This window comes from Lithobates pipiens, unplaced genomic scaffold (assembly GCF_037356315.1).
Source record: "Lithobates pipiens isolate NorthernLeopardFrog02 unplaced genomic scaffold, aLitPip1_a1.2 Scaffold_180, whole genome shotgun sequence".
NCBI classification, from domain to species: Eukaryota; Metazoa; Chordata; class Amphibia; order Anura; family Ranidae; genus Lithobates; species Lithobates pipiens.
Genome location: NW_027507759.1, coordinates 8,665 through 297,022, shown reverse-complemented (window position 1 = coordinate 297,022; position 288,358 = coordinate 8,665). Strand labels below are relative to the sequence as shown.

Genomic DNA, 288,358 nt, shown 5'->3' with positions numbered 1-288,358 from the left:
TTTTTTTTTCTGCTCAGATTTATGGATGAATTCACCAAAGCATGTAGTGCAAGGGCCTGCCTTAATACTTTCAAATGCTACAGTTTTTAAAGTTTTTTTTTTTTCTTCTATTATTATCATGATAGGTAATAGCAGAATGTCAAAATGTCAAAATGTGTTCCTTTTTTTTGTATTATAACACTTCTTACCTGTCCGGTGGGCTGCCAATAGTGTAAATAAGTAGGGGCTGGCCAAAGTATCACACATTATTTCTGCATTCAGCTCTCAATGAAGTGGAGAGGGTTACCTGTCCAAAACACCCCCCTAATTTTTTGCAATGGGCCATCAGATGGGGGGGGGGGGGTGGAGGGTGAGGAATCTGATAAGGGGACCTTATACTTTAGACTTTAAATACTCATTTACAAAAATGTTATACTAATCTTGGCCAAAAATGTTTGTGTCTAATCTGCTTGCAATGTTGATGTGCAAAATGACTATTTTTTTTTTTCTTGTTTGACTCCATAGTTTCCTTCAACGCCACAGGAATGGCAGACTGTGGCCTCCCACTTTGCCAGCCGTTGGGGCTTTCCCAATTGTGGAGGTGCAATTGATGGGAAACACGTACGCATCGTCCCACCCCCCAACTTGGGGTCCTACTATTATAATTACAAGGGGTATAATAGTATCGTGATGTTGGCGGTGGTGTCAGCGACGTATGACTTCCTGTATGTGGATGTGGGGAAAAATGGCTGGATGTCAGATGGTGGAGTGTTCACGCAGAAGGAGTTCTACTGGTGTCTCCAGAGTCACAGTCTGGGCTTGCCACCTCCAGAGGATAATGTCGAAGGACTCCCCTTCGTTTTCGTCGCGGATGAGGCGTTTGCTCTGGCAAATCATCTGATGCGGCCTTTCCCGATGAGGACCCTCACCCCAGATCAGAGGATCTTTAATTTGCGGCTGGCCAGAGCCAGAAGAGAAGTGGAGAACACTTTTGGGATAATGGCCAGCCAGTTCTGCTTATTTTTGACTCCAATCCACATGGCGGAATATAAACAAAATCCTATTGTGCTTTCATGCTGCGTTCTGCACAATTTTTTTTTAAAAAAACTCAAGAAACTATGTGGCCCCAGTTGGGCCTGATGCATGCTTGCCGGAAAATGTCAACCTCACGGCCCTTGAAGCTACTCGTCCTGGCTTGCCCCCCCAAAGTGCCCGTGGGGTCAGATCAAGATATGTGGACTACTTTGTGAGTAGGGGGGCCATTGATATGCCAGACAATGTCTGAGAGGCATTTTTTTAATGCATTTTTCTTTGAAACTCCAATAATATTTGTTTTCATTTACTGCTTGGCTTTGTGTTAGGTGTCTCCTAGGTTTTATTTGGGGTTTTTTTGGGCCTTTTTCATGCAAACCCAATTTCAGAGCGAGATGAGGTGACAGTCTCTTCTTCAGATAATCTTATTATGTTGTGGGACTGCTACACACACACCTTGTTTTTGTTGATAATGTATGTAGTGCATTACTCACAAAAATATTGCTAATTTTCAGCACTATGGCAGAAATATGTGGGGTCATGAAAATGGCGTGATTGGGGAAATTTAAACATCACTGTGGTTGTTATTTACTAAAGGCAAATCCACTATGCACTACAAGTGCACTGCAAAAGTGCAACTGCAACTGCACTTGGAGTGCAAAGTGGATTTAACACCTATTGCCACAGAAAACAACAACTTTTCTACAAATACTGCTTTTGCGCATTAAAAAAGGAAGCCACATATTGTTGATAATTTAAGTTTTTACTCAAAGCAAATTCGCATGTGCGTTTAGAAAAGGGTTTTACAGCAAACCAACATATTTGGTGTATATAAAACATTATTTTTGGTAACATTCTTCTAACTTGGTGTTTTTGTGTAAACAGGCATGTATCAAAGCATAACATACAGAACACAGGAACTTACAAAGTTCAACTTTGAAAAGTGAAGGCAATAAGTGTATGAGTATGAGTATGTACAAACTGTGCTGATATTGCCTTCATCAGATGGGTTGTCACCCCTGTAAAAGCCAAATTTGGAAGATGCACACAAATTGTGAATCAAAAAGTGGCCAGTTTCCTCCTGTTCCCATGACTAATATCAGCATGTGCTATCTTCCATCATGGGGTATCAACGTATGTGTTTTGGGGGTTCAACCCCTTCATCTCAGCCACTTTAGTAGTAACGAAGGCGTTGCACTCACAAAACACGTACATTGATCCCCCATGATGGGAGATAGTACATGTTGACACATTGTGTGCATCTTCCAAATTTGGCTTTTCTAAAAATATAAAAGTGTTTTGGAAAAATGAAAATGGATGCTAGCTAGTTTTGGGTGTTTCAGATTCTCCCTAAAACTTCAATGATGTTCTTCATTTTTTGCTGAACATCATTGATGTTTTTCTTGATATTATCTAAATCGCGATTGTACCTCATTATCCCTCCAATGAGGATCTGGGCACTTTCACTGGTAAAATGCGATTCCTCTTCCACAACATCCACATCACCTAAAAAAAAACACTGTGTATTATAAATATGCAGGCATACATTGATTAGCTTACCTGAAGCTGTGGTCTCTGCAACTCACCTGTTGTGGTGCCAATTTCGACAATCTCTCCTTCCTCCTCCTCCTCCTCCTCTGCTTCTGGTTTTGGTATTTGCCCTTCTTTGGGAGGTGTGGGGTCCCTGGTGTCCTCAAACGTCCTGAGTCTTCTCTCTATGAGAATGCAAAAAAAGGAATACTTAGCACACTGATATTTGAGGGCAGAAATAGGAATATGAAACATTGCTTGGAAGTGTCGTACAATTGTGTTTTTTGGCCGAGTTCAAAGCTGAAAACATTATTTTTGACACTTTCTAAAGCTGGAATACTTACCTGTTGTGTGAACAAATGTAGTCAAGTGCAACTTGCCAAAACAGCGTCTTTGGAGTGGGCTAACGAATTATGTTTATTATGAATGATTGAACCCATGAACATGAAAATGGCCATTTTAAACTGTACAACATTAAATCAAAGCACATGGAGCAGTATAAAAGTAATAATAATATGAACACATGACAACTACTTACTTTTTTGAATAACTCGCTTGATCCTTCTGTACTGCTCGTGCTCCCTCAGTTTCAGGTCTGACCAGCGTTTTCTTAGTTGATCCTTGGATCGTCGTACCCCAAAATTCTTCTGAAGACTCTTCACAAGTTTAGTCATGATCTTGGCCTTTCTGACATTTGGGTTTGGGCAAGGTCCATACTTCCCATCATAGTCGTTCCTCTTCAATATGTCCACCATCTCCAACATCTCTCCAAAAGACATATTTGAGGCCTTAAATCTTCTTCTCCCCCGGGATAGTGACATTTCTGGCTCCGGGCTTTCCTCGTCCTCCTCCTTGTTAGTGGAATTATTATCATGCCCCTGCTGTGTCTCTGCTATGTGCTCTCCCCACTGCGCTGAAAGAGAAGGGGCAGGGAATAGACTAGAAAGAACATCAGGGGCGGTGTCACGATCACTCGGACGTTTCGGCCATACACAGGAGACTTACCCGTAGAAACCTGTCGCGGAGAGCCCGTCGTTTCCCTTTGACGCGCGCTAAAGCTAACGAACGCACTCGCGTCAACACGAACGAGCGCGCACACGCACGTGGGTCACGAACGGGAGCACGTCTACTCGCGGGGGCGCGCTGACCCGTCGTACGTCCGTTTGGCGCCCTAAGGTCTTCTTAAGTCACTGGCTCCCTTCCATCCGTGCTGTCCAGTCTACAGCGTGTCCGTGACCTTGCTTCCTGTACCAGTACCTGTTACCTTGATTCTTGATACCCGGCTTGTTCTTTGACCTTGATCCGTTGCTGCCTGCCTACGACCTCTGCTTGTCTGACCACGTCTCCGCCTCATCCTCTTGTACCTTGCTGATCGATTCCTGCTGACCCAGCCTGTACCCGACTCCGCTGTTCCTGTTTACCTGTTGGGGTTCCTGTATTTCCTGACGCCCACCTGCCTGCCAGTCTCCGCACTTGTGCCTGTCTGCTACAGTCAAGTACCATCAGCTCTACCAACTTGCTGTCGGTGCCCAGCTGCTTATCCGGACCAGTCCTACCTGCCAGGCACTTGTGCCCCCTGAACTTTTGAATACCTGTCTCCATCTCCAGGGGTTCATTAGCCAGGAGATACGAGGGGCCGCTCCCTGCATTCCAGGCTCAACTACTAGGTACGTGACAGTACTGGACAGCCATGTCCGAGCCTGCGCAGGGAGCCTCCCCCATGGACGAGCTCTGCCACCACCTGGCCGGTCTTACCCAGGCAGTTAAGAGTCTACAGGAAGGCTACGGTAGACTGGAGGAACAAGTCCAGGCGCTATCCGCTTCTGCACCAGTTGTCCTGGGGCCCATGCCCCGCCGTCAGTCGTGATGTTGCCACCCGAACCCAGGGTCCCAACTCCGGAACGATTCGCGGGGGACCGGAACAAGTTCAGGGCTTTCCGCAACTCCTGCGAACTCTATTTCGCCCTACAACCCAGGACCTTCTCCCTTGAGGCGACGAAAGTGGGATTTGTCATCTCTCTGCTAACAGATGAACCCCAGGCCTGGGCACACCGTCTGTTGGAACGGAAGGACCCAACCTTAGACTCCATGGACACCTTCTTCCAGGCAATGTCCAGACTCTATGAGGATCCCCAACTCGCCGCAACCGCAGAAGCAGCCCTACATGCCCTGCAACAAGGTCGCAGACCTGTGGAAGACTACGTCTCAGAGTTCCGACGATGGAGTGCAGACAGTCTGGAACAACGCGGCCCTGCGGTATCAGTTCCGCATGGGCCTCTCCGAGGCTCTGAAGGATGAGTTGGCACGTGTGGGTGTCCCTGAGACGCTGGAAGCCCTGATAGACACCTCTGTCCAGATTGACAGGCGTTTGAGGGAGCGCCGCCAAGAACGATCTTCCACAACTTCTCGTCCGATCTGGATGTTACCACGGGTGCCTAGTCACCCAAATCCTCCTGTTCCAGTCGCATCCACATTGGACACCCCAGAGCCCATGCAGCTGGGGCTACTCCGCCCATCTCTGACTCCAGAAGAACGTCAACGTCGCCGGGTCAACAACCTCTGTCTGTACTGCGGAGAACCAGGGCACTTTGTTCGCTCTTGCCCAGCTAAGATGCGTAAGTGCCTCCTTGTTCCACCTGTTCCCTCACCTGTGTTGTCTGATAACATCTCTCATCTGGCTGTTCCTGTTCTCTTACAGCTTCCAGGAAGGACTGTCTCAACCCACGCAGTTATTGACTCCGGGGCATGCAGTGGCTTTGTAGACTCGTCCTTCGCCCGAAAAAACAGGATTCCCCTTAGACCGAGAGAGAAGGGGCTCTCGGTAAACCTGGCTGACGGGTCTACCTTAGGATCAGGACCAGTAACCCAGGAGACCAGTCCTCTACCCGCTGTCATCGCCGGGACTCACCAAGAACTCCTTTGCCTAGACGTCATCCAGTCTCCTCTGTTCCCCATCATTCTAGGCATGCCTTGGTTGAAGGCACACAACCCACGCATTGATTGGGCCACCGGAATAATTGAATTTCCCTCGGACTACTGCCACCAGCATTGCTACCCGACCCCCAACGGGGACTCCTCGGTCCTTCTCTGTCTGGATTCGGATGATGAAACCCGACAAGCTGTACCTAAGGAATACCATGCTTTTCTGGATGTCTTCAGTAAGAAGGGGGCAGAGACTCTCCCTCCCCATAGGCCATATGATTGCCCTATTAAACTGCTCCCGGGGGCAGAAATCCCCTTCGGAAGAATCTTCCCCCTATCCGAATCTGAACTGAGTACCCTGAAGTCCTACTTGGACGATAACCTTGAAAAAGGATTTATCCGACCCTCTACCTCCCCAGCCGGCGCTGGGATTTTCTTCGTGGAAAAGAAGGACCACTCCCTGCGCCCATGTGTGGACTATCGGGCTCTAAACAAGATCACCATTAAAAATCGCTACCCCCTGCCATTAGTACCTGAACTTTTCCAGAGACTGGGTTCCGCTAAGTTGTTCACAAAGCTGGATCTTCGGGGTGCCTACAACCTCGTCCGTATCAGAAAGGGTGATGAATGGAAAACAGCCTTTCGTACCCGCTTCGGACACTACGAATACTTAGTGATGCCATTCGGGTTGTGTAATGCCCCAGCCACGTTCCAGCATTTTGTCAATGACATTTTTAGAGATTATCTTGATTTGTTTGTGATTATTTACTTGGATGACATCCTAATTTTTTCCTCCACTCTAGCCACCCACAGAGAGCATGTTAAGAAGGTTCTGACCCGCCTCCGCCTTCACGGCTTGTACGCCAAGCCCGAAAAATGTGTTTTCGAAAAGGAGAGTATTCAGTTCCTCGGCCTGGTTATCTCGGTTAGAGGGGTAGAGATGGATCCCCAGAAGATCTCTGCAATCCAGGACTGGCCTGCCCCCTCCGATAGGAAGGGAGTTCAGCGATTTGTGGGCTTCGCTAACTTCTATCGTATGTTTATAAAGGGATTCTCCTCTATTATCGCCCCCATTACCGGGCTGACCAAGCAGGGCCAAAGGTTCCGTTGGACCCCCGAAGCACAAGAGGCCTTCAAAACCCTGAAGGATTTGTTTGTCTCAGCCTCGGTCCTGAAACACCCCGATCCCGCTCTACCGTATACCCTCGAAGTTGACGCTTCAGAAGTAGCAGTCGGAGCTATACTTTCCCAGAGGCAGGGACCCAAGTCCTTACTCCACCCGGTTGCTTTCTTTTCTCGCAAATTATCAGAGGCCGAAAGAAATTACGATGTCGGTGATCGCGAGCTATTAGCAATCAAGTCTGCACTCGAGGAGTGGCGCTACCTGCTGGAGGGGGCTATCCATCCAATCCTGGTCTATACGGACCACAAAAACCTGGAATATTTAAAGACAGCTAAGAGATTGAAGCCTCGTCAGGCCAGGTGGGCACTCTTTTTCTCAAGATTTGTATTCCACATTACTTACCATCCCGGATCCAAGAACACGAAGCCAGACGCTTTATCCCGCATGTTTAGTCAGCCGGAAAACTCGCCACCTATCGACACCATTCTTTCTGCTGGAAACTTTCTTCTACTCCAAGGAGATGTGGTGTCTCAAGTCAAGCAGGCCTCCATAGGCGCTTCATCTCCACCCGGTGCCTCGTTGTCCTCCAATGATGACCTTCTGTGGCATGGGAACAGGATCTTTGTCCCCCAGGCAGTTCGGACCCTGGTTCTGGCCTCCTGTCATGACCACCCTCTGGCTGGCCACTTTGGGGTATTCAAGACCCTGGAATTACTCAGGCGTACCTTCTGGTGGCCACGGATGAAGGACGACTGCAAGAAGTACGTACAGGCTTGTGCCACCTGCATTCGGAGTAAGGGCGACAAGTCAAGAGCCTGGGGCCTACTAAGACCGCTACCTGTTCCTGATAGACCATGGAGGATGATCTCCATGGATTTTATCGTCGAACTTCCCCCTTCGGAGAACCATACAACGATCTTTGTCGTAGTCGATAGACTCACTAAGATGGCTCACTTCTTGCCCATGAAGGGCACCCCCTCAGCCGCAGAGACAGCTAACGCCTTTGTGAAGGAAATAGTGAGACTTCATGGCATCCCCGCCAACATCACATCTGATAGGGGGGTGCAGTTCACCTCAAGATTTTGGAGGGCGCTCTGTGGAACTCTGAAGATCGATCTTTGCATGTCCTCAGCCTACCACCCGCAGACCAACGGTCAGACCGAGAGGACGAATCAGACATTGGAACAGTACCTTCGCTGTTTTTCGTCCTTCTCTCAAGACGACTGGGTCTCCCTGTTACCAATGGCTGAGTTCGCCTACAATAACACAATCCATTCGGCCACCAAGCAGTCCCCCTTTTATGTGAACTTCGGGTTCCATCCGTTGTTTTTGTCTGGCAGTCTTCCCGAGTGTTCGGTACCAGCGGTTCAGAAGAGACTTAACTTCTTTGAAGAAAATAACAAGCTCTTGCAAGAAACCCTGGCCAAGTCACAGGAGCGTAACAAGGAAGTCTTCGACAGAAGGAGAAGAGGGGAGCTGGATCTTAAGGTTGGGGATCGGGTCTGGTTGTCCACCTTAAATCTTAGACTGTCCTGTCCCTCCAAGAAGTTGGGCCCGAAATTCCTGGGTCCCTTCCCGATCAAGAGGAAATTAAATGACGTGGCATTTGAACTAGGACTTCCTGAATCCTTCCGAATTCATCCAGTGTTCCACGTATCGCTTCTCAAACCTGCAGTCGCGGACCCCTTCACTGACAGGACCTCCTGTCCCCCAGAACCTGTGTTGGTCAATGGGGAGATTGAGTTTGAAATCGAGGCCATTCTGGACTGTAGGAAGAGAAAGAACCAGGTCCAATTCTTAGTCAAATGGAAGGGGTACGGACCCGAAGAGAACTCCTGGGAGCCAGAGGCTAACATTCATGCCAAGAGACTCATCCGTGCTTTCAAGAATTCCCACCCGAACAAGTTGGCTCAGTTGGGCATCCGGAGGCTGCCCCTTGGGGGGGGCAATGTCACAATCACTCGGACGTTTCGGCCATACACAGGAGACTTACCCGTAGAAACCTGTCATGGAGAGCCCGTCGTTTCCCTTTGACGCGCGCTAAAGCTAACGAACGCACTCGCGTCAACACGAACGAGCGCGCACACGCACGTGGGTCACGAACGGGAGCACGTCTACTCGCGGGGGCGCGCTGACCCGTCGTACGTCCGTTTGGCGCCCTAAGGTCTTCTTAAGGCACTGGCTCCCTTCCATCCGTGCTGTCCAGTCTACAGCGTGTCCGTGACCTTGCTTCCTGTACCAGTACCTGTTACCTTGATTCTTGATACCCGGCTTGTTCTTTGACCTTGATCCGTTGCTGCCTGCCTACGACCTCTGCTTGTCTGACCACGTCTCCGCCTCATCCTCTTGTACCTTGCTGATTGATTCCTGCTGACCCGGCCTGTACCCGACTCCGCTGTTCCTGTTTACCTGTTGTGGTTCCTGTATTTCCTGAAGCCCACCTGCCTGCCAGTCTCCGCACTTGTGCCTGCCTGCTACAGTCAAGTACCATCAGCTCTACCAACTTGCTGTCGGTGCCCAGCTGCTTATCCGGACCAGTCCTACCTGCCAGGCACTTGTGCCCCCTGAACTTTTGAATACCTGTCTCCATCTCCAGGGGTTCATTAGCCAGGGGATACGAGGGGCCGCTCCCTGAATTCCAGGCTCAACTACTAGGTACGTGACAGGCGGGCGGACTTTCACGCATGCACACTGTATATAAAACACAACACGCGTGTGTCGTACGTACGATCTGTGAGCAGAGGGAGAAGCTGATGCACCGAATGTTCAAACGAAGGTACAATTTTAACTTGGTACATCACTAGCCTATACTGCTTCTAGATTGAGGCCTGTATTGAGACAAGATTAGGAGAGTTTAGCCTGACATTAGGGTTTGTCTTGTGTTGTGTCTTGCAGATAATAATATGTATGGGTTTAATGACCACAGCTTTCTCTCCCTGTTCATCAACAAGTACAGGGAGCTGCCCTGTCTGTGGCAAGCTAAGCATCCACACTACAGCAACAAATGAAAGAGGCAGGCAGCGATGGAGAAACTGGTTGAGTTTGTGAAGCCGGTGGTCCCCAGGACAGACATCACCTATTTAAAAACGAAAATCGGTGGCCTGAGGAGTACATATCTGAGGGCGCACAAGAAGGTGCTGGAGTCCATGAAAACTGGAGCAGCAACAGATGACCTTTATGTCCCCAGGCTGTGATACTAGGAGAGGAAGCATTTTCTGTCCGACCAGGCTGAGGTCAGGGAATCCCTCTCTACCCTTCCTTCCGCACATCCTTCTATGCTTCATTCTACCCCTGCTGAGGCTTCCGACGCTCAACCTGGGCCTTCCATTCATGAAGGTGTTGAGGAACCCAGCTTGAGTTAGGTATAGTATTGTTGTACATATTTTTGGAGTAAAAATGAATAATGTTAACTTGATTTATGCTCACTTATTGCTGATTTTAGAAAGTGTTTCACATATCAAACAGTAGTGGCCAAAATAATTGGGCCAAGAATGATAGTCTTTTCTATTTGTTAACATTTAATTTTCAACAGTCAAGAGCTGAAAATTGTGTGTGTTTGATGAACCAAAAACTAAAACTATGTCCCTTTTTCATACACAGGAAGACCTCAGCCAGGAGGTGGCTGTGGAACCTGGCAGCCAGGAGGAGGCAGAGGTAAGTGGCAGCCAAGAGGTGGGCAGGCCTAGGAGCCTGACTCAATCCCAAGTCCCCCCTCCGCCTTCCACCCAAAAGGGCCAGAAAAGGGGGGGAATGTGGAGGAGTCAGCTAATTGGGGAGGCTTCTGCGCTCAAAGCCACCCCACATATCGAGAGTAGAGATGGCCTTACGGTTCATCCGGCGGTCAGTTTGCGGCAAATTTTGGTCGTTCCAGTGGACTTCTGGCACTGCTGACATATACGCTTATATTGTGAAGAACTTTGACCCATGACACATCCATCATGGGGTGCAGGACAGCCAATTGAGACATTTCAGCACATGGACAATTGGACATACCCCCTACCTTATAAATAGACCTGATCTGGCGGCCATTTTACATTCTGTCTTTTGTCAGTGTAGGGAAAGGACGCTGTGTGGAGCAGGGACAGTCAGTTTAATCACTAGCTATTACTATTACGTCCACAAAAGTCCTTTTAAGGACTGGTATAGGTGCACAGTATATAGGGTTGTAATACACTTAGAATATACTTTCTTTCAAATATACAAAGTATATTCTGGTGCACTGCTGCTGACTGCTGTGCTGCTGAGTGCACTGCTGACTGATTCTGCAGATGTCTTTTGTCAGTGTAGGGAAAGGACGCTGTGTGGAGCAGGGACAGTCAGTTTAATCACTAGCTACTACTATTAGGTCCACAAAGGTCCTTTTTAGTGATAGACAAACTTCCCACGGGACGTTTCACGAACGCGAAACGCGAACGCAGCCGATAGTTCGCGAACCGTAACATTCGCGGCGGGCCCCATTGACTTCAATGGGAGGCAAACTTTGCAAACCTACAGGTCAAATTTGCAGCCACAAAATAATTACTAGCTGTGCACACATAGTCCCACCACATGGCCAATGACATAACACATGTATGAGGTGAATCTGGGATTGACAACTACAAGCATTCTTTTTTTATATGTGAAATTGTGACAATTCAGGACTGGGCAGCGCATGAAGGCAATGGAGGAGAGGGAAGGTCAGGGTAGGCAAAGAAGAGGGTGCAGTAGATGATCACCAGCAGCGTAACATACAGCAATGACACCTGCACCGTGATAGAGTGATCTGACACCAGCACCGTGATAGAGAGAACTGACATCAGCAGCATGACATACAGCAATGACACCTGCACCGTGATAGAGTGATCTGACACCAGCACCGTGATAGAGAGCACTGACATCAGCAGCGTGACATACAGCACTGACACCAGCACCGTGATATACAGCACTGACACCAGCACCGTGATATACAGCACTGACACCTGCAGCGTAAGCAGCCACAGGAGTAAGTCAGCATAGCACAGGGATGGTGGGAGCCCCTCATAATGAGCATAGCACAGGGATGGTGGAAGCCCCTCATAATATGCACAGCAGAGGTACAGCCCCAGGAGGAAGTCAGCATAGCACAGGGATGGTGGGAGCCCCTCATAATGAGCATAGCACAGGGATGGTGGGAGCCCCTCATAATAAGCAGCACCAGTAGAAATATGACACTGCTCAACCTCTTCAAACAGGATGGTACGGGCATATAGTACGGTGTGCTTTTTTAGTACAAGGAAGTGAGCCAAATGAAGAAAGAAGGTCTGTGTGCTCGATTAAAACAATTAGTTTCTAGACATATACATGGTCTACTGGTCACATGTGTTGAATTCCTCTGAGATCCATGCCTCATTCATTTTTAGAAATGTGAGGTAGTTAACACTGTCGTGAGCTAGGCGAGTACGCTTATCGGTCACGATCCCCCCCTGCTGCGCTGAACGTCCTTTCGGACAGGACACTGGACGAGGGGCAAGCCAACAATTCGATTGCAAATTGGGCAAACTCTGGCCAGAGGTCAGGCCTGCCCACCCAGTAGTCCAGGGGTTCATCACTCCTCAGAGCGTCAACATTGGCCTTTAACCCAATGTAGTCGGACACCTGTCGGTCTAGGCGTTTCCTGATGCTGGATCCGGATGACACCTGTCGATGGGTCGGCTGAAAGAATGACCTCATATCCGAAGTCACCAACACATCTTCAAACCGGCCTCTTCTTGCAGGCGCTGTTGGATTGGTACCCACAACTCCTTCTCTGGGAGTGGGAATTGCTCCTCTGCCAGCGCACGCAAAAGAAGAATGCAGCATTTCTCGAAGCAAGGCCTGGAAGTGCTCCATTCTGACAGCCCTCTGTGACGGCGGTAACATTTGCACCATTTTGTGTTTGTACCGGGGGTCTAAGTATGTTGCCACCCAGTACTGGTCCTTGACCCTTATGCTTTTTATACGGGGGTCCCTGTTAAAACACTGGAGCATGAAGGCCCCCATTTGCACTAAACTGGAAGCGGTGTGATGGCCTGGCTCCTGCTCATCATCCAGGATAATGTCATCCTCTTCATTCTCCTCTCCCCATCCACGCACAACAGGGATCCCAGAAAGGTTTAAAGCATGCTCTTCTTGCTCCTCCTCATCTGCCCCAGCACCATCCTCCTCTGACTCCTCTTCAGACTCCTGTTGTTGACTTGTCTCAGAGTAGCCCCATCTGGGAATTCATCCAGCATTGCGACTTCCTCATCTTCCCGCTCCTGCTCCTCCACAGCTTGATCAATGACATGACGCAATGCACACTCCGTAAAGAAGGCATAAGGTACCATGTCACTGATGGCGCCATGGCTGCGACTGACCAGTTTGGTGATCTCAAATGGCCGCAGAAGTCTGCATGCGTCGCGCATGAGCAGCCACTGGCGCGGTGAAAAAAAACCCAGCTCCCCAGAACCTGTTCTGCCGCAGAGTTCATACAGGTAGACATTAACTGCACGTTTCTGCTGGAGCAGCCTATCGAGCATATAGAAGGTTGAGTTCCATCGCGTCGGGCAATCGCAAATAAGACGTCTGACCGGCAGATTGTGTCGCCGCTGAATGTCAGCAAGGCGAGCCATGGCTGTGTAAGATCTTCCGAAATGGGCCGAGATTTTCCTTGCCTGCCGCAAGATGTCCTGGACCCCAGGGTATTTGACATCGAATCGCTGCACGACCAAGTTTAAGACGTGTGCCATGCATGGCACGTCCGTAATTTTGCCCTGTTTCAATGCGCTAAGCAGATTGGCACCGTTGTCACACACCACTTTACCAACTGTCAAATTGAGCGGTGTTAGCCACTGATCTGCCTGTGAACTCAAAGCTAAAAGGAGTGCCGGGCCAGTGTGGCTCTTGGCTTCCAGGCACAGCAGACGCAGCACGGCATGGCAACGTCTCACCTGGCATGTCGAATAGGTTCTGGGGAGCTTGGGAGGCACAGCGGAAGAGACGCTAGCAGCGGAAAAGGAGGAGTCAGCCAAGGAGGAGAGGGAGGAGGATGGAGTAGGAGGAGGAGAAGAAGAGCCAGGCCTGCATGCAATCCGTGGCGGTAAAACCAAATCTACACGGGTGCCACGGGTTACATGCTTGACGGCCGTCAGAAGGTCCACCCAGTGGGCAGTAAAAGTGATATACCTTCCCTGCCCGTGTTTGCTAGACCACGTGTCTGTGGTCAGATGTATCTTGGCACCGACACTGTGTGCCAGAGATATATTCACTTGCCGCTGAACATGGCCATATAGCTCTGGGATGCCCTTCTCTGAGAAATACTTCCTTCCTGGGACCTTCCATTGTGGTGTTCCAATGGCCACAAATTTGCGAAAGGCCTCAGAGTCCACCAGTTTATATGGCAGTAGTTGGCAGGCTATCAGTTCTGACAAGCCAGCCGTCAATCGTTGGGCAAGAGGGTTATCCGGCGTCATCATTTTTTTACGCTCGAACATTAGGCCCACGGAAGCCTGCCTTTTTGCAGAAAAATTTGAGTTTGGCGTGATGGAAGGTGGAGTGGAGGATAATTGTGAGGAGAGAGGAGAAGGAGAAGTAGAAGACGAGGCTGGATGGTGAGAGCCTGGAGTGTGGCTTTGTGTGTTCCGTTGCTCCCATTGGGCTCGGTGATGGCAGCTCATGTGCCTTCTTAAGCCATCGTCCCTAGGTGAGTGTTGGGCTTACCGCGACTAATGCATTGACGGCAAAGATTGCAGATGTCAACACTATTGTCAGCAGCGGACACGTTAAAAAAAGCCCACACTGCAGAGCCATGTGCCGGTGTCCTGGGAGCGCCAGATGTGACCGTACATGGTCGATGACTCGCTCCTGATACATTCGCAGTCTGCTTTTTCCCTCCTGGGCAATGTAAGTTATTCCTGCTTCTCCTCCCTATCTGATGGTCCATATCTCCCTCTAAACTCCCCTCCTCTTCCTCTCTTGTGGGCACCCACGTGAAATCACTAGACACGTCATCATCGACGTCACCTTCCCTACCGCTATAAGTAGAGATCTCGGAGTAGGCAGCAACACCAGGGACCAACCTCCTCCTTGGGCTGATCTGGGTACTGTCGTCAGACTGCTGAGTGGCGGTTGTTGCTCCCTCCTCTTTTTGATCCAATGCCAAGAGTGGATGCGCATCAGAAATGTCTTGATATGGATCAGAAAATAATTCCTGTGACTCAAGCGGAAGGTATGTGGTGGTGTTGTTGTTGGTGGTAGTGTCTTTGGGGGTGCACATAGCAGAGAGTGAAGAAAAGGGTGCAGATCGAGAGGATGAGGAGGGTGCAGAAGAGTAGGGCTGAGTGAGCCACTCAACCAATTCTGGTGCTTCCTTTGACATAATCGCACGCACCTTCTGCAATTTCCCACTTTGGCTCAAGCCTGTTGCTCCTGCCCTACTCCTACCACCCCTGTGGAAGGGTCTGCCTCTTCCTCTGCCTGTCTTTTTTTAAATTACCCTGTGACAAAACTCTCTAGAGACGTGCAGTATGTATGTGGAAGAAGGTATATAACCCCCCGCTTCAATCTATTGTTTTTTTTTTTTTTTGGATTGCGTTTGTCACTCTTTGTAGTATCGCTGCAGAACCGCTCAGCAGTCACAATGCTGCCCAGTGGAAACGCACTATACTATGCTTTCTATATGTGCAAGTATTTTATACATGTATTACACAACTATATACTGCACACCAAATAGTACACACTTACCAGTCCTTAGAAGGACCTTTTGTGGAACTAGTAGGTTGTGATTAGCAGACTGTACCTCACTCAACCCTATATACTGTACTACGCTATACCTTACCAGTTCTTAGAAGGACCTTTGTGGAACTAGTAGGTTGTGATTAGCAGACTGTACCTCAGTCCCTATACTGATAAAGGACTGCTGCAGAATAGGGGAGCAGTCAGCAGTAGTGCACCTCAACCCTATATATTGTGGACCTATACCAGTCCTTAAGGATTAGCAGACTGTACCTCACTCAACCCTATATACTCTAGTATGCTATACCTTACCAGTCCTTAGAAGGACCTTTGTGGAACTAGTAGGTTGTGATTAGCAGACTGTACCTCACTCAACCATATATACTGTAGTACACTATACCTTACTATTAGCAGACTGTACCTCAGTCCCTATACTGATACAGCAGAAGGGCAGCAGTAGTGCACCTCAACCCTATATATTGTGGACCTATACCAGTCCTTAAGGATTAGCAGACTGTACCTCACTCAACCCTATTTACTCTAGTACGCTATACCTTACCAGTCCTTAGAAGGACCTTTGTGGAACTAGTAGGTTGTGATTAGCAGACTGTACCTCAGTCCCTATACTCATAAAGGACTACTGCAGCAGAAGGGCAGCAGTCAAGTATAATATTCTTTCTATATTTGGAAGAAAGAATATTATACGTGTACAAGCCTATTACCATACCAGTCCTGAAAAGGACCTTTGTGGACCTAATAGTAACAGCTACTGATTAAACTGACTGTCCCTCACTGCCGCACACAGCTTCCTGTCTGTCCCTATTTAAACTGACAAAACACAGGCTGCTGCAACAATAACTTGAATAGCACTCAAAACTATATCCTGTACTACTACACTATACCAGTCCTGAAAAGGACTTTTGTTGACCTAATAGTAACAGCTAATGATTAAACTGACTGTCCCTTTAAGGACTGGCATAGGTGTACTATTTGGTGTGCGGTATATAGGGGTTTAATACACGTATAAAATACTTGCAAATATAGAAAGCTTAGTATAGTGCATTTCCACTGTGCAGCATTGTGACTGCTGAGCGGTTCTGAAGCGATACTACAAAGAGTGACAAATGCAATTAAAAAAAAAAAGTATTATAACTGGTGTTATAGACCAGTGGCCCACCAAAACGACTGATTGAAGCCGGGTGTTATATACCTTCTTCCTGTCAGGGCTGGCTTAGCCCTTCCTCCTCTCGGCTAATTGCCAGCTCTCTTCTCTTTCCACAGTTACCAGCTGTTCCAGATGATGCTTGTCTGACCTGCCTATTTAAATCCTTCCAGCTCACTTTTTCCTTTGCCTTCCCGTTGGTCACATCATAAGGAACCATCTCTTGCTGTTTGTTTGAAGACTGGCTTGTTGACATACCTCCTGGCTTCTTATCCTGCTTGCAGTTGCTCTCCTTGGATCCCTGACTTCTGGCCTGGCTGATTACCCGATCTGGTTAATGAACTTTGGACTGGCTGACTACCCGATCTGGTTTATGAAGTTTGGACTGGCTGACTACCTGATCTGGCTACTGGACTCTGGCTATGCTTGACTACGTCAAGTCTTGTCCTACCCGTCCAGGGAACATCCGAACACTGGGGTCCTGTCATGGACAGACCTTAGGTGGAGTTGTTTCGTCCCCAGTTATCCAGAAGGATAAGCCCCTGGTTTTGGTCACCCTTTTTTGGGCTGAGTCGTCCATCGAGATACAGGCTCTAATCGACTCTGGGGCTGCAGGCCTGTTCATTGATGCTGCATTTGTTTCGCAGCACTCGATTCCGCTGCAGCTACGTGACACTCCACTTGCCATTGAGGCTCTTGATGGGAGACCTTTACAGCCTGCCCATGTGACTCATGAGACGGTTCCGTCCATGGCTGTAGGGGCTCTTCACCATGATATAATCCAATTCCAAGTTATTTCCTCACCCAGATTTCCACTGGTTATTGGTTATCCTTGGTTACAGAGGCACAACCCCTCTTTTGATTGGCTCCATGCTGAGGTTCTCTCCTGGTCACCACAATGCAGTGAGACATGCTTCCTGAAGGTATCCAAGGTCCTGTGCACGGCTTCACTTCCCTCCCTGCTGGAGGAGTACCGTGATTTTGTCGATGTCTTTGATAAAGGTCAAGCCGGTAGTTTGCCTCCACACCGGCCTTATGATTGCGCAATTGACTTTCAACCTGGAGCCATACCCCCTCGTGGCCGGGTTTACCCTTTGTCGGTCTTGGAGGATAAGGCCATGGAGGAGTATGTTGCTGACGCACTTTCTCAAGGTTTCATCCGCAAGTCCTCGTCTCCTGCTGGTGCTGGTTTCTTCTTTGTGAAAAAGAAGAGCGGTGAACTGAGACCTTGTATAGATTATAGGGGTCTCAATCGTGTCACGATTAAGAAAGCCTACCCGATTCCATTGATTACAGAGTTATTTGACCGCCTCAAGGGAGCAACGGTTTTCACAAAGCTTGACTTGAGAGGGTCATACAATCTCATGCGCATTAAGGAGGGCGACAAGTGGAAAACTGCGTTTTTAATACCAGAACAGGCCATTATGAATACCTGGTAATGCCTTTTGGCCTTTGTAACGCCCCGGCAGTTTTCCAGGAATTTATTAATGATGTCCTCCGATATTTGTTGCAATTGTGTGTGGTGGTTTATCTAAATGATTTCCTCATATTTTCCAAGTCCCTGGAGAGCCACCACACAGATGTCTGTCGTGTACTGGCCCCTGGAAGGCATCCTGCCTCATTGGAGATGTGCCTCCTCCTCCTCTCTACTATTGGGCACCCATGTGGAATCAGTGACCTCATCATCCCTTCCCTCCTCATCACTGGAGCAAACCTGGCAGTATGCTGCAGCTAGTGGAACATTACTGCCAGATTGCTGTCCTTCTTGGGCACCCTCTCTCTTTGGGCTCATGCTACTGCCTTCCTCTAGCTGGGTATCATCATCGGAGCCTTCAAAATGCTGGGCATCCTCCTAGAGCATGTACCCAACACTGTGCTCAAACAGTTCGAGGGACTCCTCAGGAGGACATGGTGGGTCTAGGGAAGGAGTGACTGATGCCATTGAAATGAGAGAAGAGGCCGTATTGGCAGCTGCTTTGCCAGTACCCTGAGCCTGGGTGAGAGAGGATGAGGAGGATGAGGAGGGCTTGGTCATCCACTCTACCAAGTCTTTGGCATGTTGCTGCTCAACACATCCAGCTTCCGAAAATAAGGACAAGCATGTCCCATGGCCACGTGCTGATGACGATGCACCGCATCCACAACCAGCAATGTTGCCTCTAGACACAGAGTCTGCTTGCCTTCTTTTATTGGCTCGTGACTGTCTGCCACTCCTTGTTTGCCTTTCAGACATATACTAATGGCCTGCAGGGAGATGACAATATCAGCAATTGGGATAGCTTTAGGTGCACACTGAGCAGATGAAACAGTACACCGACTGTAATTACTGCAGCAGCCTGCCTGTGGTATAGGATCTGAAGAACACCAGCAATTGGGGTAGCTTCAGGTGTATACTGTGCAGGAGGCACAATTCGCTGACTGTAACTGCTGCAGCTGCCTGTGGTATAGGACCAGAACAACACAAGAAATTGGGGTAGCTTCAGGTGTATACTGTGCAGGTGGCACAATACACCGACTGTAACTGCTGCAGCTGCCTGTGGTATAGGACTAGAACACCAGCAGCAATTGGGGGTAGCTTCAGGTGTACAATGTGTAGGTGGCACAATACGCCGACTGTAATTGCACTAGGTTCAAAAGAAATTAAGAAACTGTCTCTACCTATCGGTCTCTATGAGCCGCCCGCAACAAACTACGCAAGGCCGCCACACAGGTGGTCTTATATAGTGTGGGGCATGTACTAAACCCCTCAGCCATAATTGGCCACAGGCATCCTGCCTGTGGCCAATTATGGCTCTCCTCACTGCTGGCTCTGTAATTGGCCAAGCATGCGGGTCATAGTGCATGCTTGGCCAATCATCAGCCAGCAATGCACTGCGATGCCGCAGTGCATTGTGGGCCATGAGTGCCACTCCAATATGGCGTGAACGGCCCATAAAGTTCTGGCTTCGCCGAATGGGCGAACACCCGGTGTTCGATTCAAACATGCATTAGACTCGAACACCCAGTGCATCCCTAGTCCTTAGATGGTGACTTGTCTTGACCATCAGAAGGCTCCCTCCATCTTGTAGTCCTTACAGGACTATAGATATTGGCTCTCTTTTTCTCAATTCTCACTACTTACCAAATCCCTATACCTTAAAAGCAATTGGTTGTCTGACTGGACAGCGTTCCCCATAGAAACAGTGCAAAGCAGCAGACTGAAATGAAAAACGGCATAACACTTATGCCACATACACACGATCGGACTATCCGGCAGACTAAGTCCGGTGGACCAGAGTCCGCTGGACAATTCGACCATGTGTGGGCTCCAGTGAACTTTTTCTTCCCAAAGACTCAGCTTTCCGGCGGACAATCCGCTCGTCTGTGTGTTAGTCCGCCCGACTTTCCAAATGAACAGACTAGCCCGCACACGGACTAAAGTCTGTTCATTTTGAACATGACTTCAGGTAGACGGGACTAGAGAAGGAAGTCAATGTTGCCACCTCTATTGGCAAGATTGACACCTTGCGAGCCCCGTGGCCTGGTATGGGTTTTAAGGGTAACCCCCTATGCCGAATAACGGCGTGGGCTCCCCCTGAAGCCCATACCAGACCCTTATCCGAGCACACAGCCTGGCCAGTCAGGAAAGGCAGTGGGGATGAGCAAGTGCCCGCCCTTCTGAACCATACCAGGACGTGTGTCCTCAACATGGGGGGTGGGTGCTTTGGGGAAGGGGGGCCCTGCAGCCCTCCCACACCAAAGCACCTTGTCCCAGTGTTGATGAGGACAAGGGTCTTTTCCTGACAACCCTGGCCGTTGGTTGTCGTGGCCTGCGGTGGGGGGGTTATTGGAATCCGGGAGCCCCCTTTAATAAGGGGGCCCCCAGATCCTGCCGCCCACCCTATGTGAAAGAGTATGGGGTACATCATACCCCTACCCATTCACCTGGGGGGAAAAAGTGTCAATAAAAAAAACACACAACACAGGTTTTTAAAGTAGTTTATTTGGCAGCCCTGGGGGTCTTCTCGCTGGGCTCCTGCGCTATCTTCTGCTCTTTTGCTAATGGAGGAGCCCAGACTTCTTCTTCTCCTCCTTCTTCTTCTTCTCCTTCTCTGGGACTGCGACATCATAAGGGGTGGGGTCACCATGTGACATCACCCGGTGACCCTGCCCCTTATGCCTATATAAGTCGCTGCGCAACCTGTCCCTGGTATTACAGTGGGAGAGAGCATCGTGTCAACATCAGAAGAAGAAGACGGTGGCACCGATGAACGAGCAGTTCTCAAGTGGTCAGTCCACCCACCCGCGGCTGAGAAAAGTAGTTGTGTACACCGCAAGCTTTTCTCCCGTGTTAAAGTCAGTTCAGGAACACAGAGCAGGGGACATTCCCTCCCATTTCAACACACAACTTAGGCAAATTAAGTGGTCGACGCGAGACCCTTGGGAACTCAAGGCCTTAGGCGACCGCCTAAATTGCCTAATTAGAGAGTCGCCTCTGTCTCTTGGAGCTGGATGGCAAAACTGTCCATGAGAGAGCGAATCTCATCACTGGAAGTGGCAGTGGTGATTCAATGCTTAGGAGTAGGGGAGAGAGACACTAGAGCCCCCTAAGCCAAAATGGTATGTTGGCAATTAATGATACAGGAAGCTTCACTGACAGCCTAAGAATTTTACCCTTCCACTGCTGTCTAGGCACAGTACAAATCTTGCTCCTCTTTCTAAAAGAAGTGAATGACAGAAGTTCAAGAACATTCAATACTCATAAGCTTAAAGGGAATGTAAAGTGATTTTTTTTTTTTTTAAATAACAAACATGTTATATTTACCTCCACTGTGCAGCTCGTTTTGCACAGAGTGGCCCCGAACCTGCTCTTCTGGGGTCCCTCGGCCGCTGTCTCGGCTTCCTCCTGCAGGTGCTTCTCACGTTCATGCGAGCTCCCTCGCATGGTGAGAAGTATCTGCGGGCGCGCTCCCGTGATACAGCCGGCGGTCCGCGTCCACGCCAGTGGATGTGATTGACAGCAGCACGAGCCAATGGCTGCGCTGCTTTCCATCCATCCACTCCAGCCAATCAGCAGCCAGGCTGAATGGTGGAAAGGATGTCGGGGGACGAGTGCGGGACTTTCGAGGGGTGAGGTAAGTAAAACGGGGGGCTGGGGGCGCAGGTACTGTCAGATGTTTTTTCACCTTAATGCATAGAATGCATTAAGGTGAAAAAACATTTACCTTTACAACCCCTTTAACATCCCATGACCTTAACCACTTCAGCCCCCGACCATTTCACTGGCCAAAGACCAGAGAACTTTTTGCGATTCGGAACTGCGTCGCTTTAACCAACAATTGCGCGGTCGTGCAACACAGCTCCCAAATAAAATTTGCCCCTTATACCTATATAAGTCACCATGCAACATGTCCTCGGCATTACAGCAGGAGAGAGCATTGTGTCAACATCGGAAGAAGAGAAGACGGAAGAAGAAGAAGACGGCGGTGATGACGAACGAGAAGACCGGGCCAACACTAGTAAAAGAGCTGGAAGAAGATAGCGGAGGAGCCCAGCAGAAGAACCAGAGAGTGGGAGAAGAGGCCAGAAACTAATTTCACAGTGTTGCTGGGACTGGTAGTCCTGTAGTGGTGGTTTTACACTATCAGACTGAGTTTAGCAGGCCTCAAGCCTACACTTCACGGAGAGCTGATGCTGGTGGATCAGAGACGACTACACCGGAGGTAGTCATAAGTGTGCCACATCACCATAACCACTTCTGTACTCATTCTGCACTCTTCTTGTTTATCAAACCCTTTTTTGATTACAATTATTTCAACACAATAGCTAGCACAAGACAGAAGAATAAAGAATACATCTTCATTGCAAGGCCTTGCATTCATTACGTAAAGATTAAGATTAAGTAGAAAGAACTGTCTTAAGCCCCATACACACTATCAGATTGTCTGCAGACTTTTGTCTTCAGATTTACCAAAACCATATAATATGAGGTCAAACCTCAAGAGTTTCAATGTGTATGCACTCAGGCAGGCCCTTCCACTACATGGTTTTGGTAAATCTGAAGACAAAAGTCTGCAGACAATCTGATAGTGTGTATGGGGCTTTATAAAGTAAGGGGAGCTCCCTGGCCAGTGTGTTGTACTGTGTTGCTGGTTTTACAATTTTGTGTTTAATAAGGTGTGCTGTAAGTGGTAAAGGGTGCCCAGAGTAAGGTATTGTCCCTCTGAGCATTGGTCCCCCTTGGAGACGCGTGTGCATCCAAGAATTCTTTATATGTAAAAACTGTTGTGAATATCTACTGTGCTGTGGCACTACGTTTTTGTGACAGTACAGTTAATGTAATTATTAAGGATGATCCGAACACCCCCCGGTTCAATTCGCACCAGAACCTGCGAACAAACCTGAACTTCATGTGAACTTTAGAACCCTACTAAAGTCTCTGGGACTCGAACGTTCAATATCTAAAGTGCTAATTTTAAAGGCTAATATGCAAGTTACTGTCCTAAAAAGTGTCTGGGGACCCGGGTCCTGCCCCAGGGGACATGGATCAATGCAAAAAAAAAGTTTTAAAAACGGCCATTTTTTTCAGGAGCAGTGATTTTAATAATGATTAAACAATAAAAGTGTAATATTCCTTTAAATTTCGTACCAGGGGGGTGTGTATAGTATGCCTATGAAGGGGCGCATGTTTCCCGTGCTTAGAACTGTCCCTGCACAAAGTGTCATTTCTGCAGAAAAGAAATTAATTTAAAATCACTCGCGGCTATAATGAATTGTCCGCTCCCGTAATACAGAGAACACTCATTGAAAGTCATTGATAAAAAAAGCGTAGAGTTCCCCCAAATTCAATTACCAGGCCCTTCAGGTTTGGTATGGATATTAAGGAGAACCCCGCGTCAATAAAAAAAAAAAAAATACGTGGGGGTCCCCCTAAAAATCCATACCAGACCCTTTATACGAGCACGCAACCTGGCAGGCAGCAGGAAAATAGAGGGGAACGAGAGAGTGCCCCCCTTCATGAACCGTACCAGGCCACATGCCCTCAACATTGGGAGAATGCTTTGGGGGTCTATGACCCCTCAAAGCACTATGTCCCCATGTTGATGGGGACAAGGGCCTCATCCCCACAATCCTGGCCGGTGGTTGTGGGGGTCTGCCAGCGGGGGGCTTATCAGAATCTGGAAGCCCCCTTTAACAAGGGGACCCCCAGATCCCAGCCCCCCCAATTGAAATGGTAAGGGGGTACAAAAGTACCCCTACCATTTCACAAAGAAAATGTAAAAAATAGTTAAATAAGACAAACACACTTAAGACAAAATTCCTTTATTAAAAATAAATAATTAGGGGCGTGGCTTGCCTTGGAAGGAGATGGCTGCCTAGAACCTGAGCTCCGTCTTGCCTGCAGCCTGTCACACCGGATGACCGGGGGTTAACATGCCAATTTACCGATAAATTATGGGAACGTCTTCCCGTGGCCAGTCAGCGTCTCGTTCGCGCTCTCCGAGGGACCTAGGCACTCGTACAACTCAAACTATCCCGGAGCTCTTCAGAAGCCAGGGACCTAACATGGCGGCCAATTCTCCTGCCCGAAACCACATCGGGATTACCCTCACTCCCATGGAGCAAACGCTCATACCAGGGGACATACCACAAACCCCACACCAACACCCGAGCTTACAAGACTTACGAGCGGTGGCAGCTGACATAAAAGATACACTTACGGCCTCCATTTCGGATCTCCGCCACGAGCTACAAGCCATCACAGGCTGGTTGCAAGTGGTGGAACTTCAGTCGACTCAACAACAGGCGCTCCGCCGAAACGACCATAGGCTGGATACTCACACTATGCAGCTTCGTGACCTTCACCGCCATGTCGAGGATATCAACAATAGAGGCCGCAGGCACAACCTCAGAGTACGAGGCCTTCCAGAATCGGTTGATCAGGACCAGCTACTACAAACCGTCACATCCCTCTTTAACCAACTACTAGATAGACCCCCTCAATCGCCTATAGCTATGGAACTAATCCACAGAGCGCTCCGTCCGAAAGGCAAGGAGGTAGACCCTCCTAGGGACGTGATATGCTATGTCAACAATTTCGCTATTAAAGAAGAAGTCCCTAAGAAGGCCCGAGAAAAAACACGCTTACAGTATGAAGAGAACTCCATTCACATCTATCAGGATCTATCAGTGATCACGCTCTGACATAGGAGAGATCTTCGCCCACTGCTGGAGGTACTGAAGAGCAGAGAGTTTCGCTATCGCTGGAGATTTCCGTTTGCCCTCCAAGCATCTCACCAGGGCCATACAGCCACACTACGAGTCCCGGAGGATCTGGAGCTATTCTGCCGCACACTAGACATACCGTATGTTGACCTTCCAGGCTGGTATGCAGACTTCAGGATCCCGTCGCACAACGTTGGCTATCTAGAGGAAGACCGCATGGAATTTCAGATTTCCAACTATCGCAGACGACGATCACCATCCACTAGTAGACCAGAATCGGACCCTCGAATCAGACACCCACCTCAAAGCCCGACTGCAGCCCCGTTATCACGCAGAGCACGAAGAGCCCGTTAAGATGGGGAATCTAATCCTTCCTCACAGGTTCACATGCCTTAAGTTGAATCCGCAACCTCTATGCATAGCCTCTAACTCTGACTGGTACTCTACTTTCATGCTCGACCTTCTGCCCTACACTATCTGCGCTTTATTGAACGGACCCGCTCGCCTACGCCCCAGCTACCTGGACACCAGCCTCGCCGGTTGACATCTGCAGCCCACGGTCAATAGATACGGCCACTCTCGGACCTTCGATCTCAATATAGGATTTGAGGATCCAGACCCATTGCCCGATTTGAAGTTAACGAGCTCCCTGTGGACATTAAGCCTATACTGGACATCACGAAAGGGCTCTGGGCAGATACTGAACACTCTTCCAGACATAATCATAGCCCTAACACAGCACGGGGAGCTCCAACCATCTCCTCTTGGACACTCCGATAGGTTCCAGCCTCGAGAAGGTATGACACATGGATATGTCATTTGCAAGTTTACTAAGACTTAGATGTAATGTAGGGATTAGTCGGGGGATTAATGTTCCCATATTCCTATACTTCTTCCCTATTCTAATGCTTGTCTTCCCGATCACCCCCTACTTGCCACTTGCACCCTTTGTCTCTCATGCTAAAGTTATGTGATATACTGCAGCAATCCGCTGATATGTTTAAACGCCATGGTACTGAATCCTTATGCAGGGTTAGCACATGCCCGAACGCTCATCCAAATGGTAGGTACCTACTATAGGGAATTGTTCATGGATATGCCACGGTCCCCACTGAGGTTTCAGCATGGGGGTGGTTGTGTACATGAGGTCTACCTTAGGACGACCAGTTTATGGGTCTAACACTTTATACTGTATATGTCCCCCAGATCGACTCTGCCCGCTTCACGCTCAACGGGATGACAGGACCTGTAGTTTCCCATCCCCTGGTTTTGGGGGGGTGGGGGCTGCCGGGGATATCCTGCCTCCCCGTTGAAACATAGAAGCATCACCAGAACTACTCGCACTCATTTACGTTAATTGCCATTTGGCGATACACACCATCCAGTTGGAATGGCACCAGATACCAAATCCATAGAGGTTATATTGATTCTTCTCTATGCATGTGAACGCGTGCCTGTGCTCGATCTGCTACATGATGCCCTTGGGACCGGGGAATGCTCTCCCTCACACAGGGGGGTGCACTCACCGATAAACCCCACAGAAATAACATCTGTATTTACTATAACGGTTTATAGATTCTATGTTTAACTGTTCATTAGTTATGTGACTTGTTATTGATGTTATTTTCTCTATCCTAGTAAGGTCCTTATGTCATTAGTTTAGCAACGGAGGCCTCTCAGACTGAAGACATAGTACTAACTTACAGTCGCTCTCTATCTCCTGCGATACAGGAACATTTATTATTCCTCTATCCCGCCCATGTTCTCATACTAGTTATCGATGACACCCCCCACCCATAACTTGTACGTGGCTGGGAGGAGGTAGCTGCGGATCATGTTGTCCTTCGTGACCCAGAGGACTCGGGACCGAATGCCTCAGCTAACCTACGCTGCATGGCCTCCCTGATCCTGCAAAGCCTGCGGAAGGATCCTTGTATTCTTTGGATCAAGGAGAGGGACCATTACTGGCTGGCCACTCTCCTTGATCCACGGTACAAGGGTCAGGTTGCTGACCTTATCTTGCTGTCGCAGAGGGAGCAGAGAATAAGACATCTCCGGGAGGCCTTGCAGAAAGGTCTGTGCAACGCGTTCCCAGGGACTGTGAGATTACAAACTCCTGGTCCTGGACAACATTTTGCTGAGAATCGGTCAGAAGGAGCGGTGGAGAAGGTGCCCATCTGACCGATGCGTTCAGACAATTTTTTAGTCCGCAGCCCCAAGGTATAATCGGTTCCAGCAACCATCGCCAGCGTCTGATTTACATGGTGCAGGAATACCTAGGGGCAAGGTCAGACTTGGACACCTTTCCCACCGAAAGTCCTCTGGCTTACTGGGTCTTGAGGATGGATCACTGGCCAGAGCTTGCACAGTATGCAATTGAGCTACTGGCCTGTCCTGCATCCAGCGTTCTTTCGGAACACACCTTCAGTGCTGCTGGTGGCTTTGTTACGGATCACAGAGTGCGCCTGTCCACTGACTTGGTTGATCGACTGCTCTTCATAAAGATGAATCAGTCTTGGATCACCACCAGCTACCAAGCACCTGAAGCTGATGTAACGAATAATTTTTTGGAAAATGTCACATCCCTTCAAGACTGCCTATGCTGATGCTGAGTGACTGTCCTGTTATGTTGACTGACTACCCTCTTCCTCTTCAATGACCCTGCTGATATCTTGTAAGAACATTTTTAGTTCTGGGTGATGCCCCCAGGGGAATTTTTCAGCCCCTGTTTAACAGGGGCGTGCAATTACAATTTGTGATGCAATGCTTTGTAGCAGGGCTCATTTCTGCACTTCAAATAGAGTATATGAGAGAGGTTACAGTGTCGTGGCACCAGCGCCTAAGGCCCAAATTTTCAGCCCCTGTTTAACAGAGGCATGTAATACAATTTTTGATACAATTCTTTGCAGCAGGACTCATTCCTGCACTCCAACTAGAATATATGGTAGAGGTTGCAGTGTTGTGGCACCAGCAAGCAGTGCCTAAAGCCCAATTTTTCAGACCCTGTTTAACAGGGGCATGTAACTACAATTCTTTATATGATATTTCACAGTAGAGCCCGTTCCTGCACCCACCCAGAGTAACTGTGAGGACTTACAGTGTTGTGGCACCAGCACCACACCCACCAAAGGCCCAATTTTTCTACCACTGTTCAACAATGGCATGTAATTACATATAATCGTTCACAGCAGGGCGCTCCAGCGCCCACCAAGAGTCACTTTGAGGGCTTACAATGTTGTGGCAACACCACCTTAGGCCCCCATTTCTGCAGAGCATATAGGGCAGGCCCCTACTTTCAAACATCCAACTTACAAACGTCTCCTACTTGCAAACGGAAAGAGGCAACAGGAAGTGAGATGAAAAAAGACAGACGGCAGAACAAATTATACAGGGGTGATAACCCTTCCCTATGTTTTCCAAAAAGCTTAAAATAGATTTTCTGACTGGAGCTACACTTTAAAAATGTACCAGTTCAAAATTACAAACAGATTCTACTTAACACAACACACCTACATAGTGCCTGTCTTGTTTGCACTGCCTGTACACTGCTGTTCTGAGTATATGGGGCCCCACGCCTTTCCTTTTTTTAATATGGGTACGGGGTTCCCCTTAATATCCGTACAAGACCCAAAGGGGCTGGTAATGGCCAGGGGGGCTACCCATGCCATTTTTCTCAATGATTTTCATCAGTATTGCCGGAAACAGATATTACATTTAAACCGCAAGCAGTTTTAAATGACTTTTTTTCCGTTAAATGTCATTTTGTGTTCTAAACTCGGGAAACACGTGGCACTTCACAGGCATACTATAGACACCCCCCAGGCACAACATTTAAAGGAATATTTCACTTTAATCGTCATTAAAATCAGTGCTCCCGAAAATACTGCAGTTTTTAAAAACATTTTAGGCATGTCCCCTGGGGCAGGAGCCAGGTCCCCAAACCCTTTTTAGGACAGTATCTTGCATATTAGCCATTAAAATTAGCACTTTTTATTTTGAACATTCGAGTCCCATAGACTTCAATGGGGTTCTAAAGTTTGCATAAATTTCCGGTCCTTTCGAAAGTTCTGGTGCTAACCGAACCGGGGGTGTTTGGTTCATCCCTAGCTACCAATCCCACTCCCACAACACCTCCTTAAATTCCTATCCACAATGAGGTGAAAACTCCTATGGCAAAACAAAAGAGCCAGATGCTCACCTAAAAATCTTAGCCCTTGTACACACGGTCGGAGATTCCGACGGAATGTTTCCTATCGGACCGTTTTGTCGGATATTCCGACTGTGTGTGGTCTGCATCGGACTGTTTCTGTAGAAAAATCAGACGGACCAACTTTTCTAACTTGCCGGTAAAATTTTCCGACAAAATGCTCCGATTGGACATACTCCGATCATGTGTAGCCTACTCCGACGGACAAGGTGCCACGCATGCTCAGATCAAATTCGAACACGGAAACGTTCGCTCAGGTAAAACTACCGCTCGTAATCAATATAGCACATTCGTAATGCTGCAATGTTAAAAATTCTTTCATAAAGCGCATTCTCTTGTTTACAATGCTGCAAGAATGAACTTCTTTTGATGCTCATAGTCACACACACTTCTCCCGAACGTATTTCTTGAGTCTTTTTTACTAATTTAAGCAATACAATATTTTAAATCGTCACATCTACACATTTAGTTTTTTTTGTTTGTTTGTTTTTTTGGGGGAATTTTGTGGTTGTTTTTTTTCATCAACATCTCCTTTTTTGACAGTTTGCTCATCTTTGCATTTTTTGGGGTGAGTTTTGTGTGTCAACTTATCACAACACCATTATTATCTTTTTTTAATTTTGTTTTTCTTTTTTAATCTACAGGAGGTTGTTTAGTGTTGGTGCCCCTTGTTATTAATTTCACTTTGTATTTTTGAAATGTACCTGCCTGCTCACAAATAAACTGTCCTTTTTGAAGTCAAACACATACGCAAGTATTTCTTCAAACAAAAAAAACTTTATTTAGGTGTCAGTAACAAATAAAGAGGGAGGCAGTGCTGTAGAAACTGGGGAGATTAGGGAAGCCTTTGGCCCCCAGGGCACACATCAACAATTTAAACGCAAAAATTGGTGGAGTACATGTCTGAGGTAGAGAAGTCTGGTCCTGAAGTCCAATAAACCCGGAACAGCAGCAGATGACATCTATGTTCCCAGGCTGTGGTACTACAAGAGGCTGCATCTTCTGTCAGACCAGACTGAACCCAGGTTCTCACACTCTGGTCTTCCTTCCACACTTCCTTCCAGGCTGTGGCTGTGGTGCTGGAGGTGTGGCATAAGGAGGAGGAGGGGCATGGGCCAAACCACACAAGTGTGTTTCTGCTGTCATTTCACCCAACAGACCCTTGTTGAGGGTGTGGAGAATTAGCTCCTCACACAAGATCTTTTGCCCCTGCTCCATTTGCTCGAGTTTACACGCAGCCAAGGTGGCAAAGGCCTCTTGATAGGTGGAGGTGGCTTTGAGGGCCGCAGAAGCCTCCCCGATCAGCCTCAAAACTGACTCCTCCACATTTCCCCCCTTTCTCGCCCTTTTACGTGGGGAGGGACCTGGCCTTCTGTCAGGCTCCTCCACCCGCCCACCGCCTGGCTGACGTTTACCCCCGCCACTTTCCACAGCCACCTCTTGGCTGCTGCATTCCACACCCTCCTCCTGGCTGATGTCTTCCTGTGTATGAAAAAGGGACATCGTTTTAGTTTTTGGTTCATCAAACACACACAATTTTCACATCAAGACTGTTGCAAATTGTTAACCAATAGAAAAGACATATCATTCTGAGCCCAGCATTTTTCTTTCTTGTCCCAAAGGTTTTGGCCACTACAGTCTATTGATATGTGAAACACTTTCTAAAATCAGCAAGTAGTGAGCAAAAATCAAGTTAACATCATTCATTTTTACTCCCAAAATATGTACAACAATACTATACCTGGCTCAAGCTGGGCTCCCCCAGTTCTTCCTGAGTGGAAAGCCCAGGTTGGGCTTCGGAAGACTCATCGGGTGTGGAATGTAGCATAGAAGGACGCGTGGAAGGAAGGGTAGAGAGGGATTCTCTGACCTCAGCCTGGTCTGACAGAAAATGCGTCCTGTTATAATACAACAGCCTGGGGACATAAACCTCATCTGCTGCAGCTCCAGATTGCATGGACTTCAGCACCTTCTTCCTCTCCTTCAGATATGTACTCCTCAGGCCACCGATTTTCACTTTTAAATAGTGGATGTCTGCCCTGGGGACCACCGGCTTCACAAACTCAACCAGTTTCTCCAGCGCTGCCTGCCTCTTTTGTTTGTTTTTGTATTGAGGGTGCGTTGATTGCCACAGGCAGGGCAGCTCCCTGTATTGATCGATGAACAGAGGGAGGAAACTGTGATCATTGAAACCGTCCATAATCTCTGGAAGACACGACACAAGATAAATCCTAATGTCAGGCTAAACTCCACTAATGCAGGCCTGAATCTAGAAGCATTATAGGCTAGTGATGTACCAAGTTCAAAATTTTACCTTTGTTTGCACGATCGTCCCTTCAGCTTCTCCCTCTGTTCACAGATCGTACGTACGACACACGCGTGTTGCGTTTTATGTACAGTGCGCATGCGTGAAACTCCGCCCGCCCCTGCCGTTCTTTCTAGACTATTCCCCGCCTCTTTGCTTTTGGTGCAGTAGGGAGAACACATGGCGGAGAGAACACAGGTGCACAATCAGAGTTCTACTAACGAGGAGGAGGGCAAGGAAAGGCCGGAGCCTGAAACATCCCGATCCTGGAAGAGAAGATTTAAGGCCTCAAATATGTCTTTTGGAGAGATGTTGGAGATGGTGGACATATTGAAGTGGACCGACTATGATTGGAAGTATGGACCTTACCCAAATATCAGAAAGGCCAAGATCATGACTAAAGTTGGGAAGAGTCTTCAGAAGAATTTTGGGGTATGACGATCCAAGGATCAACTGAGAAAACGCTGGTCAGACCTGAAACTGAGGGAGCACGATCAGTACAGAAGGATCAAGCGTGTTCTTAAAAAAAGTAAGTAGTTGTCGTGTGTTCATATGATTATTCTTGCTTGCATACTGCTCCATGTGCTTTGATTTCATGTTGTTCAGTTTAAAATGGCCACTTTCAAGTTCATGGTTTCAATCGTTCATAAGAAACATTGTTCTGCCGGTAAGTATTCCAGCTTAACAAATTGTCCACAATTATGTTCTCACCTTTGAACTCGGCCAAAAAACACAATTGTACGACACTTCCAAGCAATGTTTCATATTCCTATTTCTGCCCTCTGTGTGCTAAGTATTCCTTTTTTACATTCTCATAGGGGAGAGAAGACTCGGGAAGTCTGAGGACACCAGAGACCCCCACACCTCCCAAAAAAGGTGAAATTCCAACACCAAAAGCTCGTCGAAAAGGCGAAATTCCAACACCAGAAGCAGAGGAGCATGAGGAGGAAGGAGAGATCATTGAAGTTGGACAAATTGTCACCACAGCAGGTGAGTGTCAGAGACCACAGCTTCCGGGAAGGTTATCAATGTATGTCGGCATATTTATAATACATGGTGTGTGTTTTTGCTTTGTTTTGTAGGTGATGTGGAAGAAGAATCACATTTTACCAGTGAAAGTGCCCAGATCCTAATTGGGGAGATAATGGGGTGCAATTGGGATTTAGAAAATATACAGCAAAACATCAATGATGTTCAAAATATGAAGTAACATCAACATAACAACTTCATGAAATGAAGAACATCATTGATGTTTTGGGAAAGTCTGAAACACCCCAAACTAGCTAGGGTTTTCTTTTTGTGTTTTGAAACAACAACTTTTGTATTTTACAAAAGCCAAATTTGGAAGATGCACACAGTGTGTCAAATGCGCTATCTCCCATCATGGGGGATCAATGTACGTGTTTTGTGGAAAGTGGCTGAGATGAAGGGGTTGCAGCCCCAAAACACAGATAGCACACGTTGACACACTGTGTGCATCTTCCAAATTTGGCTTTTCCAGGGGTGACACCCCATGTGATGAAGGCAATATCAGCCCAGTTTTACATACTCATGTCTGATATTGTCTTCACTTTTCAAAGTTGAACTTTGTAAGTTCCTGTGTTGTGTATGTTACGCTTTGATACATGCCTGTTTACACAAAAACACCAAGTTACCCAAAAATGACCTTAAATAATGTTTTTGATACACCCAATATGTTGGTTTGTTGTAAAACCCTTTTCTAAACGCACATGTGAATGTGCTTTGATTAAAAAGTTACATTATCAACTATGTGTGGCTTCCTTTTTCAATGTGCAAAAGCAGTCTTTGGAGTAAAATTGTTGTTTTCTGTGGCAATGGGTGTTATTTACTAAAGGCAACTCCACTTTGTACTCCAAGTGCAGCTTCACGTGCACTTTTGCAGTGCACTTGTAGTGCATAGTGGATGTGCCTTTAGTAAATAACACCCACATATTTCTGCCATGGTGCTGAAAATGAGCAAGATTTTGGTCAGTAATGCACTACATACATTAGTTAACAAAAACAAGGTGTGTGTGTAGCAGACCCACAACATAATAAGATTATCTGAAGAAGAGACTGTCACCTCATCTCGTTCTGAACTTGGGTTTGCACTGTTATAGAAAAAGGCACAACAACAAAAATCAAAAATTTACCTAGGAGACACCTAAAACCAAGCCAAGCAATAAATGAAAACAAAGATTATTGGAGTTTCAAAGAAAAATGTATTACAAAAATGCCTCTCAGACATTGTCTGGCATATCAATGGCCCCCCTACCCACAAAGTACTCCATGTATTGGGTTCAGACCTCACAGGCACTTTGGGGGTGCAAGCCAGGACGAGCAGATTCAAGGGATGTGAGGTTCTCATTTTCAAGCAAGTCTGCATCTTGGACAACTGAGACCACATAGTTTGCTGAATGTCTTTTTAAGAAATTGTGCAGAACAGAGCAGGCAAGCACTATGTGATTTATTTATATTCTGCCATGTGGATAGGCGTTAAAAAAAGGCAGAACCAGCTGGCCAGTATTCCAAAAGTGTTCTCCACCACTCTTCTGGCTCTGGACAGGGGTGAGGGTCCTCATCGGGAAAGGCCGCATCAGATGGTTTGCCAGGGCAAATGCCTCATCCGCGACGAAGATGAACGGGAGTCCTTCCTGATTCTCCTCTGGGGGTGGCAAGCCCAGACTGCCACTCTGGAGACGCCAGTAGAATTCCGTCCGTGTGAAGACTCCACCATCTGACATCCGTCCATTTTTCCCCACGTCCACATACAAGAAGTCATAGGTCGCTGACACCACCGCCAACATCACGATACTATTAAACCCCTTGTAGTTAAAATAGTACAAACCCGAGTTGGGGGGTGGGACGATGCGAACGTGTTTCCCATCAATTGCACCTCTAAAATTGGGAAAGTCCCAACGACTGGCAAAGTGGGAGGCCACAGTCTGCCATTCCTGTGGCGTTGAAGGAAACTGTGGAGTGAAACAAGACAAAAAATTTGTAATTTTGCACATCAACATTGCAAGCAGATTAGACACCAACATTTTTGGCCAAGATCAGTATAACATTTTGGGAAATGAGTATTTAAAGCCTAAAGTATAAGGTCCCCTTATCAGAGTCATCACCCCCCATCCCTCCCCCATCCCCCATCTGATGGGCCCTTGCAAAAAATTAGGGGAGGGATGTTTTGGACAGGTAACCCTCTCTACTTGATTGAGAGCTGAATGCCTAAATAATGTGTGATACTTTGGGAAGCCCCTCCTTACTTACACTATTGGCAGCCCACCGGACAGGTAAGAAGTGTCATAATACCAAAATTGGAAAAAAATGGAAGTACATTTTGAGATTCTGCTATTACTTATCAAGATAATAATAGGGGGAAAAAAATGATAGCATCTGAAAGTATTGAGGCAGGCCCTTGCACTACATGCTTTGGTGAATTTGTCCATAAATGTGACCATCAAAAAGGTAGGTAGAGTGTGTATTGGGTTTGGTAAAGTCAGCTGATAGAGGATTGCTAGCATCTGACCTAGCAGTTGGGGGGAGGGGGGTTCCTAAGGAGTTTGGCATAACCAAAAAAAAAGAAAGTCACTGCATGAATTGAAGCACACACATAACATTTGTAGACATTTTAGGGGGTGTTTAGGGGAAAGCAATACTATGGAGCTGACAAAAGACATTGGTAAGTGACTAGACTATAGTTTTATGGGCCAAGAAGAGCATGGTGGGGAAGTTAGTGAGGCAAATATGCATGAGGACAAAGGGGCAGAGTATATGAATTAGAGCATATTGCAATCATGGTAATTAGGCAATGAGGAAAGAAATGCAAGACATTAGCATTCATTAAATACATAGAATGTGATGTTAAAGGATAAAATTTACCTTCATATAGTCCTTCTGCAGGACCTGAATGATGGCAGAACAGGTCTCTGGAATAATGATCCCTAGAGCCTGGGGGGAGATGCCTGTAGAGAACTTGAGGTCCTAAAGACTTCTCCCTGTCACCAAGTAGCGCAACGTGGTGATGAGCCTCTGCTCCGGAGTGATGGCTTGCCGCATGCAGGTATCCTGCCTGGTGATATAAGGGGACAGCAAAGTCAGCAGAAGGTGAAAAACGGGGTCCGTCATCCGGAGATAATTCCTGAAATCATCAGGATTATTCTCCCGGATCTCACGGAGCAAAGGCATGTGCGAGAATTGGTCACGCTGGCGCAACCAATTCTTGGTTCACAAACACCTCCCCTCCCTGTTCATGGACCGGGCTTGTGTCAAAGTAACAACCCCAACACGAAGCCCCTGCACAGCACAAACTCTACGACAAGTACATACACGAAACATGGTTTTAAAACGGTCGGCTGGTCAGAACGGACAACAGAAAGCACAGATAAACAGCAATGCCTGAAAGGACGAACTGAATAGCAGAAGCAAGCATATATATATATATATATATAGGCCACAATGAGAAACAAATACTTACTGACTACACACACTGATTATCAGATACGCACCGACAAGCAGAATCTGAAGAGCAGTACCGAACTGAAGCACAAATCTGAAAAGCGCAAATCGTCTCTCAACAAACTTCTACTAACACGTGATAGACACGAGATCAGCAGAAGGAGCCCAAAGGGTGCCGGACGTGGTGCTTAACTTCCTTTTTCTAGTGCCGCCGTACGCGGCTTACGCCACCACGTTCTTGGCAACCGGAGATTCCGACAACTTAGTCCGGCCGTGTGTATGCAACATCACTTCCGGTCTACTTCTGGAATTAATCCGTCGGAATAACTCAGACAGATTTGGTTGTCGGACTCTCTGACCGTCTGTACAAGGTAGTCAACAAGTTAGATGTGTAATTTATGCTCCTCGAACACATGACGGCGCTCCCTGCATGTTGGGCCTCTCTGAGTGGTCAGGCTGTGAAAAAGTCCCACACATGTGGTATTGTAATACTCAGGAGGAGTAGCAGAATTTATTTTGGGGGTGTCATTTGTGGTATACACATGCCATGTGAGAGAAATAACCTATTACACTGACAATTTTGTGGAAAAAAAATTAAAAAATCTTCATTTTAAAAAGAATTGTGGGAAAAAATGACAACATCAAAAACCTCACCATGCATCTTACTAAATACCTTGGAATGTCTACTTTCAAAAAAAGGGTAATTTGGGGGATATTTGTACTTTCCTGGATTGTTCGGGTCACAAGAAATGAAATTGGCCACCAGTACATCAGATGTGATCAATTTTGTATGATTTGCACCACAGCTTGTAGATTCTCTAACTTTCACAAAGACCAAATAATATCCACTAATTTGGGTTATTTTTACCAAAGATATGTAGCAATATAAATTGTGGCCAAAATGTATGAAGAAAAATAATAATTTGCATTTTTATCACAGAAACAAAGAAAATGTGTTTTTTTTCAAAATTTACGGTCTTTTTTCATTTATACCACAAAAAATAAAAAAATCTAGAGGTGATCAAATACCACCAAAAGAAAGCTCTATTTGTGGAAAAAAGGACAAACAATTAATTTGGGTACAGTGTTGCATGACTGAGTAGTTGTCATTCAAATTGTGAGAGCGCCGGAAGCTGAAAATTGGTCTGGGCAGTAGGGGGGTGTAAGTGCCCAGTAGGCAAGTGGTTATTGCCTCAGGACAAAAAATTGGAATCTACAGTATAGAATATGTAAAACAAGAAATATTGTTTATCTTATGATAAAACATGTGGAATATAAAATGTCGGTAGGACGTCTAGAAGAATCAGAAATAGGATAAACCTTCCAATGTAGCAAAACATTTTGTTTAAGAACATATTGCAGATTTTAATTTGGTTTCAGTTTGTATTTTTTCATTAATTTTTTTTTTTTTTTTCAAATGGAAACCAGAATACCATCACAACTTTGAATTAAGACCTTTTTTTTACCTTTTTTTATATTATTATGAACAAATTATCTGGTCACAATTTCAGAGTGATTGAACTGAGAGTGATTGAGATACATTCAACATGGGAATGAAAAATTAGCATTTTATTGTATGAAATTGGAAGCATAAAAAAATCACACATTTGTACCACAGATATTTTTTTATTGTTCTTTTTTTTTTTTAGAAAGGAAGCAATTTCTGAGCAATTGCACAGTCATATTGCATCTGGAAGTTAAAAATAATTGTCTAGTCTTGAGACTGAAGATAAAAAAAAACACATTTGCAACATAGATACAGTGCCTTGTGAAAGTATTCGGCCTCCTTGAACTTTTCAACCTTTTGCCACATTTCAGGCTTCAAACATAAAGATATAAAATTTTAATTTTTTGTGAAGAATCACCAACAAGTGGGACACAATTGTGAAGTGGAATGAAATCTATTGGATAATTTAAACTTTTTTAGCAAATAAAAAACTGAAAAGTGGTGCGTGCTAAATGATTCGGCCCCTTTACTTTCAGTGCAGCAAACTCACTCCAGAAGTTCAGCGATGATCTCTGAATGATCCAATGTTGTCCTAAATGACTGATGGTGATAAATAGAATCCACCTGTGTGTAATCAAGTCTCTGTATAAATGCACCTGCTCTGTGATAGTCTCAGGGTTCTGTTGAAAGCGCAGAGAGCATCATGAAGACCAAGGAACACTCCAGGCAGGTCCGTAATACTGTTGTGGAGAAGTTTAAAGCTGGATTTGGATACAAAAAGATTTCCCAAGCTTTAAACATCCCAAGGAGCACTGTGCAAGCCATCATTTTGAAATGGAAGGAGTATAAGTCCACTGCAAATCTACCAAGACCTGGGCGTCCCTCTAAACTTTCAGCTCAGACAAGGAGAAGACTGATCAGAGATGCAGCCAAGAGGCCCATGATCACTCTGGATGAACTGCAGAGAACTACAGCTGAGGTGGGAGAGTCTGTCCATAGGACAACAATCAGTCGTACACTGCACAAATCTGCCCTTTATGGAAGAGTGGCAAGAAGAAAGCCATTTCTCAAAGATATCCATAAAAAGTCTCGTCTAAAGTTTGCCACAAGCCACCTGGGAGACACACCAAACATGTGGAAGAAGGTGCTCTGGTCAGATGAAACCAAAATCCAACTTTTTGCCCACAATGCAAAACGATATGTTTGGCGTAAAAAAGCAACACAGCTCATCACCCTCAACACACCATCCCCACTGTCACACATGGTGGTGGCAGCATCATGGTTTGGGCCTGCTTTTCTTCAGCAGGGACAGGGAAGATGGTTAAAATTGAGGGGAAGATGGATGCAGCCAAATACAGGACCATTCTGGATGAAAACCTGTTGGAGTCTGCAAAAGACCTGAAACTGGGACGGAGATTTATCTTCCAACAAGACAATGATCCCAAACATACAGCAAAATCTACAAAGGAATGGTTCACAAATAAACGTATCCAGGTGTTAGAATGGCCAAGTCAAAGTCCAGACCTGAATCCAATCGAGAATCTGTGGAAAGAGCTGAAAACTGCTGTTCACAAACGCTCTCCATCCAACCTCACTGAGCTCCAGCTGTTTTGCAAGGAAGAATGGGCAAGAATTTCAGTCTCTCGATGTGCAAAACTGATAGAGACACCCCAAGCGACTTGCAGCTGTAATCGCAGCAAAAGGCGGCTCTACAAAGTATTAACGCAAGGGGGCCGAATCATTTTGCACGCCCCACTTTTCATTTTTTTATTAGTTAAAAAAGTTTCAAAAATCAAATAGATTTCGTTCCACTTCACAATTGTGTCCCACTTGTTGGTGATTCTTCACAAAAAATAAAAATTTTATATCTTTATGTTTGAAGCCTGAAATGTGGCAAAAGGTTGAAAAGTTCAAGGCGGCCGAATACTTTTGCAAGGCACTGTACTAAACCTTTTAGGATAGGCTGCAATTTCCGAGGCAGAGAGCAATAAGATTGTATCTAAAAACAGTTCCTTTTTTTCTGAGAATGCAAAAATTCACACATTTGAACCACAACTATTAAGCCTTTTAAGACAGGCTGCAGTTTTAAAGTGAGTGGACAGATAGCAACTTGAAAAAAAATTAATTGTTGAGTTTGTTTATTTTATATTAAGTTGAAAAGAGAAAAAAATGTAGAGATTTGCAGTATGACTTTGGAACATTGATTGAATAGGCTGCAATATCTGAAGGAGAAAGCAGATTGCACCCGGAAATAGAACATTTTTTCAGAGACTGAAGATGGAAGAAATGTACACATTTGCACCACAGAATCCAAACATTCTTGGACAGGTTGCAGTTTCTGAGGAGTTGAAGCAGGCATATCACATCTAGAAAGGAAATTATATATATATATATTCCCAGAGAGAGCCAGGAAAAGTCCTGTTCGGGGTTTATACGTCTCCCAGGCTCCTCTCGTACACATTCAGAAATCTCTGATCCATGATCCAGTTGGGGTCTTGGTCCTCTTCCCCAGGCTAATTTAAGCTCACCTGAGCAGACAGCCTTTCTCTCTGCCTGGGACATACAAAGTCGGTCTGTGAAGAGAGTAAGGTCGGTAAAAGCTGTTAAGCAGTTTTTGTAGAGACTGACAAGCAGTAGGCTTGTTCATCCCGATAGTGAGCGCTGCATATGGTATAGTTAGAGCCGAGACACGGCTAGGATTTGGGTTTTGCTATTGTTTGTCCTTTATTTGCTTTCTGGAGCACTGTACAGCATCTGTATTTGGACTTGTATATAACACAAATAAACGCAGCACTGTTTGTCATTTCATCACTGGATTTGGTATCTGTGCCTGAGAAACTGCTCATCCCAGGGAGCTTTGTACCTGCTACCTGTCCCCCAGGTTACATAATATAAATTTTATATATATATATATATATATATATATATATATATATATATATGTACATATACATCCCTCAAAAATTCCACTTGCACGCTCACATTTTGCGAGTGTATTTTGAGGTCTGGTGAGAAGGGCTGCCTGGGACCCGGGGGGGGGGGGGGATGGGTGAGCACTGCCAATCACAGAGGGGAAGAGAGGAGAACAGCCAGTGGATGATCAGCGCAAGGAACATCATAACTTTTGTTTCAATAGCTGTGTGTTCCCCCACCGTGTGCCATCACATAAATCCCTCTTCTTTTTCCAGGACTTTGATAGACAGATTGCGCATCCAATCCTAGGACGAGTGACATGTATCAAAGTTCTCCGGACAAGGGGAAGGGTTTATGTGATGGTGCACAGAGGGGGAACACGCAGCTATTGAAATTAAAGCTGTGATGTTTCCTGCTCTGATCATCCAGTGGCGGCTCTCCTCTCTTCCCCTCCACAGGTAGGCTGCACACGGCACACAGGCTGCACATGGAACACAGGCTGCAAATGGGACACAGGCTGCACATGGGACACAGGCTGCATGATTGGCACATGCTGCATGGGACACAGGCTGCATGGTTGGCACATGCTGCATGGGACACAGGCATCACATGGGACACAGGCTGCATATGGCACACAGGCTGCATGGTGGGCACAGGCTGCATGGTGGGCACAGGCTGCATGGTGAGCACAGGCTGCATGGTGGTAATAGGCTGCACATGGGACACCGGCTGCACATGGCACACCGGCTGCATGGTGTGCACAGACTGCACATGGGACACAGGCATCACATGGGGCACAAGCTGCACATGGTAGGCACAGGCTGCACAGGGGACACAGGCTGCACATGGGACATAGGCTGCATGGTGTGCACAGGCTGCATATGGCACACAGGCTGCATGCTGGGCACAGGCTGCATGGTGGACACAGGCTGCACATGGGACACAGGCATCACATGGGACACAGGCTGCATATGGGACACAGGCTGCACATGGGACACCGGCTGCATGGTGTGCACAGGCTGCATATGGCACACAGGCTGCATGCTGGGCACAGGCTGCATGGTAGGCACAGGCTGCACATGGGACACAGGCTGCACATGGGACACAGGCTGCACGGTAGGCACAGGCTGCACATGGGACACAGGCTGCACATGAGAAACAGGCTGCATGTGGGACACAGGCTGCATGTGGGAAACAGGCTGCACGTGGGAAACAGGCTGCACATAGGACACAGGCTGCACATAGGACACAGGCTGCATGGTGGGCACAGGCTGCATGGTGGACACAGTCTGCACATGGTACACAGGCTGCACAGGCTGCATGGTGGTATACAGGCTGCATGGTGGGCACAGACAAGCTGCATCGATGTGCATGGATAAAGTTGTTAATATTTTTCTAACCTAATTGCATAAAACATTAAAGTGCAATTTCATGAGAAAATTTATGAGGGTGGGTTTAGGGGCAGGGCAGAGTAGGGGTTTGCGGGGCAACTGGTGGCAAGTAACCCTTGAGCTCTGGCTAGTAGCTCAGGACTTGAAATTTTGAGCCCTGTATGTATATATGTGTGTATATATATATATATATATATATATATGAAAATTGTTGCCCATACTTACCGTAATTTTCCTTTCCTGGATCCTCCCCATGTCAGCCTACTATGGGTCAGCTCCGCCCCCTCTTACCCCTCCAGGACCACCTTTTTCCTAGCTCATAAAGGGCGGCTGTCTGCCCACACCAGTGTTCAAAAAATACCCACCTCGTGACGGATAAACTGGGTGGGAATCCTCCAGCTGACATGGGGAGGATCCAGGAAAGGAAAGTTACGGTAAGTATGGGCAACAATTTTCCTTATTCCTGGACCTCCCCATGTCAGCCTACTATGGGATGTAGCAGCTTTTTAAAAAGGGAGGGAAGACAAAAAATAAGCCAAAACCCTCAATGCTACTCAATAGCCAAATGTCTCCTCAGGCGGGAAAGCCAATTAAGCCTGTAATGCCTAGTAAAAGGCGTTGGGCACACTCCTGTTTGCTGCTCTGCAAACTACCTCAGGGGTGACCTTTGTGTATGCTTCCCAGGATGCTGCCATACCCTTCATCGAATGTGCTTTGATTTCTGAAGGAGGAGGAAGGCACAGAGTTTTGTATGCAATATACATGGTCTTTGACAAATCTGGAAGAAAAAACTCTGGATGTTGCCTGCATACCCTTTTAGGCTCCATTGGGAAAAAACTACAGCTGATCTGCTTTTAGTCCATTTCAGGTAGGCTGGAACAGCAGAGCCCAGGTCTAACCTACTCCACTCATCATCAGCTGTATCTGCCGGAAAGGCTGGGAGAATGACCTCCCAGTTCCTATGAAATCATATGGCAACCTTAGGTAGTAAGCTTGGAATCAGCCTAAGGACTATCATGTCTGGGTGCACCAAACAATATGGTTCTTTAGATGAGAAGGCGCACAACTCGGAGACCCTTCTGGCCAAGGCAACAGCTAGTAAAAAACAAAAAACTGTTAAAAGAAATAATGAACAAGAGAAAGGTTGATTAAATGGAGGAACCAGCGATGTTCCCAAGATTAGTGTTGAGTCCTCTTTTTGAAAAAACGATTTCAATGGAGGTCTGATTTCTATGACTGCCCCTAAAAATCAGATCACCAACGGATGTAGAGAATATCTAGTACATGACATAGCCAACAAAGTGGGGATTTGACCCTTCAGGGAATTATAAGCTAACCCTTAGAGACCACTCTGCAGAAACTCCAAAATGTTAGACACTGAAGGAGATCCAAGGTCCCAACCCCTTTCTGTAGTATTCCAGATCTGGTGATAGGTTCCATTTGTGGACCTCTTATGAGCCTGTAATAATGTCTCCACTAAACCACCTGAGAGACCCAAGCCAGTTAAAGCCTCCCTCTCACTTTCAAGTTATTAACTTCATCCTCCTGCAGTTCGGGTGTCAGGCCCCACTCCGCAGAAGGAGATTTTGACAAGGAGGCAGTGGGGTTGGCGAGCCCAACTTTATCCTCCAAGCCAGAGGAAACCACGGCTCCCTGAGCCAGTAAGGTAAGAATACTATTGCTGGGATCCTTCTCGCTGAATCTTCAGCAGGATTTTGAGAGCCAATGGAAGCAGCAGGAACACATAAACCAAGGGGAAGTTCCAAGACCTGGACAGAGCACCCTGACCCAACGCCTGTGGATGCCAAGTCCAGGAGAATAAGCAAAGCAGTTGACAATTCTCCAATGCCATAAGATCTATCGATTCAGGCCCCATTCGTTGTGATCCTCAAAACCTCGACTCAAGTGATCTGCTAAAACCATTCCCAGGCCCTGGGAGATAAGATGCTCTAAGAGCCGAGATTCTTCTCTGCGCATAGGAAGATTGACATGTCACCTGAAGGAGAGGGCAACTTCTTTTGCCCCCTTGAGACACACAAGCCACCGTAATTGTTGCCCAAGAATCTAGACAGCTCAACCTTGCAACATAGGTTGGACCGCTAAGAGAGTGCGTCTGATAGCATCCAATCCTGGGAAATTCACAAAAGTTCCATTGGCCTTAAACCTGCTGTCCATGGCAGTGTGCCTGGCAGCCTGCCAGACTGGAATTGGTCGTCACCACTATTGGTTCTGAGGCCTTCAACGGAACTCCGTGGGAAAGATTGCAAGCTACTGACCACCAAACCAGGGACCAGATTATCTGAATTGGCAGATAGAATTTCTGGTAGAAGGAGTGACGATCCCACTGAAGAAGAAAGTTGCATTGAAACCTCCTTCTGCGCCACCTGACCCATGGGACTACTGGAACTGTGGCTGATAGAACCCCCAGATACTGCATGAATTCCTTCACCATCATTGAAGACCTTGCTATCACTGCTTTTGTCTAAGACTGGATCTCCTGGACCTTCCTCTGAGGAAGAGAAACACCACCCTGTGTTCAATTGTACTCCTAAATACTCCAACATTTGGGTCGGATGCATCTGGCTCTTCCGATAATTGAACAATCAAGCGAAACGAGTTAGTGTTCGCAGGTGAAATTCACATGAAGTAGAAGGAGCTCATTTGACGGACCCAGAAGTAGCATGTCGACTAGATAATGGAATATTTGCACTCCCTTGACCCTGAAAGTCGTGACGATAGCAGACAGAAGCTTTGAGAACAATTCTCAGAGCCATGCAGAGACTAAATGGGAGACATTAAAAGTGAAAATGAGAGCCTTCCACGGAAAACCTGAGAAAGCGATGCTGAGATGCGTCTATGGAAACAAGAAGATGTGCATCCGCCAAATCGATGGAAACCATCCAGTCTCCTAAGTCCACAACGGAAATGATTGTTTCCCCTGACTCCATTTTGAATGGTGGAACCTTTATGAAAGAGTTCAGGACTTTGAGGCCAAAAAACTGGTCTGAAGCCCCCTGAAGCCTTTGGGCCCAAAAACAGTGGGGAACAAACTCTTTGACCCAATTCGTGCCTTGGAACCGGAAGGATGGCCCTTGCTGCCAATAGCTCCCCTATATATTCTCTCAAACATCTGTTGGAAGCCCAGTTTCTACGATCAAGGTCTGATGGGGCCTTGTTCTGAACTCAAGACAATAATTCAATTCAGGCATCCTGTAATTTGACTACCCAAACCCCCCCGAATTAGGCTAGTCTTGCTCCTACTTGAGAGGGTTAAGTGGAGACACCTTCAGAAGGACTTATTTAAAGCCTTAGAAGCTTTGTTGGCCCTGGGTTTGGAAAGTTTCTAGAAGGTTGAACCGGCTCCCTTCCATGAAAAACTGTAAGTACTGGCCTCACTGGACCCTACTTTGGATCTCTTGTTAAACCGAAAGCGCTGCTGTTTTCTTTTTCTCTTCTGCAGGATTTGGCTAGATCTGCCATCAGAAACCCGCTGAATTGCTGATTCTAAGTCTTCCTGAAAAGTATCTTCCCGTTGAATGGAATCGAACATAGACTGTGTTTGGAAGCCTTGTCGGTTGACCAATGCTTCAACCATAAGGCTCTGCGGCTGTGATGGAATGAGCCATTATCTTTGCTATGAATGAATGAATAAATAATTTGTATAGCTCACAACGCAAACTGAATCGCCTTATCAATCGCTGTCATCTTTTGAACTGGCTCCCTGACCTGGTCAACAGCCACTTCAGCCACAAACTCTACATCAGTCCTGAAAACTGCAAAAGAGAAGAACTGCCACTTCCCAGACTTTCATCTGAACATCCATCCACCAGCTCTGCTACCCACAGCCTAAGGCTGGACTCAGACTCGTGCACTCTCCCTGCATTCCGCAGATCCACACCACCAAACATGCCCCATAGGAGACCATGGTAAATGAACGGTAGCGCAAAACCACAAAAAACGCACAGGTGCGAATCCAACCCAAGTGCTGCTGCCACAGAAGTGAGCACTACCACCAGCCTGCTTTGGCCAAACTATACAACCTATTTAGGTCTGCGTTTATTCTGCGATCCATAGGATCCCTAAAGGAGACCGAATCCTCCAGCGGAAGCGGAATGTGGCAGGCGAATCTAGGTAATGAAGCATCCACCTTTGGCATAGTGTCCCAAGGGTTACAGCTTCGATACTCTATTATGCACATTGAGCTTCTCAGGCCCCGCCCAGTCACTTTAATTTCAGAAATGAATGGGAAGGAAGGTAAATATTTTTTTTTAAATACGGGTAGTATCTCTGCTGTTTCTTTGGGGCCTCCACCAAGGGGGGAACCAGTGCAAAAATCAAACATATGGATTCCGAGACCATCTCAGCCTCAGATGGATCTGAATCGCTATCGACGTCAATGTTAAAACGCACTGAAAACACATGATCTGAATCTGCAGATGCTGAAGATACAGCAGGATGAGCGGGATTCCTTTAAACACTGCTCAACCCTTCCTTGACTGCGTGCTTAATGTAGGATTTAACCTGGCGTGCATTCACAGCATTGTCCTGACCCGCATCCTTGAAGCAAGATGCACACCACTTTCCTCTGATGGCCTCAACTGAGCAAGCCCAACAGGATCCTTCTTGTGCCTGGGCCGGCGCTGAAGACCTATCTGAAGAAGAGGATCTTCTCTGTCTGCCCCCAGATTTCCTCTTTCTAGAGCTTTCTGATGTCTTGACCTCTCCTGGCTCAGGTCCGAACGACTAAAGTGAGGTAAGGGCGAGGGAGATCTGGAATGCTGTGACAACAGGCATCTTTCCATCTGCATGCGATTCTGCGACTTGTCATGTCTAGCCTTTTTACTCCTTTGAGGCTGGAAAAAAGCTAATTTTAATGGCTAATATGCAAGATACTGTCCTAAAAAGGGTTTGGGGACCTGGCTCCTGCCCCAGAGGACACGGGTCAATGCCTAAAATGTTTTTAAAAATGGCCATTTTGCGGGAGCGCTGATTTTAATGACAATTAAAGTGAAAAAAAGTGAAATATTCCTTTAACTATCATGCCTGAGGGGTGTCTATAGTATGCCTGTGAAGTGCCACGTGTTTCCCGTGTTTAGAACAGTCTCTGCACAAAATGACATTTAACGGAAAAAGTCATTTCAAACTGCTTGCTTTTTTTAATGTAATATCTGGTTCCGGCAATATGGATGAAAATCATTGAGAAAAATGGCATGGGTAGCCCCCCTGCCCATTACCAGCCCCTTTGGGTCTTGTACGGATATTAAGGGAAACCCCGTTCCCATATTAAAAAAAGGAAAGACGTGGGGCCCCCAGGCCCTATATTCTCAGAACAGCAGTATACAGGCGGTGCAAACAAGATAGGGACTGTGTAGGTTTGTTGTGTTAAGTAGAATCTGTTTGTAATTTTGAACTGGTACATTTTTAAAGTGTAGCTCCAGTCAAAAAATCTATTTTTAAGCTTTTTGGAAAACATAGGGAAGGGTTATCACCCCTGTATAATTTGTTTTGCCTTCTGTCTTTTTTCATCTCACTTTCTGTTGTCTCCTTCCGTTTGCAAGTAGGAGACGTTTGTAAATTGGATGTTTGAAAGTAGGGGCCTGTCCTATATGCTCTGCAGAAATGGTGGAACAAGGTGTTGGTTTTGCCACAACACTGTAAGCCCTCAAAGTGATTGTTGGTGGGCGCTGGAGTGCCCTGCTGTGAAATATTATATCAAGAATTGTAATTACATGCATGTTAAACAGGGGCTGAAAAATTGGGCCTTAGGCACTGGTACTGGTGCCACGACACTGCAACCTCTCCCATATACTGTAGTTGTAGTGCAGGAATGAGCCCTGCAGCAAAGCATTGCATCAAAAATTTTAATTAAATGCCCCTGTTAAACAGGGGCTGAAAAATTGGGCCTTAGGCACTGGTGCTGGTGCCACGACACTGCAACCTCTCCCATATACTCTAGTTGTAGTGCAGGAATGAGCTCTGCTGCAAAGCATTGCATCAAAAATTGTAATTAAACGCCCCTGTTAAACAGGGGCTTAAAAATTGGTCTGGTTTGCATCACCCAGAACCAAAAATGTTCTTCCAACATATCAGCGGAGGAAGAAGAGGAAAGACAATCAACATAACAGGACAGTCACTCAGCATCAGCATAGGCAGTCTTGAAGGGATGTGATATTTTTAAAAAAAAATATTCGGTTACATCAGCTTCAGGTGTTTGGTAGCTGTGGGTGATCCAAGACTGATTCATCTTTATGAAGGTCAGTCGATCAACCGAGTCGGTGGACAAGCACACCCTGTGATCGGTAACAAAGCCACCAGCAGCTATGAAACTGCGTTCCGAAAGAATGCTGGATGCAGGACAGTCCAGTAGCTCAACTGCATACTGTGAAAGCTCTGGCCAGTGATCCATCCTCAAGACCCAGTAAGCCAGAGTATTTTCGGTGGGAAAGGTGTCCAAGTCTGACCTTGCCCCTAGGTATTCCTGCACCATGTAAATCATACGCTGGCAATTGGTTGCTGGAACCGATCATACCTTGGGGCTGCGGACTAAAAAATTGTCTGAACGCATCGGTCAGATGGCCACCTTCTCCACAGCGCCTTCTGACCGATGCCTCAGCAACACGTTGTCCAGGACCAGGAGGTTGTAACCTCCCAGTCTCTGGAAACGCGTTGCACAGACCTTTCTGCAAGGTCTCCCGGAGATGTCTCATCCTCTGCTCCCTCTGCGATGGCAAGATAAGGTCGGCAACCTTACCCTTGTACCGTGGATCAAGGAGAGTGGCCAGCCAGTAATGGTCCCTCTCCTTGATCGGAAGAATACGAGGATCCTTCCGCAGGCTTTGCAGGATCAGGGAGGCCATGCAGCGTAGGTTAGCTGAGGCATTCGGTCCGGAGTCCTCTGAGTCACTAAGGACAACACGATCAGCAGCTACCTCCTCCCAGCCACGTACAAGTCCACGTGTTTCTTGGGACTGTAAATCATCCCTACAAGACTGCTGCTGCTGAGTGCCAGCCTCCACCTCCATGCTGACACAATCATACTCCTCCTCCTCCTCCTCCTCTTCCTGTGTGATGGGTGGGACAGCAGAGACACTGTCTGGATAAAGGGGGCCTTGAGAGGCAAGGAAGTCATCCTCTTCCTGCCTCTGTTCTGCCCCAAGTGCCCTGTCCATTATTCCATGCAGCGTATGCTCCAACAGGTGGACAAGAGGTACAGTGTCACTGATGCATGCACTGTCACTGCTCACCATCCTTGTGGCCTCCTCAAACGGTGACAGGACAGTGCATGCATCCCTGATCATGCCCCACTGGCGTGGTGAGAAAAAACGAGCTCCCCTGACCCTGGTGCTGTAGTCGCACAGGTACTCATTGATGGCCCTCTGCTGCGTGTGCAGCCGCTGCAGCATAGCCAACGTTGAATTCCACCTGGTGGGCATGTCACATATATGAGGCGGTTCTTGGGCAGGTTAAATTCCTTTTGGAGCTCAGCCAGCTGAGCACAGGCATTAAATATTCGGCAGAAATGCACACAGACTGCTTCAGGACATCCTGTAAGCCCGGGTACCTGCCCAAGAACCGCTGCGCCACCAGGTTAAGGATGTGAGCCACACAGGGCACATGGGTCAGTTGTCCCTGTTGGTGGGCAGAGAGGAGGTTGGTGCCATTGTCGCAAACCACCATTCCTGGCTTAAGCTGGCGTGGCGTCAACCACCTCTCGGCCTGTCCCTGCAGAGCTGACAAAATATCTGCCCCAGTGTGGCTCCTGTCCCCCAAACAAACCAGCGCAAGCACAGCATGGCATCGTTTTGCCTGCATACTTGCGTATCCCCTTGAACGCCTACGGAGCACCGCTGGTTCTGAGGACAGAGTACTGGAAGAGGCCATGGAGGAAGAAGAAGAGGAGGGGGTGGAGGAGAGAGGTGTGTCACAACCAATAGTAGCATTTTGGAGGTGTGGTGGCGGAACAACCTCCAACACTACTGCTCCTTGTCCTGCATCCTTCCCAGCTGCCAGAAGAGTGACCCAATGGGCAGTGGATGACAGGTAACGTCCCTGTCCATGCCTGCTGGACCATGAGTCAGCGGTAATATGCACCTTACCGCTGACCGCCCTGTCCAGCGAGGCAAGGACATTGCCTTCCACATGCTGGTAGAGAGCCAGAATCGCCTTCTGTGAGAAAAAGTGGCGTTTGGGGACCTGCCACTGGGGAACCGCACATTGCACAAACTCACGGAAGAGGGCCGAGTCTACCAACTGAAATGGCAGAAGTTGAAGTGCTAGCAATTTAGCCAAGCTAGCATTCAACCGCTGGGCATGTGGATGGCTGGGAGTGAACTTCTTTCGACGGTCCAGCAGCTGGGGCAGGGACATTTGCCTGCTATAATCGGACGTGGGTGTACTGCTAGCAGAGTGCCCGGAAGCACTTGGCTGTGACACACCTAATTCTACACCTTCATTCCTCTCAGAGCAGGTTTCAGAGAGGACTGAAGGTCTAGTGGGGTTGGAGATGCCAGCTGATGAGGAGCAAGGAGAGGTCCGCTTTGTTCTTTGGTGTGGGTCTTTGAGGTACGCTTGCCAACGAGCTGCATGGCAGGTCAACATATGTCTGGTCAAGCATGTGGTGCCCAAGCGGCTGATGTTTTGGCCACATGAGATACGCTTGAGACATATGTTGCAAATAGCAGCGGTGCGATCTGATGCACTCGTCTCAAAAAAGGCCCACACCAAAGAACTTTTAGAATAACGTGCAGAGGCGGCACCCTGCACAGGCTGAGCTCTGCGGTGTGATTCAGTCGGTGTGCTGCCCCTAAGCTGGCCCCCGGAGGGCATCCTGCCTTCTTGGACATGTGCCTCCTCCTCCTCCCTCCTACCAGGCACCCACATGGAGTCAGTGCCTTCATCATCCCCTCCCTCTTCATCGCTGGAGCAAACCTGGCAGTATGCTGCAGCTTGTGGAACATGACTTCTAGATTGCTGTCCTTCTTGAGCATCCTCTCTCTCTGCGCTAATGCTACTGCTATCCTCTAGCTGAGTATCATCATCAGAGCCTACAAAACACTGGGCATCCTCCTGGAGCATGTACCCAACACTTGTCTCAAAGAGTTCAGGGGTGGGTCTAGGGAAGGAGTCACTGATGATGACATTGAGACGAGGGAAGAGGATGCGTTGGCAGCTGCTTTGCTAGTACCCTGAGCCTGGGTGAGAGAGGATGAGGAGGATGAAGAGGGCTTGGTCATCCACTCTACCAAGTCTTTAGCATGATGCGGCTCAACACGTCCAGCTGCCGAAAATAAGGACAAGCGTGTCCCATGGCCACGTGCTGATGATGACGATGCACCGCGTCCACGACCAGCACTGTTGTCTCTAGACACAGAGCCTGCCTGCCCTTTTTATCAGCACGTGCCTGTCTGCCTCTCCTTGTTGGCCTTCCAGACATGGTAATGGCCTGCAGGGAGATGAGAAAATTAGCAATTGGGTAGTTTTTATTGTGCTGGAGGCACACAACACCCACTAACTCCTGAAGATGCCTTTATTATAGAACAGGAATTAAAGGGTAGATACCGGTGTATACTGTGCTGTGCTGGAGGCACACACAACACCAACTAACTTCTGCAGATGGCAGATGGCTCAATTAGAGAAGAGCTATATAGGTGGATTTAATGGTGTATAGTGCGGTCAGGGCACGCAGACAACACGCACAATCTCCTACAGCTGACTGAAATCTCTATTACAGAAGAGCAATATAGCTATCTATATAGGTGGATAATGGTGTATACTGCTGTCAGGGCACACAGACAACACCCACAATCTCCTACAGCTGACTGAAAGCTCTATTACAGATGAGCAATATAACTAGCTATATAGGTGGATATAATGGTGTATATTGCGGTCAGGGCACGCAGACAACACCCACAAACTCCTGCAGATTGCTAAAAGCTCAATTACAGAAGAGCAAGAATGCTAAATCAGCCGAAAAAGGAACGCTGTATACTGTGTTGAAGGTACACAGAACACCCACTAACTCCTACAGACGCCAACACACTACATAAAGCCGCCGTGCTGTCGGTCTTATATAGTGTGGGGCATGTACTACACAGCCTGAGCTATGATTGGCCACAGGCATCCTGCCTGTGGCCAATCATGGCTCTCCTCGCTGCCGGCGCTGTGATTGGCCAAGCATTGCGGGTCACAGTGCATGCTTGGTCAATCATGAGCTAGCAATGCACTGTGATGGCGCAGTGCACTGTGGGCTGTGAGCGCCACGCGAATTTGGCGCAAATGGCCCATAACATTTGGTATTCGCTGAATGTGGGAACAGCCGATGTTTGAGTCGAACGTATGTTCAACTCGAACATCAAGCTCATCCCTAATCAGCAGTGAGCATTCTGGTGTTTGCTAGGTAATCCAAGAGGAAGCCACCTCTGACCTCACCTGCTCAACTGAGCTTCCTGAAAGGAATACATGTGGAGGTGGTGAACTACAAGACCCAGCGAGCCAAATCACTGCCTGAACACACAAAACATGGAAGGAGAGAGTGTCAACACCTGCCTAACGAAGGTATATACAGTCATTTATACTGCCAGTGACCTTTGCCAGTAATACACAGTCATTTGTACTGCACCTTTTTATCCCAGCACCAAGGGAACCCACACTCCTCAGGAGATTTACTGCCTTTATGGGGGGGTCTTCTGATATGGGAGAGGCTGAACCCAAACAGAATGGATGGTGAAAAAATAAATAAATAAAAACAAAATAAAAATAAATAAATAAACTATAAAAGGTGTCCGGAACGAGGACGAAAAAAGAACACTGGTGTGGGCAGACAGCCGCCCAATATGGGCTAGGAAAAAGGTCGTCCTGGAGGGGTCAGAGGGGGCAGAGCTGACCCATAGTAGGTTGACATGGGGAGGTCCAGGAAATCACATTATGGGAAGATTAGAAAAGTAGAAAAAAAGAAAAGCAGAAATGAATGAAGTATACATAGCTCCCAACTGTCCCTGATTTGGAGGGACTGTCCCTCTGTCCCCCTCATTTGTCCCTCATTTTGGTCTAATCTGTATAATGGTATATAAAATGTATTATTTAAAAAGGTGTTTCCCAGAGCTAAACCTTTCATCCAAATTCTGAATTGCTGCATTTGTAAATTCCAAAAGCCAATATAAAGGAATAGTAGTGGTAAAAAAAAAAAAAAAACACTTGTGGATTTAACTAATCATTTTTTTTTGTATAATTCTCCTTTAAGGGGGTATGACAGGGGGTGTGTCCTATGGCTACATACTTTTGCTGATACAAAAAAAAAGTTGGGACTTTATATGAAGCACAGCTAAGAATGTAAAAATAGAAACCACATGATTAAGGATGCCAAAAAGCATATACATTAAATTAAAAAAAAATCAATAATAAATAAAATAATAAAATTCATAAATCTTTAATGATTTGTTATACATGATAATAACACAATTGATAACCAATCTATAAGTAAAAGAATATTGATACATGATAGTACAATTATACTAGTTTATACTAGTTCATGAACAGCATGATTAGGTTAATAACATAATTCAAAACCAGTCTATAAATAGTAAAAACCTGGTAGCACGGTAAAGCGATTATGCTGATTCATAAACACAACCATAGCAATAATAATCAATTGATAAACATTAGCAAATAATAAGTTGATATCACTTATTGCGGCATCTCAAGATTACATGATTAATAGATGTAGCATAAGGCTAGGGCTCTACGCGTTTCGTGGGGGGAGTCCCATTCATCAGGAGCAGTCGCATACATAATCATCTATAATAATAAAATAATATAAAGGGTTAACAGGGTGAACATTCACTGGACACCGAGGAAAACAAAAGCAAAAGTACAAGTGTATACATAACATATAACACTCTTACCAGAGAATACAGGCTAGTAATAAAATAATAGTATTAGAGGTTGTGGACGCCATGGGGAAGTCATACCTCCCACGGGAGCTGAGGCAACATAAACACGGCCACATCAAGGCCCGGGGATGCAGCATGTGGAGCGATAGTGACGTTGTGATTCACAGTTGGTAATAAGATAAGAGAATAAATGATGCTGTATGTGTACAAGTACCATAAGATGTACTGTAAGAAATAATAACAAGTAAAAAAATCTATAAAAATGAAATGTAAAAGTGTGATTGTGCAAAGTGCAAAAAAAGGGCCGTTCTTGGGCAGAACCTGCCCAAGCCAAGTGAGGGCTATAGTGTGACAGCTCAAACGAATGTGAGGAGAAATAAAAAATGAATGAAAAAATAAGAATGTATATTTACCTTAGATCTCGAAAGGAGATCATGGGAGCCGGTGTGTGTGTGTATCTCAAAATCAAAGTGAGGTGTGTGCTCCACCAGCATGCAGTCCCAATGGCCAAGGATAACCGCAGTATGCCGCCAACGCCACGCTGCGTTATGAAACAGAGGGAAGGAAGGCGGAGCCACCACCCGGGCACACAGTGTCACTCAACAGTTGGTGCTCAAAGTCCTCCCTCATGTCAAAACCTGATAGACAAACAAGCACAACAGTGCTTGGCGCCATGACAACGCCGCACGTGGACGCCCGACATCATGTGACGCCACGCACTCGGTGCACAGGCGTGGCGTCGATATATGGATGGCACCGCCCACCACCCCAACCAAAGGGGGAGGCAGAGGGAGGGGCCATACCAAACATCGCAGCTCCCGAGGATGCAGAACCCAGGAGTCCACAAAACAAAACACAAAACTAATAGCAAAATATCCAAAATGTCCAGCAAAAGTCTCCCTGCAATAGTGAAACCTCAATATAGTTAATACAATTAATAGACTGTATGCTACCTTAGCTAATGTGCTTCCATCCCTGAATCATGTCATCAAAAAAGGGGAGAAAGGGGGATTATGGACTTTGTATGAGGCAATGAATGGATACGTTCATCCGCCTCCATCCCTAATGTATATACAATATCTAAAAGAAAAGTTGGGACTTTATATGAAGCACAGCTAAGAATGTAAAAATATAAACCACATGAATAAGAATGCGGGAAGTTGGGAAGTTGCTCCTTCACTTTCTTTTGCTAACCAAAGCCCTCCCCTTCCTGTAAAAATATAACTTATTTTCCTCCCCGCTCAAAGCCTGCCCCCTACAACTACGGACCTATCCTGTGCCCTTAACTAGGTCCTAACAAGCCCCTTTTAACCCCTATCATGCAGGCCCTACGTCTAGTGCATTCTTTCTTTTCACTCCGGGCCTTTCTAAAGGGAAGGGAAAGGTCACACGTCACTCACCTGGACAAGGGTCTTGTGTCTGATTGGTGGATCTCTCACTTATGTTGTTCCTTGCTGAACATCTGATATTCCAGGAATCGGGCGGTGACACAGGAGGCACAGTGACACGGACTGTCCGCTCTGAGCTGGTGACATCATATACCTCCAATCCTCCACTCACAGTCAGGTAGATGGAGGGGTCAGTCCCATTCTCCACCCAGCAGAAGATCTCAGCGCTGTCATTCTGGAGACACCTCACATCCAGAACTGGATCTGATACCGGAACTGAGAGACACAGAGATGGGGAGATCTGTAACATTGTACTATAATGAAATATGATTTCCCCTGTAATACCCCGTCCACCCCAATCCATTACAGTCATAAAAAGTCACAGAATTCCTGAAATATCTTTGCTGCAGAAACTTTTATTGCAAGATACTAAAGGGGCCAATTGTGTAATTGGGATTCCTAGGCTTTGGTTGATCTCTAAAGGAGGAGACCATCAGCCAATAAAAATCTATTCCTTCCTGGGAGGCGTGGCCAGCCATGGAGCAAGATGGCTGCTTAACCACCCAGCTCTGCTCAGCCCCGGGACAAACAGCTGCTCCCAGGACTTACCAGCAGCAGCTCCCTCTTCCTGATGCACTGAAGGGGAGCCCTCATCCTCAGAGACTGGATGGTATGTCCAAGAAGAAATACCTCAGCCTCCACGAGCTGCACCACCTTACTGACTATTTCCCACAGCCAGCCATGCAATCATCCAAAGATGGCGCCGGTGTGGCGCCTTGTGATCCCTCATAGGACACAGGCGTCATGCAGGGACCTGCAGACAACTCAGAGCCCATGGAAAATCTCACATCAGAGCCTACCTCTCCCCAGCAATCACCTTCAGATAGAGGTGAGCAGGCTGCACTGTCCCCAGCACTTTCCCCTGCTAAGGAACCACTGTCCAGATATGTACAAACCCTGAGGAAATCCCTCAGACTGCCTAGCAGCCCTCCCTGCCAGTGACCAGCCAGCATCTGAGCATACACTAAAGCTCATTCTGCTTTCTTTGCAAAGAGACTTTCATAATGAACTGCGCTCCTCTATATCTACCTTACAAAAAAGAAATGATCGGGTAGAGGAATGCACGACCGACCTGGAAAAAGTGGTGACAGAACATAGCTCAGTTTATAACAAAATGGCGGATGCCTATGACCATCACACTGAAGAAATCCGATTCCTCCAAGTGATAGTGGCTGATTTAGAGGATCGCTCCAGAGGAATAATATCAAATTTAAGGGCATACCAGAAACTGTTAAACCTCCAGAACGAATTACTTACCTACATCAGCTATTCCTTCTGCTCTTCGCTCCCCCACATGTTAAACAGACAGCCAGGGGTGTAGGGAGAGATGCCGGGTCTTGGACCCCCTCCACAGCAGCAGAACGACAGGGCCCAGTCACAAGTGTGACTGCAGCAACCCTTATAGTTTCTACCACTGGCTCCCTGTCCCCACCATGGAACTTGATAGGAGAGTATAGAATACTTGTAGTTTGTTTGTCTTTACCTTGATCAGTATTGGTTTTGGCGATACTGTAAAAATATATCTTCATAATAAAATTCTCCTTTGCTGGTGTCCTCCTTATTATCCATTGGGGAGATTTTCCCTCATTTCCTATCATGGTGACCACACGGGAAGTGAATAGAAATCCTCCCAATATGAAGCAAGACAGCTAAAAAACTGCCATAAGTTCTAACTCTACTTATCTCTGTTATAATAGTTTATAAAAAGTCTTAGCTGGAATTGGGCTTCATCTACATCTTCATCTACAAATGTCCTGGTAGATTTATTGGGGGAAATAGAAGGTCTCACAATTATAAATTGTGAGCTTATGAAGCAGCTCATTCTGGTGTCCTCCTCACATTATGTACGTGTATGACCTCTTCTACTGAATGTTGGGTCTCTGTTTAGGTTTTTTATCTCTGTCCCTCTGCATAAAAACGGTATTTTGTATTATGACTTGTTCTGTGGTGTGGTCAGTGGTGAAGGGTTGGTTGCCAGTGTCCAGTGTTGCCTCCTAGGTAGGGGTGACACAAGTCCAAAACCATCCAAGCTATCCTGCCTGAAAGCTATCAAAGCTGACAACAAATCATAGGTGTTGGAGGCATTGCCCACACCGCAACTGCATGTATGCAATGGGCATGCTGTGGGGCAGGGGGATACCTCCACTGCCCATTATTGGCTGTCAGCCAATATCAGTGTCCCTGATTTGGAGGGAGTGTCCCTCTGTCCCCCTCATTTGTCCCTCATTTTGGTCTAATCTGTATAATTGTATATAAAATGTATTATTTAAAAAAGTGTTTCCCAGAGATAAACCTTTCATCCAAATTCTAAATTGCTGCATTTGTAAATTCTAAAAGCCAATATAAAGGAATAGTAGTGGTAAAAAAAAAAACACTTGTGGGTTTAACCAATAATTTTTTTTGTAGACTTCTACTTTAAGGGGGTGTGGCAGGGGGTGTATCCTATGGCCACATACTTTTGCTAATAGGTGTCCCTCATTCCCATCTCAAAAAGTTGGGAGGTATTAGTATATATCAGGGATAGGCAATTAGCGGACCTCCAGCTGTTGCAAAACTACAACTCCCATCATGCCTCTGCTTCTGGGTGTCATGCTTGTGACTGTCAGAGTCTTACTATGCCTCATGGGACTTGTAGTTCTACAACAGCTGGAGGTCCGCTAATTGAATATCCCTGGTATATATGTACTGTGTATATTTATAAATAGCAATCCATGTATTGGGCCATTTTCCCAGGAACTATGACTCAAATCCATGACTATGGTATTAAATATGTCTTGTTACTGCTATACTAAAAAAAAAAAAAAAAAAAAAAAAACACCTTTTCCCTTAATGACCACACTACACCAATTGGAGTAAATTGACCATAGCAGTCTTTTTATTAACAAATATAAATAACCAATAATAACATTAATTACATAACAAACCAGACCAGACTATTTAAAGAGCAAAGGATGCAAGGTCCTAATAGGCATAAAAACCAGGACAGTACCTGCTAGTCACTTCACCGGCCTCCAGCCACAAAAACCAACTCAGAGACACTAGCAGGTCCACATCCACCACCTGGGAGCCGTGCCTCAGACGGGTCCTTACACCATACCTTTTGGTGCCCAGATAACTTAAAAAGGACCTTGCACCCCGCCATCAACCCATCTTACTTAGAAAGACCTCCAGAGTCCATAATCTGTTCCAAAACACCTTATACAGGGCGGGAGGGTGGGAAGTTGCTCCTTCACTTTCTTTTGCTAACCAAAGCCCTCCCTTCCTGTAAAAATATAACTTATTCTCCTCCCCACTCAAAGCCTGCCCCCTACAACTACTGATCTATCCTGTGCCCTTAACTAGGTCCTAATAAGCCCCTTTTAACCCATGTCATGCAGAAATATCTTTGCTGCAGAAAATTTCATTGCAAGATACTAAAGGGGCCAATTGTGTAATTGGGATTCCTAGGCTTTGATTGATCTCTACAGGAGGGGAACATCAGCTAATAAAAATCTACTCCTTCCTGGGGGGCGTGGCCAGCCATGAAGCAAGATGGCTACTTAACCACCCAGCTCTGCTCAGCCCCGGGACAAACAGCTGCTCCCAGGACTTACCAGCAGCAGCGAATGGACGGTATGTCCAAGAGGAAATACCTCAGCCTCCACAAGCTGCGCCACCTCACTGAATATTTCCCACAGCCAGCCATGCAATCATCCAAAGATGGCACCGGTGTGGCGCCTTGTGATCCCTCATAGGACACAGGCATCATGCAGGGACCCGCAGACAACTCGGAGCCCATGGAAAATCTCACATCGCAGCCTACCTCTCCCCAGCAATCACCTTCAGATAGAGGTGAGGGGGCTGCACTGTCCCCAGCACTGGGATGTCCAGACACGCACGAACCCTGAGGAAAATCCCTCAGACTGCCTAGCAGCCCTCCCTGCCAGTGACCAGCAAGCATCTGAGCACACACTAAAGCTCATTCTGCTTTCCCTGTAAAGAGACTTTCGTAATGAACTGCGCTCCTCTATGGGGATGGCCGAACTGTTCGCCTGGCGGTCGTTTCACTGCGAATTTTGCGTGTTCGCGATTTGCCCAATCGCCAGACTATTGCCACTGTTCGCCCGGTGGATATATGTGTTTACAGTGTGAAAGAAATTTGACCCATGAAGACACATCCATCATGGGGTACAGGACAGCCAATTGAGACATTTCAGCACATGGACAATTGGACATTCCCCCTAACCTATAAATAGACCTAATCTGGCGGCCATTTTACATTCTGTCTTATGTCATTATAGGGAGAGGTTGCTGTGTGGAGCAGGGAGAGACTGTAGTGACACAAATCGCTAGCTATTAGGTCCACAAAAGTCCTTTTAAGGACTGGTATGGTATAGGTGTAGTACAGTATATAGGGTTCAGTGCACTGCTGTGCTGGTGATTGCAGCAACCTGTCTTTTGTCAGTGCAGGGAGGGACAGGACGCTGTGTGCAGCAGGGACAGTCAGTTTAATCACTAGCTATTACTATTAGGTCCACAAAGGTCCTTTTAAGGACTGGTATAGGTGTACAGTATATAGGGTTGTACACATATAATATACTTTGTCCAAATATAGAAAGAATATTATACTTGACTGCTGCCCTATTCTGCAGCAGTCCTTTATCAGTGTAGGGACTGAGGTACAGTCTGCAAATCATTAGCTACTAGGTCCACAAAGGTCCTTGTAAGGACTGGTATAGGTGTATAATATATGGGGTGCTGGTGCACTGCTGCAGATTACTGCCCTATTCTGCAGCAGTCCTTTATCAATGTAGGGACTGAGGTACAGTCTGCAAATCACTAGCTACTAGGTCCACAAAGGTCCTTGTAAGGACTGGTATAGGTGTACAATATATAGAGTGCTGGTGCACTGCTGCAGATTACTGCCCTATTCTGCAGCAGTCCTTTATCAGTGTAAGGACTGAGGTACAGTCTGCACATCACTAGCTACTAGGTCCACAAAGCTCCTTGTTAGGACTGGTATAGGTGTACTATTTGGTGTGCAGTATATAGATGTGTGTTACACATATAAAATACTTGCATATATAGAAAGCATAGAATAGTGCATTTCCACTGTGCAGCATTGTGACTGCTTAGCGGTTCTGCAGCGGTACTACAAAGAGTGACAAACGCAAAAAAAATATATATTATAACTGGTGTGATAGACCAGTGGCCCCCAAAAACGACAGATTGAAGCGGGGTGTTATATACCTTCTTTCACATACATACTGCACTTCTCTACAGACTTTTGTCACAGGGTAATTTAAAAAAAGACAGGCAGAGGAAGAGGCAGGCCCTTCCACAGGGGTGGTAGGGGTAGGGCAGGAGCAACAGACTTGAGCCAAAGTGGCAAATTGCAGAAGGTGCGTGCGATTACATAAAAGGATGCACCAGACTTGGTTGAGTGGCTCACTCAGCCTTACTCTTCTGCACCCTCCTCATCCTCTCGATCTGCACCCTCCTCTTCACTCTCTGCTATGTGCACCCCCAAAGACACTACCACCAACACCACCATATACCTTCCGCTTGAGTCACAGGAATTGTTTTCTGTTCCATATCAAGAGGACATTTCCGATGCACAGCCACTCTGGGCATTGGATCAGGAAGAGGAGGTAGCAACAACCGCCACTCAGCAGTCTGACGACAGTACCCAGATCAGCCCAAGGAGGAGGTTGGTACCCGCTGTTGCTGCCTACTCCGAGATCTCTAATTATAGCGGTGGGGAAGGTGACATCGATGACGTGTCTAGTGATGCCACGTGGGTGCCCACAAGAGGGGAAGAGGAGGGGAGTTCAGAGGGAGATATGGACCAGCAGATAGGGAGGAGAAGCAGGAAGAACTTACATTGTACAGGAGGGACAAAGCAGACTGTGAATGTATCAGGAGTGAGGCATCAACCATGTACGGTCACATCTGGCGCTCCCAGGATGCCGGCACATGGCTCCGCAGTGTGGGCTTTTTTTTAACGTGTCTGCTGCTGACAATAGTGTTGACATCTGCAATATTTGCAGTCAACGCATAAGTCGCGGTAAGCCCAAAACTCACCTAGGGATGACCGCCTTAAGAAGTTACATGAGCTGCCATCACCGAGTCCAGTGGGAGCAACGGAACACACAAAGCCACACTACAGGCTCTCACCGTCCAGCCTCGTCTTCTACTTCTCCTTCTTCTCTCTCCTCACAATTGTCCTCCAATTCACCTTCCATCACGCCATCCTCACGTTTTTCTTCAAAAAGGCAGGATTCCGTGGGCCAAATGTTCGAGCATAAAAAATGACGACGCCAGATAACCCTCTTGCCTAACGGTTGACGGCTGGCTTGTCAGAACTCATAGCCCACCAACTACTGCCATATAAACTGGTGGACTCGGAGGCCTTTCGAAAATTTGTGGCCATTGGAACACCACAATGAAAGGTCCCAGGAAGGAAGTATTTCTCACAGAAGGGCATCCCAGAGCTATATGGCCATGTTCAGCGGCAAGTGAATGTATCTCTGGCACACAGTGTCGGTGTCAAGATACATCTGACCACAGACACGTGGCCTAGCAAACACGGGCAGCAAAGGTATATCACTTTTACTGCCCACTGGATGAACCTTCTGACGGTCGTCAAGCCTGTAACCCCTGGCACCCGTGTAGATTCTTCTTCTCCTCCTTCTCCTACTCCATCCTGCCCCCTCTCCTCCTCGGCTGACTCCTACTTTTCCATCGCTAACGTCTCTTCTGCTGCACCGCCCAAGCTCCCCAGAACCTATTCGACATGCCAGGTGAGACGTTGCCATGCCGTGCTGCGTCTGTTGTGCCTGGAAGCCAAGAGCCACACTGGCCCGGCACTCCTTTCAGCTTTGCGTTCACAGGCAGATCAATGGCTAACACCGCTCAATTTGACAGTTGGTAAAGTCGTGTGTGACAATGGTGCCAATCTGCTTAGCGTATTGAAACAGTGCAAAATTGCGCACGTGCCATGCATGGCACATGTCTTAAACTTGGTCATGCAGCGATTCGTTGTCAAATACCCTGGGGTCCAGGACATCTTGCGGCAGGCAAGGAAAATCTCGGCCCATTTCAGAAGATCTTACACGGCCATGGCTCGCCTTGCTGACATTCAGCCGCGACACAATCTGCCGGTCAGACGTCTTATTTGCGATTGCCCGACGCAATGGAACTCAACCTTCTATATGCTTGATAGGCTGCTCCAACAGAAACGTGCAGTTAACGTCTACCTGTATGAACTCTGTGGCAGAACAGGTTCTGGGGAGCAGTTTTTTTTTCACTGCGCCAGTGGCTGCTCATGCGAGACGCATGCAGACTTCTGCAGCCAATTGATGAGATCACCAAACTGATCAGTCGCAGCCATGGCGCCATCAGTGACATGGTACCTTATGCCTTCTTTATGGAGCGTGCATTGTGTCGTGTCATTGATCAAGCCGTGGAGGAGCAGGATCCGGAAGATGAGGAAGTCGCAATGCTGGATGAATTCCCGGGGGGGCTACTCTATCTGAGACAAGTCAACAACAGGAGTCTGAAGAGGAGTCAGAGGAGGATGGTGCCGGGGCGGATGAGGAGGAGCAAGAAGAGCATGCTTTAAACCTTTCTGGGATCCCTGTTGTTGTGTGTTGATGGGGAGAGGAGAACGAGGAGGATGACATTATCCTGGATGATGAGCAGGAGCCAGACCACCACACCGCTTCCAGTTTAGTGCAAATGAGGGCCTTCATGCTCCAGTGTTTTAACAGGGACCCCCATATAAAAAGCATAAGGGTCAAGGACCAGTACTGGGTGGCAACGTACTTAGACCCCGGTACAAACACAAAATTGGGGAAATGTTACCACCGTCACAGAGGGCTGTCAGAATGGAGCACTTCCAGGCCTTGCTTCGAGAAATGCTGCATGCTGCTTTTGGTGCGCTGGCAGAGGAGCAATTCCCACTCCCAGAGAAAGAGTTGCGGGTACTAATCCAACAGCGCCTGCAAGAAGAGGGCGGTTTGAAGATGTGTTGGTGACTTCTGATATAAGGTCATTCTTTCAGCCGACCCATCGACAGGTCTCATCCGGATCCAGCATCAGGGAATGCCTAGACCGACAGGTGTCCGACTACATCGGGTTAACGGCCGATGTGGACGCTCTGAGGAGTGATGAACCCCTGGACTGATGGGTGGGTAGGCTTGACCTCTGGCCAGAGCTTGCCCAATTTGCAATGGAACTGTTGGTTTGCCCCTCGTCCAGTGTCCTGTCCGAAAGGACGTTCAGCGCAGCAGGGGGGATCGTGACCGATAAGTGCACTCGCCTGTTAACTACCTCACATTTCTAAAAATGAATGAGACATGGGTCTCGGAGGAATTCAGCACATGTGACCAGTAGACCATGTATATCTCTATAAACTATTTATTTAATCGAGCACACAGACTTTTTTTCTACATTTGGCTCACTTCCTTGTACAAAAAAAGCACTGTCAGGGAAATAGGCACAACCTTGCGAGGTACGTTCGTGTTAACGCGCATCAGCGCACACGGAGGCGCAATGTGTTTTCAAGACGAACGGCTGACGTTACGTCTGATCGAGTGCGAGTACGCGGTGTGATACGAACGCATAGCGTTACACGTCATAGGCGTACGAACGCTATGGCGTGCACACGACGTGACCTAGGCACCTTGCCTATTTAAACGTTCACCTGACAGTGCCGCATCGCTGGATTATCGTCAGCTTCTCCTGTGTACCTGTGTCCGTGATTCCTGCTGTCTGATCACCTGTGTACCGACCCGGCTTGTTTGAGATGCTCCTGTCGTTCTCCTGGCTCTTACCTCTGGCTTGTAGCCGACGTCCCTTGTCTGCTCCCTGCACCCGATCTCGGCTTGGCTTTGGCTCCTGCTCTCCGGTCTTCAGCTCAGGACCCGTTGCTCCGATCTCAGGACTGATCTTCCGTGTTTGACCCTCGGCCTGGCCCCGACCCTGCCATTGGACTTCCTTGCACAGTTGCCTCCAGAAGACTTGTTTACTCAGCTCTTATCATCTGCTGCTGCTACCAGGCAACCTGTGCTACTGTGGGCACCGCATCCCTGTGTCATCTTCAGGGTTGTGCTGCACTCGGCCGCAAGGAGAGCCCTCTCAGCATCTCGGCCTCCCCCTAGATATTGACAGTATAATCCAGCCACGTCAGAGGCCGACAGAGGTGACTCCCCAATGGAGGCCATTCTACAAGAAGTCATGGCCCTTATCCCAGCTATTCAGGAACTCCAAGAAAGGTACCTCTGGCTGAAGGAACATCTGCAGCACTCTCCTGAGTCGCCCATCCTCTCCGGCCAAGGTTCTGCTACCATAATTACAACCTCTCCAGAGCCACGAGTTCCAGCCCCAGAGTGCTTTCATGGGGACTGAAGAAAATTTAGATCCTTCAAGAACTCGTGTTATTTATACTTCTCCCTGCAACCTCAGACTTTCTCTTCTGAAGTGACCAAAGTAGGTTTTACCATTTCCCTATTAAGGGACGATCCTCAGACGTGGGCCCATGGCCTACTGGAGCAATGCAGTCCTTTCATTAATACTTTGGACCAGTTTTTCAAAGCTATGGCACGTCTATATGATGACCCTTTACGGACAACAACAGCTGAAGCAACTTTGTACTCCCTTCGCCAGGGTGAGCGGCCTGCAGAGGACTATACAGTGGAATTCCGCACATGGTCTACAGATTCCGGCTGGAATGAAGCAGCACTAAAATATAAATATGGGGTGGGGTTGTCTGAAGTCCTCAAGGACGAGCTAGCCAGATTAGAGGTCCCCCCAACACTTGAGGATCTTATCCAAATTACTATGCAGCTTGACAGGCGTCTACGGGAATGCCAGTCTGAACGCGCTCGGACTCCTTGTCCTATCCAGGCTCCACCTTCGGTCTGCCCGGCGGCAACTCCTGCTCTGAATGGCATATTCCGTCCCACCTTAACCTCTGAAGAGAGACTTCGTCGCCGACAGGCACACCTTTGTTTCTATTGTGGGGAATCAGGACATTTCATAAACAACTGCCCCACAAGACCAAGTAAACCAATCCTCTGCACTCCTTTTCACCTTCAAGTAACAAGGCCGGCCTCAGCCCATATCACCCTTCCTGTCACGTTGATGGTGGCAGGCAAAGGAGTTCATCTACAGGCAATACTTGACTCCGGGGCCTGTAGCTGTTTTCTGGATTTAACCTTAGCTAAGAGTCTTGCTCTTCCACTCAATCTCAAGAAACAAAGATTGACTGTCCGTCTGGTCGATGGCTCCTTACCTAGCTCTGGCCATGTCACCAGGGAAACAATACCCATCCTAACGACCACAGATTCGGGTCATCGGGAATTTCTTAAATTTGATGTCCTGAGTTCTCCTATGTTTCCCATCATCCTAGGAATTCCATGGCTGCAGGCACACAACCCTCGGATTGATTGGCTCAAGAAGGAGATATCCTTCACATCCGCCTACTGCCAGCAACATTGTCTAGATTCCGAATCAAAAGACTTGTCCAGTTGTTTGACCGTACAACCCGTACCCAGTCCAGTTCCTAATATACCAGCAGCTTACCAGGAATTCAAAGATGTGTTTGATAAGAAGAAGGCAGATATCTTACCTCCACATCGCCCCTATGATTGCCCCATCAAGTTATTACCAGGAGCTCCCATTCCCTTTGGCCGGATATTTCCCCTTTCTGAAACTGAACTTGAGGCCCTGAGACAATATATAGATGAGAACCTGGCAAAAGGATTCATTCGTCCCTCTTCATCCCCTGCTGGTGCAGGCTTCTTCTTCGTAGAAAAGAAGGACAAGACTTTAAGACCATGTGTGGACTACAGGGAATTAAATAATATCACCCTTAAGAACCGCTACCCACTTCCGCTCATCCCCGAACTCTTCCAAAGATTCCACACTTCACGTATCTTCACCAAACTTGATTTATGTGGAGCCTACAACCTTGTCCGTATCCGGGAGGGGGACGAGTGGAAGACGGCATTCAGAACGAGATTTGGGCATTTCGAATATTCATGCCTTTCGGATTATGTAATGCCCCGGCAACCTTTCAGCATTTCATTAACGACATCTTCCGGGAGCATTTAGACCACTTTGTTGTCGCTTATCTTGACGACATTCTTATTTTTTCGACCACTCTGGAACTTCACAGAGTACACGTTAAGAAAGTACTATGTATCCTTAGAACACATGGATTATTAGTTAAGGCCGAGAAGTGCGATTTTGAAAAGCAATCCATTCAATTCTTGGGACTCATCATCACCACAGGTGGAATTGCCATGGACCCCCAAAAGGTGAAGTCCATCCTAGACTGGCCCGCTCCTTCTGACAAGAAGGGTGTTCAGAGATTTATTGGGTTTGCAAACTTCTACCGAAGATTCATAAGGAGCTTCTCCACCATTGTAGCCCCCATCACTCAGACCACTCGTCAACATACCAAGTTCCATTGGTCCTCAACAGCGCAGTCCGCCTTTGACCAGCTCAAGACCCTCTTCACTACCGCACCAATTCTGCAGCATCCAGATCCCGCCTTACCCTACGTGCTGGAAGTTGACGCCTCAGAGGTGGCCACAGGGGCAATTCTATCCCAATGTCAAGGCCCCAAGGCATTACTGCATCCCGTAGCTTTTTTCTCACGAAAAATGAGTCCCCCAGAGAGAAACTACGATGTAGGGGATCAGGAACTTCTGGCGATTAAAACCGCCCTCGAAGAGTGGAGGTATCTCCTGGAGGGTGCCGCTCACCCCATTCTGGTTTTTACCGATCATAAAAACTTAGAATACCTCCGCACGGCCAAATGTCTAAGACCCTGACAGGCCTGATGGGCTTTATTCTTCTCGAGGTTTAATTTCCATATAACCTATCGCCCAGGATCAAAGAATAGCAAAGCAGATGCTTTGTCCCGAATGTTCCCAGATACCCCGTAAAGAATCCCACCCAGTACAGTTTTGTCCTGCCAAAATTTCCTACTAATCCAACCGGATCTAAGATCTTCAATTGAGCAGGCCTCTAGCCAGTGTACGGAAACTGAAGTTTCTTACCTGAGAAGCCAAGAAGGGCTTCTATGGCATCAGGATAAGATTTTTGTTCCCCAGCAAGCCAGGTTACTTGTATTAAAAACCTTTCACGACCATCGACTAGCTGGCCACTTTGGAGTCCGGAAGACAATTGACCTTGTGCAGCGGTCCTTATGGTGGCCTACCCTAAGATCAGACTGTAAAAAGTACGTTGACTCCTGTACAATCTGCCAGCGTAACAAAGGGTCTAACGCCAGATCTTGGGGCCTGTTAAGGCCGCTGCCAGTCCCGGAAAAACCTTGGAAAGAAATCTCCATGGATTTTATTGTAGAGCTACCTCTCTCGGAGGAGTATATGACCATCTTGGCGGTGGTAGACCGCTTATCCAAGATGGCACACTTTTTGCCGATGAAAGGGACCCCCTCTGCCTTGGATACAGCAAAGACCTTTATAAAAGAAATTGTCCGATTACACGGAATACCTGACAGCATTGTATCGGATAGAGGGGTACAATTTACCTCCAGGTTTTGGAAAGAGCTCTGTAAGTTACTGTTAATTTAGAATATGTTTATCCTCGGCCTATCATCCACAGAGTAACGGTCAAACTGAAAGAACCAACCAGACGCTTGAACAATATCTACGATGCTTCTGTTCTTTTCCCCCGGATGATTGGGTTTCCTTGCTACCTTGTGCGGAATTTGCATACAACAACTCAGTGCACACCTCTACCAACCAATCACCTTTCTGGGCAAATTACGGATTCCATCCTTCGTTTTTGCCTGATACCATTTCTGAATCCTCCGTCCCGGCAGTTCAAGATAGTGAACCTCATTCAAGCAAACTATCAAATGCTTCAGGATACCATGAAGAAGGCTCAGGAAGAGTACAAGAGACATTATGACAAAAGGAAGAGAGTTAACCCTACCTTTAAGATAGAGGACAAAGTGTGGCTCTCAGCAGCGAATCTTAAACTGCCATGTCCATCTCGGAAGTTGGGACCTAAATTCCTGGGTCCTTTTGAGATTAAACGTGAAATTAACCCCGTAGCATTTAAACTTGTTTTACCTGAATCTTTCAGAATCCATCCAGTGTTTAATGTGTCTCTTCTTAAACATGTCATCTTCAGTCCTTTTTCAGGGAGAGAAGAAGTGCCCCCGCCCCCGGGTTCAGGTTGGTGATGAAACTGAATTCGAAGTTGAGTCTATCCTTGACTGTCGTCGGAGAGGTAGGACAATCCAGTTTCTAATTAAGTGGAAGGGGTATTCTGCTGAAGAGAATTCTTGGGACCCTGCAAGTTATGTACATGCTCCTAGGCTTATACACAGGTTTCGCAGCCGTCATCCCAAAAAATGGGCTCGTTTAGGCATCTGGAGGCTGCGTACGAACGCTATGGTGCGCACACGACGTGACCTAGGCACCTTGCCTATTTAAATGTTCACCTGACAGTGCCGCATCGCTGTATTATCGTCAGCTTCTCCTGTGTACCTGTGTCCGTGATTCCTGCTGTCTGATCACCTGTGTACCGACCCGGCTTGTTTGACCTGCTCCTGTCGTTCTCCTGGCTCTTACCTCTGGCTTGTAGCCGACGTCCCTTGTCTGCTCCCTGCACCCAATCTCGGCTTGGCTTTGGCTCCTGCTCTCCGGTCTTCAGCTCAGGACCCGTTGCTCCGATCTCAGGACTGATCTTCCGTGTTTGACCTTCGGCCTGGCCATGACCCTGCCATTGGACTTCCTTGCACAGTTGCCTCCAGAAGACTTGTTTACTCAGCTCTTATCATCTGCTGCTGCTACCAGGCAACCTGTGCTACTGTGGGCACCGCATCCCTGTGTCATCTTCAGGGTTGTGCCGCACTTGGCCGCAAGGGAAGCCCTCTCAGCATCTCGGCCTCCCCCTAGATATTGACAAGCACACTGTACTATATGCCCGTACCCGCCTGTTTGAAGAGGTTGAGCGGTGTCATATTTTTGGGGCCCAGCAGCGAGTTGGTGGTATCAGTGCTGTTGTCAGTGCTCTCTATCTCTGTGCTGGTGTCAGTGCTCTATATCACGGTGCTGGTGTCAGTGCACTCTATCACGGTGCTGGTGTCAGTGCACTCTATCACGGTGCTGGTGTGGTCTCGGTGCTGTCTATCATGGTGCTGGTGTCAGTGCTCTCTATCACGGTGCTGGTGTCATTGCTCTCTATCTCGGTGCTGGTGTCAGTGCTCTCTATCACGGTGCTGGTGTGGTGGCAGTGCTCTCTATCTCATTGCTGGTGCTCTATATCACGGTGCTCATCTCCTGCACCCTCTTCATAGCCTACCCTGACCTTTCCTCACCCCCATTGCCTTCATGCACTCCTGAGTCCTGAATTGTCAAAACGTCACATATAAAAAAAAGAATGCTTGTAGTTGTTGATCCCAGATTCACTTCATATTCATGTGTTATGTCATTGACCATATGGTGGGACTGTGTGTTCACAGCTAGTAATTATTTTGTGGCTGGAAATATGACCTGTAGGTTTTTAAAGTTCGCCTGCCATTGAAGTCAATGGGGCCCGCCGCAAACTTTGCGGTTCGCGAACTTTCGGACGCGATCGCGGTTCGCATTTGCGAAACGTCCCGTCGGAAGTTCGTCCATCTCTACTCCTCTATATCTACCTTACAAAAAATAAATGATTGGGTAGAGGAATGCACGACCGACCTGGAAAAAGTGGTGACAGAACATAGCTCAGTTTATAACAAATTGTCGGATTCCTATGACCATCGCACTGAAGAAATCCGATTCCTCCCAGTGATAAGGGCTGATTTAGAGGATCGCTCCAAAAGGAATAATATCACAACTTAAGGGCATACCAGAACCTGTTAAACCTCCAGAAGGAATTACTTACCTACATCAGCTATTCCTATGCTGGGTCTTGGACCCCCCACAGCAGCAGAACGACAGGGCCCAGTCACAAGTGCGACTGCTGCAACCCTTATAGTTCCTGCCACTGGCTCCCTGTCCCCACCACGGAACTTGATAGGAGAGTATAGTATATTTGTAGTTTTTGTAGTTTGTCTTTACCTTGATCAATATTGGTTTTGGCAATACTGTAAAAATATAACTTCATAATAAAATTCTCCTTTGCTAGTGTCCTCCTTATTACCCATTGGAGAGATTTCCCCTCATTTCCTACAGGAAGTGAATAGAAATCCTCCCAATATGGAGTAAGACAGAAATAAAAAAAACTGCCAGAAGATTTATTGGGGGAAAAATAGAAGGTCTCACAATTATAAATTGTGAGATTATGAAGCAGCTCATTCTGGTGTCCTCCTCACATTATGTACTTGTATGACCTCTTCTACTGAATGTTGGGTCTCTATTTAGGTTTTTTATCTTTGTCCCTCTGCATCAAAACTGTATTTTATATTAGGACTTGTTCTGTGGTGTGGTCAGTGGTGAAGGGTTGGTTGCCAGTGTCCAGGGTTCCCTCCTAGGTAGGGGTGACACAAGTCCAAAACCATCCAAGCTATCCTGCCTGAAAGCTATCAAAGCTGACAACAAATCATAGGTGTTGGAGACATTGCCCACCCCGCACCTTCATGTATGCAATGGGCATGCTGTGGGGCAAGGGATACCTCCACTGCCCATTATTGGCTGTCAGCTTGGACAGCTTCTCTGTGCCATCTAAGAATTTTTCACTTGGGGAAACCAACCCTGTGGCCACATCCATGATACACCTCTGGGTGTGATCTATATGGGAAGGTGAAAGGCTCTGATGGAAGCTGATCATTCTGTCATGTTATGTCCTTCCTGGTTTGTAATCTTTATGTCTGGAGTATTTTATCTCTCAGTAAAAACTTTTGGTAGTAATTTCAGCCTGGAGACATTTCTCTCACTCACCTGTACAGAAGATGTTGATGGATCTACTTAGATTATTGATCTGATTGGTGACATCACAGCGGAGGGTTCCGGAGACCGGAGGAGGAAGAGTTACCCGGCGGTGTGAGGAGACGGATCTTCCATCCAAACTCCAGGAATAACGCAGATCTGATCCTTTCACCGAACATTCAGCCTCTGCGCTCCCATCCGGGAGACAGGAGGAGGTCACAGTGATGTCAGAGAGGGGGACTGGGGGAGGAGAAATCACATTATTGGAAGATTAGAAAAGCAGAAAAAAAGAAAAGCAGAAATGAATGAAGTATACATAGCTCCCAACTGTCCCTGATTTGGAGGGAGTGTCCCTCTGCCCCCCTCATTTGTCCCTCATTTTGGTCTAATCTGTATCATGGTATATAAAATGTATTATTTAAAAAAGTGTTTCCCAGAGATAAACCTTTCATCCAAATGAATTGCTGCATTTGTAAATTCCAAAAGCCAATATAAAGGAATAGTAGTGGTAAAAAAAAAAAACACTTGTGGGTTTAACTAATCATTTTTTTGTATAATTCTCCTTTAAGGGGGTGTGACAGGGGGTGTGTCCTATGCCTACATACTTTTGCTAAAAAGGACCTTGCACCCCGCCATCAACCCATCTTACTTAGAAAGACCCCCAGAGTCCGTAATCGGTTCCAAACCACCTTATACAGGGCGGGAGGGTGGGAAGTTGCTCCTTCACTTTCTTTTGCTAACCAAAGCCCTCCCCTTCCTGTAAAAATATTACTTATTCTCCTCCCCGTTCAAAGCCTGCCCCCTACAACTACTGACCTATCCTGTGCCCTTAACTAGGTCCTAACAAGCCCCTTTTAACCCCTATCATGCAGGCCCTACGTCTAGTGCATTCTTTCTTTTCACTCCACCTTTCTAAAGGGAAGGGAAGGAAATCACGTGGGGCGCAGGGGGCGTGGAGAGAGAGACTCAATCACATGACAGGGCCTTCAGCACAATACTGGAGATGTTGGAGAGAGATTACAGGCCTCTCTTTATCTTTTCTCTAACACATTGAGCATCTACCTGAGTGATTCAAGTTACTGACGCCCAGCGGAAAGACAAGAAAAGGACCCCCCCTCCCCCTGGCTTTATTCCATAGGAACGCCTAGGAAAAGACCGATCTGAAGGGATCCATTCCTTTAAATCTTACTACATGCTGTTTACCTTACAGCAGTAAGGTAATCATTTATTTTAGCCACAGGTGTCAGTGACACTAAACACCCATATCTTATCACTTAAAGGCACAGTATCACTGAATGTCAGGATAGCAGCACAAAGTGTTCTTGTGAAACACTTCCACATCTGTACTACTGTTGCACACTGGACCAAGAAACATACGTCCAATATTTGCACTAAGAGACTTGATACACTCAGTTTACTTAAAGATTTCTATTCATTTATTTATATATTTTTTTCTATTTTTTTCTGTATATATATATATATATATATATATATATATATATATATATAAATATATATAGATATAATTTTTTGCGGATCTCTCCTTGATGAAATAAGTTACTGTATGAATTATTAACTTATTATATATTTTGCACAATTTTGAAATCACATATCACTTATTCACTGATATATTTTTATGCAATTTTGCACATGTTGGATATACATTTTATATTTATTTTTTAAGATATGGCACATTAGGAATTTTAAGATGAACATCTATGTCCCTCTCTAATGTATTTATTTATTTATGATATTATTTTTGTATATGATATCTACACATTTGCACTTTATTTTGTTAAATCTATTGATGAATGCTCTCTAGTTATAATCACTAGCTGATAATTCCACATATAGGAGAATATATAATCTTGTACAAGGAGCGCAACACCACCCCTTACTTTTTGATTAAAGGACACGCATCACTCACCTGGACAAGGGTCTTGTGTCTGATTGGTGGATCTCTCACTTATGTTGTTCTTTGCTGAACATCTGATATTCCAGGAATGGGGTGGTGACACAGGAGGCACAGTGACACGGACTGTCCGCTCTGAGCTGGTGACATTATATACCTCCAATCCTCCACTCACAGTCAGGTAGATGGAGGGGTCAGTCCCGTTCTCCACCCAGCAGGAGATCTCAGCGCTGTCATTCTGGAGACACCTCACATCCAGAACTGGATCTGATACCGGAACTAAGAGACACAGAGATGGGGAGATCTGTAACATTGTACTATAATGAAATATGATTTCCCCTGTAATACCCCGTCCACCCCAATCCATTACAGTCATAAAAAGTCACAGAATTCCTGAAATATCTTTGCTGCAGAAACTTTTATTGCAAGACCCTAAAGGGGCCAATTATGTGATCGGGATTCCTAGGCTTTGATTGATCTCTACAGGAGGGGACCATCAGCCAATAAAAATCTACTCCTTCCTGGGGGGCGTGGCCAGCCATGGAGCAAGATGGCTACTTAACCACCCAGCTCTGCTCAGCTCCGGGACAAACAGCTGCTCCCAGGACTTACCAGCAGCAGCTCCCTCTCCCTGATGCACCAGAGGGGAGCCCTCATCCTCAGCAACTGAATGGTATGTCCAAGAGGAAATGCCTCAGCCTCCACAAGCTGCGCCACCTCACCGAATATTTCCCACAGCCAGCCATGCAATCATCCAAAGATGGCGCCGGTGTGATCCCTCATAGGACACAGGTATCATGCAGGGACCTGCAGACAATTCAGAACCCATGGAAAATCTCACATCAGAGCCTACCTCTCCCCAGCAATCACCTTCAGATATAGTTAAACTGGCTGCACTGCCCCCAGCACTTTCCCCTGCTAAGGAACCACTGCTTAAGAAGCAGCACTGGGATGTCCAGACACACACAAACCCTGAGGAAATCCCTCAGACTGCCTAGCAGCCCTCCCTGCCAGTGACCAGCCAGCATCTGAGCATACACTAAAGGTAATTCTGCTCGACCGACCTGGAAAAAGTGTTGACAGAACATACCTCAGTTTATAACAAAATGGCGGATGCCTATGACCATCACACTGAAGAAATCTGATTCCTCCAAGTGATAGTGGCTGATTTAGAGGATCGCTCCACGAGGAATAATATCACATTTAAGGGCATACCAGAAACTGTTAAACCAGAACTAATTATTTAACTACATCAGCTATTCCTCCTGCTCTTCACTCCCTCCGCATGTTAAACAGACAGCCAGGGGTGCAGGAAGAGATTCCGGGTCTTGGACCCCCTCCACAGCAGCAGAACACCAGGGCCCAGTCACAAGTGCGACTGCAGCGACCCTTATAGTTTCTACCACTGGCTCCCTGTCCCCACCACGGAACTTTATAGGAGAGTATAGTATACTTGTAGTTTGTTTGTCTTTACCTTGATCAATATTGGTTTTGGCAATACTGTAAAAATATATCTTCATAATAAAATTCTCCTTTGTTGGTGTCCTCCTTATTACCCATTGAGGAGATTTCCCCTCATTTCCTATCATGGTGACCACACAAGAAGTGAATAGAAATCCTCCCAATATGGAACAAAACAGCAATAAAAAACTGTCAGAAGTTCTAACTCTTCTTATCTCTGTTATAATAGTTTATAAAAAGTCTTATTTGGAATTGGGCTTCATCTACATCTTCATCTACTAATGTCCTGGTAGATTTATTGGGGGAAAATAAAAGGTCTCACAATTATAAACTTCATAATAAAATTCTCCTTTGCTAGTGTCCTCCTTATTACCCATTGGGGAGATTTCCCCTCATTTCCTACAGGAAGTGAATAGAAATCCTCCCAATATGGAGTAAGACAGCAATAAAAAAACTGCCAGAAGATTTATTGGGGGAAAAATAGAAGGTCTCACAATTATAAATTGTGAGATTATAAAACAGCTCATTCTGGTGTCCTCCTCACATTATGTATGTGTATGACCTCTTCTACTGAATGTTAGGTCTCTGTTTAGGTTTTTTATCTCTGTCCCTCTGCATCAAAATTGTATTTTATATTAGGACTTGTTCTGTGGTGTGGTCAGTGGTGAAGGGTTGGTTGCCAGTGTCCAGGGTTCCCTCCTAGGTAGGGGTGATGCAAGTCCAAAACCACTCAAGCTATCCTGCCTGAAAGCTATCAAAGCTGACAACAAATCATAGGTGTTGGAGGCATTGCCCACCCCGCAACTGCATATATGCAATGTATGCTGTACGCAAGTCCAAAACGGATCAGTTGGGAAAAGGGATCAAGGTAATTTTGGGGAGTGTGCCTGGCCTGGCAGTATGCCCGGTCAAGGTTATACGGGAGTGGTCGGTTTTACGGCCTCCTGGTAGTGGTCCTTTGTTGATTAATGAAACTGGTTTGCCGTTGTCACAATATCAGTTTGTGGTGATCTTCAAGAAGTGCTTGGAAATGGGGGTTATCAGTTGGTGACTATGCGTCCCATTCTTTCAGAATTGGGGCGGCAACAGAGGCCTCATGCTGGGGTTTGAGTGATAAAATACTACAGCGGATTGGGCGATGGGAGTCTCAACGTTTCAGGTTGTATATATGTCCGCCCCACCTCCTGTAGGGGGAGAAAGGGTAGGGGGAGTCCTGTCATGGACACTGGCTGCAAGGACCCTTTTCTGTCCAAATTCACCCTGTTTTTTAGGTATTGATATATTAATCTTTTTTTCTTTTTTTTTTTTACAGTACAAGATCTTTATTTTTATTTTTTTATAAACACAATTTTATTGTAAAGAAAGCACAAAAAAAACAGAAGAACAGACATTTCCAACAAACAGGTTAAAGATGAAACCAGCAAAATTACAGAGCAAACAGAGTGCACATTGCAGATAAACATTCTTACTATCACATATTCGTATAGGTTCGTGCCGTGATCCAGTTAAGTGCTTGTCAACTTAGTAATCAGAGAGCAAAAAGAAAAAAAAAGGATAGGGGGGTCGGAAAAAGGTCGGTCTGGTATGGTTCGCAACGTAGCACTGCCCCTGGGTCTAAGAAGAGGTCGGTTCGAGGGAGGGTATATGAACAAAAAATTTGGAATGTGGATTCGTCCCTCATGTAGTCATGGAGTGGGCGGAGAGACCTGTTTAGTTTCTAACTTAGCGGATCGCAACAGGGGATTCCCGGGTGGAATTCCACCTGAGATGAAGAAAGATAAGTGTTGTTGGACGCCTGTGATGATAAGGTAAAATGGTGTGCGCATGGATTTAATCTGGAGAGTTATATTATAAGGATAAGTCTGAGGAATAGGACCGGGGGGAAGGGAGAGGGAAAGAAGAAAAAAAAAGGGGGGGGCGGGTGACAAGGAGGGACCATGTCAAGAGGTCAAGAGGGTCCCCTTACCTGTGACCCCCCTCGGAGCAGATCGGTTGATATAACGCTTGAGATTCAATTCAGCTCCCGGTTTCTGTAGGCACAGGGTCAGTACCCTATGTGTATGCTAGACCTTATAAATCAAAGGTCTGAGATCTATGGATCTGGAGTCTTCACTGGTACGCATCTGTGTAGTCCGTGGTGGTCTGAAAGTGTTTCCAACAGGCCCATTTCATACTAAATTTCGAGGGGGTATCCCTGGATATATGAATCAGTTCTTCCATGTCGGCTGTTTTATTGATTCTGGTAAACCATTCCTTAATGGAGGGAATTCTGGGCGTCCCCCAGTGCACAGGGATACAAAGTTTTGCCGAATTAAGCATATGCATCGCTGGGGGCGTGGCCTGGAGCTTCATGGTGTAGGACGTGCTGAGTGAGAGCTCCGTCTGAGACTTCATCCTTTTACCTTATCCTTTGGGGATTTTTCTTTGCTATTTACTGAACAGACGCCCGGGAACCTTGTGCTCACTTTGTGCCTCATGTCGCCGACTAAAAGACCCTCCGAGGCGGCCGCCAAGCTGGCTAAGTTCCGCCACGAGGGCCAGGGCGCGACGGAGCAAGATGGCGCCGGCCCCGCTTCTACCGCGGAGGAGTCTCCTGCAAACGATACCGCCAAGATCCTTGAGGCCGTCTCCTCCTGCCAAACCGCCCTCACTACCAAGATAGAGGAGGTTAAGATGGATATCTCCCATATTCGGCATGACCTGCAGAGGCTGAGGGACAGGGTGTCCGAGGCCGAACGAAGAGTGGAACACGTGGAGACGGACATTCCTCCTCTACAACATTCGGTCGAACGTTTGCAGCACCAGCTTAGTGTCGTCCTTCACAAGCAGGACGACATGGAAAATAGATTTCGACGTTGCAATCTTCGTTTCGTGGGTCTCCCGGAACGATCGGAGGGCTCCGACCCTCCCACTTACCTGGAAAACCTCCTCGTTAAAACCTTCGGCAGGGAATCCTTCTCCTCCACGTTCGTGATCGAACGAGCGCATCGTCTGGCGGCTCGTCCGCCTCCAGCCGGCGCACCCCCACGGACTTTTATTGCCAAGCTACTTAACTACAGAGACCGGGACACGGTGCTCCGTCTCACCCGCGAACGTGGAAATATCCCGGTTGACAATGTTACGGTGGCAGTGTTCCCAGATTTCTCGGCGGAGGTCCAACGAAAACGAGCGCAATTTACGGAGGTCAAGCGCCAGCTGCGAGTTCGCCATCTGCCATATGCAATGTTGTTTCCAGCTCGACTCCGGGTGACCCGCGAGGGCAAGACCTATTTCTTTGAAGATCCTGCTGCGGCCTCGTCGTGGTTGGAACGGGATGTGGCGCAAGGCCCTGCTTGAAAGCTGACCACTGCAGCCCCTGAGTGGTGCCTACCTATCCACCTTGGCTACCGTGAGTGACCCCTGCCCTCCCCTGTTTCCTCTGCTATACCCCCCCTCTTTTTTCTCCTTTGACCTTATGGACTGCCTCCATTTTTGCTGCTATCACCCCCTGCATTGGAGAACGCTGTGCTGATTGCCCTCTGCGGTGGCCGCCGCTGAACTCCCTCTGTGCCCTGGACCTACAGTTCCTGCTTCCCCTCCTTTGCCAGCCTCCCGTGTATTGCTGCTTGGGCGACGGCCGTTTTGGTGCACCCTTCATCGCCTTCTTTATGGTGAACGCCGGTGTGATGATGGCGCAGATCGTGAGGGGGGACATGCTCTGGGACGTGCTACCTTTGCCCTTGTTTCGCTCCATTTTCTACTCTCCCCTCTCTCCCTTCCCTCCTTATTTTTACTGATGCACACGGAGGTAACCATGTACTGCTTGAACTCCTTGTCTCCCCTCTTTGGCCCATTCTTCCACATGCCTGGGTTCCCCCTCTCCCCTTCCCCCCCCCCCCTTTTTTTTCTTTCCCCCTTTTTTTTTCTTTTTTCCCCTGTCTGCCCCACATGCTATGTTTTTATTTGGTCTCTCAGACGACCTGCTGACTCTTGCTCTGGAAATTACACCCCCTGCAACCCGCTGCACTGTCTGCTCTGCAGTTTGTTATAATTGCGCCCATGTTTGTTTTGTTTCCCTGGCCAGCAGTCACTACCGCGGCTGCGGCGAGTGACAGTTTTTTTGTTTTGCCCCGCTGGTCCAGAGTAGGCATTGTTATGACTGTTTTACTGGTTGTATGTGTTTTATATTGTGTTATTTACAGCTGTAATTTTACTGCAAATGTGTTCTTGTATTTGTTGATGCCAGCCAGGGAGGATCCAGTGGTTGCCCAGGCGCCCTGCATGCCCGAACTTCCTGGGCCGGGGGCCTACAGTAGTTTAATCTGTGCCGACATGTTCCATGGCTGCGCTTAAATTTGCAACCTGGAATGTCAGGGGCCTTGGCGCTAAACCCAAGAGATTAGCCGTCCTTACTCACCTCAAACGCCTGAAAGTGGACATCTCGATCCTCGTCGAGACTCACCTTACAGGCCAATCCCAAAGGGCGCTTAGAAAGCCTTGGGTCGGCTGGATGTACAGCGCCCCTCACACTTCCCATTCCCGAGGTGTAGCCATTTTAATTGCTAAAACTGTGCAGTTCCAGTTACATGACCTATGCTCAGACCCTCACGGTAGATTTCTATTTTTACATGCCACTGTGAGCGGCCTGACGATGCTTATTATGGCGTTTTACATACCACCGCCCTTCCAGTTTCAGGCCCTGCACGAGGGTCTCACTTTTATGACCAAATTCCCTACAGTCCCGGTAATCTGGATAGGTGATTTCAACATGACCATCAACCCCGGCCTCGACCGACTTGGTGCACCTGACCGCACATCTTCCCCCCCTCATACCACTAGGTTTGGTAGATTTGCAGCTGAATTGGCCATGACAGACTCCTGGAGACATAAGTATCCAACTGCACAGGCCTTTTCTTGCTTCACTCCCTCCCGCCGCGCTATGTCTCGCATAGACATGGCCCTGCTCTCTCCCTCCCTGCTTCCCGAATTATTGGAGGTCGGCTTTGACGCCAGGGTACTGTCGGACCACTCCCCATACTGGTTGACGCTGAGGCTGCCTGTGACTGTCCCCCCCCGTGTGTGGAGACTGAACCCCTTCTGGCTTACGGTTATCCCAGGCCTGGAGGATTTACAGAGGGAACTGTTTTTTTTCCTCCGTTCAAACTCGGGATCTGCGTCCCCTGGGTCAATATGGGAGTCATTTAAGCTTCATGCTAGGCTGCTCCTGGTCACTCGTATTAACAGGTACAAGGCTAATTCTAGACAGGCATTGACACAGGCTGAGGAGCGCCTGCAGTCCCTTGAGCAACTGTTTGTGTTGGATCCTTCCCTGGAACATGCCACCCAGCTCCGCCTCCAGTCCCGACTGACCGATCACCTTCATTATGAGAAAGCGAAACAGGGCCTTTTCTTTAGTAGACAGCGTGTGTTTGAGCACGGCGAGCGGGCGGGCAAACTGCTAGCCTATATGGCCCGGCTGGACCACAGCCCCCCGGTGGTGGTTCAGCTCCGTGGCGCCGCCGACGACCTGATTTCTGACCCTGACCTGATTTTACGTGAGTTTAGAATGTTCTACTCCACCCTATACACCTCCACAACTCGTCACACGCACGCTGACCTCACCCAATTTCTTCACTCCATTGATTTCCCCTCTATCAGCCCAGAGCAGCGATCCCTCCTGGAAGCCCCCATCTCCCCTGACTGTATTGCCGAGGCGCTTGCCTCCCTCCCATCCTCCAAGGCGCCTGGCTCGGACGGGCTGCCCCTGGAATTTTATTCTCATTTTCAAGACACGCTAATCCCAGAACTGCACACATTATACACCCATATGTTTGATACAATGTCCCTTCCCGCCTCCATGGGAGAGGCCCTTGTTGTCCTTATACCCAAGCCCGGTAAGGACCCCTGCTACCCAGAGTCGTACCGCCCGATTTCTCTCCTGCAGCTGGACGTAAAAATCCTGGCTAAAATTCTGGCCCTGCGACTCAATAAAGTTGTCCTTAGCCTTATACATCCAGATCAAACGGGGTTCATGCCTAACAAAAACACTGCCTTTAATCTCCGCAGACTCTTTATGAATCTGCAGGCCACTCATGATAACATCGGCTCCCGGGTAGTCGTGAGTCTAGATGCCGCGAAGGCGTTTGACTCCGTTGAATGGAGCTATTTATGGGAATGCCTGACTAATTTTGGCTTTGGCCCTAACTTCATTAAGTGGATTCAGCTTTTATATAGCGCTCCCACTGCCCGGATCCAGGTTAATGGCAGGATCTCGGATCCCTTTCCTCTGTCTAGGGGTACTCGCCAGGGTTGCCCGTTATCCCCCCTCCTGTATGCCCTCGCGGTTGAGCCGTTGGCCATTGCCATTCGTGCTCACCCGCAAATTAAGGGCCTGCGTTCGGGCCTTTTGACGGAAACCCTCAGCTTATACGCTGACGATATGTTATTATACCTCGAAGACTCGGGTCCCTCTTTGCAAGCGGCCCTGCGACTGATAGAGCAGTTTGGGGAATACTCTGGACTACGTATTAACTGGTCCAAGTCCCAGATCCTCCCTCTAGACTTGGGTGCCCCGTCCGCTGATCAGGCGGCAATGCCCTTGGTTAGGGCGGGTCAGTTGAAATATTTGGGAGTGCAATGTTCACGATTGCTGACTGACTACACCCTTTTAAATGTGGAACCTTTATTCACCCTGCTCAAGCAAAAAACCCAGACTTGGTCCCGTCTCCCCCTCGGGGTGATGGGCCGTGTAAATTTGGTCAAAATGATCCTCCTCCCCAAGCTGCTCTATGTGTTTTGGCACGCTCCCCTACGCATCCCTCTCAGAACCTTCAAATCCTTGGAGGCCATCTTAAACACGTTTGTTTGGGGTTCGTCTCGACACAAGCTTTCATGGAGTGTTCTGAAATGTCCTACCCACCTGGGCGGCACCGCCATACCAGACCTGTACTATTATTATCTGGCCTCTCAACTGTCCCATTTCTACTATTTTAATCAGATTGACAGAGATCGTTATGCCTCACTGGTATGCTCCCCACACTACACTCTGGTCGTACACCCACTCCGTCTCCTTATGCGTGGCTCCGGGGGACCTTCCGTCCCGATGAGAGACATGCTGTCCCACCATTGTTTGATTTGGCAGCAGGCCGCGTCCATTACTGGGGCCCCTAGGTTTCACTCCCACACCCCCCTTTGGGACAATCCCCTACTTCCCGAGCTCTCTACGATCCCCGACCGCTCTGTGTGGCTGGCCGGGGGCGTTATCTTTCTGTCCCAGGTTATTACCAATGGCACTGTCAGACCCTTCCAGGCCCTCAAAGCTGACTTCAACCTCCCTAATAGAATGTTTTTTAGGTATCTTCAACTCCGCCATGCCCTTAGCTCTCAGTTTGGCTCCCATATCCCCAGGCTCGAAACACTTCCGATAGCAACAGCCGTGCTAGGTGATGACCCTAAGAAACTGATTTCTTTTTTTTACATCAATCTGCTCACGCCTGGGGCGACCGCCCGCGCCTACCGACTTAAGGCTAGATGGGAGGCCGACGTGGGGGTTATCGAGGACGCGGACTGGGAAACTGCACTTGACGCCCCTAAGCTGGTCTCCCCTAAACTCTCTGACAGACTTACACACCTTTACATGCTACATAGGTCATACCTGACCCCTGGGCGGCTGTCCAAGTTTAGACCTGGCTATGATCCAACATGTCCTAAATGTGGTGTTTCCCAGGCCACGTTCTACCATCTCCTTTGGTCCTGTCCTGAGTTGCAGGTTTACTGGAAGCAAATTGTTGACTTCCTCCACGACCAAATGGGCTCCCCTCTGACGCTATGCCCCCGCCAATGTTTGCTGGGGATTCTCCTCGTATCCGAGGAGGCAAGGATTCCGACTGTTTTCCTACAGGAGACCCTATACCTGGCCAGACTGCAGATAGCCCGCACCTGGTTGCGCTCAGCGCCCCCCACCGCCCGACAATGGAAGTCGGCTGTCAATGCCACTCTCCCCTATAAAAAACTGCTGTATATGCATAGAGGCTGCCCGGGCAAGTTTGCCAAGCTGTGGGATAAATGGATGGGGGATTCAGATACATGTACCGACTAGTGTAGTTTGTGGTCTGTACGCCTCCTTACACCTACTCGGGTTCGGCCCGGCGAGTCTAGCTGTCTCCGTGGTTGTAGGTGGGCTCTTCGCCCTCATAATAATGGCTTCCTGCTCCTCCCTGCGAATTACTCTGCGTAGGATGTACTAGGGCTCGGCATATGACTCCCAACCTCTGAGTTCCTCTTTCCCCCCCATTTCTGAACACACCGCATTGCCCCTTGCTTTTTATGTAATGTGCAACCTGTAAACAAAGAACCCCCCCCTCCTCGTTTTTTTTAGCCTGTGGTATTGTTAACAGCTGTTTTTTATCCGTATATTTGGTGCATGTTGCACCCCATATGTGTTACTGTTATCCTATGTATTTTGTATGCTCAATAAACGTTTCTTTTTCAAAAAAAAAAAAAGCATATGCATCGCTAGGGAGCCATGGTAGACTCGTCTCGGTAAGGGTGATAGATGGAGAAGACATTGGGACGGGGTGGGCTCTATGTTATAAGTGGTAACGTGGGTAGTAATTCTACATACTTCTCTCCAAAAGCTCTGTAGAGGGACACAGGACCACCAGATGTGTATTGGCATTCCTTTATCTTGCTGGCACCTCCAGCAGGTATCAGTGGTATCAGGAGCGAATTTGTGTAAGAGCGATGGAGTGCGGTACCATCCCGATTGGATCTTATAGCCGTTTTCCTGAGTACTAACATTGAGGGAGCCTCTGTGGATGGTATGGAAAACAGAGCTCCATTGTTCGTCAGTTATTGACAGGGAGAGATCTTCCTCCCAATGTTTGCATGCGATAGTGGAACCGGGACGCTCTTCGTCAAATAGCAGGTTGTGAGTGAGCGCTATTAGGTGCCTTTGAGGGGTTGACTGGGTACATAGCTTCTCAAAGGGAGACAGTGGTCTAGAGCATTGGGAGTCTCTATTTAAAGATTTCAGATAGTATGCAATTAACAGGTAAGTCCAAGGGGGATAGGCGGTCTGGCTAAGGTGTTCGCAAGGACTGGGCGGGACTGCGAGCCGAGCCAAGCCGAATATACAGTAGAGTCGGCTCAGTCTCAGCGCTCGCTCCATAAACAGCAGGGAGGCGGGGCTACGAGCGGAGCCGAGCAGACGGCTCGGTCTTTTTCGGCGGCGCTCGCTCGGTCTGTCTCGGCGATGGGATATTTAAACATGGGCAAGGCTGCAAACGGCGCTGGGCAAACTGGAAATGACACTGGCAAGCTGCAAATGACACTCTGCAAGGCTGCAAACAGCGCTGGGCAAGCTGCAAATGATGCAATGATGGACAAGGCTGCAGATGCACACTGATAAGGCTGCATTGACGGGCATTTAAATGTAAGTTTTTTTTTTTTTTTCCTTTAAACTTCCCTCCTAAAACTTTTTTCCTTAATATGCCCTCCTAAACTTGGGGTGCGTGTTATACGCCAGTGCGTGTTATACCCCGATAAATACGGTGTATATATATATATATATGTGTGTGTGTGTGTATATTTATTTGTGTAGCACTGACCCCCAAAGGAGCTGCTGTTTTTTTGTTTTTTTGTTGGGCTTACCATTACCTCACCTCCTCACTGTGTCCATCTTAGGGGTCCCATTGTAGATCAAAGAATATTAGCTCCGACACTTAGTCCTTTTTCTGAGTGTTTATTTAACAAAAACACACCCTTTTACAATAGAGGGGTAGAGGATAAGGGGAATTCAGGTACCTTTGCAGTTTTGCGGGCTAAAGGTATTTCCTTGATCCAGAGGACAAACGATTCCCACAAGCTGGATTTAGCAATCATCGGATAGGCCTCTCTCACTGACCTAGCAGCCGGTGAGATGCTCAAAGTCTCTGCCACAGACTTGATGAGTTTAGCAATCTTTTTATGCAATCCTCTGCTACAGGAAGGCACAATAAGCTTCTGGTTGCAGAATTAAAGAGTTTCCCCACAGTACCTGATTCTTTCATCTGACCCCACGATACTGTGTGGTAGGCAACCCAGGATGCATCCTCCAACTGAGTCTCCAGGCTTCTCCATGAGGCACCAGCCTTATTGCTTGGTCCTCCTCAGAAAAGTCCTCCCCTGGATCCTCCAGTTGCTTGGCTTCTCTCTGCAGGCAAGACAGCACAGGATCATCTCTGTATCAGTAGGCCCCAGAGCCTCTGGGTCTATTCTTCAGTTGTGAAGCCTCAGGCCAGCCAGCCCCAGAGGCATTGATCAAAGCAGCACACACCCCAGGCCAGGTGGGCCATGAGGTTGGGAAAAATGAACTCAGAAAAATGGCATCGGTACCTTAAGTACCCTCACCCAGAATGCACAGCAGGTAGACCACTCCCACCGGGCTGTTTCTGAGTAAAGGGGTACCCAATACATTCAGCTTGTTACATTTCTAACACTTACCGGTGGTCACATTGACAAATGTACTTTTATATTCCTGGTTTTTAATGCATTTTTGTATATCATTTGTATAAAAACAATTTATTAATGAAGTATTTTGTTTTCTACTGGTGCCTGTAAAGTCCATAAGTCCCCTATATCTTTACATCTTGTATACATTCATTACGGACGCTGGCACCCTTTATCAAGATTTACCCCAGGATATCCACTTTTACCACTAAGTGTTTTTGATATCCCTATCTGTTTATTTTTTGCAAACTGCAGCTTCAGACAAACTTAAATTTACTAAAATAATAGCACTGCTATTAAAAATACCAGCGCTACATTTGTATATAAATAAGTTAATAAAATTTATTTGTGATACAGTTCTTGTTGGGATTCATTAAAGGGGTCTTTGTTGGCCATTTAATCCAGAATGTGTCATGTGTTTAATTAGATTTAGTAGGTTAAGTTATTATTTTAATGGGGTGGTTTTGTTATGGTTATTTAGCTGAGCACCGAACATCTCAGCACTACACCAGTCAAGTAACAAGAAAATGAAAGAGTACAATGTGTTGTAATCAGAGCAATGCCCGGTTTTGTTCCCATCACACACCATTGGCGGTGTTATAATCTGGTCTGCTGGTGTGAATGAGCCGGTATTGTGTCAGTGTTAGGATGGATATATAAACTCCAGAGAGGTCTCGGTCTCTCACTCACCTGGACAGGAGATGTTGATGGATCTACTTAGATTATTGATCTGATTGGTGACATCACAGTGGAGGGTTCCGGAGACCAGAGGAAGAAGAGTTACCCGGCGGTGTGAGGAGACGGATCTTCCATCCAAACTCCAGGAATAATGCGGATCTGATCCTTTCACCGAACATTCGGCCTCTGCGCTCCCATCCAGGAGACAGGAGGAGGTCACCATGATGTCAGAGAGGGGGACTGGGGAAACAGAATTCCAGGATATGATTGGTCAGAGTAATGACATGGAAAGTGAGACTTATCACAATGTTCCTATAGGAATATGGAGGCTGCCAAGGTGACCCTCTCCTTCTTAAAGTACCAGTTACCTGGGTGTCATACTGGTGATAGTTCTCTAAATTTACCTATGTCCCTCACTTACATCCAAGTCTGTGGCAGAGACTTTTCACAAGTGTTCTACATCCAAGTCTGTGGCAGAGACTTTTGCTTTACTTAAACACTCTATTGGCTGCTAGGCCTGGTGAGAGGAGATCTATCAGGTGGCTGTGACAATCCAGTTGTGAAACAATAATTCTCTGGATTTCTATTGTGAGAGACTTCCTATTCTTTGCAGTTCCAAAAAGTACCTGAACTCCCTTCCTAACCCTCTACCCTTCATTGAGAAGCTGTGTTACTTGTTGTGACAGACCTAGCCAGGACAGAGGCTGTTGGATGGGACAGAATGCGAGCCTCTTGCCTTGCGATTATGGGCCCTGGCATTTGGGGGAACGGTGCTCTTTGTGAGCTGTATGCCTGGGGACCCCTGAGGTGGTGTTACTTGGATTTAGATCCATGTCCCCCCAAGACACACAGACTCTGGATATGTATTTGCCATATTAGCAATAGATGGAATCACACTGTTGGGACACAAACTGTTAGATGCTAATTTCATCAACTCCAGCCACCTGTCTGTTGTGTAAATGAGTCTAGTCTGGCTTGTAAGAATATTCCACACATTGTTGTTTGTGCTAATTAACCCTGTGTTTATGTTTATGGTAATGTGTATTGAATAGTCAATCGGTGAGCTAGGAGACAAAGTCTTACCCTGAAAAGTCCTATCTCTCAGACAACTAGTCTGGGTCAATGATTAGATAATTAGCTCATGCTAACTAGGTTAGGTTTTAGTCTTCTACTGTATTATAAATACTTGTCATTTTGGTTCTAATAAATCAGTCCATGTTGAGCAGCTAAGCAAGTGTCATCTTGTTTTCTGCTTGTGAGCGGTTGGAATATCTGATATCTATATTCAGACTTAGGAAGCGGTATACTGACAGAAGCACTCAATTGGAGTGTGGGATCGGTTCCGTCACACTTGACTTTTCAAATAAATATCTCGAAAAAGAGGATCCAGTGTAAGTTTCTACTATTCTTTGGGCCATCTACCTCAGGAAACCCCTAGACACACATGAGGTCGAGAAGGTAACGGTAAGCCCAATGAAACCAGCAACTCCTTCGGGGGTCAGTGCTACACACATTTTTCCAAATATTCATAAATTTGAATAATCGTAAGTTTGTAAATTCGTAAATTTGAAAATGAGAAAATCTGAAATAATAACCAATTAATAATAACTTAACTATTACTAACTAATAAATTATAGGTATTGAAATTTCCTTTCAAATGTGGCTGTTAGTGAACGTAACAAATACAAAATTATCCTAAATAATGAATGCCGTATATCTAAATGAATGTAATGTAATGAATTAATAATAATATATTTTTTTGTTATTATTATTATTGTTATTATTTATTATTAATTTGTTCTGTTCCATTTATCTAGATACCGCATTCGTTATTTCGGATAAACTGATAAATTTGTTACGTTCACAGCTACATTTGAAAGGAAATTCCAATACCTATAATTTAATAGTTAGTTATTATTAGTTAGTTAGTTATTCTTTCGAATTTTTGGATTTTATTTTCTATTTTCAGATTTTCAAACTCATGAATTTTCCAATTTCCTTATTGCGTTCATAAAAAATGACCCCTTAAAAAAACTAAAACAAATGAATTTTTCAGCAGTGCACATGTCTATATCATTTATATTTATGTGTCAAGGATGTTTTTTGTCTTTAAAATTATTTTAATGTTTGTGGCAATAAAAATGTGAATTGTAATCTGTGGTTTGGTGCCTTGAAAGTGCCATTAGTTTGCATTTTGTTAGGGATTCATTATATTTCAGTGTCATCCATGAAGGGATGGGGTACCTGTAAAACCGTGAGGACAATAGAGACTGCTTTGTCTCCTTCCCATTTATTATTCTAGTGTGGTGCTAAATGTAAACAATGGCATCAGGGAACCTGGGTGATGTCATGGACCATATAGAGATCATGACCTCATTGTGTCAGTGATGTCATAGACTATATAGGGGTCATGACCTAATTGTGTCAGTGATGTCATAGACCATGTAGGGGTCATGACCTCATTGTGTCAGTGATGTCATAGACCATGTAGGGGTCATGACCTCATTGTGTCAGTGGTGTCATAGACAATGTAGGGGTCATGACCTCATCGTGTCAGTGATGTCATGGACCATGTAGGGGTCATGACTTTATCTTGTCAGCAATGTCATAGACCATGTAGGGGACATGACCTAATTGTGTCAGCAATGTCATAGACCATGTGAGGGTCATGACCTAATTGTGTCAGCAATGTCATAGACCATGTAGGGGTCATGACCTAATTGTGTCAGTGATGTCATAAACCATGTAGGGGTGATGACCTCATTGTGTCAGTGATGTCATAGACCATGTAGGGGTCATGACCTCATTGTGTCAGTGATGTCATAGACCATGTGGGGGTGATGACCTCATTGTGTCAGTGATGTCATAGACCATGTGGTGGTCATGACCTCATTGTGTCAGTGATGTCATAGACCATGTAGGGGTGATGACCTCATTGTGTCAGTGATGTCACTCGGAGTCCTCGGTGGATTGTTACACACAGAATGAAGCCGCCAGGGATCTGTCATTTACTGACATTAGTGATATCACCGCTAAATGCCGGGCGGAGATTTGGGGGGAGAAGTGGAGAAATCTGCCCACTTTGTTCTCCTGTCCTTCACTGAACATCCCAAAGACTGGATTTGGGGGAGTCTCATGTTTGACCCGAACCTGAAGCTGATCCCTAATCATTCCAAAAGACTGGAATGGGAATGGAAATTCATACAAAAATGTAAAACTTTGGACTGTAGGGAGAGGAATTTTATGTGCCGCTATGATTGTAAATAATGTTATAATGTATTTTTATTATGGTCAGGACTAAAAATAAAACATGTAAGATCAATCTATAATTACTGTATATATTTCATATTCTCTATTCAGTCAGTAGGCGGAGCTCTGTGTTTATCTGCTTCTGGCCCCTCCCACCTGCTCTGTGCCCATCCCCCGATCTCTCCTCACCTGGACAGGTGACCCCGGCTCTGCTCTCCTCCGACCGACTGACCTCATTCTCCACAGTGCAGGTGATGTTCCAGGGCCCCGGGGACCCCACAGTGGCTGTAATGTTATTGGCGGATGCAGAATATCTCTCCTGGGATCCTCCAATCATGGATAGACTGATATTCGGCTTAGTCCCCTCCTCCACCCTGCAGGAGATCTCAGCGCTGCCATTCCGGGGACATGAGACATGGAGGAGCGGAACCGATACTGGAACTGAGAGAGACAATCATTTCCATTGATCAGGTTCAATATATACACAGCATGCCCCTCCCCCATCCTTACCTATAATCAGGTGTGCAGACATCTTCCTGGAGACTGGAGGAGATAGATTGTGTCTGTGTGCACCCCTCCCCCAACACTAAATCCCACCACTAACATCACACCCATTTTCTTCAGTCATGTGACCCCCATACACAGCGCTGTACAATCTCATCTGGATTTACCTTCTACATGGACGGTGTAATCATCTTCCTGTATGTGGTGTCCTGTAAAGTTGTATATCTCCACATTGTATCTCCCATCATTCTCCGGAGTCACATTGGATATGATCAGACTTCCATTCTCTAATATCCTTGTATTGGGGAAATATCTGAGATCAGACGGATCACAATTCCAGTGTACAGCTATTTCCTCCCAGTCTCTAGGAGATTTCTCATAGTACCAGATAATCCAGTCACATCCCCGTCTATCTGTAGGGTTGAGGGTGAGATGACGTCTGATGGGGATGAGAAGGTCAGATCCCGGCCGGGTGAATATTTCCTGGACTTTTCCTGTACAGACAGAATACAGATCCCAGTCAGGTCACAGTGTACTCCCCTCCCCCTCATATAACATATATCCCTCTATGAGGATCCCAGAAATATTCAGATTCCATCTATCAGAGTCCTCCGGGTCTTCCTGGGATTCCTCTGTTTTCTTCCCATCTCAGATCATTGAGGAATCTCCTCTGACACCCCTATACTCTCCATTATTCTACCAATAAATCATCAATGAATAGACAATCATTCCTCCCCCCATTTCCCCTACTGGAGTAAATTGGAGCGTCCTTTATTTGGCCTTCCTCTGGATCCTCTGTAGGTATAGGATTGTGTAGATGGGATTGGAGGATTTTTTTTGTCGCTCCCAACTGTCCCGGATTTTGAGGGACTGTCCCTGATTTGGAGCAATGTCCCTCTGTCCCTCTTTCCTCCTCATTTTGGTCTGATCTATAGAGTTGTATATAAAATGTACTTTCCTGGTGCATCATGACATCATACATATGGGTTGTGACTCCGCCCCCACAACCTGATAGGTCTGGTTAACTATAAATAAAAGACAGATCCGGCTCACAGCATTCTCCTTTTTATTCTCACCTGATCAGGACTGGAATCATGAGGTATCCCTTACCAAATGTCGCCCCAGCTAGGGTTGCCACCTGTCCGGGATTCACCCAGACAGTCCGGTTTTTACATCCTCTGCCTGGGTTTCTGACTGCCTGTCACCCAGACACCAGCCACCAGGGCATCCTCAAAAATACTTATAACACTCACATAAAATCTTAATCAGAATTTAGGATCCATAACATGTATTAGAATGTCACATATCTTTACATATATGTAACTGTCTGGATGGAAACAGCCCTAATTACAAGGGACTTGTTTCTCTCTGTGGAGGGATACAGAACCTCCTGACTGCATTTCCCGATGCTCTGCTTCTAGTCCCGGCTACTGGAGCCCTGCCCAGACTGTTCACTGTTCACAGACTGATCTAGTGGAGAGAGCTGTGAGTGTGTGGGTGGGCAGAGGGAGGAGCTGTGAGTGTGTGGGTGGACAGGGGGAGGAGCTGTGAGTGTGTGGGTGGGCAGAGGGAGGAGCTGTGAGTGTGTGGGCGGGCAGAGGAAGGATCTGTTTGTGTGGGCTGGCAGAGGAAGGAGCTGTGAGTGTGTGGGCGGGCAGAGGGAGGAGCTGTGAGTGTGTGGGAGGGCAGAGGGAGGAGCTGTGAGTGTGTGGGTGAGCAGAGGGAGGAGTTGTGAGTGTGTGGGGGGGCAGAGGGAGGAGCTGTGAGTGTGTGGGCAGGCAGAGGAAGGAGCTGTGAGTGTGTGGGCGGGCAAAGAGAGGAGCTGTGAGTGTGTGGGTAGGCAGAGGAAGGAGCTGTGTGTGTGTGGGCGGGCAGAGAAAGGAGCTGTGAGTGTGTGGGTGGGCAAAGAGAGGAGCTGTGAGTGTGTGGGTAGGCAGAGGAAGAGCTGTGTGTGTGTGGGCGGGCAGAGAAAGGAGCTGTGAGTGTGTGGGTGGGCAAAGAGAGGAGCTGTGAGTGTGTGGGTGGGCAGAGGAAGGAGCTGTGAGTGTGTGGGAGGGCAGAGGAAGGAGCTGTGACTGTGTGGGTGGGCAGAGAAAGGAGTTGTGTGTGTGTGGGTGGGCAAAGAGAGAAGCTGGGTGTTTGTGGGTGGGCAGAGGAAGGAGCTGTGTGTGGGTGGGCAGAGGGAGGAGCTGCAGGGAGTGTGAGGCGGGGACAGCAGGACAGAGAGGGGAGGAGAAAAGCTGCCCATTACCAGACTACATATGGAAGTATTCATTTCATAGTATGTTGTCTAATGTATGTATGCCTGTTTGTGTGTATCTGAGTGCATGTATGTATCTCAGTGTGTGTGTGTCTGTATATGTAGCACTGACCCCTGAAGGCTTACCGATTACCTCCTCCAGCTCGTAGCTCGTCGTTCTTGTCTAGGAGTTCCCGAGGTTGATGGCCCAGTAACTGCAGAGACCGACACTTGACTTCCTTTTTAGGGTTTTTATTTGCATAAAACAGTTGAACAATACCCAGTCTCTCAGTTAGGAATAAAGGGTATAAGGATCAGGTATAGCTCAGGTACTTTGGAACTTCTGACCTGTAGACCCCTTTCACACCCGGGCGTTTTGCAGGCACTATAGCGTTAGAAATAGCGCCTACAATCCGCCCAAAAAAAGCTGCACCATTGTCTGTAGTGTGATCCCCGAGGGCTTTCACACTGGAGCGGTGCGCTGGCAGGATGTCAGAGAAAAGTCCTGCCAGCAGCTTCTTTGGAGCGGTAAGGAGCAGTATGTTTACCGCTCCTCCACGCTGCTCCCCATTGAAATAAATGGGGCAGCGCTGTAATACCACCGGCAAAACTATTGTGGTGTATTGCCGGCGGTTTTAACCCTTTCTCGACCGCTAGCAGGGGGTAAAAGCGTCCCACTAGCGGGTGAAATGCGCCTCAAATCCAGTGGTAAAACACCGCTAAAAATAGCGGTGTTTTACCGCCCACGCTATGGGCGGTGTGGTGTGAAAGGGGTCTAATAAAAGTCTCTCTTTACATAATCCAGGGAATAGCCACTCGCAACTGGATTCTTTAACTGTTGGATAAATCCTTGTTTTTGGATACTAGCAGCCAACAAGTGATTGCAGCTTAGCAAAGTCTTTGCCACAGACTTGGTTATAGAACTTTAGATGCTTACAGGAACTTAGTTACAAATGGAAGGATAGAGGAAGGAACTTTCTTACTGTACCAGCATCTTGCAGCCGGTCCGGCGATACCGCAAGAAATGCGGATTCAATTAGTGTCCATAACAGCTCAGCTTCCAGGCTCTTACCGAGCAGCCAGCCTCGTGTGTGGCCCTCTTACTGAAGGATCCTCCCCTGGTTTCATGTAGAGTTGCTGGGCCTCTCCAAACCCGAGATGGCACCGGAACACCTTAGAATCCTCCTTCCAGTTACTGTGCCACAGACTAACCAGTTCCGAGGCTCAGAAACTGAAATAGATCCGCACCCCAGGCCATGAGGGCCTCTGGGGGCTGGTCAGGAGGACCAGGACCATGGAGTCAGCAACAACTTCTGGACCGGAACCCAGAACCATGTAGGACCATGGAGTCAGCAACAACTTCTGGACCGGAACCCAGAACCATGTGACTTCAGCACCCAGTACCCTCTCCCGGAATACACAGCGAAACAAACGCGCCCACTGATTGGCTCAGAGACAGAGATTGGTACCCAATGCGTCCAACGAGACTGCGTTCTAATGCCTCTCACAGGTGCAAACCCCACCTATGACCAGGCAGAACATTAGTACAGCCCAGCCAAACTGATGCCAAAACGCAATTTTACACAATTAACCCCAAGACTCAACTACAGTCTTGGGAAAAAAACTAAATTTACAGACATAGCGTATACTCATCAGGAGTACCGGCGCTACATATATAATTGAGCATATGTACAATATATATGTAGCACTAACCCCCAAAGGAGCAGCTGGTTTTTCGTTGGGCCTGTACTCTGATTTTGCACCCCCAGTAACTTGGCTCAATCCCCTTGACACGGCTGTGGTACAGTATGGTGTGAAGGTAATAACAGAGGATGACCCCCACATACACAATACAACAATAATGCACCTTTACCTGTACCTGGGTATCCACTGCTCCCCCTACCTGTGGGAGAAGGAACAACGCTTCACACCAATTGTAGTTAACCAAAATGTATTTTTACTGGAACTGGTAGAAAAGTAACAATTACATTAACTGTACTGTCACACAAACGTAGTGCCACAGCACAGTAGATATTCACAACAGTTTTTTTACCTGTAAAGAATTCTTGGATGCACACGCGTCTCCAAGGGGGACCAATGCTCAGAGGGACAATGCCTTACTCTGGGCACCTTTCCCACTTTAAGCACGCCGTATTAAACAAAAAATTGTAAAACCAGCAACACAGTACAACACACTGGCTAGGGAGCTCCCCCTTGCTTTATAAGACAGTTCTTTCTACTTGAAATGAATGCAAGGCCTTGCAATGAAGATGTAGTCTTTATTCTTCTGTCTTCTGCTAGCTATTGTGTTGAATTAATTGTAATCCAAAAGGGTTTGATAAACAATAACAGTGAAGAATGAGTATTGAAGTGGTTATGGTAATGTGGCACACTTATGACTACCCCCGGTGTAGTCATCTCTGATCCACCAGCTCTCCATGAAGTGTAGGCTTGAGGCCTGCTAAACTCAGTCTGAATGTGCAGCTGCCACTACGGGACTACCAATCCCAGCAACACTATGAAATTAGTCTAATTGTATAAAAGTGCATTTGAAATTGTGGGCGGCAGCCCTCTCACCAACTCCAGGCCTGAAAGGATAGCAATGCTTCACTCCGACTGTATGAATCTTGCTTCAAGCCAGCGTCGTCATGCTGCTTCTCTTCTGCAAGATGACCCGGACCCTCAGATGGCTCCGTCAGGCATCTCTGGATCCTTCTCGATTCGGTCACACCTCGGCTTCGGCACCCGGATATTAAGCAGAGTCACTGGTTGTTTCACTCATCAAAAGCCGGAGGCTGTGCTCTCCGGAAGGCCTCCTCACAGGTCCTTATCTTCAGGCCATGCATCCCGAAGAGAGAGAAAAATGGTCACGTTTGTCCTTTTATACCTGCCCAGCATGCAGTTCCACTCCTGAGTGTCCATGGGTAGGTCACTTGGCATTGTGGGTAGGTAGGTCACGTGGGAATGTAAACAAACGTTCACTTCCTGTAACATTTGTAATGTCCTTGTAATAGAAAATAACTGAAGTCAATTTCCCATATAAACCACTAGATGGCACCAAATACTAAATTATCACACTACTTATAGATTAACATTGCATTATATTAGTAGGCAAAAATACCAGCGCTACATACAGTGACTACAAGTAGTATTCAACCCCCTACAGATTTAGCAGGTTTGATAAGATGCAAATAAGTTAGAGCCTTCAAACTTTAAACAAGAGCAGGATTTATTAACAGATGCATAAATCTTAGGCCGCGTACACACGCGGGGACTGTTCGCTCAACTTTGTCCGCTGAACAGTGTTTCAGCGGACAGTCCGCTCGTGTGTGGGCTTTCAGCGGACAGTTTCAGCGAACAGTCTGCTGAACAAGGTTTTTCGGAATTTCCGAAAAACTGTCCGCTGAAACCTTGTTTCAGCGAACAGTCCCCTCGTGTGTAGGCTTGTTCATCAAACTAAGTTCCGCGCATGCTCAGAAAGAATTTATACGCCGAAGGTTGCATTGCAGTGTATAGGACGTCGTTTTCTAGTCCCGTCGTACGTGCCGTTCACGTCATCGCGCACGGTTTCAGCAAACTGTTCGTACGTCGTGTGTGGCCATGTCCGTCCATGCTAATTTTGAGCGGACTGTCCGCTGAAACTGTTTGACGAACAAAGTTGAGCGAACAGTCCCCGCGTGTGTACGCGGCCTAACAAACCAAAAAGTTATGTTGTTCAGTTAAATTTTAATAAATTTTAAACATAAAAGTGTGGGTCAATTATTATTCAACCCCTAGGTTTAATATTTTGTGGAATAACCCTTGTTTGCAATTACAGCTAATAATCGTCTTTTATAAGACCTGATCAGGCCGGCACAGGTCTCTGGAGTTATCTTGGCCCACTCCTCCATGCAGATCTTCTCCAAGTTATCTAGGTTCTTTGGGTGTCTCATGTGGACTTTAATCTTGAGCTCCTTCCACGAGTTTTCAATTGGGTTAAGGTCAGGAGACTGACTAGGCCACTGCAAAACCTTGATTTTTTCCCTCTTGAACCAGGCCTTGGTTTTCTTGGCTGTGTGCTTTGGGTCGTTGTCTTGTTGGAAGATGAAATGATGACCCATCTTAAGGTCCTTGATGGAGGAGCGGAGGTTCTTGGCCAAAATCTCCAGGTAGGCCGTGCTATCCATCTTCCCATGGATGCGGACCAGATGGCCAGGCCCCTTGGCTGAGAAGCAGCCCCACAGCATGATGCTGCCACCACCATGCTTGACTGTAGAGATGGTATTCTTTGGGTCGTATGCAGTGCCATCCAGTCTCCAAACGTCACGTGTGTGGTTGGCACCAAAGATCTCGATCTTGGTCTCATCAGACCAGAGAACCTTGAACCAGTCTGTCTCAGAGTCCTCCAAGTGATCATGAGCAAACTGTAGACGAGCCTTGACATGACGCTTTGAAAGTAAAGGTACCTTACGGGCTCGTCTGGAACGGAGACCATTGCGGTGGAGTACGTTACTTATGGTATTGACTGAAACCAATGTCCCCACTGCCATGAGATCTTCCCGGAGCTCCTTCCTTGTTGTCCTTGGGTTAGCCTTGACTCTTCGGACAAGCCTGGCCTCGGCACGGGAGGAAACTTTCAAAGGCTGTCCAGCCCGTGGAAGGCTAACAGTGAATGAATGAATGAATGAAATACTTATATAGCGCACAATGCGAACTGAATCGCCTCTAGGCGCTGTAGTTCCAACAGTAGTTCCATAAGCCTTCCACTTCCGGATGATACTCCCAACAGTGGAGACAGGTAGGCCCAACTCCTTGGAAAGGGTTTTGTACCCCTTGCCAGCCTTGTGACCCTCCACGATCTTGTCTCTGATGGCCTTGGAATGCTCCTTTGTCTTTCCCATGTTGACCATGTATGAGTGCTGTTCACAAGTTTGTGGAGGGTCTTAAATAGTCAGAAAAGGCTGGAAAAACAGATAATTAATCCAAACATGTGAAGCTCATTGTTCTTTGTGCCTGAACTACTTCTTAATACTTTAGGGGAACCAAACAGAATTCTGCTGAATTGAGAGGTTGAATAATAATTGACCCTCTGAATAAACTTTTCACTATTTAAAAAAAAATTAAACAAAGAAATAACATTCTTTTTTGCTGCAGTGCATTTCACACTTCCATGCTGATCTACAGTCCAAATGTCACAATGCCAAGTTAATTCAGAATGTGTAAACCTGCTAAATCTGCAGGGGGTTGAATACTACTTGTAGGCACTGTATATGTGGGTGCGTGTATGCATGTATCTGAGTGTGTATATCTGAGTGTATATATATGTGTATATGCATGTTTCTTAGTGTAGCGCTGACATTCCTGCCAGACAATGTTAACCTATGGACAATGTTATAGATTGGTATTTAGCACCATCTAGTGGCCTAAATACAGAAGGAACTTTGTCTATTCCCCGTTTTGAAGAACATAGAGAAATGTTACAGGAAGTTACTGCTTGTTTACATTGTATCAGGGCTTACCTACCCACAATGCCAAGTGACCTACCCATGAACACTCAGTACTGAACTGCATGCTGGGTAGGATATAAAAGGAACCATTTTCTGTCTCTTTCTGGACGTGTGGCCTGCATGCGAGGATATGTGAGGAGGTGTTCCAGAGAGTGCGGCCTGCTGTAATCGCGGAGCAAAACAATCAGCGATTCTACCCTACACCCTACACCTGTGTGCTGGAGAGACAGTGTGACCGGATCAGAGAAGGATACAGAAACACCTGATGTAACCACCTGTGAGTCCCATTCGTATTGTGGAGTGGAAGAAGCGTGACGGTGCTGGTGTGAAGCAGGACTGAGACAACTGGAGCAGAGCTTTCCTTTTCTTTCAGGCCTGGTTTGGTGAGAGGGCTGCCGCCCATAATTCTTAACACACTTTCACACACTTAGACTCAGAGCACAGGGTAGCTGGGACCTGTAGTCCCGCGGAGGAGATTTCACATTATTATACTGAGTTCAAGCAGGCCTCAAGCCTATACTCCACTGAGAACTGACACTGTGTGATTTGGAGACAACTACACCGGAGGTAGATATATTTGTGCTACAACACAGGAACAGTTTCAATACTCAGTCTACACTATTCTTTGTCTGTTAAACCCTTTGGATTACAATTTATTCAACCCAATAGCTAGCAGAAGACAGAAGAATAAAGACTACATCTTTATTGCAAGGCCTTGCAGTCAATCCTGATAAGAAAGGGCTACATTATAAAGCAGGGGGAGCTCCCTAGAAATTGTATTGTGTGGTGCTGTGTGTATTGCAGTGTGCTGGAAGTGGGAAGGTACCCAGAGCCAAGGCATTGTCACTCTGAGCATTGGTCCCCCTTGGAGACGCACTTACAGGTGTTAGCCAAATAAACCTTTTAAACTGAAGAAGTTGTGAATATTCATTGCATTGCTGCATCACATTTGTGTAGTGGGGCAGTTATTGTAACCACTATTTATAACTGTTCTAGTAAAATTCTTGTGTTTATGCTTAATATTCTTTGGTAAATCTATTCTAATATTTTCTTATAAAACAGTGAGTTTTATTATTATTATTGATTTATATAGCGCCAACAGTTTACACAGCGCTTTACAATGTATGGGGAGACAACACAATTACAGTACAATACAAAAGGTACAGGAGGGCCCGGCTCATAGAGCTTACATTCTAAAGGGAGGGGGTAGTAGTACAAAAGGTAATAGCTGCAGAGAATGATTTGATGGGGGCGGCTCGGGGACAGTTAGGTGGGTGGGGAATGGGCTTCCCTGAATAAATACGTTTTCTGGGAACTCTTAAAGGTGGACAGGGTAGGGGCTGAGCGGATAGACTGGGGCAGGGAGTTCCAGAGGATGGAATAGGCTCTGGAGAAGTCTTGAAGACGAGCATGAGAGGAGGTAACAAGGGAGCTAGAAAGCAGGCGGTCCTTGGAGGAGTGGAGGGACGATTTGGGTGATATCTGCAGATGAGGTTGGGGATGTAGATAGGGGCGAGGTTGTGGATTGCTTTGTATGTTATGGTTAGCATTTTGAATTTTACACGGTGGGGGAGGGGAAGCCAGTGAAGGGATTGGCAGAGAGGGGCAGCAGTCATGGAAAGATTAGTGAGGTGTATTAGTCTAGCAGCAGCATTCATAATAGACTGAAGGGGGGAGGAGCCTGTGTAAGGGTCGCCATTAAGGAGAGTTGCAGTAGTCAAGGCGGGAAATAATCAAGGAGTGAACGAGTTGCTTTGTGTTGTCATTAGTCAGGAAGGGTTGAATTCTGGAGATGTTGCGGAGGTGAAGGCGGAAGGATTTAGCCAGTGATTGGATATGGGGGCTGAAGGAGAGGTCAGAGTGAAGGATTGCACCCAGGACCCATGAGTGGAGGGACCAATGGTTGTGTTGTTGATATTAATGGTGAAGTCACGGGGGGGGGGGGATCGTGAAGGAGGAAATATAACAAGCTCAGTTTTAGAAAGATTGAGTTTAAGGAAGTGGTGTGACATCCAAACTGATATGTCATTCAGTAAGTTAGAGATTTGTGAGGAGATTGAGGGGGTGAGTTGAGGAGTGTAGAGATAGATCTGGGTGTCGTCGGCATAGAGGTGGTATTGGAAGTCATGGGAGGTTATCAACTGGCCCAGGGAAGAGGTATAGAGTGAGAATAGGAGGGGCCCACGGACAGAAACTTGGGGTACCCCAACAGAAAGAGGAAGGGGAGCAGAGGAGATGGAGTTGTAAGCGACACTGAAAGTGTGCTGAGATAGGTAGGAGGAAAACCAGGATAAAGCAGAATCACGGAGGCCAAGGGAGTGTAATTTACTGAGGAGGAGCAGGTGGTCAACTGTGTCAAAGGCAGCAGAGAGGTCTAAAAGTATGAGTATGGAGTACTGGCCGTTGGTTTTAGCAGTTAATAGGTCATTGGTGAGTTCTAGTAGGCCAGTTTCAGTAGTATGTTGTGGCCGGAAGCCAGACTGTAAGGGGTCAAGAAGGTTGTTGTCCAGGAGGTAGCAACTCATTTGGTCATGGACAAGGCATTCGATGAGCTTGGAGGCAAACGGGAGCAGGGAGATGGGTCTTAAGTTGTTCAAACAGGTGGGGTCTAGTGAGGGTTTTTTGAGTATGGGGGTAACCAGTGCATGTTTGAGCAGGGAAGGAAAGGTGCCGGAGGAGAGGGAGAGGGTGAAGATGTGGGTTAGGAAGTTAAGGATAGAGTGGGAAGGTGGCAGTAATTGTGAGGGGACAGGGTCCAGGGGACAGGTAGTGAGGTGGGCCATGGAGAGGAGTTTATTAACTTCATCTGTGGTAACTGGGCAAAAAGAGGAGAGTATTGAGCGTGGTGCTGGACCTGTTGGACCTGTTGTGTTGGGTAGGGGAGGAAGTTGAATGCTGGATATCTCCTTGCGAATTGTGTCAATTTTGGTATTGAAATGGTTGGCAATCTGTTGAGCGGTAAGCAAGTTGGTGGGTGGGGGCAGTGGGGGGTGAAGTAAAGAATTAAGGGAATAAAAGAGTTAAAGAGGTTTGGATGAGAGGGTTTTGATGTGAGTGTTGTAATAGGTTTGTTTAGCAGTGTGGAGGCAGGAGTTGTATTTGAGAAGGGCAGATTTGTAGAGGGTAAAGTCTTGCAGGGACTTAGATTTATGCCACGCTCGCTCAAGAGCACGGCTGTGTCTCTTGAGACTTCTGGTGTCGTCTGTTTGCCAGGGTTTGCCAGGGTTGTGACAGACAGGGCCTTGTTCTGCGTGTAGATAGAGGAGCAAGTATGTCTAGGGAGGATGACAGTGTATTGTTGTAGATGGAAGTGGTTAGGTCTGGGCAGCACAGGGGTGCGATTTGAAATAACTGTTAAATAAATAGCTGTTAAATAACAGCGACCCTCAGACAAACTGGAGAGAAAAGACAAATGCAGTGCATTTCGAAAGAGCAGGGGGAAAGAGAGGGAGGTGTGGGGAATACCTGAAAGGTGCATTGTGGGGAGAGGAGAAGTCCAACGCTACCTCCTTTTCATCCACTGGATCTGGTGGATTGAGTCCAAAGGAGGCCACTGTGTGACAGGGCAGCTGGAGAGGTAGAGTCAGATTCCTGGAGCCAGGTTTCAGTTATAGCAAATAGTTTAAGGGATTTGGAGAGGAAAAGGTCATTGATAGAGGCTAGTTTGTTGAAGACTGAGCGGGCATTCCAGAGGGCACATGAAAGAGGGGGGCCGACTTGTGGAATTAGGGGAATTGGGATGAGAAGGTGGGGGTTTACGACCGTTGGAGGAGGTAGATAGCATATTTTGGGGGTGGGAATTGGGTGTGGGGGGGCCGGGGTTTGGTGCAATGACCCCAGACATTAGGAGTAGTAGGAGGGTGAGGGTGGTAAGGCGGGAGTGGGATTTATAGGGGGGCAGATGCTGTGTTGGAATGGACGTGGTGATACTGCGTGGGCTTAGAATGAGCAGGAGGTGGTAAGTGGAGTGATATTGAGTGGGAAGAAGAGAGGGAGATATGTAAAGGTTGGGGTCTGGAGAGGGGGGATAAAGAAATGAGAGTTTGAGGAGAGAGGACGTTATAACAAAGATTAGTGTGAGCATGTTGGCAGGGGGGGAGAAGAGGATAGAAGGAAGGCTGAGGTTAGAGTATTAAGACGAACTTCCTGCCAAATAGCAGTGGATCAATGTCTGTACTTACTTTTTGTAGTAGTGCCCTAGTCAAAGTGCCCATGTACAAGTGCCAAAAATTTGTTGCCGGTGTGACACTTTGTGCAGGAGTGACCAGCCTAAACCCTCGTCAGCCGTCCCAAGAAATTAACTACATTTATATTGGGAAGGTGTGGGGGGGGATGATTCAAAATTAGTCAATTAGAAGCTGACAAAACCAGCCTTGTAAGGGGGGGGGGGGGGTTACAACTGGCCTGGACAGATTGCAGTGCAAGAGGGGGCAATTGAATAAGGTGAAATGTTTGATCTTGTTCAGGGCAGCAGAATACAAAATAAGTGACACTTTCAAAAATAAACAAATATAGACAGTAGTTTAGAAAACGTAGTAAGGTAGCATTAAAGTTCAGTTAGGCAATGAAGTCCAGTGTTTAAGAGTGGAGTCTTTGCAGTTACCAGAGGGTATGAAGAGGAGTCAGGTGGGAAAATCACAGACAGGTAGAGCCACTTTTGGTTGCAGGGAAGATCAGTGCCATTACCTGAAAGAATGGAGCAGAGAAGGCATGGTGAGCAGGTGAAGATGACAGGTGGTCTTGTTAGAAGAAGAAGAAGAAGTGCCCATGTACAAGTGCCAAACACTTGTTGCCAGCGTGGGTTTGTGTTATAGTGATTCCCGGAGCTAGCAGCAGCAGGAAATGGGTGCAGGGATGGCATGACATGTGCTGAACAGCACAGTCGCCGTCTTAAGGGTTATTGAGGTTGGTACTTTAAGGGAATAGTAGGCGGAGCTAGGGGGCGGATTGAAGGCGGAAGAGCAAGAAGCAGAGGGGGATGTGACGCATTCTGGCGGCATTGAAGGGCTTGATGGCCCAACTCCCATCGGCAGTAGCTAGTCAAGGCGCCGAGTGGCTCAGGGAGCAGATTGCGGCCATTGCGGCAGAGCACAGTCTGGCAGTCTGCGGGGGAGCGGTGGTGACACCTTGGGCGCGGTGATCCAGGCCGTCTGAGTGGTGTAGCCCAGATGCTGGCCCGGTAGGGCCTCATAGCACAGCAGGTGACAGCCCATCCTGAGACACCAACCTCCAAATTGGCGGGCGATGTAAGGAGCAGGTATGCAGTGAGAAGTGGGACCAGGAGGAGAGGCCAGGGGACAGCAGGGGGTACCAGGGATCATCACATGGCTCGGCGCCCCCCGCAAGGCAGCGATGTATGGGACGCATGGTGGGTGCAGGGGGGTTGCAGGCAGCAGGCAGTCCAAGCAGCAGGGGATTGACGCCCGGCGGGTGGGGGACCGGCCTGTCAGCATGACCTCCACTCCCAGGGATCCCAGAGGGGGAAAAGGCAGAGGCCAGGAGGCTGGAGGTGACAACGCAGGGTCACAGGAGATGAGGAGCCAAGCAGACAGGAGGCGCAGGAACCCATTTGCCAAGCCGAGGGAGCAGGGCTGGTGGGAAGGGGAACAGGGAATCTCAGGACAGCACCATAGACCCTTATCCGATGGAGCAGGTCCGTCTGGGACTCACACGTCGGGAGCGCAGTCGGCTGTTGAAAACGGTCCAAAGGGGAGTTGACAGAGTCGGATGGAGGCGAGGACCAAGGACGGACAATGGCGTTGGATCCAAGAGAGGCGGCTGGTGGGCCTGGTCCTGGGCAGCCCGGTGAGTGCAATCCTTCCCTTTCAATTTCTTCTTTACTGCATGATTTGCTGGGCCAGGGTAGTTGCAAGGAGACAGCGACTGCGGGGGGGACTGAGCCACGGTGGCTGGAGTTAACCCCCCGATGGCCAGGGAGCAGGATACCTGGGCGGGGCAGAGAGGCCTGGGGGTCTGTTACTGGGGCTTAAGGAGCTGGTACAAAGATTTGTACACTGTGGAGCGGGTGGGCCAGCTCAGACGTGGACGCATACGGCTGGGCCAGTTTCAGCCCTGGTCGGTGCAGGGGGTGGGGTGCAGGCACCCTCTACAATGCCTAGTGTGGGGTTGGTCAGCTGACACTCTGGTCGAGGGGAGGCAGGGAAAGTCGGTAGATAAGGGCACGGACTCAATGCGGTTGGCGGACGCGGCAAAAAGTGAGGTCTATGTCTGCTTCGAGGGTCCCTTGGGAGCGAATATGAAGCCTAAGGTAAAGGAGAAGATATAAAAGGATGAGTACATTGAAATTTTCACTTTATTGCCGCTGGAGAAGTTCAACCTCGAAAGATTGAAGCCTGAAGAGAGGAAGAAGGAGGACGAGGAGAAGCAAAGGTATAGGCTTATTCCTCAAACCTTTTCCAATTGGCTGCAGGTGTTTGCCATTTTAGCGAGCGTTGTGGGAGAGAATAACCCGGAGCACTGTTCAGCGCTGTTCGTCTATTTAGAAGCCATTAGGGAAGCGCATAGGACATACGAGGGTATGGCATGGCTCCGGTACGATGAGCAAATCCGTCAATGAATGGCAGTCCAATCATCTCTCTGCTAGGATCACAAAGACATTAGCCTGTGGATGAAGCTGATGACGGCGGTGCAGGCCCCTAACCAGTTTTTTCAGGCGGGGGTTGGAGATTCAGCAACCTCAGGACAACCGACTGAAAAAAGATGGGGTTTTTGCTGGAAGTTTAATGAGGGCACGTGTAAGTTTGGAGCAAACTGTCGATTCAAGCACGCGTGTTACGGCTGTGGGGGATCGCACACACTTTCCAAGTGTTTCAAGAGGGGAAAAGGACATCCCGGAGATTCTACGAATAAGAGGGACGACTCCGGTGGGGGTGGAAAGGAGGTTGCCTTTTATCAGTAGATACCCCAACCGGGCGGTAGCGCAGTTGTTGGAGTCTGGGTTTACTTTTGGTTTTAAGATTCCTTGTTCATTTACCTCAGTCCCATCCGTGGCCCAAAATTTTGCCCTGCTGTATTTGGCAGTGGTTATGGAAAAAAATTGGTAAAGAAGTCGTATTGGGACGCATGGCCGGCCCCTATTGGCAGGCGCCATTTCCAGACTTGGTGGTCTCTCCGCTGGGGGTGGTGCCTAAAAAAGAGCCCAATAAGTCCAGATTGATACATCATCTGTCGTTCCCAAAAGGGGGATCCGTTAACGATGCCATTGCTCTGGAGGAATGTACGGTGATGTACACTTCATTCGATGCAGCAGTCGTTTGGGTCCGGCATTATGGCGGGGAGATATTGATGGCTAAATCTGACATTGAATCGGCTTTCCAACTTTTGCTGGTCCACCCTGACAGCTTTCAGCTGCTGGGCTGTACCTGGGAAGGGGGGTTTTACGTAGATCGCTGCCTTCCGATGGGTTGCTCGATTTCATGTGCCTTTTTTGAGAAGTTCAGCTTCTTCATGGAGTGGGCTGTCCGGGATGTGTCGGGCATCAACTCGGTCATTCACTACCTGGATGACTTCTTATGTGTTGGCCCGGTGGGCACCAATGACTGCACGGTTCTGTTAGGAACATTGCAACATTTGGTGGAGCACTTTGGTGTCCCTTTGGCTCCGGGAAAGAAAGAGGGGCCATACCCTGCCAATACTCTGCCATACCCTGCCAATACTTTGCAATACCCAATACCCTGTCAATACTGTGCAATACCCTGCCAATAATCTGCAATACCCAATACCCTGCCAATACTCTGCAATACCCAATACCCTGCCAATACTCTGCAATCCCGGCCAATACTCTGCAATACCCAGCCAATACTCTGCAATACTCAATACCCTGCCAATACTCTACAATATCCACCAATACTCTGCAATACCCGCCAATATTCTACAATACCCTGCCAATACTCTGCCATACCCTGCCAATACTCTGCAATGAATGAATGAATGAAATACTTGTATAGCGCACAATGCGAACTGAATTGCCTCTAGAATACCCTGTCATACCCTGCCAATACTCTGAAATACCCTGCCAATACTCTGCAATACCCTGCCAATACTCTGCAATACCCTGCCAATACTCTGCAATACTCTGCAATACCGTGCCAATACTCTGCAATACTCTGCCATACCCTGCTGTTGTGAATTCATGAAGAAATACATTTAATATTCACTGGTGGAGATGAGAGATTTCAGTAGGCTTAAAAAAAGGTGGATGAACTATAATGTTGATATTATTGAACTATGACTTCTTGGAGAACTTTAAAGCAAAGTACAAGATCTCACAGGTTTTCCCAAATGTTAAAGGGATTAGCTATCTTTTAAAGTTCTACAAGCCTGTATTGAGACAACTTGAACAAAAGGGGGATTTTGTCGTAACATATACCTCAAAATATCATATTTTGTTATTTTTGTTTTAGTCTGGTAAAATCTAAAGCAGCAACACCAAAGGACCACCTTCCCCTCCCATCAGAATTAGGTAACCAATTTATTTAACCCATTGAAAAGCTGGGCTGCGACAAACAAAAGTCTCAAGCTGACTCAGACTGAAGCCACAATAACTTTTAATTCAAGGAAGACTTAAATAAATAAACCTATTGTATCAGAGAGTGAACAGATATCCTAAAGTCAACCTCAATATGGACTCAGATGTCAATGAGACAATGACTAAGATACGAAGTGGAGGTCTACCCCAACAGGGCAAATAAGACACCTCTATTACAAAAGTAAACAATGGGATTGTGTCCTGAATTTTCAAAGTTCATTTGAGATGCTGCAAGGAAACATTGAAAATTGTGTATATTTTTACATCATGAATATACGTATATTAGAAGCAGGGATATGATATCGTACTATAGTACAAATGTCTCAAAACATGGTGTGAGAGGAATATACAGGCAGACATAGTTCAAAAATACTTCAAGTGATTCAAACTGTATGTGATATTTGTGGGTCAACAAGGAGATATTGTGGTTTGGTATCTGGTGATCTGGGGAACTTTGTCATGGAGAGATTATATATGAAAGTGTAATCATAAGTAGAAGTGTTTTAGCAACGAATTAGCATTATAAAAAACATATAATCGTGATTATAACTGTATAAGAATTTAACCTATGTTTAGATAAACAAATATTGATTGGATACCCGATTTATACATGTATCCATATAGATAATAATTGTATAGCCGCGTACACACGGGCGGACTGTCTGGCCAACTAAGTCCGTCAGACAATCCGACAGACAGTCCGTCCTACTTTTGAATGAACGGACTTGACCACACACGATGAACAGACAGTCCGTTGAAAGCTTGCGTGATGACGTGTACGGCACGTATGACGGGACTAGAAATACGACGTCCAATACACTGCAATGCAACCTTCGGCCGTGTAAATCCTTTCTGAGCATGCGCCATACTTAGTCCGTCCAACTTGCCTACTCACGAGCGGACTGTCCGCTGAAACCAAAGTTGGACGGACAATATTACGGAAATTCCGAAAGACTTAGTCCGCCAGACTGTGCACTGAAAAAGTCCGCTGAAGCCCACACACGAGCGGACTGTCCGCTGAAATGTGTTTCAGCGGACTAAGTTGGACAGACAGTCCGCCCGTGTGTACGCGGCTTATGTGATATTGTTTGATATATATCTAACCTGTGTTCTTTATAAATGGACTAAAGATTAACAGATATACATTGATATGCATATATATCACCATTTTATGCAAGTGATTATTCAAAATTATGTTAAGTGTATTTTATATTATACTATCATTCCTGAACACTCGAGAGATATTCGTTAGAACATATATAAACAACGAACGCATATTATAGAGATAAAAATATTAACTTAAAGAAATAAAACACCAAACACATGTGAGACACCTGGTGGTTGAAGGTGCTATTACCTTAAAATCACGAGACTACTGGGAAAGGTGATCATTAAGTCTGCCTGCCAATAGGAAAGGGACACATACCCTCTGGGCAGAACTTAGTATAATTTTATGACCTTTTTGTTTAAGAGGATATTTAAGAAACTAAAAAGATCGTCAAAGAGGAGGGCTGGAAGAGCTGGGGGAAAGAGCTCAGGGGGAAGCTTAGGGACCCCCCCGAGAAGGGACACTGGAAGACTCCCAGACAGGCTGACACTCATGCACCATGCATGAATACATTTTTACATTCATGAAGATCCCTGCTCCTTGGAACTCGGAGGTCACACAAAGTAATTCCTCTGTAAAAGGATCCATGTTAAAGTCACGGCAGCCATCTTAAAATTCCTGGTAACCAACACTCCACACTAATAGCCATATTGGAAATGGGTAAATATACCATATTGATAAGTATATGTTTATCATCTATTCTATGTTCTCTTAAATATTGATTTTTTTTGAATATTCTATTATTGAAAATATTTCTCCCAAATCAATAACCACCTTTTAGATTTTTCTCTAAATTTAATTTTTCATTATAAATTTCTTTTTTTGCATAGATGCCAATTTTATTGACAAATTAATGTCTAATTTATTTCACATTGTTAACCACTTACTTACCTGCAGTATAGTAATGGTTAGACATGTGAAATACAGACATTCTGTTTAATTGTCAATTATCAAAAGGTTATTGATTCTACCGAGAAGTGATAATGGTGATAATTGTGTCCAAGGTACTACTACGCCCAGTTTGAGGGGGTTCCCAGTAATTGTCAAAATGATCAAGTAATGCAATCTGTATTTTAATATTTCATGTAAATATTTGTTTTCTGTCAACCAATAAATGTAACTATTTCGTATGATCACTCGTCTCCGTGAATACGTTTCACATATATAGACTGTGCCATATAGATTGATTCTGTATCATAAAAATATCTTCGTTAAAAATTACTTAGTAAATATTGTGTGGGAAAATGTCCTTAAAAAGCACTACACTGCCAATACTCTGCAATACCCAATACCCTGCCAATACTCTGCAATCCCCGCCAATACTCTGCAATACCCAATACCCCGCCAATACTCTGCAATCCCCGCCAATACTCTGCAATACCCTGCCAATACTCTGCAATATACTGCCAATACTCTGCAATGCCCAATACCCTGACAATATTCTGATATACCCTGTCAATACTCTGCATTACTCTGCCATACCCTGCCAATACTCTGCAATAATCTGTCATACCCTGCCAATACTCTGCAATACCCTGCCAATACCCTGCCAATACTCTGCAATACTCTACTCTGCCATACCCTGCCAATACTCTGCATTACCCAATACCCTGCCAATACTCTGAAATACCCTGCAAATACTCTGCAATACCCAATGCCCTGCCAATACTCTGAAATACCCAATACCCTGCCAATACTCTGCCATACCCTGCCAATACTCTGCCATACCCTGCCAATACTTTGCAATACCCAATACCCTGCCAATACTCTGCAATACCCTGCCAATACTCTGCAATACCCAATACCCTGCCAATACTATGCAATACCCAATACCCTGCCAATACTCTGCAATACCCAGCCAATACTCTGCAATACCCGCCAATACTCTGCAATACTCAATACCCTGCCAATACTCTACAATACCCACCAATACTCTGCAATACCCGCCAATATTCTGCAATACCCTGCCAATACTCTGAAATACCAATACCCTGCCAATACTCTGCAATACCCTGTCATACCCTGCCAATACTCTGCAATACCCTGCCAATACTCTGCAATACTCTGCCATACCCTACCATACTCTGCAATACCCTGCCAATACTCTGCAATACCCAATACCCTGACAATATTCTGATATACCCTGTCAATACTCTGCATTACTCTGCCATACCCTGCCAATACTCTGCAATAATCTGTCATACCCTGCCAATACTCTGCAATACCCTGCCAATACCCTGCCAATACTCTGCAATACTCTACTCTGCCATACCCTGCCAATACTCTGCATTACCCAATACCCTGCCAATACTCTGAAATACCCTGCAAATACTCTGCAATACCCAATGCCCTGCCAATACTCTGAAATACCCAATACCCTGCCAATACTCTGCCATACCCTGCCAATACTCTGCCATACCCTGCCAATACTTTGCAATACCCAATACCCTGCCAATACTCTGCAATACCCTGCCAATACTCTGCAATACCCAATACCCTGCCAATACTATGCAATACCCAATACCCTGCCAATACTCTGCAATACCCAGCCAATACTCTGCAATACCCGCCAATACTCTGCAATACTCAATACCCTGCCAATACTCTACAATACCCACCAATACTCTGCAATACCCGCCAATATTCTGCAATACCCTGCCAATACTCTGAAATACCAATACCCTGCCAATACTCTGCAATACCCTGTCATACCCTGCCAATACTCTGCAATACCCTGCCAATACTCTGCAATACTCTGCCATACCCTACCATACTCTGCAATACCCTGCCAATACTCTGCAATACCCAGCCAATACTCTGCAATACCCAGCCAATACTCTGCAATACTCTGCCATACCCTGCCAATACTCTGCAATAACCAATACCCTGCCAATACTCTGCAATCCACGCCAATACTCTGCAATCCCCGCCAATACTCTGCAATGCCCAATACCTTGACAATATTCTGCCATACCCTGTCAATACACTGCATTACTCTCCCATACCCTGCCAATACTCTGCAATACTCTGCCATACCCTGCCAATACTCTGCATTACCCAAAACCCTGCCAATACTCTGAAATACCCTGCCAATACTCTGCAATACCCAATAAACTGCCAATACTCTGCAAAACCTGCCAATACTCTGCAATACCCAATATCCTGCCAATACTCTGCAATACCCAGCCAATACTCTGCAATACCCTGCCAATACTCTGCAATACTCTGCAATTACTCTGCAATACCTGCCAATACGCTGCAATACCCTGCCAATACTCAGCAATACCCAGCCAATACTCAGCAATACCCAGCCAATCCTCGGCAATACCCTGGCAATACACTGCCAATACTCTGCAATACTCTACAATACTCTGCAATACTCTGCAATACTCTGTCATACCCTTCCAATACTCTGCAATACCCTGCCAATACTCTACAATACCCAATACCCTGCTGATACTTTGCAATACCCTGCCGATACTCTGCAATACCCAATACCCTGCCAATACTCTGCCATACCCTTCCAATACCCTGAAAATACTCTGCAATACCCGCCAATACTCTGCAATACCCAGCCAATACTCTGCAATACCCTGCCCATTCTCTGCAATACCCTGCCAATACTCTGCAATACCCTGCCAATACTCTGCAATACCCAATACCCTGACAATACTCTGCCATACCCTGCTAATACTCTGCAATACTCTTTCATACCCTGCCAATACTCAGCAATACCCAGCCAATACTCAGCAATACCCAGCCAATCCTCGGCAATACCCTGGCAATACACTGCCAATACTCTGCAATACTCTACAATACTCTGCAATACTCTGTCATACCCTTCCAATACTTTGCAATACCCTGCCAATACTCTACAATACCCAATACCCTGCTGATACTTTGCAATACCCTGCCGATACTCTGCAATACCCAATACCCTGCCAATACTCTGCCATACCCTTCCAATACCCTGCCAATACTCTGCAATACCCGCCAATACTCTGCAATACCCAGCCAATACTCTGCAATACCCTGCCCATTCTCTGCAATACCCTGCCAATACTCTGCAATACCCTGCCAATACTCTGCAATACCCAATACCCTGACAATACTCTGCCATACCCTGCTAATACTCTGCAATACTCTTTCATACCCTGCCAATACTCTGCAATACCCTGCCAATACTCTGTCATACCCTGCCAATACTCAGCAATACTCTGCCATGCCCTGTAAATAATCTGCAATACCCTTCCAATACTCTGCAATACTCTGCCAATACTCTGCAATACCCAATACCCTGCCAATACTCTGAAATACCCAGCCGATACTCTGCAATACCCACCAATACCCGCCAATACTCTGCAATACCCAATACCCTGAAAATACTCTGCAATACACAGCCAATACTCTGCAATACCCGCCAATACCCTGCCAATACTCTGCAAAACCCTGCCAATACTCTGCAATACCCAATACTCTGCCAATACTCTGCAATACCCAATACCCTGCCAATACTCTGCAATACACTGCCAATACTCTGCAATACCCAATACCCTGCCAATACTCTGCAATACACTGCCAATACTCTGCAATCCTGGCCAATACTCTGCAATACCCGCCAATACTCTGCAATACTCAATACCCTGCCAATACTCTACAATACCCACCAATACTCTGCAATACCCGCCAATATTCTGCAATACCCTGCCAATACTCTGAAATACCAATACCCTGCCAATACTCTGCAATATCCTGTCATACGCTGCCAATACTCTGCAATACCCTGCCAATACTCTGCAATACTCTGCCATACCCTACCATACTCCGCAATACCCTGCCAATACTCTGCAATACCCAGCCAATACTCTGCAATACCCAGCCAATACTCTGCAATACTCTGCCATACCCTGCCAATACTCTGCAACACCCTGCCAATATTTTGCAACACCCTGCCAATACTCTGCAATACTCTGCCATACCCTGCCAATACTCTGCAATAACCAATACCCTGCCAATACTCTGCAATCCACGCCAATACTCTGCAATCCCCGCCAATACTCTGCAATGCCCAATACCTTGACAATATTCTGCCATACCCTGTCAATACTCTGCATTACTCTCCCATACCCTGCCAATACTCTGCAATACTCTGCCATACCCTGCCAATACTCTGCATTACCCAATACCCTGTCAATACTCTGAAATACCCTGCCAATACTCTGCAATACCCAATACACTGCCAATACTCTGCAATACCTGCCAATACTCTGCAATACCCAATATCCTGCCAATACTCTGCAATACCCAGCCAATACTCTGCAATACCCTGCCAATACTCTGCAATACTCTGCAATTACTCTGCAATACCTGCCAATACGCTGCAATACCCTGCCAATACTCAGCAATACCCAGCCAATACTCAGCAATACCCATCCAATCCTCTGCAATACCCTGGCAATACACTGCCAATACTTTGCAATACTCTACAATACTCTGCAATACTCTGCAATACTCTGTCATACCCTTCCAATACTCTGCAATACCCTGCCAATACTCTACAATACCCAATACCCTGCCGATACTTTGCAATACCCTGCCGATACTCTGCAATACCCAATACCCTGCCAATACTCTGCCATACCCTACCAATACCCTGCCAATACTCTGCAATACCCGCCAATACTCTGCAATATCCAATACTCTGCCAATACACTGCAATACCCACCAATACCCTGCAATACCCAGCCAATACTCTGCAATACCCTGCCCATTCTCTGCAATACCCTGCCAATACTCTGTAATACCCTGCCAATACTCTGCAATACCCATTACCCTGCCAATACTCTGCCATACCCTGCTAATACTCTGCAATACTCTTTCATACCCTACCAATACTCTGCAATACCCTGCCAATAATCTGCAATACCCTGCCAATACTCTGCAATACTCTGCCAATACTCTGCAATACCCAATACCATGCCAATACTCTGAAATACCCAGCCGATACTCTGCAATACCCGCCAATACCCGCCAATACTCTGCAATACCCAATACTCTGAAAATACTCTGCAATACACAGCCAATACTCTGCAATACCCGCCAATACCCTGCCAATACTCTGCAAAACCCTGCCAATACTCTGCAATACCCAATACTCTGCCAATACTCTGCAATACCCAATAACCTGCCAATACTCTGCAATACACTGCCAATACTCTGCAATACCCAATACCCTGCCAATACTCTGCAATACTCTGCCAATACTCAGCCATATCCTGCCAATACCCTGCAATACCCTGCCAATACTGTGCAATAACCTGCCAATACTCTGCAAAACCCTGCCAATACTCTGTAATACCCAATACCCTGCCAATACTCTGCCATACCCTGCCAATACTCTGCAATACTCTGCCATACCGTGCCAATACTCTGCAATACTCTTCCTTTCCCTGCCAATACCCTTCCAATACTCTGCAATACTCTGCCATACCCTGCCAATACTCTGCAATACCCTGCCAATATTCAGCAATAGCCAGCCAATACTCAGCAATACCCAGACAATCCTCTGCAATACCCTGACAATTCGCTGCCAATACTCTGCAATACTCTGTCATACATTTCCAATACTCTGCAATACCCTGCCAGCACTCTGCAATACCCAACACCCTGCCAATACTCTGCAATACTCTGACAATACTCTGCAATAACCTGCCAATACTCTGCAATACCCAATACCCTGCCAATACTCTGCCATACCCTGCCAATACTCTGTAATACTCTGCCATTCCCTGCCAATACTCTGCAATACTCTTCTTTTCCCTGCCAATACCCTTCCAATACTCGGCAATACTCTGCCATACCCTGCCAATACTCTGCAATACTCTGTCATACCCTGCCAATACTCTGCAATACCCTGCCAATACTCTGCAATACCCCACCATTACCCTGCCAATACCCTGCCAATACTCTGCATTACCCTGCCAATACTCTGCCATACCCTACCAATACTCTGCCATACCCTGCCAATATCCTGCCAATACTCTGAAAATACCCTGCCAATACTCAGCAACATCCAGCCAATACTCAGCAATACCCAGCCAATTATCTGCAATACCCTGGCAATTCTCTGCCAATACTCTGCAATACTCTGTCATACCCTTCCAATACTCTGCAATACCCTGCCAATACTCTGCAATACCCAATACCTTGCCAATACTCTGCAATACTCTGCCAATACTCTGCAATACCCAATACCCTGCCAATACTCTGCAATACTTTGCCATACCCTGCCAATACTCTGCAATACTCTGCCATACCCTGTCAATACTCTGCAATACTCTTCTTTTCCCTGCCAATACCCTTCCAATACTCTGCAATACTCTGCCATACCCTGCCAATACTCTACAATACTCTGCCATACCCTGTCAATACTCTGCAATACTCTTCTTTTCCCTGCCAATACTCTGCCAATACTCTGCATTACCCTGCCAATACTCTGCCATACCCTGCCAATACTCTACCATACCCTGCCAATATCCTGCCAATACTCTGCAATGCCCTGCCAATACTCAGCAATACCCAGCCAATACTCAGCAATACCCAGCCAATTCTCTGCAATACCCTGGCAATTCAATGCCAATACTCTGCAATACTCTGTCATTCCCTTCCAATACTCTGCAATACCCTGCCAATACTCTGCAATAACCTTCCGATACTCTGCAATACCCAATACCCTGCCAATACTCTGCCATACCCTGCCAATACTCTGCAATACTTTGCCATACCCTGCCAATACTCTGCATTACTATTCTTTTCCCTGCCAATACCCTTCCAATACTCTGCAATACCCTGCCAATACTCTGCCATACCCTGCCACTACTCTGCCATACCCTGCCAATATCCTGCCAAAACTCTGCAATACCCTGCCAATACTCTGCAATACCCTGCCAATACTCAGCAATACCCAGCCAATCCTCTGCACTACACTGGCAATACTCTGCCAATACTCTGCAATACTCTATCATACCCTTCCAATAGTCTGCAATACCCTGCCGATACTCTGCAATACCCAATGCCCTGCCAATACTCTGCAATACCCAGCCAATACTCTGCAATACCCTGCCCATTCTCTGCAATACCCGCCAATACTCTGCAATACCCTACCAATACTCTGCAATACCCAATACCCTGTAAATAATCTGCAATACCCTGCCAATACTCTGCAAAATCCAATACCCTGCCAATACTCTGCAATACTCTGCCAATACTCTGCAATACCCAATACCCTGCCAATACTCTGAAATACCCAGCCAATACTCTGCAATACCCGCCAATACCCGACAATACTCTGCAATACCCTGCCAATACTCTGCCATACCCTGCCAATATCCTGCCAATACTCTTCAATACCCTGCCAATACTCTGCAATACCCGCCAATACTCTGCAATACCCAGCCAATAATCTGCAATACCCTGTCCATTCTCTGCAATACCCGCCAATACTCTGCAATACCCAATACCCTACCAATACTCTGCAATACCCAGGTAATACTCTGCAATACACTGCCAATACTCTGCAATACCCTGCCAATACTCTGAAATACCCAATACCTTGCCATACCCTGCCAATACTCTGCAATACTCTGCCATACCCTGCCAATACTCTGCAATACCCTGCCAATACTCTGCAATACCCTGCCAATACTCTGCAATACCCATTACCCTGCCACTACTATGCAATACCTTGTCAATACTCTGCAATACCCAATATCCTGCCAATACTCTGCAATACCCGCCAATACTCTGCAATACCCAATTCCCTGTCAATACTCTGCAATACCCAGCCAATACTCTGCAATACCCTGCAAATACTCTGCAATACCCGCCAATACTCTGCAATACCAAATACCCTGCCAATACTCTGCCATACCCTGTCAATACTCTGAAATACTCTTCCATACCCTGCCAATACTCTGCAATACTCTGTCATACCCTGCCAATACTCTGCAATACCCTGCCAATACTCTTCAATACCCAATACCCTGCCAATACTTTGCAATACCCTGCCGATACTCTGCAATACCCAATACCCTGCCAATACTCTGCAATACCCGGCCAATACTCTGATATATCCTGCCAAAACCCTGCCAATACTCTGAAATACTCTTCCATACCCTGCCAATACTCTTCAATACTCTGTCATACCCTGCCAATACTCTGCAATACCCAATACCCTGCCAATACTCTGCAATACCCGGCCAATACTCTGCCATATCCTGCCAATACCCTGCCAATACTCTGCGATACCCATTACCCCGCCAATACTCTGCAATACTCTGCCAATACTCTGCAATACCCAATACCCTGCCAATACTCTGCAATACCCAGCCAATACTCTGCAATACCCTGCCAATACTCTGCAATACCCTGCCAATACTCTGCAATATCCAATACCCTGCCAATACTCTGCAATACTCTGTCATATCCTGCAAATACTCTGCAATAGCCTGCCAATACTCTGCAATACCCAATACCCTGCCAATACTCTGTAATACCCTGCCAATACTCTGAAATACCCAATAGCCTGCCAATACTCTGCAATACTCTGCCAATACTCTGCAATACCCAATAGCCTGCCAATACTCTGCAATACCCTGCCAATACTCTGCCATACCCTGCCAATACCCTGCCAATACTCTGCAATACCAAATACTCTGCAATAACCACCAATACTCTGTAATACCCGCCAATACTCTGCAATACCCCAAACCCTGCCAATACTCTGCCATACCATGCAAATACTCTGCAATAATCTGCCATGCCTTGCCAATACTCTGCAATACTCTGTCATACCCTGTCAATACTCTGCAATACCCAATACCCTGCCAATACTCTGCAATACCCGCCAATACTCTGCAATACCCAATACCCTGCCAATACTCTGCAATACCCAGTCAATACTCTGCAATACCCTGCCAATACTCTGCAATACCCAATACCTTGCCATACCCTGCCAATACTCTGCAATACTCTGCAATATTCTGCCATACCCTGCCAATACTCTGCAATACCCTGCCAATACTCTGCAATACCCAATACCCTGCCAATAATCTACCATATCCTGCCAATACCCTGCCAATACTCTGCAATACCCAATACCCTGCCAATACTCTGCAATACTCTGCCAACACTCTGCAATACCCAATACCCTGCCAATACTCTGAAATACCCAGCCAATACTCTGCAATACCCGCCAATACCCGGCAATACTCTTCAATACCCAATACCCTGCCAATACTCTGCCATACCCTGCCAATATCCTGCCAATACTCTTCAATACCCAATACCCTGCCAATACTCTGCAATACCTGCCAATACTCTGCAATACCCAGACAATAATATGCAAAACCCCGCCAATACTCTGCAATACCCAATACCCTACCAATACTCTGCAATACCCAGCTAATACTCTGCAATACCCTGCCAATACTCTGCAATACCCGCCAATACTCTGCAATACTCTGCCAATTCTCTGCAATACCCAATACCTTGCCATACCCTGCCAATACTCTGCAATACTCTGCCATACCCTGCCAATACTCTGCAATACCCTGCCAATACTCTGCAATACCCAATACCCTGCCAATACTATGCAATACCCGCCAATACTCTGCAATTCCCAATACCCTGTCAATACTCTGCAATACCCAGCCAATACTCTGCAATACCCTGCCAATACTCTGCAATACCCGCCAATACTCTGCAATACCCGCCAATACTCTGCAATACCCAATACCCTGCCAATACTCTGCCATACCCTGTCAATACTCTGAAATACTCTTCCATACCCTGCCAATACTCTGCAATACCCTGCCAATACTCTTCAATACCCAATACCCTGCCAATACTCTGCAATACCCGGCCAATACTCTGATATATCCTGCCAAAACCCTGACAATACTCTGAAATACTCTTCCATACCCTGCCAATACTCTGCAATACTCTGTCATACCCTGTCAATTCTCTGCAATACCCAATACCCTGCCAATACTCTGCAAGACCCGGCCAATACTCTGCAATACCCTGCCAATACTCTGCAATACCCAATACCCTGCCAATACTCTGTAATACCCTGCCAATACTCTGAAATACCCTATAGCCTGCCAATACTCTGCAATACCCTGCCAATACTCTGCCATACCCTGCCAATACCCTGCCAATACCCTGCCAATACTCTGCAATACCCACCAATACTCTGCAATACCCAATACAATGCCAATACTCTGCCATACCCTGCAAATACTCTGCAATACTCTGCCATACCCTGCCAATACTCTGCAATACCCTGCCAATACTCTGCAATACCCAAAATCCTACCCATACTATGCAATACCTTACCAATACTCTGCAATACCTAATAACCTGCCAATACTCTGCAATACCCTGTCAATACTCTGCAATACCCAATAACCTGCCAATACTCTGCAATACTCTGCAATACCCTGCCAATACTCTGCAATACCCTGCCAATACTCTGCAATACCCAATACCCTGCCAATACTCTGCAATACTCTGCAATACCCTGCCAATACTCTGCAATACCCTGCCAATACTCTGCAATACCCAATACCCTGCCAATACTTTGCAATTCCCTGACGATACTCTGCAATACCCAATACCCTGCCAATACTTTGCAATACCCGGCCAATACTCTGCAATACCCAAAACCCTGCCCATACTATGCAATACCTTGCCAATACTCTGCAGTACCCAATACCCTGCCAATACTCTGCAATACCCGCCAATACCCTGCAATACCCGCCAATACTCTGCAATACCCAATACCCTGCCAATACTCTGCAATACCCAGTCAATACTCTGCAATACCCTGCCAATACTCTGCAATACCCAATACCTTGCCATACCCTGCCAATACTCTGCAATACTCTGCAATATTCTGCCATACCCTGCCAATACTCTGCAATACCCTGCCAATACTCTGCAATACCCAATACCCTGCCAATACTCTACCATATCCTGCCAATACCCTGCCAATACTCTGCAATACCCAATACCCTGCCAATACTCTGCAATACTCTGCCAACACTCTGCAATACCCAATACCCTGCCAATACTCTGAAATACCCAGCCAATACTCTGCAATACCCGCCAATACCCGGCAATACTCTTCAATACCCAATACCCTGCCAATACTCTGCCATACCCTGCCAATATCCTGCCAATACTCTTCAATACCCAATACCCTGCCAATACTCTGCAATACCTGCCAATACTCTGCAATACCCAGACAATAATATGCAAAACCCCGCCAATACTCTGCAATACCCAATACCCTACCAATACTCTGCAATACCCAGCTAATACTCTGCAATACCCTGCCAATACTCTGCAATACCCTGCCAATACTCTGCAATACCCGCCAATACTCTGCAATACCCGCCAATACTCTGCAATACTCTGCCAATTCTCTGCAATACCCAATACCTTGCCATACCCTGCCAATACTCTGCAATACTCTGCCATACCCTGCCAATACTCTGCAATACCCTGCCAATACTCTGCAATACCCAATATCCTGCCAATATTCTGCAATACCCGCCAATACTCTGCAATTCCCAAAACCCTGTCAATACTCTGCAATACCCAGCCAATACTCTGCAATACCCTGCCAATACTCTGCAATACCCGCCAATACTCTGCAATACCCGCCAATACTCTGCAATACCCAATACCCTGCCAATACTCTGCCATACCCTGTCAATACTCTGAAATACTCTTCCATACCCTGCCAATACTCTGCAATACTCTGCAATATTCTGCCATACCCTGCCAATACTCTGCAATACTCTGCAATATTCTGCCATACGCTGCCAATACTCTGAAATACCCTGCCAATACTCTGCAATACCCAATACCCTGCCAATACTCTACCATATCCTGCCAATACCCTGCCAATACTCTGCAATACCCTGCCAATACTCTGCAATACCCAATATCCTGCCAATATTCTGCAATACCCGCCAATACTCTGCAATTCCCAAAACCCTGTCAATACTCTGCAATACCCAGCCAATACTCTGCAATACCCTGCCAATACTCTGCAATACCCGCCAATACTCTGCAATACCCGCCAATACCCTTCAATACCCAATACCCTGCCAATACTCTGCCATACCCTGTCAATACTCTGAAATACTCTTCCATACCCTGCCAATACTCTGCAATACTCTGTCATACCCTGCCAATACTCTGCAATACTCTGCAATATTCTGCCATACCCTGCCAATACTCTGCAATACTCTGCAATATTCTGCCATACGCTGCCAATACACTGAAATACCCTGCCAATACTCTGCAATACCCAATACCCTGCCAATACTCTACCATATCCTGCCAATACCCTGCCAATACTCTGCAATACCCAATACCCTGCCAATACTCTGCAATACTCTGCCAACACTCTGCAATACCCAATACCCTGCCAATACTCTGAAATACCCAGCCAATACTCTGCAATACCCGCCAATACCCGGCAATACTCTTCAATACCCAATACCCTGCCAATACTCTGCCAAACCCTGCCAATATCCTGCCAATACTCTTCAATACCCAATACCCTGCCAATACTCTGCAAAACCTGCCAATACTCTGCAATACCCAGACAATAATATGCAAAACCCCGCCAATACTCTGCAATACCCAATACCCTACCAATACTCTGCAATACCCAGCTAATACTCTGCAATACCCTGCCAATACTCTGCAATACCCGCCAATACTCTGCAATACCCGCCAATACTCTGCAATACTCTGCCAATTCTCTGCAATACCCAATACCTTGCCATACCCTGCCAATACTCTGCAATACTCTGCCATACCCTGCCAATACTCTGCAATACCCAATACCCTGCCAATACTATGCAATACCTTGTCAATACTCTGCAATACCCAATATCCTGCCAATACTCTGCAATACCCGCAATACTCAGCAATTCCCAATACCCTGTCAATACTCTGCAATACCCAGCCAATACTCTGCAATACCCTGCCAATACTCTGCAATACCCGCAAATACTCTGCAATACCCGCCAATACTCTGCAATACCCAATACCCTGCCAATACTCTGCCATACCCTGTCAATACTCTGAAATACTCTTCCATACCCTGCCAATACTCTGCAATACTCTGTCATACCCTGCCAATACTCTGCAATACTCTGCAATATTCTGCCATACCCTGCCAATACTCTGCAATACTCTGCAATATTCTGCCATACGCTGCCAATACTCTGCAATACCCTGCCAATACTCTGCAATACCCAATACCCTGCCAATACTCTACCATATCCTGCCAATACCCTGCCAATACTCTGCAATACCCAATACCCTGCCAATACTCTGAAATACCCAGCTAATACTCTGCAATACCCGCCAATACCCGGCAATACTCTTCAATACCCAATACCCTGCCAATACTCTGCCATACCCTGCCAATATCCTGCCAATACTCTTCAATACCCAAAACCCTGCCAATACTCTGCAATACCTGCCAATACTCTGCAATACCCAGACAATAATATGCAAAACCCCTCCAATACTCTGCAATACCCAATACCCTACCAATACTCTGCAATACCCAGCTAATACTCTGCATTACCCTGCCAATACTCTGCAATACCCTGCCAATACTCTGCAATACCCGCCAATACTCTGCAATACCCGCCAATACTCTGCAATACTCTGCCAATTCTCTGCAATACCCAATACCTTGCCATACCCTGCCAATACTCTGCAATACTCTGCCATACCCTGCCAATACTCTGCAATATCCTGCCAATACTCTGCAATACCCAATACCCTGCCACTACTATGCAATACCTTGTCAATACTCTGCAATACCCAATATCCTGCCAATACTCTGCAATACCCGCCAATACTCTGCAATTCCCAATACCCTGTCAATACTCTGCAATACCCAGCCAATACTCTGCAATACCCTGCCAATACTCTGCAATACCCGCCAATACTCTGCAATACCCGCCAATACTCTGCAATACCCAATACCCTGCCAATACTCTGCCATACCCTGTCAATACTCTGAAATACTCTTCCATACCCTGCCAATACTCTGCAACACCCTGCCAATACTCTTCAATACCCAATACCCTGCCAATACTCTGCAATACCCGGCCAATACTCTGATATATCCTGCCAAAACCCTGCCAATACTCTGAAATACTCTTCCATACCCTGCCAATACTCTGCAATACTCTGTCATACCCTGTCAATTCTCTGCAATACCCAATACCCTGCCAATACTCTGTAATACCCTGCCAATACTCTGAAATACCCTATAGCCTGCCAATACTCTGCAATACTCTGTCATATCCTGCCAATACTCTGCAATAGGCTGCCAATACTCTGCAATACCCAATACCCTGCCAAAACTCTGTAATACCCTGCCAATACTCTGAAATACCCAATAGCCTGCCAATACTCTGCAATACTCTGCCAATACTCTGTAATACCCAATACCCTGCCAATACTCTGCTATACCCTGCCAATACTCTGCAATATCCAATACCCTGCCAATACTCTGCAATATTCTGTCATATCCTGCCAATACTCTGCAATAGGCTGCCAATACTCTGCAATACCCAATACCCTGCCAATACTCTGTAATACCCTGCCAATAATCTGAAATACCCAATAGCCTGCCAATACTCTCTGCAATACTCTGCCAATACTCTGCAATGCCCAATAGCCTGCCAATACTCTGCAATACCCTGCCAATACTCTGCCATACCCTGCCAATACCCTGTCAATACTCTGCAATACCCAATACTCTGCAATACCCGCCAATACTCTGTAATACCCACCAATACTCTGCAATACCTAATACCCTGCCAATACTCTGCCATACCCCGCCAATACTCTGCAATACCCAGCCAATACTCTGCAATACCCAGCCATTACTCTGCAATACCCTGCCAATACTCTACAATACCCAATACCCTGCCAATACTTAGCAATACCATGCCGATACTCTGCAATACCCAATACCCTGCCAATACTCTGCAATACCCGGCCAATACTCTGATATATCCTGCCAATACCCTGCCAATACTGTGCAATACCCATTACCCCGCCAATACTCTGCAATACCCTGCCAATACTCTGCAATACCCTGCCAATACTCTGCAATACCCAATACCCTGCCAATACTCTGCCATACCCTGCAAATACTCTGAAATACTCTTCCATACCCTGCCAATACTCTGCAATACTCTGTCATACCCTGCCAATTCTCTGCAATACCCAATACCCTGCCAATACTCTGCAATACCCGGCCAATACTCTGCCATATCCTGCCAATACCCTGCCAATACTCTGCAATACCCATTACTCCGCCAATACTCTGCAATACCCTGCCAATACTCTGCAATACCCTGCCAATACTCTGCAATACCCAATACCCTGCCAATACTCTGCCATACCCTGCAAATACTCTGCAATAATCTGCCATGCCTTGCCAATACTCTGCAATACTCTCTCATACCCTGCCAATACTCTGCAATACTCTGCCATACCCTGCCAATACTCAGCAATACCCTGCCAATAATCTGCAATACCCAATACCCTGCCAGTACTTTGCAATACCCTGCCGATACTCTGCAATACCCAATACCCTGCCAATACTCTGCAATTCCCGGCCAATACTCTGATATATCCTGCCAGAACCCTGCCAATACTCTGCAATACCCTGCCAATACTCTGCAATACCCAATACCCTGCCAGTACTTTGCAATACCCTGCCGATACTCTGCAATACCCAATACCCTGCCAATACTCTGCAATTCCCGGCCAATACTCTGATATATCCTGCCAAAACCCTGCCAATACTCTGCAATACCCCGCCAATACTCTGCAATACCCTGCCAATACTCTGCAATACCCAATACCCTGCCAATACTCTGCAATACCCTGCCAATACTCTGCAATATCCAATACCCTGCCAATACTCTGCCATACCCTGCAAATACTCTGCAATAATCTGCCATGCCTTGCCAATACTCTGCAATACTCTGTCATACCCTGCCAATACTCTGCAATACCCTGCCAATACTCAGCTATACCCAATACCCTGCCAATACTCTGTAATAACCTGCCAATACTCTGAAATACCCAATAGCCTGCCAATACTCTGCAATACTCTGCCAATACTCTGCAATACCCAATAGCCTGCCAATACTCTGCAATACCCTGCCAATACTCTGCCATACCCTGCCAATACCCTGCCAATACTCTGCAATACCCAATACTCTGCAATACCCGCCAATACTCTGTAATACCCGCCAATACTCTGCAATACCCTGCCAATACTCTGCCATACCCTGCAAATACTCTGCAATAATCTGCCATGCCTTGCCAATACTCTGCAATACTCTGTCATACCCTGCCAATACTCTGCAATACCCTGCCAATACTCTGCAATACCAAAAACCCTACCCATACTATGCAATACCTTACCATTACTCTGCAATACCCAATACCCTGCCAATACTCTGCAATACTCTGTAATACCCTGCCAATACTCTGCAATACTCTGACAATACTCTGCAATACACAATATCCTGCCAATACTTTGCAATTCCCTGCCGATACTCTGCAATACCCAATACCCTGCCAATACTTTGCAATACCCGACCAATATTCTGATATATCCTGCCAAAACCCTGCCAATACTCTGTAATACCCTGCCAATACTCTGCAATACCCAAAACCCTGCCCATACTATGCAATACCTTGCCAATACTCTGCAGTACCATATACCCTGCCAATACTCTACAATACCCAATACCCTGCCAATACATTGCAATACCCTGCCGATACTCTGCAATACCCAAAACCCTGCCAACACTCTGCAATACCCGGCCAATACTCTGATATACCCTGCCAAAACCCTGCCAATACTCTGAAATACTATTCCATACCCTGCCAATTCTCTGCAATACTCTGTTATACCCTGCCAATACTCTGCAATACCCAATACCCTGCCAATACTCTGCAATACCCGGCCAATACTCTGCAATATCCTGCCAATACCCTGCCAATACTCTGCAATACCCATTACCCCGCCAATACTCTGCAATACCCTGCCAATACTCTGCAATGCCCAATACCCTGCCAATACTCTGCTATACCCTATCAATACTCTGCAATATCCAATACCCTGCCAATACTCTGCAATACTCTGTCATATCCTGCCAATACTCTGCAATAGGCTGCCAATACTCCGCAATACCCAATACCCTGCCAATACTCTGTAATACCCTGCCAATACTCTGAAATACCCAATAGCCTGCCAATACTCTGCAATACTCTGCCAATACTCTGCAATGCCCAATAGCCTGCCAATACTCTGCAATACCCTGCCAATACTCTGCCATACCCTGCCAATACCCTGTCAATACTCTGCAATACCCAATACTCTGCAATACCCGCCAATACTCTGTAATACCCACCAATACTCTGCAATACCCAATACCCTGCCAATACTCTGCCATACCCCGCCAATACTCTGCAATACCCCGCCAATACTCTGCAATACCCAGCCAATACTCTGCAATACCCAGCCATTACTCTGCAATACCCTGCCAATACTCTACAATACCCAATACCCTGCCAATACTTTGCAATACCCTGCCGATACTCTGCAATACCCAATACCCTGCCAATACTCTGCAATACCCAGCCAATACTCTGATATATCCTGCCAAAACCCTGCCAATACTCTGAAATACTCTTCCATACACTGCCAATACTCTGCAATACTCTGTCATACCGTGCCAATACTCTGCAATACCCAATACCCTGCCAATACTCTGCAATACCCGGCCAATACTCTGCCATATCCTGCCAATACCCTGCCAATACTCTGCAATACCCATTACCCCGCGAATACTCTGCAATACCCTGCCAATACTCTGCAATACCCAATACCCTGCCAATACTCTGCCATACTCTGCAAATACTCTGCAATAATCTGCCATGCCTTGCCAATACTCTGCAATACTCTCTCATACCCTGCCAATACTCTGCAATACTCTGCCATACCCTGCCAATACTCAGCAATACCCTGCCAATACTCTGATATATCCTGCCAAAACCCTGCCAATACTCTGCAATACCATACCAATACTCTGCAATACCCAAAACCCTGCCCATACTATGCAATACCTTGCCAATACTCTGCAATACCCAATACCCTGCCAATACTCTGCAATACCCGCTAATACTCTGCAATACCCAATACCCTGCCAATACTCTGCAATACCGGATACCCTGCCAATACTTTGCAATACCCTGCCGATACTCTGCAATACCCTGCCAATACTCTGCAATACCCGGCCAATACTCTGATATGTCCTGCCAAAACCCTGCCAATACTCTGAAATACTCTTCCATACCCTGCCAATACTCTGCAATACCCAATACCCTGCCAATACTCTGCAATACCCGGCCAATACTCTGCCATATCCTGCCAATACCCTGCCAATACTCTGCAATACCCATTACTCCGCCAATACTCTGCAATACCCTGCCAATACTCTGCAATACCCTGCCAATACTCTGCAATATCCAATATCCTGCCAATACTCTGCCATACCCTGCAAATACTCTGCAATATTCTGCCATGCCTTGCCAATACTCTGCAATACTCTGTCATACCCTGCCAATACTCTGCAATACCCTGCCAATACTCAGCTATACCCAATACCCTGCCAATACTCTGTAATAACCTGCCAATATTCTGAAATACCCAATAGCCTGCCAATACTCTGCAATACTCTGCCAATACTCTGCAATACCCAATAGCCTGCCAATACTCTGCAATACCCTGCCAATACTCTGCCATACCCTGCCAATACCCTGCCAATACTCTGCAATACCCAATACTCTGCAATACCCGCCAATACTCTGTAATACCCGCCAATACTCTGCAATACCCAATACCCTGCCAATACTCTGCCATACCCTGCAAATACTCTGCAATAATCTGCCATGCCTTGCCAATACTCTGCAATACTCTGTCATACCCTGCCAATACTCTGCAATACCCTGCCAATACTCAGCTATACCCAATACCCTGCCAATACTCTGTAATAACCTGCCAATACTCTGAAATACCCAATAGCCTGCCAATACTCTGCAATACCCTGCCAATACTCTACCATACCCTGCCAATACCCTGTCAATACTCTGCAATACCCAATACTCTGCAATACCCGCCAATACTCTGTAATACCCACCAATACTCTGCAATACCCAATACCCTGCCAATACTCTGCCATACCCCGCCAATACTCTGCAATACCCAGCCAATACTCTGCAATACCCAGCTATTACTCTGCAATACCCTGCCAATACTCTACAATACCCAATACCCTGCCAATACTTTGCAATACCCTGCCGATACTCTGCAATACCCAATACCCTGCCAATACTCTGCAATACCCGGCCAATACTCTGATATATCCTGCCAAAACCCTGCCAATACTATGAAATACTCTTCCATACCCTGCCAATACTCTGCAATACTCTGTCATACCCTGCCAATACTCTGCAATACCCAATACCCTGCCAATACTCTGAAATACTCTGCAATACCCTGCCAATACTCTGCAATACCCAATACCCTGCCAATACTTTGCAATTCCCTGCCGATACTCTGCAATACCCAATACCCTGCCAATACTTTGCAATACCCGGCCAATACTCTGATATATCCTGCCAATACTCTGCAATACCCTGCCAATACTCTGCAATACCCAAAACCCTGCCCATACTATGCAATACCTTGCCAATACTCTGCAGTACCCAATACCCTGCCAATACTCTGCAATACCCGCCAATACTCTGCAATACCCGCCAATACTCTGCAATACTCTGCCAATTCTCTGCAATACCCAATACCTTGCCATACCCTGCCAATACTCTGCAATACTCTGCCATACCCTGCCAATACTCTGCAATATCCTGCCAATACTCTGCAATACCCAATACCCTGCCACTACTATGCAATACCTTGTCAATACTCTGCAATACCCAATATCCTGCCAATACTCTGCAATACCCGCCAATACTCTGCAATTCCCAATACCCTGTCAATACTCTGCAATACCCAGCCAATACTCTGCAATACCCTGCCAATACTCTGCAATACCCGCCAATACTCTGCAATACCCGCCAATACTCTGCAATACCCAATACCCTGCCAATACTCTGCCATACCCTGTCAATACTCTGAAATACTCTTCCATACCCTGCCAATACTCTGCAACACCCTGCCAATACTCTTCAATACCCAATACCCTGCCAATACTCTGCAATACCCGGCCAATACTCTGATATATCCTGCCAAAACCCTGCCAATACTCTGAAATACTCTTCCATACCCTGCCAATACTCTGCAATACTCTGTCATACCCTGTCAATTCTCTGCAATACCCAATACCCTGCCAATACTCTGTAATACCCTGCCAATACTCTGAAATACCCTATAGCCTGCCAATACTCTGCAATACTCTGTCATATCCTGCCAATACTCTGCAATAGGCTGCCAATACTCTGCAATACCCAATACCCTGCCAAAACTCTGTAATACCCTGCCAATACTCTGAAATACCCAATAGCCTGCCAATACTCTGCAATACTCTGCCAATACTCTGTAATACCCAATACCCTGCCAATACTCTGCTATACCCTGCCAATACTCTGCAATATCCAATACCCTGCCAATACTCTGCAATATTCTGTCATATCCTGCCAATACTCTGCAATAGGCTGCCAATACTCTGCAATACCCAATACCCTGCCAATACTCTGTAATACCCTGCCAATAATCTGAAATACCCAATAGCCTGCCAATACTCTCTGCAATACTCTGCCAATACTCTGCAATGCCCAATAGCCTGCCAATACTCTGCAATACCCTGCCAATACTCTGCCATACCCTGCCAATACCCTGTCAATACTCTGCAATACCCAATACTCTGCAATACCCGCCAATACTCTGTAATACCCACCAATACTCTGCAATACCTAATACCCTGCCAATACTCTGCCATACCCCGCCAATACTCTGCAATACCCAGCCAATACTCTGCAATACCCAGCCATTACTCTGCAATACCCTGCCAATACTCTACAATACCCAATACCCTGCCAATACTTAGCAATACCATGCCGATACTCTGCAATACCCAATACCCTGCCATTACTCTGCAATACCCGGCCAATACTCTGATATATCCTGCCAATACCCTGCCAATACTGTGCAATACCCATTACCCCGCCAATACTCTGCAATACCCTGCCAATACTCTGCAATACCCTGCCAATACTCTGCAATACCCAATACCCTGCCAATACTCTGCCATACCCTGCAAATACTCTGAAATACTCTTCCATACCCTGCCAATACTCTGCAATACTCTGTCATACCCTGCCAATTCTCTGCAATACCCAATACCCTGCCAATACTCTGCAATACCCGGCCAATACTCTGCCATATCCTGCCAATACCCTGCCAATACTCTGCAATACCCATTACTCCGCCAATACTCTGCAATACCCTGCCAATACTCTGCAATACCCTGCCAATACTCTGCAATACCCAATACCCTGCCAATACTCTGCCATACCCTGCAAATACTCTGCAATAATCTGCCATGCCTTGCCAATACTCTGCAATACTCTCTCATACCCTGCCAATACTCTGCAATACTCTGCCATACCCTGCCAATACTCAGCAATACCCTGCCAATAATCTGCAATACCCAATACCCTGCCAGTACTTTGCAATACCCTGCCGATACTCTGCAATACCCAATACCCTGCCAATACTCTGCAATTCCCGGCCAATACTCTGATATATCCTGCCAGAACCCTGCCAATACTCTGCAATACCCTGCCAATACTCTGCAATACCCAATACCCTGCCAGTACTTTGCAATACCCTGCCGATACTCTGCAATACCCAATACCCTGCCAATACTCTGCAATTCCCGGCCAATACTCTGATATATCCTGCCAAAACCCTGCCAATACTCTGCAATACCCCGCCAATACTCTGCAATACCCTGCCAATACTCTGCAATACCCAATACCCTGCCAATACTCTGCAATACCCTGCCAATACTCTGCAATATCCAATACCCTGCCAATACTCTGCCATACCCTGCAAATACTCTGCAATAATCTGCCATGCCTTGCCAATACTCTGCAATACTCTGTCATACCCTGCCAATACTCTGCAATACCCTGCCAATACTCAGCTATACCCAATACCCTGCCAATACTCTGTAATAACCTGCCAATACTCTGAAATACCCAATAGCCTGCCAATACTCTGCAATACTCTGCCAATACTCTGCAATACCCAATAGCCTGCCAATACTCTGCAATACCCTGCCAATACTCTGCCATACCCTGCCAATACCCTGCCAATACTCTGCAATACCCAATACTCTGCAATACCCGCCAATACTCTGTAATACCCGCCAATACTCTGCAATACCCTGCCAATACTCTGCCATACCCTGCAAATACTCTGCAATAATCTGCCATGCCTTGCCAATACTCTGCAATACTCTGTCATACCCTGCCAATACTCTGCAATACCCTGCCAATACTCTGCAATACCAAAAACCCTACCCATACTATGCAATACCTTACCATTACTCTGCAATACCCAATACCCTGCCAATACTCTGCAATACTCTGTAATACCCTGCCAATACTCTGCAATACTCTGACAATACTCTGCAATACACAATATCCTGCCAATACTTTGCAATTCCCTGCCGATACTCTGCAATACCCAATACCCTGCCAATACTTTGCAATACCCGACCAATATTCTGATATATCCTGCCAAAACCCTGCCAATACTCTGTAATACCCTGCCAATACTCTGCAATACCCAAAACCCTGCCCATACTATGCAATACCTTGCCAATACTCTGCAGTACCATATACCCTGCCAATACTCTACAATACCCAATACCCTGCCAATACATTGCAATACCCTGCCGATACTCTGCAATACCCAAAACCCTGCCAACACTCTGCAATACCCGGCCAATACTCTGATATACCCTGCCAAAACCCTGCCAATACTCTGAAATACTATTCCATACCCTGCCAATTCTCTGCAATACTCTGTTATACCCTGCCAATACTCTGCAATACCCAATACCCTGCCAATACTCTGCAATACCCGGCCAATACTCTGCAATATCCTGCCAATACCCTGCCAATACTCTGCAATACCCATTACCCCGCCAATACTCTGCAATACCCTGCCAATACTCTGCAATGCCCAATACCCTGCCAATACTCTGCTATACCCTATCAATACTCTGCAATATCCAATACCCTGCCAATACTCTGCAATACTCTGTCATATCCTGCCAATACTCTGCAATAGGCTGCCAATACTCCGCAATACCCAATACCCTGCCAATACTCTGTAATACCCTGCCAATACTCTGAAATACCCAATACCCTGCCAATACTCTGCAATACTCTGCCAATACTCTGCAATGCCCAATAGCCTGCCAATACTCTGCAATACCCTGCCAATACTCTGCCATACCCTGCCAATACCCTGTCAATACTCTGCAATACCCAATACTCTGCAATACCCGCCAATACTCTGTAATACCCACCAATACTCTGCAATACCCAATACCCTGCCAATACTCTGCCATACCCCGCCAATACTCTGCAATACCCCGCCAATACTCTGCAATACCCAGCCAATACTCTGCAATACCCAGCCATTACTCTGCAATACCCTGCCAATACTCTACAATACCCAATACCCTGCCAATACTTTGCAATACCCTGCCGATACTCTGCAATACCCAATACCCTGCCAATACTCTGCAATACCCAGCCAATACTCTGATATATCCTGCCAAAACCCTGCCAATACTCTGAAATACTCTTCCATACCCTGCCAATACTCTGCAATACTCTGTCATACCGTGCCAATACTCTGCAATACCCAATACCCTGCCAATACTCTGCAATACCCGGCCAATACTCTGCCATATCCTGCCAATACCCTGCCAATACTCTGCAATACCCATTACCCCGCGAATACTCTGCAATACCCTGCCAATACTCTGCAATACCCAATACCCTGCCAATACTCTGCCATACTCTGCAAATACTCTGCAATAATCTGCCATGCCTTGCCAATACTCTGCAATACTCTCTCATACCCTGCCAATACTCTGCAATACTCTGCCATACCCTGCCAATACTCAGCAATACCCTGCCAATACTCTGATATATCCTGCCAAAACCCTGCCAATACTCTGCAATACCATACCAATACTCTGCAATACCCAAAACCCTGCCCATACTATGCAATACCTTGCCAATACTCTGCAATACCCAATACCCTGCCAATACTCTGCAATACCCGCTAATACTCTGCAATACCCAATACCCTGCCAATACTCTGCAATACCGGATACCCTGCCAATACTTTGCAATACCCTGCCGATACTCTGCAATACCCTGCCAATACTCTGCAATACCCGGCCAATACTCTGATATGTCCTGCCAAAACCCTGCCAATACTCTGAAATACTCTTCCATACCCTGCCAATACTCTGCAATACCCAATACCCTGCCAATACTCTGCAATACCCGGCCAATACTCTGCCATATCCTGCCAATACCCTGCCAATACTCTGCAATACCCATTACTCCGCCAATACTCTGCAATACCCTGCCAATACTCTGCAATACCCTGCCAATACTCTGCAATATCCAATATCCTGCCAATACTCTGCCATACCCTGCAAATACTCTGCAATATTCTGCCATGCCTTGCCAATACTCTGCAATACTCTGTCATACCCTGCCAATACTCTGCAATACCCTGCCAATACTCAGCTATACCCAATACCCTGCCAATACTCTGTAATAACCTGCCAATATTCTGAAATACCCAATAGCCTGCCAATACTCTGCAATACTCTGCCAATACTCTGCAATACCCAATAGCCTGCCAATACTCTGCAATACCCTGCCAATACTCTGCCATACCCTGCCAATACCCTGCCAATACTCTGCAATACCCAATACTCTGCAATACCCGCCAATACTCTGTAATACCCGCCAATACTCTGCAATACCCAATACCCTGCCAATACTCTGCCATACCCTGCAAATACTCTGCAATAATCTGCCATGCCTTGCCAATACTCTGCAATACTCTGTCATACCCTGCCAATACTCTGCAATACCCTGCCAATACTCAGCTATACCCAATACCCTGCCAATACTCTGTAATAACCTGCCAATACTCTGAAATACCCAATAGCCTGCCAATACTCTGCAATACCCTGCCAATACTCTACCATACCCTGCCAATACCCTGTCAATACTCTGCAATACCCAATACTCTGCAATACCCGCCAATACTCTGTAATACCCACCAATACTCTGCAATACCCAATACCCTGCCAATACTCTGCCATACCCCGCCAATACTCTGCAATACCCAGCCAATACTCTGCAATACCCAGCTATTACTCTGCAATACCCTGCCAATACTCTACAATACCCAATACCCTGCCAATACTTTGCAATACCCTGCCGATACTCTGCAATACCCAATACCCTGCCAATACTCTGCAATACCCGGCCAATACTCTGATATATCCTGCCAAAACCCTGCCAATACTATGAAATACTCTTCCATACCCTGCCAATACTCTGCAATACTCTGTCATACCCTGCCAATACTCTGCAATACCCAATACCCTGCCAATACTCTGAAATACTCTGCAATACCCTGCCAATACTCTGCAATACCCAATACCCTGCCAATACTTTGCAATTCCCTGCCGATACTCTGCAATACCCAATACCCTGCCAATACTTTGCAATACCCGGCCAATACTCTGATATATCCTGCCAATACTCTGCAATACCCTGCCAATACTCTGCAATACCCAAAACCCTGCCCATACTATGCAATACCTTGCCAATACTCTGCAGTACCCAATACCCTGCCAATACTCTGCAATACCCGCCAATACCCTGCAATACCCGCCAATACTCTGCAATACCCAATACTCTGCCAATACTCTGCAATACCCAGCCAATACTCTGCAATACCCAGCCATTACTCTGGAATACCCTGCCAATACTCTACAATGCCCAATACCCTGCCAACACTCTGCAATACCCGGCCAATACTCTAATATACCCTGCCAAAACCCTGCCAATACTCTGAAATACTCTTCCATACCCTGCCAATTCTCTGCAATACTCTGTCATACCCTGCCAATACTCTGCAATACCCAAAACCCTGCCAATACTCTGCAATACCCGGCCAATACTCTGCCATATCCTGCTAATACCCTGCCAATACTCTGCAATACCCATTACCCCGCCAATACTCTGCAATACCCTGCCAATACTCTGCAATACCCAGCCATTACTCTGCAATACCCTGCCAATACTCTACAATACCCAATACCCTGCCAATACTTTGCAATACCCTGCCGATACTCTGCAATACCCAATACCCTACCAATACTCTGCAATACCCGGCCAATACTCTGATATATCCTGCCAAAACCCTGCCAATACTCTGAAATACTCTTCCATACCCTGCCAATACTCTGCAATACTCTGTCATACCCTGCCAATACTCTGCAATACCCAATACCCTGCCAATACTCTGCAATACCCGGCCAATACTCTGCCATATCCTGCCAATACCCTGCCAATACTCTGCAATACCCAATACCCCGCCAATACTCTGCAATACCCTGCCAATACTCTGCAATACCCAATACCCTGCCAATACTCTGCTATACCCTGCCAATACTCTGCAATATCCAATACCCTGCCAATACTCTGCAATACTCTGTCATATCCTGCCAATACTCTGCAATAGCCTGCCAATATTCTGCAATACCCAATACTCTGCCAATACTCTGTAATACCCTGCCAATACTCTGAAACACCCAATAGCCTGCCAATACTCTGCAATACTCTGCCAATACTCTGCAGTGCCCAATAGCCTGCCAATACTCTGCAATACCCTGCCAATACTCTTCCATACCCTGTCAATACCCTTTCAATACTCTGCAATACCCAATACTCTGTAATACCCACCAATACTCTGAAATACCCAATACCCTGCCAATACTCTGCCATACCCTGCAAATACTCTGCAATAATCTGCCATGCCTTGCCAATACTCTGCAATACTCTGTCATACCCTGCCAATACTCTGCAATACCCTGCCATTACTCAGCTATACCCCGCCAATACCCTGCCAATACTCTGCAATACTCTGTCATACCCTGCCAATACTCTGCAATACCCTGCCAATACTCTGCAGTACCCAAAACCCTGCCCATACTATGCAATACCCTGCCAATACTCTGCCATACCCTGCCAATACCCTGTCAATACTCTGCAATACCGAATACTCTGCAATACCCGCCAATACTCTGTAATACCCACCAATACTCTGTAATACTCAATACCCTGCCAATACTCTGCCATACCCTGCAAATACTCTGCAATAATCTGCCATGCCTTGCCAATACTCTGCAATACTCTGTCATACCCTGCCAATACTCTACAATACCCTGCCATTACTCAGCTATACCCCGCCAATACCCTGCCAATACTCTGCAATACTCTGCCATACCCTGCCAATACTCTGCAATACCCTGCCAATACTCTGCAATACCCAAAACCCTGCCCATACTATGCAATACCTTGCCAATACTCTGCAATACCCAATACCCTGCCAATACTCTGCAATACCCAGCCAATACTCTGCCAATACTCTGCAATACTCTGCCATACCCTGCCAATACTCTGCAATACCCTGCCAATACTCTGCAATACCCAAAACCCTGCCCATACTATGCAATACCCTGCCAATACTCTGCCATACCCTGCCAATACCCTGTCAATACTCTGCAATACCGAATACTCTGCAATACCCGCCAATACTCTGTAATACCCACCAATACTCTGTAATACTCAATACCCTGCCAATACTCTGCCATACCCTGCAAATACTCTGCAATAATCTGCCATGCCTTGCCAATACTCTGCAATACTCTGTCATACCCTGCCAATACTCTACAATACCCTGCCATTACTCAGCTATACCCCGCCAATACCCTGCCAATACTCTGCAATACTCTGCCATACCCTGCCAATACTCTGCAATACCCTGCCAATACTCTGCAATACCCAAAACCCTGCCCATACTATGCAATACCTTGCCAATACTCTGCAATACCCAATACCCTGCCAATACTCTGCAATACCCAGCCAATACTCTGCCAATACTCTGCAATACTCTGCCATACCCTGCCAATACTCTGCAATACCCTGCCAATACTCTGCAATACCCAAAACCCTGCCCATACTATGCAATACCCTGCCAATACTCTGCCATACCCTGCCAATACCCTGTCAATACTCTGCAATACCGAATACTCTGCAATACCCGCCAATACTCTGTAATACCCACCAATACTCTGCAATACTTAATACCCTGCCAATGCTCTGCCATACCCTGCAAATACTCTGCAATAATCTGCCATGCCTTGCCAATACTCTGCAATACTCTGTCATACCCTGCCAATACTCTGCAATACCCTGCCATTACTTAGCTATACCCCGCCAATACCCTGCCAATACTCTGCAATACTCTGCCATACCCTGCCAATACTCTGCAATACCCTGCCAATACTCTGCAATACCCAAAACCCTGCCCACACTATGCAATACCTTGCCAATACTCGACAATACCCAGTACCAAGCCAATACTCTGCAATCCCCGCCAATAATATGCAATACCCAATACCCTGCCAATACTCTGAAATACCCTGCCAATACTCTGCAATACCCTGCCAATACTCTGCAATACCCAATACCCTGCCAATACTCTGCCATACCCTGCAAATACTCTGCAATAATCTGCCATGCCTTGCCAATACTCTGCAATACTCTGTCATACCCTGCCAATACTCTGCAATACCCTGCCAATACTCTGCAATACTCTGCCATACCCTGCCAATACTCAGCAATACCCTGCCAATACTCTGCAATACCCAATACCCTGCCAATACTCTGCAATTCCCGGCCAATACTCTGATATATCCTGCCAAAACCCTGCCAATACTCTGCAATACCCTGCCAATACTCTGCAATACCCAAAACCCTGCCCATACTATGCAATACCTTGCCAATACTCTGCAATACCCAATACCCTGCCAATACTCTGCAATACCCAGCCAATACTCTGCAATCCCCTGCCAATACTCTGCAATACCCTGCCAATACTCTGCAATACCCAATACCCTGCCAATACTTTGCAATACCCTGCCGATACTCTGCAATACCCTGCCGATACTCTGCAATACCCTGCCAATACTCTGCAATACCCAGCCACTACTCTGATATATCCTGCCAAAACCCTGCCAATACTCTGAAATACTCTTCCATACCCTGCCAATACTCTGCAATACTCTGTCATACCCTGCCAATACTCTGCAATACCCAATACCCTGCCAATACTCTGCAATACCCTGCCAATACTCTGCCATACCCTGCCAAAACCCTGCCAATACTCTGCAATACCCATTACCCCGCCAATACTCTGCAATACCCTGCCAATACTTTGCAATTCCTAATACCCTGCCAATACTCTGCAATACCCTGCCAATACTCTGCAATATCCAATACCCTGCCAAAACTCTGCAATACTCTGTCATATCCTGCAAATATTCTGCAATAGCCTGCCAATACTCTGCAATACCCAATACCCTGCCAATACTCTGTAATAACCTGCCAATACTCTGAAATACCCAATAGCCTGCCAATACTCTGCAATACTCTGCCAATACTCTGCAATACCCAATACCCTGCCAATACTCTGTCATACCCTGCAAATACTCTGCAATAATCTGCCATGCCTTGCCAATACTCTGCAATACTCTGTCATACCCTGCCAATACTCAGCTATACCCCGCCAATACTCTGCAATATTCTGCCATACCCTGCCAATATTCAGCAATACCCTGCCAATCCTCTGCAATACCCAAAACCCTGCCCATACTATGCAATACCTTGCCAACACTCTGCAATACCAAATACCCTGCCAATACTCTGAAATACCCGCCAATACTCTGCAATACCCAATACCCTGCCAATACTCTGCAATTCCCAGCCAATACTCTGCAATACCCTGCCAAAACTCTGCAATACCCTGCCAATACTCTGCAATACCCAATACCTTGCCATACCCTGCCAATACTCTGCAATACTCTGCAATACTCTGCCATACCCTGCCAAAACTCTGCAATACCTTGCCAATACTCTGCAATACCCAATACCCTGCCAATACTCTGCAAAACTCTGCCATTCCCTGCCAATATTCTGCAATACTCTGCAATACTCTGTCATATCCTGCCAATACTCTGCAATAGCCTGCCAATACTCTGCAATACCCAATACCCTGCCAATACTCTGTAATACCCTGCCAATACTCTGCAATACCCAAAACCCTGCCAATACTCTGCAATACCCTGCCAATACTCTGCAATACTCTGCCAATACTCTGCAATACCTGCCAAAACTCTGCAATACCCATCCAATACTCTGCAATACCCAATACCCTGCCAATACTCTGCAATACCCTGCCAATACTCAGCTATACCCCGCCAATACCCTGCCAATACTCTGCAATACTCTGCCATACACTTCCAATACTCTGCAATACCCTGCCAATACTCTGCAATGCCCAAAACCCTACCCATACTATGCAATACCTTACCAATACTCTGCAATATCTAATACCCTGCCAATACTCTGCAATACCCTCCAATACTCTGCAATACCCGCCAATACTCTGCAATACCCAATACCCTGACAATACTCTGCAATACCCAGGCAATACTCTGCAATACCCTGCCAATACTCTGCAATACCCTGCCAATACTCTACAGTACCCAATACCCTGCCAATACTTTGCAATACCCGGCCAATACTCTGATATATCCTGCCAAAACCCTGCCAATACTCTGCAATACCCTGACAATACTCTGCAATACGCAAAACCCTGCCCATACTATGCAATAACTTGCCAATACTCTGTAATACCCAATACCCTGCCAATACTCTGCAATACCCACCAATACTCTGCAATGCCTGCCAATACTCTGCAATACCCAATACCCTGCCAATACTGTGCAATACCCAGCCAATAATCTGCAATACCCTGCCAATAATCTGCAATACCCAAAACTTTGCCATACTCTGCCATTATTCTGCAATACTTTGCACTACTCTGCCATACCCTGCCAATACTCTGCCATAGCCTGCCAATACACTGCAATACCCTGCCTATACTCTGAAATACCCAAAACCCTGCCCATAATATGCAATACCTTGCCAACACTCTGCAATACCCAATACCCTGCCAATACTCTGCAATACCCAATACCTTGCCATACCCTGCCAATACTCTGCAATATTCTTCTATACCCTGCTAATACTCTGCAATACCCTGCCAATACTCTGCAATACCCAATACCCTGCCAATACTATTCAATACCTTGTCAATACTCTGCAATACCAATACCCTGCCAATACTCTGCAATACCCAGCCAATACTCTGCAAAACCCTACCAATACTCTGCAATACCCAGCCAATACTCTGCCATATCCTGCCAATACCCTGCCAATACTCTGCAATACCCAATACCCTACCAATACTCTGCAATACCCGCCAACACTCTGCAATACCCAATACCCTGCCAATACTCTGCAAAACTCTGCCATTTCCTGCCAATACTCTGCAATACTCTGCAATACTCTGTCATATCCTGCCAATACTCTGCAATAGCCTGCCAATACTCTGCAATACCCAATACCCTGCCAATACTCTGTAATACCCTGCCAATACTCTGCAATACCCAATACCCTGCCAATACTCTGCCATACCCTGCCAATACTCTGCAATACTCTACCTTACCTTGCCAATACTCTGCAATACTCTTCAATACCCTGCAAATACTCTGAAATACCCCGCCAATACCCTGCCAATACTCTGCAATACTCTGCCATACCCGGCCAATACTCTGCAATACCCTGCCAATACTCTGCAATACCCAAAACCCTGCCCATACTATGCAATAACTTGCCAATACTCTGTAATACCCAATACCCTGCCAATACTCTGCAATACCCACCAATACTCTACAATACCTGCCAATACTCTGCAATACCCACCAATACTCTACAATACCTGCCAATACTCTGCAATACCCAATACCCTGCCAAAACAGTGCAATACCCAGCCAATACTCTGCAATACCCTGCCAATAATCTGCAATACCCAAAACCTTGCCATACTCTGCCATTACTCTGCAATACTGTGCAATACTCTGCCATACCCTGCCAATACTCTGCCATACCCTGCCAATACACTGCAATACCCTGCCTATACTCTGAAATACCCAAAACCCTGCCCATACTATGCAATACCTTGCCAACACTCTGCAATACCCAATACCCTGCCAATACTCTGCAATACCAGCCAATACTCTGCAATACCCTGCCAATACTCTGCAATACCCAATACCTTGCCATACCCTGCCAATACTATGCAATACCCTGCCAATACTCTGCAATACCCGCCAATACTCTGCAATACCCAATACCCTGTCAATACTCTGCAATACCCAGCCAATACTCTGCAATACCCTGCCAATACTCTGCAATACCCGCCAATACTCTGCAATACCCTGCCAATACTCTGCAATACCCAATACCCTGCCAATACTCTGCCATACTCTGCCAATACTCTGAAATACTCTTCCATACCCTGCCAATACTCTGCAATACTCTTCAATACTCTGTCATACCCTGCCAATACTCTGCAATACCCTGCCAATACTCTACAATACACAATACCCTGCCGATACTTTGCAATACCCTGCCGATACTCTGCAGTACCCAATACCCTGCCAATACCCTGCCAATACTCTCCAATGCCCAATACCCTGCCAATACTCTGCAAAACTCTGCAATACTCTGTCATATCCTGCAAATACTCTGCAATAGCCTGCCAATACTCTGCAATACCCAATACCCTGCGAATACTCTGTAATACCCTGCCAATACTCTGCAATACCCAATACCCTGCCAATACTCTGCAATACCCTGCCAATACTCTGCAATACTCTGCCAATATTCTGCAATACCCGTTAATACTCTGCAATACCCTTCCAATACTCTGCAATACCCAATACCCTGCCAATACTCTGCCATACCCTGCCAATACTCTGCAATACTCTACCATACCTTGCCAATGCTCTGCAATACTCTTCAATACCCTGCCAATACTCTGCAATACCCCGCCAATACCCTGCCAATACTCTGCAATACTCTGCCATACCCTTCCAATACCCTGCAATATCCTGCCAATACTCTGCAATACCCAAAACCCTACCCATACTATACAATACCTTGCCAATACTCTGCAATACCAAATACCCTGCCAATACTCTGCAATACCCAATACCTTGCCATACCCTACCAATACTCAACAATACTCTGCAATACTCTGCCATACCCTGCCAATACTCTGCAATACCCTGCCAATACTCTCCAATACCCAATACTATGCAATACTTTGTCAATACTCTGCAATACCCAATACCCTGCCAATATTTTGCAATACCCGCCAATACTCTGCAATACCCAATACCCTGTCAATACTCTGCAATACCCAGCCAATACTCTGCAATACCCTGCCAATACTCTGCAATACCCACCAATACTCTGCAATACCCGCCAATACACTGCAATACCCTGACAATACCCTGCAATACCCAATACCCTGCCAATCTCTGAAATACTCTTCCATACCCTGCCAATACTCTGCAATACCCTGCCAATACTCTACAATACCCAATACCCTGCCGATACTTTGCAATACCCTGCCGATACTCTGCAATACCCAATACCCTGCCAATACTCTGCCATACCCTGCCAATACCCTGCCAAAACTTTTCAATACCCAATACCCTGCCAATACTCTGCAATACCCGCCAATACTCTGCTATACCCAGCAAATACTCTGCAATACCCAGCCAATACTCTGCAATACCCTTCCCATTCTCTGCAATACCCGCCAATACTCTGCAATACCCTGCCTATACTCTACAATATCCAATACTCTGCCAATGCTCTGCCATACCCTGCCAATACTCTGCAATACTATACAATACCCTGCCAATACTCTGTCATACCCACCAATACTCAGCAATACCCAGCCAATACTCTGCAATACTCTGCCCATTCTCTGCAATACCCGCCAATACTCTGCAATACCCTGCCTATACTCTGCAATACCCAATACCCTGCCAATGCTCTGCAATACTCTGCCAATACTCTGCAATAACCAATACCCAGCCAATACTCTGCAATACCCGCCAATACCGCCAATACTCTGCGATACCCGATACCCTGAAAATACTCTGCAATACACAGCCAATACTCTGCAATACCCGCCAATACCCTGCCAATACTCTGCAATACCCAATACCCTGCCAATACTCTGCAATACGCTGCCAATACTCTGCAATACCCAATACCCTGCCAATACTCTGCAGTACCCTGCCAATACTCTGCAATACCCAATACCCTGCCAAGACTCTGCAATACCTACCACTACTCTGCAATACCAAATACCCTGCCAATACTCTGCAATACCCAGACAATACTCTGCAATAACCTGCCAATAGTCTGCAATACTCTGCCAATGCTCTGCAATACCCAATACCCTGTCAATACTCTGCAATACCCTGCCCGTACTCTGCAATAACCTGCCAACACTCTGCAATACCCAATACCCTGCCAATACTCTGTCATACCCTGCCAATACTCTGCAATACTCTGCCATACCCTGCCAATACTCTACAATACTCTTCTTTTCCCTGCCAATACCCGTCCAATACTCTGCAATACTCTGCCATACCCTGCCAATACTCTGCAATACTCTGCCATACCCTGTCAATACTCTGCAATACTCTTCTTTTCCCTGCCAATACTGTGCCAATACTCTGCAATACCCTGCCAATACTCTGCCATACCCTGCCAATACTCTGCCATACCCTGCCAATATCCTGCCAATACTCTGTAATACCCTGCCAATACTCTTCAATACCCTGCCAATACTCTGCAATACCCGCCAATACTCTGCAATACCCTGCCAATACTCTGCAATACCTAACACCCTGCCCATACTAAGCAATACCTTGCCAATACTCTGCAATACCAAATACCCTGCCAAAACTCTGAAATACCCGCCAATACTCTGCAATACCCGCCAATACTCTGCAATACCCTGCCAATACTCTGTTATACCCTACCAATACTCTGAAATACCCAATAGCCTGCCAATATCATGCAATACTCTGCCAATACTATGCAATACCCAATAGTCTGCCAATACACTGCAATACCCTGCCAATACTCTGCCATATCCTGCCAATACCCGCCAATACTCTGCAATACCCTGCCTATACTCTACAATACCCAATACCCTGCCAATGCTCTGCAATACTCTGCCAATACTCTGCAATAACCAATACCCTGCCAATACTCTGTTATACCCTACCAATACTCTGAAATACCCAATAGCCTGCCAATATCATGCAATACTCTGCCAATACTATGCAATACCCAATAGTCTGCCAATACACTGCAATACCCTGCCAATACTCTGCCATATCCTGCCAATACCCGCCAATACTCTGCAATACCCTGCCTATACTCTACAATACCCAATACCCTGCCAATGCTCTGCAATACTCTGCCAATACTCTGCAATAACCAATACCCTGCCAATACTCTGAAATACCCAGCCAATACTCTGCAATACCAGCCAATACCGCCAATATTCTGCGATTCCCGATACCCTGAAAATACTCTGCAATACACAGCCAATACTCTGCAATACCCGCCAATACCCTGCCAATACTCTGCAATACCCAATACCCTGCCAATACTCTGCAATACGCTGCCAATACTCTGCAATACCCAATACCCTGCCAATACTCTGCAGTACCCTGCCAATACTCTGCAATACCAAATACCCTGCCAATACTCTGCAATACCCAGCCAATACTCTGCAATAACCTGCCAATAGTCTGCAATACCCTGCCAATGCTCTGCAATACCCAATACCCTGTCAATACTCTGCAATACCCTGCCAGTACTCTGCAATAACCTGCCAACACTCTGCAATACCCAATACCCTGCCAATACTCTGTCATACCCTGCCAATACTCTGCAATACTCTGCCATACCCTGCCAATACTCTACAATACTCTTCTTTTCCCTGCCAATACCCGTCCAATACTCTGCAATACTCTGCCATACCCTGCCAATACTCTGCAATACTCTGCCATACCCTGTCAATACTCTGCAATACTCTTCTTTTCCCTGCCAATACTGTGCCAATACTCTGCAATACCCTGCCAATACTCTGCCATACCCTGCCAATACTCTGCCATACCCTGCCAATATCCTGCCAATACTCTGCAATACCCTGCCAATACTCTTCAATACCCGCCAATACTCTGCAATACCCTGCCAATACTCTGCAATACCTAACACCCTGCCCATACTAAGCAATACCTTGCCAATACTCTGCAATACCAAATACCCTGCCAAAACTCTGCAATACCCGCCAATACTCTGCAATACCCGCCAATACTCTGCAATACCCTGCCAATACTCTGTTATACCCTACCAATACTCTGAAATACCCAATAGCCTGCCAATACCATGCAATACTCTGCCAATACTATGCAATACCCAATAGTCTGCCAATACACTGCAATACCCTGCCAATACTCTGCCATATCCTGCCAATACCCTGCCAATACTCTGCAATACCCAATACTCTGCCAATACTCTGAAATACCCTGCCAATACTCTGCAATACCTGCCAATATTCAACAATACCCAATACCCTGTCAATACTCTGCAATACCCAGCCAATACTCTGCAATACCCTTCCAATACTCTGCAATGCTCGCCAAAACTCTGCAATACCCAATACCTTGCCATACCCTGCCAATACTCTGCAATACCCTTCCAATACTCTGCCATACCCTACCAATACTCTGCAATACCCTTCCAATACTCTGCAATACCCGCCAATACTCTGCAATACCCAGCCAATACTCTGCAATACCCGCCAATACTCTGCAATACCCAGCCAATACTCTGCAATACCCTGCCCATTCTCTGCAATACCCGCCAATACTCTGCAATACCCTGCCTGTACTCTGCAATACCCAATACCCTGCCAATACTCTGCCATACCCTGACAATACTCTGCAATACTCTACAATACCCTGCCAATACTCTGTCATACCCAGCAATACTCTGCAATACCCTGCCCATTCTCTGCAATACCCGCCAATACTCTGCAATACCCTGCCTATTCTCTGCAATTCCCAATACTCTGCAATACCCAATACCCTGCCAATACTCTGAAATACCCACCAATACTCTGCAATACCAAATACCCTGCCAATACTCTGCAATACCCAGCCAATACTCTGCAATAATCTGCCAATTGTCTGCAATACCCTGCCAATAGTCTGCAATACCCAATACCCTGTCAATACTCCTCAATACCCTGCCAATACTCTACAATACTCTGCCATACCCTGCCAATACTCTGCAATACTCTGCCATACTCTGTCAATACTCTGCAATACCCTGCCCATTCTCTGCAATACCCGCCAGTACTCTGCAATACCCTGCCTATACTCTGCAATACCCAATACCCTGCCAATACTCTGCCATACCCTGCCAATACTCTGCAATACTCTACAATACCCCGACAATACTCTGTCATACCCAGCAATACTCAGCAATACCCAGCCAATACTCTGCAATACCCTGCCCATTCTCTGCAATACCCGCCAATACTCTGCAATACCCTGCCTATTCTCTGCAATTCCCAATACCCTGCCAATACTCTGCAATACCCAATACCCTGCCAATACTCTGAAATACCCACCAATACTCTGCAATACCAAATACCCTGCCAATACTCTGCAATACCCAGCCAATACTCTGCAATAACCTGCCAATTGTCTGCAATACCCTGCCAATAGTCTGCAATACCCAATACCCTGTCAATACTCCTCAATACCCTGCCAATACTCTACAATACTCTGCCATACCCTGCCAATACTCTGCAATACTCTGCCATACCCTGTCAATACTCTGCAATACTCTTCTTTTCCCTGCCAATACCGTGCCAATACTCTGCAATACCCTGCCAATACTCTGCCATACCCTGCCAATACTTTGCCAATACTCTGCCATACCCTGCCAATATCCTGCCAATACTCTGCAATACCCTGCCAATACTCTGCAATACCCGCCAATACTCTGCAATACCCTGCCAATACTCTGCAATACCTAAAACCCTGGCCATACTAAGCAATACCTTGCCAATACTCTGCAATACCCAATACCCTGCCAAAACTCTGCAATACCCGCCAATACTCCGCAATACCCGCCAATAATCTGCAATACCCTGCCAATACTCTGTTATACCCTGCCAATACTCTGCCATATCCTGCCAATACCCTGAGAATACTCTGCAATACCCAATACTCTGCCAATACTCTGAAATACCCTGCCAATATTCTGCAATACCTGCCAATACTCTGCAATACCCAATACCCTGCCAGTACTCTGCAATACCCAGCCAATACTCTGCAATACCCTTCCAATACTCTGCAATACTCGCCAATACTCTGCAATACCCTGCCAATACTCTGCAATACCCAATACATTGCCATACCCTGCCAATACTCTGCAATACTCTGCAATACTCCGCCATACCCTGCAAATACTCTGAAATAACCTTCCAATACTCTGCAATACTCGCCAATACTCTGCAATACCCTGCCAATACTCTGCAATACCCAATACCTTGCCATACCCTGCCAATACTCTGCAATACTCTGCAATACTCTGCCATACCCTGCCAATACTCTGCAATACCCTGCCAATACTCTGCAATATCCAATACCCTGCCAATGTTATGCAATACCTTGTCAATACTCTGCAATACCCAATACCATGCCAATACTCTGCAATACCCAGCCAATACTCTGCAATACCCAGCCAATACTCTGCAATACCCTGCCAATACTCTGCAATACCCGCCAATACTCTGCAATACCCAATACCCTGCCAATACTCTGCTATACCCTGCCAATAGTCTGAAATACTCTTCCATACCCTGCCAATGCTCTACAATACCCTGCCAATTCTCTGAAATACCCAATACCCTGCCAATACTCTGCAGTACCCTGCCAATACTCTACAATACCCAATACCCTGCCAATACTTTGCAATACCCTGCCGATACTCTGCAATGCCCAATACCCTGCCAATACTATGCAATACCCTGCCAATACTCTGCAATACACAATACCCTGCCAATACTATGCAATACCCTGCCAATACTCTGCAATACCCATTACCCCACCAATACTTTGCAATATCCTGCCAATACTCTGCCATACTCTGCCAATACCCTTCCAATACTCTGCAATACCCAATACTCTGCCAATACTCTGCCAATACTCTGCAATACCCGCCAATACTCTGCAATACCCAATACCCTGCCAATACTCTGCCATACCCTGACAATACTCTGCAATACTCTGCCATACCTTGCCAATTCTCTGCAATACTCTGTCATACCCTGCCAATACTCTGCAATACCATGCCAATACTCTGAAATAGTCTTCCATACCCTGCCAATACTCTGCAATTCTCTACAATAATCTGTCATACCCTGCCAATACTCTGCAATACCCTGACAATACTCTGCAATACCCAATACCCTGCCAATACACTGCAATACCCTGCCGATACTCTACAATACCCAATACCCTGCCGATTCTCTGCAATACCCGGCCAATACTCTGATATATCCTGCCAATACCCTGCCAATACTCTGAAATACTCTTCCATACCCTGCCAATACTATGCAATACTCAATACCCTGCCAATACTATGCAATACCCGGCCAATACTCTGCCATATCCTGCCAATACCCTGCCAATACTCTGCAATACCCATTACCCCGCCAATACTCTGCAATACCCTGCCAATACTCTGCAATACCCATTACCCCGCCAATACTCTGCAATACCCTGCCAATACTCTGCAATACCCAATACCCTGCCAATACTCTGCAATACCCGCCAATACTCGGCAATATCCAATACCCTGCCAATACTCCGCAAAACTCGGCCATACCCTGCCAATACTCTGCAATACTCTGCAATACTCTGTCATATCCTGCCAATACTCTACAATAGCCTGCCAATACTCTGCAATACCCAATACCCTGCCAATACTCTGTAATACCCTGCCAATACTCTGAAATACCCAATAGCCTGCCAATACTCTGCAATACTCTGCCAATACTCTGCAATACCCAATAGCCTGCCAATACGCTGCAATACCCTGCCAATACTCTGCCATACCCTGCCAATACTCTGCAATACCCAATACTCTGCCAATACTCTGCAATACCCTCCAATACTCTGCAATACCCAATACCCTGCCAATAATCTGCAATACCCTGCCAATACTCTGCAATACCTGCCAATACTCGGCAATACCCTGCCAATACTCTGCAATACCCAATACCCTGCCAATACTCTGCCATACCCTGCCAATACTCTGCAATACTCTGCAATTCCCTGCCAATACACTGCAATACCCTGCCAATACTCTTCCATACCCTTCCATACCCTGCCAATACTCTGCAATACTCTGCAATACTCTGTCATATCCTGCCAATACTCTGCAATACCCAATACCATGCCAATGCTCTGTAATACCCTGAAATACCCAATAGCCTGCCAATACTCTGCAATACCCAATAGCCTGCCAATACTCTGCCAATACCCTGCCAATACTCTGCCATACCTTGCCAATACTCTGCCAATACTCTGCAATAACTTATACTCTGCCAATACTCTGCAATACCCGCCAATACTCAGCAATACCCAATACCCTGCCAATACTCTGCAATACCCTGCCAATACTCTGCAATACCCGCCAATACTCGGCAATATCCAATACCCTGCCAATACTCCGCAAAACTCGGCCATACCCTGCCAATACTCTGCAATACTCTGCAATACTCTGTCATATCCTGCCAATACTCTACAATAGCCTGCCAATACTCTGCAATACCCAATACCCTGCCAATACTCTGTAATACCCTGCCAATACTCTGCAATACCCAATAGCCTGCCAATACGCTGCAATACCCTGCCAATACTCTGCCATACCCTGCCAATACTCTGCAATACCCAATACTCTGCCAATACTCTGCAATACCCTCCAATACTCTGCAATACCCAATACCCTGCCAATAATCTGCAATACCCTGCCAATACTCTGCAATACCTGCCAATACTCGGCAATACCCTGCCAATACTCTGCAATACCCAATACCCTGCCAATACTCTGCCATGCCCTGCCAATACTCTGCAATACTCTGCAATTCCCTGCCAATACACTGCAATACCCTGCCAATACTCTTCCATACCCTTCCATACCCTGCCAATACTCTGCAATACTCTGCAATACTCTGTCATATCCTGCCAATACTCTGCAATACCCAATACCATGCCAATGCTCTGTAATACCCTGAAATACCCAATAGCCTGCCAATACTCTGCAATACCCAATAGCCTGCCAATACTCTGCCAATACCCTGCCAATACTCTGCCATACCTTGCCAATACTCTGCCAATACTCTGCAATAACTTATACTCTGCCAATACTCTGCAATACCCGCCAATACTCAGCAATACCCAATACCCTGCCAATACTCTGCAATACCATGCCAATACTCTGCAATACCCTGCCAATACTCTGCAATACCCAATACCCTGCCAATACTCTGCCATACCCTGCCAATACTCTACAATACTCTGCCATACCCTGCCAATACACCGCAATACCCTGCCAATACTCTGCCATACTCTTCCATACCCTGCCAATACTCTGCAATACTCTGTCATATCCTGCCAATACTCTGCAACAGCCTGCCAATACTCTGCAATACCCAATAACCTGCCAATACTCTGTAATACCCTGCCAATACTCTGAAAAACCAAATAGCCTGCCAAAACTCTGCAATACTCTGCCAATACTCTGCAATACCCAATAGCCTGCCAATACTCTGCCATACCCTGCCAATACTCTGCAATACCCGCCAATACTCTGCAATACCCAATTCCCTGTCAATACTCTGCAATCCCCAGCCAATACTCTGCAATACCCTGCCAATACTCTGCAATACCCTGCCAATACTCTGCAATACCCAATTCCCTGTCAATACTCTGCAATCCCCAGCCAATACTCTGCAATACCCTGCCAATACTCTGCCATACCCTGCCAATACTCTGCAATACTCTGCCATACCCTGCCAATACACTGCAATACCCTGCCAATACTCTGCCATACCCTGACAATACTCTGCAATACTCTGCCATAATTTGCCAATACTCTGCAATACTCTGTCATACCCTGCCAATACTCTGCAATACCCTGCCAATACTCTGCAATACCCCACCAATACCCTGCAAATACTCTGCAATACTCTGCCATACCCTGCCAATACTCTGCAATACCCTGCCAATACTCTGCAATACCCAAAACCCTGCCCATACTATGCAATACCCAGCCAAAACTCTGCAATACCCTGCCAATACTCTGCAATACCCTGCCAATACTCTGCAATACCCAATATCTTGCCATACCCTGCTAATACTCTGCAATACTCTGCAATATTCTGCCAAACCCTTCCAATACTCTGCAATACCTTACCCATACTCTGCAATACCCAATACCCTGCCAATACTATGCAATACCTTGTCAATACTCTGCAGTACCCAATACCATTCCAATACTCTGCAATACCCGCCAATACTCTGCGATACCCAATACTCTGCCAATACTCTGAAATACCCACCAATACTCTGCAATAACCTGCCAATACTCTGCAATACCCAATACCCTGCCAATACTGTGCCATACCATGCCAATACTCTGAAATACTCTGCAATAACCTGCCAATACTCTGCAATTCTCTACAATAATCTGTCATACCCTGCCAATACTCTGCAATACCCTGACAATACTCTGCAATACCCAATACCCTGCCAATACACTGCAATACCCTGCCAATACTCTACAATACCAAATACCCTGCCAATACTTTGCAATACCCTGCCGATACTCTGCAAAACCCAATACCCTGCCGATTCTCTGCAATTCCCGGCCAATACTCTGATTTATCCTGCCAATACCCTGCCAATACTCTGAAATACTCTTCCATACCCTGCCAATACTATGCAATACTCAATACCCTGCCAATACTCTGCAATACCCGGCCAATACTCTGCCATATCCTGCCAATACCCTGCCAATACTCTGCAATACCCATTACCCCGCCAATACTCTGCAATACCCTGCCAATACTCTGCAATACCCATTACCCCGCCAATACTCTGCAATACCCTGCCAATACTCTGCAATACCCAATACCCTGCCAATACTCTGCAATACCCGCCAATACTCGGCAATATCCAATACCCTGCCAATACTCCGCAAAACTCGGCCATACCCTGCCAATACTCTGCAATACTCTGCAATACTCTGTCATATCCTTCCAATACTCTACAATAGCCTGCCAATACTCTGCAATACCCAATACCCTGCCAATACTCTGTAATACCCTGCCAATACTCTGAAATACCCAATAGCCTGCCAATACTCTGCAATACTCTGCCAATACTCTGCAATACCCAATAGCCTGCCAATACGCTGCAATACCCTGCCAATACTCTGCCATACCCTGCCAATACTCTGCAATACCCAATACTCTGCCAATACTCTGCAATACCCTCCAATACTCTGCAATACCCAATACCCTGCCAATAATCTGCAATACCTTGCCAATACTCTGCAATACCTGCCAATACTCGGCAATACCCTGCCAATACTCTGCAATACCCAATACCCTGCCAATACTCTGCCATACCCTGCCAATACTCTGCAATACTCTGCCATTCCCTGCCAATACACTGCAATACCCTGCCAATACTCTGCCATACCCTTCCATACCCTGCCAATACTCTGCAATACTCTGCAATACTCTGTCATATCCTGCCAATACTCTGCAATAGCCTGCCAATACTCTGCAATACCCAATACCATGCCAATGCTCTGCCAATACCCTGCCAATACTCTGCCATACCTTGCCAATACCCTGCCAATACTCTGCAATAACCAATACTCTGCCAATACTCTGCAATACCCACCAATACTCTGCAATACCCAATAGCCTGCCAATACTCTGCAATACCCAGCCAATACTCTGCAATACCCTGCCAATACTCTGCAATACCCTGCCAATACTCTGCAATACCCAATACCCTGCCAATACTCTGCCATACCCTGCCAATACTCTGCAATACTCTGCCATACCCTGCCAATACACCGCAATACCCTGCCAATACTCTGCCATACTCTTCCATACCCTGCCAATACTCTGCAATACTCTGTCATATCCTGCCAATACTCTGCAATAGCCTGCCAATACTCTGCAATACCCAATACCCTGCCAATACTCTGTAATACCCTGCCAATACTCTGAAAAACCAAATAGCCTGCCAAAACTCTGCAATACTCTGCCAATACTCTGCAATACCCAATAGCCTGTCAATACTCTGCAATACCCTGCCAATACTCTGCAATACCCGCCAATACTCTGCAATACACAATTCCCTGTCAATACTCTGCAATACCCTGCCAATACTCTGCAATACCCTGCCAATACTCTGCAATACCCAATTCCCTGTCAATACTCTGCAATCCCCAGCCAATACTCTGCAATACCCTGCCAATACTCTGCAATACTCTGCCATACCCTGCCAATACACTGCAATACCCTGCCAATACTCTGCCATACCCTTCCATACCCTGCCAATACTCTGCAATACTTTTTCATACCCTGCCAATAATCTGCAATACCCAATACCCTGCCAATACTCTGCAATACCCGGCCAATACTCTTCCATATCCTGCCAATACCCTGCCAATACTCTGCAATACACATTACCCTGCCAATACTCTGCAATACCCTGCCTATTCTCTGCAATACCCAATACCCTGCCAATACTCTGCAGTACCCTGCCAATACTCTGCAATACCCAATACTCTGCAAAACTCTGCCATTCCCTGCCAATACTCTGCAATACTCTGTCATTCTCTGTCATATCCTGCCAATACTCTGCAGTACCCAATACCCTGCCAATACTCTGTAATACCCTGCCAATACTCTGACATACCCAATAGCCTGCCAATACTCTGCAATACCCTGCCAATACTCTGCAATACCCAGTACCCTGCCAATACTCTGCAATACCCGCCAATACTCTGCAATACCCAATACCCTGCCAATACTCTGCAAAACTCTGCCATACCCTGCCAATACTCTGCAAAACTCTGCCATACCCTGCCAATACTCTGCAATACTTTGCAATACTCTGTCATATCCTGCCAATACTCTGCAATAGCCTGCCAATACTCTGCAATACCCAATACCCTGCCAATACTTTGTGATACCATGCTAATACTCTGAAATACCCAATAGCCTGCCAATACTCTGCCAATACTCTGCAATACCCAATAGCCTGCCAATACTCTGCAATACTCTGCCATATCCTGCCAATACCCTGTCAATACTCTGAAATACCCAATACTCTGCCAATACTCTGCAATACCCTGCCAATACTCTGCAATACCCGCCAAAACTCTGCAATACCCGCCAATACTCTGCAATACCCTGCCAATACTCTGCAATACCCAATAGCCTGCCAATACTCTACAATACTCTGCCATATCCTGCCAATACCCTGTCAATACTCTGAAATACCCAATACTCTGCAATACCCTGCCAATACTCTGCAATACCCGCCAATACTCTGCAATACCCAATACCATGCCAATACTCTGCAATACCCAGCCAATACTCTGCAATACCCTGCCCATTCTCTGCAATACCCGCCAATACTCTGCAATACCCTGCCTATTCTCTGCAATACCCAATACCCTGCCAATACTCTGCAGTACCCTGCCAATACTCTGCAATACCCAATACCCTGCCAATACTCTGCAAAACTCTGCCATTCCCTGCCAATACTCTGCAATACTCTGTCATACTCTGTCATATCCTGCCAATACTCTGCAATAGCCTGCCAATACTCTGCAGTACCCAATACCCAGCCAATACTCTGTAATACCCTGCCAATACTCTGACATACCCAATAGCCTGCCAATACTCTGCAATACCCTGCCAATACTCTGCAATACCCAATACCCTGCCAATACTCTGCATTACCCGCCAATACTCTGCAATACCCAATACCCTGCCAATACTCTGCAAAACTCTGCCATACCCTGCCAATACTCTGCAAAACTCTGCCATACCCTGCCAATACTCTGCAATACTCTGCAATACTCTGTCATATCCTGCCAATACTCTGCAATAGCCTGCCAATACTCTGCAATACCCAATACCCTGCCAATACTTTGTAATACCCTGCTAATACTCTGAAATACCCAATAGCCTGCCAATACTCTGCCATACCCTGCCAATACCCTGCAATACTCTGCCATACCCTGCCAATACTCTGCAATACCCTGCCAATACACTGCAATAACCTGCCAATACTCTGCAGTACCCTGACAATACTCTGCCATACCCTGCCAATACTCTGCAATACTCTGCCATACCCTGCCAATACACTGCAATACCCTGCCAATACTCTGCCATACCCTGCCAATACCCTGCCAATACGCTGCCAATACTCTGCAATACCCAGCCAATACTCTGCAAATTCTCTGCAATACCCTGCCAATACTCTGCAATACCCGCCAATACTCTGCAATACCCTGCCAATACTCTGCAATACCCAATACCTTGCCAATCCTCTGCAATACCCTACCAATACTCTGCAATACCCTGCCTTTTTTTTATTTCAGGCTTCCCAGCCTAGAGGTGAGATGTGGGGTCTTATTGACCCCATATCTCACTGTAAAGAGGACCTGTCATGCCTTTTCCTAATACAAGGGATGTTTACATTCCTTGAAATAGGAATAAAAGTGATCAAAAAAATATTTTTGGGGGAAAAATGTCAAACTAAAATAAATAAAGTAAAATGAACAATAATAAGGAAAAAAAAATTAAAGCTCCCCCGTCCCCATGTGCTCGCATGCAGAAGCGAACGCATACATAAGTCCCACCAACATATAAAAACGGTGTTCAAACCACACATGTGAGGTATCGCTGCAAACGTTAGAGCAAGAGCAATAATTTTGGCCCTAGACCTACTCTGTAACTCAAAACATGTAACCAGTAAAAAAATGTAAAGTGTCGCCTATGGGGATTTTTAAGTAGCGATGTTTGGCGCCATTCCACGAGCATGTGCAATTTTGAAGGGTGACATGTTAGGTATCTATTTACTCGGCGTAACTTCATCTTTCACGTTATGCAAAAACATTGGGCTAACTTTATTGTTTTGTTTTGTTTTTAGCACAAAACAGTTTTTTTTTTTAAACGCGTTTGAAAAATTTCTGCGCAAATATCGTGCGTGATATAAAGTTCCAACGACCACCATTGTATTCTCTAGGGTCTTTGCTAAAAAACATATATAATGTTTTGGGGTTCCATGTAATTTTCTAGCAAATAAATGATGATTTTTACATGTAGGAGAGAAATGTCAGAATTGGCCTGGGTGCTCCAGAATGCCTGATGGTGCTCCCTGAATGTTGGGCCTCTGTATGTGGCCACGCTGTGTAAAAGTCTCACACATGTGGTATCGCCGTACTCGGGAGTAATAGCAGAATGTGTTTTGGGGTGTAATTTGTGGTATGCATATGCTGTGTGTGAGAAATAAACTGATAATATGACAATTTTGTGAAAAAAAGGAAAAAAAGCTTGATTTTGCAAAGAATTGTAGGAAAAAATAACAACTTCAAACAACTCACCATGCCTCTTACTAAATACCTTGGAATGTCTTATTTCCAAAAAGGGGTCATTTGGGGGGTATTTTTACTTTTCTGGCATGTTAGGGTCTCAAGAATTGAAATAGGCCGTCAGTACTTCATGTGTGATCAATTTTCAGATATTGGCACCATAGCTTGTGGACTCTATAACTTTCACAAAGACCAAATAATATCCACCAATTTGTACTTATCTTTATCCAAGATATATAGTAGTATAAATTTTGGCCAAAATGTATGAAGAAAAATTACTAATCTGCTAAATTTTATAACAGAAACTAAGAAAAATTCATATTTTTTTACAGAATTTTTGGTCTTTTTTCTTTTATAGCACAAAAAATAGAAAAAAACCAGCGATGATTAAATACCACCAAAAGAAAATTTCATATGAGTACAGTGTTGCATGACTGAGTAATTGTCATTCAAAATGTGAGAGCACCGACAGCTGAAAATTGGTCTGGTTATTAAGGGTGTTTAAGTGCCCAGTGGCCAAGTGGTTAATAAAGGACTTGTCCCAAAGTGTCTCCTGTCAGTTCTACTATTTTTGACACTTTTTTGTGAAATGGTAGGGGTACAATGTACCCATTACCAATTTATATAGGGGGACCGGGATCTGTGGGATCTCCTTGTTAAAGGGGGCTTCCAGATTCTCATAAGCCCCCTGCCTGCAGACCCCCACAACCATCGGCAAGGATTGTGGGGATGAGGCCCTTGTCTCCATCCAGATGGGGACAGGATGTTTTGAGGGCACCCTCCCCATGTTGAGGGCATGTGGCCTGGTACAGTTTAGGAGGGGGGTATCCCCCACCCTCTTTCCCAGTGGCCTGCCAGGTTGTGTGCTCCGATAAGGGTCTGCTGTGGATTTTGGGGGGGACCCCTACACCATTTTTTTTTAAAAAATTGGCACAGGGTTCCCCTTAATATCCATACCAGACCTGGAGGCCTGGTGTGGATTTTGGGGCACCCCTATGTCATTTTTTTACATTTTGGTTCGGGTAACGGACTGGGGGAAGCCATGCAACTCATTACAGCCAGGAGCAGTTTTAAATTTATTTTTTCTTTAGAAATGTCATTTTGCTGTGGTATTGTTCTAAACAAGGGAAAGATGCGCTACTTCAGTCATACAGTCATACTAAGGGGACCCCCAGGCACAATATTTAATGGAATATTTCATTTTTATTGTTTCACTTTAAGCATTATTAAAGTCACTACTCCTGAAAATCAGGCATTTTTAAAACTTTTTTTGCATTGATACATGTCCCCTGGGACAGGACCCGGGTCCTCAAACACTTTTTTGTCAATAACTTGAATATAAGCGATTAAAATTAGCACTTTTGATTTTTCACGTTCGCGTCCCATAGACTTTATTGGTGTTCGTCCAAATCTTTTGCCTGTTCTGAAGCAAACTGGACCGGGAGGGTCATCCCTACCTATCACTATAAATATCTGACCATAGCGCGGAATCACCTCACATCTCACCATTCATGGAAGGAATGTGACTGTAGATACAAAGTACACATTTTATTCTATAATATGTCCGTTTTATAATGACACATTACATTCCTGATACAAAGCATGGAAAAGCTATTTACACATCAGAAAAAGGAGGTTTTTTTACAACTTTGTGCATTTTTTATGTAGTATTTAAAAATTTGCATATAAAAGAAAAAAATAAGAAAAAAAAAAAAAAAAAGTTTAAATATTAAAACAATAAAAAAATGATAATATTGTATAATGTTCTTACATACCTGTGCCTGGGCAGAGAAGAGCCCACAGGAGGAGGACACGGAGGGAACACGGGAGGAGGACACGGAGGGGACATGGGAGGAGGACACGGAGCGGACACATCGCTGCAGTCGGGGTCTCTGGTCTGTGTGGAAAGAATGAGAATTAAAATAAATAAATACAACGTATGTAAAATAATAAAAGAGGAAGAAGATTCTGCCCGGCAGACTTGTGTTTCCTCTCCATTTCACACATGAATTATTTATAATTTATAGGGGGTCACACTTGGTGTAATGAATATCTCAGTGTTGGGTGGATGTAGAAGTGTTACATCCTCTGACTTCTTCTATCTTCTTATATTGGTGAGATCTCTGTGCTGAGTTTTCAGGTCTCCCACCATTCCTGCTGGTTTATGTATTTCATATGACGATTTCTTCCAGGGGCAGCAGAGTTATAATTTGCATGCTATTTGTTATGTTCCATTGTAACCTCATTTCCAGTCTGTGGTGCTCAGTGTATCCCCAGTAAAGATGGGCCCAACACCCCCCAGTTCAGTTTGCGGCAGAACTTTAGAAAGTCACAAAAGTTTTGGAGCCAAACAATGAACCCCATTGAAGTCTATGGGACCCGAACTGAGAAAAAGAAAAGTGTCCAATTTGAAGGGTTATATTCAAGTTATTGGGAATACATTGGTTATGGTGGTCCGGGTGGTGCCCTGGGGGAGGGGGATGTATCAATGGGAAAAAAGTTAATAAACATCATTTTTAACCACTTCAATACCGGGAGGCCCCTTCCTGCCCAGCACAATTTTCAGCTTTCAGCGCTGTCACACTTTGAATGACAATTACGCGGTCACACAACACTGTACACATATCACATTTTTATCATTTTTGTGACAGACCTAGCTGGGATCGAGGCTCTTGGAGGGGACTGAATGTGAGCCTCTTGCCTTGTGATTATGGGCCCTGGCATTTGGGGGAACAGTGCTCTTTGTGAGCTGTATGCCTGGGGACCCCTGAGGTGGTGTTACTGGGATTCAGGTCCATGCCCCCCCCAAGACACACAGACTCTGGATATGTAAATGCCATGTTAGCAATAGACTAAATCACACTATTGGGACACAAACTCTTAGGCCGCGTACACACGGGCGGATTGTCTGCCCAACTTAGTCCGCTGAACCGTGTTTCAGCGGACAATCCGCTCGTGTGTGGGCTTCAGCGGACTTTTTCAGCGGACAGTCTGACGGACTAAGTCTTTCGGAATTTCCGTAATTTTGTCCGTCCAAACTTGGTTTTGTCCGTCCAAACTTGGTTTCAGTGGACAGTCCGCTCGTGTGTAGGCAAGTTGGACGGACTAAGTATGGCGCATGCTCAGAAAGGATTTACACGGCCGAAGGTTGCATTGCAGTGTATTGGACGTCGTTTTTCTAGTCCCGTCGTACAGGCTGTACACGTCATCGCGCAAGCTTTCAGCGGACTGTCTGTTCATCGTGTGTGGTCAAGTCCGTTCATTCAAATGTTGGACGGACTGTCTGTCAGATTGTCTGACGAACTTAGTTGGGCAGACAATCCGCCCGTGTGTACGCAGCCTTAGATGCTAATGTCATCACCTCCAGCCATCCTGACTGCCTTGTATAATGTAAATGAGTCTAGTCTGGCTTGACACAGATTCTAAAGAGTATTTCACCTATTGTTGTTTTGTTGTTTGTGCTAATTAACCTGCAATTGAATTTGGCAGGAGCCGAAAAGTCTTATCCCTCAGTCAACTAATATGAGTGTTGATTTAGATAATTAGCTCATGCTAATTAGGTTAGGTTTTAGTCACCCCGCTGTATATATATTTTGTGTGAGATCTCAAATAAAGGTCATTCCTGATGTCCTCCTAAGACTGGTGTCATCTAGTTCTTGGGGTTTCCTATAGCCAGATCCATTGGACTTGTGTTCCAGGACTTAGGAAGCGGTATATAGACGGAAGCACTCAATCGGAGTGTGGGATCAGTTCCGTCACATTGGTGGCAAGCAGTGGGATACTTCCTGCAGTCTGGGACATCCAAACCTCCACTGGGATCCAAGATCAGGATAGCAGACTTAGGTCACCCCAGCGGAGATATGGACTTGGCATCAGAGTTCCCGGGCCTGCTGCGGATCGTCCTTTCAGCATACACCAGGACTTTATCTGCGGATGAATACTTGGAGCTCAGGCAGCAGATTCGGGTGGAGCTCTGGATTGGAGCCCTCCAGATTGCTGGTATAAAACAGGGCAAGTTCTTTCCAACCCAAGAGCAATGGGCCAGTGACCAACGGGCATTGCGGATGGCATTCCTGGGAGAGCGGCCCCAGGAGCAATGGGTGCCTGAGTTGGACAGGCTGGTCCAGCAGGAGATAGAGCTGGACAATCATTATTGGGCTCTGCAATGGCACACAGAGCAGGGATATTTAGGGGAGACAACAGAATGCTCTCCGGAGGGATATGACTTTGGAGGCCCTGGATTGCTGTGGGAGAGCCTTACAGATTGTTTTATGTTTGGCAATGAAGGGGAACCTACCCTTGAGGACCTGCGAGAATATAGAGAGGCTATGCTTGGTCTTTCAGGGGTCTCAGAGCTTAAACCTGATCTGGACCATTTGTTCAGGAAGGAACAGCATCTGGAAAGGGCATACAGGAAACTGTTAAAAGCCTGAACGTTCAGCAGCCTGCCAGAGAATCGACAGTGGAAACTCCGGAGATTGTTGTCCCCAAACCTGAAGTTCTGACAACAGGGCAGAGTTCTGATAACTTCTGCCCAGCACCAACAGTGGCTTTGGCCTTCTTGAGAGAAGAGGTTGTCGGCCTTTCTCCCACAACCCTGTCAGGGACATGTGATTTTCTGCCAGCAGCATCTATGGAGTTACAACAAACTTCTCCAGCTGAGGATCTGGTAACTGAACAGAGGGTCCAAGACCTCTGTCCCACACCTTTAGCAATTCCAGAGACTGGGGATTTAATAGACGTTTCTGCAGAGGAGGAACCACCTAGCAAAACCCCAGCAGAAGTGCTGGCAACCGGACAGAGGGTCCAAGACCTCTGCCCTACACCTGCCGCAATTCTGGAGGCCGAGGGTGAGGAGGTGGCAGTCTATCATGAGCTGCAGATCAGGATCCAAGGAGAGAATGCAGTCGCCACCTCACAACTGCAGCTTGATCTGGTGTCGGGGGATGGGCCTGTGGTCTCCACTAACAGAACACCAGCAGAAGTGCTAGCAACCGGGCAGAGTGCTACCAACCTCTGCCCAGCACCGGCAACAACTGCAGAGTTCCAGGGAGCTGGGTCAGTCAGGCTCTCTCCCCAACAGTTAGCTGGAGCAGATGATGTAGGGAAGCTCCTACGCCCAGCTGAACTGCTGGCAACGGAAGAAAGCGCTGCTGGCTTCTGCCCACAACAAACACAGGACAGATTTCCTGTAAAGGTGGATGGGACTTCAGTCTCCACCTGTATACCCCAGGGATTCTGGGCAGTAGGCCCAGATGCCCAACAGCATGACGGACTGAGCCCAACCACCCTGTCTTCTCTCCTGTGGTTAAAGGGACTCCAGGGAGAAGGACCGGTCCACACCTCTCCCCAGAGTCCGGCATGTTCTCTGAGAGAGGCAGAGGTTGGCTGGGTGAGGAATACTCTGTTTGGGACACTTTATTTGGGGTACTGTGTGGATACCAGCATTAGAGGACTGGAACCCCTGACCAACTTCGGAGTCAACCCGTCTGGGGTCTCCTCCTGTTAGTCTCCTGCCGAAAGGGGAGAAATGTGACAGACCTGTACACATATCACATTTTTATCAGTTTTTTGACAGACCTAGCTGGGACTGAGGCTCTTGGAGGGGACTGAATGTGAGCCTCTTGCCTTGTGATTATGAGCCCTCACATTTGGGGGAATGGTGCTCTTTGTGAGCTGTATGCCTGGGGACCCCTGAGGTGGTGTTACTGGGATTCTGGGATTCAGGTCCGCCCCCAAGACACACAGACTTTGGATATGTAAATGCCATGTTAGCAATAGACTAAATCACACTATTGGGACACAAACTCTTAGATGCTAATATCATCACCTCCAGCCATACTGACTGTCTTGTATAATGTAAATGAGTCTAGTCTGGCTTGACACAGATTCTAAAGAGTATTTCACCTATTGTTGTTTTGTTGTTTGTGCTAATTAACCTGCAATTGAATTGTTAGTGAGCTAGGAGCCGAAAAGTCTTATCCTATCAACTAGTCTGAGTGTTGATTTAGATAATTAGCTCATGCTAATTAGGTTAGGTTTTAGTCACCCCGCTGTATATATTTTGTGTGAGATCTCAAATAAAGGTAATTTCTGATGTCCTCCTAAGACTGGTGTCATCTAGTCTCTTGGGGGTTCCTAAAGCCAGATCCAATGGACTTGTGTTCCAGGACTTAGGAGCGGTATATAGACGGAAGCACTCAATCGGAGTGTGGGATCGGTTCCGTCACAATTTTCTTCCCACAAATAGAGATTTCTCTTGATGGTATTTGATCACCTCTGCGGGTTTTTATTTTTTGCTAAACAAACTAAAAAAGACCAAAATATTTAAAAAAATTTTTTTTTTTTTTCATTTCTGTTATAACATTTTGTTTTCTCCTCAACTGATGGGCACTGATGAGGAGGCACTGCTATGTAGAATTGATGGCCACTGATAGACAACACTGATGGGCACGATAGGCAGCACTGATGGGCAGCACTGATGGGCACTGACAGGTGGCACTGATGGGCAGCACCGATGATGAGGTACTGACAGGTGTTCCTGATGGAGCACTGACTGGCAGCTGATGGGCACGGATTGGTATTGTGGTGGCACATCTGATGGGGGCTATGCTGATAATCAATGTGTTGATGATCAGCACAGACCCCCCAACAAGGAGAGCTGCCGATCGGCTGTCTCTGTCAGCGTGAATCGAGGTAAGCCGTTTACTCTGTCAGAGGCTCCTTATCAGGGTTGCCAATCACCAGTAAATTTACTGACAGTTTGTAAAACCAGTAAATATCAGGGGCTGATCATTTCATGCTGTGTTGACTTTTTAGGTGTAAATCAAGCAAATGACTTTGTTATCGGTATAGTCAGTGTTTCCATATGATGTTTATACTGTTCAAATATTCTCTGTGTTCGTTTTCAGTAGGAGTTTTGTCATTTCTCAGGCTGCCAGTAAAAAAATTGCTTTGCCAGTAAACTTTCCATGTTTTGTCAGTACAAAATGCTGCGGGAGTTTGGCAACCATGGTCCTTACCAGGATCAGAGATGCGGTGTGTCAGAGTGACACATGGCACCACTGATCACCGTGCTTCATGCCCCCCAGTGGGCGCACACTGGCATGTTATCTTGCTGGATGTCATAAGACACCCAGTCAGGATAACGAAACCAAGACCAAGAGGTTTAAATCAGGTGTGAGGAGGTGACAGTGTGCCAGAGATCTTTGACTTCTTCCGTGTGGTTCAGGTAGATCTCCACCTCTTTAAGGTTGCCTACCCCGGCTCTCTGGGGTTACGGTGTGAAGGCACCGCCAATATCTAATGCCCAATTTCTATGCACCTGTTACTTCTACCCAAAGCACACCAGAATGTATCTCTAATCTTGTTCCACGTGCACCACATTGTGGCCTCATCATACAGACCGGCTCCCCAAGCCGTTGTTTATAAATAAAGAAAGCTTGCAGGGAAAATGTCTTCTTTCGTGCTTTGCAAATGTCAGTTTTGCTGCAGCAGCTTCTATACACAGTTCAGATGCACCACTTTACATGTAGACCAAGGGGACCCCCCCCCCCCCCCCCCCCCCGGCACTGCATTTTATAAAAATAAAAATAAATAAAAAAATATTGTTATTTCTACTTTTTTATGGTTTATTAAGTCATTTTTGCGTTTTTTATTGTTTCACTTTAAGCATCAATAAATCACTGTTCATTTAACCACTTCACACCCGGCTGTCATTCTGCTATAGGCTGGGCAGGAAGTGGTTAAATGAGCAGTGATTTACTGATGCTATCCGTAATCTATTTCTCTTGCCCTAATAAGCGCACATTTCAGCTCTTTTCAGCTGTTTAGTTCAGCCCACAGCAAAAAAGAAAATAATAAGCACAGGGTAGCATTATGAGGGTTCACAGCAAGTATAAGGAGGTCATTGGTCGGCCAGCGGGGGGAGTGTCTGCAGGGGTCAGTTCTCCCACGCATTTTGTGACCCTGAGCAGGGAGCATAGGGAGGACTTGCAGGTGTGGCAGGAGTTCCTGGAGATGTTCAATGGACGAGCTCTCTGGATGTCTGGCCCCATTAGCAATTTCAATCTGGAGCTGTTTACAGACGCGGCTGGATCAACGGGGTTTGGGGCCTTCTTTAATGGTCAGTGGTGCGCGGCAAAATGGCCGGCGGAGTGGCAGGAAGCGGGGGTGTTAAAGAATTTAGTTTTGTTGGAGTTGTTCCCTATAGTGGTTGCTTTGGAAATTTGGGGGGAATCCTTTTGCAATTTTAAAGTCCGCTTCAATTGCGACAATCTTGGTGTAGTGCAGTTGGTCAACAGGTTGACCGCGGATTCAGGGCCGCTGATTAGGCTGTTGAGGTGTTTAGTACTGCGCTGCTTGCAGGTTAATGCATTCATATACGCTGTGCATTTGCCGGGGTTGACAATACTCTGGCTGACACCCTGTCTTGTTTCCAGTGGGACAGGTTCTGGGAACTGGCACTGATGGCGGAACAGTACGGGGTGCCTTGTCCCGATTGGCTGTGGAGTGTAGCTTTGGGACTGCAGCCAAATGGATCAGAGCATCAGTGAGTAAGGCCACCTGGAACGCCTATTCTAAGGTATGGAGGGAATGGTCAGACTGCTTAGTGAGCATTGGGGGTATCCCCGGAGGATCCAGGTATGGCTCATGCGGTGCTCTATTTTGTTGGCCTGGGTTTGGATGTGGGCTTGTCGCCAGCATCGATTGACCGTAAGTTAGCGGGTCTTGCGTTCCTGTTTAAGTGGCAGGGGCACAGGGACTATACCAAGGATTTCTTGGTAAAGCAGGTGGTGAAGGGCTATAGGAAGGCTCATAGAATAAGGGGTAGGAGGTGCCCGGTATCATTTGACATGCTACAAACTTTGAGTTCAGTGGTCGAGCAGGTTTGTAGCTCGGTCTATGAACAAATTTTATTCTGGGCGGCTTTTGCAATTGCTTTCTTTGGTGCATTGAGAGTTACCGAGCTTGCAAGCCCCTCCAAGGGAGTTGCTGGAGGGCTTCTGGCGAGGGATGTGAAATGTGGCCAGGATTCTCTCAGTATTCTGGATCAGATGATCCAAGATGGATCAAAGGGGATGAGGGGCACAGATAGAGGTTGGGAGGATTTCACGGTTTGGTCTCTGCCCGGTACAAGCAGTGACGGACTTTTTGGAGAGATGCCCGTGAGGGTTCTTTCTTTATACATGGGAATGGGTGTCCGTCTCAAAATTCCAGTTTATTGCGGTGTTCCGCAAATGTTTGGCTGCTGCAGGCTTCAATCACAAGAGTTTTACCTCCCATTCCTTCTGAATTGGATTGTGTCAAAGGCAGGAATGAGTCAGGAGGGGGTTAGTCGCATAGGTAGGTGGGATTTGGACAGGTTTAAGTTGTATGTTCGCCCACACATGTTGTAAGGGATTGCACGGGGGAGGTTATGGTACACTGTGTTGGAACACTTATGTTTTATCCCTAATGTATATGTTCGTGCTGTTCATTTTTTTTTTTACAGGTCGAGAAGTCGGCTTGGTGTGGATACTTGGCCACTCGTATGTGTAAGAGGGCTGACGTTCGGCTGAATGGCAGACAATTGAGGATACCCCGGCAGGAGGCTCTGGTCCGGTGGACCGGGGTACTGAGCATGCGGTGGAATAGGGTGCTGGGGGAAGTTTTTAGATTCTCCAGACTAGACCGCCCTCTCAATGTTTTGGTGTTACACGTTGGGGGGAATGACATGGGAACTAGATCCATGCGGGACTTGATTAGGGACATAAAGTGTGACCATTTAAGGATAAAAGCTGCTTATCCTCAAATGGTGGTCATCTGGTCGGATATGATAGGCAAGATGTCCTGGAGGTGGGTTTGGTCAGACAAAAAAGTTGACAGGGCTAGAATAAAAGTAAACAAAGAAGTGAGCAGGTTCTTTATTAGGAACGGGGGTTTGGTGGTTCGACACAGGGAATTAGAGGTGAACACGTGGAGGTACTTGAGGAGTGATGGGGTGCACTTGAATGAGGTCGGTATGGATTTGTGGGCCCTGGGATTGCAAGAGGGAATCCAGAGGGGCCTGAGGGTGTGGAGGTGCTCGCAAGGGTAAGGGTTTACCCCTTGTGGGCTGTGGTAGCTCTTTGGGTTGCTGGGAGAGGAGATCGGAGAGGTACATGTTTAAAACATGCTGTACCTATCCATGTGATGGGAGTGGTTTATGTTACTTCCAGGTTACAGGGGGTACCTGAAAGGGTTAAAAGGGGTAGGTCACTGCTAGTTTTGGTAACGCCTCCGAGTCAGGGGATTCCGACTGGAGGCATAAGGTTGAAGTTGAAATATATGGTAGCAGTGACCAGTGGGTGGGTGTTTCCCCCACCCAGGAACCAGCTTAAAAAAGTTGAAAGTTGATGTTAATGTTAAATTATGTTATTTATTAAATTTTATATTTGTTAATAAAATAAAGCCTGATGGCCATTTACTCCAAAGCCTAGTCGGGTCTTTTGTGAAGCGGGTTTTGGAGGGTGGTATGTGGTCAGGGGGTAAAAGACATTAGGTCACTGGGCCTAAGTCCTACAAGGTCAAGGTTCCCGGACATTCTGGTCTTGCACGCTGTTGGCAATGGGTGTTCGTTCCATCCGACACCTCATTCGGTATATCAAGTTTGATGTTCTGTGGCTGCAGCTGGATTTTCCTCACACAGTGGTAGTTTGGTCAGACATTGCAGGCCGCACGTCTTGCCAGGTCTGTTGGAAAAATTGAACAAGGCAAGGGTTAACATCAATAAGAAATTTGGCAGGCTCGTAGCGCACAACGGGGGTTTTGTGATTAGGCATTGGGAAGCTGGCGGTGGATACGTGGCGGTATCTACACAGCGATGGGGTGCATCATAATGAGGTGGGCATGGATCTGTGGTCTCTGGGATTACAAGACAGGATTCAGAGGGCATTGCTTTTTTGGGCAGGGCACAAAGGTGTGAGGGCTTCACACTTTTCGCTGTGGCGGTGGGGTCTTTGGAGGCATTTTAAAATAACCTGCTGTGATGATTTTATTAGGGACCCATCTAAGGTATGGAGTCCCTGGTGAAATGTCAGTTATGGTGGATTAACTGGTAATTACAATGATGGCATCTGCAGAATGTGGTTCGCCCCGAGCCGGTGTGATGTGGCTGTGGTACGTGGTAGTAGTACGCAGATACGAAGTGATCATTTTATATCTGGTGCCTCCAGGGATCAACAACCTTCATTTAATGGTTATTGTGTTAGTTTGTTTTCCTTTATTAACCACTTCAGCCCCGGACCATTGTGCTGGCCAAAGACCAGAGCCCCTTTTGAGATTCGGCACTGAGTTGCTTTAACTGACAATTGCGCGGTCGTGCGACGTGGCTTCCAAACAAAATTGACATCCTTTTTTTACCACAAATAGAGCTTTCTTTTGGTGGTATTTGATCACCTCGGCAGTTTTTATTTTTTGTGCTATAAACAAAAAAAGAGAGACATTTAAAAAAAAAAACATTATTTTTTACATTTTGCTATAATAAATATCCCCAAAAATGTATATATTTTTTTTCCTCAGTTTAGACCGATACGTATTCTTCTACATATTTTTGGTAAACAAAATCCGCAATAAGCGTTTATTGATTGGTTTTGTTAGGTACCTGGTGATGAGCACGACTTGATGGAAGAAGACGTCTCTTACAGCATGGGTTCAGGGACCACTGGAATGAAGACAGTGGCCCCGTGAGCACAGCGGGGTAGGAGTGTCTGACTGGAAGCAGTGGCTGGTTACTTCTGGATGCTGGAACTGCAGAGAAGATGGTAGACAGGCAGGCAGCGATCAGCAGGCAAGGTAGCGGCAGCAAGGACCGGGTGCAGCACACTTGGTCAGCAGAAGAATGGTCAGGCGGGCCGGGTCACAACGGATAAGCAGACAGGTAAGTACAGCAGGCAGAAGAGAAGTGCAGGCAGGCAGAGGTTCGGCAACGGAGGTACAGTCCAAAGCAAGGTCGAGCAGGCCGGGGTCAGAGCAGGAGAGGTCAGCGAGGTCAGACTGAAGCCGGGTCAGATATCACAACAGCAGGCAGATAGCAGGTAGTTCGGGTACAGAGCTGCAGACAAACAGCACCAAGTAGATGCAGCAGCCTCCTTTAAATAGGGTCACTGGCGCAAAACAGCGCTAATGTACACCGCGCACACGCGCCCGCGCATCCGCCCGTTCCGTGCGGGAGAAACCCTGACATTGCCGCCCTCACAAGGGGCAACCTCCGGGTGCCCGCAAGGTGCTTCTTTTCCGGATGAGTGAAGAAAAAGGCACGGAACAGTCTGTTGGAATGTAAATTGCCATCGGGTTCCCACAAATTACTTTCTGGACCGTACCCCTACCACTTAACCAAAAACTGTCTCTGACCTTGTCTCCTTCTACAGTCGAGGATAGCCTCCACCTCATACTCTTCACTACTATCGATAAAAACGGGTTCAGGACACATGAAAGACCGGGTGGATTTTCATTGAATCAGGCAAGACCAACTCATATGACACCTCATTAATCCTTCTCTTTACAGGAAAGGGTCCCAAAAATTTGGGCGCAAGTTTCTTAGGACAGGCTAATTTAAGATTGTTAGTAGAAAGCCGAACCTGATCTCCGACCTGCAGGTTCAATTCCCCTCTTCTCTAACGATCAAAGGTCTTCTTGCTGTCTGCTTGAGCTTTGGATACCGCCTCTTGTAACACCCTATTGTTATGATTGAGGAAGGTCACAGTGTCCTGGACTACTGGAACTGGTGACTCTGGAAGAAAGTCAGACAGAAAGGTTAAGTGAAACCTGTAATTAGCAAAAAATGGGGACTGTCCTGTGGCTGAGTGACTAGCGTTGTTGTAGGCAAACTCTGCAAGGGGCAGCAGAGATACCCAATCATCCTGGACAAAGGACGTGAAACATCTAATGTACTGCTCCAGGGTCTGGTTGGTACGCTCAGTCTGTCCATTGGTCTGGGGGTGGTAGGCAGATGACAGAGCCAACTCAATCTTCAAACACTCACACAGGGCCCTGCAGAACCGGGAGGTGAATTGGACCCCCCTGTCAGACACGATGTTAGCAGGTACTCCATGCAGTCTGACTATCTCCTTTATGAAGGAACGGGCCGTCTCTGGAGCCAATGGAGTCCTTTTCAAGGGCAAGAAATGGGCCATCTTAGTCAGTCTATCTACGACCACAAAAATGGCCGTGCAACCGACAATAAAGTTCATCGTGATCATCCTCCAAGGCTGATCAGGTGCAGGGAGAGGCTTCAGTAGTCCTCAGGCCCAATTCCTTGTTGCCTTGCTCCGGATGCACACAGGACAGGAGTTGACATACTTCTTGCAGAATTCCTTCAGGCCGGGCCATCAGAAGCCTCCCTGATCTGTGCCAGCAAGTCTGGTTGCACAAGTAGAAAGGTACTCGCAGGTAGTATAGTGTCCAGAGCAGCAAGGTCTTTGGGGCAATCATACATACGCGAGAGCGCATCTGGTTTCACATTTTTAGATCCGGGATGGTAAGTAATGTGGAAACAGAAACGTAAGAAAAACAGGGCCCAACGGGCCTGTCGGGGCTTCAGACGCTTGGCAGTCCTCAGGTGTTCAAAGTTCTTGTGGTCGGTGTAGATCAGCACTGGATGAACTGCACCTTCCAACAAGTACCTCCATTCCTCCAAAGCAGATTTGATAGCGAGTAATTCACGGTCACCGACATCATAGTTCTTCTCGGCAGGGGAAAGTTTTCGGGAGAAGAACCCTATGGGATGCATCAAATCGTTGCCGCCTTGCCTCTGGGACACAACTGCCTCCACAGCTACTTCGGAAGTGTCCACTTCAAGAATATATGGTAGGGAAGGATCTGGGTGGCTGAGGATGGGGGCAGAGGGGAACAGTCTTTTGAGTCTCTCAAAGGCCTCCTGGGCTTCCGACCCCCAGTGGAAGCGTACACACTGTTTAGTCAACTGGGTAATGGTTGCAATTATGGCGGGAAATCCCTTAATATATTTTCTGTAAAAATTTGCAGAGCCCACAAAACATTGTACCCCCTTTTTATCCGTAGGTGCCGGCCAGTCCAGAACAGCGGAAACCTTCTGAGGATCCCTCTTGATGCCAGCCGGGGAGATCTCAAGCCCGAGGAATTAGATGTTCCGTTGCTCAAAGCTACATTTCTCAGCCTTAGCATACAGTCCATGCTGACGGAGCTTGAGTAACACCCTGCCCACGTGACCCCGATGCTGTTCGAAGGACCCCGAAAAAATCAAAATGTCGTCCAAGTAGACGATCACAATAATGTCCAGGAAGTCTTTAAACACGTCATTAATGAGATGCTGGAAGGTGGCAGGAACATTACAAATTCCAAAGGGCATGACCAGGTATTCGTAATGCCCGAAACGGGTCCTGAATGCTGTCTTCCACTCATCCCCAGCCCGAATGTAAGCCCCCCTTAAGTCCAACTTAGAGAAAATCGTGGCTGATCTTAGTTTCTGAAAGAGCTCCGGCATCAGAGGAAGAGGGTAACGGTTCTTGACCGCGATCTTGTTAAGCTCACGATAGTCCACGCAGGTCACAAAAAATATTCCAGTGCCTGCTGGGGAGGTGGAATGACGAATGAACCCCTTCTCCAAGTTTTCCATAATATAAACCTTTAAAGCCTCCTGCTCCTTTTCAGACAGGGGAAAGATACGCCCAAACGGGATCTCAGCTCCTGGAAGAAGTTCAATGGGGCAGTCATAGGGGCGGTGAGGTGGAAGTGTGTCTGCTCCTCGCTTGCTGAAAACGTCTAAAAATTCATGGTATGGTTCAGGCACCAGCTGGCATAAGTCCTGATCAGGATCAAGGCAAAGAAGAGTAGGGGGCACAACAGAGTTCACACGAAGACAGTGCTCTTGGCAGTAGCTGGACTGGAACTTGATCTCCCCTGTGGCTCAGTTGATGTAGGAATTATGGGCCTGAAGCCAGGGGATGCCCAGGATCACAGGAAATAGAGGGGAAGAAATCACATCAAGAGTTAGGAGCTCCTTGTGCTGAGAAGGGGCACAAGCCATCAGAGGTAACGTCTCTTGAGTCACTTTCAGTTTTTATCTTTCAGTCCCTCAGAGAGGCCCATGCGGAACTGATGTCTTAGAGCAGAGTCATTCCATTGGGTGTCTGTGCTCCAGCGTCGAAAGTCAGTAACATAGTCCTCGGCTGCACGGCGGCCCTGCTGGAGCACAGACAGAGTGGATTCGGCTGTAGCAGTTCGCTAAGGATCTTCATAAAGCTGTGCCATAGCCTCGAAGAATGAAGAGAGGGAATGGGTAATAGCACTGTCACCCTCCAGGAGACAGTGGGCCCACGTCTGGGGTTCTCCCTGTAGCAGCGATATCACAAACCCTACCTTGGTAGCTTCAAGGGAAAAAGTCCTGGGCTGGAGGGCGAAGTATAGCTGACAGGCATTACGAAAGGCCCAGAACTTGGATCGGTCTCCCGAGAACCTTTCTGGAACAGGTACTCTCGGTTCAGGAGGGATCATCACCACTGCAGGCTGGGTAGCAGGCTGAGTAGGAAGAGGAGGTGATGCTGAGGTGGAAGGACTGGTACCAGAAAGGTGCTGAACTCGCTCCTCCAGTCTGGTATATCCCTCTTGGAGCAAGTTCACAGCCTGTGTAAGGGCCGCTAGGTGGGTGCAGATCTCCTTCATGGCAGAAGCTTCTCCCGCAGGCTCAGGCATGGCTGTTTGTACTGTTAGGTACCTGGTGATGAGCCCGACTTGATGGAAGAAGACTTCTCTTACAGCTCTGGTTCAGGGACCACTGGAATGGAGACAGTGGCCCCGTGAGCGCAGCGGGGTAGGAGTGTCTGACTGGAAGCAGCAGCTGGTTACTTCTGGATGCTGGAACTGCAGAGAAGATGGTAGACAGGCAGGCAGCGATCAGCAGGCAAGGCAGCAGCGGCAAGGACCGGGTGCAGCACACTTGAACAGCAGAAGAATAGTCAGGCGGGCCGGGTCACAACGGATAAGCAGACAGGTAAGACAGCAGGCAGAAGAGAAGTTCAGGCAGGCAGAGGTTCGACAACAGAGGTACAGTCCAAAGCAAAGGTCAAGCAGGCCGGGGTCAGAGCAAGAGAGGTCAGCAAGGTCAGACGGAAGCCGGGTCAGATATCACAACAGCAGGCAGATAGCAGGTAGTTTGGGTACAGAGCTGCAGACAAACAGCACTGAGTAGATGCAGCAGCCTCCTTTAAATAGGGCCACTTGCGCCAAACAGCGCTAACGCGCACACGCGCCCGAGCCCGCGCCGGTGCACCCGTACGTTCCGTGCGGGAGAAACCCTGACACTTTTGCGCAAAAGTTATAGCATCTACAAAATAGGGGATAGTTTTATGGCATTTTATTATTAATATTTTTTTTACTAGTAATGGCGGCGATCAACAATTTTTATCATGACTGTGACATTATGGCAGACAATTCAGACATTTTTGACACATTTTTGGGACCATTGTCATTTATACAGCGATCAATGCTATACAAATGCACTGATTCCTGTGTAAATGACACTGGCAGTGAAGAGGTTAACCACTAGGGGCAGTGTAGGGGTTAAGTGTGCCCTAAAGAGTGTTTATAACTGTGTGGGGGGCATGGCTATGTGTGACACATCACTGATCTCTGCTCCAATCACAAGGAGCAGAGATCAGTGACACTGTCACTAGGCAGTGTCTTCCTCTCCGTGAGGTGATCATGGGTATCCCCTCGGCGATCGAGTCCATGGGACCCGCGACCCGACTCTCGGAGGTCCCGGCAGGCCCACACAGGATGGCACGGCAGCAAATTTAAAGCCCAGCTGTGCCATTCTGCTGACGTACATCGGCGTGCGCCGGTCGGGAACCGGTTAAGGAATGTTTATTATATTTGTTATTGTTTAATAAAGAGGCCGATACGCCCAAATTTCGTCCAACATTTGTGTCATGGTTTTTGGTCGTTTTAGTTGGGGTAAGAGGGGAGGTGTGCGGTAAAGGTTCGTAATGAAAAAGTATAAGATTACATCTGGGGTACTTTTATCAAGCAAAACGTTATGTGTGCTGGAAAACTAACACTGCCCATCCCCTAAACACACCGTGAAACATGGTGGTGGCCGCATCATGTGGTGGGGATGGTTTTTTTCAGCAGGGACAGGGAAGCTGGTCAGAGTTGATGGGAAGATGGATGGAGACAAATACAGGACAATCTTAGAAGAAAACCTGTTAGAATCTGCAGAAGACTTGAGACTGGGGCAGAGGTTCACCTTCCAGCAGGACAAAGACCCGAAACATCCAGCCAGAGCTACAATGGAATGGTTTACATCAAAGCATATTCATGTGTTAGCTCTTGTACACACGGTCAGAGATTCCAACGGAATGTTTCCGATCGGATCATTTTGTCGGATATTCCGACTGTGTGTGGTCTGCATCGGACCAACTTTTCCAACTTGCCGGTAAAATTTTCCGACAATATGCTCCGATCGGACATAGTCTGATCATGTGTAGCCTACTCCGATGGACAAGGTGCCACGCATGCTCACAATCAAATTTGGACACGGAAGCGCTCGCTCAGGTAAAACTACCGCTCGTAATCAATATAGCACATTCGTCACGCTGCAATGTTAAAAATTCTTTCATGAAGCGCATTCTCTTGTTCTTTACAATGCTGCAAGAATGAAAATCTTTTGATGCTCATAGTCACACACACTTCTCCCGAACGTATTTCATGAGTCTTTTTACTAATTTCAGCAATACAATATTTTAAATCGTTGCATCTACACAAATTTTTTTTTTTGGAATTTTTTGGTTGTTTTTTTTCATCAACATCTCCTTTTTTGTCAGTTTGCTCATCTTTGCATATTTTGGGGTGTGTTTTGGGTTTCAACTTACCACAACACCATTATTATCTTTTTTGTATTTTGTTTTTCTTTTTTCTCGTTCAAATATTTTATTGACAACAATCAAGAATAAGTAACAGGCACAGTTACAGATATTATAGATGTAAAAGAACATTTCAGCAGAGCATAGGAGTAACAAAAAGAAAATCACGACCATGCATTGAAGTATAGGTTGTACCTCTGACTCCCTCACCAAGTGAAACAAGAATCAACAAATAGCTTCAGTGGGGGAGGTAAGTGATTGTGAAATTAAAAGTTATAATCAATACATAAAGCAGGGACACTCTGCCCAAGCAGTCCGGGCAACAGTAATGGGTACATAACGGGTATTATATGCCATCATAGGCAAAACAGTCAGAGCAAGAAGAGAGCAAAGCAGGTCGAGGGAAAGAATAGGGGAAAGAGTGAAGGGGGAACTAGAAGAAAAGAGGAATAGAGACTAGAGGGAAAGAAAAAGAGTGAACCAGCATAGTTGGGGAAGAAATAGAACTGGCCAGGCCGCCCACCAACTCCATAAAAAATGGAACAAAAGAAAAACGGGGAAACGGAAAAAAGGAAAGCAGCCCTCCACTCCAAAGAATGGAATCACTGCTCCAGGAGGCGGCTATCAAAATCGGGAGGGAGAAAGTGATCCGCCCAGGTACGCCAAATTTTAAGGTGTTGGGGGATCTTATCCAAAATTGTAGCTTCGATTTTACTGTGTATCATTGCCAAAGTGACTCTGTTTTTAACTTCCACAATACTCACAAAAGGGGACCTCCAGGCCTTCGCAATAGTCTGTTTAGCGGCAGTGGTGAGCTGCAGAAAAAGACGCAGCTGTGCCCTAGTAAGATCGTGTGGGGGGAAATTAAGCAGTGCATGGGCTGGGACCGGACTAAGGGTTATATTAAACAGAGTGGAGGCCATTCGGAAAATAAGTGCCCAAAAGTGTTCTACCACAGGGCATGTCCACCATATGTGAAGGTGGGTACCCCCAGCATCACATCCGCGAAAACAGTTAGGAGATGAGGTTGGAGTGTATTTAGCAATCCTAACGGGGACCAGGTACCACCTCATAAGGACTTTGTAGCTAGCTTCCAATGCCACCACATTCTGCGATGACATTTTAGTGGTTGACCATATCTCTGTCCAGTCCCCCAGGTCCCAATCCTTGGATAAATCTTTAGACCAAGCAGAGGCATAGGATGGTAACGGGGAGGGGGAAGAAATGAGATGCATGTAGAGGCTAGAAATGATACCCGGTGCGTGGGGATCCGAGTCGCAGATATTCTCAAATATAGAGAGGGTGTTCGATACTCTGTGGGAACCCACAATTTTTTGAATAAAATGGGATATTTGAAGATATCTGAAACACTCCCGTGAAGGGATGTGGGTCTGCGTCTGAAGAACTGGGAAAGGCGTGATGACGCCCTTAGGAATAAAGTCACGTATTCGAATCAGACCGGCCTGAGTCCAGGCCCGAAAGGAAACTGGATGAGAGAAGGCTGGGTAAAATAAAGGTTGCCCTATCAACGAGAGTAAGGGCAAGTAGGGTGTGAGTAGCTTAAAAGACTTACATAATTTGTCCCAGATGCGTAGAGAATGTTGGGTTAGGGGATTAGTAACATTGCCCCGAGCCGAAGCAGGGAGCCACAGCACGTTAGCAATGGAGATGGGGTGCAAATCTATAGCCTCCAAGGCGACCCAGAGTGGGATCTCCGTCTTCGCATGATACAAGGTTCGTTGTGCCAGTTGGGCGGAGTGATAGTAATGGAGAAAGTTGGGAACTCCCAAACCCCCATTGAGTTTACTGCGAAGTAGAGTGGTTCTAGAGATACGGGGGGTCTTGGTGCCCCAGATATATTTAAATACCCGACTCTGGATCGCCCTGTGGAAATATGAAGGTACTGCAACTGGTAGGACTCTGTAAAGATACAAAAGCTTGGGCAATAGGGACATTTTCACAGCAGCGATTCGTCCTAGCCATGAAACGTGGAGGGGTAACCAAGTATTGAGCAGGGAGGACAAGTGCCTTAACATAGGAAGATAGTTGGATTGGAATAGATGGGTGGGATCGCTAGTCAATTTGATACCTAAATATGGAATTGAGGAAAGGGACCATTGAAAGGGAAAGTTGCTCTGTATGCGTTTCATGTCATCTAAAGAGAGAGATACATTAAGGGCTTTGGACTTTGCCTGGTTAACCTCTAACCCTGAGATCCTAGCGAACTTTGTTAAAAGTAGATGAAGATTAGGTAGGGAAATATGTGGGGAAGTAACAAATAAAAGAGCGTCGTCAGCAAATAGGCAGAGTTTGTGGGAAGTGGAAGCTATGTCTAGACCATGGATGTTTGGGTTAGATCTGATTAGGGCTGCAAGAGGTTCTATTACTAAAGCAAATATTAATGGGGACAATGGGCAGCCCTGCCTTGTACCTCTTCGGATGGGGAAGCACGCTGAACTATAGCCAGAATACTTCACATAGGCTTGTGGATAGGTATACAGGGCGCTCACCCATTGTAGGAAATTGGGGCCGAAGCCCCAGCGAGCCAAGATGTAGTGGAGATAAGGCCATGAGACAGTATCAAAGGCTTTTCTGATGTCTAGTGATAAAAGGTGCATAGGGATCTTACGGGATTTTGCTAGGTGTTGCAAGAGGACAATCCTACGAATATTATCACTGGCCTGTCTACGGGGAATAAACCCTACTTGGTCGTTATGGATCAGACCCCCAATAATTGGGTTAAGCCTAAGGGCAAGAATTTTAGCTAGGATTTTCACGTCCAAATTTAAAAGAGAGATTGGCCTATAATTGGACCAAAGGGAATGATCCGTGTTGGGTTTAGGGAGCATGGCTATAATGGCTGTCAGCGTATCCCGGCCTAGAGATTGTTGTTTTAGCAGGGCGTTATATGATTTGGCAAGGAGTGGGGCCAGAGTGGGTGCGAATTTTTTGTAGTATATACTTGGAAGACCGTCCGGGCCCGGACGTTTATTAGGTTTTAGAGACTTGATTGCACCAAGAACCTCCTCAACCGAGATTGGTTTGTCTATTGACTCACGGCTGGCATCCGGCAGTTTTGGTAGCTGTATGTCCTGAAAAAGGGCCTCTGCCTCCTCAGAGGGAAGAGGCCCCCTTCCTTCATATAAATCCGCAAGACGCTTACGGAATTCCGAGAGTACCCTAACAGGGTTACTGGAGTGAGTGCCGTTGGCCAGCCGAAGTCTTATAGGTTTACGTGCATGATCAGGTCTACTAAGGCGAAGAGCCAGGAAAGTATCAGGCTTGTTGGCCTTGGTATAGATCCTATGGCCAGACCGGCGGATGGATTTGTCCGCCGACTCGGCCAAGAGCAGGTCCAGCTCCAGCTTGGTCTTCTCTAGAAGTTTCCTATTAGTGGTTGAGGGAGATTTCTGAAACAATAAAAAATAGTGATGAAAATCCGATTCCAATTGATGTATTTTAGAATTTTTAATACGTTTAAGGTGAGTGGCAACAGAGATGCAGGTGCCTCTGATTACCGGTTTATGCGCTTCCCAAAGCAAGGTTGGTGATATATCAGGGGCGACATTGTGTAGTAAATAGTCATCAAGAGCGGATTGAATATCGAGACAGTAGGACTGATTGGTCAGGTGTGATTCATTCATGCACCATGTGTTTGTGGTAGGGCGAGATAATAGTGAGGAAACCGTGGTGATCACGGCACAATGGTCCGACCACGTGATGGGGTGTATAACTGAGCGTTGAAGGATTGGAGCGGATGAGACCGAGACAAGGATATGGTCAATTCTAGAGAAGGAGTTATGTGGGTAAGAGTAGTAAGTGTAGTTTTTCTTTAGAGGATTACACTCCCTCCACGTATCCAAAAGAAAAAATTGTTGAAAAAGTTTACGTAGTTGTGATGATGGGGAGTAATGGTCCGGAGAGTATGGGGATCTATCCAGGTGTGGGTGGAGAGCTAGATTAGAATCGCCACACATGAAAAGCGTACCTTTGACGTGTGTTCTAATAACCTGCAGTAGATGCGAGAAAAACGGGAGAGGATTAGTATTGGGGGCGTAATAGGAAACCAAAGTCGTCTCCACGTCCTGCAGGAAGCCAACCAATATAATATAGCGGCCGGCTGGATCCTTGATTTCGGTGGTCACTTTAAAGGGCAAGGAAGAGTGGAAGGCCAGTAAGACCCCTCTGTGCTTAGAGTCAGCAGAGGCAGTGTACACTTGGGGGTAACGGGAACTGAAAAATTTAGGTGTATTATTGGAGGAGAAGTGAGTCTCCTGTAGAGCCACAATATCAGCTTTCAGTGAGACGAAGGTGCGAAAGGCCTTGACTCTTTTATTTGGAGAATTTAGTCCCTTAACATTAAGGGAGAGGATGTTTAGGGGGGCCATTGGAGCGGCAGGAGGAATTTATCGCAATATAGTAGGAGATAGTGGTGGACAACCCGACCAGGGGAAGAACGTAAGAAGGCAGTAAGAAGAAGAAAAGAAGAGGAAGGGACAGAAAGAGAGAGGAATAAGTAGGGGAGAATAGGCGTAGGGCATAACATTACAATGAAGAAGTATAGCAGGACTACTATATAGCCCGACTAAATAACGTGCTAACCCTGCAGCCAACAAAAAACGGCCACAGAGGAAGAACGCTGTAAGGTGGGGGAGCAGTGACAGCTCCCCACCGCAGACGGATCAAACACATAAGTCGTCACATTAAAACTGAAACAAGTAAACTAAAATGGGTTGCCATGAACACATAAGCTAAGACTGAGATGCATAGGGCAACCATTAAAAAACAGCAAGTATCTAAACACATTGGATTATGAACGAACGGACAAACCGTCCGAGGCATCGAAACGAAGCCACAAAAGTGAAGCGAACGTTGCTCGCTGAGTGTGCTTATATATTGCAGGAACGAAGTATAAAACTATCATGGATGTAACGAGCTTGTTTAGGAGAATTAATAAACGAAATGCAAACAAACCAAGAGGGATTGGACCTAAAACGAAGGCCCCATAGAGGGCGTACCAGTCGTTCGGGTCGCCTCAATCCGGGTCCTATGACCAGACATCGGTGCGGGCCCCTGAGTTTACTGCTGAAAACAGACAAAAACAGTAGCAAAAAGGGCAATTAAAGAAATTAAAAGTGAATAACAAACAAAAACAAAAAAAAATTGAAAAATTAAGGCAGATAGGGTCCAGTGTCATGACCAGCGGTTACACAAAGGGTATACATTACTGGAACCTTCGGACTCAGGGGAAACACACCGAGCTTCTCGAACGGATGAGGAAGGTGGAAGAAAAAAGACAACAATGTTCACGGAACCAGGTCGACGTGGGATCCGAGACTTCGGACTGAGAAACGGGTCTTCGTGCCGACGTGATGGAGTCCCTTTGCGGACCGACGCCGGGTCCAGTGATGTGCGTTTAGGCGTAGCCGTATATGGATGGGCCGTGGACCGGGCGGGGGTCCGAGGCAAGGCTGTCTCCGAAGGTTGAGCCGATGGGGTCAAACGAAGAGATTCCAGAAGGTGTTGAAGGGCTTCAGGGGAAGAGCAGGCGTGCTGCTGGCCCAGGTGGGTGAATTGCAAAGCAAAGGGAAACCTCCAGGTATATTTGATTTGGTGCTGTAGTAAAACTTGCAACTGGGGTTTCATAGCACGGCGTTTAGAGATAGTCAAAGGAGCCAGATCAGAGAAGAGCTGGAATTTGTGTGTTTGGAAAATCAGTTCCTCCTTCTGGCGAGCGGCGTTAAGCAGTTGTTCTTTCGTACGAAAGAAGTGTAACTTAATAATGATGTCTCGAGGGGGGCCATCGGGTTGGCGGCGTGTGAGGGCTCGGTGAATTCTGTCAAATTTGAGACGTTCGATGGGAATGGAGGGTGAAAGCTCCTGAAACAGAGCGGTCGTAAAGGATTGTATATCGTCGATTGATTCAGGAATGCCACGTAGGCGCAAATTGGACCTACGGGATCAGTTTTCGGCATCCTCTAAGCGGGATAACAATGTGGCATTCTCCTCCCTGAGCACAGAGAAGTCCTGGGAATGCTCTTGGAGTGTGAGCTCCATGTCGTCCACCCTCGTCTCTAAGTCAGCGGTGCGTTGGCCTATCTCACGAATTTCCCGTGAGAGCCTGTCTGTTATTTGCTCTGAAGTGTTCTTGAGAGCTTTCTGAAGCATGGATTCTATGTGTTTCAGGAATGCGGTTTGCGACATACCTGTGGAGGGTAGGGGTGGGGAGCCGCCAAGATTAGAGTCTGTGTCCTCCTCTTCTCCGCTATCCAAGGCCGCCGGAGATTCCGCGTGCTGTTTTGCTAAAGCTTTCGCCGCCATTTTAGAGGAGGCCCGGGCCAGAGCTTCTTTGATAGGTTTTGGCTTGTTTTTGCCCTTCGGTCATGTGAGAACCATGCCGCTAGATGCAGCTGAGTATCAGGAGGCGATCCCGGTCTGTTTGCAGCCAGATTACGTTTTATATCCTCAGATATGATCCGGTAATGCGATGGGGAGTGCGGAGCTCTATGGAAGCACGTCTGCCATGTCGAGCCTCGCGCATGCGCCCCCTTGTTTTTCTTTTTTAATCTACAGGAGGTTGTTTAGTGTTGGTGCCCCTTGTTATTCATTTCACTTTGTATTTTTGAAATGTACCTGCCTACTCACAAATAAACTGTCCTTTTTGAAGTAAAACACATACGGAAGTATTTCTTCAAAAAAAAAAACTTTATTTAGGTGTCAAACAACTAAAAAGAGGAAGGCAGCCCTGGAGAAACTTGTCAATTTGGCGACGCCTTTGGCCCCCAGGGCAGACATGAACTAATTCAAAAATGCTAAATTGGTGGCCTGAGGAGTACATATCTCAGGGAGAGAAGTCTGGTCCAGAAGTCCGAGAGATCAGGAAGAGCAGATGTCATCTATGTCCCCAGGATGTGGTTCTTCAAGAGGCTGCATCTTCTGTCAGACCAAACTGAACCCAGGTTATCACTCTCTTGTCTTCCTTAGGCACTTCCCACCAGGCATCCTTCCAGGCTGTGGCTGGGCTCCTGTAGTTGTGGCAGGAGGAGGAGGAGGGCAATGGTCGACCTCCTGGCTGCCACTTGCCACAGCCTCCCCCCGGCTGAGGTCTTCCTGTGTATGAAAATGGGACATAGTTTTAGTTTTTTTCTCATCAGTCTCACCATTTTGAGCTCATGACTGTTGCAAATTGAATGTTACCAAATAGAACAGACTATCATTCTGAGCCCAGCATTTTTCATTCTTGTTACAATAATTTTTGGTGTAAACCACTTTGTTAAATGACAACTTACTGATCAATAATAACATCTAGTTAACATCATTAAATGTACGACAAGAAATATTTTCAACAATGCAATACCTGTCTCAAGCTGGGCCCCTCCACATGTTGCTGCCTGGAAGGCCCAGGTTGGACATCGGAAGCCTGAGCTGGGGGTGAAGCCTTGAAGGAAGACTGGAGAGTGGTGGCCTGGGTATCCCCTGGTCTACCAGAAAATGCAGCCTCTCGAAGTACACCATCCTGGGGTAATAAATGGCATCTGGATCTCCTGATCTCAGGGACTCCAGGTGCTTCTTTCTCTCTCTGAGATATGTACTCTTCATGACACCAATTTTAAAATTAACATAGGTCATGTCTGCCATGGGGACCATGAGGTGCACCAAAGCAAGGCATTTCTCCAGCGCTGCCTTCCTCTTTCTTCGGTCATAATAAAATGGGCTGTTCATCTGCCACAGGCAGGGCAGCTCCCTGAACAGTTCAAGGAATAGCCCCATAAAATTGGCGTTTTGGAAGGGATCCATCTTGTCTGCAAGACACAACACAAGACAAACCCTAAAATACTAATAATGCCATGATAAACCCTCCTAATCTTGTCCCAACATAGGCCTAGATAGAAGCAGTCCAGTCTAGTGATGTACCAAGTTCAAAATTTTACCTTCGTTTGCACGATCGTTGCGTCAGCTCCTCACTCTGTTGACAGGTCGTATGTACGAGACACGTGTGTTGCGTTTTATATACAGTGCGCATGCGTGAAACTCCGCCCGCCCCAGACGTTCTTTCTAGACTATTCCCTGCCCCTTCTCTTTCGGCGCAGTGGGGAGAGCACATGGCGGAGACAACACAGGCGCGCAATCAGAGTTCCACTGACAAGGAGGAGGGCGAGGAAAGGCCGGAGCCTGAAACGTCCCGATCCTGGAGGAGAAGATTTAAGGCCTCAAATATGTCTTTTGGAGAGATGTTGGAGATGGTGGACATATTGAAGAGGGCCAACTATGATGGGAAGTATGGACCTTACCCAAGCCCAAATATCAGAAAGGCCAAGATCATGACTAAAGTTGTGAAGAGTCTTCAGAAGAATTTTGGGGTACGACGATCCAAGGAACAACTGAGAAAACGCTGGTCAGACCTGAAACTGAGGGAGCACAATCAGTACAGAAGGATCAAGCGTGTTCTTCAAAAAAGAAAGTAGTTGTCGTGTGTTCATATGATTATTCTTGCTTGCATACTGCTCCATGTGCTTTGATTTCATGTTGTACAGTTAAAAATGGCCACGTTCATGTTCATGGGTTCAATCGTTCCTTAGAAACATAGTTCGTTAGCCCACTCCCAACACAATGTTTTCACAAATTACACTTCACTACATTTCTTCACACTGCAGGTAAGTATTCCAGCTTAACAAAGTGTCCACAATAATGTTCTCACCTTTGTACTCGGCCAAAAAACAAAATTGGACCACACTTCCAAGCAATGTTTCATATTCCTATTTCTGCCCTCTGTGTGTTAAGTATTCCTTTTTTACATTCTCATAAGGGAGAGAAGACTCGGGAAGTCTGAGGACACCAGGGACCCCACACCTCAAAAAGAAGGGGAAATTCCAACACCAGAAGCAGAGGAGCAGGAGGAGGAGGAAGGAGAGATCGTTGAAGTTGGACAAATTGTCACCACAACAGGTCAGTGTCGGAGACCACAGCTTCCGGTAAACTAATCAATGTATGTCGTCATATTTATATTACATGGTGTGTTTTTTTGCTTTTTTTGTAGGTAATGTGGAAGAAGAATCACATTTTACCAGTGAAAGTGCCCAGATCCTGATTGGGGAGATAATGGGGTGCAATCGGGATTTAGAAAATTTACATCAAAACATCAATGATGTTCAAAATAAAATGAAGAACATCATTGATGTTTTGGGGAGAGTCTGAAACACCCCAAACTAGCTGGGTTTTATTTTTGTGTTTTGAAACAACAAATTTTGTATTTTCCAAAAAGCCAAATTTGGAAGATGCACACAGTGTGTCAACATGCCCTATCTAACATCATGGGGGATCAATGTACGTGTTTTGTGGAAAGTGGCTGAAATGAAGGGGTTGCAGCCCCAAAACATGTACATTGATCCCCCATGATGGGAGATAGCACATGTTGACACACTGTGTGCATCTTCCAAATTTGGCTTTTCCAGGGGTGACACCCCATGTGATGAAGGCAATATCAGCACAGTTTGTACATACTCATGTCTGATATTGTCTTCACTTTTCAAAGTTGAACTTTGTAAGTTCCTGTGTTCTGTATGTTACGCTTTGATACATGCCTGTTTACACAAAAACACCAAGTTACAAAAAAATTACCTTAAATAATGTTTTTGATACATCCAATATGTTTATTTGTTGTAAAACCCTTTTCTAAATGCACATGTGAATGTGCTTTGATTAAAAAGTTAAATTATCAAAAATGTGTGGCTTCCTTTTTCAATGCGCAAAAGCAGTATTTGGAGTAAAATTGTTGTTTTCGGTGAGAATGGGTGTTATTTACTAAAGGCAACTCCACTTTGCACTCCAAGTGCAGTTTCAGGTGCACTTTTGCAGTGCACTTGTAGTGCATAGTGGATGTGCCTTTAGTAAATAACACCCACAGTGATGTGTAAATTTCCCCAATTCCTGACCCCACATATTTCTGCCATGGTGCAGAAAATTTGCAAGATTTTGGTCAGTAATGCACTACATACATTAGTTAACAAAAACAAGGTGTGTGTAGCAGACCCACAACATAATAAGATTATCTGAAGAAGAGACTGTCCCCTCATCTCGCTCAGAACTTGGGTTTGCACTGTTGTAGAAAAAGGCACAACAACAAAAATCTAAAATTTACCTAGGAGAGACCTAAAACCAAGCCAAGCAGTAAATGAAAACAAAGATTATTGTAGTTTCAAAGAAAAATGTATTACAAAAATGCCTCTCAGTCTGGAATATCAATGGCCCCCCTACCCACAAAGTACTCCATGTATTGGGTTCGGACCTCCCGGACGCTTTGGTGGGGGCAATTTAGGATGAGCAGGTTCAAGGGACGTGAGGTTCTCATTTTCTGGCAAGTCTACATCTGGGCCAACTGAGACTACATAGTTTGCTGAATGTCTTTTCAAGAAATTGTGCAGAACACAGCAGGCAAGCACTATGTGATTGAGTTTATATTCAGCCATGTAGATAGGCATTAAAAAAAGGCGGAACCGGCTGACCAGTATTCCAAAAGTGTTCTCCACCACTCTTCTGGCTCTGGCCAGCCGGAAATTAAAGATCCTCTGGTCCGGGGTGAGGGTCCTCATCGGGAAATGCCGCATCAGGTGGTTTGCCAGGGCAAACGCCTCATCCGCAACGAAGATGAACAGGAGTCCTTCCCGATTCTCCTCTGGGGGTGGCAAGCCCAGACTGCCACTCTGGAGACGCCAGTAGAATTCCATCCGTGAGAACACGCCACCATCCGACATACAGCCATTTTGCCCCACGTCCACATACATGAAGTCATAGGTCGCTGACACCACCGCCAACATCACGATACTATTAAACCCCTTGTAATTATAATAGTATAACCCCAAGTTGAGGGGTGGGACGATGCAGACGTGTTTCCCATAAATTGCACCTCCACAATTGGGTAAGTCCCAACGACTGGCAAAGTGGGGGGCCAAAGTCTGCCTTTCCTGTGGCGTTAAAGGAAACTGTGGAGTGAAAATAGACAAAAATTTTTTACTTTTGCAAGCAGATTAGACAAAATTTTTGGCCAAGATCAGTATAACATTTTGGGAAATTAGTATTTAAAGCCTAAAGTATAAGGTCCCCTTATCAGAGTCATCACCCCCCATCCCTCCCCCACCCCCCATCTGATGGGCCCTTGCAAAAAATGAGGGGGGGGGTGTTTTGGACAGGTAACCCTCTCCACTTGATTGAGAGCTGAATGCCTAAATAATGTGTGATACTTTGGGCAGCCCCTCCTTACTTACACTATTGGCAGCCCACTGGACAGGTAAGAAGTGTCATAATACCAAAACTAAAACAAAATGGAAGCACATTTTGACATTCTGCTATTACCTATTAAGATAATAATAGGGTAAAAAAATAAAAAAATATAGCATTTGAAAGTATTGAGGCAGGCCCTTGCACTACATGCTTTGGTGAATTTGTCCATAAATGTGACCATCAAAAAGGTAGGTAGAGTTTGTATTGGGTTTGGTAAAGTCAGCAGATAGAGGATTGCTATCAGCTGACCTAGCAGTTGGGGGGAGGGGGGTTCCTAAGGAGTTTGGCCCAACCAAAAAAAAAAGTCACTCTGCATGAATTGAAGCACACACATAACATTTGTAGACATTTTAGGGGGTTTTTAGGGGAAAGCAATACTATGAAGCTGACAAAAGACATTGCTAAGTGACTAGACTATAGTTTTATGGGCCCAGAAGAGCATGGTGGGGAAGTTAGTGAAGGCAAATATAAATGAAGGACAAAAAAGGAACTTGAAAAGCTTCCAGCATGCATGAGGACAAAGGGGCAGAGCATATCAATTACAGCATATTGCAATCATGGTTATTAGGGAAGGAGGAAAGAAATCCAATACATTAGCAATCATTTAATACATAGAATGTGATGTTAAAGGAGAAAACCTACCTTAATATAGTCCTTCTGCAGGACCTGAATGATGGCAGAACAGGTCTCTGGAATAATGATCCCCAGAGCCTGGGGGGAGATGCCTGTGGAGAACTTGAGGTCCTGAAGGCTTCTCCCTGTCACCAAGTAGCGCAACGTGGTGATGAGCCTCTGCTCCGGAGTGATGGCTTGCCGCATGCAGGTATCCTGCCTGTTGATATAAGGGGACAGCAAAGCCATCAGACGGTGAAAAACGGGGTCCGTCATCCGGAGATAATTCCTGAAATCATCAGGATTATTCTCCCAGATCTCACGGAGCAAAGGCATGTGCGAGAACTGGTCACGCTGGCGCAACCAATTCTTGGTCCACGAACTCCTCCCCTCCCTGTTCATGGACCGGGCTTGTGTCAAAGTAACAACCCCAACACCAAGCCCCCGCACAGCACAAACTCTACGACGAGTATGTACATGAAACATGGTTTGAAAACGGTCGGCTGGTCAGAACGGACAACAGAAAGCACCGATAAACAGCAAGGCCTGAAAGAACGACCTGAAAAGCAGAAGCAAGCAGACAATAAGAAATGCAAATCAAAGCATACTATACCAAGATATAGTCCACAATGAGAAATTAATGCTTACGGACTACACGCACTGATTATCAGATACGCGAAGACAAGCAGAAACTGAAGTGCAGGAACGATCTGAAGCACAAATCTGAAAAGCGCGAATCGTCTCTCACCAAACTTCTACTAACACACGATAAACAAAAGATCAGCAGAAGGAGCTCAAAGGGTGCCGGACGTGGTGCTGAACTTCCCTATTCTAGTGCCGCTTTACGTGGCTTACGTCACCGCGTTCTTGGCAACCGGAAATTCCGACAACTTAGTCCGACCGTGTGTATGCAACATCACTTCCGGAATTAATCCATCGGAATTTATCCGACGGATTTGTTTGTCGGAATCTCCGACCGTGTGTACAAGGGCTTATCCTGGACGAGCGAGAGGGAACGACCCCCAATCTCGTCGCCTTCCGCCGCTCTTCCCGGGCCTCCCCCCCACCGAGAGACCTGAGACATGATCCGGCACCTCCGCCAGCTAGAGGAGGACTGGAAGAAAGTCTTCTTTCTGTAAACACGGGAGCAACATCACAATGTCACTTCCAGTTTACTCGGCTGCCAATGGTGCAGTTTAAAAAAAAAAACTATAGTATTTAGAATCACCGTTTTCGGTCATCTGAATACTTTAAAGTAGATTACCTGTCACCACTCACTACTGTCACAAGGGATGTTTACATTCCTTGTGACAGCAAAGAAAATCATCACATTATTTTTTTTTAAGTGACAATGTAAAAAAATAAATAAGAAGAAAACAAGTTATTTTTAAAGCACCTCTCCGACCCCGCAAGCTCACGCAGCAAAGAAAACACATACGTAAGTCGTGCCCGCATATGTAAATGGTGTTCAAATCACACATGTGAGGTATTACTGTGATCGTCAGAGCGAGTGCAATAATTCTGGCACTAGACCTCCTCTGTAACTGGTAATTTTTTTTTTAAAGCACCGCCAATGGAGATTTTTAGGTACCATCGTTTTTCGCCATTCCACAAATGTGCGCAATTTCAGAGCATGACATGTTGGGTATCTGTTTACTCGGTGTAACATCATCTTTATCATTAAAAAAAAAAATCAGGCTAACTTTACCATATAGTTTTTTTTTTTATTTCATGAAAGCGTATTTTTCCTAAATAATTGCATTTGAAAGACCGCTGCGCGAATACAGTGGGACATAAAATATTGTAATTATCTCCATTTTATTCTCTAGAGTCTCTGCTAAAAAAATGTATATACTGTTTGGGGGTTCTAAGTAATTTTCCAGCAAAAAACTGAGTTACTTACCGGTAACATCCATTTCCGGGAGTCTTTCAGGACAGCCACCGTAGAGAGACCCTGGCTCCTCCCCTCTTAGGAAACACCACCTTCAATTTCACAATTTAAGTCTCATCCTCCCTCCGTCCCCTCAGTTCTTCCAGAGTACCTCTGGCCAACTGGAGAGACACAAGAACACGTCAAACAAACCAACTTTTAATCTTACCTGACGGTCTCATGCGATGAGTTCCCAAAGATATCCAAAAACCTGGGTGGGAACCGGTGCTGTCCTGAAAGACTCCCGGAAAAGGATGTTACCGGTAAGTGACTCAATTTTTCCCAAGTCCGTCTTTCAGAACAGCCACCGTAGAGAGGATAAGCAAGCACCTTACCTTAGGGTGGGACTACTGCTTGCAGCCCTTTATGATCAAAGGCTTGGTCTTTGGCTGACAGAAGATCCAATCTATAGTGCTTCACGAACGTAGAAAAACTGGACCACATTGCAGCTCTACAGATATGTTCAGGAGAAGCACCAGCCCACTCTGCCTGAGAAGTTGCCACTGCCCTGGTTGAGTGTGCCCTGATCCCAACTGGGGGTTCTAACCCCCCTGTCACGCAGGGCCGGATTAAGAGTATCATTGGCCTGGTGCTGAGGATTTTGATGGGCCTTTTTATGGAAATAAATAAAATGACATTTTTTTTGTTAAAGTAAATTAAATATTTTGAACAAACCACTCATTCACACTGTATGCGCAAAAGAACCCATGTGGATGAGCCCTTAATTTTTTTTAAATTACATTTTTTAAATGATTTATTACATTTTTGAATTATTTTCATTTTTTTTTCATTTATTATTATTTGTTGGGAGTTTTTTTATTTTTTACATTTTTTTTCACAATATGTGTTTGGGAGAATGGAGCAGTGAAAGGTATCAGTACCGCATACACAGGGGGGTCAAGAGCAGGGGGAATTTAATGGACAGTCTGGGGTGATCAGTACTCAGGGGGTGGCGCAATTACAAGCACCGATCTCCCTTTAGAGGAGGTGGAGTGGATTTTAGCTGCTTTATGGAGAGCCATATAGGGAGGCTATCATGGTGATGGTGCTTGTGATTGCCTGCCGCACCGATCACCCCTGACTTTCAGATTTCCCCTGCTGCAGGAGGTACAAGGAGCGTCTCATGCAGTGCAGTATCCAAATGATCAGTCTGTCCCTGCTGGGCCTATATTAAGGTCGGGGCCTGGAGCTGCAGCTCCAATAGCCCCTACGTTAATCTGGCCCTGCTGTCACGTAAGCCTGCCCAATGGCTGACCTTAACCATCTGGATATTGTACATTTAGAGGCTCTGGAACCCTTCCTGGCCCCTGAAAATAGACTTCCTGAACTGACTTGTGCAATCTAAATAATGAAGGACACATCTTCTAACATCCAATCTATGAAAAATGTTTTCCTGTTCTCTCACCGGATTTGAACAGAAAGTAGGCAGCACAATCTCCTGGACTCTATGAAAACTAGAGGCTACCTTAGGTAAAAAGGCCGGATCCATCTTAAAAATCAAACGGTCCGGAAAAACCTGAAAAAAAGGTGCCCTAATAGAAAGGGCTTTGAGTTCACTCACTCTCCTTGCCGTAGTGATCACCACCAAAAACACAGTTTTGATAGTAATCAATCTTAACGAGCAAGATTCCAATGGCTCAAAAGGTTCTCCTGTGAGAGCCTGTAAAACTAATGAAAGATCCCAAACTGGGAAGGGGGGATTTGTAACAGGTCTCTGCCTACTTAAATCTCTAAAGAACCTCACTATCCAAGGGTCTGTTGCTAGATGCCTTTCTAGAAGTACGCTTAAAGCGGATATGTGACCCTTCAAGGTTCCAAGGGCTAAACCTTTATCTGCCCCTGCCTGCAGGAACTCTAGAACGGCTACCGAGCTGTGCACATCAAAGGAGTTTTCTGAGCACCAGCTACTGAACCGCCTCCATACCTTCAAGTAAATGGTCTGAGTTTCCTTTTTCCTGCAACTTAGAAGAGTGGCTACTAAACGATCTGAGAACCCTTTACCCCTCAGCAATTCCTCCTCAGTAGCCAAGCTGCAAGGTTCCACCGCTCCACCTGAGGACAGCAGAATGGAACCTGAGAAAGAAGATCCTCCTGGACTGGGAGAATCCAGGGGGGTTCCACAGACAGGCCCTTCAGAATGGAGAACAACGGCCTCCTGGGTCAGTGTGGCGTGATTATAATAAGAGTAGTGTTCTCTGCCTGAAACTTCCTTAACACTGCAGGGATCAGAACGGGGGGGGGGGGGGGGAAGCATAGCATCTGGAGAATCTCCAACTCTGTGCTAGTGCATCCACCCCCAATGCCCCATCCCCCCTGTTTGTGGAAAATAAGATGGCTACCTTCGCATTTTCCCTCCAGGCAAAGAGGTCTATCGAAGGAATCCCCCACCTTTGGGTGACCATTTCGAAAACCTCTTGTTTGATAACCCAGTTGCATTCTCTCAGTGTTCTCCTGCTGAGGAAATCTGCTACCTGATTTTGCTCCTCCTTCAAATGTATCGCCGAAAGGGACAGGACATTTGCTTTGGCCCACCTGAGGATGGCTTTTGCTAGGGCCCATAAGGATCCGCTCCTGGTGCCCCCCTGCCTGTTGATGTAAGCCACCGAAACTACCGAGGAGTTGTCCGACCGGACTCTCACATGATGTCCCCGGAGTTCCCTCTGAAAGGCCCTGAGTGCCAGATCTACTGCTCTCAGCTCCCTCCAATTCGAGGATCTCTTTGAGTCCCTCCTCTCCCAGGTACCTTGTACCAAATGGCAGTCTAGATGGGCACCCCAGCCTGAGCCGCTCGCATCGGTTCTAACCACCCTGGATACTGGTAAAACTCACTCTAGACCTTACGACAAATTTCCCCCCTTTCTCCACCACCAAAGGGACCTCTTGACCTGAGTTGGAACCAAAACCAGAGAGTCCAAAGACCCCTGGCTGTGGTCCCAAACCCTCAAGATGAATAGTTGCAGAGGACGGAAATGTAACCCCACCCACTGAACTGCTGGGAGCGTGGATGTTAGCAAGCCCAAGGCCGACATGACCTTCCTCACTGAGATCTGACGGCTGGCCTGGAAAAACAACAATGCTTTGTCTACCTTTTGGATTTTCTCTAAGGGAAGGAAGACCTTTTGTTCTGTTGAGTCCAACACATACCCCAGGAAAGTGACCCTTTGGGATGGAATTAAGTTGGACTTCTCCAGGTTCAGAAGCCACCCCAGGCTCACTAAGAGGTCTTTTGATACCTGTAGATCCCGAATCAACTGTGCCGGAGAAGGGGCAAACAGGAGAAGATCGTCGAGATACATGATCTCCAAGATTCTCCTGAGACGCAGGGATGCCAGAACTTCTGCCATCACTTTGGTGAAGATATGGGGGGAAGAGGATAGCCCAAAGGGAAGTGCTTTGAACTGGAGGTGTAGCACCCCTACTGAGGTTTTCACTGCCAACCTGAGGAAACGCTGGTGGCTCTCTGCAATGGGAATATGCAGGTATGCATCTTTTAAATCTATCGATGCCATGAAAAAGTTTGGTGGAAGAAGTGCCTTCACCGAGTAAATTGAATCCCTCCAAAACCTCCTGTAGGTGACTGAGACATTCAGAGGCTTCAGGTTCAGGATGAGCCTGAACTTTCCCGAAGGCTTGCGAACCACAAAAATGTGAGAATAGAAGCCTTTGCCTGTCTCTCCTGCTGGGACCCGTACTACCACCTCCTGTTCCTCTAACTCCTGAAGAGAGGAAAGAAGGGCAGACAATTTTTCTGCACACTTTGGCAGCTCGGTGACAAGGAGTCTCAGAGGGGGGAGCTCTGAAAACTCCGATCGGTAACCTCTTCTGAAGATCCCCAACACAAACTGATTGGAGGTGATCATCTCCTACTGTGGGAGGAAGGCCCCCAACCTTCCTCCCACCGTGACCTTGTCATTGAGACTTTTTGGGCTATTCAGGAGGGTGAAAAATCTCTCCCCCATGCCCTTTGCCCTTCAGCCCCCAACTTTTCTTCTGCCGATCAGTTCTAGGGGCTTCAAACTTTTTCTGAGGACGAGTCTTTCTTTTTGACTGCTCCCCATACTTCCTCTTAATGGGAAAGGCCTTTTTCTTATCAGCCGTGCGATCTAGTACTGCTTGAGGACCTGGCCCAAACAGCAAGTCCCTTGTAAAAGGGATCCCACAGAGCTTTTTTTTTGGACGCACTGTCCCCCTCCCATGTCTTCAGCCATAAGGCCCTCCTGGATGAGTTGGTCTGGGCAGTAGACCTTGCAAACACTCCCACCGATTCAGCTGAAGCATCCGCAATGTATGCTACCCCCTTAAGCAGCATGGGAAAGGAGGATAGAATAGTCTCCTTCGCCGTCCCTGCTTCAATGTGTGCCTTAATCTGGGTAAGCCAATACTCCATATTATGAGCCACCACTGTGGCTGCCATGGCAGGCTTAAGATTTTCCTGTGCTGAATCCCAGGCTTTCTTCAGAAGTGAATCCATACTCCGATCCATAGGGTCTCAAAGGCCAGATCAGTATGTCTGGACACCTGAGAAAAGGCAGCATCTAACCTGGGAAATTTATTCCAGACAAGAGCATCCTCTTCCGCAAAAGGAAACCTTTGTTTCAACGCACCAGAAAAGAAAGGTTTTCTTTCGGGATCCTGCCATTCCTTCTTGATGACATCGATCAAGACATCATGAACCGGGAACACCCGCTTTTTCTGTTCCCCCAGGCCCTTGTACATCTGATCGTGGAGTGACAATGCCTTCCTTTCCTTTTGTATATCTAAAGTGGTATGAATAGCTCCCAAGAGCTCATCCACTTCTTCCAGGGAAAGTTTATACCGTGAGGGTCTTTTGGATTCCCCATCCAATCCCTCACCATCAGATTCCTCTTGAGAGTCTGAGGCAGCACTGTCAACCTCTTCCTCAGCTTCCTCTCTGGAACCCCCTGGATTCTCCCCACTTGCAGGAGGAACATCCACTGGGCTAGGTGGTACCCTCTGCTGCACTTGTGGAGGAGTGCTCTGGGGCTGAGGCCACTGGAAACTAAAAAAGAGCATTTTGAAGGACTGGAAAGTACTAGAGAGTTCATTCACAGATGCCGCCAGGTCTGCACCCTGTTCTGCTGCCTGCTCCCTAACCAACCCCTCAATAAACTCTTTACAAAGTGCCTTGGTCCAGGAATCCCCCATAGAAGCTCTACATGAAGGACACTTCTTCCTAGAACCATGGTGGGACTTGCTTGTGGCTCTCTGAAATACAGAAATAAAAGAGATGGCAGCATAAGTTTAAAAAAACACCAGCGCTACTTAGAGGACCACCGGGAGTGCTACCCCTAGGACCAACCACCACCAGGATCCCAGACACACTCCCCTTCCCCCCGACCACCAAGGGGGAATAACACCAGTGGAGCTACTGGTTACAGAGTAAGGGAACACCTCCCCAGGGTTCCCCTTACCTTTGAGTGGCTGGTGCTGTTGTCTACAGGAGCTCTTGAAGCCTCTGCTTCGGACATTCTCCTGTTGAGGAAGAGTGGTACGAATGTGCCTCCGACAGCTGCCTGTACAGCTTAGAGAGAGAGGCTGCACCACCCGAATGCTTGGTCCCCTTTAACGAATCGCGTCTGGAACCGGAAGATGCGGATCCAATGAATATGTCGCCCGTCATCTGGTCCGGCCTCCAGCTCCAAGCCGACTGCAAACACAGGGGGACCTAGGACATCCTGCTGCAGCGCCCCACTGGGTGAACGAACGGATGGACCTCCCCAAACTTCTTGCGTTCCCCAAGCAAAGTTTGGAGTGCGCGGAAGACGGTCAGTACGAAAGTCAAGCTCCCCAGCCGACCGGACTGCCAAATGTAGTCCGATAGACGATCGGACTGCCGAGCAGAGCCAGAGAGACCACTGTCTCCTCCACTCTAGATAACATAGCCTCAATCTCGCCGACTGTTTAGCTAAGGTTCCTTAGCGGTGTCTCCCCACCGGAGGAAACACCATAACTGAGGGGACGGAGGGAGGATGAGACTTAAACTGTGAAATTGAAGGCGGTGTTTCCTAAGAGGGGAGGAGCCAGGGTCTCTCTCTACGGTGGCTGTCCTGAAAGACGACCTTGGAAAAATACGTATTTTAACTTGCAAGCAACAAATGTCAGAAATAGGCTTAGTTATGAAAGGGATAATTCAGGGAATACCAGTTGGACAATTTCTCCATCTCAGGATAAATTGTACTAAACCATCTGACTTTAGATTGCAAGTAAAAGACCTGAAATTGAGATTTCTGAGTAGAGGAGATGAATTTGTTTTAACCACTTCCCGCCCACGCTATAGCCGAAAGACGGCTACAGCACAGACGTTTCCTGCCGGGAGGCCGTCCTCCTATTTACTTCCACAATGCGCGCTCCTGAGAGCTCGTATCGGGGAAGTTCTGTACTGGCCGTGTCCCTCGCTGTAAACGGCCAATCACAGCGCCCGTTTACAGTGCGATCGGCGTGTCCAATGAGAGATGATCTCATATGTAAACATATGAGATCATCTTTCAGCGCCGCTCTCCCTCCTCACACCGACAGCGTGTGAGGAGGGAGAGATGAACCGCTGCAGCGGCCGTAAGTTAAGAAAAAGTAAAATAAGGTGTCATCTGCCCCCCAGTGCCACCTGTCCCCAGTGCCACCTGTTAGTACCATCTGTCCTCAGTGCCACCTGTTGTCAGTGCCATTTGTCCCCAGTGCCATCTGTCCCCAGTGCCATGTATAAGTGCCATCTGTCATCAGTGCCACGTATAAGTGACATCTGTCATCAGTGCCACATCAGTGCCACGTGTCATCAGTGCCACATATTAATGCCATCTGTCATCAGTGCCATATCAGTGCCATTTGTCATCAGTGCCACATATTAGTGCCATCTGTCATCAGTGCCACATATCAGTGCCATTTGTCATCAGTGCCACGTGCCATCTGTTATCAGTGTCACGTGTCATCAATGCCACGTATCAGTGTCACTTGTCATCAATGCCCCGTATTAGAGGCATCTGTCATCAGTGCCACGTATCAGTGCCATCTGTCATCAGTGCCACGTATCAGTGCCATCTGTCATTGTCCTGGTGCTCCAGGGCCTTCAAAAGTGTAATAGGTAGTCAACAAGTTAGATGTGTAATTTATGCTCCTCAAACACGTGACGGCGCTCCCTGCATGTTGGGCCTCTCTGAGTGGCCAGGCTGTGAAAAAGTCCCACACATGTGATATTGTAATACTCAGGAGGAGTAGCAGAATTTATTTTGGGGTGTCATTTGTGGTATACACATGCCATGTGAGATAAATAAACTATTACACTGACAATTTTGCGGAAAAAAAAAATCTTCATTTTGAAAAGAATTTTGGGAAAAAATGACAACATCAAAAACCTCACCATGCCTCTTACTAAATACCTTGGAATGTCTACTTTCAAAAAAGGTCATTTGGGGGGTATTTGTACTTTCCTGGCTTGTTCGGGTCGCAAGAAATGAGATCGGCCACCAGTACATCAGATGTGATCAATTTTGTATGATTCGCACCACAGCTTGTAGATTCTCTAACTTTCACAAAGACCAAATAATATCCACTAATTTGGGTTATTTTTACCAAAGATATGTAGCAATATAAATTGTGGCCAAAATGTATGAAGAAAAATTAACAATTTGCATCATCTTATCACAGAAACAAAGAAAAATTTGTTTTTTTTTCAAAATTTTCGGTCTTTTTTCATTTATAGCACAAAAATAAAAACCCCAGAGGTAATTAAATACCACCAAAAGAAAGCTCTATTTCTGGGAAAAAGGGGCAAAAAATTCATTTGGGTACAGTGTTTCATGACTGAGTAATTGTCATTCAAAATGTGAGAGCGCCGAAAGCTGAAAATTGGTCTGGGCAGTAGGGGGGTGTAAGTGCCCTGTAGGCAATTGGTTAATTTCCAAAAAATTGGAAATTTGGCTCTACAGTATAGAATATGTAAAACAAGAAATATTGTGTATCTTATGATGTGTAAAGCATGTGGAATATAAAATGTCGGTAGGACGTCTAGAAGAATCAGAAATAGGATAAACCTTCCAATGTAGCAAACCATTTTGTTTAGGAACATATTGCAGATATTAATTTGGTTTCAGTTTGTATTTTTTCAGTTATTTTTTTTTTTCAAATGGAAACCAGAATACCATCACATGTAAACTTTGAATTAAGACCTTTTTTTATATTATTATGAATAAATTATCTGGTCACAATTTCAGAGTGATTGAACTGAGAGTGATTGAGACATATTCCACATGGGAATGAAAAAATTAGCATTTTTTTGTATGAAATTGGAAGCATAAAAAAAAAAATCACACATTTGTACCACAGATATTTTTTTACTGTTCTTTTTTTTTTTTTTTTTTTTAGAAAGGAAGCAATTTCTGAGCAATTGCACAGTCATATTGCATCTGGAAGTTAAAAATAATTGTCTAGTCTTGAGACTGAAGATAAAAAAAAACACATTTGCAACATAGCTACTAAACCTTCTAGGATAGGCTGCAATTTCCGAGGCAGAGAGCAATAAGATTGTATCTAAAAACAGTTCCTTTTTTTCTGAGAATGCAAAAATTCACACATTTGAACCACAACTATTAAGCCTTTAAAGACAGGCTGCAGTTTTAAAGTGAGTGGACAGATAGCAACTTGAAAAAAAAAATGTTGAGTTTGTTTATTTTATATTAAGTTGAAAAGAGAAAAAAATGTAGAGATTGATTGAATAGGCTGCAATATCTGAAGGAGAAAGCAGATTGCACCCGGAAATACAACATTTTTTTCAGAGACTGAAGATGGAAGAAATGTACACATTTGCACCACAGAATCCAAACAATCTTGGACAGGTTGCAGTTTCTGAGGAGTTGAAGCAGGCATATCACATCTAGAAATGAAATTATATATATATATATTCCCAGAGAGAGCCAGGAAAAGTCCTGTTCAGGGTTTATATGTCTCCCAGGCTCCTCTCGTACACATTTAGAAATCTCTGATCCATGATCCAGTTGGGGTCTTGGTCCTCTTCCCCAGGCTAATTTAACCACTTTCAGCCCCGGACCATTTTGCTGGTCAAAGACCAGACCACTTTTTGCGATTCGGCACTGCGTCGCTTTAACTGACAATTGCACGGTCATGCGACGTGGCTCCCAAACAAAATTGACGTCTTTTTTTTCCCACAAATAGAGCTTTCTTTTGGTGGTATTTGATCACCCCTGCGGTTTTTATTTTTTGCGCTATAAACAAAAATAGAGCGACAATTTTGAAAAAAACGCATTATTTTTTACTTTTTGTTATAATAAATATCCCCCGAAAATATATAAAAAACATTTTTTTCCCTCAGTTTAGGCCGATACGTATTCTTCTACATATTTTTGGTAAAAAAAATCACAACAAGCGATTATTGATTGGTTTGCGCAAAAGTTATAGCGTTTACAAAATAGGGATAGTTTTATAGCATTTTTATTAATAATTTTTTATTATTTATTTTTTTACTAGTAATGGCGGCGATCAGCGATTTTTATTGTGACTGCGACATTGTGGGGGACACGTCGGACATTTTTGACACATTTTTGGGACCATTGTCATTTATACAGTAATCAGTGCTATATAAATGCAGTGATTCCTGTGTAAATGACACTGGCAGTGAAGGGGTTAACCAGTGGGTGGCAGTGTAGGAGTTAAGTTTTCCTAGGGGTGTGTTACTAACTGTGGGGGGTTGGGCTTTCATTTAGTGAACACTGATCTCTGCTTCAATCACATGGAGCAGAGATCAGTGTCACTAGTTGCTAGGCAGAATGAAGAAATGCTGTTTACACGGCATTTCCTCCATTCAGCCATCTCGTGAGACGATCGCGGGGATGCCCGCGGCGATCGAGTCCGCGGGTCCCGCGACTGGACTCACGGGGGTCCCGACCAGCGCGGGAGCGCGCCGGCGGCGGGGCGCTCCCGATGGCAGGGCGGCATTGAATATTGGACGTACATGTACGCCAATATGCCTGCCCGTGCCATTCTGTCGACGTACATCGTCGTGCGCTGGTCGGGAACCGGTTAAGCTCACCTGAGCAGACAGCCTTTCTCTCTGCCTGGGACATACACACAAAGTCGGTCTGTGAAGAGAGTAAAGGTGGGTAAAAGCTGTTAAGCAGTTTTTGTAGAGACTGACAAGCGTTATGCCGCGTACACACGGTCGGAGAATCCGTCGGAATGTGTCCTATCGGACCGTGTCGTCAGATAATCCGACTGTGTGTGGTATGCATCGGATTGATTCCGTCCGAATCTCCGTCGGACCCAATTTTCCAACATGTTGGAAATATTTCCCGACCAACTGGGCCGGTCGGACATACTCCGATCATGTGTAGAGAATTTTGATCGGACCAAGTGCCATGCATGCTCAGATCAAATTCCTACATCAAAGCTATTGGCTACTAGCCTGAACGTAGTCCCGTCGTAACGAAATTACGTCATCACGTTCTGAAAGATCGGATTTTTCACCAACTTGGCCCGACCGTGTGTATGCAACAGTTTCGGACACAATCCGACGGGCAAAATCCGACGGATTTGGTTGCCAAAATCTCCGACCGTGTGTACGTGGGCTTAGGCTTGTTCATCCCGGTAGTGAGGGCTGCATATGGTATAGTTAGAGCCGAGACACGGCTAGGATTTGGGTTTTGCTATTATTTGTCCTTTATTTGCTTTCTGGAACACTGTACAGCATCTGCATTTGGACTTGTATATAACACAAATACACACAGCACTGTTTGTCACTTTATCACTGGATTTGGTATCTGTGCCTGAGAAACTGCTCATCCCAGGGAGCTTTGTACCTGCTACCTGTCCCCCAGGTTACATTATATATATATATATATATATATATATATATATATACACATGTACATATGCAGCCCTCTAAAATTCCACTCACACGCTCACATTTTGCGAGTGTATTTTGAGGTCTGGCGAGAAGGGCTGCCTGTGACCTGGGGGGGGGGGGGGGGTGAGCACTGCCAATCACAGAGGGGAAGAGAGGAGAGCCGCCAGTAGATGATCAGCGCAAAGAACATCATAGCTTTTGTTTCAATAGCTGTGTGTTCCCCCACCGTGGGCCATCACATAAGTCCCTCTTCTTTTTCCAGGACTTTGATAGACAGATTGTGTGTCCAATCCTAGGATGAGTGACATGTATCAAAGTTCTCCGGACAAGGGGAGGGGCTTTTGTGACTGCACGCGGAGGTGGAACACGCGGCTATTGAAATGAAAGCTGTGATGTTTCCTGCTCGGATCATCCAGTGGCGGCTCTCCTCTCTTCCCCTCCACAGGTAGGCTGCATATGGCACACAGGCTGCACATGGGACACAGGCTGCACATGGGACACAGGCTGCATGGTTGGCACATGCTTCATGGGACACAGACTGCACATGGGACACAGGCTGCATGGTGGGCACAGGCTGCATGGTGGGAATAGGCTGCACATGGGACACAGGCTGCACATGGGACACAGGCTGCATGGTTGGCACATGCTGCATGGGACACAGACTGCACATGGGACACAGGCTGCACATGGGACACATACTGCACATGGGACACATGCTGCATGGTGGGCACAGGCTCACAGGCTGCATATGGCACACAGGTTGCATGGTGGGCACAGGCTGCATGGTGGGCACAGGCTGCATGGCGGGCACAGACTGCATGGTGGGAATAGGCTGCACATGGGACACTGGCTGCACATGGGACACAGACTGCACATGGGACACAGGCTGCATGGTGGGCACAGGCTGCATATGGCACAGGCTGCATGGTGGGCACAGGCTGCATGGTGGACACAGGCTGCATGGTGGGAATAGGCTGCACATGGGACACTGGCTGCACAAGGGACACCGGCTGCACATGGGACACAGACTGCACATGGGACACAGACTGCACATGGGACACAGGCTGCATGGTGGGCACAGGCTGCATATGGCACAGGCTGCATGGTGGACACAGGCTGCATGGTGGGAATAGGCTGCACATGGGACACTGGCTGTACATGGGACACAGACTGCACATGGGACACTGGCTGAATGGTGGGCACAGGCTGCATGGTGGGAATAGGCTGCACATGGGACACTGGCTGCACATGGGACACAGACTGTACATTTGACACAGGCTGCATGGTGGGCACAGGCTGCATGGTGGGCACAGGCTGCATGGTGGACACAGGCTGCATGGTGGGAATAGGCTGCACATGGGACACCAGCTGCACATGGGACACCGGCTGCACATGGGACACAGGCTGCATGGTGTGCACAGGCTGCATATGGCACACAGGCTGCATGCTGGGCACAGGCTGCATGGTGGACACAGGCTGCACATGGGACACATGCATCACATGGGGCACAGGCTGCATGGTAGGCACAGGCAGCATGGTAGGCACAGGCTGCATGGTAGGCACAGGCTGCACATGGGACACAGGCTGCACATGGGACACAGGCTGCATGGTGGTACACAGGCTGCATGGTGGTACACAGGCTGCATGGTGAGCACAGGCTGCATGGTGAGCACAGGCTGCATGGTGGGCACAGTATGGGCAACAATTTTCCTTATTCCTGGACCTCCCCATGTCCGCCTACTATGGGATGTAGCAGCTTTTTAAAAAGGGAGGGAAGACAAAAAATAAGCCAAACCCTCAATGCTACTTCAATTTTTAATGGGCGACAGCCGCCATAATAACCATAGAGCCAAATGTTTCCTGAGGTGGGCAAGCCAATTAAGCTTGTAATGCCTAATAAAAGGCGTTGGGCACGCTCCAGTTTGCTGCTCTGCAAACTACCTCAGGGGCGACCTTTGCGTATGCTTCCCAGGATGCTGCCATACCCTTCATCGAATGTGCTTTGATCTCTGAAGGAGGAGGAAGGCACAGACTTTTGTATGCAATATGCATGGTCTTTGACAAATCTGGAAGAAAAAACTCTGGATGTTGCCTGCATACCCTTTTAGGCCCCATTGGGAAAAAAACTACAGCTGATCTGCTTTTAGACCATTTCAGGTAGGCTGAAACCGCAGAGCCCAGGTCTAACCTACTCCACTCATCATCAGCTGTATCTGCTGGAAAGGCTGGGAGAATGACCTCCTAGTTCATATGAAATCAGATGGCAACCTTAGGTAGTAAGCTTGGAATCGGCCTAATGACTATCATGACCAGTGTAGTCTAAAGGTCCTTCCCACTCACCCTGTTATCCATTATACTCCAACCCCTTCCCCCTTTTCCCACTTAACGTTGAAAGATGAGACCACACCTTGATTTGGAGTAAAATGGCCATAACATCCTTTATTAACATAACTCAAACACTCCAATCCAATATATATAAATAACCATAAATATAACCATATACAACCATCCGGCATAACAAACAAATAGCATATAACAACCTGTCCAGTCTGGTGATCTCTGACTGTGACCCATAATTTTACCAAACAACCAACTCACTGTGTACCCATTTTAACTTAACCAGGCCTCCAGCTGTGACCGCTCAGAGACATCTTCCGACAGTGATAACCATAACCGTATTCCATCCAACGTTCTGGAATACACCGGAGGGACCCATACTAGCAATGGGCCCCCCACCCCTTTCAGATGACCTCTGATTTACCACCCACCATCAAAGACCACCAGACAAACACCGCCACAGTCCGAAAGGATGACCTCCCTCAACCTTTAGGGCAACCCCACACCCTCAAGGCCTTCTGAATGCCTTCCTGCAACCCCAAGGACCATAGATCAATGCCTACGTCTGAGAGGTGCACCCCATCCTTCCTAAAATACATCCCCACGTTACACTCGAGCTCTCGGTGCCTAATGACGATCCCACCATTCTGCACCACAAACCTCCCCACCACTTTATTGACCCTAATACGGGTCTTGTTAATACTAGCGATGGACGTAGCCCACCTCCATACCGTCCTGGCCACAATGTCAGACCAGACCAATATGGTACCTGGAAAAAGGTCTCTAGAAATTGGACTTAATGTCCACAATTAGGTCCCGGACCTTCCGGACTGCCAGATCGTTCCCGCCCGCATGCACCACTAGGACATCCGGGGGCCCGTCTCTACCCGCATACTTCACCACCTCCCCCAAAACTCTCTCCCACTTCATCCCCGGGACCCCCAACCACCTTAAACAAGCTTCCTGCCTAGAAATACCAAGCTGCCTGCCATCAGGTCTTTGGTCTCCTGTCCTGGCCCCCCAACACACGTAGGAGTGCCCTACGATCCAGACTAGGCAAGCCGAACCTCCATCTGAAAAGATAAACCAAAACATAATTCCAACAGACCGCAAACCACAGCCTGCTCCCCTGTAAGATGCACAGCCCTCCACGGAACCTCCCGTTAATTTCCACTCTCCTTTTTTTTAAATCACAGTTGAAATGCTTTTCCTAGTCGACCGCCAGCTGCGGCCTCACATTAGTACGAAATCGGCGAGATTCCCATCTGCCAATCCTACGTACCATCGCGTCGTCCAACTTGCACCGGGCAGCTTCCACCGACATGAACTGGTACCTGGACAGAAAGGACCCATCCTCATGCCGCAGGAAGAGCCCCTCCCCTCCCTGCCTCACGCTCCTGAACTCCCGAACCGCCACCACCGGGCACACCCTGGATCCTGGGAGCGCATACAGGGACACCAATGCTCCCTTACCCCGCTGGTCCGTCTTAGACCTGCGCAGCCAGAGCCCGACCCGATCCCCTTCCAAGTGTACCTCCCCATCCAACAATCCCCCAGCCACCTTCCTGGTAGGGCTCACCAATTCCCCAATCCGAAATGCCCCATAGAAGGCCAGAGAAAACGCGGCCATGAACAGCCACGCCTCATAGCCTGATGCACAGATATCCCCTAGCCGGGCACACATCGCCTGAAGATTCGCAAACGTGACCGGCCTCCTGACATCCCTCTGCATGTGCCGCTTACGGTACCCCTTCAATGCCTGCTTTACCCAAAAGTCTTTAGTCCAATCCTCCTCACGCATCAACTTAAATAAGAACGTGAGACCCGCCAGCTTCCGTTCAATGGCGGACACCGACATCCTGGCCACGAAGTAGAGCACCAGCAAACGCCTATCGGGTCCCTGATCACTTACCCTTGCTTCACATGCCAATCCAGACCACTCCGACCAAGCCCTCGAGTAAGCTGACCACGTTGCCGTACTCACCGACTGCCGGATCCATCCTGCAGCGATGCCAATGGCAGCCTTCAAATCCACTCCGAGCAAGGGACCCCCTCCACCTCCGTGCCCAGAGCCAGCTCCCTGAACTTGTCCCACTGAAAACGAGACAAGGGGACATATGGAGGCAGTGTAATCCATTTAGTAAGCAATTCTCCTGTTTCTCAAAATATCACAGGTCTTTGTCCAGGATAGACTTGGTGGTGGGGAACTCAACCATGCTCCATTCTGTCCTGGATATTACTTATAAACCTAGATGTGTTTCGGACCACTCGTACTTAGTAGTCAATTTACTAGTCACTCAACCATCCTCACTTTCTAGGGCGCCCTGGAAATGTAATGCCTTTTGGCTTCAGCTATTTACAACACCCGAGGTGATGGAGGGGAGCATCCAAGATATTTTCACTTTTTCTGAGACAGCTACTTAGTAAGGAGGTTACAAAGGTTAAGAAGCGGTCGGAGTCTCTCAGGGAGGCACTTGAGGCACAGGTACATTCCCTGGAGGCACGATATATTCAGGACCCAACAGAGTTCGCAAAGGGGGCCTGGCGGTCGGCTCAATCAGCGTATGACCGCCTGTTGGCCTCCTCTGTGGAAAAAAAGAGATTTTTTTCGAGGACAGCTTTTTTTGAGGAAGGGGAGATTACGGGCCGTCTCTTGGCCAGGATAGCTAACTCTGAGCAGAGATTTCCAGTTATTTCAAGTATACGAATGAAGGAGGGGAAATTGGTTCACTCCCCTGATGGGCACAACAGATGCTAGCTGCATATTATGAGGACTTATACCGCCCATCCTCGCAGTATGGTTCTGAGGAGCTGAATGCCTACTTAGATGAAATACCATTCCCACAAATTTCGGGGTCCCAGTGTGCGACATTGGACGCCCCACTCACCCTTGAGGAGTTACAGACTGCAGTGGCGGGGTTCCCCAAATGTAAGGCCCCGGGGGGAATGGGATCCCTATTGAAATCTACAAGCACTTTTCGGAGGTATTGCTCCCTAAACTGCTGAACGTGTTCAATGCTGCCAAGGTGGTGGAGACTCTGCCCCCTCTATGTCTGAGGCAAATATTGTTTTAATTTTGAAACCTGATAAGGACCCGGTGGACCCGGCCTCTTACAGGCCAATCTCCTTGCTACAATCTGATATTAAAATATTGGCCAAGGTGCTAGTGCTCTGTTTAAACAAAGTAATCACCTCGGTGATACAAGCAGACCAGGCAGGGTTTATACTGAATAAATCCACGGCAGTGAATCTCCGGAGATTATTCCTTAATATACAATCAGTGGCTGAAAATGTGGGCAGGAGAGCTCTCCTGTCCCTTGAGGCTATGAAAGCATTTGATAGTGTGGAGTGGCCATATCTTTGGGAGATACTGAGGCGTTTTGGCTTTGGTGTTGGGTATATCTCATGGGTATGGCTGCTTTATTACCACCCGAGCGCAGCCATAAGGGAGACCGGTAGGCTGTCCTTGCTATTTTGTCTTGGTCGGGGCACTCGGCAGGGGTGCCCATTGTCCCCCCTGCTGTTTGCCCTGGCAATAGAACCACTGGCCATTAGGATCAGGGAGCACAGAGGCATCACAGGTTTCTGCTATGGGGATAGACAGGAAAAGGTGATGCTTTATGCAGATGATACAATGATTTTACTGGGGGACACGACACAGTCTCTGAATAACACGTTAGACACAGTGACCCATTTTGGGGAGTTCTCTGGTCTTAAGATAAATTGGTCCAAATCAGCACTTATGCCAATAGATGAACCACAATTACAACAGGGGGGGCAGGTGGGAGAGATCCCTATCGCCCTCACGTTTAAATATCTGGGGATAAAGGTGACGCCACGGATCAGAGACTATATTGCATTAAACATTGCACCGCTGCTGACCAGGTTCCGCTCCAGGACTAAGACTTGGAATATGCTGCATATGTCGGCTGCAGGCAAGGTGAATCTTATTAAAATGATTCTTATGCCCCAACTGTTATACATGTTGCACAACTCTCCAGTGGTGATCCCATTGAAGAACTTTAGGATAGTAAACCCAATATTCTGAGAGCTAATATGGAAAGGCCCTAGGATTAAATTAGAGCATCTCCAACGCCCGAAAGGGGACGGTGGCCTTGCACTGCCGAACCCCTGGCTATACTATTTAGCCTCTCAACTACAACATTTGATAGGCACTATGGTCCCTGAGGGAGACCCCAATGGCAGAGTCCCCAGTGCTTCTGAGGGTATTATGCTGCACACAGTGGGTGGGAGATCTGTTCCGACCACCCTGGAAGCCCTGGCCTTCGGTAAACCCCCCCCAAAAGAGTTTCCCCACATATAATTTAATACAGAAAGTATGGAACAAAACCAAATATTTGCAGGGAGCAACGGGAATTAGTGAATACAGCCCTATATGGGCTAATCAGTCGTACCCTGAATTAGCAAAGCTACATCACAAGGAGAGGTGGCAGAGGAGGGGGGTGTTTTATCTTACATTGATAGTCAGCAATGGTAAACTATTACCCTTTGATACCCTGAGAGCAAGATATCAACTCCCGGCACATATGTACTTTTATTATATGCAACTTAGGCATGCCTTTCTAGCCCAATCAAAGGTTTTGGATTGGCAGCTGGAGGGACTGCCTCTTGTTTCCTAGCTTAAATAAGCCGAAAAATCAAAAGGATTTATCTCACAGAGTTACGCTACACTTTTAAGCAGATTTTTGTTGAAGCACCCCCTGACTGTTAAAAGGAAATGGGAATTAAATGTGGGGCCCCTGGAGGACGAGCAGTGGGAGGATGTGTTGCAATCGGTGGCCGTATGCTCGCTGAATGTGACGCACAGACTTACACAACTGTACACCATACTAAGAATTTACTATACTCCCCATAGGCTACACTCTATGGGTCTTACACCGACACCTGTGTGTACCAGATGTGAAAGGGATCACGGAGACTTAATACACATGCTGTGGCGATGTCCCAAACTTCATGTTTATTGGAGAGGGGTGACTGGCACCCTGAGCATGGTGTTTCAGGTGTCAGTCCCCTGGGATCCTCGGTGTTGCATTTTGAACTTGCTGGATGAGTTGGAGTGGGAATCCCATACTAGAGAGGCCCTGACCAGGGCGCTCTTTGCGGCTCGTAAGTTGATAATGCTCCACTGGAAATCGGACTCACCTCCATCGGTCCGGGAGTGGACCACCACTGTTGATAATATGCTGAGAATGGAAAAAATTGTATATCAGCATAGAGGTTGCCCTGATAAATTTGAAAAACTATGGGGGCCGTGGCTGGATACTGTGGGTCTTGCCCCGGATGATTTAGTCATGGACCGACTGCTCGGACCAGGGGTGCGTTAAGCGCTGCAATATAAATATATTTCTTTTTGCATGGCTGTGGATTAATGTTTTGGTGTATGTAAAGATTACTAACATTATTGGGTTATAGATTGGAGGGGTGGGGGAGACTTGAATGTTCTCATGTACTGTATGTCCTCGGACTACTTTGCACTGTACTGCATTGTTTTGTACTGACTATGATTATTTGGACTGTATGTGTGCATTACTGAATAAAGTTTTTTCTGGATAAAAAAAAGAAAATGAGACAGGGAGTCAGCCAGCGCGTTGTCCACGCCCGGCATATGCACAGCATAAACAAAAACATTTAACTGCAAACACCGAAAAACCAACTGCCACATCAGCCGTATGACAGGAGGTGAAGAAGCTGACATGCGGTTCACAACCAGTACTACCCCCATATTGTCGCAATTGATGCACAACTTCAATTTCCTACACTCGTCCCCCCAGAGCTCCAACGCTAGCACCACCGGAAAAAGCTCCAGCAGAACCAAATTTCCCAGTAAACCCGCTGCCACCCAGGACTGCGGCCAAGGCTCTGCGCTCCACGTGCCCTTAAAAAATGTGCCATACCCTGTCGAACCAGCCGCATCCATAACCAGGTCCACGTCAAAGTTGCTGACCGGGCCAGCCATCCACATGGCCCTACCATTGTAGGAGGACAAAAACTCGCACCACACCGTAAGTCCTCCCTATGGTCCCGGCGCAGCCGCACAAAATGCGTCGGGCCGTAACCCCAGCTGTAGAAAATCCTCCCCATGGGAATGATCCTGAAAGCGAAGTTCAGCTTACCCAGGAGTGACTGTAAAGTCCGCAACTGGACCTTACTCCGCCCCTGGATGTCCCTGATCCCCTGCTGCAATTCTTCCAACTTGTTCCTCGGCAACCGGCATTCCAACCGCCCCGGAATCAATCACTATCCAGAGGAAACTGAGTTCCGACGTCGGACCCTCCGTTTTTTCTGCCGCCAAGGGGACCCCAAACCTGCCTGCGATGTGCTGCAACGTAGACAGCAGAATCGCACACACAGCAGAGGCAGGTGGGCCCACGCAGAGGAAGTCATCCAAGTAATGGATAACCGACTCCAAGCCCCAAACATCCCTCACCACCCACTCCAAAAAGGAGCTAAACGTCTCAAAATATGCGCACCAAATCGAGCAACCCATAGGCAGACACTTATCCACATAGAATTGACCACGCCAGTGGCACCCCAACAGCTGAAAGCTGTCCGGATGAACCGGGAGAAACCGAAAAGCCGATTCGATATCGGCTTTAGCCATCAGTGCCCCCCTTCCATATCGCCGCACCCACCGAACTGCCGCATCAAACGATGTATACGATACCGTGCACACCTCAGGGTCAATGAAATCATTGACCGAGCCCCTTTTGGAAAAGACAGGTGATGGATCAAGCAAAATTTGGCCACCTCCTTCTTGGGAACCACCCCCAACGGGGAAACGACCAGGTCAGGCCAAGGCCTATCCCTGAACGGCCCCCCATTCGTCCCAGGGCCACTTCTTTACCCAATTTTTCATCCACCACCCCCGGATGCTGCAAAGCCGACTTCAAGTTCTCCACCACCGGCGGCACCGCCATCAGCGAGCAGGGAAACCTAAAGCCGCCCGAAACCCCACCGTCAGCAACCGAGCCGCTCCCGGCTCCGGATACCTACTTAGAAAAGGAAGCATCCTTGCCAGTATCACCGCCGTCCTCCCTTTTCTGAGCAGGTACTCTGGCCCCCTTCCCTTTCCGGAAACATCTGGACAACATGTGTGCTCCCCCGCAGCCGGAGCACTCATGCTTGAACTTACACGTGCCCTCAAATTTGCAGGCGCCTTCATTGTACTGCCAGCACACCCCCATTTCTTTCTGGCCGACAGTCCTGAGGCTGGCGCACTCCCGCCCCCCCTGAAGAAACTGAGGCGGGGCCCACACCAAGGACATAAGCCTCATCTAGAGGCTGATGTCCTTGGGGTCCCAGCGCAATTCAGGCCGCACCGCCTTGCGCTGCCTGAACTGCTCATCGTACCTGAGCCATGCCACCCCCCCCATACACCCTATGGGCCTCCCAGATCGCATCCATATAACAGAACAACGCCGAGAAGTGCTCTGAGTTCTTCTCTCCGATGACGCTCGCCAAAATGGCAAACGCCTGCAGCCAATTAGAAAAAGTGCGCGGAATCAGTCGATACCGCCGCTTTTCCTCATCTTCCTTCTTGGAATCGTCGGGCTTGATCCTATCCAAATTAAACTTCTCCAAAGGGAGCAGCGAGAAAATCTCCACATACTCCCCCTTTGCAATTTTCTCCCGCACCTCCGGCTTCAAATGAGCCCCCAGCGGACCCTCAAAACACACGTAGACCTCACACGCGTGGCGTCAGCCAGCCGCAAGATGTCAGACCACGCAGTCGCCTCCTTAGACCCCTTGTCCTCCACCGACGCCTTAGTCGCCCCTCCCCGGCCGAACTCTGTGTGGAAGGAGCCACTGACACCATGCTCCCCGCATCCCCGGCTACCCCCCCTGCACCACTACTGCAGGAGCCACCCACGGGGTCACCGTACTCGGCTGCCCCAGCCCTTTCACAAACTTCCCCACCAAAGCCCTCAGTCCTTCCAACAGGTCCTGCATCTGGTGGGCAGGTTCCGCCATGACAGGGGGTTTGTCCTCCGTCCCCCAAACCCCAGTCCCCCCATTTTCCTGCCTGATGGATGCTACTGACCCCCCTGCACCCGCCTGAACCACTCCCAACAAACCCTGTAAGGCAGTAGTCAGAGACATTGAATCATGTGACTCACCAGGCTGTCCAGGAGCTCTCCCCACAGCCGACCGGTGACATCCCTTGCTGGTTCCTGTGGTTCTTCCTCGTCTGAGATCTCCCCTTCAGACCTGGTCTCCTGATCCCAAGTAGGCGGGGGCGTAAGCCCCCTGGGGAAGAGACCCCGGAGGTCTATGCCACTGTCCGCAACGGCGCCGCCATCCCTCCGGCCGAGAAGTCCCTGGCAGACTGGCGGTGAACACCAGCCCTGCCAGCCCCCGTTGATGCGGATATCCGGGCGCCCCCTCCAGCTTTACTAGTTGAGCCTGCATGCGATCCCCGGCCCTGCACAGGGTGTGTTGCTCCAGGCCTGCCACTGGCAATCTTCCCCCTCATGGATCCATCCAGCTCAGCCATCCCTCCTGCATAGCTGGGCCCTGCTGCTGCAGTTCCATTCTCCCTCCTGTCTCTCACTGGGCTGGAGCCCAGACCTCGTGCTTCTTCCGCCCCTCCCCCAGACACAGGCCAGCGGCGTGTGGACCGCCCCGGGCCTGTAGTGTCCCGCTGTGTCTGTTTCGCTGGGGGGATCGATTGGTCCTCTCCTGGGCTCCTCAGCACATGAGGTGCCCGAGCAGCAGGCCCTGGTGAAAATCGTGCCGGAGGCCGCGACCTCCGTGTGCGTGGGCTCCGCTCACCAGTCCCTGGGTCTGCGCCGGTCATCTCCGCCATCTCCCCCAGTCGCCTCTGCAGCCAATCCGGTCCGCGCTTCTACGCCGTCCGCCGCAATCCCACCAGCAAAGCCTCAATTTACGCCATGATAGAGGAGCAGTGAGTAAAACTGCCTCATCTCTCTGTCTCCTTTCCCATACGGCACCATTGCTCCGCCCACTCCACACTCTCATCCAGCTCCTCCCCCCTCTGCTCTCTCTCTCTTTACTCCTCCCCTACTATTCCTTCTAAACTTTAACCATTACCTCTGCTGCCTTATCCAGCACTGTCATGCCAGCCCTTCTTTACTTTCCTTCCAGTCCAGCCAGTCGGGCCTCCCTTGTCTGGGAGCACCAAAAAATATGATTCTTTAGATGAGAAGGCGCACAACTCGGAGACCCTTCTGGCCGAGGCAACAGCTAGTAAAAAAAAAAAATGTTAAAAGAAATAATAAACAAGAGAAAGGTTGATCAAATGGAGAAACCAGCGATGTTCCCAAGACTAGTGTTAAGTCCTCTTTTTGAAAAAACTATTTAAATGGAGGTCTGATTTCTATGGCTGCCCCTAAAAATCAGATCACCAATGGATGTAGAGAATATCTAGTACAAGCCTCCCTCTCATTTTCAAGTTATTAACTTCATCCTCCTGCAGTTCGGGTGTCAGGCCCCACTCCGCAAAAGGAGATTTTGACAAGGAGGCAGTGGGATTGGCAAGCCCAACTTTATCCTCCAAGCCAGAGGAAACCACGGCTCCCTGAGCCAGTAAGGTAAGACTACTATTGCTGTGATCCTTCCCGCTAAATCTTCAGCAGGATTTTGAGAGCCAATGAAAGCAGCAGGAACACATAAACCAAGGGGAAGTTTCAAGACCTGGACAGAACACCCTGACCCAACGCCTGTGGATGCCAGGTACAGGAGAAGAAGCAAGGCAGTTGACAATTCTCCTCCAATGCCATAAGATCTATCGATTCAGGCCCCATTCGTTGGGATCCTCAAAGCCTCGACTCATCTGCTAAAACCATTCCCAGGCCCTGGGAGATAAGATGCTGTAAAAGCCGAGATTCTTCTCTGCGCATAGGAAGATTGACATGTCACCTGAAGGAGAGGGCGACTTCTTGTGCCCACTTGAGACACACAATCCACCGTAATTGTTGCCCAAGAATCTAGACAGCTCAACCTTGCAACATAGGTTGGAGCGCTAAGAGAGTGAGTCTGACAGCATCCAATCCTAGGAAATTCACAAAAGTTCCATTGGCCTTAAACCTGCTGTCCCAGGCAGTATGCCCGCAGCCTGCCAGACTGGCATTGATCGTCACCACTATTGGTTCTGAGGCCTTCAACGGAACTCCGCGGGAAAGATTGCAAGCTACTGACCACCAAACCAGGGACCAGATTATCTGAATTTAACACAATATAATGTAGCACTAAAGTATTCTGTGAGAAACATATGTGACAAATAAAGAAAAAAATAAAGTCCAAATATTAAGTGAATAGAAAAAGTCTTTTGAATCCTTATAGGACATAGGATGATGTGATAATACACAAAATGTGGAGGCTGGAAGGTGATCTTGAAGACATTCTAATGCAGTGGATTCTAAATAAAGGCAACCAAGGTGGGTACTCTTATCGGAAACCATAAGTTTATGTATGCATATAAAGATATATATACATTATATTGTGTTAGGTTTATTTAAGAATTTGGTTATATTCGTATGTAGCTGCTGGTTTATACACTTATTTTTTGGGTTAGCGCAATATTTTCTTCTTTTTCTTCAGATTATCTGAATTGGCAAATAGAATTTCTGGTAGAAGGAGTGACGATCCCTCTGAAGAAGAAAGTTGCATTGAAACCTCCTTCTGCACCACTTGACCCATGGGACTACTGGAACTGTGGCCGATAGAACCCCCAGATACTGCATGCATTCCTTCACCATCATCGAAGACCTTGCTATCACTGCTTTTGTCTAAGACTGGATCTCCTGGACCTCTGAGGAAGAGAAACACCACCCTGTGTTGAATTGTACTCCTAAATACTCCAACATTTGGGTTGGATGCATCTGGCTCTTCCGATAGTTGAACAACCAAGCAAAACAAGCTAGTGTTTGCAGGTGAAATTCACATGAAGTAGAAGGAGCTAATTTGATGGACCCAGAAGTAGCATGTCGACTAGATAATGGAATATTTGCACTCCCTTGACCTTGAAAGTAACGACAATAGCAGACAGAAGCTTTCAGAACAATTTTCAGAGCCGTGCAGAGACTGAATGGGAGACATTAAAAGTGAAAATGAGAGCCTTCCACGGAAAACCAGAGAAAGCGATGCTGAGATGCATCTATGGAAACAAGAAGATGCACATCTGCCAATTCGATGGAAACCATCCAGTCTCCTAAGTCCACAACGGAAATTATCGTTTCCCCTGACTCCATTTTGAATGGTGGAACCTTCATGAAAGAATTCAGGACTTTGAAGCCAAAAAACTGCTCCGAATCCCCCTGAAGCCTTTGGGCCCAAAAACAGCGGGGAACAAACTCTTTGACTCAATTTGTGCCTTGGAACCGGAAGGATGGCCCTTGCTGCCAACAGCTCCCCTATATATTCTCTCAAACATCTGTAGGAAGCCCAGTTTCTATGAACAAGGTCTGATGGGGCCTTGTTCTGAACTCGAGACAATAATTCAATCCAGGCATCCTGTAATTTGACTACCCAAACCCCCCCGAATTAGGCTAGTCTTGCTCCTACTTGAGAGGGTTAAGTGGAGACACCTTCAGAACAACTTATTTGAAGCCTTAGCAGCTTTGTTGGCCCTGGGTTTGGAAGGTTTCTGGAAGGTTTAACCAGCTCCCTTCCATGAAAAACTGTAAGTACTGGCCTCGCTGGACCCTACTTTGGATCTCTTGTTAAACAGGGCTGCTGTTGTCTTTTTCTCTTCTGCAGGATTAGATTAGATCTGCCGTCAGAAACCGACTGAATTGCTGATTCTAAGTCTTCCTGAAGAGTATCTTCCCGTAGCATGGAATCGAACATAGACTGTGTTTGGAAGCCTTGTCGGTTGACCAATGCTTCAACCAAGACTCTGCGGCTGTGATGGAATGAGCCATTATCTTTGCTGTGAATGAATGAATAATTTGTATAGCTCACAACACGAACTGAATCGCCTCATCAATCGCTGTCATCTTTTGAACCGGCTCCCTGACCTGGTCAACAGCCACTTCAGCCACAAACTCTACATCAGTCCTGAAAACTGCAAAAGAGAAGAACTGCCACTTCCCAGACTTTCATCTGAACATCCAGCCACCAGCTCCGCTACCCACAGCCTAAGGCTGGACTCAGACTCATGCACTCTTCCTGCATTCTGCAGATCCGCACCACCAAACATGCCCCATAGGAGACCATGGTAAATGAACGGTAGCGCAAAACCGCAAAAAGCACCAAAAATGCACAGGTGCAAATCCAACCCAAGTGCTGCTGCCACAGAAGTGAGCACTACCCACCAGCCTGCATCGGCCAAACTATACAACCTATTTAGTTCTGTGTTTATTCTACGATCCATAGGATCCCTAAAGGAGACCGAATCCTCCAGCAGAAGCGGAATGTGGCAGGAGAATCTAGGTAATAAAGCATCCACCTTTGGCATAGTGTCCCAAGGGTTACAGCTTCGATACTCTATTATGCACATTGAGCTTCTCAGGCCCCACCCAGTCACTTTAATTTCAGAAATGAATGGGAAGGAAGGTAAAGATTTTTTTTAAATACGGGTAGTATCTCTGCTGTTTCTTTGAGGCCTCCACCAAGGGGGACCAGTGCAAAAATCAAACGTATGCAATTCCGAGACCATCTCAAGCCTCAGATGGGTCTGAATCGCTATTGATGTCAAAGTTAAAACGCACTGAAAACACATGATCTGAATCTGCAAATGCTGAAGATACAGCAGGATGAGCAGAATTCCTTGTAACACTGCTCAACCCTTCCTTGACTGCATGCTTAATGTAGGATTTAACCTGGCATGCATTCACAGCATTGTCGTGAGCCGCCTCCTTGAAGCAAGATGCACACCTGCTTTCCTCTGATGAAGACCTATCTGAAGAAGAGGATCTTCCTCTTTCTAGAGCTTTCTGATGTCTTGACCTCTCCTGGCTCAGGTCCGAGCGACTAAAGTGAGGTAAGGACAAGGGAGATCTGGAATGCTGTGACAAAAGGCGTCTTTCCAGCTGCATGCGATTCTGTGACTTGTCATGTCTAGCCTTTTTACTCCTTTTGAGGCTGGAATGCTGATTAGGAACCTCTTTGTGGGCGTTTAGCTCACACTGGGCCCTTCTCTCTGTAAAACAGAGGATGTGCTCTCTAATTAGTTCTGAGTCAGCATAAATCAAAATGTGTGTTTTATTGTACACACTAAAGTAGAAAAATAATACTTACAAAAATGGTACAATGATAAAATTCTAGTATTGTTCATTCGTTTCAAAAGATATAAAAAGAGTTCTTCAAGTTAGACCATGTGTTCTATTGTTCTAGCTTTTATAAATGGCGGAATAACCCTTTGTATGCTGAAGAAAGTCTGTGTGCTGAAATAGATGGATGTATTCATAGCTGAGTGTAGGAGCAGAAGGACCGTCTTCCAACTAGATTTTGCTTATATGAACTCAAAGCTTCTAAATTTGCGCCAAAGGAATAAACCCTCCTTCTAATTAACACTCCCTCACAAGGGTGTGGGCAAAGGAGTGGTTACCATAGCTATTTCAACATCTGGTATCATGTAGAAAAACACAGACTGACCATTCTAATGACAGGAAGTGGGGGGAAGGAAAATCTTAGACTTTAAACAAAATATCAGTTACATAGGAATATGTCTTTAAAAGCATATATAAGATTTACAATTTCCATCGAAATCCTGACAAGTTTTAAATGTTTACTTTTTCAGTTTCAGCATGTCATCATCTGGAGATATTAATCCGAAGTTATCATACACACAATTATGGAGAATTCATATTCTAAATAAAGTATAATAAAGCCAATTGAAATTTTAGATATTAAGAATATAACAAATATTATATCAAGAATTGTAATTACATGCCCCTGTTAAACAGGGACTGAAAAATTGGGCCTTAGGCACTGGTGCTGGTGCCCCGACACTGCAACCTCTCCCATATACTCTAGTTGTAGTGCAGGAATGAGCCCTGCTGCAAATCATTGCATCAAAAATTGTAATTAAACGCCCCTGTTAAACAGGGGCTGAAAAATTGGGCCTTAGGCACTGGTGCTGGTGCCACGACACTGCAACCTCTCCCATATACTCTAGTTGTAGTGCAGGAATGAGCCCTGAGCATTGCATCAAAATTGTAATTAAACGCCCCTGTTAAACAGGGGCTTAAAAATTGGGCTGGTTGCATCACCCAGAACCAAAAATGTTCTTCCAACATATCAGCGGAGGAGGAAGAGGATAGACAATCAACATAACAGGACAGTCACTCAGCATCAGCATAGGCAGTCTTGAAGGGATGTGATATTTAAAAAAAAAAAATATTTGGTTACATCAGCTTCAGGTGCTTAGTAGCTGTGGGTGATCCAAGACTGATTCATCTTTATGAAGGTCAGTCGATCAACGAGTCGGTGGACAGGTGCACCCTGTGATCGGTAACAAAGCCACCAGCAGCTATGAAGGTGCGTTCCGAAAGAAAGCTGGATACAGGCCAGTAGCTCAATTGCATACTGTGCAAGCTCTGGCCAGTGATCCATCCTCAAGACCCAGTAAGCCAGAGGATTTTCGGTGGGAAAGGTGTCCAAGTCTGACCTTGCCCCTAGGTATTCCTGCACCATGTAAATCAGACGCTGGCGATGGTTGCTGGAACCAATCATACCTTGGGGCTGCGGACTAAAAACGTGTCTGAACGCATCGGTCAGACGGCCACCTTCTCCACCGCTCCTTCTGACCGATGCCTCAGCAACACGTGGTCCAGGACCAGGAGTTTGTAACCTCCCAGTCTCTGGGAACGCGTTGCACAGACCTTTCTGCAAGGCCTCCCAGAGATGTCTCTGCTCCCTCTGTGACAGCAAGATAAGGTTGGCAACCTTACCCTTGTACCGTGGATCAAGGAGAGTGGCCAGCCAGTAATGGTCCCTCTCCTTGAGCCGAAGAATATGAGGATCCTTCCGCAGGCTTTGCAGGATCAGGGAGACCATGCAGCGTAGGTTAGCTGAGGCATTTGGTCCGGAGTCCTCTGGGTCACTAAGGGCAACATGATCCGCAGATACCTCCTCCCAGCCACATACAAGTCCACAGGTTTCTTGGGACTGTAAATCATCCCTACAAGACTGCTGCTGATGCTGAGTGCCAGCCTCCACCTCCATGCTGACACAATCATCCTCCTCCTCCTCCTCGTCCTCTTCCTGTGTGATGGGTGGGACAGCAGGAACACTGTCTGGATAAAGGGGGCCTTGAGAGGCAAGGAAGTCCTCCTCTTCCTGCCTCTGTTCTGCCTCAAGTGCCTTGTCCATTATTCCATGCAGCGTATGCTCCAACAGGTGGACAAGAAGTGCAGTGTCACTGATGCATGCACTGTCACTGCTCACCATCCTTGTGGCCTCCTCAAACGGTGACAGGACAGAGCATGCATCCCTGATCATGTTCCACTGGCGTGGTGAGAAAAAAACTGATCTCCCCTGACCCTGTCCTGGTGCCGTAGTCACACAGGTACTCATTGATGGCCCTCTGCTGCGTGTGCAGCTGCTGCAGCATGGCCAACGTTGAGTTCCACCTGGTGGGCATGTCACATATAAGGTGGTTCTTGGGCAGGTTCAACTCCTTTTGGAGCTCAGCCAGCCAAGCACAGGCATTAAATCAGCAGAAATGCACATAGACTTTCCTGGGCTGCTTCAGGACATCCTGTAAGCCTGGGTACCTGCCCAAGAACTGCTGAACCACTAGGTTAAGGATGTGAGCCACACAGGGCACATGGGTCAGTTGTCCCTGTCAGAGGGCGGAGAGGAGGTTGGTGCCATTGTCGCAAACCACCATTCCTGGCTTAAGCTGGTGTGGTGTCAACCCCCTCTCGGCCTGCCCCTGCAGAGCTGACAAAATATCTCCCCCAGTGTGGCTCCTGTCCCCCAAACAAACCATCGCAAGCACAGCATGGCATTGTTTTGCCTGCGTACTTGCGTAGCCCCTTGAAGAGCACTGCTGGTTCTGAGGACAGAGCACTGGAAGAGGCCATGGAGGAAGAAGAAGAGGAGGGTGTGGAGGAGAGAGGTGTGTCATAAGCAGTAGCAGCATTTTGGACGCATGGTGGTGGAACAACCTCCAACACTACTGCACATTGTCCTGCATCCTTCCCAGCTGCCAGAAGAGTGACCCAATGAGCCATGAAAGACAGGTAACGTCTCTGTCCATGCCTGCTGGACCATGAGTTAGCGGTAATATGCACCTTACCGCTGACCACCCTGTCCAGTGAGGCAAGGAGATTGCCTTCCACATGCCGGTAGAGAGCCAGAATTGCCTTCCGTGAGAAAAAGTGGCATTTGGGGACCTGCCACTGAGGAACCGCACATTGCACAAACTCATGGAAGGGGGCCGAGTCTACCAACTGAAAAGGCAGCAGTTGAAGTGCTAGCAATTTAGCCAAGCTAGCATTCAACCGCTGGGCATGTGGATGGCTGGGAGTGAACTTCTTTCAACGGTCCAGCAGCTGGGGCAGGGAAATTTGCCTGCTATAATCGGATGTGGGTGTACTGCTAGCAGAGTGCCCGCAAACACTTGGCTGTGACACACTTAATTCTACACCTTCATTCCTCTCAGAGCAGGTTTCAGAGAGGACTAAAGGTCTAGTGAGGTTGGAGATCCCAGCTGATGAGGAGCAAGGAGAGGTCCGCTTTGTTCTTTGGTGTGGGTCTTTGAGGTACGCTTGCCAACGAGCTCCATGGCAGGTCAACATATGTCTTGTCAAGCATGTGGTGCCCAAGCGGCTGATGTTTTGGCCACGCGAGATACGCTTGAGACATATGTTGCAAATAGCAGCGGTGCGATCTGATGCACTTGTCTCAAAAAAGGCCCACACCAAAGAACTTTTAGAATAACGTGCCCTGCACAGGTGGAGCTCTGCGGTGTGATTCAGTCAGTGTGCTGCCCCTAAGCTGGCCCCCAGAGGGCATCCTGCCTTGTTGGACATATTCCTCCTCCTCCCTCCTACCAGGCACCCACGTGCAGCCATTGCCTTCATCATCCCCTCCCTCTTCATCGCTGGAGCAAACCTGGCAGTATGCTGCAACTTGTGGAACATGACTGCCAGATTGCTGTCCTTCTTAAGCATCCCCTCTCTCTGCGCTAACGCTACTGCCTTCCTCTAGCTAAGTATCATCATCAGAGCCTACAAAACACTGGGCATCCTCCTGGAGCATGTACCCAACATTGTGCTCAAAGAGTTCAGGGGACTCCACAGGAGGACGTGGTGGGTCTAGGGAAGGAGTCACTGATGATGACATTGAGATGAGTGAAGACGATGCGTTGGCAGCTGCTTTGCTAGTACCCTGAGCCTGGATGAGAGAGGATGAGGAGGATGAAGAGGGCTTGGTCATCCATTCTACCAAGTCTTCGGCATGATGCAGCTCAACACATCCAGCTGCCAAAAATAAGGACAAGCGTGTCCCATGGCCACGTGCTGATGACGATGCACCACGTCCACAACCAGCACTGTTGTCTCTAGACACAGAGCCTGCTTACCCTCTTTTATCGGCTCGTGCCTGTCTGCCTCTCCTTGTTGTCCTTTCAGACATGGTAATGGCCTGAAGGGAGATGGGAAAACCAGCAATTGGGTAGTGTATATTGTGCTGGAGGCACAAGACCCACTAACTCCTGCAGATGCCTTTATTATAGAACAGGAATTAAAGGGTAGATACCGGTGTATATTGTGCTGTGCTGGAGGCACACAACACCAACTAACTCCTGCAGACGGCAGATGGCTCAATAGAGAAGAGTTATATAGGTGGATAATGGTGTATACTGCGCTCAGGGCACACAGACAACATCCGCAATCTCCTACAGCTGACTGAAAGCTCTATTACAGAAGAGCAATATAGCTAGCTATATAGGTGGATAATGGTGTATACTGCGGTCAGGGCACGCAGACAACACCCACAATCTCCTACAACTGACTGAAAGCTCTATTACAGAAGAGCAATATAGCTAGCTATATAGGTGAATATAATAGTGTATACTGCGGTCAGGGCACGCAGACAACACCAACAATCTCCAACAACTGACTGAAAGCTCTATTACAGAAGAGCAATATAGCTAGCTATATAGGTGGATATAATGGTGTATACTGTAGTCAGGGCATGCAGACAACACCCACAATCTCCTACAACTGACTGAAAGCTCTATTACAGAAGAGCAATATAGCTAGCTATATAGGTGGATATAATGGTGTATACTGTGGTCAGGGCATGCAGACAACACCCACAAACTCCTGCAGATTGCTAAAAGCTCAATTACAGAAGAGCAAGAACGCTAAATCGGCCAATAACGAACGGTGTATAATGTGTTGAAGGTACACAGAGAACACCCACTAACTCCTACAGACGCCAACACACTACACAAGGCTGCCACGCTGGCGGCCTTATATAGTGTGGGGTGTGTACTACACAGCCTGAGCTATGATTGGCCACAGGCCTCCTGCCTGTGGCCAATCATGCCTCTCCTCGCTGCCGGCACTGTGATTGGCCAAGCATTGCGGGCCACAGTGCATGCTTGGCCAATCATGAGCCAGCAATGCACTGCGATGGCGCAGTGCATTGTGGGCCGTGAGCGCCACACGAATTTGGCGCAAACATCAAGCTCATCCCTAATCAGCAGTTTGCTAGGTCTTCCAAGAGGAAGCCACCTCTGACCTCACCTGCTCAACTGAGCTTCCTGAAAGGAATACATGTGGAGGTGGTGAATTACAAGACCCAGCGAGCCAAATCACTGCCTGAACACACAAAACATGGAAGGAGAGAGTGCCAACACCTGCCTAATGAAGGTATACACAGTCATTTATACTGCCAGTGACCTTTGCCAGTAATACACAGTCATTTATACTGCACCTTTTTATCCCAGCACCAAGGGAACCCACACTCCTCAGGAGATTTACTGCCTCTATGGGGGGGTCTTCTGATAAGGGAGAGGCTGAACCCGAACAGGATGGATGGTGAAAAAATAAATAAATAAAAACAAAATAAAAATAAATAAATAAACTTTAAAAGGTGTCTGGAACGAGGACGAAAAAAGAACACTGGTGTGGGCAGACAGCCGCCCATTATGGGCTAGGAAAAAGGTGGTCCTGGAGGGGTCAGAGGGGGCAGAGCTGACCCATAGTAGGTTGACATGGGGAGGTCCAGGAAATCACATTATGGGAAGATTAGAAAAGTAGAAAAAAAGAAAAGCAGAAATGAATGAAGTATACATAGCTCCCAACTGTCCCTGATTTGGAGGGAGTGTCCCTCTGCCCCCCTCATTTGTCCCTCATTTTGGTCTAATCTGTATAATGGTATATAAAATGTATTATTTAAAAAGGTGTTTCCCAGAGCTAAACTTTTCATCCAAATTCTGAATTGCTGCATTTGTAAATGCCAAAAGCCAATATAAAGGAATAGTAGTGGTAAAAAAAGAACTTGTGGGTTTAACTAATCATTTTTTTTTTGTATAATTCTCCTTTAAGGGGGTGTGTCCTATGGCCACATACTTTTGCTAATACAATATCTAAAAGAAATGTTGGGACTTTATATGAAGCACAGCTAATAATGTAAAAATAGAAACCACATGATTAAGGATGCCAAAAAGCATATACATTAAATAAATGATAATAGCACAATTGATAACCAATCTATAAGTAAAAGAATATTGATACATGATAGTACAATTATACTAGTTTATACTAGTTCATGAACAGCATGATTAGGTTAATAACATAATTCAAAACCAGTCTATAAATAGTAAAAACCTGGTAGCACGGTAAAGCGATTATGCTGATTTATAAACACAACCATAGCAATAATAATCAATTGATAAACATTAGCAAAAAATAAGTTGATATCACTTATTGCGGCATCTCAAGATTACGTGATTAATAGATGTAGCATAAGGCTAGGGCTCTACGCATTTCTTGGGGGAGTCCCATTCATCAGGAGCAGTCGCATCATCTGTAATAATAAAATAATATAAAGGGTTAACAGGGTGAACAATCACTGGACACCGAGGAAAACAAAAGCAAAAGTACAAGTGTATACATAACGTATAACACTCTTACCAGAGAATACAGGCTAGTAATAAGATAATAGTATTAGAGGTTGCGGACGCCATGGGGAAGTCATACCTCCCACGGGAGCTGAGGCAACATAAACACGGCCACATCAAGGCCCGGGGATGCAGCATGTGGAGCGATAGTGACGTTGTGATTCACAGTTGGTAATAAGATAATAGAATAAATGATGCTGTATGTGTACCAGTCCCATAAGATGTACTGTTAGAAATAATAAAAAGTAAAAAAAATCAATAAAAATGAAATGTAAAAGTGTGATTGTGTTAAGTGCAAAAAAAGGGCCGTTCTTGGGCAGAACCAGCCCAAGCCAAGTGAGGGCTATAGTGTGACAGCCCAAACGAATGTGAGGAGAAATAAAAAATGAATGAAAAAATAAGAATGTATATTTGCCTTAGATCTCGAAAGGAGATCATGGGAGCCGGTGTGTGTGTGTATCTCAAAATCAAAGCGAGGTGTGTGCTCCACCAGCATGCAGTCCCAATGGCCAAGGATAACCGCAGTATGCCGCCAACGCCACACTGCGTTATGAAACAGAGGGAAGGAAGGCGGAGCCACCACCCGGACACACAGTGTCATTCAACAGTTGGCTCTCAAAGTCCTCCCTCGTGTCAAAACCTGATAGACAAACAAGCTTAACAGCACGTGGCGCCCTGACAACGCCGCACGTGGACGCCCGACCTCATGTGACGCCACACACTCGGTGCACGGGCATGGCGTTTATGTGTGGGTGCACCACCCACCACCCCAACCAAGGGGGGAGGCAGAGGGAGGGGCTATACCAAACATCGCAGCTCCCGAGGATGCAGAACCCAGGAGTCCACAAAACAAAACACAAACTAATAGCAAAAAATCCAAAATGTCCAGCAAAAGTCTCCCTGCAATAGTGAAACCTCAATATAGTTAATACAATTAATAGACTGTATGCTACCTTAGCTAATGTGCTTCCATCCCTGAATCATGTCATCAAAAAAGGGGGAAAGGGGGATTTGGGACTTTGAATGAGGCAATGAATGGATACGTTCATCTGCCTCCATCCCTAATGTATATACAATATCTAAAAGAAAAGTTGGGACTTTATATGAAGCACAGCTAAGAATGTAAAAATATAAACCACATGAATAAGTTGGGAAGTTGGGAAGTTGCTCCTTCACTTTCTTTTGCTAACCAAAGCCCTCCCCTTCCTGTAAAAATATAACTTATTCTCCTCCCCGCTCAAAGCCTGCCCCCTACAACTACGGACCTATCCTGTGCCCTTAACTAGGTCCTAACAAGCCCCTTTTAACCCCTGTCATGCAGGCCCTATGTCTAGTGCATTCTTTCTTTTCACTCCGGGCCTTTCTAAAGGGAAGGGAAAGGTCACACGTCACTCACCTGGACAAGCACCTTGTGTCTGATTGGTGGATCTCTCACTTATGTTGTTCTTTGCTGAACATCTGATATTCCAGGAATGGGGCGGTGACACAGGAGGCACAGTGACACGGACTGTCCGCTCTGAGCTGGTGACATTATATACCTCCAATCCTCCACTCACAGTCAGGTAGATGGAGGGGTCAGTCCCGATCTCCACCCAGCAGGAGATCTCAGCGCTGTCATTCTGGAGACACCTCACATCCAGGACTGGATCTGATACCGGAACTAAGAGACACAGAGATGGGGAGATCTGTAACATTGTACTATAATGAAATATGATTTCCCCTGTAATACCCCGTCCACCCCAATCCATTACAGTCATAAAAAGTCACAGAATTCCTGAAATATCTTTGCTGCAGAAACTTTTATTGCAAGATCCTAAAGGGGCCAATTGTGTAATCGGGATTCCTAGGCTTTGATTGATCTCTAAAGGAGTAGACCAGCAGCCAATAAAAATCTACTCCTTTCTCGAGGGCGTGGCCAGCCATGGAGCAAGATGGCTGCTTAACCACCCAGCTCTGCTCAGCCCCGGGACAAACAGCTGCTCCCAGGACTTACCAGCAGCAGCTCCCTCTCCCTGATGCACCGGAGGGGAGCCTTCATCCTCAGCGACTGGATGGTATGTCCAAGAAGAAATACCTCAGCCTCCACAAGCTGCGCCACCTCACTGACTATTTCCCACAGCCGGCCATGCAATCATCCAAAGATGGCGCCGGTGAGGCGCCTTGTGATCCCTCATAGGACACAGGCGTCATGCAGGGACCTGCAGACAACTCAGAGCCCATGAAAAATCTCACATCAGAGCCTACCTCTCCCCAGCAATCACCTTCAGATAGAGGTGAGCGGGCTGCACTGTCCCCAGCACTTTCCCCTGCTAAGGAACCTCTGATTACGAAGCAGCACTGGGATGTCCAGACACACACAAACCCGGAGGAAATCCCTCAGACTGCCTAGCAGCCCTCCCTGCCAGTGACCAGCCAGCATCTGAGCACACACTAAAGCTCATTCTGCTTTCTTTGCAAAGAGACTTTCATAATGAACTGTGCTCCTCTATATCTACTTTAGAAAAAGAAATGCCCGAGTAGAGAAATGCACGACCGACCTGGAAAAAGTGGTGACAGAACATAGCTCAGTTTATAACAAAATGGCGGATGCCTATGACCATCACACTGAAGAAATCTGATTCCTTCAAGTGATAGTGGCTGATTTAGAGGATCGCTCCACAAGGAATAATATTACATTTAAAAGCATACCAGAAACTGTTAAATCTCATCAGCTATTCCTCCTGCTCATCGCTCCCCCACATGTTAACAGACAGCCAGGGGTGCAGGGAGAGATGCCGGGTCTTGGACCCCCTCCACAGCAGCAGAACGACAGGGCCCAGTCACAAGTGTGACTGCAACAACGCTTATAGTTTCTACCACTGGCTCCCTGTCCCCACCATGGAACTTGATAGGAGAGTATAGTATACTTGTAGTTTGTTTGTCTTTACCTTGATCAATATTGGTTTTGGCAATACTGTAAAAATATATCTTCATAATAAAATTCTCCTTTGTTGGTGTCCTCCTTATTTCCCATTGGGGACATTTCCCCTCATTTCCTATCATGGTGACCACACAGGAAGTGCATAGAAATCCTCCCAATATGGAGCAAGACAGCAATAAAAAACTGCCAGAAGTTCTAACTCTACTTATCTCTGTTATAATAGTTTATAAAAAGTCTTAGCTTGAATTGGGCTTCATCTACAAATGTCCTGGTAGATTTATTGGGGGAAAAATAGAAGATCTCACAATTATAAATTGTGAGATTATGAAACAGCTCATTCTGGTGTCCTCCTCACATTATGTACTTGTATGACCTCTTCTACTGAATGCTGGGTCTCTGTTTAGGTTTTTTATCTCTGTCCCTCTGCATCAAAACTGTATTTTGTATTAGGACTTGTTCTGTGGTGTGGTCAGTGGTGAAGGGTTGGTTGCCAGTGTTCAGGGTTGCCTCCTAGGTAGGGGTGACACAAGTCCAAAACCACCCAAGCTATCCTGCCTGAAAGCTATCAAAGCTGACAACAAAATCATAGGTGTTGGAGGCATTGCCCACCCCACAACTGCATGTATGCAATGGGCATGCTGTGGGGCAGGGGGATTCCTCCACTGCCCATTATTGGCTGTCAGCCAATATCAGTGTCCCTGATTTGGAGGGAGTGTCCCTCTGTCCCCCTCATGTGTCCCTCATTTTGGTGTGATCTATATAATTGTATATAAAATGTATTATTTAAAAAAAGCGTTTCCCAAAGATAAACCTTTCATCCAAATTCTAAATTGCTGCATTTGTAAATTCTAAAAGCCAATATAAAGGAATAGTAGTGGTAAAAAAAACACTTGTGGGTTTAACTAATATTTTTTTTTGTAGAATTCTACTTTAAGGGGGTGCGGCAGGGGGTGTGCCCTATGGCCACATACTTTTGCTAATAGGTGTCCCTCATTCCCATCTCAAAAAGTTGGGAGGTATTAGTATATATGTACTGTGTATATTTATAAATAGCAATCAATAAATTGGGCTATTTTGCCAGGAATTATGACTCAAATCCATGACTATGGTATTAAATATGTCTTGTTACTGCTATACTAAAAAAAATAAAAAATAAAAACACCTTTTCCCTTAATGATCACACTACACCAATTGGAGTAAATTGACCATAGCAGCCTTTTTATTAACAAATATAAATAACATTAATTACATAACAAACCAGACCAGACTATTTAAAGAGCAAAGGATGCAAGGTCCTAATAGGCATAAATAACCAGGACAGTACCTGCTAGTCACTTCACCGGCCTCCAGCCGCAAAAACCAACTCAGAGACAACTAGCAGGTACACATCCACCACCTGGGAGCCGTGCTTCAGGCGGGTCCCTACACCATACCTTTTGGTGGCCAGATAACCTAAAAAGGACCTTGCACACCGCCATAAACCCATCTTACTTAGAAAGACCCCCAGAGTCCGTAATTGGTTCCAAACCACCTTATACAGGGCAGGAAGGTGGGAAGTTGCTCCTTCACTTTATTTTGCTAACCGAAGCCCTCCCTTTCCTGTAAAAATATAACTTTTTCTCCTCCCCGCTCAAAGCCCGCCCCCTACAACTACTGACCTATCCTGTGCCCTTAACTAGGTCCTAACAAGCCCCTTTTAACCCCTGTCATGCAGGCCCTACATCTAGTGCATTCTTTCTTTTCACTCCGGGCCTTTCTAAAGGGAAGGGAAAGGACACACATCACTCACCTGGACAAGCGTCTTGTGTCTGATTGGTGGATCTCTCACTTATGTTGTTCTTTGCTGAACATCTGATATTCCAGGAATGGGGCGGTGACACAGGAGGCACAGTGACACGGACTGTCCGCTCTGAGCTGGTGACATCATATACCTCCAATCCTCCACTCACAGTCAGGTAGATGGAGGGGTCAGTCTCGTTCTCCACCCAGCAGGAGATCTCAGCGCTGTCATTCTGGAGACACCTCACATCCAGGACTGGATCTGATACCGGAACTGAGAGACACAGAGATGGGGAGATCTGTAACATTGTACTATAATGAAATATGATTTCCCCTGTAATACCCCGTCCACCCCAATCCATTACAGTCATAAAAAGTCACAGAATTCCTGAAATATCTTTGCTGCAGAAACTTTTATTGCAAGATACTAAAGGGGCCAATTGTGTGATTGGGATTCCTAGGCTTTGATTGATCTCTACAGGAGAGGACCATCAGCCAATAAAAATCTACTCCTTCCTGGGGGGCGTGGCCAGCCATGAAGCAAGGTGGCTGCTTAACCACCCAGCTCTGCTCAGCCCCGGGACAAACAGCTGCTCCCAGGACTTACCAGCAGCAGCTCCCTCTCCCTGATGCACCGGAGGGGAGCCCTAATCCTCAGCGAATGGACGGTATGTCCAAGAGAAAATACCTCAGCCTCCACAAGCTGCGCCACCTCACCGAATATTTCCCACAGCCGGCCATGCAATCATTCAAAGATGGCACCGGTGCGGCACCTTGTGATCCCTCATAGGACACAGGCATCATGCAGGGACCTGCAGACAACTCGGAGCCCATGGAAAATATCACATCAGAGCCTACCTCTCCCCAACAATCACCTTCAGATAGAGGTGAGCGGGCTGCACTGTCCCCAGCACTTTCCCCTGCTAAGGAACCACTGCTTAAGAAGCAGGACTGGGATGTCAAGACACGCACAAACCCTGAGGAAATCCCTCAGACTGCCTAACAGCCCTCCCTGCCAGTGACCAGCCAGCATCTGAGCACACACTAAACTTCATTCTGCTTTCTTTGCAAAGAGACTTTCATAATGAACTGCGCTCCTCTATATCTACCTTAGAAAAAGAAATGATCGGGTAGAGGAATGCACGACCGATCTGTAAAAAGTGGTGACAGAACATACCCCAGTTTATAACAAAATGGCAGATGCCTATGACTACCATACTGAAGAAATCAGATTCATCCAAGTGATAGTGGCTGATTTAGAGGATCGCTCCAGAGGAATAATATGAAATTTAAGGGCATATCAGAAACTGGTAAACCTCCAGAACTAATTATTTAACTACATCAGCTATTCCTTCTGCTCTTCGCTCCCTCCGCATGCTAAACAGACAGCCAAGGGTGCAGGGAGCACCCTTAAAGTTCCTGCCACTGGCTCCCTGTCCCCACCACGGAATTTAATAGGAGAGTATAGTATACTTGTAGTTTGTTTGTCTTTACCTTGATCAATATTGGTTTTGGCAATACTGTAAAAATATATCTTCATAATAAAATTATCCTTTGTTGGTGTCCTCCTTATTACCCATTGGGGAGATTTCCCCTCATTTCCTATCATGGTGACCACACAGGAAGTGAAAGGAAATCCTTCCAATATGGAGCAAGACAGCAATAAAAAACTGCCAGAAGTTCTAACTCTACTTATCTCTGTTATAATAGTTTATAAAAAGTCTTAGCTGGAATTGGGCTTCATCTACATCTTCATCTACAAATGTCCTGGTAGATTTATTGTGGGAAAATAGAAGGTCTCACAATTATAAATTTTGAGCTTATGAAGCAGCTCATTCTGGTGTCTTCCTCACATTATGTATGTGTATGACCTCTTCTACTGAATGTTGGGTCTCTGTTTAGGTCTTTTTATCTCTGTCCCTCTGCATAAAAACTGTATTTTATATTAGGACTTGTTCTGTGGTGTGGTCAGTGGTGAAGGGTTGGTTGCCAGTGTCCAGGGTTCCCTCCTAGGTAGGGCTGACACAAGTCCAAAACCATTCAAGCTATCCTGCCTGAAAGCTATCAAAGCTGACAACAAATCATAGGTGTTGGAGGCATTGCCCACCCCACAACTGCATGTGTGCAATGTATGCTGGTACACAAGTCCAAGACGGATCAGTTGGGGAAAGGGATCAAGGTAATTTTGGGGAGTGAGCCTGGTCTGGCAGTATGCCCGGTCAAGGTTATACGGCAGTGGTCGGTTTTACGGCCTCCTGGTAGTGGTCCTTTGTTGATTCATGAAACTGGTTTGCCGTTGTCACAATATCAGTTTGTGGTGATCTTCAAGAAGTGCTTGGAAGTGGGGGTTATCAGTTGGTGACTATGCGTCCCATTCTTTCAGAATTGGGGCGGCAACGGAGGCCTCATGCTGGGGTTTGAGTGATAAATACTACAGCGGATTGGGCGATGGGAGTCTCATCGTTTCAGGTTGTATGTCCGCCCCATCTCCTGTAAGGGGAGAAAGGGTAGGGGGAGTCCTGTCTCAGACACTGGCTGCAAGGACCCTTTTCTGTCCAAATTCACCCTGTTTTTTTGGTATTGATATATTAATCTTTCTTTTGTTACATTTTTGCGAGACTGTTCTCTTGAATGTTAATTTTGAACAATACACAATCCTTAAAAGAGCTAATCATACTGATCTCTGGAGATTGACTGTCTGGTCACCTAGGCTGCCTTAAGTGCTGGCTTAATTAACATGTTAATTGTGTAATTGTTTTTTATGTTGTTGCTATAGGGGAGGGGGGAGTATCCATGAGCAGCCCTACCTCGTTATCTACCCCTTGTGTAAAATGTGTATAAAAGGCACTGGATTCTGTCCAATAAAGGCATTCAAGATTCTACAAGCTATTTTCGGCTAGACTTGTATACAGTGCAGCTATGATAATATATCTCGCTGATAGTCAGATTGGAGGAAGCGGGATGTACTGACGGAAGCACTCAATCGGAGTGTGGGATCGGATCCGTCACAAGTCCTATATGGTGTTTGTCATGTGTGTGTTTTGTGTGCCAGGGGCTGTCTTTTCTGGGTACTTGCATGACGGGTATGTGATTGCTGATTGTCCTCTGGGTCTATGTTTCTGTGTTTTTCTTTCTTTTCAGCCCCTACCTGTCTGATGTGGATCCTGGGCAATTCCTATGTACACTGGGGGTAAAGGAGCGTATTGGTCAGACCAGAGGGCCGTCATTTGGGTTTCTCCAGGGAAGAGGCCAGGGTAAGGTGGATTGTCATTGCGGGTATGCTATGGTCCACAGTTATCTGGAAATACAATGGTACGTTCACTTGGACAGGCCACCGGATGTGTTATTATTACATGTTGGGGGCAACGACCTTTGCCTTCGGACTTCAAGGGAGCCGATTAGGGACGTCAAGTGGGATTTCCTTCGACTCTGATTGGCGTTTCCTGATACAGTCATATCAGGAGGGCAACATGGCGGGGGGCCCTGTAAGTGGGCCGCATCAATAAAACAAGGATAAAGGTCAACAAGGCTGTGGCGAAGTTTGTGGTCAGGAACGGAGGGAGGATGGCCTGGCATCTGGAATTAGAGGGGTACAATGGCATTTATTTGAGGGGAGATGGGGTTCACCTGTCAGCGGTGGGAATAGATATGTGGTTCCTGGGGCTCCAGGAAGGTCTCCAGCGGGCTTTGCGGCTGTGGCGGGTCTCCCATGTGTAAGGGATCACTGGTGGGCATCTGTGGCAGGGATCTCTGGTTCCTGAAGGTCAGAATGGTGGTGGTAGATATATGTATCTGGATATATACTATCTGGTGTGGTATGGGTTGAGACCTATCTCGGGATGGGTACCTTTCCCTAATTGGTAATTGGACTATCGGTCATCGAGCTGAAGGTTCAAGAAGGAGGTATGTTGTTTGAAATATTTTGTTATATATATATTAATAAAAGTTATTTTTGATACAGTTATGGTTCGGATTTAATAAAGGGGCCTTTGTTGGCCATTTAATCCAGAAGGTGTCATGTGTTTAATTAAATTTAGTAGGTTAAAGTGGTTGAAAAACCCTTACAAACCATTTTGACCTACAGGTAAGCCTAGATTAAGGCTTACCTTTAGGTCCAAGAAACATCTCCTAAACCTACACTGTTTAGGAGATATTTACTAAAAGACAGTGACAGCTGTCTACGGCGCATGCGGCGCAGTGGTGTGCAGGCGCACTATAGCCGTTAGCGGCATGTATAGTAGCACATTATGCTTTACCTTTGCAGGGAGACAAAGAGGAAGTAAACCCATCAGGGTTACTTCCTCTTTAAGTTATTATTTTCATGGGGTGGTTTTGTTATGGTTATTTAGCTGGGCACCGAACATCTCAGCACTACACCAGTCAAGTAACAAGAAAATGAAAGAGTACAATGTGTTGTAATCAGAGCAATGCCCGGTTTTGTTCCCATCACACACCATTGGCGGTGTTATAATCTGGTCTGCTGGTGTGAATGAGCCGGTGTTGTGTCAGTGTTAGGATGGATATATAAACTCCAGAGAGGTCTCGGTCTCTCACTCACCTGGACAGGAGATGTTGATGGATCTACTTAGATTATTGATCTGATTGGTGACATCGCAGTGGAGGGTTCCGGAGACCGGAGGAGGAAGAGTTACCCGGCGGTGTGAGGAGACGGATCTTCCATCCAAACTCCAGGAATAACGCGGATCTGATCCTTTCACCGAACATTCGGCCTCTGCGCTCCCATCCGGGAGACAGGAGGAGGTCACATCGATGTCAGAGAGGGGGACTGGGGGAACAGAATTCCAGGATATGATTGGTCAGAGTAATGACATGGAAAGTGAGACTTATCACAATGGTCCTATAGGAATATGGAGGCTGCCAAGGTGACCCTCTCCTTCTTAAAGTACCAGTTACCTGGGTGTCATACTGGTCCTCTGACTACAAGAGCCACTGACCTGAAATGAATATATTGTTTGTGAATTGCTTGTTCTGGATCTGAGACTCACAACCTACAGATACAGAAACCAGAGATAGCCAGGAATGTAGCATTTTCAGGATTCCCGTATTTATAACTCTTACAAAAATGTTATATTTTACAAATCCTAGAAAACCTTGAAAAATAGAGGACTACCCCTCGACCATGTGCATGAACATCTCCAAATCCAAGATAAGGATATGCAATGGTCGTAGTTCCATTCTCCTGGTCCAGACTGCATGTGTTCCTAATATCTTTGACAGGAATTATAAAGTTTACAATGTGTACACATTTGGGTAATGACTCAGCCTGTCTGTGTATTTAGGGAGGTGTATGCATTTTGTTACTTTTATTATGTTTCTAATCTTTAGAACTTGTTGCCAGTTTTCCCTGAGGAAGTCGGCCTTGCCCCAGAGAAACGCATTGGAGGCTACTGTATGGAATACCCCATTTTACCACCTGGGGATCTGTTCATCTGTAAGTGGCAATCAATGTAACTGCAGCTCCTTTATTCATTTATAGACATGTGCAATTTGTTTCGTTCCAAATTCGTTTTTTTGACAAATGTTGACAAGGTAATACATTCAGAAATATCCAAATTAACGAAAACCCATTTAATTTCTTTTTCCAAATATTTGTAAATTTGAATAAAAGTAAACTCAAAAATTCATAAATTCGAAAACCCAAAAATTTGAAAATCTGAAATAATAACTAATAATAACTTAACTATTAAATTATAGGTGTTGGAATTTCCTTTCAAATGTGGCTGTTAGTGAACATAACGAATACAAAATTATCCAAAATAATGAATGCCGAATCTAAACAAAGGGAATGTAATGGATTGATAAAAATAAATAATAATAATAATAATAATAATAATAATAATAATAATTAGAACTTTTTATTATTATTGTTATTATTTATAAAGAATTTGTTCTGTTCCATTTATTTAGATACGGCTTTCGTTATTTCGGATCATTCATAACTTTGGATAAATTCGTATTCATTACGTTCACTAACAGCTAAATCTGAAAGGAAATTCCAACACCTATAATTTAATAGTTAGTTATTATTAGTTAGTTATTCTTTCAAATTTTTGGATTTTCTTTATTATTTTCAGATTTTCCAATATATGAATTATCCAATTTACAAATTGCGTTCATAACAAATGACCCCTTTAAAAAACAAACAAAAAGAAAACATGAATTTTTGGGCAGTGCGCGTATATCTACAGTATATCATTTATATTTATGTGGCAAGGATGTTTTTTGTCTTTAAAATTATTTTAATATGTTTGTAGTGATAAAAATATGAATTGTAATCTGTGGTGTGGTGCCTTGAAAGTGCCATTAGTTTGCATTTTGTTAGGGATTCATTATATTTCAGTGTCATACATGAAGGGATGGGGTATCTGTAAAACCGTGAGAATAATAGAGACTGCTTTGTCTCCTTCCCATTTATTATTCTAGCGTAGACATGTGCATTCAGTTTCGTTCTGAATCAAAATTGGGACAAATTTTCATTATTCGGACATTCAGATGCATCCGAATTACCGAATTACAATGCTAACTAACTCAACCGAATTCGGATGAAATTCTAATTGAATTCAAAAAAAGTTGAATTTGAAAACAATTTGAATAAAAATGTAAAAAAATATAAATTGATTTCTAAAAAAGAATACAGTAAAATAGAATAAAAAATAATAAACACAATAGAATGAAAATAAAGGAATAGTAAAGAACAGAATAGAATTTAATAGAAGGTAATAAAATACAATAGAAGAATATGACCTTCTTCTGAAATTATAATTTTCGAATAGTATAAATTCGAATTTGAGAATAGATTTGAAAATAAGTCAAAACAATGGAAACTAAAATAATATATATTTTATTATAGTCTATTCTTTTCTATTATTTTATATTCTAATATTTTCTATTCGAATTTGATCCAAATTTTTATACTAAATTAGAATTTCAGTAGATGGTTTTATATATATTTATATATAATTATATATATATACTGTATATATATTTTATATCTATAACCATCTTCCGAAATTCAAATTTCCTATAGAATGAATTAGAATAGAAAAGATTTGAATAGAAGAGAATAGACTAGAAAAACAACTGAACAGAATAGTATAAAATATTATTTTATTCTATTCCAATCACTGAGTCCAAGCCTTATTCTTCAAGGGGAAACCCTAACCCTAACCCTAATCCTAACCCAAACCCCAAGTTGTGTATTGTCCACTTGCCACGACACCTGCCAGGAGTGCCACGTGACCAGCCACATGTGCCACATAACCTGCCACGTGACCCAGTTGTGGATTGTCCACTTGACATATCACCTGCCACAAGTTGTGTATTGTTCATGTTGAAATAATTTTTTTTTTTTTTTTGAAAATTAATTTTTATTGAATTTCACAATGGACAATATTAAAAGAAATAACATTCCATTGGGTACAATCTTAATATATCATAACAGAAATTGCCAGTAGGAACAATATTCTCGGCGCACATATATACGATTGATAGTAAATCAGGAAAAAGGCAAAAGATTTGGTAATGTGCCATGCAACAACTGAAGTATAGGGTAAAGGGATAGGAAATGGGGCAGGAGAGGGAGGAGAGGGGTGGATCAGGAAGGGATAGGGGTCTTGAGAGTAGGGTTGTATGGCAGGTAGTCTTTCACGTACAGGAATAATAACAAAAGAAAAAATAGTCAACAAGTGGATGATCAATTTATCTTAGATTTATACCATCTGAGCCATGGGAGCCATTTGTTCTGAGTTTTGACGGATGAGGCTAGGCCTCTTGTTCCCAGCAGTTCATAGGTGAAGTGTGAGTGAACCAATGTGGTGACGTCAAGGATAGTAGGCAAGTTTGATGATTTCCAGTTTCTAGTTATAAGTAGTCTAGTAGCTAGAAGTATGTGAGTAAGAACTGTGTGAAATGTGTGGGGGACATCGTCTGGTATTATGTTAAGTATGGCCAGTTGTGGTGTCAAGGAAAGAGTGGTATTACTTATTTCATGTATGAGATGAGTGACTTCTGACCAGAGGGATCGAATTTTAGGACAATACCATAAGATGTGTATCAAAGTCCCTGTATGATTGCAATTTCGCCAGCATAATGGAGTGATGGAGGGTTGAAATTTAGCCAACCTGTGAGGGGTTAGGTACCATCGAAGTGTGATTTTAGTTGTTAGTTCCCATAAGTTTGTGCACCGTGTGGCTTTATAGACAGAGTTTAATGCTTGTTGCCATTGGGCGTCAGAGAATTGAATGTGTGTTTCTGTTTCCCAGTCCAAGAAGGGTTTGGATTTGTAGAAGATGTTTTTTTCTTGAAGTAATGGGTAGATAAGGGAGATGCCTTTAGCCGTGGAGTTATGGGAGAAATAGAAGTTCCACAGTTTGGTAGGTAGTGTCCCTTCTATGTTAGTGTGTGTGGTTAGACAGGAGCGTATCCTGTGGAATGTGAGGAAATCTGAGTTGGGTGCCCCGTATGCGGACTGGATCTCAGGGAATGTTTTGAGGTCAGTGAGGGTTCTAAGTTCAGCCGTGTTTGATGCATGTGATGTGAGCCATGTAGGGAGGGTCAGATCGGGGGACAAAATTTGGAGAGTTTGTAGGGGTATCTGTATGTCTTTCATGGGAAACGATATCCACTTATTATTGAGCAAACTTTTCCATGCAGAGATCGATGCCTGTATAGTGGGGGAGTAGAGGCGTAAATTTGTTACAAAAGCTGAGGAGCTACATAGCCAGCTTTTAAGATCAGAGCCGGGAGTGGCGTGATTTTCGATATCACCCCATAGAGTGGTGTGGGGGGGATTAGTCCATTCCTGCAATTGGGAAAGGATAGTCGCTAAGTAGTGTAGATGTCGGTGTATCCCATGCCCCCCACATGCTTATGTTTGATAAGCTTAGAGTGGTTGCTTCTAGGTCTTTTACCTTGCCATATGTAGTTGGCAAGGATAGATTGTAAAGAATTAAGATAGGCTTTGGATAAGGGGATGGGAAGGGTGCGAAATGTGTATAATAGTTTGGGTAGTAGAAACATTTTAAAGGCTGCTAGTCTACCTGACCATGAGAGTTCAAATTGGGTCAGTTTGGATAATTCTTTGATTAGCATTTGTTTGGCGACTATATAGTTGGACTGGAACAATCTGGATGTTGATTTGGTGAGCACGATGCCTAAGTATGGTATACCATTGTCGGCCCAGGGGTATGCATATTGATTGCATAAAATAGAACTGGTAATAGCATCAAGACCTAGGTCTAAAATATAAGATTTAGATTCATTGACCTTATAGTATGATACCGAACCGAAGTTGGTTAGAACACGTTGTACCAAAGCCAGGGAAGTCACGGGATTGGTAAGCATCATTATGACGTCATCTGCGAACAAATTTATTTTATGTTTAAGGTGTCCTATTTTGAAGCCTGTTATAGTGGCGCATTTTCTGATATGTGCTGCTAGGGGTTCCATAATCAGGTTAAAGATGAGTGGTGATAGGGGGCAGCCCTGACAGGTGCAATTGGTTATTGGGAATGAACGGGAGACAATGCCATCAGTGTAAACTTGTGCAGACGGGGAGGAATATAAGGCCATGATGGCCGAAAATATATGGCCATGGAAACCAAATTTATGGAGTGTGGCTTCTAAATAAGCCCAGTGGACTCTGTCGAACACCTTCTCTGCATCCAAGGATAGAAGCAGAGAAGGCGTTCTGGTGGTCTCTGCATGGTGTATTATGTTGATTAGTCTCCTGGAAGCTTCATAGGTTTGTCTACCCTTCGTAAAGCCAGATTGATCTGGGTGGATCAGAGTGGGCATAATTTGAATCAGTCGATTAGCTATAAGTTTAGCAAATATTTTGGTGTCTACATTGAGGAGTGAGATTGGGCGAAAGTTTTGTGGTGTGTCAGGTTCCTTCCCTGGCTTTGGCAGCGTAATTATTAGAGCTTTAAGCATTTCATCTGGAAGAGAAGAGGAGGAGGCAGCGTCATTGCACACTTGAGAGAGGTAAGGAGCCAAGGTAGTACAGAATTTTTTGTAGTATTCATTGGTTAAGCCATCAGGCCCTGGTGATTTGTTGGTAGGTAACGCTGCTACTGTATTTTGAATCTCTAACTGGGTAAAGGGTGCATTCAGGTCAGTTAAGTGTTGTAGAGATAGTGTCGGTAAATCAATGGTATGTAGGAACGTATTAATGTCTGTGAGGGAGGGTTGTTTCGTGTTAGTGTCATCCTTCAAGTTGTACAATGTTTGGTAATAATGACTGAAAGCATCGGCAATAGCCTGCGGATCTAAAAGTTTCTGCTTTGAGATGGGGTGGAAGAGGTGGTGTATTTTGGATTTAATGTAGCGACCCTTAATCTGGAGTGCAAGTGCCTTTCCCGCTTTGTTGCCTGTAGTGTAATAATGTGCTTTCAATTTTGTGTGGATCTTAGTGTGTGTTTCTAGGAGTAAATTTCTAAGTTCCTGTCGAAGGAGAACTAACTGGTCTTTGAGTTTGGGATCTGGATTGGTTTGATTTTGCACATCAAGTGCATGTATCTTGGCTATAATGGTGTCTAGGCGCTGTGATCTCCTCCTCTTCTCTCGTGAAGAGAGCTGTATAATGATCCCTCTAACAAATGCCTTGTGAGCATTCCAGAGAACAGTGTTACTGGAGACTGAGCCAGCATTTTTTTTTTTTATCTTAAAAAATTCTTCAAGACGAGTGCGTATATAAGAAGAATGTTCCGTGGAATGGATTACGTCTGCATCTGCCCTCGTTACCCCGTGCCGCGGGGAATTTGGATGATCCGTAACAGTGAGTGTTATTGGAGCGTGGTCTGACCAGGTTATCGTACCGATGCCCGAGTCTGTGGATCTGGTTAGTGTCCATTTATCGACAAGAAAGTAGTCAATCCTCGTACAACAGTTATGCCTATGAGAAAAAAAAGAGTAGTCTCTTTCTGTGGTATGATGACATCTCCAGATGTCGTAGAGGTTGTTGTTTCGGGTGAAGGTGGTCATTGGGGAAGCTAGTCTGGAAGACCGTGAAGAAGCGTCCATCGAATTGTCTGGCAGCACATTAAAGTCTCCACAAATAATGAAACAACCCTGCTGAAATTTTTCGAGCTTTTTCATCAATCTAGATAGAAATTTGATTTGGCCAGTATTGGGGGAGTAGACATTTACAATGGTGTATCTTGTTTTGTCAAGAGTGCAGTCCAGTGCTATGAATCTCCCATCCTCATCCGCTATGCTGTTGTGTAGAGTGAAGGTAATGGTATCTTTAATCGCTATCATAACCCCATTGCGTTTGTCAGGACCTGAGGATTTAAAAATGTGGGGGAATCGGCGGTTAGTACAGCGAGGCTCATCAGCTTTTTTAAAGGGGTGTCTCTTGGAGACATAGGATGTCACATTTGGATTGAGTAGCGGTCCTCCACATGGAAGATCTTTTCGCCGGATGATTAAGTCCTTTTGTATTAAGTGAGAGAAATTTCGGCATAATGTATAGTAGGCTTGGGTGCTAGGTGTAATAGTAGTAGGTAGTACTCACGGTAAGTGGAAGTCTCTGTAGAATGGCAAATGGTTCCTGGATGCAAGTTCCTGTAGGCGTTGCAGGTGGATTTCTCAAGAAGAAGGTAGACCAGGGAGGGAGAAGGTGGAGAGAAGAGGTTACAATAGAATACTGTGGTAACTGTAGCAACTGTAATAACTGTAAACAGAACAGTGATATAATCGGTATGAACTATAGCTTAGAACAGCCTTAAACTCTAGGCTGTGTTAAATGAGTGGGGTAAAAGTTTGTGGTGAACACTGCCAAAGCAGGGCACCGACCGGAGTAAGCATATTGTAAGAAGAATGATCATCGCCTGAAAAGTGGCTTCAGCGAGCATTGGGAGGTTGTTTGGCATAGAGGGGTTGGGAAGGACCCCTTTGAGTATTGGATAATGCAGCATGTTCTTCTGGGATGATGTCCCATTGTTGTAGGAGCGTTATGCCTTCAGGGACTGAAGTGATGACATGTTTCGTTCCATTTCTGGTAACGATTAGTTTAGTCGGAAATCCCCATTGGTAGGGGATCTTGTGGTTAAACAGTGGTTTGGTAATGGTGATCAGCTGTCTGCGCAGTTGTCTGGTATGCTGAGACAGATCTGCAAATAGCTGCAGGTCAGTAAACGGTTCGGGTAGCTTGTTCAGGTGTCTGGTCTTGAATAGTAACTGATCTTTAGCGTGGAAAAAATGGACCAGCATCAAGACATCCCTGGGTACGGTTGCTGCAAGATGTGGCGGCTTGGGAATGCGGTGTATGCGATCAATTATGGTCTCCATAGGTGACAGGTCTGGCAGGATAGTGGAGATCATTTTTCTGGCATATGTGTTGAGGTCATGAGGCAAGACCGATTCCGGAATACCTCTGATTTTGACGTTGTTACGTCTAGAGCGGTCTTCGAGGTCCGCCATTTTGGATTTCAGCCACTGTTGTTCATCATGCGTGTGGTCTTGGGCATCTACAAGGTCATTGACTGTATTTGTCAGGTCACCCATATGATGTTCAACATGTTGGATTTTGTGGCCTAAGTGCAGCACATGAGAGGAAAATTTTGTGAACATGGATGTAAGTTCAGCATGTATGGAGGATTGTAGGGAGATGAGCATCTCCTTCATGGTAGTGTCCAGGACAGGCTGGTCAGAGGTAGGGAAGGCCGCAATAGCTGAAGGCTGATGTGTGATAGTGAGGGATGCAGGGCTTACCTCAGAGTTGGGCCCTGCAGAATCCAGTCGCATCCGCGCCTTTGCTGGGCTATTACTGGCCGAGGAGAGAGTATACTGTGTGGATGATTCGGGAGAGTGCAGCGGAGTGGATATTACATGCTCATCTGCATCTGGGAGATCTGTGTATGAAGATGATTCTCGAGCAGGGCCGCGGGCGCCATATTGGATTTCAGAGTCAGGCGGCTGATTAAAGTAATCAGTCAGTTTCTTCGGCGGCCTGTATTCTTTTCGTTTGCAGGTTCGTCTGGGACATAGCTGGGTCTAGCGGCAGTCTCTCCGTGTGATTAGGAGATTGTAAAAGCAGTCTGAGCGGCGATGGTTCCGTTATATAATCCGGTCGGTGCAGGAGCTGAGGATTCAGGCGTCCATCAAGCTCGGCGGTTAGCCACGCCCCCATGTTGAAATAATTTAGAATCCGGTAGAAATATTTTCGAATGCGACCAATTTTTCGAATTTGGTAGAAAACAAAACAAAATCCGAAAACGAATATAACAAAACAAAATTAATTCATTAACAAATTAAAACGAAATTAAACAAAACAAATTATTTTTTTTGCACATGTCTATTCTAGCGTGGTGCTAAATGTAAACAACGGCATCAGGGAACCTGGGTGATGTCATAGGCCATATAGAGATCATGACCTCATTGTGACAGTGATGTCATAGGCCATATAGAGATCATGACCTCATTGTGACAGTGATGTCATAAGCCATATAGAGATCATGACCTCATTGTGACAGTGATGTCATAGACCATGTAGGGGTCATGACCTCATTGTGTCAGTGATGTCATAGACCATGTAGGGGTCATGACCTCATTGTGTCAGTGATGTCATAGACCATGTAGGGGGCATGACCTCATTGTGTCAGTGATGTCATAGACCATGTAGGGGTGATGACCTCATTGTGTCAGTGATGTCATAGACCATGTAGAGGTCATGACCCCATTGTGTCAGTGATGTCATGGACCATGTAGGGGTCATGACCTCATTGTGTCAGTGATGTCATAGACCATGTAGGGGTCATGACCTCATCGTGTCAGTGATGTCATAGACCATGTAGGGGCCATGACCTCATCGTGTCAGTGATGTCATAGACCATGTAGGGGTGATGACCTCATTGTGTCAGTGATGTCATAGACCATGTAGAGGTCATGACCCCATTGTGTCAGTGATGTCATGGACCATGTAGGGGTCATGACCTCATTGTGTCAGTGATGTCATAGACCATGTAGGGGTCATGACCTCATTGTGTCAGTGATGTCATAGACCATGTAGGGGTCATGACCTCATTGTGTCAGTGATGTCATAGACCATGTAGCGGTCATGACCTCATTGTGTCAGTGATGTCATAGGCCATGTAGGGGTGATGACCTCATTGTGTCAGTGATGTCATAGGCCATGTAGGGGTCATGACCTCATTGTGTCAGTGATGTCATAGACCATGTAGGGGTGATGACCTCATCATGTCAGTGATGTCACTCGGAGTCCTCGGTGGATTGTTACACACAGAATGAAGCCGGCAGGGATCTGTCATTTACTGACATTAGTGATATCACCGCTAAATGCCGGGCGGAGGATTGGGGGAGAAGTGGAGAAATCTGCCCACTTTGTTCTCCTGTCCTTCACTGAACATCCCATAGACTGGATTTGGGGGAGTCTCATGTTTGACCCGAACCTGAAGCTGATCCCTAATCATTCCAAAAGACTGGAATGGGAATGGAAATTCATACAAAAATGTAAAACTTTGGACTGTAGGGAGAGGAATTTTATGTGCCGCTATGATTGTAAATAATGTTATAATGTATTTTTATTATGGTCAGGACTAAAAATAAAACATGTGAGATCAATCTATAATTACTGTATATATTTCATATTCTCTATTCAGACAGTAGGCGGAGCTCTGTGTTTATCTGCTTCCGGCCCCTCCCACCTGCTCTGTGCCCATCCCCCGATATCTCCTCACCTGGACAGGTGACCCCGGCTCTGCTCTCCTCCGACCGGCTGACCCCATTCTCCACAGTACAGGTGATGTTCCAGGGCCCCGGGGACCCCACAATGGCTGTAATGTTATTGGCGGATGCGGAATATCTCTCCTGGGATCCTCCAATCACAGATAGACTGATGTTCGGCTTAGTCCCCTCCTCCACCCTGCAGGAGATCTCAGCACTGCCATTCCGGGGACATGAGACATGGAGGAGCGGAACCGATACTGGAACTGAGAGACACAATCATTTCCATTGATCAGGTCCAATATATACACAGCATGCCCCTCCCCCATCCCTACCTATAATCAGGTGTGCAGACATCTTCCTGGAGACTGGAGGAGATAGATTGTGTCTGTGTGCACCCCTCCCCCAACACTAAATCCCCCCACTAACATCACACCCATTGTCTTCAGTCATGTGACCCCCATACACAGCGCTGTACAATCTCATCTGGATGATCGGCTCTAAGAACATTGTACATGGCTACTGCTGTGTGAGAGATATTCTGTACATTGTAATACAAAGTGGATGATACAAAACAGGATGTGAGGAGTTCCCTCTAAAGGAGACCTCCGCCCAGTGGTTCTTGGGGGAGTCTTCTGGGATGAAGAGTCTCCGGAGATGTAAATGCCCCCCATGCTGGGAATCCCCCAACATCAGTGCAGGGGGGAGGGGTGAAGATTTCCCCGCTCAGGTGAAGGATGAGATCTTCACACCCCGTCTGTGTTTCCAGCTGGAGATCCACCATTGTCACCCATCAGCAGAATTCCCACCATCCAGATCATGGAGTCCCCATAGTGAGAGAGGAAAATGAGCTCGGGGGGGGGGGGGGCTGCCCACAGCGACCAATCAGAATTCTCAAGTCCTTTTTTCCTGAGATGTGAAAACCGATTGGCTGTTGTTGGCAGAAGCTCCACCCTGTTGAAGAATCAGCTCCATCCCAATAAACTGAACTTACCTTCTACATGGACGGTGTATATAAAGACACGGAGCGGGGAGGACACTGCTAGGACTGGGGGTGGGGGTTGGATGGACTTACCTTCTACATGGACGGTGTATATAAAGACACGGAGCGGGGAGGACACTGCTAGGACTGGGGGTGGGGGTTGGATGGACTTCCCTTCTACATGGACGGTGTATATAAAGACACGGAGCGGGGAGGACACTGCTAGGACTGGGGGTGGGGGTTGGATGGACTTACCTTCTACATGGAGGGTGTATATAAAGACACGGAGCGGGGAGGACACTGCTAGGACTGGGGGTGGGGGTTGGATGGACTTACCTTCTACATGGACGGTGTATATAAAGACACGGAGTGGGGAGGACACTGCTAGGACTGGGGGTGGGGGTTGGATGGACTTACCTTCTACATGGACGGTGTATATAAAGACATGGAGCGGGGAGGACACTGCTAGGACTGGGGGTGGGGGTTGGGTGGACTTACCTTCTACATGGACGGTGTATATAAAGACACGGAGCGGGGAGGACACTGCTAGGACTGGGGGTGGGGGTTGGATGGACTTACCTTCTACATGGACGGTGTATATAAAGACACGGAGTGGGGAGGACACTGCTAGGACTGGGGGTGGGGGTTGGATGGACTTACCTTCTACATGGACGGTGTATATAAAGACACGGAGTGGGGAGGACACTGCTAGGACTGGGGGTGGGGGTTGGATGGACTTACCTTCTACATGGACGGTGTATATAAAGACATGGAGCGGGGAGGACACTGCTAGGACTGGGGGTGGGGGTTGGATGGACTTACCTTCTACATGGACGGTGTATATAAAGACACGGAGCGGGGAGGACACTGCTAGGACTGGGGGTGGGGGTTGGATGGACTTACCTTCTACATGGACGGTGTATATAAAGACACGGAGCGGGGAGGACACTGCTAGGACTGGGGGTGGGGGTTGGGTGGACTTACCTTCTACATGGACGGTGTATATAAAGACATGGAGCGGGGAGGACACTGCTAGGACTGGGGGTGGGGGGTTGGATGGACTTACCTTCTACATGGACGGTGTATATAAAGACACGGAGCGGGGAGGACACTGCTAGGACTGGGGGTGGGGGTTGGGTGGACTTACCTTCTACATGGATGAAGTAATCATCTCTCTGTATAAGTCGTCCTGTAGAGTTCTCTATATACACACGGTATCTCCCGTCATTCTCCGGAGTCACATTGGATATGATCAGACTTCCATTCTCTGATATCCTTGTATTGGGGAAATATCTGAGATCAGACGGATCACAATTCCTGTGTTGAGCTATTTTCTTCCAGTCTCCAGGAGATTCCAGATAGTACCAGATAATCCGGTCACATCTCTGTCTATCTGTATGGTTGAGGGTGAGATGGATTCTGATGGGGATGAGAAGGTCAGATCCCAGCCGGGTGAATATTTCCTGGACTTTTCCTGTACAGACAGAATACAGATCCCAGTCAGGTCACAGTGTACTCCCCTCCCCCTCATATAACATATATCCCTCTATGAGGATCCCAGAAATATTCAGATTCCATCTATCAGAGTCCTCCGGGTCTTCCTGGGATTCCTCTGTTTTCTTCCCATCTCAGATCATTGAGGAATCTCCTCTGACACCCCTATACTCTCCATTATTCTACCAATAAATCATCAATGAATAGACAATCATTCCTCCCCCCATTTCCCCTGCTGGAGTAAATTGGAGCGTCCTTTATTTGGCCTTCCTCTGGATCCTCTGTAGGTATAGGATTGTGTAGATGGGATTGGAGGATTTCTTCTCTTTTATTGGTGGAACTGGATGGACTTTATGAAGAGGTGATAAATAGAGAATGTATTACATATATAATGCAGTCAGGTAAGATAATCCCTGACCTTCCAGTAGATGATGGTGGGCGTCCATCCATACATGGACAAGGACAATGGACATGTGGAGGACAATAAATGTCTTCTCTGGATATTTTGTATTATTTGGTCTAAGGCTAGACATACATTTTCAATTTTCGGTTCTTCTTCCACAGATTGAAGGAAAGAAAATCGCTTGATTCCCCATCAGCACAGTCAGTGTTGATGGGAAGAATCCCTCTTGTGGAGTCATTGTGTTCTGAGAGTGGAAGGTTTCCCCGCCATCAGAATACAATGATCAGTGCTGGAGGCTATAGCCACCGGCAGTGATTGTACAAGAAAAGAACACGACGGGCTGGTTGTTCTGAAGTCATCCGATGGACCAACTTCAGTACAATCAGTCTGCCCTTGGATGGCTTGAATTTCAAACTGGCATGCAGACAATCCTGTATCCTATATGTGGGGTCCTGACCTCTCATACAATTATCATTATCATAAGAAGAGAAGACACAACAGTCACATCAGAAAATGGAAACCCAACAACCTTCTGAGATAAGAAAGAGGGGCGCCCCCTATCACAAGGTGTAGGAAGGGGCCCAGATAGCCAATCAGCTGCAAGTTTGAAGATGACTTGACAAGCTATTGCCAGACTTGCCGGACTTCACAAGTTTGTTGTACAATTGTAGGGAATCCACATTACAAGAGCCGTGCTATAGACTTGTGGGGACTTGTGGGGCTCTTGCTATAGACTCACCACTTCTGTCGGACCCACTGATTGGCTCCTGTTGTGTCCAATAACAGTGGGAGTGGCCTCCAGTGGCGCACGCTCCCCAGACCAGGAAGAAGAAATCATGAACAGGTAAGTGATTTTGCCGCCCTGCCGCAGTAGATGTACGCGGGGCGCTCCTTACCCGCTCTAGACTGCGGATTATATAGACAGGAATATTATCCGCCATCTATGATTGGAAATCATTTCCTGTCCTCTGAGAACAAACACCGTGAAGGGGAAATATTGTGTTTTTATTTTATTATGATCAGGACTAAAAAATAAAACCTGTAATGTAAATCTATCATTTCTGTATATATTTCATATTCTCTATTCAGTCAGTGGGCGGAGCTTATTTGTTTTCTGCCACTCCCACCTGCTCTGTTTAAAGAGGAAGTAAAGGCAGTTAAAAAAAATGCAATCTGCAAGGCAAAGGCATAATGAGCTAGTATGCATAGTATACTAGCTCATTATGAATAACTTACCTGAGAACAAAACCCCCGAATCGGTCCTCCGTCTTCATGTTCACCGCTGCCATGGATCCCAGAGTGACATCCAGGTCTCGCTGCTCCGGCGCTGTGATTTGCCGGAGCCGCGATGATGTCACTCCCAAGCATGCGCACATGACCCGACACAAGCGGCATATCACCGCGATCTGCAGCCTGCCCAGTGTGCCGCTGTCTTATTGTAAATATCTCCTAAACCGTATAGGTTTAGGAGATATTTCTTGGACCTACAGGTAAGACTTAATCTAGGCTCACCTGTAGATCAAAGTGGTTTGTAAGGGTTTACAACCACTTTAAATGTCTCTATGCCCATCCCCCGATCTCTCCTCCCCTGGACAGGTGACCCCGGCTCTGCTCTCCTCTGATTGGCTGACCCCATTCTTCACAGTACAGGTGATGTTCCAGGGCCCCGGTGACCCCACAATGGCTGTAATGTTATTGGAATAATTCCTCTGGGATCCTCCAATCACAGATAGACTGATATTCGGCTTAGTCCCCTCCTCCACCCTGCAGGAGATCTCAGCGCTGCCATTCCGGAGACATGAGACATGGAAGAGCGGAACCGATACTGGAACTGAGAGAGACAATCATTTCCATTGATCAGATCCAATATATACACAGCATGCCCCTCCCCCATCCTTACCTATAATCAGGTGTGCAGACATCTTCCTGGAGACTGGAGGAGATAGATTGTGTCTGTGTGCACCCCTCCCCCAACACTAAATCCCCCCACTAACATGACACCCATTTTCTTCAGTCATGTGACCCCCATACACAGCGCTCTACAATCTTCTGGACTTACCTTCTACATGGACGGTGTAATAATCTTTCTGTATACGGCGCCCTGTAGAGTTCTCTATATACACACGGTATATCCCGTCATTCTCCGGAGTCACATTGGATATGATCAGACTTCCATTCTCTGATATTCTTGTATTGGGGAAATATCTGAGATCAGACGGATCACAATTCCAGTGATAAGCTATTTCCTTCCAGTATCCAGGAGATTTCTCATAGTACCAGATAATCCAGTCACATCCCTGTCTATCTGTAGGGTTGAGGGTGAGATGATGTCTGATGGGGATGAGAAGGTCAGATCCCGGCCGGGTGAATATTTCCTCCAGGACTTTTCCTGCACAGACAGAATACAGATCCCAGTCAGGTCACAGTGTACTCCCCTCCCCCTCATATAACATATATCCCTCTATGAGGATCCCAGAAATATTCAGATTCCATCTATCAGAGTCCTCCGGGTCTTCCTGGGATTCCTCTGTTTTCTTCTCATCTCAGATCATTGAGGAATCTCCTCTGACACCCCTATACTCTCCATTATTCTACCAATAAATCATCAATGAATAGACAATCATTCCTCCCCCCATTTCCCCTGCTGGAGTAAATTGGAGCGTCCTTTATTTGGCCTTCCTCTGGATCCTCTGTAGGTATAGGATTGTGTAGATGGGATTGGAGGATTTCTTTTTCTCTTTTCTCGTCGCTCCCAAATGTCCCGGATTTTGAGGGACTGTCCCTGATTTGGAGCAATGTCCCTCTGTCCCTCTTTCCTCCTCATTTTGGTCTGATCTATAGAGTTTTATATAAAATGTACTTTCCTGGTGCATTATGACATCATACATATGGGTTGTGACTCTGCCCCCACAACCTGATAGGTCTGGTTAACTATAAATCAAAGACAGACCCGGCTCACAGCATTCACTTTTTTTCCTCACCTGATCGGGACTGGAATCATGAGGTATCCCTTACCAAATGTCGCCCCAGCTAGGGTTGCCACCTGTCTGGGATTCACCCGGACAGTCCAGCTTTTACATCCTCTGCCTGGGTTTCTGACTGCCTGTCACCCGGACACCAGCCACCGGGGCATCCTCAGAAATTCTTATAATACCCCCATAAAAGCTTAATCAGAATTTAGGATCCATAACATGTATTAGAATGTCACATATCTTTACATATATGTAACTGTCTGGATGGAAACAGCCCTAATTACAAGGGACTTGTTTCTCTCTGTGGAGGGATACAGAACCTCCTGACCGCATTTCCCGATGCTCTGCTTCTAGTCCCGGCTACTGGAGCCCTGCCCAGACTGTTCACTGTTCACAGACTGATCTAGTGGAGAGAGCTGTGAGTGTGTGGGTGGGCAGAGGGAGGAGCTGTGAGTGTGTGGGCAGGCAGAGGGAGGAGCTGTGAGTGTGTGGGTGGACAGAGGGAGGAGCTGTGTGTGTGTGGGTGGGCAGAGGGAGGAGCTGTGAGTGTGTGGGTGGGCAGAGGGAGGAGCTGTGAGTGTGTGGGTGGGCAGAGGGAGGAGCTGTGAGTGTGTGGGTGGGCAGAGGGAGGAGCTGTGAGTGTGCGGGTGCACAGAGGGAGGAGTTGTGAGTGTGTGGGCGGGCAGAGGGAGGAGCTGTGAGTGTGTGGGCGGGTAGACGGAGGAGCTTTGAGTGTGTGGGCGGGAAGAGGGAGGAGCTGTGAGTATGTGGGCAGGCAGAGGGAGGAGCTGCAGGGAGTGGGAGGAGGGGACAGTAGGACAGAGGGGTGGAGAGAAGCTGCCCTTTACCAGACTACATATGGAAGTATTCATCTCATAGTATGTTGTGCCAAATGGCCCCTCTATTATACTGTTATGTCCTTAATACTCCCATCCCCCTAACCCTCTTTCTAAAATAACCGGGATCCACACATTGCTTATGGAGTATAATTGGCCATAACAGCCTTCAGTGGTGTAACTAGAACCTTCAGGGCCCGATGCAAGAAACCATGGAGGGCCCCTCCCCCGACCTCCGGGCAGGGCTCTTTTCTCTGAGCCCGATGGCAGAACACCGGGGCCCGGTCCCAAGTGGGTGGCCACATATAAAGGAGCCGATTTCTCCATTTCCCCGCTTCTCCTCCTCTCCCACCCACAGGCATTCAGCGGCTGCAGGAGGAAAATGGAGAGACGGGTTCCTCTATGTCGGTGTTTCACAATCTTTTTCCAGTCAGGGCCCCCTTGAAGTACATCCCTAGGTGAATGGGGCTGCACTGCAACCCCCCTGAAACTGTGTGCATTGCATGCAGTTGCACCACAGTGATGATGCATTTAAGGGGTAAAAACAGGTGGTCAGTAGGCAACATATTGCCTCTCTACCAGCTGTCAAATGCCTCTGAAAAGCGATCTGAGCATGGATCACTTTACGGAGAAACAGCATTTTACATAAAACACACACATATACTATAATATATAAAAACACACACATATAATAAATATATATATATAAATATATATATGCACATATAAACCAGTGGCGGCTGGTGCTCAAAATTTTTAGGGGGCGCAAGCAAGCTGAAAAATTCAGAAAAAAAAAATCATCAATTGCAGCCACTGTACCATCAAATGTCACCACTGTGCCAATCAAATGCCGCCACTGTGCCCATCAAATGTCACCACTGTGCCATCAAATGTCACCATTGTGCCCATCAAATGCCACCACTGTGCCCATCAAATGCCGCCACTGTGCACATCAAATGCCGGTGGTGTGCCCATCAAATGCTGCCACTGTGCACATCAAATGCCACCACTGTGCACATCAAATGCTGGTGGTGTGCCCATTAAATGCTGGCAGTGTGCCATCAACTGCTGCCACTGTGAATCCCCACCGCCCGCTCGCCATCTGCCCGCCACTTACCCTGTCTTGGTGGGGCAGCGGGTGATGGCCATGAGCGGGGTCCTCCATGCATCTCTTGCCATCCTCATCTCCCGTCCTCTCCTCCTGATAGGAGTCCAATAGCTGCGCCTATCGTTTCAGCCAATCAGGTGATGGGTAACAGACCCGCACACCTGATTCGTGGAGAGGCAGTTCAGTGTTAGGAAAGTGGATATTAATTCACTTTTCTAACACACCTGGGTAGACTGTGAGTGTCAAGCATGGCGCTTGCAGTTCACCTATTTTGAAGCCTATTAGAGCCTATGGCTCTAATCAGGTGCTGCAAAAACACCTCCCCACCCGCCACTCTAATTCAACACCCAGCACCCCAAAAGGGACCGGACACCTAAATATGAACTGCATGCTGGGTAGGATATAAAAGGCCCAGCGCGGCCATTTTCTGTCTCTTTCTGGACGTGTGGACTGCATGCGAGGATCTGTGAGGAGGTGTTGCAGAGAGGGCGACCTGCTGCAATAATGGAGTGGAACAATCAGCGATTCTACCCTACACCCTATACTTGTGTGCTGGAGAGACCATGTGACCAGATCGGAGAAGGATCCAGAGACACCTGACAGAACCACCTATGAGTCCCAGTCGTATTGCGGAGCGGAAGCAGCATGACGGTGCTGGTGTGAAGCAAGACTGAGACAACCGGAGCAGAGCTTTCCTGGTTTTGGTGAGAGGGCTGCCGCCCATAATTCTTAACGCACTTTCACAAACTTAGACTCAGAGTACAGTGTTGCTGGGACCTGTAGTCACGTGGAGGAGGTTTCACATTATTAGACAAGTTCAAGCAGGCCTCAAGCCTATACTCCACTGAGAACTGACACTGTGTGATTTGGAGACAACTACACCGGAGGTAGTTATAATTGTGCTACAACACAGGAACAGTTTCAATACTCAGTCTACACTATTCTTTGTCTGTTAAACCCTTTGGATTACAATTTCTTCAACCCAATAGCTAGCAGAAGACAGAAGACTAAAGACTACATCTTTATTGTAAGGCCTTGCAGTCAATCCCGATAAGAAAGGGCTACACTATAAAGCAGGGGGAGCTCCCTAGATATTGTATTGTGTGGTGCTGTGTTTATTGCAGCGTGCTGGAAGTGGGAAGGTGCCCAGAGCCAAGGAATTGTCACTCTGAGCATTGGTCCCACTTGGAGACGCACTTACAGGTATTATGCTGCGTACACACGATCGGACTATCTGGTGGACTTGGACTCTGGTCCGACGGACAATGCGCCCGTGTGTGGGCTCCGCCTGACTTTTTTTTCCCAAAGGTCCGGCGGACTTAGAAAGAAGTTTTGACTCAATCCGGCCATCTGTGTGCTAGTCCACCAGACTTAGTAAAAGAGCAGAAGATAGTGGAGGAGTCCGGAGAGAAGACCCCCCAAGACGGAAGACCACCGGAGCTGTGCAATCAATTATTTTAAAAACATGTGTTGTGGTTTTTGTTTACACTTTTTTTCAAAGGTGAATGGGTAGGGGTACATGGTACCCCGATACTCATTCACATAGGGTGGGGGGCGGGTATCTGGGCCCCCCTTATTAAAGGGGGCTCCCAGATTCCGATAAGCCCCCCACCCGCAGACCCCGACAACCAACGGCCAGGTTGTCCTCATCAACATGGGGACAAGGTGCTTTGGGGTGGGGGGCGCTCATCCCCACCCCCTTTCCTGACCGGCCGGGTTACGTGCTCAGATAAGGGTCTGATATGGACCTTGGGGGGACCCCCACGCCATTTTTTCGGCGTAGGGCTTCCCCTTTGAGTCCATAACAGGTGATGGGGCCAGCAAGTGTCAATCTCGCCGCCGAAAGCGGCGACATGGACTTCCTTCGCTAGTCCCGGCTACCTGGAACCGCGTTCAAAATGAACAGACTTTCCTCCGTGTGTGGGCAAGTCCGTTCATTTCAAAAGTATGGTGGACTCCCGCTAGGTCTACCGGAAAAGTCCGGTTGTATGTGGGCTGGTCGGCTGACTTTCCGGCCGTTTGTTCGCCAGATAAGTCTGCCAGATAGTCTGATCGTGTGTACGCGGCATTAGCCAAATAAACCTTTATACTGAAGAATTTGTGAATATTCATTGCATTGCTGCATCATGTTTGTGTAGTGGTGCAGTTATTGTAACCACTGTTTAGAACTGTTCTAGTAAAATTCTTGTGTTTATGCTTAATATTCTTTAGTAAATCTATTCTAATATTTCCTTATAAAACAGCGAGTTTGTGTTATAGTGAGTCCTGGAGCTAGCAGCAGCAGGCAATGGGTGCAGGGATGGCATGACATGTGCTGGACCGCACAGTCGCCGTCTTAAGGGTTATTAAGGTTGGCACTTTAAAGGAACAGTAGGCGGAGCTAGGGGCGGGCGACGGCGGAAGAGCAGGAAGCCGAGGGGGATGTGATGCATTCTCAGAGTGGAGGAGGAAGTGATCACACACTGTGCCCTCACCGCTCTGCATCCCCCCGGCAAAATGGTGGCATTGGAGGGCTTGATGGCCCAACTCCGGTCGGCAGTAGCTAGTCAAGGCATCGAGTGGCTCAGGGAGCAGATTGTAGCCATTGCAGCAAAGCACAGTCCGGCAGTCAGCGGGGGAGCGGCGGTGACACCTCGGGCGCAGTGATCCAGGCCGCCTGAGTGGTTTAGCCCAGATTCTGGCCAGGGAGGGCCTCAGAGCGCAGCAGGTGACACCCCATCCTGAGACACCAACCTCCATATTGGCGGGCGATGTGAGGAGCAGGTATACAGTCAGAAGTGGGACCAGGAGGAGAGGCCAGGGGATAGCAGGGGGGACCCCGGATTGTCACATGGCTCGGCACCTCCCACAAGGCAGCGCTGTATGGGACGCATGGCGGGTGCAGGGGGTTTCAGGCAGCAGCCAGTCCAGACAGCAAGGGATTGACGACCGGCGGCTGGGGGACCAGCCTTTCAGCATGGCCCCCAGTCTCAGGGAGCCCAGAGGGGGAAAGGGAGAGACCATGAGGCTGGAGGTGACAATGCAGGGTTGGAGGAGATGAGGATCCAGGCAGACAGGAGGCGCAGGAGTCCTTTGCCGACCTGAGGGAGCAGAGCTTGCGGGAAGGGGAACAGGGAATCTTGGGGACAGCACCACAGACCCTTGCCCAATGGAGCAGGCCCGTCCGGGACTCACATGTCAGAAGCGCAGTCGGCTGTTGACAGCGGGTGGTCAGAAGGGGAGCTATCAGAGTCGGATGGAGGTGAGGACCAAGGATGGACAACGGCCTTGGGTCGAAAAGAGGTGGCTGGTGGGCCCGGTCCTGGGCAGCCCAGTGAGTGCAATCCTTCCCTTTCAATTTCATTTTTACTGCATGATTTGCTGGGCCAGGGTAGTTCCAAGGAGACAGCGACTGCGGGGGGGACAGAGCCGCGGGGGCTGGAGTTAACCCCCCATGGCCTGGGAGCAGGACACCTGTGTGGGGCAGGTAGGCCTGGGGGGTTCTGTTACTGGGGCTTAAGGAGCTGGTACAAAGATTTGAAAACTGTGGAGCGGGTGGGCCAGCTCAGGCATGGACGCATGCGGCTGGGCCGGTCTCAGCCCCGGTCGGTGCAGGGGGCAGGGTGCAGGCACCCTCTACAACACCTAGTGTGGGGTTGGTGGTCAGCGAGGCCCCAGCATCATCGGCTGGCACTCCGCAGCCATTAGGGAAGCGCATACGGGGGTATGGCATGGCTCCGGTATGATGAGCAATTCCGTCAATGAATGACAGTCTGATCGTCTCTCCGCTGGGATCACAAGGACATTAGCCTGTGGATAAAGCTGATGACGGACAGCGCGGGCCCCTAACCAGTTTTTTCAGGCGGGGTCAGAGTTCAGCAACCTCAGGACAACCAACCAAAAAAAGATGGGGTTTTTGCTGGCAGTTTAATGAGGGCACGTGTAGGTTTGGAGCAAACTGTCGATTCAAGCACACTTTTTTTCCGGCTGTGGGGGATCGCACGCACTTTCCAAGTGCTTCAAGAGGGGAAAAGGACATCCCAGAGATTCTACGAATAGGAGGGATGACTCTGGTGTGGGTGGAAAGGATGTTGCCTTTTCTCAGTAGCTACCCCGACCGGGCGGTAGCGCAGTTGTTGGAGTCTGGCTTTACTTTGGGCTTTAAGATTCCTTGTTTATTGACCTCAGTCCCACCCATGGCCAAAAATTTGAAGTCCGCCCTGCTCTATTCGGCAGTGGTTACGGAAAAATTGGGTAAAGAAGACGCATTGGGACGTATGGCCACCCCCTATCGGTAGGCGCCATTTCCAGACTTGGTGGTTTCTCCACTCTGCTATTGTTCCCAAAAGGGATCTGTTAACAATGCCATTGCTCCGGAGGAATGTGCGGTGACGTACACTTCATTCGATGTGGCAGTTGCTTGGGTCCGGCGTTATGGCTGGGGGACATTGATGGCTAAATCTGACATTGAATCGGCTTTCCGACTTTTGCCGGTCCACCCAGACAGCTTTCAGCTGCTGGGCTGCACCTGGGAAGGGGGGTTTTACGTAAACCGCTGCCTTCTGATGGGTGGCTCGATTTCGTGTGCTTTTTTGAGAAGTTCAGCTTCTTCATGGAGTGGGCTGTCCGGGATGTGTCGGGCATCAACTCGGTCATTCACTACCTGGATGACTTCTTATGTGTTGGCCCGGCGGGCACCAATGCCTGCTCGGTTCTGTTAGGAACGTTGCAACATTTGGTGGAGCGCTTCGGTGTCCCTTTGGCTCCGGGAAAGACAGAGGGGCCCACGGAGTGCATTACATTCTTGGGGATTGTGATCAGTTCGGTAAGGATGGAATGCAGGAGGAGATACGTGGGACCATCGGGGTGCAAAAGTTGCAAATGTGTCAGCTGCAGTCTTTATTAGGGAAACTAAAATTTGCTTGCCATATAATACCAATGGGGAGGGTATTTTTCCGCCAGCTGTCAGCCACTATGGCGGGTATTCGGGCCCCTATGCCCTACGCGACTCTGAGGCAGGAACATAGTGAGGATTTGAAGGTTTGGCAAGAATTCTTGGAGTCCTTTAATGGGCAGGCCCTTTGGATGTTGGGTCCCATCAGTAATTGTGATCTGGAGTTATTCACGGACACGGCAGGGTCCATGGGTTTCAGAGCATTCTTACAGGGGCAATGGTGTGCAGCACATTGGCCCTTGGAGTGGTCTGAGGCCAGGTTGTTGAAGAACCTTGTTCTGCTGGAGCTGTTTCCCCATTGTCGTGGCCATGGAGATTTGGGGGAATCTTTTTCGCAAACCTGAAGGTGAGATTCGGAGATTTAACTGCGACTGTTGTCAGGCTTCTATGGCATTTGGTATTACGCTGTTTGCAGGTGAATGCTTTCATCTATGCTGTGCACTTGCTGGGGGTTGACAACACATTGGCTGATGCTCTGTCTCATTTTCAGTGGGACAGGTTCCGGGAGTTGGCACCAGAGGTGGAGCGATACGGGATCGCCTGCCTCGCCTGGATATGGAGCATAGCATTGGGTTCACAGCATGGTGGATCGAGCAATCCGTGAGTACGGCTACATGGAATGCCTACTCGAGGGTATGAACAGGAATAGACTCTGGACTGCCGCACTCTTGAGTAGGGATGGCCGAACTGTTCGCCCGGCGGTCGGTTCGTGGCGAATTTCGGCCGTTCGCAGTCTGCCCGATCAGCGGACTATTGCCGCTGTTCGCCCGGCGGACTAACGTGTTTGCTGTGTAAAAAAAACTTTGACCTATGATGACACAGCCATCATGTGGTACAGGACAGCCAATTGAGACATTACAGCACATGGACACTTGGACATTCCCCCTAACTTATAAACAGACCCGATCCGGCGGCCATTATACATTCTTTCTACTGTCACTATAGAGAGAGGTTGCTGTGTGGAGCAGGGAGAGACTGCAGTGACCCAAATCGCTAGCTATTAGGTCCACAAAAGTCCTTTCAAGGACTGGTATGGTATAGGTGTAGTTCAGAATATAGGTTTGAGGCACTGCTATTCAAGTCATTGTTGCCGCAGATTGTCTTTTCTCAGTGCAGATAGGGACAGACAGGACGCTGTGTGTTGCAGAGAGGGACAGTCAGTTTAATCATTAGCTGTTACTATTAGGTCCACAAAGGTCCTTTTCAGGACTGGTATGGTGTAGTAGTACAGGATATAGTTTTGAGTGCTCTTCAAGTTATTGTTGCAGCAGCCTGTGTTTTGTCAGTTTAAATAGAGACAGACAGAAAGCTGTGTGTGGCAGTGAGGGACAGTCAGTTTAATCAGTAGCTGTTACTATTAGGTCCACAAAGGTCCTTTTCAGGACTGGTATGGTGATAAGGCTTGTACACGTATAATATTCTTTCTTCCAAATATAGAAAGAATATTATACTTGACTGCTGCCCTTCTGCTGCAGTAGTCCTTTATGAGTATAGGGACTGAGGTACAGTCTGCTAATCACAACCTACTAGTTCCACAAAGGTCCTTCTAAGGACTGGTAAGGTATAGCGTACTAGAGTATATAGGGTTGAGTGAGGTACAGTCTACTAATCCTTAAGGACTGGTATAGGTCCACAATATATAGGGTTGAGGTGCACTACTGCTGACTGCTGCCCTATTCTGCAGCAGTCCTTTATCAGTATAGGGACTGAGTTACAGTCTGCTAATCACAACCTACTAGTTCCACAAAGGTCCCTCTAAGGACTGGTAAGGTATAGCGTTCTAGAGTATATAGGGTTGAGTGAGGTACAGTCTGCTAATCACAACCTACTAGTTCCACAAAGGTCCTTCTAAGGACTGGTAAGGTATAGCGTATTAGAGTATATAGGGTTGAGTGAGGTACAGTCTGCTAATCCTTAAGGACTGGTATAGGTCCACAATATATAGGGTTGAGGTGCACTACTGCTGACTGCTGCCCTATTCTGCAGCAGTCCTTTATCAGTATAGGGACTGAGAATTTTGTCACAGGGTCATTTAAAAAATGACAGGCAGAGGAAGAGGCAGGGGTGGTAGGGGTAGGGCAGGAGCAACAGGCTTGAGCCAAAGTGGCAAATTGCAGAAGGTGCGAGCGTTTATGTCAAAGGAAGCACCAGAATTGGTTGAGTGGCTCACTCAGCCTTACTCTTCTGCACCCTCCTCATCCTCTCGATCTGCACCCTCTTCTTCACTCTCTATGTGTACCCCCAAAGACACTACCACCAACAACACCACCACCACATACCTTCCGCTTGAGTCACAGGAATTATTTTCCCATCCATATCAAGAAGACATTTCTGATGCGCAGCCACTCTTGGTATTGGATCAGGAAGAGGAGGTAGCAACAACCGCTACTCAGCAGTCTGACGACAGTACCCAGATCAGCCCAAGGAGGAGGTTGGTCCCCGCTGTTGCTGCCTACTCCGAGATCTCTACTTATAGCGGTGGGGAAGGTGACGTCGATGATGACGTGTCTAGTGATGTCACGTGGGTGCCCACAAGAGAGGAAGAGGAGGGGAGTTCAGAGGGAGATATGGACCAGCAGATAGGGAGGAGAAGCAGGAATAACTTACATTGCACAGGAGGGACAAAGCAGACTGCAAATGTATCAGGAGCGAGTCATCGACCATGTACGGTCACATCTGGCACTCCCAGGATACCGGCACATGGCTCCACAGTGTGGGCTTTTTTTAACGTGTCCGCTGCTGACAATAGCGTTGCCATCTGCAATCTTTGCAGTCAACGCATTAGTCGCGGTAAGCCCAACACTCACCTAGGGATGACCGCCTTAAGAAGTCACATGGGCAGCCATCACCGAGCCCAGTGGGAGCAACGGAACACACAAAGCCACACTCCAGGCTCTCACCGTCCAGCCTCGTCTTCTACTTCTCCTTCTCCTCTCTCCTCACAATTGTCCTCCACTCCACCTTCCATCACGCCAAGCTCACGTTTTTCTGCAAAAAGGCAGTCTTCCGTGGGCCTAATGTTCGAGCGTAAAAAAAATGATGATGCCGGATAACCCTCTTGCCCAACGGTTGACGGCTGGCTTGTCAGAACTGATAGCCCGCCAACTACTGCCATATAAACTGGTGGACTCGGAGGCCTTTCGCAAATTTGTGGCCATTGGAACACCACAATGGAAGGTCCCAGGAAGGAAGTATTTCTCAGAGAAGGGCATCCCAGAGCTATATGGCCATGTTCAGCGGCAAGTGAATGTATCTCTGGCACACAGTGTCGGTGCCAAGATACATCTGACCACAGACACGTGGTCTAGCAAACACGGGCAGGGAAGGTATATCACTTTTACTGCTCACTGGGTGAACCTTCTGACGGCCGTCAAGCATGTAACCCGTGGCACCCGTGTAGATTTGGTCTTACCACCACGGATTGCATGCAGGCCTGGCTCTTCTTCTCCTCCTCCTCCTACTCCATCCTCCTCCCTCTACTCCTCGGCTGACTCCTCGTTTTCTGCTGCTAGCGTCTCTTCCGCTGCGCTGCCCAAGCTCCCCAGAACCTATTCGACATGCCAGGTGAGACGTTGCCATGCTGTGCTGCGTCTGTTGTGCCTGGAAGTCAAGAGCCACACTGGCCCGGCACTCCTTTCAGCTTTGCGTTCGCAGGCAGATCAGTGGCTAACACCGCTCAATTTGACAGTTGGTAATGTGGTGTGTGACAACGGTGCCAATCTGCTTAGCGCATTGAAACAGGGCAAAATTACGCACATGCCATGCATGGCACACGTCTTAAACTTGGTCGTGCAGCGATTCGTTGTCAAATACCCTGGGGTCCAGGACATCTTGCGACAGGCAAGGAAAATCTCGGCCCATTTCAGGAGATCGATAAGAGAATGAAGAGGGCGACATTATCCTGGATGATGAGCAGGAGCCAGGCCACCACACCGCTTCCACTTTAGTGCAAATGGGGGCCTTCATGCTCCAGTGTTTTAATAGGGACCCCCGTATAAAAAGCATAAGGGTCAAGGACCAGTACTGGGTGGCAATGTACTTAGACCCCCGGTACAAACACAAAATGTCAGAAATGTTACCGCCGTCACAGAGGGCTGTCAGAATGGAGCACTTCCACACCTTGCTTTGAGAAATGCTGCATTCTGCTTTTGCGTGCGCTGACAGAGGAGCATTTCCCTCTCCCAGAGAAGGAGTTGCGAGTACCAATCCAACAGCGCCTGCAAGAAGAGGCCGATTTGAAGATGTGTTGGTGACTTCGGATATGAGGTCATTCTTTCAGCCGACCCATCCACAGGTGTCATCCGGATCCAGCATCAGGGAACGCCTAGACCGTCAGGTGTCCGACTACATCGGGTTAACGGCCGATGTGGACGCTCTGAGGAGTGATGAACCCCTGGACTACTGGGTGGGCAGGCTTGACCTCTGGCCAGAGCTTGCCCAATTTGCAATCGAACTGTTGGCTTACCCCTCATCCAGTGTCCTGTCCGAAAGGACGTTCAGCGCAGCAGGGGGGATCGTGACCGATAAGCGTACTCGCCTAGCTCACGACAGTGTTAACTACCTCACATTTCTAAAAATGAATGAGGCATGGATCTCGGAGGAATTCAACACATGTAACCAGTAGACCATGTATATGTCTATAAACAATTTTTTTAATCGAGCATACAGACCTTCTTTCTTCATTTGGCTCACTTCCTTGTACAAAAAAAGCATACCGTACTATATGCCCGTACCCTCCTGGTTGAGCTGTGTCATATTTCTACTGCGGCTGCTTATTATGAGGGGCTCCCACCATCCCTGTGCTATGCTCATTATGAGGGGCTCCCACCATCCCTGTGCTGTGCTGACTTCCTTCTGGGGCTGCTTATTATGAGGGGCTCCCACCATCCCTGTGCTGTGCTGACTTCCTCCTGGGGCTGCTTATTATGAGGGGCTCCTACCATCCCTGTGCTATGCTGACATCCTCTTGGGGCTGCTTATTATGAGGGGCTCCCACCATCCCTGTGCTGTGCTGACTTCCTCCTGGGGCTGTACCTCTGCTGTGCATATTAAGAAGGGGCTCCCACCATCCCTGTGCTATGCTCATTATGAGGGGCTCCCACCATCCCTGTGCTGTGCTGACTTCCTCCTGGGGCTGCTTATTATGAGGATAAAGTATGAACGATAAAGAGCTTGTAAGGGGGGCTTGGAGACTAAATGAGGCGCTGATTGAGATGGAAGACGTTGAAAGTATTATAAAAACAGAAAGAGAACAATATTTTAAAATAAATGACACCACAGAAGTCTCCAGGGCCACCTTATGGGAAGCTCATAAAGCTCAAATTCGAGGGAAGTTAATTAGTATAGGATCGGGGGGAAAAAAAGAAAGCGAAGAAAGATACGAAAAATTTAAAAAAGCACTCTTTGAGCTAGAACAAAATCATAAGAGACATTTAGATAAAAAGATATACAAGGAGATCATCCAGAAGCGTGCACAACTAGATGAATTGATAGAGCAAAAACAGAGAAGAGTGTATAAAAATGTAGCTAAAGAAACATATCTGTGGGCAAATAAGTCTGGGAAATGTTTAGCTAGAATAGCCCGGGAAAAAAAAGCTTTAAATTATATAGAAAAAAATGAAAGATGAACATGGGGAAGTTAAATTTAGATCGTCAGAGATCGCAGAGGCCTTTAAAACATATTATAATACCCTTTATTCAATAAGAAGTAAAGAATCAGGGGCAGAGAAGGAGCAAAGGAAAAAGAAAATTCAGCAATACCTTAGTGAAGCAGAACTACCGAAAATACCAGAAGATAGTGTTATAAGCTTAGAGGAGCCAATTAGACCAGAAGAAATATATAAAGTAATAAAAGAAACACCAAATGGGAAAAGCCCAGGCCCGGATGGTTTCACAATCAGGTATTATAAGAAATTGAATAGTTTGGGCGGAGATGAGAGTATGAGGAAAGAGGCTCTATTGGCAAATATAACAGTCATACCGAAACCGGGTAAGGATGATTCCATCTGCTCCCGTTATCGCCCAATAGCCTTGTTAAACGTAGATACTAAGTTATACGCAAAGCTTTTGGCTACAAGAATCTGCTGCAACAATGACTTGAATAGCAGTACCTCAAACCTTTATTCCGAACTACACCTACACCATACCAGTCCTTAAAAGGACTTTTGTGGACCTAATAGCTAGCGCTTTGGGTCACTGCAGTCTCTCCCTACTCCACACAGCAACCTCTCCCTATAGTGACAGTAGAAAGAATGTAAAATGGCCGCCGGATCGGGTCTATTTATAAGTTAGGGGGAATGTCCAATTGTCCATGTGCTGTAATGTCTCAATTGGCTGTCCTGTACCCCATGATGGATGTGTCATCATAGGTCAAAGTTCTTTTACACAGTAAACACGTAAGTCCGCCGGGCGAACAGCGGCAATAGTCCGCCGACAGGGACAGTTCTAAGCACGGGAAACATGCGCCCCTTCACAGGCATACTATACACCCCCCAGGTACGAAATTTAAAGGAATATTACACTTTTATTGTTTCACTTTAATCATTATTAAAATCACTGCTCCCGAAAAACCGGACGTTTTTAAAACTTTTTTGCATTGATCCATGTCCCCTGGGGAAGGACCCGGGTCCCCAAACACTTTTTAGGACAATAACTTGCATATTAGCCTTTAAAATTAGCACTTTAGATTGTGAACGTTCGAGTCCCATAGACTTTAATAGGGTTCTAAAGTTCACATGAAGTTTAGGTCTGTTCACAGGTTCTGGTGCGAACCGAACAGGGGGGTATTCGGATCATCCTTATTCATGATGGCCAGCAGCAGGCAGGGTTTAAGGAAATTAAAAGAGACCGCCCGTTACACATTTGCACACAGGCGCATGGACGCGTGCTGGTGCACATGAGCGTGCTCGCGGGCGACTGCATATGCCCATGCATGTTTATGTGCTTGCGCGTGCGTATTATCGTGTGTGCGCAGGAACGCACACTTGGCGCCAATTGGTGCCAGGCAGCCTATTTAAAGGGATTCCGGCCACCATTCTGTGCCGATTGGTCTTCAGCTGTATCCTGCTGCCCTGAAACCTGTGCTGTTCGGTTTGATCCCATTGCTGACCCTGGCTCCTGTTGACCTTGCTTCTGGACTCTGCCTGTCTGATTCCTGGTTCCTGATCCCGGCTACCCACCTGACCTGTCTCTGCCTGATGCTCAACTACCCTGCTGCCTGCCTATTGACGACTCTGGCTTCCTCCTTGACCGGTTTCAGCCTGATGTGCCTGTACTCTGCTGCCCGCCCACTGACGAACCCGGCTTTCCTGAGGGCCTTGCTTCTGTGCCCTGCTCAGCTCAGCACTACTACCCGAGTGTCTGCCACCACGGTTCTGCGACCAGCTGTGACCTGTTCCGCAACTACAGTCCTGTGACCGGCTGCAACTTCCTGCTGCAAGTCTTCTGGTCTTCATCTGCAGGCACTCGTGTGCCTCTGGTCCTTCGGATCTGTCTCACCCTCAGCGGGACCTGAACTGGAGATACAAGAGAGGCCGACCTCGTCATTTCAGTCTCCCTTCAGGTACGTGACACAGGGTCCATTCTCTTTCTGGGTGGGGACACTGTCCTGCTCCTTCCAGAGGATCTGTTTGCTGTGAGATGGGGTGGTCCCCGGTCACCTTTACCTTCCACCGTCCTCATTTTCTGGCCCCAGTCAGCCTGTCCTCCAGTCCTGGGAGGTCTTTAGAGCTCTTCTCCCTCCAGGACTATTGATCCTTGCAAGCCTCGCTGCTCAACTTGCCCGCCAGGCCCGGACCGGGACAAAAAATAGACTGAGGAGCCCATGATAGCAGTCCCTTCCCCGCTCCCCAGCCTGAGAGACCCCCACAGCAGCCAGAGGGAAACGATGAGGGAACCTAGCAGAGCTGACCGGGGTGAGGGGGCTAGAAAAGAAAACAGGGGTGGCAGAGAGCATAGAGTGAGGCTGAGAGCAGCAGAGGGGTGGCCGAGAGTGTGGGGGGCAAGAACACTGGGGGAGTGGATAGCACTGGGGGAACTGGAGAGCACTAGGGGGGTGCACTGATGGGAGTGGAGAGCCTGGTGGAAGCAGAGAGCACAGGGGGGTGATGGAGAGCATAGGGGCCAGAGAGTACTGGGGGAGGGGCAGAAGAGCATAAGGGGGGTGGGGGGTGGAGAGAGCAGTGTGGTGAAGAGCATGAGGGGAGCCATGGAGCACAGGGGATGGGGGAGTTGGAAAGCACTGGGGGAGCTGGATAGCATAGTGGGGGGAGCCAGGGAGAAAAGTGGGGGGCTGGAAAGCATAAGGGGGAGCTGGAGAGCATGGGGAAGTTGAAAGCACAGGGGGAGTCAGGGAGTACGGAGGGGCAGAGAGCATGGGGGGGAATTGGACAGAACTGGGAGTGCAGGTAGAACTGGGAGGGGTTAGGGAGCACGGGGGAGCAGGGAGCTCTGGGGGGCTAGAGAGTGTTATGTCCCTTGGACACAGGGTCTCTCAGGGTGTTGCTAGCAATGCTGCCAGTATCTGCTCAGCAAGTCACACAGGCTGGAGGCACTTCTTATCGAGGGAAGGTTTATTACTCACTCAGAAAGCGATGTACATTCTTAGATGGAGGAGTCATATACAACAGATCTCCCTCTCAGTATCATGCTGCTGCTCCCAGTCCCACACACATTGTGCATGACTTCCTGGTACAGCCTCCCCCCACCAGCATGCATCAGGAGAAAGGGGTTAAGGGTCACAGTGATTCTGCATAAAAATTACACCTCCTCTTTTTCTCAAAGAAAAAATAAAACATAAAAAACAAAACAATTTATATATATATATATATATATATATATATATATATATATATATATATAACAAGAGAACAAATACACAACACATAAAATACTCAACACATAAAGAACAAGGCAAACAGGATCAGTTCAGCAATTAGTATCTCCAACTCAGGTCTGTGGCTCCCACAGCACTTCAGGAGCCCCTTTCTCAGTTTCCTGTCCCGTAAGATTTCAGTGCTTTGCCAAAGAGGAGTCTGATGTCTTTGGTGGGCAGACTTACGAAGCGGCACAGCACTGGAAGGGATAGAGTCAGTCAAGGGTTCTGGAGATGTCCAACAGACCAATCAGTCTCTGCGACTCCAGGCACATATCCGGACTCCTCAGGAATATGGTCACCAACCTTTTCAGGGGTTGGTTGTGAACTTGTGGGATCATGCCAGACACCATGCCATATGTCACCAGTAGAGCCCTGAGTAGACTCTGGTGGTTGGTTAGAAAGAGGGGCCGGGTTTGTCTCTAGTGGTCGGCAAATGCGCTTCCTCAATTGCGAAAGGTGTCGTCGAACATAAACTCCATTCTCCAGGCAAACAAGTTACATTCTTCTTCCAAGAGGTCAATCAATTATGCCAGGAATCCAATGAGGCAAAACTCTAATTCCAAAACCATACAAGATCACCAGCATGGAATCCAGGATGGCCTGGTGGAAGAGGTGACTGTTCCTGTGGACGGACTAAATCCAGTTTGGTGCGGAGATGCCTGCCAAACATAAGAAAAGCAGGGGACAGCCCAGTAGTAGCGTGTTTCGGTACATGGTCAAGAAGTCCAGCAGCTTCTCCTCTGACAGTCCTGTCTGGTCCAGAGTGGACAGTAAGTGCTTCTTAAACGTCTGCACAAACCGTTCTGCCAGCCCATTCGAGGCTGGGTGATAAGGAGCTGTTTTGTAGTGTTGGATGCTCAAGCCACTGAGGAAGGATTGAAACCCATGCGATGTAAATTGAGTTCCATTGTCTGAGACTATGGCTGTTGGCAAGCCATACTGAGCAAAGAGCTTCCTTAAGACTAGAATGGTAGCAGCTGAGGTAGTAGAAGGCATTTGAAATACCTCCAGATGTGCATCTACCACGATCAAATACATTTTACCCTGGATTGGGCCAGCAAAATCAAGATGGAGTTTTGACCACGGGTCTGTCGGCCATGGCCAAGGTAGCAGGGTTCCTTTCTTTTGGGGTCGCTGAGCTGACAGCACCCAGGAGATTGAGCCACATAATCTTCAATTGCTTTATCCATTTGTGGCCACCAAACATAGCTCTGGGCTCGCTGCTTCATGCGTACCACACCAGGATGGCCCCCATGCAGTATCCTTAGCATGGTTGGTTGCAAATACTGAGGTTTAATCACTCTATTGCCCCACTGTAGGCAACCAGCTTTAGTCACAAGCTCACATTTTCTGGTAAAGCACGAACAAAATTCACCTGGGACTTTCTCTGACCATCCAGCCTGAACATACGAGAATATCTGAGACAGGAAGGGATCTGTGGCTGTATGTCTGGCAATTAGGGAGGTGGACATGCAGGGCCGTGGCCTGTGTACTTCCACTATGCGTATGTCTCTAGGTAGGTGGTCTCCAATTGGCAATCTGGAAAATGCATCTGCATTGCCATGGGCCTCGTGGGAGCGGTATCTGATAGAATAAGTATAACCTCCCAAGAATAAAGCGTACCTTTGTAAGCGAGATGCGGTTGTTGTAGAAATTCCTTTCTCAGGATTCAGTATGGACAACAGAGGTTTGTGGTCAGTGATCAGTGTGAACTCTTGTCCATAGATGTACGTGTGAAATATTTTTGTGGCCCATACAATGGCCAAAGCTTCCTTGTCTATTTGGGAGTAGTTTTATTCTGCTGAGATTAAAGACCTGGAGGCAAAAGAAATGGGCGCTCCGTGCCATCTGGCATGACATGGAAAAGCACGGCACCCAGTCCATAAGGTGAGGCGTCACAAGCCAAGGTGACGTGTTTCTTTAAATCGACCAGAACCTGAGAGGACTGAATGAGCTCTTTAGAAAGCCGAAAAGCTTCTTTACATTTGTGTGTCCATATCCATTGAGCTCTTGTATACAGTAAGCGATGTAACGGGTAGAGCTGGTGTGCTAGGTTCAGCAAGAAATGGTGGTAGTAATTTAGGAGGCCAAGGTAGGACCTGAGCTGTGTGACATTCTGGGGAGTAGGTGCAAGGGTAAGGCCTTTTCTTCAGTAGTGTGTAACCCATGTCGGTCCACAGTGTGGGCACAAAATTCCAGTCGAGACTTGAAAAATTTGCATTTTGAAAGATTGGCACGTAAAGCATACCGTTGGAGTCTCTCTAGCACAGCTTCAACATTCTTTCTGTGTTCTTCATCAGTGGGACCAGTAAAGAGCATGTCATCTAGTAGACATTGGGTGAAAGGTATGCCTGCCAGGACCTCATCCATGATCCGCTGCCAGATGACTGGAGCTGGGGCTATGCCAAAAACCATGCGATTATAGTGGAATAATCCTTTATGGGTGTTAATGGTCAACAGATGGCGTGAATCTGGGTGTTCTTCCAGTTGCAGTTAAGCTTGCTTTAAGTCTATTTTTGTAAACTTTTGCCCCCCAGACATTGAGCCAAATCGATCTTCAAGTCGAGGCAATTGTATTGTGCCTGGATAGGAGGGGCGGCAGGGACAGCTGCATATGGAGCAAAAGTCCGATGGAGCATACACACAGTGGGAATTTCCAGCCAAAAGATTTCATTGTTCTTTTGCTGGCCGAATTTCCGATCCTGTGTCCGCATTATAAGAGTATTTAAGTCGATTTACTGATAAGTCAAGTGATGCTTCTTCTCGATGACAGCTGTTATATAACCACGTAGCATCAGAGGGGGGCGGGGCCACCCATTTATCACCACGAGGCCCCGCCCTCAGCTATATAACAGCTGTCTTTGAGAAGAAGCGTCACTCGGCAGGAGAATCCCATGGAGGCGGAGCTGTTGCATTTTTTTTTCTTTTTGGTCCATGAGATGGATTTACATCGCAGGACATTTTTTTTATTTGCATTTTTTAATAAAGGACTAATCCCAAAGTGTCTCCTGTAATTTTTACAATTTTTAATATTTTTTTTGTGAAATGGTAGGGGTACAATGTACCCGTTAACAATTTACATAGGGGGACAGGGATCTGGGGATCCCCTGGTTAAAGGGGGCTACCAGATTCTGATATGTCCCCACCTGGAGACCCCCACAAGGGTTGTGGGGATGAGGCCCTTGTCCCCATAAACATGGGGACAAGATGTTTTGGGGGTGACTCCAAAGCATCCTCCCCTTCTTGAGGGCATGTGGCTTGGTACGGTTTTGGAGGGGGGTATTTGCCCCCTCTTTCCCAGCAGCCTGCCAGGTTGTGTGCTTGGATAAGGGTCTGCTGTGGATTTTGGGGGGACCCCTACACCATTTTTAAATAAAATTGGCACAGGGTTCCCCTTAATATCCATACCAGACCTGAAGGTCCATTTTTATTTTTATTTTGGTTTGGGGTAATGCACTGGGGGTACCATGGAAACTCATTACAGCTGCAAGCAGTTTTAAATTACTTTTTTCTTTAGAAATGTCATTTTGCTGTGGTATTGTTCTAAACACAGGGAAGATGCGCTACTTTACAGGCTAAGAAATATGCAAAGAATTACAGGTGATATCGATGTTTGCCTTGTTCCTTGTGTGTACTTTGTGTAGCTGAAAAGGCGCTGGCTTATTGTTTATGCAACTTTTTCAGGTCCTGACCAAGGTCTGGGGCAATACTTAAGAAACTAGCAGATATTACCAAATTAGGAAAGCTTGTGAAGGCACTCTGGCTTTGGCAATAAAGCTGACAATGCCCCATGAGTCACCAGTGTGCCTTAGCCAATGGCAGGTTGCCAAATACTACTATAAAGTAACTTTGTACATATTTCCTGGTGTGATTTTGCTGTGGATCTTCTGCTGGAAGGGTCCCTCATCCGTTTGTACTGTACATCTGTAATAAATCTGTCTTCTAATCAACATGACCGGAGTTGACTGATCAGTAAGAGGAATGGAATTTTACTGACATCATGGTCCTTTCGAGCCGGAAGCAAGGATTAGGTGGTGGATCGAACGGTTCCATCCAAAATATCGGTGAGTATCAAACTCCCTCTCGCAGAGACCTAGGTCCTCCCACTCACGTTAAGTGGTAAAAAGAGGCTGGTCGGTTCCGGAACCACACCTAAGCTCTGCTATTGGACTTATTCGATCCAGTCCTCCGTCTGTGAAAGGTAAGACAGATCTTTTCTTTTCTCTTCTACTCAAGGTGATTTGGGTTTTTCAATTTATTGAGTATGCCGGCACTGTGGCTAGGTGACACAGGGGCCGAAGACAGAGACACTTGGGGACGTTGCCTATGGTAAATAGACGTAGCCCGCTGTCCGAGACAGATTACAAAAAATATAAGGTACCGGAAGATGATTGATAATTGTTGTGAATAGTGACTACAAGTATTCTGGATAGATTACAGAGAGTCACGGTGGCCATTTCAGGTTTTTGATGGTTGGGACAAAAGAGGAAGTGAATGTGCGAGTAGGAACTTTCTCAGCAACACTTCCCCCCCATAGATCGATTCTTTTTCTCTTTTTCTCTCGAGAGCAATATTTCCAGCACTGTTCCTTTTGCTGCATTTGTTAACACATGAGACTAAGGCTGCGTACACACGAGAGGATTGTCCGTCCAACTTAGTCCGCTGAAACGTGTTTCAGCGGACAATCCGCTCGTGTGTGGGCTTCAGCGGACTTTTTCAGCGGACAGTCTGGCGAACTAAGTCTTTCGGAATTTCCGTAATTTTGTCCGTCCAAACTTGGTTTCAGCGGACAGTCCGCTCGTGTGTAGGCAAGTTGGACGGACTAAGTATGGAGCATGCTCAGAAAGGATTTACACGCCGAAGGTTGCATTGCAGTGTATTGGACGTCGTATTTCTAGTCCCGTCGTACGTGCTGTACACGTCATCGCCCAAGCTTTCAGCGGACTGTCTGTTCATCGTGTGTGGTCAAGTCCGTTCATTCAAAAGTTGGACGGACTGTCCGTCGGATTGTCTGACGAACTTAGTTGGGCAGACAATCCGCCCGTGTGTACGCGGCCTTACTCTCTTGGTCTTTCTTCCTCATGTTTAACCTTACTGCAGCGATTATTTTTTTGGGATTCTCTACTGAGTGTGGAGTGTCTTGATATTTTTGCTTTTCTTGTATTCTTATTGTTCATGATCCAAGGGTTGCTAGTCTGGTGATAAAAGGCCCGCTTAAATGCTAATGGTAGGGAATTTGTTTGCTAAGGCAGATATATATATATATATATATATATATATCTCTATATATCTGTGTCCCTGCAGATTTGTGGTTAAAAACAAAACAAAACAAAAAAGAGAGAGAGACATGGGGAATAGACTCTGCAAAGGTATTTCTTGCGCTTGTTTGTGTTGTTGCTGTGTACAAAATGTACCATTAGAAGGTGATAAGAAATTTATGCATGGTAAAAGTCCAAAGAATGTTAAATATTGCCGTAAGTGGGAAAAGGACTGTGGGTTTAATGGGAAAATAACAGTGAGGGGTTGTCAAGCTTTAGTAGATAGAATTAAAATGTTTGGACCAAAGGATCAGAAGCGATATGGACTTCAAGTAGCAGAGGAATGGTTGCACCAAGCGCAGAGTAGAGCAGAAAGTAAAGCTAAATCAAACCAAAGGAATAAATCCCAAATGCAGTTGCCTTTGGTTGATGGAGAAGATGATACTATGTGTATAGTGCAGCAACCACCGCCCTATCATGCCCCGCCCCCTCCACAGCCAACATATCTCACCCTGCCGCAGGGGGCTGGAACTAACCCCTTCATCCTGCAGTCACACCCTCTTCCCCTTCAGGCCTCCATCCCCCAGAAGGGACCCAACCAGCCCCCACAGGAAGGCTTGGGCGTCTCCCCTATTGCACAAGCAGCCCATGACAGCCCTAGGTTAAACAGATCCATGATATAGACATTAATGGAAGCCATTGCTAAGGGGTGGGCACAGGCGGGGGAAACAGCCCAAAATGGAAGATCTCCCACAAGATACCCTGGGGAGGACGATGAGGAGAATATGCGCCCTCTGATTGAGGTCCCTAATCCATTGGCAGGTCAAAACATAAATGGACAAGTCCAGCCTCTGAAAGTGATGTACAAAAAGCCACTGAACATATTAAGCACCCCAAATTAGGTCCAGCAGAATTTGTTGAAAATATTCAAGGGCTACAAGATAGCTATAAACTAAATGGGGTGGAGGTAGAGCGGGCAATCAGACGTGTATTGGGGCCAGATTGGGCCTCAGTAAAAGGAGACTGGGAACCATGTGCAGTGGACCACCAAGGGAATAGGGAACTCCCTCTTGCTCCAAATCACTCAGATTTAAATGCGAGAGTAAATAATCTTCTCCAACGAATAACTAATAGATTCATCCAGCACACAGATTGGCAAAAGATCAATATGACTGCACAAGAGGATAAGGAAAACGTTAACGATTATTTAAATAGATTAAGGGAAATTTTCAAATCATACTCCGGGTTACCAGAAACAGAGGACGTTAATAGTGCATATCAGCAACAGCTGAAGATTACTTTTGTTAACCACTTGCTTACTGGGCACTTAAACCCCCCTCCTGCCCAGACCAATTTTCAGCTTTCAGCGCTGATGCACTTTGAATGACAATTGCGCGGTCATACAACACTGTACCCAAATGAAATTTTTATCATTTTTTTCCCCACAAATAGAGCTTTCTTTTGGTGGTATTTAATTACAGCTCGGAGTTTTATTTTTCGCTAAACAAACAAAAAAAGATGCAAAAAAAAAAAAATCATGTTTAATAGTTTGTTACAAAATTTTGCAAACGGGTCATTTTTCTCCTTCATTGAAGTGCGCTGATTAGGCGGCACTGATAGGCTGCACTGGTGGGCACTGATGGGCTGCATTGGTGGGCACTGATGGGCTGCACTGGTGGGCACTGATGGGCTGCACTGGTGGGCACTAATAGGCACAGATAAGGCGGCACCGATAGGCACAGATAAGGCGGCACTGATGGGCAAAGATGGGCACAGATAAGATGGCACGGATGGGTGGCACGGATGGGTGGCACGGATGGGTGGCACGGATGGGCACTGATAGGTACCACTGATAGATGGGACTGATGGGCACTGATAGGTGGCACTGATAGGTGGCTCTGATAGGTGGCACTGCTGGGCACTGATGGGCGGCACTGCTGGGCACTGGTAGATGACACTGATGGGCACGGATAAGTGGCACTGGGGTGCAGCACCTTTGAGGCAGATTGTGGGCACTGCTGGGTGGCACTGTGGGTGGCACTGCTGGGTGGCACTGTGGGCACTGCTGGGTGGCACTGACGGGGGGCACTTACTTTTTAGACATGTGGCACTGCAGGGGGCAGGTGGGCACTGGCAGGGGGCAGGTGGGCACTAGCAGGGCTGGCCGTGATCGGGACTGATTTGGTACAGGGAGTAAATGGTACACCAGTAAGAGAGGCCCTGTCTGAATATGTCACAGTAGAACATCCCAGGATAGGGATGCGAGTAACTACTAGCGTAATCCTATCAACTGTATGCCCAGTAAACTTACTAGGAAGAGATTTGATGTCAGCAATGCACATGTCAATACATGCACAAGACACGGGGTTCACAGTGAAGGTGGGGAAAGAACTTGTTTTCCACCCATGGGATGAAAACTATTACTATTACTCACTAGATGCATACCTTAAAGACAAAATTACTTCAGAAACGTTCGAGAAAATGGTTAAACATACAAGGGAAGTCATGGGGTCTAAAAGGTCAGTAGATTTCCAGCCAATGGGCAGAGTGCATTGCACTATGTGTGTTAAAAAGACACCAGGACCGGACAGAGACTATACCTCACACTTCTTTTTGAAAAAGGAAGTGGTGTTACAGTTAACTAATGTCTATTGGAACAATGAAGGGTTTTGTGCATCATCTTGTGCTCTGCCACCAGAGGAAAAGGATTTGTTTAAGGAAACAACCCCCCCATCTGTCCCTCAGTAAACCGAAAGATAGGGCTTGGGTGGATTGTGGGGATTTTGTAAAACAATGCCAGGAATTGCAAGACTGGAAGCAGACAAGGATACCAGACATGTATGAAAGTTATTCTACTGGCTACTTCTGTCAGTGACCCAGGGGAGATGAGGTCACTCACCACTACACCATCTGCCCATGTGCGAAAGTCCATAACACCATGATATTTGGTGACTGATGCTGATCCTTTGGACCAGGTTCCAGAGAAACTCTGGACCAAGGGACCGGCAGATGTAGGACTTATTAAGGGAGTCCAGCCAGTGACTATCACTCCAAAATCACACCAATGAAATTTTTATCATTTTGTTCCCTCAAATAGAGCTTTATTTTGGTGGTATTTATTCACGACTCCGTTTTTTATTTTTTGCGATATAAGCGCAAAAAAAGCGGAAATTTGGAAAAAAAACAATATTTTCTTTTTTCTATTTTAAAAGAAATCCAATAAAATCAAATTTTGTCATAAATTTAAGCCAAAATGTATTCTGCTACATGTTTTTGGCAAAAAAAATTCCGTTAAGTGTATAATAATTGGTTTGTGTGATCACGGACATATGTACGCAAATGATCATGTACATATGTGTGCAGGTGATCACGTACATATGTGTGCAGATAATCATTGGGACATGTGATTTTAGTGGGACATATGTGGGGGACATGTTTTTATTATTAGGGACATGTGTTTTTATTATTTGGGGACATGTATGTTTTGGGGACATGTGTGTTTTGGGGACATATGTGGGGACTGTGTTTATACTGTGTGGTGTGTTGTGTGTACACTAGACTGGTGATCAGTGAGTAAAAAGCTGTAAAAACATCTCATACTCACTGATCATCAGCCGGCTGCAGCGATCTGCTCTCCTCTCCTCAGCGATGACTTCTGTGTGAGGAGAGGAGGAGCCGATTGCCTAGCAACCGGCTGTTTGTTTACATCACATGACGGCTGTGATTGGACACGGCCGTCATGTGATCAGGAGGGCCAATCACAGAGCCCTCCTGCCGATCTGAGATGCGCCGTATCCGGGTGACACGAGCACATCGGGATCGCGCCGCTGCGCGGGCACGCACGCGCGCGATCCCGCTACTTCTGAAGGACGTTCCCGAATGTCCTATCAGAAGTAGACGGCTCCCACCCGGCCGTATATGTGCATTGGCCGGGTGGGAAGTGGTTAAGTATGCAGCATTCTTGACCCATGGAGTAACACATGTGTCAAACAGGGGGATGAGTGAGATACTAAATAAAGTGGTAGCAGCCTATGGCTTTACAAACTACTCAAAAACTTTTTGTTCTCAATGCATTATATGTGCAAGACACAATGCTCAGGGAGGCATAAGACCACGGAAAGGGAAGTTCCTCACACCTCAATATCCATTCCAACACATTTGCATGGATTTTATTGAATTAGACAAATGTGAAAGGAAGAAATATTGTTTGGTAATCATTGATGCATTGACCAAATGGGTAGAGATATTTATTCCCCACAGGAAGTGCTGATACCTTAACAGTATCCAAAGCCTTACTAAAAGATATCATTCCACGATTTGGGATACCAGAGAAGATTTATAGTGATAATGGTCCACATTTTGTAAATCAGACCATGAATGAATGAATGAATGAATGAATGAAATACTTATATAGCGCACAATGCGAACTGAATCGCCTCTAGGCGCTGTGGCGAGCTTTGATCATCTGCTAAAAGAGGAAGGTCTTGAGTTTTTTCCTAAAAGCCAGGTGATTTTCTTCCAGGCGGATGTTGATTGGTAGAGCATTCCATAGCAGAGGCCCTTGGACAGCGAATCTCCGATCACCCTTGGATTTATACCGGGCTTTGGGCACGAGGAGGAGGTTTTTGTTGGCTGATGGAAGACTGCGGTTTGGTGTGTAATGATTTATTTTCTCCATTAGGTATTGCGGAGCTTCTCTATGCACGCATTTGTGGGTGAGGCAAAGGGTCTTGAACGTGATCCGATTTTTTACGGTTAGCCAATGTAAGCTCCTCAGTGATGGAGAAATGGATTCCCAGGTTTTTTTTCCTGTTATCAGCCTTGCCGCCGTGTTTTGGATCAGTTGTAATCACACAAGTTGATATTGTGGTAATCCTATGTAAAGCGAGTTTGCGTAGACCAGTCGTGAATTAATGATTGTTCCAACTACCACTGCTTTGTCATTCTTTGGGATAAAAGGGATGAGTCTGCGAAGCATGCACAGCAGATGGTGAGATCCACTGACTACAGATCCTATTTGCGCATCCATTGACATTTGTGCGTCTAAAATAACCCCGAGACTCTTCGCTTTGGTCTTTGGGGAGATAGTCTGCCCAAAGACGGTTGGTGGAGACCAGGAGGTTTTGGTTGCGGGCTTATGATTTTGGTGTAAGATAAGAAGCTCTGTCTTTGATTGGTTCAGCTGGAGGGAGTTGGTGGTCATCCAGTCCTCTATTGATTTGAGGCAGTTTTCAAGTTGTTGTTGGTGATCTTTTTTTCCATTGATCCGGAAATAAAGTTGCGTGTCGTCAGCGTAAGAGTGGAAGCAGAGATCTGAGCATCTGATGATTTGAAGGAGTGGGCGAATGTAAATGTTGAAGAGAACGGGTGACAACGGAGAGCCTTGAGGGACTCCGCAGGTGACTGCCCGAGTTTCGGAGAGGAATTTTCCTAGTTTCACTGTCTGTGACCGATTTCCTAGGAAGGACGCGAACCAATGGAGATCTATGTCTTGGACTCCGGCTACTTCTGTGAGGCGGACGAGTAGAGTATTGTGATCTACTGTATCAAACGCTGCACTTAGGTCTAGCAGTACGAGGAGACACGGCTCTCCGTCATCTGCCGCTTCGAGGGCGTCATCCCAAATCTTGAGGAGAGCTGTTTCTGTTCCATGACCCGGGCGGAAGCCTGATTGCAGCGGGTCCAGGAGTTTGTGAGTATCCAGGTGAAGTTGTAGCTGATGTACTACAGCTTTCTCCATGATCTTAGAAATGGTGTTGAGGCTTGTAATTGGCCTACGGTTGTTTGGATCCTGAGGGTCCAGGTTTGGTTTCTTGAGTAGAGGTTTGACGATGCCTTGTTTGAGGATGCTGGGAACAATCCCTTCGTGGAATGATCGGTTTATGAGGTGGGTTATGGTTGGAGCCACGATGTCGGAGCATTCTTTCAGTTGTTTTGTGGGGATGATGTCAATGGGTGAGGTACTGTCACGCAGTTTATTAAATGATGTTTTTTGCGGTGTCTACGGTAATTGGGGATAGTGAAAATTTTGGCGGTTGCAGTATGTTGGTGCGGACATCCTCTTTATGTATTTGCTGGCTGAGGTTGGATGTTTTCTTCTGACAAATTGTTTCCCTGATGGTTTTGACTTTATCGATGAAAAAATCCGACAGTTTGTCACAGTAATCCTGGGATTCGCTTTCTGGGGGTTCTAGGCACACCGGATTCATTGATTGATTAACCAGTTTAAACAGTTCCCGTGGTTGGTTTGCGGCCGTTGAGATTGTATATGAGAAGTGGTCCTTTTTGGCTTTGAAGATTGCTTTCCGATAATTCTCTGTCAGACCTTTGTAGTTAAATAGGTTTTCCTCGGTGGGATTTCTTCTCCATGTTCTTTCCGCTCTTCTGCGTTCTTGCTTTAGTACAGAGAGGGAGCTATTAAACCATCCAGCATTTTTCTTCCTGATGAGAGCCCTGCGTTTTGGTGCTACCGAGTCTGCTGATTGCAGTAATGCCTTGTTCAGGGAGTTGAGTGTTTCCTCCGTAGAGTGGTTTAAGGTTATTGTAGATATCTTTTTGGACAGAGTGGTTTTGAAGGATTCGGAGTACAGTTTTTTATGCGATCTGGTCCAGTGCATTGTTACAGGTTTCCGTTTTGCGTTGGTGATGTTGGTAGTGATTTTGAATTTGATGGCGTGGTGATCCGTCCATGGCAGAGTTATGTTGTCGAGTATGTTGACGTCGATGTTCTGTTTGAAAATGAGGTCCAGGGTGTGTCCTGACCCATGCGTGGGAGTCTTTATCAGTTGCTGTAGACCCAGTTCTTCTAGTTGATTGATGCAGGCAGTCGCGATGGGGTCTTTAGGCTCGTTTGCCCAAAGGTTGAAATCTCCGAGTGCCAGGAAATTTTTGAATTTTAGGGTGTGCATTGCAAAGGATTCCGTGAGGGGTGAAAGAAGATTGGACTTTGGTCCCGGTGGTCTGTAGCACAGTAGAATATGAGTGGTGTCATGGGGTGTTGGTTGAAAATGTAGCGTCAGGGTTTCCATAAAAGACACTGGGTTCTGAGATGATGGTTTAGTGAGATCCAGGTGACCTTTAAAGATCACTGCTAGGCCTCCTCCTTTTTTCCCTATCCGGTGTTCGGTTAGGATCCTGTAGTTTTCCGGCACCAATTCGGTGAGGATGGTGTTGCAGTCAGAGGTTAACCAGCTTTCGGTGATGAAGAGGCAGTCTACATTGTTCTCGATGATGAAGTTGTGTACTTCCAGTCTATGTTTGACTGCAGACCTGGCGTTAATCAAGGCGCAATCTAATTGTAGTGGTCGAGTAGATGTCTTCCTGTGGTTGGGAGCTGCTTGTCGTCCGGTTTTTAATAGTTGTTCTCTTTCAAGTATTTTTTGTATGGAAGATGGCAATGTGGTGTTGATGTTCCTTAGTCTGTGCAGAACTTCAGCTGAGTATTTGAAGTAGCACATGGTTTGTGGATGCTGTTGATGGTACTATGGGCCTAAGATTATGATCCTGATCAGGGTATTGATCCTGAGGTGGGGCTAGGTATCAGACTTGCCGCCGTGCTTGAGGCTATTAGCGCGCAAGTTGATCAGGGGATGCCTATATGGATGCGGAAGGAGTTATTGTATTCGGTTGCTGGCTGTTCCAGCTGTCTTTACTTAAGGTGGAGGTCTCCGCTTAGAAAAGAAGTCTGGCTGTGATCTGGAATAGTCGTCCTATGATAGCGTGAAAAATGAAAAGGAGGCCGGAGGTAGGGGTATGCTAACCTATGGTTGTTCCAGAGGAAGGCAAAAAACCCCCTGACAGTAGCAGCCAAATGCACCAGTGGGGCAAAAATTCCTTCCTGATCCCCGTAGGCGGTCGGACAGAGTCCCTGGAACAATCACTGGGGGGGGGGGGGAGGGAGTGGAGGTGCGAGCTTACCTGGCTGCGGTTGTCCCCTTTAAACACTCTGGTTCCGGTGAATCTGGCTTGCTGTCAGCCTGACATTTCTGGAAAGCTGTCTGGTTGCCCCTTGCAGTGGGATCTTTAAAATGGAGGGGAGGATGGAGGTAGGATAGAGGTTAGAGACTCCTGTCTTAACTCCTGTTTTCAACTCCTGGTTATTAACTCTCCACTTTAGTTCAAAAAAATCCACTTATGTTCAGAAAATCCACATGCAAGCCACAATCAGGGAGCAAGCTCAAGGGGGAGTTTGTATAACTACCTTTATACACCTGTGAACAAATAACCCCTCCCCTAATTTGGGAGGAAGAAAGAAGGGAGAAAAAAAAATGCTGTTTAAAAAGTGTCAGCAAAAAAATGGAAAATTGTATACTCACCTTTCCGTAATTTTCCTTTCCTGACGCATCTTCATGGCAGCACACACTGGGTTGTGACTCCGCCCCCACAACCTGACAGGATTGGATTAACTATAAATTTGAAGGGGAGACACCCTGCTGCATTCTCTGTAAATATCATCACAAAAGAAACAGGGAGGGCAACTGTGTGCTGCCATGAAGATGCGTCAGGAAAGGAAAATTACGGAAAGGTGAGTATACAATTTTCCATTTTCCTGACGCCTTCATGGCAGCACACACTGGGAAATAACTCGCCAGTTGGGTGGGTGCAAGTAAAATAATATTTATTCCTTATAATGCTGAAGCTCTAATGACGGATCTGCCGAAGTCGGCCATGGATAAATGAGCAGAATCCACCTTGTAGTGGGAAATAAAGGTATTCCTGGAGGACCACGTTGCTGCCCTGCATATTGTCTCTGGTGAGACCCTGCAATACGCTGCCCAAGAGGTAGCCACTGCCCTAGTTGAATGAGCCCTGATGTCTTCAAGAATCGCCATATGCTGGGTGGAGTAAGCTTTTTTAATGGTTCTGACTAACCAGGATGCAATAGTGCATGAGGAGGCGGCTTGCCCACGCCTGGTTACATGGGGAATGATCAAAAGAGAGTTAGTTTTCCTAAAAGAGGTGGTAGCAGTTAAGTAGTTCATGATGGTTGTTTTGACATCTAGTGGATGAGGATTACCCTGATCGTCCGTGAAGGATGGAAGGATGATGGTTGTAATGGAAGGAAGTTGCCACTTTGGGTATGAAGTGTTCGGAATCGGAAGGTCTGAGGACTACTTTGTCAGGAAAGAGAACTAACTTAATGCTTGGATCTCCGACACTCTCCTAGCTGATGTAATCACAATGAGAAAAGACAGTTTTAAAGTCAAGTCCCATAAAGAGATAGTTTCAAATGGAACAAACGGAGGAGAAGCGAAAGCATGGAGAACTATTGAAAGATCCCATAATGGAAAGACTGGCCTCCTGGGGGGTTTAATGTTTAGATAGGCTCTGTAAATTGGATTACCAATGGGTGGAATGCCCACTTAGTATCTGTTTTAGCTGACAGAGCTGATACCTGAACCTTTAGGGTACTTAAGCTTAGACCCTTGTTGACCCCCGACTGGAGGAATTCCAGGACCTGAGAGGGTTGCGGAGAAAGGGAATTCCATCCTTTCTGTTGTGCCATGAAGCAGAATCTTCCCCAAACCTTTGAATAGATGGTATTGGTAGTGGCTTTCCTGGCTTGCATCAGGGTTGACTTCATGAGAACAGCCTTGCGCTCTTAGTCTAGCCCTCTCAATCTCCAGGCCATCAGGTGCAATTTCTCTGATGCAGGATGTAAAAATTGACCTTGAGACAGAAGATCCGGAGTTATTGGGAGAGGAACTGGAGGTTGAAGGCTGAGCTGTAAGAGTCGTCAACCACGGCCTCCTCGGCCACAGTGGAATAATCGTAAATACCGTCACCGAGGATCTCCTAAGCCTGGATAGGAACCTCACAATTAACGGAGTTGGAGGGAATATATACCCCAACTTGAAGTTCCATGGGTGAACTAGACAGTCCACTCCCTCCACCGATGGGAATTAACCTCTTGACAGGTATCTGTGGCACTTGGTATTCGTCGGAGTGGCTGCTAAATCTACTTCCGGCGTTCCCCAGATTTCCGTAAGGAGGGAGAAAGTCCGAGGGTTCAACCACCACTCGTTGTTGGATAGCGTTTCTCGACTCAGGCAGTCGGGTAGTATGTTCTGTGCCGCTGGGACATACACTGCTTTTAAACTTGTTAGATGTATCTGAGCCCATTCCAAGATGGGCCGAACTTCTTCCATCAAGGTGGCACTCCTGGTACCCCCTTGCTTCTGAACATAAGACACTGCTACTTGGTTGTCCATTCGAATGAGCACATTCTTGTCCGTCAGAAATGGTGCAAATGCCCTTAAGGCATAAACGGCTTCCCTGAGCTCTAAAATGTTCGAGACCAAACCTTGAGCCTGAATATGCCACTGGCCCTGGGCTGTCTGGTCTTGATAGTGGGCCCCCCAACCGCTCTGGCAGGCATCCGAAGTGACTACTTCCGGGTCTGGAGGGACTATCGGTTTGTATTTCCTGAGATTGCTCGGGCGCGTCCACCACCATATCGATTGCTTCACCGATCTGGAGATGAAGATGGGCTGACCCATTGAGACTCCATCCCACTGCCTGAGGAATGAGTTCTGTAAGGTTCTCATGTGTCACTGTGCCCATCGCACCATGGGTATGGTTGCGGACATGGACCCTAGTACACTCAGACAGGCTCTGGCTGGTAAGTGATTCCTTGATAGCAGCTTCTGCATTTTCTGTATCAGAGGCCGGATCTTCTCTTGTGGGAGCTGTATCTTGTTTGTTTTGGTGTTTAGATCTGCCCGTAAAAATATCATATTTTGTGTGGGTCGCAGACAGCTCTTTTCCCAATTGATTATCCACCCACTTCTGGAGGGTTGTAAGGAGGATCTCTCGGTGATGAATCAACGTCTCTTGATCCTTTGCTAAAAGTAGGATGTCGTCTAGATAATGGTGGACACGTAATCCCTTTTCTCTGAGGAAAGCCACCAACGGTAACAATACTTTTGTAAATGTCCTGGGTGCTGAAGAGATGCCGAATGGGAGGCACTGGAATTGGAAATGATGTTGGTTTATGGCTAACCGGAGAAACTTTTGAAAGGCCGGATGAATTGGTATATGCAGATAAGCGTCCGATAAATCTATTGAAAGCATCCAATCGCCCAGATTTATTGCTAGAAGTATGGATTGAAAGTCTTCCATTTTGAAAGCCTCCACTTTGATATCCTTGTTGAGCATCTTGAGGTCTAATACAGGACGCAAATCCCCTGTCTTTTAGCAGAAACAAGGAAGAGTAGAACCCTCTTCCCTTTTGGCATGATGGGACCTCCAGGATCGCTCCCTTTTGTTTCAATTCTGCTACGTACTTTACTAGCAGAATCCTTTGGGGTACTGAGGATGGTACTCTGGTTGCCTGGAAATGATTAGGTGGGAGTCTGTTTTTTAATTTCCACCTGTGTCCGAATCGGATTGTGGACAATGTCCATAAATCCTTTATATGGTCTGACCAGATCTTGGTGAAGTTCCTTCTGTTCCCCTGCCGGGGTGGCCTTAGATTTCTGTATCCTTAGAAAAGAAGGTTTTGTGTTTTTCCAGTCCCTTCTAAATTCCCTACCAGGAGAGTAGGACCTGGACTCTCTATATTTGTCCGGAAGATTACGTCTGTAAACAGGTCCCTTCTGTGTCTTGGGTCTCCTGTCGGAGGGGATCAGGCCTGACTTCCCTCCTGTTACCTTGGATATGGCAGAGTCTAACTTGGCACCGAACAGGTTTGCGCCATCATATGGAATTCTGCACCAATTTATTTTTGATGCTGTATCGGCCATCCACGGTTTGAGCTGTTACGGAGGCCAGCATAGCCTTGGCTGAAGATCTTATAATATCTACTGATGCCTCTGCTAGCTTGACTTCTTGCAGAGAGGAAATAATCTTTCCCATTTCAATGCCATCCTGTAGGTCTTTTTCTATATTAGATGCCCATCCTGAGATGGCTGTGGCCACTGCTGCTGTGGTAATTGCTGGTCTACAGGCTCCCCCAGCCATGGAATATGCCTTCTTCAATTCTAGGTCCATCTTTCGGTCGAGCACATCCCGAAAGGAAACAGCATCCTCGATTGGTAGTGTGACGTGGCAGGTGAGGCACATTAATGAGGAATCGATGATGGGAGCATTAATTAAAGGCTTCACTTTTGACTCTTTTAAAGGGTACATCTTGGCTAATCTGTTTGTAAGAGTAGATCTTTTGTCAGACCTCTCCCACTCGTCTTTAATGAGATCCTCCAGCTTCACTATAAATGGGAAGGATAACGGATCTCTTTTTAGGTTTGGAAAATATTTCCGTAGTTTCTGAGGTTCCGCCGCATCATCTTGCCAGCCGAATGCTTCTTTAACGCCCTTTGCAAAGGGTTCCACCAGGGAAAAATCAAAGCCCACTGACATCTCCTGACCCTCATCTTCAGAGGAAGATTGTGATGCCTGAGTGAGATGGGGGTCTGCTGAAGATGTACTGGGAGCAGCTCTATCTAATGCTGGTGTTGTTGTTTCCAGTATGGACTCCCGCACTGATTCTCTTATGAGGTCTGTAGCAATTCTTGCGTCTGCGACAGGCTTTATTATCTGTTAGTTATCTGGCAGTGCCGGAGCGCCGCATACCCAGCAAGCGTTTGCTGCAGATTGGGTGTGGCGGCTTTGACATTGTGAGGAAGGAGATCTCCTGCGACTTGATCGACTGTGGCGTGAGTAGCTATGTTGTGAGTGGCTGTGTCTTCAGTGCCATGAAGGAGATCTTGAGCGGCTCCTGCGGGACATCCTGCTGGACGTATGGCTAGACCTTCTCCCATGGCTGGAACTTGCGCCTCTTGATCTAGACGGGCTGCCAAAAAAATGCAGCATTTAACGTCTGGCACTCTTTTTTTCTCCCCTTCAATACTTACCTTGCCCGGTAAAGCCTCTTACCTAACTTGCTGATGGTGGTCTGCGTGGGCAGTGGACTCCATAGAAAAAAAGGGGTGAAGGACAGTCTGAGATATAGAGAGAAATAATGTGTACATATATACATATATACACACACACACACACATATATACATACACATACACACACACAATTCACTTATAAATATAAATATATATATTATTTATTAACAAAGTTTATCTGCAAGAAACAATATAATAACAATAATAATAATATATATAGGAGTCCCACAGGGACTTACCTGGAGACTGCAGAGTGATCTACATGCAGAGGCAGCAACCTTCCTTAAGTTTTGCAGATTGCACAGCAGAATCACAGAGAAATACAGCTCTGTATTTGAAAATAGCGCCATTGTGGCGGCTAATTGACTCTCTGTGCATGCACAGAAGCGTCCCGAGTGTTCCGGCGCCATTTCGGATAAGGGAACACACATTGAAAACATAGGGGAAAAAAAAAAAAAAAAAAAAACACTAGCACTGCACGTGCTCAGAGTGGCCGAACGGCGCCATCTAGGCTGGAATTACAGCATAGAGAAAACACCACTGAAGGAGAAACAAACGGCGGCCATGACAGGGGACTACAAGAGACAGCAATCCCAAAGGTAGAGAAAAAAAAGGGAATATAAACCACCACTTACTATAGGAATAAAAGATGGATATTATTTAAATAAGAGGAATTAATAGGCAAAGGAAGAAGGGGAGTCCACTGCAAAGGTAAAAAAGCTTCTTTAAAGCTTTGGTAATGCCAGAAATCCAGTAGCCCCTTGAGACCACCAGAGCGGGGGTTCCCTCCATAGAAGCTCCTTTAGAGACTGTACAGGAGGGACTTCCAAACAGGAGAGGCTTGAACCTGCTGGGGCGAATGCGGTAGAGGCTTATTCATCTGTAACAGGAAAACTCCGTCCGTCCAACCTGTCAGGTGAGGATAAAAAAGAGAATGCAGCAGGGTGTCTCCCCTTCAAATTTATAGTTAATCCAATCCTGTCAGGTTGTGGGGGCGGAGTCACAACCCAGTGTGTGCTGCCATGAAGGCGTCAGGAAAGGTCTTTTAAAAACTGCTAGCAAATGTATCAAATAAAGGAGGGGAGAAAATAAAACACCCCCAAAAACAACACTTGCAAGCAGAAGCAGTCAAGCAGAAGCAGTCAAGCACAACTCCTGGTTATTAACTCTCCACTTTAGTTCAAAAAAATCCACTTATGTTCAGAAAATCCACATGCAAGCCACAATCAGGGAGCAAGCTCAAGGGGGAGTTTGTATAACTACCTTTAGTAGGGGGATAGAGAGAGAGGGGAGGGAGAGAGGGGATGGAGAGAGGGGGGAATAGAGAAAGAGAGAGGAGGGAGAGAGAGGGGGATAGAGAGGGAGGGGGTAGAGAGAGGGGGGGTAGAGAGAGGGGTGATATAGAGAGAGGGGGTAGAGAGAGGGGGATAGAGAGCGAGAGAGGGGGGATAAAGAGGGAGGGGGGATAGAGAGAGAGGGGGAGAGAGAGAGAGAGAGGGGGATAGAGAGGGAGGGGGATAGAGCGAGAGGGGGGATAGAGAGACAGGGGGTAGAGAGAGAGGGGGATAGAGAGAGAGAGAGAGAGAGAGAGGGGGGTAGAGAGGGAGGGGGATAGAGAGAGAGGGGGATAGAGAGAGAGAGAGAGAGAGAGAGAGAGAGAGGGGTAGAGAGAGAGGGGGGTAGAGAGGGAGGGGGATAGAGAGGGAGGGGGATAGAGAGAGAGGGGGATAGAGAGACAGGGGGATAGAGAGACAGGGGGGTAGAGAGAGAGGGGGATAGAGAGAGGGGGAGGTAGAGAGACAGGGGAATAGAGAGACAGGGGGTAGAGAGAGAGGGGGATAGAGAGAGAGGGGGATAGTGATAGAGGGGGTAGAGAGAGAGGGGGATAGAGAGAGGGGGGTAGAGAGAGGGGGATAGAGAGCCGGAGCTACATGTAAGAAAAATACACTCAAAAGAAAACAGAATGCCCGCAGAAAAGACAGAAGAATAGGCGGAGGGCGGGCATGACAGGGTTAACTGGGAGACGTGCTGTGTCCTTAAGGGGCGGTTCCATGCAGAGGCTGAGAGGGGAGGAGCAGAGTTGAATGTGTTAGAGTGGGCAGCTCCCCCCCTCCTCGGTCTGCAGGGAGAAACAAGCTCAGCATGGCGGCCGTAGAGGAGCTCTTTGCGCGCCTGAAGGCTGAATCGGCATCCCGCGGACCGGGATGGCTGGAGGCGAGGCTGTCGGCGGCGCTGGGTGAGGTACCCCGGCGGCCGAGTGGGACAGTAACGGGCGGGCGCGAGCACAGCGCTCTCGGCCGCCGGCTCACTTGTCACCGGACCCCCCTTCCCCCCCCCCTCACTGGGACATGTGGCAGCAGCGGCAGGGATCACTCAGGCCCACCCGCGAAACGCGTGGCGCGGCCTGTGGCGGCAGAGGGGTTGGGGGACAATGTCACTGGAGAGGGACATGTGGGGGGGTGCAGAAGTTTCAAGGCCGGTGGCTGACGGGGGCAGAAGGCCCAGGACTGTGCTGGGGGCCCCACCTCATGGCTTTGAGACGGTGGGGGCGGGGCTGGCATCGGGGATGCCCGGGAAGAGGGCCGCTGGGCGCAGGGGACAGTCGGCAAGTGGCGCTCCTGGGGTTGATGGTCGGCAGCCATCCCCTGCTATGGGACGGCGGGCTGTTGCGGACGGAGGAGAGACGGCGGCTGCCTGCTGTGGTCTTGGGCGGCACTGCGATTGGGGGCAAGCTGGCCCAGGCATGTCCTTGCGGAAGTTGGCGGGCAGATCTGGCGTTTTGCGGAAGACCAGGGAGCTCCGCTGATCCCCGGCACCCAGTGATGTTTCTGATGGAGGGCAGCTGGCAAGCGAGGCGGAGTTGGCGGACTTCCACTCGGAGGGAGAATTGACGCAGTCGGAGGACGAGGGACGGCACAGCGTTCTGACTGCAGTGGACCCGGGACCCTCTGCTGGTGGGACTCCATCCAGGCAACACGGTGAGTCTGCTTATGTTTGTTATCTTATGTCTGGCAATGTGGGGGGAAAGCGGATGGGGGCCGGGGATGCGCGGGGCGGCCGGTGGGGGCCGCGCCCATTGCGCCGGCCACGGTGGTCATGGACCGCGCGGCGGCGGATGAGGGGTTTTCTGGCGGGTTTGAAGGAGCTGGTCCATCGGTTCGAACCGGGAGTGGGCGGGGACAGGGCCCCAGTGGCGGCTTGGGTGGCCCTGGGCACGGGGGACGGGGCGGACGTTGGGGGCGGGGTGGGTCGGGGGGTTGACGGTGGGGGCTGCGGAGCCGGCGGCGCCTGCCACCGCGGTGGCTGTGGTGGCTGACCTGGGGGCGGGATCGGCACCCGCAGGGGGTGGGACGGCTTCGGAGGCCTCCAAAAAACAGGACTTGGTCCGTTTGGCAGATGCGGCGAAATGTGAGGTATATGTTTGCTTCGAGGGGCCCCTCGGGGCTCATCTGAAGCCTGAGGTCAGGGAGAAGATCTGGAAGGGTGAGTATGTTGAGATCTTCGCCCTTCTGCCGCTGGAGAAGTTCAGTCTGGATAGGGTGAAGCCGGAGGATCACAAGAAGGAGGATGAGGAGAAGCGGCTGTACAGGCTCATTCCCAGGACATTTACCAATTGGCTGCAGGCGTTCGCGATTCTGGCTAGTGTGATAGGCGAAAAGAACCCGGAGCACTGCTCGGCACTGTTTTGCTACTTGGACGCCGTGGGAGAAGCCTACAGGGTCTACGGGGGAACGGCGTGGTTGTGTTATGACGAACAGTTTCGTCAGCGGAGGGCGATTCGACCGTCCTTACGATCGGCCACAAGGAAAAAAGGGGTGTGTTGGCAGTTTAACGAGGGGTCTTGTAGGTTCGGGGGGTCATGCAAGTACAAGCACGAATGCACTGGCTGCGGTGGGGGTCACCCTTCGTCCCACTGTTTCAAGCAAGGAAAGGGCAAGTCCGGTGATGCGGCTGGAAAAGGCGACAACTCCAGTGAAGGTGGGAAGGATGCTGCCTTTTCTCGATAGGTATCCGGATCGGGAAGCGGCACAGTTGCTGGCCTGGGGGTTTGCGGAAGGTTTTCATATTCCGGCACAACTGGGGATGGCACCCCCTTTGGCTCGTAATCTGCGTTCGGCGTTGGCTCACGCCGAGGTGGTGGCTGCGAAACTGGAGAAGGAGGTGGCTTTGGGGCGCATGAGCGGCCCCTTCCCGACGGCACCCATTCCAGATTTGGTGGTGTCTCCCTTAGGTGTGGTGCCCAAAAAGGAGCCTAATAAATTTCAGCTCATTCATCATCTCTCGTATCCAAAAGGGGATTGGTGAATGATGCTATTGACCCGGAGATTTGCGCGGTGTCTTATACGTCCTTTGACACGGCAGTTTTTTGGGTCCGGAAGTATGGGAAGGGGGCATTGATGGCTAAGACCGATATTGAATCGGCCTTCCGGCTGCTCCCGGTCCATCCGGACAGCTTCCGGTTGCTGGGTTGTCATTGGCAGGAGGGGTTCTACACCGATAGATGCCTGCCCATGGGTTGTTCCATATCGTGTGCTCTGTTTGAGAGGTTCAGTTCTTTCCTGGAGTGAGTGGTGCGGGACGTCGCGGGATTGAACTCAGTGATCCATTATCTGGACGACTTCCTCTGCGTGGGCCCGCCTGCTTCGCAGTTATGCGCGATACTGTTGGCTACGCTGGAACACGTTGCGGAGAAGTTTGGCGTTCCCTTGGCTCCGGACAAGACGGAGGGCCCGCGGATGGTGTTGAGCTTCTTGGTCATTGTGCTGGACTCGTTGCCCATTGCAATCGCTGCTGGGTAAGTTGAACTTTGCGTGTCGCATACTGCCAATGGGGAGGGTGTTCTGCCGACGGCTGTCGGCCAGTAATGCTGGGGCCACCTCGCCCAAGCACTACGTGCCCTTGGTCAGGGCACATAGGGATGACCTTGCGACGTGGCACCCGTTCCTGGCTAATTTCAACGGCAGGGCGCTGTGGATGTCGGGCCCCGTCAGCAACTTTGATCTGGAACTGTACACGGATGCGGCGGGGGCAGCGGGTTTCGGTGCCTTTTTCCAGGGCAAATGGAGCGCAGAGCCTTGGCCGGCTTCGTGGAAGGCGGCGGGCCTAGTTAAAAACATGTTGCTGCTGGAGCTTTTTCCGGTGGTTTTGGCGGTCGAACTGTGGGGAGAGGCTTTCCGGAATCTGAAGGTGCGCTTTCATGGGGACAATTTAGGGGTGGTGCAGGTGATCAACAAGGTGTCGGCGGCATCGCCACCGGTGGTCAGGTTGCTCAGGCACCTTGTGTTGCGCTGCTTACAGTTAAATGTGTTTATTTATGCTGTGCACCTTCCAGGCGTTGAGAACATCATCTCTGATGCTTTGTCTCGCTTCCAGTGGGACAGGTTTCGGGAATTGGCACCGGGGGCGGAACAGCAAGGGGTCCCTTGTCCGGAATGGCTATGGAGGATTGTCTTGGACGAGTAGTGGGCTGGATACGGCAGTCGGTGAGCGAGGCGACATGGTCCGCATACAGCAAGGTGTGGGAGGAATGGGCTGCCTTCATGCAGCAGGCCATGGGGGGTCAGGAAGAACAGGATCTGCGCTTGTTAGTTACTTATTTTGTGGCCAGGAACTTTGAAGCTGGGGTGTCTGCGTCCGGGCTTACTAAAAAATTAGCTGGGTTGGCGTTTTGGTTCAAACTCAAGGGTTTGCCGGACACGACAAAGGATTTCTTGGTCAGGCAGGCCATGAAGGGCTATCGGCGTTCTCAGGTCAGGAGGGATTCCAGGCACCCGGTTTCGTTCGAGCTTTTGGGCCGGTTGTTGGAGCAAGTGGTGGGTACCTGTTTGTCGCCATACGAGGTGGCTTTGTTCAGAGCGGCTTTTGCTTTGGCATTTTTCAGGGCTTTGCGGGTTAGCGAGCTGGTTAGCCCATCGCGGAGCCGGCAGGGAGGTTTGGGCTGGGACGCGGTGGTGTGTGAGGTGGACAGGTTGTCCATCCTGGTATGCCGCTCGAAAACGGATCAACAAGGTAAGGGTAAGTCGGTGCAGGTGTTTGCCTTGCCGGGTTTGCCTTTGTGCCCTATTGGGTTGGTGCAAAAAATTTTGGCGGTTCGCCCTGCGATCCAAGGGCCATTTTTGGTACATCAGGATGGGCAATTTCTCTTGAGATTCCAGTTTTCTGCGATTTTTAAGCGATGCTTGCAGGCCTTGGGTTTGGGGGAGCAGAAGTTTTCCTCACATTCCTTCCGCATTGGGGAGGCCACTGAAGCGGTCCGGTGGGATCTGGATGAGGCGGCGGTTAAGCACATTGGGAGGTGGGAATCCAGGAGGTTTCGGTTATACGTTCGCCCTCATTTATTAGTTGCGTGAAGTGCCGGGTGGGGGATAGGAGACTGCATATTGTTGATTGTTTTGGTTTTTCTTGTGTGGGCTTATGTTTTATATTGATGTTGGGGGTATGTTTTTCTTCTCTTCCTTTCTTACAGGCGGCCGGCCGGGCATGGTGTGGATAGTAGGCCACTCCTATGTTTGTTGGGGGGCAAGACTGGGTGATGCCCGCCCGGAGGGTCGTCAGCTTGGTTTTTCTAGGCAAGAGGCACTAATACGCTGGCTGGGGGTGCCAGGCATGCTGTGGGGCAGGGCGGTGTCGGAAGTCCACTGTTTTACACGCTGGGACGGGCCTCCGGTGGTGCTGGTGCTGCACATCGGTGGCAATGACCTAGGGGTCAAGACCATGCTGGATCTCATCAAGGAGATCAAGTTCGATTTTTGGCAGCTACACCTTGCTTTTACACACATGATTATTGTGTGGTCTGACATGGTGGCCAGGACAGCATGGAGGTTCGCAAGGTCGATAGGCCGGCTGAACAGGGCCCGGAGAAAAGTCAATAAGGAAGTTAGCGGTTTTGTCGTCAGGAATGGGGGTTTGGCTATACGGCACCTTGAACTGGAAGTGGATACCTGGCGCTACCTGAAGAGGGATGGGGTTCACCTGAACAATGTGGGTACCGATATTTAGTCCCTGGGGATCCAGGATGGGATCCAGCGAGCTGTGAGGGTGTGGCAGGGCATGCAAGGGTAAGGTGTTGCCCTTGCTTGCTGTGGCATGTTGTTGGTCTGTGCGGATGAAGGATTTTACCCCAGGGATGGAAGAGTTCGGGGCCTATCGGTGGTATAGTACCCGTCGGTTGGTGATATAACTAACAGTAGTTTAGCTACAGTGGGTGATCAGGTGCACTGCGGGCAGTGTTTGGCCTCTGAGCTAGTTTGTCAGCTTGAAGTCCGTTATAGTTTGGGTACCGCAGTGCCGTTAATGGTTTATGGTGATTGTTGGGTTATCCTAGCACAGACCAACAGGGAGGAGTTGCAATGGAGGAAGTGCCTTACTACCTGATTTAGTTATGTTAATTTATGTTATTTATGTTAATTGTTTGAATCATTTTGATAATAAAGATAATTGGCTGCTACGGCCATGTTTACTCCAGATGGGTGTGGTCTCAATTTCTGGGGTAGTAAGTGGGGGGGGGCGTAGCAGTTTAAGAAGGAAAATGTTGGGTCAGTAAGTCACATCAGTTATACAATAGTCATGCGCTACCTAAAAGCTCTTAAAGTGAGCAAAATCAAGCAGCCAACACAACAAACAGATAAATTTGTTTCTAAAAGTAAATAAGTGTATAAAGTGTAGTGCTAAGGATGATAGTCTGGTTAGAACATGTCAGGACCCCCAGACATATAAACCTACACTATCTCAGCCCACGGTCACGCTGCTGCCGGGGTTGATAAGAGAGGGCAGGGCTTCCCGGTTGGTTGGAAGGCATGAGTAGCCCAGTGGGCACCCTGAGTTCTGCAGGGAGGGTAAGCAGGGGCAACGGGGGCAGGCTGCTAGCGAGTAGGAGGTCCGTAGTTAGCTGACTAGAGAGCAGTGTGAGGTGTCTAGGTTGGACCCTCCACAGAGGTTGCACCTTGCAATGTGGGTCCGTGGACCAACTCTGGAAGGTGAGTATAGGGAATCTTTTGCCCTGGGTGGATGGGGGCAAGCCAGTTGAGGCCAAGCAAGAGGGGGGCGAGGGAAGTGGTGGTATGGTCTGACCCTGTGGACTATCCCGATTAGTTGGGGCCTTTTGCTAATATGGTGGGGGGGAGTGGGGGCAGGAACCCTGACCATTATGCAGCACTATTTGGGCAGCGGTTGGTGTGGCCCATGCAAGAGTCGGCAGGGACACTGCTTGGGCGGCAGGGCGGCAGGTATTGTTTGTCTTATTTAACCATTTTTTACACTTTCTTTGTGAAATGGTCGGGGTACTTTTGTACCCCCTTACCATCTCAAACAGGGGGGGTCAGGATCTGGGGGTCACCTTGTTAAAGGGGGCTTCTAGATTCTGATAAGCCCCGCCCGCAAACCCCCACAACCCCATGGGGACATGGTGCTTTGAGGGGTCACAGACCCCCAAAGCATCCTCCCAATGTTGAGGGCATGTGGCCTGGTACGGTTCAGGAGGGGGGGCACTCTCTCTTCCTCCCCTCTTTTCCTGCAGCCTGTCAGGTTGCGTGCTCGGATAAAGGGTCTGGTATGGATTTTTAGGGGGACCCCATGTCAATTTTTTTTTATTTGCAGCGGGGTTCCCCTTAATATCCATACCACACCTGAAGAGCCATGCTTTTTCTTTTAAATCTTTTTATCAATGAATGAATTGTCGGCTCTGTAATACAGAGAACACTCATTGAGTGTTCTCTGTATTATGGGAGCCG

The 288,358-nt window shown here is 47.0% G+C and overlaps 2 protein-coding genes across 2 annotated transcripts; both read right to left on the bottom strand.

The window, feature by feature from the left end:
- Positions 1 to 52,792: 52,792 nt before the first annotated feature.
- On the bottom strand, positions 52,793 to 284,409 carry LOC143995697 (uncharacterized). Its single transcript, XM_077490447.1, has 6 exons — positions 284,292 to 284,409; positions 244,814 to 245,143; positions 242,005 to 242,331; positions 72,525 to 72,788; positions 54,672 to 54,935; positions 52,793 to 53,176 (listed from the first exon to the last, which is right to left on the bottom strand). Exons 1-6 carry the CDS (start codon positions 284,407 to 284,409, stop codon positions 53,151 to 53,153), a joined length of 1,329 nt encoding a protein of 442 aa, XP_077346573.1. The 3' UTR covers positions 52,793 to 53,150.
- Positions 220,050 to 240,549, bottom strand: LOC143995696 (uncharacterized). The gene is made up of 5 exons (XM_077490446.1): positions 240,423 to 240,549; positions 239,890 to 240,141; positions 229,728 to 229,955; positions 225,180 to 225,443; positions 220,050 to 220,376 (listed from the first exon to the last, which is right to left on the bottom strand). Exons 1-5 carry the CDS (start codon positions 240,547 to 240,549, stop codon positions 220,321 to 220,323), a joined length of 927 nt encoding a protein of 308 aa, XP_077346572.1. The 3' UTR covers positions 220,050 to 220,320.
- Positions 284,410 to 288,358: the final 3,949 nt, after the last annotated feature.

What these genes read in the sequence shown, in the direction of transcription:
- LOC143995696 (XM_077490446.1), bottom strand. Translation starts at nt 240,549, where the DNA reads ATGGGGGGCATTTACATCTCCGGAGACTCTTCATCCCAGAAGACTCCC. An exon ending in CATCCACTTTGTATTACAAT is followed by an intron (nt 240,142 to 240,422) that starts GTACAGAATATC and finishes TGTGTCTCTCAG; the next exon opens with TTCCAGTATCGGTTCCGCTC. An exon ending in CATCAACATCTCCTGTCCAG is followed by an intron (nt 225,444 to 229,727) that starts GTGAGTGAGAGA and finishes TGTGTCTCTCAG; the next exon opens with TTCCGGTATCAGATCCAGTC.
- LOC143995697 (XM_077490447.1), bottom strand. Translation starts at nt 284,409, where the DNA reads ATGGGCAACGAGTCCAGCACAATGACCAAGAAGCTCAACACCATCCGC. An exon ending in TTACACCGTCCATGTAGAAG is followed by an intron (nt 242,332 to 244,813) that starts GTAAGTCCAGAA and finishes CTGTCTGTACAG; the next exon opens with GAAAAGTCCAGGAAATATTC. An exon ending in GACACAAGACCCTTGTCCAG is followed by an intron (nt 54,936 to 72,524) that starts GTGAGTGATGCG and finishes TGTGTCTCTCAG; the next exon opens with TTCCGGTATCAGATCCAGTT.